Source organism: Poeciliopsis prolifica, unplaced genomic scaffold (genome assembly GCF_027474105.1).
Source record: "Poeciliopsis prolifica strain line A6 unplaced genomic scaffold, Auburn_PproV2 SCAFFOLD005, whole genome shotgun sequence".
Classification (NCBI taxonomy): Eukaryota; Metazoa; Chordata; class Actinopteri; order Cyprinodontiformes; family Poeciliidae; genus Poeciliopsis; species Poeciliopsis prolifica.
In genome coordinates this window covers 10,707,905-10,929,311 of record NW_026562380.1, presented here as the reverse complement: position 1 = coordinate 10,929,311, position 221,407 = coordinate 10,707,905, and the positions used below count along the sequence as shown (strand labels likewise).

Sequence of the window (221,407 nt, the reverse complement as noted above, 5' to 3'; positions counted from 1 at the left end):
GAGAATGGAAAATTACATCTGGGGTGAGACTGTAAAATTTTAACATTACATCACTGCCCTCTGCTGGTAGGGAAATTCAACAGTGCACTGGTAGCCATGGATACACCTTGATAACTTCTTTTTTACAGAGTATTCAAATACTTCAATAAATAGTTTGTCCTTTTCAGAATAAGTTTATCAAATCTCTAAAGCTCTTACTAGCTGACAGGTTGTCAGTTTGTAGTTTCTAGTTACGCATCCGTGTTTTTTGCTTGCAAAGTTGTATTTATTTGGTGTTTCTATTTTTCTGCACATTGGTGCTAAAAGGGTTGGGATTCTATATTTTAAAACTTTATCATTTTTAAATTTAAGCTTCACTGTGGAATTTGCTAAGTTTTGCAAATGCTATGGATGATATCTGCCGTCTCTTCACACATTCTTTTGCATATTTTGCATTAACAAACCAAACAGCACTGAGTTTTTTTGTATCTGTAATTTATTACTTGGCATGCCTAGTTTTACAACAAACACCAACAGGCACACTGGCAAAAAAAAAAACCCTGAAAAATCAGTTGCAAACACAACACAAATATAGTAAACAATAATGTGTAACTGGGAGACCATAATCCAGACAAATCATATATTAGATTATACATTTTCCAACATGAGCCTCTACTTTGGTACTTCAGCATTTCTTGAAATCAAAAAGCAAGATGATTTATGTTTACAATTTCTTTTGACATGCAATCATGATGGCACACTTGTAATAAAAATCCTTAAAAATATACAGCAAAAGTTTCGATTTCAGATTTCAAAACATATATGTCATAGTAATAAACACACTATTTGGAACAAAAAGTCTACATGGAAAAATAAATTGTTACAGATACTGCTGTGTAAATGTAGCATTTAGAAGCATTGGCATGGCGAGCAGGTATGTCATTTTGGATATAATTCATACAGAGGAGGCAGGAACATGATATTCATAGAAACATCTTAAAGCTGCAAATGCACCTGACTGCTCCTGGTCTACTGCAGGCTATGTCTCCTCTTCAGTCATTGCCACCGCAGAGCTTAATCAGCAGCTTCCTGTAGTCTCCTGATGTGTCTCCCTGTTAATTAGAAGTATAGCAAATTAATGCTGATAAGCATCTTGCAAAAGCATTGCATTTCAAAAAAATAAATACAATATTTCACAATATGTTTGAATGAGCATAAGTACTTACATGGATGTGTGTGTACAACGATTTTCCGTAGTTCTTAACGTATTCCTGACGGATATCCAGCATGTCAACTTCCGAACGGGAGACCATAATCCGGATCAGTGTTCTGTCTTTAGTTCCAGCTCCCTACAAGAGTTTCATATTTACATATACTTATATAAGTATTTGGACAAAATATACATACAGATATAACTCAATAAATTAAGATAGCAGAAATGTATATTTGTTTCAGTAATTCTAACTGAAAGGTGACGTTCATATTTAAATTTTAATGATTTGATTATTAATGTTTGCTGTACCTTCATGGATTTGTAAAGTCTCTCTGCGAAGTAGCCTGGTGTATTTTTAATGCACTTCACTACAAACAGAAACATCAATTATTGGCAATAAAAAACAAAAATGCTCAACACAGCGTACACAAAGAGAAAACCAGACTAAAACACATCACACAAAACACCAGAAAAATAATTACTGCAGGATAACAACAAGAAAATGCAAGGGGGAAACTATTTTTCTTTCAAAAACATGCATCTGATATGTTAATTTCTACAATGGAATATCTATCAAGATAGGGCATGTCAAGTGAAATGAAATAAAACAAACCAACAACACCAGAATGTAAACACACAAGTGCATAAAATCTAAATAAAATGTGATGTCAATATTCAAATTTAAATAGGTTACTGTACCATAAACCTTATGTTTGCAAAAACAAAAAGAAAACAGATTATCAGCATTTCCCAACATTTTTACCATCAAAAGTAGGTCATGCGCTGTAAAATATTAAAGCTGGAATGAACATAATATTTGTGCAGCCATTTTAGCAGATAAATGTTCCATCAAACGTAATATGGTACGCTTAAAAAAAAACATCTAATTTATGGAAAAATACTGACAGCTGTGGTTGCCAGAATTTTGCCGTATTTATACTGTAGTTTTATTTTACAAGTTAGAGGTGTCTTTCTCTTTTTTTTTTTTTTTTACAGTGCAGTCTTCCATGATTATACAGGAGGGAAAAAGGTGACACCGCCTCCATACAGCACTGAAAAGCTGTCAGGAAAAACTCGAACCGGTGAGAATGCATTCTTCTTACCCACTGCCAACATGCCGCTCTCGAGGTCTCCAGACATCTCTCTGCTGATGCTTTTCTCGATATCTCTGCCGCACATCTTCTGGTATTCATAAAACACTACACACACAAAACACACACACTGAGTCTGGAATACAGACATTAAAGTGGAGATTTGAAGGGATGTAAAGCAAATGACATTTTTAATATTATTTGGGTGTTTATGTCACCACCCAATTCAAACTAAATTATAAACTTATTTGGAACTGGAATTCTTAAGTAATGCCATAAAGCATTTAATTATGTTTTTATAAGCCGATTATAAAATATATATTATTTTACTTTAGTTTTCCAAGCCTGAAGTTGTAAATTTACCCTTCCAATGTAGTCACATTTCATAGAACCTCTACTCTAAAAGCAGAAAAATGGGCCGACAATAAATGTCCGACATCCTGGGGAGATTTTGACGGATAGATTGCAATAATGAAATGACTCATGTATTAACAGGCCTGGCTGACTGTTACATTACTTTGTGTCAGAGGTGAGAGTTTTAATCAGCCTTGATCCGTTCAAAGCATGACTCAGCTGTGCTGCAGAAGGGATGCATTAAAAGCTGCAGAGTAGCAGCTCTCAAATACTGCACTTCAGCACCTCTGCCCCAACGGCTTGAGAAGAGAGCTCCTGTCCAGGATTCTTTATGAATTTTAACAAAAGCACAGAACACATTTTCACAAGAAGTCTGGGCAGTTTGTAAACATGAGAATAATGACTCGAATGTCTTTTTATGTTTTTGTTATCGTTTACCTGGATTGTGTTTAAGGGACAGCAAATACTTTTGCGCAAAAGTACCAATATCTAGCAAAGGTTTTCACATCTTGTCACATCACCACAAATTTTAATGACATTTACGGGCAGTTTGTGTGAAACATCAGTACAAGGTTTTGCATTCAGTTGTATTAACAAATGTAGAAAAAAAAAAACTCTCCCAGCTTTCCACACACTAACAGCTTTTTCCCTTATTTTCTCTTTATAGAGAAAAAAAGAAAAATTAAATGGAAAAAGTGTGCTGACATCAATCTGGATCAATCTAAAACACTCATGTGCTTCAATCTAAATCTGAAGTCTTTTGCAGCTTTTCACTCTTCTTTTAGAATTGCCCCATATTTAGTTCGTATTTGCCCTCCCTGACCAGATTTGCTAGCCCTCCTGTAGAAAAGCATTCGCACACAATGCTGCCCCCTCAATCATGTCAAAGGGATGTGTGCTTAGGGTAATAGCATTTTTGCATGGTCTTCCACTTGTTTGCTGTGTCTCCTATACGACTTGTCATGAACTCTAAACTTTTGGTTTTCTTGTAGCCAGTCTTCCTTCAATAACCAATCATAATTATGCATAAAAATATGTTCAAGGATATAAGATTAAAAGGAACTCCACACTTCTCACATTTTTGTCAAAAATGAAAAGAAATTATGTGTGCTTTTCCTTTATATTGATATATCACAGAAAATCCCAATAAAATACATTGATATTTAAGTATGTTATATGACAGAATAGTTTAACAAAAAAGATATATTCTATTAGGTATTGTTTTTGTACCTGTTCGGAGATGTGGTTTGCTTCTTGCACACAAAATGGCATTAAATTTGGACTCATCTGTTCCCAGTTTATTTTCTCCAGCAGCATACAATGCCTGCAGCATAAAAAATAGCAAATATAGAATAATAACATATACTGAATTCTGTGCAAATGGCAGTGCTGACCAATTGGGAAGGATTGATCCAAGCCTATTTCTTTCAACCAAGAAACAAGTAGGAAGTAAATTGTAATCTGCTGGCAGTTTCATGTGTTGTACAAACAGTAATCCCCAAAAGGAGATCAGACTTCACCTGAGCGTCTTGTTGAGCCAGACTGACATCAATATTCTCTCTTTCATCTCGACTGCCCTGCAAGATACAAAATGGCAATACACTCATTAGATTTGACACGGTTAGGGCAACAGAGCAGCTGCAAAGTTACATAAGACATTTACAACACAGCAGTACCTGAGCCAGAGAGATCAGGAGACGACGGAAGTGGCCTGAGGTATCGCTTTTAATGGCATCTTCCAGGGATTTTTTATAGCCTGAAAAAAGAAATTAGACAATGAATACAGTCAACCTGCAGCTATAACAAGCAGATGTGGTTCCTGACCGATTCATACCAAGACTGAAATATTTTGATGTTTCTGTCATCTTTCAAAATTTAATCATTTACTTTTCCCCGCCTCACAGATATCAATTATTGTGATTGTACATAGTGAATCGTATTATTAGAAAGCCGCATATTCACAGTCCTGACATCTCTTACTTTCTTTGTAAATTCGGTTTATCTCTTTGATTTCAGCATTGGAGCGCGAGGACAAGATCTCTATCATGCAGGCTTCGTCAGTTCCAGCTCCCTGTGAGGAAGAACAGAGCAACAAATATGCTTTTTTTTTCTTCTTCCAGAACAGTTTTCAGCATTTGAGGGCAAATTAACTCAGTGGAATTATTATATCTCTTCCTGAGCGCTTGCCTTCATGGCACTGTGGAGTTCAGAGGCGTCAAACTCAGACGGGCTTTTCAGCATGGCCATGACCAGGTTCCTGAAGTCTCCAGAAAGCTCAGAATGCAGATCTTTAATCAGGTCCTGGAAGTGGAAAATAATTTGAAATGACTGACAGCTATCACGTGCTGGAAGCTCTGTGGTATATTGGATCTTCCCTCCATTTTATTGCTGGCACCAGCAGCAGATGTCAGCCTCTCCATTCCATTTCAGTGGAATGGACTTGGAGCCATGTCTGTTTCTATGTTTGTAAATGGTGTCAACTATTTTTGGAGGCTATTCTAGAAAGCGGTTCTTTAATAATAACCACAAACAGGAACATTACCTTCCCGTAGGACGTCTTGTAGGCTTTGAGTAAAGGTACCCGCTGCTTATTGGAGCGACTGCCCAGTAGGTCGATTATGGCCTGCTCGTCAGTTCCTGCGCAGACAGGTTGGAAATGTAATGCTAGGCTCAAATCAGACAGAAAAACGGGCCCTGATAACATTTAATATTCCAGTTTTTCACACATTATAGCATTAATGCATATTTTTTTACACACTAATCTGTATGTCAAATATATTTAGATATTTATAGACAGAGAATTTTTCAGCAGAGGAAAAAATAACATCCAAGTTAAACTACCAATGCTATTAACTATCACTTACAGCAGGATTATCAACATAATCTCAGGTTTATTTAATATTTCTGTACAGTGTTATTAGGGCATCAGTCCAGAAAACTCACCAAAGCCCTTCATAGCTTTCCTAAGAACCTCCACATCTTTCAGCGGATCAGCTCCTGGGAAGTCTTTGATTGTTCCCCTGAATACGTGCTAATGTAGAAGTGCAGAAATCAAAATTTCTTTATGTAAAAATGTTTGCATGCAACTAACAAATCAATTTCTTTTCATTTATTTATTTTTTGCATCCCTTACTTTGCTGGATGGAGCAACCGGCATGGCTCCTCCTCCATAGGCTGGCATTGATGGATTTGGTGATGGGGCTCCTCCAAAGCCAGGCATGGGTGGGTTGGGTGACGGTGCTTGGGGGTATCCGGGCATCGTCTGTCCAGGCTGACCGGGATAGCCCATCCCAGGATACTGTTGTTGGGGCATGGTGCCTCCTGGCTGTGGGTACAGGCCACATGACTGTAGGTTAGGATAGAGGGCACCGCTATCACCCACATGGGGGGCAGATGGGTACCCTCCCAGTGCAGGTGGGTACCCTCCAGATGCTTGGGGGAGAATGGATGAGTTTGGAGTAAACGCCCCCATTCCAGCAGAGATCTGGTAGGCCTGTGAAAGATTGGCATTTAAATTAATAATGTTATAATTATTCTTTATTTATTGCAGAGAATGTGTAGCAGTTCACACCTTGTTTGCATCAGTAACACATATTTGTGTCTTAAATTATGGATTAATCCCAGAGAAGAGAAACTTAGGTTATTGTTTTTCCTGTTTTGTTGTTGTTGTTGTTGGGATACTAATTTATATGAGTTCTGGGCATCCAAAGTGTGATCATGCTAATTAAATACACTTTTTGCAGAAAATGAGAACCAGAACAGACATAGCGATGATGAAAACAATGCAGGAAAGAGAAAAGAAGCATCAGATTAATGGGGAAATATGCATGAATGAAACTTTAGCACATGACTGATTTTCATGCAGTAGAACAAGAGGAAAGTTGGCAAAGAAATCTGCAATGCTGAGAACTTTAGGGAGTATTCTTCTGGGGGGAAAAATCTTACCGTTAAATGTAAGAGCTTCAGTTTCCACTACAGGCTGTGCAACTCAGCCTAACTGCAATACTTAATGCAATAACCTGAATTGGGTGCATTACAAGTTTATTTTAATCAATGTATGTTTAACTAACACTTGAGGGGCTAAACTCACCATGCCTGCATTGTATCCAGGGTTAGGATAGCTGCCAGGAGCAGTGGAGGGATATCCACCAGAGGGGCCGCCTCCCCACGTGCCTGCAACAAAAAGTAAACATGCAAATGTATTGTGGAGCAAAGTGCCCAATAAATGTGATGGACATCCTCCTCAGTGTATTTACAATTGTTGTGTTTGTTTAATATCTTGATGTAAGAGTGATGGACAGAGAATAGGAGCAATTTGTTAACTGTGGACAGCAGGATTTACCTCTCTTAGCAACAGCAGAGCTGTTTGCTTTTGAGGGGAAAGCAAGACTAACAAAGGGTCATGTAACACAACTTAGCTTACAAATTCTGCCTAAAATGTCCCAAAACTTGAGCGTGGAGTATTTTAGAAAATACACTTACTTCCTTTATTCAATATCCTTTTGCGATCAATAGTGTGTTTGAATTTGGATTTCTAAAGACATGGATAATACAACCAAATTCCTTCACACATATACAGCTAGAGTTTTAAAAGACTTTAATCTTTTAAGTTAATAGACTTAATTGGCAGTTCTATTAACCAATGTATTGTAGCTTGGTTATTTTATCCATAACTTAAAAAAATAGACACCTATGGAAAATGAGACACTCCCAACAGGCTATAATAGAATTTAACTTCCATGACAAATATCCAATACTTTACAACAAGAAAAAAGTCTTTTTGAGCTGTTCTTATAATTGTAGGATGATTTTTTTAACCCAATTATGCAAGCTTGTAATTCTGAAGTCAATCAACTAAAACAAAAATCTTGTTTTTTTTTTCTTAAAATGTTTGCTTACCTGTGGGTAATGGTGGTGGGTAGGCTCCAGCCTGAGGAGGATAGGAACCAGGCTGCGGAGGGAAGGCACCGGGCTGCGGAGGGTAGCCTCCTGCTTGGGGAGGATAGCCTCCTGCTTGGGGAGGATAGCCTCCTGCTTGGGGAGGGTAGCCTCCTGCTTGGGAAGGGTAGCCTCCTGCTTGGGGAGGATAGCCTCCTGCTTGGGGAGGGTAAAACCCAGGCTGTGGTGGGTATGTGCCAGCCGGAGGGGGGTATCCTGGGTAGCTCATTGCTTTAAACACAGAAATGAAGAACTAATGAAATATGGTGCCTTGTAAAATGTGAAAACATTTAACATTTGTGACATTAAAACTTTGTATTTTAATGTGGGGAATTTTATGTGAACAATGTAGAGCATTATTGTCAAATTACATGCATGATATGCATAGTTTTCATTTATTTTGCAATAAAGTTTAAAGAGCGGCATGCATAATTTGTAGTCAATCCTTTAATCACCTTTCTCTCCAATCACATCTGAAAGTCTTGGAAAATGTCTCTTAGGCTTAGCAGATTTAGGTAAAAAAGAAACTTCCATCCCAGTCTTAAGTCTTTTGCAGCCTTGAACCAGCTTCCTCTATTTTGATGAAGAATAGCCCCCTCCCAGCATGATGCTGCCACCACTGTGTTTCACATCGGAGTTGGTGTTGTCAAGAGAGAAGTGAAGTGCTAGTTTTTTTTTGATGCAGTGCATTTTGAATATAGGCCATAAAGTTTAATTTTGGTCTCCTTTAACAAGCACATCTTCCACATACATGACCGACTTTGGAAATTCTTAATTCTGTTTGAAAATCTTCCACAAAGAGTAAAGTGGTCCTGTTGACTGACTCCTAAACCTGAGCTGTGGATTTCTACTGCTCCTCCATGTTTACCATGGACCTCTTGGTTGCTTCCCAGATTATTAGTGTTCTTGCTAGATGATGAACTGAGCTGTGTTCTGCTAGGTGTTCAAGAAACTGTTTTCTAATCTAATCTCCAATATTACTTTAAACCTTTCCATAACTTTCACCCTGACCTTGGTCTTTATGATGATGTTTGTTCATTAATTTTGTCTGACAAACCTTCACCGAACAGCTGTGTTTATACTGAGACTAAATGACATGGAGGTTGGACTTGATTTACTCACTCTGTTCTGAAGGCAATCTCATGCTGAGTTTAAGTCTGGACACTACCATGTCTTCAGCCGAGAGATGTAATTGATTGGTCACCGATCACAATTGGCCAATTTCCATAAAAAAAGTATATGATTGGTGATCACTGTCTTTAGTTGTTGATCATAAATTGGTTAACCAGGAAGTATCAGTGACTGAAGAACACTTTTTTTGTAGCATTCAAGTCATTTTAAATACAATGAGGTAGTAACAAGTAACTGGAAATATATTTTTCCCCAATTGGTATTATTTATAGAGTACATACACATATGTACTATGCATCCACGGGTGAAGAGTTTGACTCTTTATATCCTGGCAGCTGGCCTGAAAATATTTGAGTAAAGAGGAAAGAGAAAGTTTCCTTTTAGTTGCATTTGGTAAGAGTCTGTGCTCCACTGGACTAAATTGTTCCATGGTAAAACTGACCTCATTGTTGACAGTCTTCAGCTTTGCATTCCCAGTAAAAAAAAAAAAAAAAGTTTGAATAACCCCACAAAGCAAATAAGATATTCAGTTAAACATACACACTTAAACCAGATGACATAAAGCTGATAACAGTTTCTAATGTTCCTCTGGGGCTTTCAAGAATAGGAACTTTTGAAGTTTATTTATAGCTTCTACAAATATTACATTTCTCTCCAAACTCCAGATGGTGGTTTTCAAGTAAAAAAAAAATCAAAAGAGTACAATTTTACAGTTTCCAGACACAAACTCTTCAAGTTAAAACAGATCTAATTAATCCTGCAAGTTGTCAATAGAACAAGCCTGGGGCCTTTCCAACCTTCCTTCTAGACAAGCCAGCACATTCACTTTAATCTACCTAGCCTCTTCGGCTACATAGCCTTGCTCAGCTATCTATTTAAATTTGCCAACTCTAAAACAAAGAACCACTGTACACTCAGCCTGAAAGACGAGCTGCTTAAAGCTGAAGCTATAGCAACTACGTGGCTTGGCTAAAGGAAGTAACAAGCTAACTAACAACGTCAAGAACGCAGGAAGCAGTACACTCCACAGACATCGACACATAAACAGATTTACTCTTCATAAAGCGTAATACAGAGGACCATTAGTTCTGGTATCTTATATCAACTTTGAATTAACTTAGCAAGTACTTACTATGTGTCCGCTTCTCTTCTCTTCCTGGTGTGCGAATGTCTGCTGGGGTGAAGTGGTATGTCAAACCTTAATGGGTGGGACTCAAAATGTCCTTATAGGGGAGCCGCCCATCCCTGCATTGACGTAGCTTTGACGACGTCAACAACTAACAACAGTTTATTACGTGACAACAAGCAGTGATGACATCGAGGAAACATTATGGCATACTCTGTTGCCATGATGTTATGTAATGATTAAAATTACATAATTTTAATCATTACATAGATATATATATATCTATATATCTATATCTATATATATCTAGATAGATAGATAGATAGATAGATAGATAGATAGATAGATAGATAGATAGATAGATAGATAGATAGATAGATAGATAGATAGATAGATAGATAGATAGATAGATAGATAGATAGATAGATAGATAGATAGATAGATAGATAGATAGATAGATAGATAGATAGATAGATAGATAGATAGATAGATAGATAGATAGATAGATAGATAGATAGATAGATAGATAGATAGATAGATAGATAGATAGATAGATAGATAGATAGATAGATAGATAGATAGATAGATAGATAGATAGATAGATAGATAGATAGATAGATAGATAGATAGATAGATAGATAGATAGATAGATAGATAGATAGATAGATAGATAGATAACTGACTGTCGGATGGATATATATATATCTATATCTATAGATATATAGATATACTGTTATAGATATATAGATATAGATATATATAGATATATATCCATATAGAGATATATATCCATATATAGAGATATATATCCATATAGAGATATATATCCATATAGAGATATATATCCATATATAGAGATATATATCCATATAGAGATATATATAGTATATGTGTACCACTCATGGTACTCAGTGTGTGATGTTGTTGGTGAACACATGACATTCTGTTTGATAAATAAATCCACCACAAATTTAATTTTAGTGTCATGCTTCCCTATTACACATTGAGACGCCACTTGTGTCTCAAAGGTGTCTCAGCCCTGCAGAAACTGAGAATATCCAAAGTATTTAAAAATAGCTAATTGCTTACAGCTGAATGAAAAGATGTTATACCAGTGAAATCACAGAAATTATTGTCTCGAGGCACTCAATGACAAGAAAAAGTGGGGAATTGTTCTTTAAGTTTGGGTCTACCTCTATCAGTCTAGTTTTGTTGTTTTTTTTACACAAATCCTCACACAGGTCTAATTCTGTTTCAGGTAGATTCGCCACAAGAGGGAGCTCTTTCAAAAGTTATTTCTTTCATACACTATGCAACGTCTCATATGGTCTGTAACCATTCGATTTTCTGAATGCATGCAGGGGAAACCAATAAAAAAATATGCATGACAGAGAACTGCAACTCCTTGATACTGCCTGCCTGACTGATGGACTCAGTGGTCATTATATCTTACATGAAGATATCGTCAGAAAACTGAGAATGAATAATCATAACCAGAAACTGCCCAAAGCATAAGCAAACCAAGCTGCTGCTTTGGGTGTCCAGGCCTGCAGAGGGTTCTCAGAAAATTTGTACACTATTTGGTATGTAAGAGAGCTTAAAAATGCTGGAAGACAGTCCTGGGTTTGAATTGTTTGCCTGTTCTCCTCATGCATCCCTGGGTTTTCTCTTGGTACACCAACTTCAACTCCAAAAACATGCATATGGGGCTAGCTGGCCTCTTTAACTTGCCCATAGGTGTGAGTGTGTGCATGCATTGTCTAGTGTCTCTCAGCGTTTTACTGTGATTGACTTTCAATCTGTCCAAGGTCCACTCTGCCTTTTAACCATTGATCTCTGGAGATAAGCTTTTTGCTAAGGAGCCGTTGTACAATCTAAAAGCTTACAGGAGAAGCAACCTTTGAAACAACTCTTTTTTTCCATTTAAGATCGTTTCATTTAATGCAGCAGCTTGTCACGTAAATAGCCTTGCAGTGCAGTGATTCCTGCATAGGGTGGAGGACAGTGACAAGGAGTGATGTTAGTTTGGCTACAGTTCTCCAGTGACACACCAACTGCACTGGGTCGAGGGGACATCCCTGCACAGATATGCCCTTCCTGATCAGCTTATCCAGTTGTTTCCGCTCAGCTGTTGATAAGAAGCTGCTCGAGCAGACCATGGAATAGATTATTGCAGAGTTCATGGACTCCAAAATACCTCAGTCTCCAAAACCCAATTTTAATTTTTTTTAAAAAGGCATCTATAGATAAACTTTCCACTGTATTTAAATCTTTGTAGAGAAAAGAAAAATTACAGTTCTATCAATTATAGATTTTGCTAATTTTGATATGTGATTCACACCCTTCCAGAAAGATCAACCATCTCATCTTTCAGAGCATGTTCCCCAGGGACTCAGAGATCATCAGTTTCCTTTGTCAATTGTGAGATGGATCTGATTGATTTCAGTTAATAAATGAATGAATGAATGAATGAATGAATATACTTTATTAATTCTGCAGAGAGAAATTCACATATTGCAGTTCAACCTGTCCAAATATTTATACAGGTGTATTAGGCTGCAGCCCTTCACCCAGAGAGGGCGTGCCACTCTTCAGGATGATACTATTCAGCTTTTGAGCTTATACCTTCGCTTAACTTATTTCTACAGTTTAGTAAAATTGAACTTCTACACTGAAAAAAATAAGTCATTGGATGAACATAAAAAAATTATGGAAAGGATTTCCACCTGATTACTTTGCTTTATTTCAGCACCATGTACTTGTGTTACTCCTATTTAAAGCAAATGTGTTAGGTCAACCTAATTTATTAAGATTATTCCAATGTAAAGCAAATGTGTTGGCTCAACTTGTTACAATGGTGATTCAATGGGTGATTCTAAATCAAACATGTTGGCTCAATGTAATATATTGTGGTTATTCTTATATAAATAAAATGAGTTGGCAAAACATAATTCATTAAGGTTGTTCTAATTTAAACCAAATATGTTGGCTTAACCAGAATTATGGTAATGCAATGGATGATTGTAAATCAAATGAGTTGGCTCAACTCCATTCATTAAGGTTATTCAAATTCAAATGAAATGTGTTGACTCAACATATTTTTTAAAGGTTCCTTTAACTCAGTTACTATAGCGTGACCCAGTGTAATGCAATACAGCCCGCCCAACTAATCTGCAATGTTTAGGACCAAATCATTGATGTAACTTCATTAAGATGAATGTAAATCTAGTTAAAACCACCTTATTTTACAGTGGTACCTTCACACTACCTGATTCAGTAGGTCCAACTCACTAAAAGCAAGTTAGCTCAACAAATATGCTTCATGCTAAAAGACAGCTAGTTAATCGTGTGGAAATCCTTTCCATTATTTCATGACGTTAATTCAAAGACATATTTTCAAGCGTTAATCAAGCATTTTAAGATAGCACTAGGTGAAAGTGTAGGAAGAACACTCAACAATTAGAAAAGGTACAACACAATTGTATTTTCAGAATTGTTATACATCGTTTTTTTACACAGCACAAAACACAGCCGAGTTGGACATTGAAATAAAAAAAACTACAAAAAGGTTACAGTTTCATTTCCCAGCCAATTCTTTACAACATAAAACATGTCAGTATAGTTGCTCAACTTAGAGAACTGTAACAATATAAATCTTTTCTACTGCAGACTTTAAACACTCATTTTCCATATGAAACTTTACTCAATTTAGCAGCGAGTTTCATATTGAGAACTTGTGCTTTCTTTGATAAGTTCTTTCCATCCAATTTCATTATTATTTTTGTGTATTACTTCAAAGGTATGCTTGAGTTACTGAGCAAGTTGAGTGCTGAACGCACTAAACTTGAGGGTAGCTCAAGTTTAGTGCGTAGATTAGTCCCAGCAGCATCACTATTGCAGAAGATACACTGCCCAAGCTGTTCATAACTTCCACCTCCTCCAGGACAATCCCAACATCCAGATGAGGATCGGCAGCCTCTGCACCCTCTGCTCAAATGACGATTCCGAGGACAGTCTCGTCTTTGGCCATTTCATTCATCAACGTCCTAAGGGAGTTAGGGAAGGGTATTGGGGGGAGACAATTCACATGTAATTAAATAAATAAATTAAGACTGACATTGATTGAGTCACTCATGGACCTTAGTTGGTGAAAGTATTTTAACAACTCTTAGGACCTCTATTGTAAACACAAAGAGAATTTAACATACCATGTACTCTCTCACCAGCTTCTCTGGATCTTCATTTAGGTACACACAGACCTTTGAGGATGCACTCTCGTCTGACCTCAGCAGTGTCTTCCTAAATATGCAGATCAAAAAACAATGAGAACAATCTCAAAACTCCAGCAGTATAGGTTCACACACTTGAAAACATAGCTACATTCAAAGGAAGTCACAACAAAAGTGATCAGTGGCTTGCAGTCTATTTGAAAGATATTTAAAATTGTTAGTATCCCTTCATTATGCCATGACTAAAATTGAGTTTAACATCTCATTTAAACATCTAACTTTATTTAAACATGTTTATATAAAGACATGAATATATCACCAAAGAAATATGTGAAAAGTACAGAATGGTCAACACAGTCTATATCCTTCTACTTAAATGAATATGCAAAGCATTCCATGTCTTACAAGTACATGGACAGTCTATGTGTGGGCATGGATAACGTCGCATATGCCGGTGTTTAAGTGTAAAATGTTTTAACAGGTCATATCTACGAGACAGAGAGAGACTACACTCCTTACATTTCCACATCCCCACGCAAATAAAGACAAATAAAACAGACTGGCCAAATAAATGTTTAGCTGAACCCTAGCTCTATAAGCTCTCTAACATTCAGTCACTTTAGATCTGGCAAAACTTACTATTAGCCACTGAAATCTATAACTTGATAGCCGATGAGCCCCTTGACCAGAACTTAAGCAGGTGGATTCCAGACAGGTGATCAGGTGATGTTCTGAAAGAGATCAGATATATTTTCAGCCATTAAAATATGCAATTCATACTGAACTGAGTTGTATCTTTTAGTACAAGTCCCTTAAGCTTAAGGAATTAGACGTATTCAAGTTGAGATAACGTCATTCAATCACGTTAGTCCAGTTGAGAGAAAAAAAAACGATTGTCTCGCGTGTTCTCGCGTGATATCCCGTGATCTCACTCGTTGTCGTCAGCACAATATCAGTCTAACTATAATGAATCATGTTAGCTCAACATGATTCAATTTTATAAATGTGAAGTCGTGGAATATCTTGTTTATCCAAAATGATTTTATCACGTTTTCGCTTCAAACCCAACATTGTGTGAAAGGTACATGATATTTTTTTGTTAATGTAATACGCCCCGACGTTCTTTTTTTTTTTGGCGGAAGATCTAGCTGACGTAATTGAATCACGTTATCTCACCTTGAATACATTTTATTCCATTTGCGAGAAAAAAACCGATTGTCTCGCGTATTCTCGCGTGATATCCCGTGATTTCCCGTAATCTTGCGTGAACTTGCGTGGTATCGCGTGATCTCACTCGTGGTCTTCAGCATAGGATCGGTCTGACTATAATGAATCATGTTGGCTCAACATGATTCAATTTTATAAACGTTGAAGTTGTGGAATATCTTGTTTATGCAACATGATTGTATCATGTTTTTGGCTCAAACATGCAATTATTTAGTTAACAGTACATGATATTCTTTTGTTAATGTGATAACCCCTGAGGTTCCTTTTTTACAGTGTATGAAAAATAATGCCGTTACAGAGTGGCCCAGCCAGACTTCAGACTTCAGTCCAATAGAGGAGCTATCGAGGTAGCTCAAGATTGACAAGAAGGCTTTCTAGCTGTTGTAACTTACAGCTTATTGTAAATGGCTAATATAAATCATCAATGTCAGTGGAAACAATAAAGTCAAATCCCTGAAACCACAGGGTTGTCATGTCTTTAAACATTTGTCCATATATATTTCAGAGATGTAAAAAAAACAATAACAAAAACAACTAAAATCAAATCTGATTTACTTAACATTTTCATTTATTGCTCCATCCACCAAAAAGTGTGAAAATTTTACTTCAAACAATATTGATACACTTGACGCTGATTGGCTGTGCGTCTGAGATGACGCAGAGCGCACTCATTGAATATTCAAAAAGAGCGTCTCTGCCCTGCCGCCGCATTAAAGTCGGATAGCGGACCATGGGGAGGAAAGGAAAAGTTTTAATTCTGAGATGTTAGCGCAATGACTTTTCAGTAACAATCTCATGGGACGAGGCTCCCCGGCGTGAGGAGGGCAGGGTGATTTACAGGAAGAAGCGACACCGACTGCCGGGGCAGGGTGAACGGGACAGCGAGAAAACTTGGGAGAGTTGAGAGGAGTGCAACAGTCAGCGGTGGAAAATCCAGCTTTGCGCCTATTGATTTGAAAGATGAGCTTGCTGTCTGCCATAGACACGAGCGCCTCCGTGTACCAGCCCGCGCAGCTTCTCAACTGGGTCTATCTCTCCCTGCAAGACCCCCACCAGACCAGCGCCTTTGACGCGTTCAGACCCGAACCCAACTCTTCCCACACGGATCTCAGCTTCAGCAAGACTCCCGCAGCGGCGGACCTGAGCTCTTCCCTGAACTCCAACTATCTCAACAACTTTTTCCAGCTGCAGCGTAATGAGGTGAAACATGCTCCGCAACACACAGACCTGAGCCTGTTTGAGATTATGTCAGCTGAGCTGACTATATTATTTTTACACATAGATGCCTATATTAAACACCCACAAACCCACTGTAAACCAGACCTGTACTGGTAATCTCCAGGACCCCCCATTGGTTTTTGAGCAGCTGCTTTGATTTGGGCCCTTCCAAATATCACAGCTCGATTACTGTCACCTTTATATTCATGGTCACTTATTTATGCATTATGCATCCAAGATCATTATTATTGTTGTTATTATACAACAATAGAAATAACTATGTGTCAGTTGTGTGACCACATGCTGCCTGTTGCCCACTCTTGGGGCCAATAATATGCCTTAAGTTGATTATTCGCATTTAATAAGAGAGTTGTAAGAGAGTTATTTCATTAAACTTAATAAGATTATAAGTTTATATATATATATCTCCAAAACTGGATCCCTGTAAATTCACAGAAATAAATCTGGTAAAATTCAGAAAATTCTGAGATGCTCACATCATAACATGAAGATTTTTATTTTTTTTTATTCAAGCACACAAACTAAATTTGCCCTTCTTTCCCCATTGTCAGTGAATAATCCCTTGAAGGGGTCATTTTTCTACATGTCAGTGTGTTTCAATTAAGGGTGAATTAGAAAACATTGAGGCAAAATATGCATTGCTTGGATATATTTCTGAGCTGCAGATGAAAATAGAGCTCCTCTCTGTCTGGAGAGAACCGGCCACTGCTGGGGTCTGCTGTCTCTCCCTTCTTCAAATAGACCAGGTTGTGCAAACAAAAATCTGTACTTGTTTATATATTGTCTATTTTTGTAGCTCTGTGTAATTTTAGGGACAAATATGCTTATAATGTGTACCGGGTGCTAATCTGATACTCCAGACCGCAGTGTGCAAAAAACAGCACCCAGGCAGGCAACCGCACCCCTAAACCTCAGCCCTGTAAACACACATGTGTACATGCAGCACGCCATTAAAAAACAATTACATACTGAACATGCTAGTGCAAAAATATACAGCTATAAGTGTTAATTACACATCAGTTTAGTTTACCTGAAGTCAAGATTTGGACACACCAGTACTGGATGGAGGATGAATGCACCAACTGGACCTAGCATACTTTAATACGGTACCCAGGTAGAGCTTTTCAACTCATTTAACACGAGAAGTCTGCAGGAAACTGCATTTTCACATTGCATATCACATGCAGTTGTTAATTCTTTTCAACCCATATGGTTTTGAAGTGTTTTCAAACTGTGAGAACACACAGAGTCTGGAAATGGTTTAAAAGGTGGGGTAATTTTCAATTTAATGCAGAGATCAAGCCAAGTGAAATAACCCACTGCAGACTGGTAATGGATGAGATGAGTAATGCGGAATGCTATTGTTTTTACAGGTCTAATTGGAGCGAGATTGGAATATATTGTTTCAAGATGCATTCCACAGAAAAGATTTGCTGTCGGTTTAGATTTACGATAAGGTAGTTTTTGGTATAGTATTTACATAAAACTATTTAACCTTTCTCAACATTTTGTGCAAATCTAAATCCACTAGACGGCTCCATCCTGCTTGAAACATATCAGTGTTTGATTAACTTCCCCACATCACATTGTGACAACTCATCCTTTGGATTTGTTTAAATAGCCACAGATGTGCTGGACTTGTTCAGCACTTGCTTGAAGAGAGACGGTTCAGAGGTTTTTAAGAGAGGTTTTACTTAAAGGTCGTAAGCAGTTAATGTCTATCTTTAAGTAGATAACTCTCAGGATGTCTTCATTTAGTTTCTTGTAGTTTGGAAGGAAGCATCACATTGAAGGAATGTAGAATCAAGCCAAGTAGAATCAAATCCCAGAGGTTGAAGATAGCAGCGAGAGGAGACAGATTTGACTTCTTCAGTCTTAAATCAGTTCCAGTCTCCAGAATGCCATGGCAGGTTTATGTGAATGCCGTGATGCAAATCATGAAGCCATTGTCAAGTGTTCAGTGGGTTGTTGTTTACACAGAGACCAAAGATTATTCACACAGAAAATAAAGTTAGAGGGAGATGAGGCACCAAAGATCTTCGTGCATGAAACAAGTAATGAACATGTTAAACATTTGAGATGAGGAGTCTGTGATTTCACAACTTCATTTGGTTTGGTTCTCTTTCTCAATACACAACTGACGAGACCACCTTGGAAATGTTATGCAGTTACAACATCTGCTTGTTTGTGGCGATATCACAAGAAGCTGTCCAGTATGGCAAGCCATTAGTACATTTAATTGAAACCTATTTTTGATTCCTATATAGATGTCTGAAATGAGAGTATCTCCTGGTACATGTTCAGACTGAGCTCTCACATTACTAATTCTTGGCAGGACGGACATGTAGGTAGGTGCAACTGTGAGCCCAATACTCATGGAAAGTGTGAAGTTGTTTGACCTTGGGTGAATGAGGTTTGATATAAGAGAAATATTGATTACAGATAGAAATCAGATCCAATTCTGCAGCAACATAGAATATAAAATGGTAAAAGAGTATATAATGGGCTGCTGGGGTTACACAGACACAGAGCGAGGACATAAAATTTTCAGATCACACAAATGTGCTCTGTGTGTGTCTGCTCTATCTTCTCACAGCTACAATTGCAACAGATGGGTGCTAAAACTGAGCTGGGTTCTGCTAGTGGTCTCTTGCTAAAAGGGATATTTTTCCTTTCCAGCATAATAAACTGAGCCTCGTTGCATTTTCTCATCAGTAGGATTAAGTTGGAATATTGTAATTGGATTTTAATGTGTTCATATAGTATGAGTGAAATGGAATGAATAGACTATATACTTATATGCATAAATGAGATCCCTTTTTTTGTAAAGTTCCTTAGCATGAATTTTCTTATAAACTGGCGCTAGATAATTACAGTAAACAGACTTAAACTGAACAGAGTATATAAATGTACATCACATGTATTAGCAAATTCAGTTCCCGGTTACACTTACTTTCACTGCAAGAAAAGCAGACTGAAGTTCACCTCCAATCAAAACTGCTATCCATGCTTTCAGATGAACCAGCATTTACTTGAACCACAAGGAAGAGCTTTCACACTGACCTAACAGAAGCAGATGATCCAAGGAGCCAAACTCTAGTCTGTTTAAAGCAAACCAATCCAATCAGAGAAAAAGTGAGAAACTACTCCTATAGATTTGCACTCTAAAAACTCAAAACAAGATAAGCTTAGTCCAGATTGTTCAGGAGACTTGAGGTTCAGCTCTGGCAGAAACGCTCATTTCCTATCATAGAAGGGTGCGTTTGATTTATTAGCCATGGATAGGTTCTCTGAAACTGAACTCTGTATTAAATAACCGTGGGTCATTTAAAAACGAAATAATTTTATTTTATCTCTGACATCTTATCTCTGTGCTAACCTTGTGCCACTACAAAGTCTCCTTAGTCGTCTTTCTTTTGTTGTTTTTGCTTTTTCAAAAAAAAAATAAAAAAATATAAACAAAACAAAACAAAAAAAAAACTCCACATTAACTGGTATTTATTTAGCTAGTTTTCTTTCATTGTAAATGCATATGAATATTTGTTGTGGGGTAAATATTATATCTCACTTTCAAAATTATTCACAACATTTAACAGCATTTATTTAGATGTAAAACCGAATGTCTCAAACTAGATTTATGTGTAGAATGAGAAGAATTTAAACTGAGGAAGCTACAGCAGCTCTGTGTTTTAGAGAGACTAGAGGGAATGCCTCCAAGAGGAGAGTCTTAATTTCACTCATTAGAGAGTTGGGACTTGACTTGGAAAAAACAATTTAACAAGTGTTAATAAATCCTGGTCTAAGGAGTGTGTCAAACTGTCTGCAGAGCTGCTGGTGCCAGAAGAAGATCAGATGGTTAGGAAAGTACAACGTTCACGTTGAATCCCACTGAATATTGTATTAAGTCAGGTGATAATAAGGACATTTGTTTGCATGATTACTGAGCCAAATAATGTTATTTGTATAGTTAAGCTGTGTTCCTGTATCAGTGATAATCTGTGTAAATTCAAATGAAAGTAGCTCAAACATTTAATTGCATTTTTTTTTTCAGTTTATTAATGTCGGACCAATTGAAAATATATATTCTCTCAATGTACTTCACAGAAAAAAAAAATCAATTACATTCATTGACTTCAGATGTCATGCTTATACAATTGTAAAGTTGCGACGCGGCACTTGTTCCACCAAACCAGTTCTTCCAGAACCGGTAAAGGTTCTCAACCTGCTCTGCTGGAAAACCCACACAAGAGATTGAAGCCCTTATAGTTGTTTTACAAAACCTCACTGAAAAGATTCTGAACTCTCCCTCTGAATGGCAAAGTGCTTCCTCTTTAGAGTTATCTCTTGTAGCCTCTCACTCAGACACACAAATACACAAAATAAACAAACTCTCCCCCTCCATTAGCAGAGGTGTGTGAAATCTCTGTCTCTTGCGTAGGCAGAAAATGGTTTGAAGCCAAACAGAGAGGGAAAATGCGACACATCATAAACAGAGTCAAGTTTCCTGTTTTGTGTAATTTTTAAAAATAATTTCACAATCCTCTCCAAATTTTTCAAGTTACAGACGGCAGAGAATTGAAGCAACTCCTGCCAGCAGAGAAGAAACACATGGCACATGGAAAACTCAAAAAAAACTAAAGAGCTGCAACGTTTGATTTACAAAGGCTGCATGTAATAAATGAACATGAGTCTTAAGGCTGGAGCTGTTTAGCAAGACAATCTTACAGCCTCCAGATAAAGATTTGGCTTTCAGTTGTAGCAAAGCTGCCAAGGCTAAAGTTTCTTTGCTTTGCAACATTAAACACCAACAGTAACATTTCAAGCCAGACATAAACCTGAGTCTCAAAACTTACAGAATGGCTGGGAGTCATAAGAAATAGTGAAAGTGTGGATTTCACTCTGTTTTTACTTACAATTTGTGTATCAGATATTTGCTGTTTAGTTAAACTGCATAGATTTAAGGCAGATGTCAAGCAAGATTATCTATTGCTATGTTCCCTCAAGGTTAATGAGATGGCTTTGTGAAATATGAAAGCTTGCTCTATAACTGGCCTAATTTCCCAGAGAAGCAGGTTGCTGTCTTCTGTTGTGTATTGCAATTTAACTGGGGAAGACAGGGATGGAGAGGAAAAGGGCTGCAAGAATTGCTTTCCCTGTTTTTAATATTCAGAGGGCATCCTCTATGAATTCACTGGGCCTGGTTGCATGCAAAGCTGTGTTCTGTCGCCGACAACAAACCGACAGAGGCTAGTTTACTGCCAACAGCGTGTGGTGACATTTCTGATGGCTGACTATGGCCGGCCATAGTGAGAATGTCTCTCATCTTGTTTACAGTGAGTCATCCGTTGTAAAGCCCTGTCTTTCTTCATGGACATGCTCAGTACTTTTCCAGTTCGTAAGCACAGCTGGGCTCATCGCCAGATGTTCTGAATTAAATAAAATAAATGGTCTCGGAGGCCTCACATGTTTTTCTCGCAGCAGAAAATAGAATCGTTAAATATGACGTGAAAATCTGTTGAAGGAAAACAAAGACGGCATGTTGTGTAAAAGCGCTGTGTTGAATCGGAGTCTTGTCTGTTCCTGTTTTGTAGGCCTTAAACAACAACGTGTATAAGAATGTATCTCCCTATGGCTCCCTGAACAACATCGTGGATGGACTCAACTCCCTTACGGACCATTTCTCAGACCTTTCCCTTTCTTCAGAGCCAAGGAAACCCAACAAAAGACCCCCACCCAACTACCTGTGCCATCTGTGCTTCAACAAAGGCCATTACATCAAAGACTGCCCCCAGGTGAGTCATACGTCTTCTAACGAACTATATATATATATATATATATATATATATATATATATATATATATATATATATATATATATATATATATATATATATATATATATATATATATATATATATATATATATATATATATATATATATATATATATATATATATATATATATATATATATATATATATATATATATATAAAACAACGGATTTATCAATTGGAGAAAATAGTTTTCCAGTACTTACTTAGTAATATTACATCTTGCATTAAAATTTAAGCATTCATATTTTGCCTTTCTACTTTATACTTTATCACTTTCAAAAAGTGATAAAGTTCACTTTTTGAACTTTATCACATTCTCTCATGTTAGAAACACATTTTTGTTTATATTTTGGTGAGACTTTATGTAATAGACTAACACAAAGACATACATGATTGCTGAATGAAAGGAAAAAGATGCATGGTTTTCAAAGTCAATTTGCAAATAAAATCAGAAATTTGTGTTGAGCATCTGTTCCACACCTTTGAGCCAGCAGGTTTTAGGGTTATACACCCACCAGCTTTGAACATCTAGACTGAACTTTTTCATTCTTTTTCTTTACACACATAAGGTGAACCTCCACTCCAGTCTCAATGCTGTTGCAGTCACCAACTGGCTTTTGTGTCTGCATTTAGCTACATCCATTTTTGTATCCTCTCCTTGCTTAATATGTATCCTATAACCACTACCATGCTGGTGCTAAACTGTAAACAGGAATTCTTGAAGTTTTTTTTTTTCAGCAGTGACTTTCTTCTTGCCCCTTCTTCTTTAAAGCCAGATATTTGACTTACAAAATTTATGATTATCCTTAACAGACTCTCCCGCCTGAACTATGGATCACTGTAGCTCCTCCAGAGTTAACATTCTGGCTCTACAGTATATCTGATTAATGCTCTCCTCTCCTCACCAAGCCTGTCAGATTAGTCGGACCTCTATATCTTTGTTGGTTTGCAGTTTTGTAGTCTTTTCTTCTTAGGGTGATTGGTTGAACTGTGCTTTATGAGAAGTTTTTGCTTGATGTATTATTTTATTACATAACCATGCTTTAGACTTCTCCATAACACCACCTCAGACCTGCCCGCTGTGTGCCTTTGTCTTTATTATTGTAGTTGTTCTCTAGTCTTCTCCAACCAACCTTCATAGTTTTTTATCGATAAAACATGTTAACCTTTTCACAATGGAAATGAAATACATTGAGGTTTGTGGTTGTAACATGGCAAAAAATGGGAAAAAGTCCAAGGGGTGTGAATACATTTTTAAAGCGCTGCCAGCCAATGATCTTGCTTCAGTCAGCTCCTGCCTTTCTCTCCCTCTCTGTTTCTCTTGCTCTTGTTGGACCTGCGCTGACCTACTTGTTGAACAGGCTGGCCTCTGTCCCCTCCAGTCATGTGTGCGCGCGTCTGTATGTACACTTGTGTGCATCTTCACAGCAAAACACTCAATCTCACTATAAAGATGCTCCACAGCCAATAATTTGTTGAGATATTGTCATTTTTTCCAGATGAGAAGTTGTTTTGTGTTGCATCATACATTGCTTTTATATTTAAGAATCAAGGACCATGATCAGTCCCTCAGGGATCCATCTTATCTTTAATGAATTTAAAGATAATCAATATAGAGTTACATTATCCACTCTTCCAGTCTGTGCAAACTTAGCCTTTTAGGGTGACTAATGAGTTCCTTCTGCTTTTTTGCTAACTCACAATCTGAACTTGTGTTAACCTTTACCTAAAGAATCTTGAGGTTTAAGTTTCTGATTTACTGTTCACTGAAGCTAATAAGACAAGGTCTTTGTTTCTGTTAAATAGCCCCGGGTGATGCAAGATTCACATATTTAAGAGTTCTAAAATTCACTGGAAAGAAACAAAACAATGACCCAGTTATATAATGATCTGCTGCATAAGCTACACAATATTCACACGTCGCAGGAAAAAGACCTCCAGGTTATGCTGCTGCCGGCTGCTGTTGGCAGGATGAAGGAAACATCCTTACAGGATATGAGGACACATGAAGTTCAGAAAGGGAAAATTACTGCAAGAGGTCAAAATTAAAAAAATCTTAAAGTCTTTTATGCTTTGTGCTTGAAGATGGGATGGAATTTAGTCATGTATAAGTGTATAAAGCATGGATTGATGCTTATTTTTTAGTTCTGGTGTTAGTTGTTTTTTGCACTTTGCATCAGATTTAGTTTGATAAATGAGTTACAGAAACAATGTCTGAATAATTGCTAGTTGAGGGATTGAGTAAATTCTCTAATCTGAGTGTCAGCTTTTGTAGTGCTTTGATATTTTAGAAAAAATAATAATTTCCTGAAGGATTTTACTTTTTCCCCTCCATAGATTAATACTTTCCATCTATCTATTTAGGACAATACTTAGCTTTTTCATCAGTGATGACTTCTTCAGCCACTCATTTCTAGGGGTACATAATATATTGCTAATTTATCACCATTGCAATTTTTATTTTGCAAAGAACCACTTGTATTGTAATAAATATTATCTAATTAAATGCCATGACGCTAAAGCAGACCAACATTAATATTAACATATGACTTTACATGGTATTTTTACACTTTTATTTGAGAATGTACTGTGTAGCAGCTGGGTTGTCACTGTGTAATAAAGTCCCTTATGAAGGAAACTTTATAGTTGGGACTAAAGCCTGAATATGACCTCATTTCATAAAGGGAACTGGATGGCACTTTCCCATGGATGTCAACAATGTTTACATGGAGATGTATTTTTCTGTTATTGGACTCAAGCGCTTGCTAATCTTTGTTGGTTTAATTCCTCCCTTTTTGCCTCCTCTCCTTTGTCTTCTCTCTCTAGTTGAGCTACAGTTCAGCCCAGGCCTCCTAAATTACTTTTCTATGAAATAGTAATGAGGAGCACATGTGAGATTAAATTGTTTTGACTTGTTTTGTGACATATGATGACTGGTCTCGGGAGGTCTGTAAAAGACCTGTGGGCTGATAAAAAAAATTCCTGGACATCTCAGAGCTTAGTGTGTGGGAATTAGATCATCTAATAAAAACTCTAATGGGAATTTCAGGTTTTATATCATGCAACACGTAACTTTTACCTTGTTTTTCTTAAATTTTCACCTTTGACTAGTAATAAAATTATATCACTTAATAAAGGAAGAATGTGCACACTAACTCATCTTGAGTATTTACCTGTTTTAATGTACATAAATAAATTTTTCTTATTGTCCATCAGATGTCAAATGGATCAATTCTTTCTTTATCTTTACCAGACAATTCAAAATGAAACTAGAGATGATTAGCATTGAAATCATAATGACATTTCAGTCAAAGATTCTAAAAAAAGCCAACTTTCTGTAATTAATGAAAAGCAAAATTTGTTATTAATCAAGCTATGATCTTACATGGATTTAATTAAGACACAATAAATATACAAGCCATTAAATGTAAAGAATGATAATAATGCACATTTTACAATAATGTCAGGTGAGAAGAGAAAGTATTGAGAAGTAATTGAAATGTTCAAAATATTATTTAAACTTATTAAAGATTCTAGAGTTTACTAGTTTTCAATAGATGAAAGAAAGGTGTTCAAGATCTGATTTTAGAAAAAGAACAGAAATAGAAATAGAAACAGTCATTATTGTCCCACACAGGGGAATTCAGGTGGAACAGCAGCAGGTATAAAGGTCCACACAACAAAAAGTTCTTGAAGTGTTAAAATATACATAGAGAAAACAAGAATAGCAACAACAATAATAGTACACTGAAAAAAGAAAACAAGTGGTTCAACTTAAAAAAAGGAAGTAATTTGTTATGTTGTTAATCAATTTAAATTGATCCAAATAAATATATTAAGTTTATGAAGTTGCCACTCTAAACAAATGTAAATAAATAAAGTTTGACTAACTTAATTTGATCACAAATTAACTTAAATTATTTTTAAGTAGGAGCTTCACTCTCTTTTTTCAGTGTAATGACCAGAAAATACAATGCAGTTATTGCAAATAAAAATATCAGACTCACGATCCAAGGGATGTGCAACTGAGTCGGATCACTTTTCCAAAAATGTACATAATGTGCATATGTATTGAACATAAAAACATGCATACTATTTACAGTACAGTATGTCAGTTCAGAAAAGCAGATGTGCCATAACAGAGGAAATATTATTTTAAATAGATTTTGACATATTTTCTACTTAAATCCAAGAGGGACATAAATGGCTGGTTGACTTAAAAGCATCAAAACTACTTTTAATTGAACCAACAGAACCCTCACTGATCTAATTGAATCACTGCAGGTGTGTGGTTTCCACAGTCCCATCTCTCAGCTTGACTTATGGGGAAATATTGGCATGAAAAGTTGTTGTTCCAGCTGGAAGGTCACTCAGACTGGAAGGCAAATTTTTCGGTTCCAGTTTGTTGGATGTTCTGGTGATTCCACGATTTGGATTCAGACCAGGGTTGACTAAAACAAAATTTTTTCTTCAATTAGGTTGCAAAGTGATGAGAGATTTCTTTTGAGGTGTGGAGGAAAAACAAAGGAAAAGTCTTGCAGGAAAGTCACTTAGTTTAGATGCATAGAGTAAAGGGTATAGCGCATACAAGAACATTTATTCCAAGCAGTTTCTGCAGGGTAAGGAGGCTTTACTCTAACTCAATTAGCCTGGGTCACAATCAGGCTTCATGGTAACTTCATTGGTCCTTTTTTTCTCTCTGCCTTAGTCAGTTTATGAACTGAGTCTTGACAGCATGTGCTTCCTGAAGAGGAGTTGTCAAGATGGGCTGGCTCAACCAATCACAAGTGGGCTAGTTTTAACATCAGAACTATGTCACTTTGTAGAGCCAAGGAAAAGATAATATATAGAGAGATCTATAATAAAAACGATTGTGATAGTAAAAATACCTCTCACTTGGAGCAATTTCCGTATTTAAGGTTTCAAATTTAATATTATTTTTGAAAAAAGGCTCACTTTTCACAATTTAAGAAAACGGTGAATATTTATTTAAAATAATTATACCTGTGTTATTTAAAAGCGTTCTGATCTTCTAACTCAGCAAAATTAGATAATTTATGCTAGAAAAGGTTTGCCATCATATACACAAGCATTCAAAATTATGTTAGTCCACTTTTAGTCCACACATTATGTGAAATATTAAGTCTCATGTGTTCATTTGCACCACAGTTGTGTAATAAAATGTGTCAGCAGTACTTTTAAAAAATTAAAGTGATACAAGTTTGTAAAAATGCTGCCATATTACATCAAAACAGTTGGACAGCTGGAGCTTTGCAGCTGATTTAGGAATTCATCTGAGCTTGTCAAAATCACTCTCAGACGTCCTCTGGTTTGTATTTCAGCTGGTCATTAAACTGCCAACAGTAACTCAAAAACTACCAAAGTCTCCAAACAGGCTCTACAGTTCAGTCCCATTGCAGTTATTTAGGTTTCTCCTGGGTTTTTTTTCTCCATCAATTTACCTACCACATGTGCAACGTCTTTTAAACTCTCATTGAATGCTTGGCCAGGGACAGTTATGCCTTACATCTGGCCCTTTTCCATCACATAGTTAAGGACAATGTTTTAAGGCTGGTGATTTTCTTCAATGATTTGATGGCTGAGAGTATTGCCTAAAGCTGACACTTTATGTACTTATGAAATGATATGTTAAGTCTTTAATCGCTGATCGAAGAGACTGTGATTTTGAAGCTCTTCCCTGTTAAAATGCAAACATGTTCAGCGTTATACCCCGAGTACCATACTGCTTTACAATTCTCAATATAAAAGGAATGGTCTGCTGAAGAAATGAAAAGCTGTCGGTGGGTAAGTCACATCCCACAGCATTTCTGTCGAAGAATTATTAAATTTTTACGATTATATTTTCTCATTCCATATTTGTCAGTTGCACAATATGCAATCTTGACGATTTTCCTGATTGTTTACCTTGTCAGGAGTTGCTTTGCCAATTAAAAACAAAGCGTGAACATAGTGTGGCTAAGTTTATCAACTTGGACAACACGAATAAGCACAATCTGATGATGTAGAAACTGTGGTGAAGAAGTACTTGCCTTCTTACAGATCGGCTCTGTTTTGTCTTATTTGTCATGGCTCGAATGACTCAGATCATCGCACAAATTTTAACATTAGACAAATATAAGCAGAGTAAACACAAAAAGCAGTTTACAACTCACAATTTCATTTTTCAAGGAAGGTAAGAGCTTTTCAAAGCAACTTAGCCCTAAGTAGCAGACCCCCTTGTTAAAGCATGGATGAACTGTGTTTACCATTGTCACTTGCCACATCAAGGAATGATGATTTAGACTCGAGAAATTACTCATTTAGCAGCTGTCTGACAACACAAATAAGGCAAAAAAATCTGTCAAACAGCAAAGCAGTCTGGAACAGTCTGTAAATGGTTACAAAGCCATTTAAAAGGCTTTGGTACTCCAAACACAGTGAGAGCCAATTTACACAAATGGTGAAAACAGTGGTGTGCATTCCTAGGAGTGGCCAACCTATCAAAATGACTCCAAGAGTGCATCAACAACTCATCAAGGTCACACTAGACCCAGAACATATAAAGCACTGGAAGCCTTAGTTGCCTCAATTAAGTTTAGTGCTCATGATTCATCAATAGAACAAAACAGCATAAAGAGCTGTCTTAAATTTCAGAAAGAAAACATTTTAATGATCCCCAACAGTTTTTGGTAATGTATTTTGTAGACTGATGAGTCAAAGTGGAACGTTTTGAAAGGTGTTCATACCGTCTGTTCAAAGAGTGTGATGGTCTGGGACTATTTTGTTGCTTCGAGAGCTAGATGTCTTGAAGTCATTAATGGAACCATGAGTCTTCTCCTTTTTTGAAAATATTGAGGGAGAAAATTGGCCCATCAGATTGAGGTATTAAATTCAAGCACTTGGGTTATGTAGGAGGAAAATGATGTTCAGCACAACAAGTCAATTTCTAAATGTCTCCAAATGCACAAAAGTAAGATTTTGGAGTTCAATCCAAACCCAGTTGAGATGCTGTGGTCTGACCCTTAATAGACCATCAGACTACTGAAGTACAGCAGCTGTGCAAAGCACGAGTCAAAATTCCTAACACAGCAATGTTCTCAACTTTTTGTCAGTTATCGCAAACAGTTTTTAGGGTTTGGGAGCAGCTACTTTTTCCACCTTTTTTTCTTAACGGATACCATCTTACAAAAACAGAATTTTCTATTTATTCACTTTATCTTTGTCCAAAATTAAGATTTGTTTGATTATCTGAAACATTTACTTGTCACAAATAAGGGGGCAAATACTTTTATACAGCACTGTGCAGTATTCCACCTCTGTGACTCACAAGCTAGAACTTTACAGCTTAGTAAAAATGATCTTTTATAAATTTTCAATACATATACCATTATTCTTATTTATTTAGTCTTCTTTTTCTTCTCAAACATAAATATTGAAAGCACAGAGTGTAGGCATGTGAGAATTGGAAGAAAAATTTGTTGAAGGCTCTCTTGTAGCTGAGTGAAAGCCACAGGCCTGGCAGCAGCTGCCCAGTGCTCTCTGTCATGGGGACAGAGGTGTTATGTAAACTGGCTTTTATTCGGAAAATGAGGTCGGTCCCGTAGTTATGAGCAGAATGCCTCTCATGGCTGTGCTTTGGCAGTAATTCAAGATGTCTTCCACTTGCACTTACGCTTTGGTTTTTGCTCAGAGGCCTGATTCCCTCAGCAGCTGGATGCAGCTCTGATTTAAGTGATCAGAGCAATGGCATCTACTTGCTCCCTGTAGGAAGATTAATTCAGAGAATGCATTCACCATAGTGAGGGTGTGTGGAGGTGGGTTCTGTTGCCGTTCATGTTTTTTGTGTCGTGAAGAGAGAGTGGGCTCTTGAGTATTATTCCTGCTCTTCCTCAAATATTCAGGCTCTCATTCGTATCCTTCAGAGTAAAAAACATGTATTATTTATGCATTCTTAGAAAAGAACAAAGGAAATTCCTGTGGCATTGATTATTGGCCACTAGAACTGACAATTTGACCCATCATTTTCTTCAAGTATTTTGTTTTTAAATGTAGAAATATGTTTGAATTAGTACATTTAACGTCTAGAATACAAAAAAACAGCATTTTTTTAAACATAAATATAAACCGCAATATTTTATATTCTTTACATGGCATGATTCTACATTGCTTCAATGTCATGCTTCCTTTCAAACTACAGAAAAGCATGTTTAAATGTGCAGAAATCAGCTGATCAGGGCAGCTGATTTCTATTGCTTAGGCCAAAAAAAAACTTAAGCGAATTACTAATGAATAGTTCTAAATCTTGAACAATATGCCACTCCCACTCCCTTTGAGATTTCAGTTTGTGATAAAGGGCATTATAAATATAATAGCTTTTTATTGTATCACTATGTTTTTATCAACATAGCACATAGCAGCAAACATTTAAGTGAATATAAATGTGAGAAGTATATTTTAAACCACTGTATATGTGTAAGAAATTACACAAAACTATCTAGCGTTTCAACAAAGTGTTTTCTATTGCTCTATGTCTCATAAAAATAAAGCAAAACAAAAAGGTTGCATGATTTGTAATGAGACAAAAGGATTAATTTTAGGTCCCATTCTGTTCTTTGTTAATGCTCCTCATCCTACCCTACTCTTCTACCAGCAGTCTCGTAAATGTTGCAGGTTGTCATTCTGAAATTATATTCTGTATGGCTCAGAAATTTCTCCTTTCTGTTGATGGAACTACATTTCAGTGTTTTTAATTATTTGAAAATCTCTCAATCCTTTTGGCTCAAAGCAGTTAAATATGTCAGACTTAAGCATAATTAAAAATATCCAGATTAATTTTTTTGAGATCCTCTAATACCAGGACTAATCTGCCTCTTTAATGGTAAACAGATACAAGGTTTCTTCTTATATAGCTGATGACAGAAAACACAGGAGATGCAAAGCATGAATCTATATTTGAGTAGCAGGAAAGTGTGATTTTTAGTCAAAGTCTAATAATAATAATAATAATAATAATAATAATAATAATAATAATTCTACTGGAAATAGATAACTTTGAGGATTCTTAACTCAGTAAAAGATCAACATTGAGGAGTGTTGTTGATTGGAAAATGCATTTTTGAGTTTTTAACTAAGCAGTCACCGGTCAAAGCTGATAAAGCTGAAAATCATCTGATTAAAATCACAAGACAAATTCTCGGAGCATCTCTAATTCCTCAGACTTTGTGTATTTAAAGGGCAATGTTTGCAGTGAATTGGAGCAAAAAAAATTGACAGATAGGTCAGTATATAAGTTAAAAATGTTTGTTAAATAACCAGGATGGATGTTATTTTACTATCTCCCCTACCGCCCGGTAGGTAAACCTATATGATTTAGCTATGGCTGAAGCTCTGTTAGCATTTAGCTGAATTGCATCTGCGGCCATATGTTATCCAAGCTCTTGTGATACTTCCTCACAGCTCATGTGGCATAAACTTGAGCAATAGTCTGTCCTCTTTAGACAAATGGTCACCGTGGTCTCCCCTAGCAGTGTAAGGACACTGAGACCCCTGAGGACCTCTTCACACTCGATGCAAATCACACTTGGAGTAAAGTGTGAGTTGCCAACATGTGTGCTTTTTCTTCAGTCCTGGTAATAAACATAATGACTTACCATTACAGCCGACCATTACAAACCTCAGTGGCTGTTGTTCTCACAAAACATGTTTGTTTGCTAATCTTACCTCTGACAAAGCTTTGATGCATTTTTTTTAATTGGCTGGTTGTCATGCAGGGATAATTTGCAGCATCTAAAAGCGTAATGGAGAGGGTTTTATTAGAATAAGATAGTAAGAATTCAAGGTATGTGTGGGGGTTCAAACTATGGATGGGAGATGTGGCTACAAAAATTTAAAAAATACACAGATTTTTCCCTTTTACTGTGCCATAAATAATTGTTGGATTGAATTGTGTTTTCAAATTTTGTGATTTTATGTCCTTTTATGAAACCAAAATTGAAAAAAATGGATTGTCCAAACAGCAAATACACCAATCCCAACCAAACCTGCCTGTTTTGAGGTTTGAGGCTCAATCAAAAATGATCAGACATTGTTAGGATAACCAGAATTATTAGGAGTGCCATAATACATTGTATCATAATTTTCTTTCATTGGAGATATGTAAAGAAAATGCACTCAATCACTGAAGCAACATTTACTACAGTTTATAAAGAAATGAATGGGTGACAACTTTTATAGTGATGTGTAATTTGTAGCTAATATTCAGAACATCTCTGCTTGAGGTTATCAATCCTTACACTAAAAAACTGCAATTAAGTGCTTTAACTGGATTGCTGGTTTCTTTTATACACAGTCTAGTGCTCCTACTGTTCTGGGGGAAGTAGCTGAAAATATTGAAATATTTAAATGAATCAGTATATTGAAAGCATAATGTTTAAAATGCAGATGTTTCAGAATCACATTGTTTTTACTCTTGCTGTAAATAACATAAACAAACTTAAAGGTAGGGCTTTAAGTATCCATTGATTTGTTTTTAATGCCATCCAAAATATATGTGGTCAACATTTATTGTGGATAAATCTTGTCCACATTTATCCACAATAAATGTGGTCATTTGAGTTTGACAACTGCATTGTCTGTGGGGTGAATTGCTTTCAAAATATGCTTGTTAAACTTTTATTTGGATCCTAAAATGAGCCCCTCAGAGATATTAAAGCAAAATGGGTGCAATGTTTCAAGCAACATTACCATAGCCAACATTTAATTGCAGTTTATCCAGATACAGAAGCTGGGAGCTCCTATGGTGACGTGTAGCTTCTATCTCACATTGAGAACAGCTCTACTTTAAATCTGCAGCTCAAGATGTGTTAGTTCTTGGTCTGCACACATGCAACTGAATTTATTAACGGTCTTGGTAGCTCTCTCTTTGATACTCGGCCTTCTGCTGATTTTGCTGCAGTTCCAGGGATTATGTGGCCTAGACGTAGCTTTAGATATTTCCTGTGTGAGTGGAAAGAGCATAGATCTACATTTTTCCATTAGCTTTCTGTAGTGTGTGTTTAACCAGCTCTCAACAGAAATAGCACAATTTTGTATTTCTATTTCTTTTATATTCTTCCTACGGTTTGCCTCTTGTGGCTTGTTAATCCATTTTCACCAGCACAGTCACACTTCAGCATTTGTCAGGAGAGAAGGCTTCACATGTCACCTCTGTGATTCTCATCTCTTTATAGAGAACATTCTGACGCGGTTGTGATTATTTGCTTTGACTGGCAGGCACTTTAGATGGCTCCCTGTCACGCCACTCAGGGTTGTTGCGTTTGCATGTGGCAGGTTTTCACAGCACAGTCTTGAGAATGGCACTGAATCTGGGAGGCAGCAGGAGACAGTGACAGGGGAGTGAGGGCACTTCCCCCGAAAGGAAATCAAAGTTAAAAGAATGATAAACGTGTTGTTTCCTGCCAGCTGGTTTGTGTTCTGGACAGAAATCCCATTCTTCCTCTCAATTTTTGCTGAGACAACAATCGCACCACTTCCTGTTTTGTTGACCGTGACACTGAAAACCCTATTTCTGGGCGGCGCCGTGCTGTTATAACAACTGAAGTCAGGTAAAGTTACAATTGGATGTGGAAAACGTTGATAGCTGATGTAAAACCACAACTGTTATTAAAGGACAAAAAATGGGCATCTACTAAATAAAGTCTAGTTGACCATCAAAAAAGAAAATGTAGGCTACAATTTACAAAGATAGGAGTAAGACACATACATTTAATGCTCAGACTCTCCCCTCGCAGAGCAGATGGCTTTAATTACATACTGATGCACTCCTGTCAGGTCCAGCAGATTTGAGGAACTGTGATGCCTCCTTTTTTTATGCCAGGTTGCAACGTTGCTCACTTCTCAATCTAAAAATTACTTTCTGCAAAAACAACAACAACAAAAAAATTGAGAAAAGTGACAAAAGCATAGAAACATCTTCTATTCTTAATCTACAAACAGATCAGAATGGTAATTATAAAATTGATAGGCCATGTGGAAGTGAAGTTTAAAATTTGCCAACTTGAACAATTATTACATGTATTTTAAACATTAAACTGTTCAAATTATTACAATGAGTAATAATTTATAACATAATATCAGGGTCAAAAAACATAACACAGCACTTATACATTATAGTGTGACAAGTATAAAATTTTCATAATATGATTACTATAGGTAAAAATACTTTGGAATCATGGTACATACAATGATTCAATACAAAAATGTATAAAGTGATCTAATGGTTATTACTTTAAACACAAAAGACGCTTGAATAAGAGTGAAAAAGAAAGTGGAAAGCCTTGAGTTTCTCCATGATGACTGACTTGTCCTTCAGACAACTGTTCACCAGCACCAGGGCAAAGCAACAGGTAGTGGAGGGGCAGTGCTAAAAAGTACTCTATATGCCATACAGGTAGGCAAAGCTTCAGCAATTCTCATTTTCTCTGGGCTCTCTATGAGAAAGACTTTAAGCAGAAGCACATAGTAGGAAATGAAGGATAAATTACACTTTCTGTTATATTCCAGGCCACTTTTTCTAATGTGAGTTGGGCAGCGGTCGTTTTTGTTTTATTTTCTTTTTCTGGGTAAAATTAACTGCCTGCTTTCAGTTGAATGAAAACATTCCTCCCAATCTGCGTGTCCTAAACAACGCTAGTCTTTGAAAATGCCACGATTTCAGCTCTTATTTGTTTAAATAGGCATGGATTTTAGTGGATTTCTTTCCATCCAAATGCATGCATGATTCTGCATTTAAATGTGGAAGGACTGGGTCAACACATAAGGTATTATATCTGAGTTTTGCGAATTAAACGGTGTTCAGCATGAGGCAAATTGTTTGTGGGTTTACCTGTTTGCCATTGGGATGCTCAGATGCTTCTGGTCAGTTTTTTTTTTTTTTTTAATAAATAGATTCTACACATTTTGCCTTCTGATAAATCAATTCCTAAACCTTAGAATAACAACATTTTGTGAGACTGCTTCATTAGCCTTGTTTGTGTGTAGTGTGTTATGTAAAACTTCATTAAAAAAATCACACCGTTCAGCCAACTCTGTAAAACTGAAGCTGGTAGAAATACAAAGCAAATAAACAGCAGCGTGATTGGGGCGTTCACATTACCTTATGTAATTTGTTGATTTCAGCATGAAGCAACCCATGTCAGCTCTCATTTTAGAATGGACGTTTTTTAGTATTCCAGCATTTTCTTTAGTTAACTACAACACGAAAGCACCTTAAAAGTCTACTTTCATGTTCCTGCTGGAAACAGTTTTACTTTACCTTCGACCTGCGGTGGAGAATATATGGCGACAACAGCATTTATTGTGAAGCAACAAAATTTCAGCCAGGGGTTTTAACACTGCTGCAGTGTAACAGAGGTCATTATGGCATGGGGTTGACTTGAACTTGAACTCACATATGATGAGCTACTTTTTTACTGAAGGTGTTGGGTAGTTCAAAGGGCAGAGTTTCACTATTTCTCACTAGAGTTTGATGTATTAAACTTTATGATGTTATTCTATTTATCTATGTTTTCTTGTTTATGCAGTGAAGTATCTTAATATTTTAAGTTAACTTTTATTGCTTCATCTATTTGTTTGTGAATAATGGTAAACTAAAGTAGGAAAAAAGTTAGAAAATGTGCTTCTCCACTTCAAATTCAGGATAAGTGTGGGATAGGTGGGATTTCTGAATGACCCAAACACTGAACGAGTGATATCCCTTATTATCCCAACTGGTTTATTGGAACTTGTTTAAACTAAAGAGCCACTGCAGCACCTTTGGTTTTTGTCAAATGGAGACAACAGCTTCCTTTGCGATGCGGGCCTGGACTGAAATACGGAGAAGAAGACGAGACGAGGCTGAAGCTGCGAACGTTGGCTCCCTGGACAGGAGCTGGTGTCAAGAGATCAGGGACTGACACTGCTGGCTTTGTGTTGCGCTTGAATGGGCACCTCAGGGAGAGGCTGTGGTTATGAATGGCCACCACTGGGGAAAGACCTAGTGGTGGGAATGGAGTCTGGTAATTAAGGCAGTCATTGTGTGTGTGTAGGATATGCTAGACCGAGAGGTCAGGAAGGCAGGGCTGTATTGTTCCCCCAGCAGGGCCCTCTCAGCATTGCAGTGGTGTGCCAGACCAAAGTATGTTTGGGCAGAGGTTTTACATCCTTGCAGGGAAAGAAATAAGAATTACAACAACAAATGTCTCTGGTCCTGTATTGTCTTCTGCTCTATATGTAGGAGACTGAGGCTTCTTCTGTAGTTTGACTTTGTTGCAAACTTTCCCACTCTGTGTCTGTGTCGACATCCACCTCTTTAAGCTTCCAAAGAAACTTTACTCCTTTCACACGTCATTGCTGTTTAACTAATACTCCGTTATACTTGTTTCATTTTTAAAAAATCTGAAACGATAAGCTAGCTGTTTAGGGAGCTCTTGCTTGTGGTAGAGGTTTCCCTGGACCCAACACCTCTGAATCAAATGCATAAAATAGATTCTTAGCAGGTTCTCTGAGTCCGACAAGGAGATCATTCTTGTCTCTGTTGGTTTGACAGCTGGAAATATTTACATGTTTCCATTTTGTTATGGTGTGTAATTTGACTTGGTTACTTTTGCTTCTCCTGGTTTCCTAATATATTGTAGGCCTATCCCTCAAATTTTGTGCTTTACTTAAATTTACTTTCAGTCCAGACAGATATTACTCAAAGTAATAGCAGACAGATATTACATTAAGTAATATCTGTCTGCCTAAAATGTGTGAGATTCTGTCTCTTTGGGACAGAATGCAAAATTAGGGTCACCAATGAATAGACATGGACCTTTTAAGAGCCAAAGGATAGAAGAACAGCATTTAAAATGTTATTTATCTGGCTCACTGCTATAGGCTGTTGCTAATTATTTTTATGAGTTGAAAGGTGAGGATACACTGTGTGCATGTTGTGTGAGAGAAAGAGAACTCCCTGTAAAACATAGTTTTACTACTATTTTAAAATAAAGACAATTGGATTACAGAGTTCTTAAAAACTGTCTCTTGCAATTTATGTTAGCAATTTGCGCAGCTCATCACAGATGAAACAGCAATCTCCCCATTTATTCTTTAGATAATGTCGATCATCATCTTCACTTAGAAATTTCCAAACATTTTAAAAGGAGAACTTTGATGCCTGTCTTAAATCCCATTGAAAATAGCTAAGTTTGTTGTTTTTTAGTGTTGCTGTCTCTCAACCCAGTCGGACTTCCATGTAGTCTGTTCCCTGATCAGAAAATCAATTGCTTTTTTAATTTCCAATATGTATAAGGTAGAATAAATGGATATGCTCAATCTCATCACAGATTTTAAAATCAAGTTGCTGACAAATAAAACAATCTACACTCAATGTTTTCGCTATAAATACATAAAAGGTATGAATGCAGTTTGTTAGTGATACTTTAGTTATCTGATTTTTTTCTGTTTGTTCTGTAACCATGTTCTTTCACCCAACTTTAATTGCAGGGCTTTTTGTGGCATTGCTTACTCGTTGCTATTATGAAGAAAATAAAAAAGACAATTTGCGTCTACATAACGAGGGCTTTATTGAGACACTTTCTCTGTCTCCTCTTCCTCTTTGTGCACTTCCCTGTTGAGACGTTCCTGGCAGGGAAAAGAGTTGGTGGGGGGAGGTGCTCCATGGGAATGTTTTCCAAGTTTGACCCCTGATCTTCCTTCCAGTTGCAGCGAAGGCGTCTGTCTCTTCCCAAGCACTCACTCTGTCAGGTTACCAAAGACCGGAGCCCGAGAGCAAGCCGAGGCCAGATAAGGCTTATCACGAATGCAGGGGATCTTTATTATCAGTTGTGTTTTCTGTTTCATTGTGTCACATCAGGCAAAGGACCATCATCACTGCAAATAACTCCGACTGTCAAGATGTTTTATTTTTGAGGAGTTAAACAGAGAAGGCGTTTGTGCTGGGCTTCTCATTGAGAAACCATATAGGGCCATAGGTCCAATATAGAATTCAGTATGACTGACACTCAGATTAGCAACACACATGCACAGCGTATCCGGTAAAGTAACTGTCAGAGAGGTGACACTCAGACACACTCGCCCACATTCAAATTACTGCAGATCTGCTGCAAGTTACATTTAAACCAGACAGCAAAAACACTCACTTCCTGTGACAATGTTTTGTGCACCTCTGTATGTCCCAGCATGTGCACCCAACCTGGCCTTGTCATTCACTGGACTGGAAACATAACCCTGCAGTGCAGGAGCACAGCTTGCTGGGACTAGGGGGGCTGTGGCTCAGTCCAAGGCCGAGAGAGGGCAAAGGGGAAACTCGTATCCACATCTTCACTTTGCATTGGCCCTCATCACCAATTAAATACGTTACGTGTGGGAGAAGGACAAGCGTATCCTACTGCGACTTCTGTGTCAAGCTGGTGTGTGTTGATTCAAGCGCACCTCTGTGCTGCTCTGCGTTTGTGTTCTTGATGAATATGGCGGGAAGTATGAAAAATGATCCAGTGAAAAACATCAGGTTTTGAAAGAAGAGGGTGTCTTTGTTATGAATCTAAACACCCACACGCTCGACTCTCTGAGGTATCCATCCGTCATCCAAGAACATGACACTGAGATCCGTGGCCGATTAGGGAAGCTGGATTGTGGAAATCTAGGAATCTGGGAATTTTGCTTTTGGCAAAACTATTCTGACTTGATGATATGTCTCTGCAGCTGTCTTGGACAGCAGCAAAAGTGGTGTGTTACTGAAGGGAAAACACAGATTTATATGGTGTGCATGGTGTTTTTGCATTATATAGCAGGCCTGGAGTTTAGATTAACTGCTGTCCTTTGGGGGCAGGGGAATCAGTGGAACTGGGGGGGAATCTTGAAAGTCAACGAACCTGCAGTGTTACCGTAAATTAAAATCAAATAAGTGTATTTCCTGTAGCAGCTCTAAAATCACCTGCTTGCAGCAAATTCATTATTTAAAAAACCCCTCCACCCCCAGTTTATAAAAACAAGCTAAAATTACAAGTCATGACCTTTCATTTGTGAGGAATAAAGTTAATAAAAGAGACTTAATGAAGATTTGGTTTAATCTACATCAACAGATCATCATTTTGGACTTTAGCTTCCAGAGCTTTGTTTTGCTGAGCTTTGCTTAAATGTTGGTGCTTGCGACTTAAAAGATGTATTGCTCTTTTCCCTATATTTTACTGTTTACTGTTTTGTCAGGAACCCTGGTGTGTTTTACTGGGATTTTTTAATTTTTTTTGTGACAAACCAACACAAAGAAAAACAAAATTGTGGATTTTGGGTTTTCTTAAAATGTTTCGCTAATAAAAACCTGAAAACAGCAGTGTACATTTGTTCTCAGTTGTCTTTTCTCTAACACAATTAAATCAAAAGAGCCACCAAGTGCCTCAAGAAGTGTCCTAATAACTAAATAGACACCACCTAATTTAATTTCAGTATAAATCCAACTGTTCTGTGAAGGCCTCAGAGGTTTGTTAGAAAACATAAGTGAACAAACAAAATCGTAAAGACCAAGCAACACCCGTCTGGTGTCTTCAAGGTTTTATAACCTTGAAGCAGGTTTAAGGTTATAAAGCCATTTGACAAAGGTCAAAGCACTTTGGCATACTGTTCAGCAGGTCATATGAAAACAGAGTATGGCACAACAACAAAACTACCAAAACATGGCCATGCACCTAAGCTTACAGGGAAAGCTTTAATCATAAAAGCAACCAAAAGATCCATGCTAACTGCAGGAAATGCATAGATACAAAACTCAAATGAGACAAAATATTAGTGAAATGTATAAAAAGAATGTGTTGTTTCCTTTCATTTTATCATTATAAGTGTTGGTCTGTCACCTAAAACCCCTATAAAATACATTAAAATTTAATGCGATGTGATAAAATGCACAAGTTCTTAATATATTTCCAAGAACTTGTAATTATTGTTTTTTTGGGGGTGTATTTTCCTACAACAAATGAAACTTCTCCATTGGGATTGTTGCCATTAGAAAAACTAAACAACATAAAATGTTCATGTACTTTTAAGCAATACGGTATGTCCCAATGTATCCAGATAACTGGAAGCAATAAAATGTTTTCATCTTTGCTCCAGCTTGTCTTGATTTAGCTGTTTTTCTGGGTGATATATCTGCATGTCAAAGGAAAGACTAAACAGTAATGATTCTCTCATTACTGTTACATAATCTCTCTGCAGTCTGACAAAAAATCCAAAAAAGAGATCCTTATTCAGGTTTAAGATTGTGTGGGTACTGTGGCCAAGAATCAGTCTCCTGCAGTGTAAACGCACAAGGCAGGACTTTGATGTGCAGATTCTCACTACGATCTTCTGCCAGTCAGGACCATTTACTAGAAGAAACTGTTTTGCCATTTCCAACGCTCTGAAAATGGACTTTCGGCAATGGCTAATGTAATCGCCCTCCCCTTCACGTCACAGTGAGATAAAACACACATCTATGAAAACATGTGATCACAGAGGTTAAACCCAGAAGCACGTTAAGGAGATCCTGAATGCCACTGCTCTCATAAAAGTAATCAATCATATGCAGACTTAGCTGCTGGATTTTCACCGCTTAGACACATCCATTTGGGTTTTTGAGGCTTTTAGGAATTGTTGCTTGGTAAGACTGCAGTTTTGAAATAGCTGTGGATTTGATTAAATACCAAGATTGTTCTAAGTTTTTTTCCACATACCACATTTATCACTTTTTTTTCTTTTTATCTCAATGCACCATTTTGGTTCCATCAAAATGGTACCTGACAGAAATGACAAATAAAAATCACCTCATTTTGCATTTTAAGATCTGAGAACAGGTGGGTTGTACTGCCTTTTTTAGAGTAATAAATGGCAACATATATAAGAATAGCTAGAATAAAGAGCTTTTAGAATATGAAACCAGTTTTTTAAGAATAGCCCACAGTGACCCACATGAGTTCAGAGCAGGTGCAGAGGAGAACTCTCTGAGTAGATGACAACCGTGATGAAAAACTTCGAGGGGAAGTTGTATTTAGTGAGAGGTCATTCCATCTGATGACTAATATTAGAAAATATAATGAGTGTCTGCCTGCTTGCGTATTTATATCATATTCTGGCTTCTTTATTATTAGAGCCTGAACATTTACAAGGCAGCGTATGTGAATGTTTCTGTCATCTTTTCATGTATGCTCACATTGCTGAACAGTATAACTAGTTTATTTAGTGGGACTAAACTATAATGGACATTTACAGGTTTATTATATTCATTGCTTTAACAGGATAAAAAAAATTATATTCCTGTAAGGATGTATAACATCTTCAGTGTAAACATATAAGCTAAAGGTTTGGTATTCATCAAAATATTTACACATGTATTTTAGTTTAGGAGAAAATTAAACATTTTTCATGGATGCACATCCATTCATGGATGTGCAGATTCTCACTGGCAAATCCTTTCACTTTGTGTGAAACATGCCATTTCAGGTGATATCTCTTTAAAGATACTTTATTTTAAAGAGACACTGGAAAGTTTTAATTTTTAGCTACAATTGCTCAAATCCGACATATGGGAGAACTATTTTTTCTCTTCTTTGGCTTTATGACCCTTTTAACGCAACTAAAATACATGAAATATGAACGAATCATTGGTTATAGTTTTATTGCTGAAGATTTTTACTTACATTTACATAACAGCTACCTTGATAAAGGATCGGGGTAGGATAATGAGATGGATTAAGAAAAACAACCTTCTTTTTCTTATTTCTGTTGACATGTACATATCCAGCAAATGATAATTATTGCAAGAAATATATACATAATCCATGCCAATGCAACATCACCCAGTAGATTTATTGATTCTTGGCCATATTCTAATGTGCTTTATGTTTTGGTAGTTTATTAGTTTGCACTATTTTTTCATTTTTACTTTGAAGTTTTATTGAGTGTTATCAGCTTAGTGGGTTTGTTGCTTAAAGTATTTTAACTGGAAGGTTGAATTATTTTGCTATAGATAAACATATTTTGGAGAGAAGCCGTTTATGTAGTATGTGTGTAGACTTTTCTGTTCAAATATGTTAGTGATAAACTTAAATCTTTCACCTGTTGTTATTTAATATCTTAAGCCATTCCAGACAGTTATTCATAGGTCATAAGGGAGATTTACCTCAAACAATTGAGGAAAGATTAAAGATAACCAGAGACTGTTATGTGTCTACCTGGAGCGTCTTGACTGTCTTTTATGGTTAAACATAAAATTAATTCTGCCAAAATATTCCATCACCTTAGCTAAAGCACTCTTAGGTTTACAATTGATTTCAATTTTCAAATGTATTGATTTCAATTTTCAAATGTATTGATTTCAATTTTCAAAACTGACTCTGCGCAGTCAGTTTTGAAAAGTTTTGAGTGAAAGTGCATTTTACCCACCGGGATCTTTTGAACTGCTTGAGGCACTAGGCTCATGTTAGCATGTGTCCTCTCTGACTTGTCAATAATTTGGCACATAACTTGTTTTGTTAGAGTTTGCAGTTAGTTGAACATGGTGAAAATTAAGAGTTGTTCTCCTATTTTACAAACTCTTGCCTTGTAACTCATAAATATTAGCATCTAATCTCAAAGCTGCATTTTCTGACATGGCTGCTGAGTGAGCTTCAAATGAGTGTGCCCTAAAAATAAGTTTAGTGGAATGACTTGCTCTCTGGTGCAAAAGGTCCCCTCACATAATGACTGGTTCCATTGCGTCTGGTGAGGTTTATTAGATACATTTAAAAGACAATTATAGGTAAGTCTACATTGTTGAATTATCGTCATTTGATATTATTTCATTTTATGAGTTTGATAGAAACCTGTGACAATAATGACTTCTACGGTTTGCGAAGCTTGAGCAGACTTGGAGCATGTTCTGTGACTGCAAAATAACTTGCAGGCTCCGTTATGTGTGCTTGGTGGTGCAGCTATTAGTAAGCGATTGAGGTGGTGTGCAGAAAATTATGTGTGATTCTATGGTTTATATTTAGAGACAGTTAAGGAAGATAAGACTGCTTATCTCAGCAGTGTGGTGAAGTCTATGCACAGTGCACACAAGGCATCAAAGAGGTTCAGTCTCTATGAGCAACATGTTGGAAATTTAGGCTGAAGCAAAAGCAACCAAACCACATGATTAATAGATATGGAGTTACTAAATCTCTGGAAATATTTCCTGTGATATCTTAGAAAAGAATCAGACTCGATTGATCCTTTGATCCTTTTGATGTTCTGCAGAGGAGAACAAGTTCTCAGGTTCAACCTCTTGTCCAAGTTTCTGCCCTTGCAGCATTCATCACAGAACCAGGGCTAGCACGCTAACTGAAACCACATTAAAGCAATTAGAAGCCTTATCAGAAATACCACGCTTAATGAGCAAACCAAACAAAAACCCAACGCAAAAGGCTGAAAGCTAACATTGTGAAGTGAACCCTGTCCTCGCTATCTGTCAACCTATCTGTTTCTGAACTTCAGCCAAACTCAATACAAACTCTGAGATGAGGACACAAGACCAGACACAGGCGCACTTTTCCCACTCACGGGCACATGGAAATGCAATACACACAAGTTGAGTGCCGTTTTGGCATTCCTGGGCTGCTCTCTGAGTGATGTCCTGGGGGATGTGGAGAGTCAGAGCGTGGCCTGAGCTCCTTCGCTGCTCCTTTGTTTACACTGATGGTTTCCAGATGCGAGCCGGTGACTGGAGCTCAGCAGAACACTGGGGAGCGGCCCAGCAGTTCAGAGGCAACTTGGACTGAGGCAGCTCTATCGTGAACGCTTGAAAAACAAACCGAGGCTCATTTAATGACTCTGCAATTGTTTCCAAAGGGTGAGAGGGTTTTTTGGGGGGATTCTGTATATGGTTTGGTTTGTCCTCATTAACACCAGCATCACGTGCAACTGCCAATGACGTCATGGGCGATTAAAGGTAATTATTAGTTGCAAAATGTAGACCTGGATTAATTTCATCTGACTGCAATTAACATACTTCTTTTCCAATCTGATTGCATGTTTCTTTTAAAGAGATACTAGCCAAGCCTTTGTTCTGAAGCTGATTGCAAAGGAAAATTCTGCACCCTATAATTTACCCCAACTTGTTTTTCCTGTTACTTTAAGTATATTGTCTGTCTACTCTGCACCCTCCTTCAGATGAGATTATTTTCACGAACAGAGGTGCATTGTGCTTGATTCAGGCCGAACGTATCCCTCAATCGGCGCACCTGTTCCTTCCATCACTCTCAGCCTCTGCCACTTTTCCTTACAGGCATTATAAAGAGACAGCTGCACTAGCAAAGGAGCTGACCAGAGGGAGGGAAGGAGGTGAGAAAGACTTCAGGGAAAAAGAGAGGGGGGGAAGAGAGAGAGAGAGAGAGAGAGAGAGAGAGACGAATGACCAGAAAACAGTGGCTGTATTTAGAGCTTGCAGTGCATGGTGGGATTGATAAACAGTTCCCATAATGCACCTGGCTGTGGTTCTGGCATGAGGCTGCAGCTGTTTACCCCAGTGGCGGAAACGAGCAATAAAAAAATGCTTGTCCTGTGCGCAGTGGGACACAGCTGAGGTGGTGACAGTGCCATTCTTTTGAGGTGCTTGAAGTTGCGACCATCTGCACGGCCCCACTTGGTCCAGAGTTCTGGCCGACAGGCACCCTCAGATCTTTCTTTCTGTCATCTCTGTTATGTCAGACAACACATTAAATGTGACGGTTGCACAAACTATGTTTTCCTGTTTTCACAGTGACAGGTATACATATCTCTTCCACATGTGAGTTGCCTTCATGTGGTCAGCTGAACTGTTCCCTCTGGGAAGAAAAGTTCTGCAAGACTGGTTTGCCCTAAATGACCCAACAAAACGTTTTTGCTTTTAACTCTGTGGTCTGTAAAACAACCTCAGACATTCTCTTTGAATAGTTGACACGGTCTCAGTTTTCACAAAACTTTATACTGTGCGAATAGTTTAACACGTCGAACAAAATCATATCACGAAGTGGAGTTTTGTGCTGCATTGTTAACTTGACTTAAGCATTTACAAATGGAAAAAACTGAGATTGTGACATTTAATTAATTATTTAGCTAATTAATTACAGAGGCTTAGTGGAATGTACAGCAGTGTGAAGCTTAAAGTTGCCTTTTTTATGTCTTTTAGACTACTTCATGTTGTCAAACAGAGTCTTGTTTAGGTATTTCTATTAAATGAAGCCAAACACAGCTGTCCAAAGAATGTGGTTCATTACAGTTAATTTATAATTGAATATGTGGGAGACTTTTTCCACTTGCAGGTTGGTTTGGATTGCTTGTTGCCTTTAATAAATGAAGTAATTTGAAAACTGTTGTTTGTATTTGATCAAAAATTGTTCGATGGTCTGAAAAAGTGTGGCTAAAAACAAAGACGGGCTAAATCTCTAGAGCTCCATATTCTTTCACCTGATGGTACTAAGAAACAATGGGGTATTGGTAGTACCTAGCATCGCGGACAAGGTCACCAAGTAGATAACGGAGCACAGACCAGGCGCAAAACTGCTCTGCAACTCTTGGCTGGAAAAAAACTAAACAAACAGGTAATAGGCTCACAATATCAACTCAGCTGCAGTTCTTCTAAGGGACTGAGCCATCTGTTCTGTCATTGATTACAAGTGCAAATGTTTGCACTGAAAAAAGTCACATAGGTGAGGAGATTTGGCGTGAAAACCACGAGACTGCTTCAAAACAAGGTAATGTGTTATTCTCTGGTTTACTCAGAACAGCCCAGATTCGCCGAAGTCTTACCTAAACTTTCCTTTAGGTCAGATGCCAACTTACCTAAAGGGCAGTCGATATATAGTTTTACAAAACTATATAAATAAATGCAAACCGGCTGCTTTTTATATCCAGTTCAGCTTCTTTTTTAATTTAAGTGGTTTAAGCCACTATTTCTTTAGTATTAACATTTTGATCTAAAAATAGTGTGACTCTGGTCCTATTCCAGCCTCATTTGATACTAATTGAGTTGTTTCAGGCTTTTTTATTGACGAAGCATCTGCTCTTGTCTGTCTTTTTTTCAAGAGTAAGTATTAAAGGTTGTTTATTTATCAAATGCATTAAAAATAGTTCTGTTATTCTTATATATTAGGGTGACTTTGTACTGCAATAAAACAGATTAGATCATTTTTAAAGATGCCCTAGATGCTTCTTAAACAACTTTACTCAATTGTTTTACTCGCATATTGCTGAATGAGATTAGGTATTTGCACAAAACATTCTGTGGACTTTTTCTCCTCATACTTTTTTTGTGGTCTGACCTCGGGTTTAATATCAAGTCCTCACTGTCAAAGGTGCACGTGTTGGCCAATATATTTTGAGAAAGTATGAAATCTTGTCCACAACCTTGAAAGCAGCAGCCTCGGTGATGATTCCCATTAGATTTGACTTGGATGAGGGTTTTACATTAAACCAAGGCTAGTCTGCTTAACAGAGGATTAAGGTTTCAGGTTTTGGGATGGTGCCTAGAGTCTGGGGTCTGTCCGCTGGTCATTACGCGTATTGATGTACGAGATCAGCTTCGACTTCAACACCACCTTGAAGACAGTGGTCAGGGTTGCATTTTTGTCCATGGTCGGTGATAGAAATATGCTTAAAACACTCACTGAAAGAAAGCTTTTACATGGTTTTGTGGCAAAATGATGTCGAAACTGGAATTTTATGATTAAATGTCTGACCCACATGCCTTTTTGAATCAATTTCCCCCTATTACCTGGGTGTCGTCTTGCCTGGAATAACTCACTCACACACATTTTTTCTAATTTAGCAATGTACATGGAAATGGTGCTCGTGCTTCGGATTCCTAATATCACTCTATATGTGCATGTCTGACACATGTACAGTCCCTGCTGAAGATTGCTTTTTTCTTGCTGCATTCCTTCACATAATGGGTTCAGTCCAGTGTCGTTGTGGCCAGATCTTCAGTGGTATGTTAACACTGTTTCATCCCCCCACCTCTCTGTTTCTGTTTCTGTGTCTCTGAAATGTAAGGTCTAATTGAAAGCAGAGCAGCAATTTTACGACAGCTCTCAGTGTTCTGCCCCTATGGAGGCCATCTGCTTTGGATTTGGATTTCCTCCTCCTTCTCCTCCTCTTTTCTCTGTTTCACCTCTCCCTCTCCCCCCAAATATTAAAGGCTGATTGGAAGGTCTTTCTATAGTTGCTCATTGAATTTCTCCGCTTTCCTTTTCAATCACTCTGCAGGTTTTTAAGTATGTTCATCAAATTTCTCTCTAGAGCGTCTCCTCCTTCTTTCCCATTTTTTGTTTCAGCGTTTCAAGCTCAGCTCTGTTTATTCTATTTAATGCAGTCTGTGAGCTCATTAATCCTGCGATACGAGCCAAGGAACGACTTGTGTACTCCTGGGGGGAGTGGGGTGAAACAGAGTAGGAGTACTGCCGGAAACTGTGCACTGAGACTTTCCAGTCGGGCCTCGAGAGTGTAGGAAAACCCGTGGATGTGGAATCCGTTCAGTTTGCATGTGTCCACTCTAAAGGACTGGGAAGCAGTATTTGCTCGTGTCTGTGTGTGGCCACGGTCGTCTTGACGCTGCCTCTGTGAGTGTGTGCATCACATATGCGTACATGCCTCAATTAACAGCTCACTGACCCAAAGTGTGAATGCATTTGTGTGCGATACGAGGACGTGTTTCTTTTCTGAGCACTGTGTCATCTACACACTCTCTGACCCTTATCTTACTTCAGCTCACAAGCCTTCAGCCTCGGGACTTAAACAAACATCAAGCAATGTTTGAAAAGAAAAAATGCAGTGACAAACTCCCCTTACTGCCTTTTGGCACAGAAATCAGCAGCTGTTTCGCAATGTTTTCCTGGTTGACAGACAACTAAAATGCTCCAAATTGCTAAAATATGTCTGTTTAGGTTTTACTCTAAGCTTTTTATTGAGCAGTTGAAAAGAAAAACATGCAAAAAAAAAAAAGACTTCCCATGCAGGCTCATCTCCCATAGCGCTGTGTGGTGTGATGACGCAGTTTGATCCAATTACTCACTGAGCTGAGTGCATTGTGTACAGTTAATAAATTCAGCTTTTCTGGAAATCAACTCTAACTATAACATTTACAATGGAGGGTTTTAATCTGCTTTTCACCGCACAAGTAAAAACAGAATGACAAAAGTCTATATATACATATAAGCAAAGCTATCTGTTTTCTTCTGCTCTCTCCGTTTTGTGCTGGCTGTTATGACACGGCTGTCCAGATGTTGTTGTGGCATCGTTTCCCACATGTTTTGTGGGGGTCTGGTGGATTGCGCAGCACCAACCGGGCCTAAAACGTTGGCGACTTCAGTTTCTAAACTCGCTGCTTCTGCCTGAGACCTCCATGACAGCCAGAGTGTTGCAATGGCCCCATAACAGCTGACCACAGTTTAAGTGCAACACTGAGATTTACAACTCCAAGTGTCCAAATGAGGTCCATGGTGATTTGCAGCTATGCAAAGCCAAATTTGCACAGGGAATGTGCATAAAAGTGGATCATTTTAAAAATGAAATATAATAAAAAATGATTAACACACTTTTCTACAAAAGCATTTAACTGAACAACATTCCTGAAACTTTATGGAGGATATTAATAGAAATTTCTAATTTAATTGCTCAGTGGATGATTTTGATTAGAACTCAGTAGTTTAGTGTTTCGGTAAATTAAGAAGATAAATATTTTTAAAATACTAACATGTACAGTTGAAACCAGAGTTTTCCATACACTGAATAAAAAGACAAACATTTTTTAATCACTGTCTGAAGTTCAGCCAAAATATTTCTTGTTTAAGCTTAGTTAGAATTACCAAAATTATTTATATTTACTAAAAGCCAGAAAACACAATGAGAACATTTTAAAGAATATCTTTAGTAACTTTTCTCAATTTCAGAAGTTTACATTCCTTTGTTCAATATCAGGAATAACTGTATTTCAAAATGTATGACTTTGGTTTTATAAACATAGGAAGTTTGGGTTTCTTTCCACAAACCTCTGATAACTGACACATTTGAGTTGATTGGAGAAACTCCCGGCGATGTAATTTGAAGCAACATTTCTGTCTTACTCGATACGATAGGAAGGTCCAAAGAATCAGCCAAGATATCAGGAAGAGAATTGTGCAGCTACACAAATCTGGTTCTTCCTTGTGAACAACTCATCAATGCTTTAAGGTTCTGTTCAAACAGTTTCATAGCAGTAAATACATGATGGGATTGTCCACCTGCTCAGAAAGAAGATGGATTGTTTGTCATAGAGATTAATGTACTTTGGGCCAATATTTGCAGATTTAACCCAATTCATACATTTCAAAAAACAGTTACCCCTGATGTGTAGGTGTTTGATTCAAGGAAAGCTAAAAAAAAAAAAAAAATTCCAAATATTTTCTTGCTGTGTTCTGGCATTTAGCAAATAGAAATAACTTTTGTAATTCTAACTAAGCCAAAACGGGAAAAGTTGAGTTTGTCTGAGTTTCATATAGTCATAAAAACCTGTTTGTGTCCTTTTATTTAGTGTATGTATATCTCTGGTTTTCACTTTAATTTCTTTTCATTTTTAGAAGAATGAGAATGTTCTATTAATTGTTCGGGGCATTTTCAACCTTTGTGACATTACACACTTTGAGCCCCAATTAGACCAAAAAACACACAGAGTGACCAAATTTTGCTGGAGTAGATTATGAGTAGATTGCGGAAAGAATACTGAAATCATCAGCTGTCAACGCATGTGAATAAATCATTCTGTGTACAAAAAGTTCCCAATGAAAGAACTGTACATAATGAACCATGTTGTGTTCTGTGTCAAATATCTTACCCATTAAAAATCATGATGTGTACAACACGATCAGAGGTTTAAAAATTTAACATCCATCTTTTTCCTAGAACACAGCTTGGTTGTCCAGAGAGGCCTGAGGTAATCTGAAAGTCTTAAAGCAAAGGCAGATCGTGATGTGCAGCCAGAGGCCAAGGGCCAGATTCTGGAAACTAGCTCGGAGCAAAATAAGGAATGGTCATGAAGTGAATGAGTTCTGATTCTGTTCTGCTCAATCTTGGCTGCAAAATGAGAGAGTTTAGCTTTCACATCAGTACAAACAGCTCTAGCTGGAATTATCCTCTATGTTTGGGTTTCTAAAGGAATATCAGGGGTTAAGATTATAACCTCTAGGTTTTAATCTCAGTGCTTCCATATATTTCCAAAGTGTTTACATCATCGTATTTAGTTTTTTACAATCAAACGAGAATGTCAGCTGGTTTATACTTGGACCGTATAGTAGATGCATCATTTGCAGCAAAGTTTCCAGCAAAACATTCTTATAGCACTGATTGCATCAAGAGAGCAACACCAGGCAGAGTGAATGCTCACTGATGTGGACAAGGCCAGCAGGAGTCAGATTTTCCAGGCTGCATGCGTTCTTAGTTGAAGATGCAACACTGACAGTTGGGGCTTGAGGTCATGGTCCCATAGAGCCAGATGGAAGCCCAGCCCTGCATACTTACTCTGGACCTGCTAGTGCTGATGTAGAGTGCTGACGTCTGTTTGGAAAGCACCAGATGCTGCTGATTTAAGTTTCTATTACTCACACTCAGGCTGGGGCTCACAGCGAGGAACGGCCAGGAATACAGTGCCTTGCATAAGTGATCTTAGACCTTGAATGTTTTCACATCTTTTACTGGTGAGCGATTGTGAAGTGGAAGGAAAACTGTACTTGGTTTCAGCGTTTTTGATAAATTTATCAAGCAAACCAAATCATCTGAAAATAAACAGCTCCAAAAATACCAATGTTCATTAGTCCACATAAGCTGACTGGGTAGAAAAGGAGATCAATGTAAAGTTTATTATTCCCAAGGATAATTTGCTTAGAAAAATAAAAATAAGATTGGTAGGAACACAAATAACCACAACATTCATGATACAACCAGGAAACAAACATAGGTGTTTTTGTATGGGCCTTTCAGGTGTTTTTGTTAGGTGTTTATGAGGCTGATACTAACAGGAACAAATGAACATTTATACATTTTTGCATTACACTTTATTACCATATATCGGCAAGTCGATGGCATTAACCTGTAATTGATATGGTAAAGAGTGTGGTTTAGGTCAGTAAAGGCAACTTTGACCTTTCTTGAAACCAATTCAGTAGAAGTGATAGAGCTCTACAAAACTTATGTCGATTATTTTGATGCACATTTTCACAGTACTGTTTGGGCTGTGCTTATGTTTTCACCAACAAATAAAAAAAGTAGTTTGTAGATACGCAAATCAGGTTAAGACACGTAACTAAAGACTGTAACTGTAAGTTGTGGCGCTCCAAGAAATTAAATCGGGGATGAGTAAAAGTGCAAGTTGCAGATTTTTAAAAAGTTGTTGAGAATCATATATCATTGTCCTTCGCTTAACAATTGTGTGTTATAAAATTGTAAAACAAAGGTTGTGGTTCTAACATGAAAAACTGTGAAAAAGCTGAAGGAGTTGACATTGGCGAGGCACTGCTCCTACTGTCACCTTTCTTCTTGTTCCCATCCACCCCTCATCATCCACGTCCAAGATGTCCAAAAATGATCTTGCATGGAGTTGGGAGTGTCAAGATAGTTTAGATATCATTTAAAGGCCAAAGAGCTTCCTGACTTTTTGCCATCAGCTACATGCATGCTGTGCATCAGGATTTCTTTTTTTCTCTGCCACATCTGATATCACTTCGTGCAAAAAAGGCATGTTGAAAATTTCCCTTGATTCCACTTATCTGACAGAGAGCTGGAGCCGAGCAGAGATTTCAGATTGATAATGACACGCTCTAACAAACTAACAGATACATTTACATTCAGGTTTATTTTGGCAGCCTGTGATTTATGCTGTTGATGTCATCTGTGGTGTATGTTTGCGACAATCTTCTATACGGAGGGAAAAAAATAGTCTCTGTACCAAATGTTATTATAGTGGCCCAAATACAGCTGCCAACATGAAGTCATGGGGCGGCGCCTTTTGACAATATCGTCCTCGGCTGAATGCTTCTTTTTTTTTTTTCATGGCTGACTGACTGTTCGCAATCATCTCCCTGTTGAGAATCAGAGGAATAATTTAACACAGCTGTAATGGAAGCAAACGTCATTTATATGACTGCATATCGAGCCAAAACCGTGTGTAGGAGTGTTCTGCATGTGATGAAGTTTGATATATGAGTGCAACGAAGATGGAAACACCCAGTTGTTACCCGTGTGCTATAGAAGTGTGTTTTAAAATGTCCTTCTGCAGGAAAACCACAACTTTGGACAGTCGCTTTTTTTGTTTGTGTTTTATCATATCAAAAGCCAAATGAAATTCTTATTTTTGTCCTGTGATAGGCCAGACCCAAGGGGGAAGGACTGACACCCTACCAAGGGAAGAAGAGATGCTTTGGCGAGTACAAGTGTCCCAAGTGTAAGAGGAAGTGGATGAGTGGCAACTCCTGGGCCAACATGGGACAGGAATGCATCAAGTGCCACATCAACGTCTATCCACACAAACAGGTACATCAGCCAACATATCGCGACTTGATCTGAGTGGGAAAATGTTGCACACGGAATCTGGCTCATTTCAACCGAAGTTAACTGAATTCAGACTCTGGTTCAAGGATTTTCCAGATGGCCTCACTTAAGGGAAATAAAAACCACTTTATCTGAACTGATGTACAAACATTGAATAAACAAATTACATTTCCTGGTGCATAAATATTTAGAATTAGGCAGTTAATCTGCTCAAGCCTCAAAAGAAAAACGCATTTATGAATGCCTCACTTAGAAATTCCTGCCGCTTAGGAAGTGGCAAAAAGCCTTGTCGTGTTCAGGAAGAAAACATGAAATCATATTAACCATAAAGTTTTTTTTTTTTCCAACCCACACATGCTGCAATTAACATGCTGCACAACCAGTGTTTTGCTTTCTGTCCAAAAAATGTTTCTCAGAGCTTATTTTGGTGTAGAGGCAAAGAAAGAATCCACTGTTTTCCCGCTGGAGATATATTTATCCCAAACACTTCATCTTTTAATATTTATGCTTCTCCACATTCCAGCAATTCCACTTCCAGAAATAAAATTAGGCTGACTGCTAGAGGCCCAGCTCTCTGTTAACCTTTGCAAAAGCTGAAGCTGGAAATAAAAGATTTCCCCCCATGTGTCACGGGTGAAACAAATGAAAGTAAAGCTTCAATTTTATATTTGGCTTTCATAAAAATTTAGCTTTGTGATAAATAACTACATTCTTTTCTTTTAATCTATACACCTTAAATTGCTATTTTGATTTGAGCTGTATCTGGAAGTCATGCCAGGAATTTTCAGCTTTAACTGATTTGACGTTTTTTCATTCAAAATATTTTAAAGGAACAGTGTTATGTTTTTCCAGGCACATGGCGCCATTTTATAGCCTTTTGTATCTTTAATTTATGGCTTTCAAAGGAGCGTTGAACTGAGTTGTCGTTTGTATGATGAGCTCAGCAGACTCTCAATTCCAACAGGTGTTTGCTAGTTACTGCTGCTGCTAGTCTGGAGGAGATGTGTGGGGGAGGGGTGCTCTGTGAGATGGAGGCTCTCCAGATCCTAGAAAACATATAACTTGTGTCTTCTAACAGACTGCTGATATTTCTACTTTGCATTTTCTCCCTAATAGAGTATGAGAGCTCAAAAATTTAAATTAAAACAACTTTCTGATATTCAGTCAGCTGCTGTGGCCTTTTATATCTCCTCTATAACGTATCACTGCACATTGTTTGCTTTTATGATGAGTTTTTGGTTTATTTAATGAGATTTCTGACAATGCTATATTATAAATTTGTCCAGAAACATTTCGACATCAAACAAAACCATTCCTGGATTGGGATTATGTATCAGTGGCCTCACCCTGATATCTGATCCAAGAACAATGCCACATTGGATCAGAACCGTCCCGACCCTAATATTTTCGCACTTCATCGAGTCTTGATTTCACAGCATCCTACTTTTATATCACACACAACTAGTTTTCAATAGGACAATAGTAGCCAATTCACTTCCTCAGTCTGAATGAGTCTCTGGCTCGACTGCAGTTCAGCAGGAGATAGAACGTCCGCCACGGTTTCCTGAAATCACTAAAGGAGCACCATAAAATCTCCATTAGATTTTCCAGTTTTGCTTTGGGACTTAATGTCTTTGACACAGCACTAGTAAAGCCCCAGATATTGCTGGAAGAGTCATTAGTGGAAGTCTGAAGTATCTCTTTGTAATGACCCATGCCAACCAGGTTTCCTTTAGTTAAAGCAGTTGGAATAAATAAGTGTTTCGAGAGGGAGTTAAGGGGGGGACTCCAGAGAAGAAAGGAATAAATGAGAGGGAAAAATTTCCAGATGGGCTGTTAAAATCACCTCCAAACATGGTCGCTGTGAAACGTTTCCTTTGTAGCTGATAATGATTCCAAGAAAGCTGATGCTAATATTTCCAAACAAGTCTATCATAATCAGATGAAAATGTCCCTCTTTTCTGGTACAGCTAAAGCATGCTGAGGCTTTACATATCTCTGAGCTAATTGTATTCAGTATAAACCTGTTTTATGAAGAACTTCCATGTGGTGTGCATCAGGCCAAACAAACTGCTGGAAAAACCGCTCGCTCTATAGTTTATAGAGTAGTAACTAACATCTTTACTTCATTTAAATGTGAATAATCAATTCAGTTTTATGAGTCTCCATAAATTATTTTAAAATTTGAATCACCCCTCCCCCCCTTTTAAATAAAGGATTTCTATCACAAACAGTCTGATTGACATCAAAATGTTTACACCTCAGTTAAAATAGAAAGATTATAAGAAGAGCCTTTGTGAACAGCATTTGATGTAAACGTTTCTCACCGGAGAGACTGTGCCTGCCGATTTAGGGAGAGCGTTAACACCTGGGTCTATTCAACCAATCAGGGCTCTGGTATCGATGTACCTATAAGTATTCTGTCAGAACTGAGAATAACACTTTGCGACATAAAAACATTCAGATTTGCACCATCTGTTGGCAATAAGAGGTTATGACTATATTTGTGGGATCTGGCAAATGACCTGGTGGAAAGCACTTACTTGCAGGTACCAGGTCAAAACCAAAGTGTCCTTCTTTCCTTAATTAGTCTGACTCATTATTTGTTTTGTTTGTTTCTCCAGCGACCTTTGGAGAAGCCGGACGGCCTGGATGTGTCTGACCAGAGTAAAGAGCACCCACAACACTTGTGTGAGAAATGTAAAGTCCTAGGCTACTACTGCCGCCGCGTGCAATAATCAGCTCCACCCAGAGGGAAAGAACTTTGCCATCATAACTCATGTTATCTGCCTATTGACAAGCAGGTCTTCCCTTCTTGTCCACTCTGCTTCCGGACAGTAGCTCTAGTCCTCTCTTTATATTTCTGATACCTTCCTTATGTAAGATCAGGATCATTCATCTTGCACGCTTTCCAACAAATTGTAAAACCATGTACTAGAAACTGCATTACTCCAAATGTATATTTAACTCCAGCAAATTAATGTATCGATGAATTAGCACCAAGCATGTATCGTATTGGTGTTACTGACAATATGTTTATTGTCAATACCTCACCTTGGGGTTCGTTGGCTTTGTGTTTACAGAGATCTGCTTTCCTTTTTCTTGCCAAGTGAAGTATGCGATGTGGTGAACATTTTAGTCAGGAGGCTTCTAGCGATGGTAAAATGAAAAAGAAGGCCGTCGGCCGTTCGTTTTAGGGGTCAGCAGCACATCTTACTAACTGTGAATTAACTGAGGGATAAAGTGCCATACATCCCGATCTTACATTTCACATATTTATTTCCTTTTCTTCTAGTGTGCAATTTGAAATTTAACTGGGACATATGGAATTTTTTTTTCTATGTTTGTGTATCACATTGTGTTACTGCATCCATGTGTATTTAGGAACTACTGTAGTAGGTTCAGTCGTATAGCGTCGCTCCTCAGATGGATTTTTGAAAAAGTTGACAGAAGCGGTTTCACCGAACCCCTCTGGAAATTTTTCTTAGCTTTGCAAATTTGGAGATAGCTGTATTGGGCGGCAGCAGCAGATGTTGGACAGATTACTGTAGCTTCAAATCAAAAGAAGAGTCAATCTATAGGACAAGTTTCAGTCTGAACATGATTTTGTTAAACAGTATTCTTTATAGCAATGAAGTTCTTGCCATGCTTTGAATTAAATTAGTATTTATACAGTATATATGAAAAACTTAGAAGTTAAACTGTTGAAATATGTTGTAGTTATATCTGGTAGATATTTCCAAAGCTTTCACCTTTGTGTCCAGAATAGGGAGGCTATGCAGGAAGGCTAAAGGTATGGCTCAGGGCATTTGAAGAGAGGTTTTGTTTAAAAGTTATGATGCCTACTTGCGTTTTTATTTTGTATAAATCCAAATTAGCTGAATCCATAGGCTGAACCTAACCGTTACTCAGAGAGGGGCCAGCAGTTTGAAGGAAAAATGTCTTGTTTGAACTTTTAAAGTGCGGTCACTTTTACAGTGGGCGGTATCTGCACAGAAAATGGAGGTATGAGGCAGTGCACCACTAATGATCTTCCTCTGTGATTCAGGCAGTGAAAATACCACAGGGGGCTTTTCTTGCCAGGTTAATGCTGTTAAAAAATAAAAATAAAAAATATTAATTGGTGTAAAAAGGAAAATATTACAGCCGTTTAAATTAATGCAATTTTATGTATTTTTGCACTGCCTTACTTTTCTGTCAGATAAATTACTCTTGGCAAAAATTTGGTTTATTAATATTGCAGCAATTCACAAAACTTTATTGAGTTCAATCACACATACATTCCAATTGATGCTAGTTATCGAACAGTACATTAAGCTCAGTTTATTATTCAATGTGAGGTGAAAAGAGGAAACCCATCATCTAGTCATTGACTTGCAGCTTCCGCCCCCCAGGATGAGCACATAGTGACAATCACTTATATTGTTGTTGACCTTATAGCGATCCCTCATACCTAGCATTCATGTTGCAACAGTGAAGAAGAAAAATGGCCCTTTAATGGGAAGAATCTTCCAGCAGAAACTGGCTCAGTATTAGAGACCATCTGCCACGACCGACTGGAGATTTGAGAAGCCAGAGCAGAATATACAAAAAGAAACAGATGAACCGATGTAGGTTATTGTTTATGCTCATGGAAGTAAAAGGTTATTAGCAGGAGAGGGAAATCGATTAGTTGATGGAAGCATAATCTCAGCCGACGCATTCCTCCAGGAAGGTACTATAGCCGAAGCAAAAGCAGACAGAAACAGAAAAACAACAACAAGGAAAACGAAATGCTAACACTTAAAATATGAGCAAATAATACAAATTGTAGAGGAAAAGAAGAAGAAAGTGAGAAAGTGCAGCATGATTTTATACAGGAAGGTTATCGGTGCTCTGTCTCCTACTTTTATTATTTTCCTAATATTATTACCAACTTGTGTAAAAGCACCCCAGTGCAAACAATTTCAGTACCAATAAATGTTTCCATTATATCGTTCCTTCAGTTTCAAATATTTATATTGAGATTCAAAAGAGTCTGCAGAAGTTACCAGCGCCTTCTTGGACAGTATGGAGCAATAAGTATCTTTATACTCCCCCTCCCCCACATGTTACTGTGGACTGCCAGATGTGTGGCTGAAAGACGGATGCTGACCTTCTCAATTTTATTCTATGAAATAAAATCATAAAATCAAAAGGAAGTACAAGAACAGAAAAACTACTATTAAATCTCGTGGGTGCTTTCCAGAGTTTTTAAGTCTATTAAAATAATTGTAAGAAATTGTAAAATATAACGTTATTATAACAATAATTAGCAATATGTTAATTATTTAGTAGCAGTTAAAATAATTGTCCCTCTCCTGTTATAAATTAATTAGGCATGATATGTTTTTATATTTTTTTTTTCATTTTTGTGTAAATACTGCGACACTCTAATATTGTTACTCAAGCTTATCATACTGTGATAATCTAATACTGGCATGTGCCTTGTGTAGGATGGTAGCTGTTCGCTTTGGTCTTTTCTTTTCTTTTCTTTTAGAAAGTTATCTACTGCTGGTAAGATGTTGGTTAATTATAACTTTTTAATGGAACCTCACTTTGAAAATCCCAAAGTATCTGTTTCAAGCTCAGAATAAGTGCAGAGATAACTCCTAAGTGGAGGAATTCAATTTAAACTCTGGCTAAGTGAAAGGCAAAGCTGATAATTGTTATGTATACTGAAAGTAATGTAACACAGTCAGTTTTTCAGTGCCTTCAGGAGGTATTATCAAACCGTAGATCTGGAGAATTACAGAGGGAGTTTCATATTAGTTTCAAATGATCGGAATCTACCTTTCAAGGACTTGTGACCCCCATTATATGTACTGTATCTGAAGCCTTTTCGATGCTGGTTGAGTATATATTTTTTTATACTGTAACATGTACGTGCCTTCAAAAGATTTCAAAGAGTGAAGGGTAAGTGCCGTGGGCTCAGAGGTGGAACTGCGTATGTGCTAACTGTGATGTTCAGAAAGTCTGATGGAGGTTCAAGATGTGACAAAGGATGAGAAAAAGATTAAAGCCCCTCTATTAGCGGTTGAACTGGCATGGCGGGTGTTCGCTTCAGAGCAGTTTGCTGGACCAGCGTTTCCAGCTGGCAATAACAATCCCACTGTGGTCTGTTGTCATGGAATATCAACATAGATGTTATTTCTTTTTAGATCCTCACAACAGAACGAAATGCTTATAAAACTTTGGACCTCACGCTTTGTTTTGTTTCTCCTTATAATCTGTTGTGGTTCCATTTATCCAAGAAAATACTGGTTTTGTTAAAAAAAGAAAAAAAAACATACACATTTACTTGCAGTACTTGGAGTCATACTGGTACATTGCTGTGTGTGTGGAAATGAAGCAAACGCCAACTTTTCAGTTAAAAAGGGCACTCCAGGGATTTAGTTCGTAAAGCTGAAATGCTTAACACTAACAAAAGCAAATCTCTTATTCACTTTCAGTCACTTGGAATAAGCTCAAAATCCCACAAACTTGTTTTCCATATGGTCCCATAACATAAACTTTTATAAACTACACTGCCTGTTAAAAGATGACATCACACCTGGCATTGACTTGTGTTTTTGGGATGATTAAATCACATATGGAGACCTGAAAGTACATCGACTCATGCCTTGCATAAATGTGATGTAATCTGATTTTCCTGCTAAAAACAACTAGCTTGCAGGATATTTGTTTGCAAAGACCAGATGTATTATTTTTATTTTATTTTTTTACCAGTTATGGGCTTTAGTGCATTTTCATTCCTCATCTGCTTGCAATGAAATGCTTATGCAAACAGTTGGCACCTAATTGTAGCAGAGAACTTGTTGCTTATTGAGTACTAAAGGCATCTGGCAGTATGTCTACAAAAAAGACCCCCTCTTATTGAACCATTAACAGTAGGATCACATTGCATTCACAGGACAGGTGTAAAGATCCCTTGTGATTTGATTTAGTGTGAATGCCATGTGGTGTCAACAGCCAAGATGCAAATATTAGCGATCTCCAAGCCGTTGCTGATCATTTTCACCAATTCTGAGTTGTTTTAAGAGCTGTACTTTCCGCAATTGAAATAGAATGCAATAAAACATAAAACTAAACAATGATTTTCTCCAAAACCAAAGTTAGAGCACTAAAACTTAGGATTTCTAATTGTAAACAGCAGTCTCTTTGTGTGCATTTGATGTAAAAATGAACGGACTTTAACTGATTTCCAAAACAATGCCAACTCTTTCAACTCCAGTACATTTCATAACAGGCTAAACTGGATTCATTAAAGAGGAAAAAACAAAGGAACTTAATTAAATACGCTTGGCTCCCTGTTTTCTGCAAATGTCTCGTTCCCTGTTTAAAAGTAGCAGGCTGAAGGAGGAGGCAACACGTCTCTATAGAAAGTTGCTCCTTTCTGGAATATTCTCACATCCTCTGTGCTTTTCTTCTTTCCTTTGTTACAACTTCCACACTGAGGACTGTTGTTAGTATAAATGGTTGACTTAGCTGTGACACATTCATTGACATGAAAAATGATCAGGTTTATAGATTTTTAGGGATAAAGTGAGTCCTAGTCATCATTGTCTTCTTGATGCATTTTTGCTTAAAACTAAGAAGCCTTTCAATTGGCATTTTCAGATTAAGTGAGATTACGTGTCATTAGGATGTTGTTGACGTAATTTTCTCCGTCTTGAAAAGGTGTCACTTTTTCAAAACCTGAGAATGGGCGAACTTTATTTATTGAACTGGAGGACTGCCCCTTTAAACAGAAGATTTTGGATTTTTTATTTATTTATTTTTTTAATCTTTAGTCAGACTCCTCACGCTCATCCATTAATGGGAACAATCCATTTGTCTTAATGTTAATATTCTCCTTTTGCTTTGTTCAGTCACACTAACTGGTTTGCCAGAGTACATACCAATGATGCCTTATAAATTAACCTCATGAGTAACATTGTTATTATGGGAGAAGAAAATCCCGTCAGAAAGTTTGGTTCCACACAGGAACGGGACATAATGGTGCCATTATAAATGACATCTCTAGAATCAACTGATGGAAGACATTGAAAACAGAGAATGAACTATTTAGAATTTTCTAGTACATCATCAGATCAGAATTAGCTTTTTTTTGTTTTCTATGAATAAGATGTGTATTTTGGAAACATTACTAGATGTTGAAATTTCTAAAGCAATCTGCAACTTATTTCCCTGACTAAGATGTTTTATGTATATATTTGATGGCCATGAGTTCCGATGTTTATCAATATATAGCTTTTTTTTGTTTGTTTGTTTGTTTGTTTGTGTCTATAAAGAAGGGCCTATCGCTGAGAAATAATCAAAGCTGGGAAATTGTTTCTGTTTTATTTTACACTCGTCTGGAGGAATATCCTGCAGAAATATTTATGGACTTTTTACAACACTTTTTGTATAGAATATGCAACAAAGTCTCACGAAGAAGGAAATATTGATGTCTACATAGAATATTATTAGAGAAAAAGCTGGTACATAATTAATACCCTTTCTCATTTATAAGCCATTGTTTTTTCCACTTGGTAGCAGTGTTAAATAACCCACATTGCTATGCGACTAACCCGCCTTAAAGCCGTATGTATTCTTTTTGTAAACACTAATATGCAGATTTGTTGTGTTAACATGCAGAGATGATGTATTTGTTGTTTTCTTATCTAGTGATGGATATTCACCACTGTATAAGCACATTAAACTGTGAGATGTAGTTTGCTTAAAGCAGCGACGACAGGAAACTGTTAGAAAAAAAACAACGTATTTGTAGATTAGGACGTGCTACGCTTTTGTCAGGAAGGTATGTTTGACAAAGAACTGTCCCGAGTTTGCATGTGCATGTGTTTGGATTTGGATGAAATATTACTTTGTGCAATTTACACTTATTTAAATCCTTTTACAGTAGTTTTAACATTATCAGCAACTTTAGTCCTGAAGTATTTCATTTAACAGAAGTGTAGCCTCTATGATTAACACATATTTACTGAATGTAATGTGTTAACACTTAAATGTGGTCAAGCTGGAACGCTCTGTTTCTTTCTGTGCTGTGTGTGTGTGTGCGCGTGTGTGTGTGTGTATCTCTTGAGATGTTTGCAATGCAATATTGCAATAATGTTATGTTTGAATTGGACGGAACGCAGGCGAGAGGTGAATGATTTTTTTTATTTTTTATTTCTTTTAGTGTTTTTTGGGGGTGGGGGGCGAACATGGACCGGAGAGGTTTGGAGCGTCGGCCACAGGTCTGTTTTTTCACGTCCATGAAACGGCATTCCAAAATGTGCCTTATTTGATAGATGGGAAAACATTTTAGTGCTTTGGAGCTGTTGAGAGCTTGATGAATAAAAGGCAAATTTATATCTGCTCAAAGTGTGTTTTGTTTTTATTTATCTTGTGTCTGGTTTCAGCCAATACCTCCTCATTGATTCCTGATGTGTCCAGTGCGTGTAGAAGAACTTTCCCACATTTTAGCACGTTGCAACAACAGATGAAAGTAGTTTATAAGGATTTTATAAACTACCGCAGCAGAGTAGTGCCATTTACTGTAGTTAGTAAAAAGGATACCTGTATTTTCAGGGGTTTTTTAAATATTTTTTTACAAATAAAAGACGAAAAATGAGATGTGCATTTGTATTTTACCCTTTGAGTTAATAGCTTAAAGGAGAGTCTCTAGCAGTTTGCACATTCAATGACTTTCTCCAACTATTCTTCTTTTCAAAACAGCTCCAGCTGCACTTTGGCTTGACCGTTTTAATCATTTAACAGGTTTTGATTTAAAACCTGGCTCTAATGTTTGGGGTCATTGTCCTGCGAGAAGGTTAACCTTCCACTCAGTCTCAATTCTTTTTCTGGCTCTAACAGCTTTCCTTCCAGGATTACTCAGTATTTTCGCTTCATCCATTTTCCCATCAACTCGGACCAGCATCGCTTCTGCTGGGAGACGAAAACTTCCCCAGAGCACGGTGATGTCACTGCCACTTTTTATTGCTAGAATAGCGTGTTCGGGGTAATGTGCGGTGTTAGTTTTCCTTCACACAGGACAACACATGTCATTTTTAGCACCTTCTGTCTTAAATGGGGCTTCTTTTAGCTTTTGTAGTGTGTTGCCTGGTCTTGCTGATCCCATTTGCTCCGGAATGACCTTCTGACCCCTTTACAGAACAGCTGTATTTATACTCGGATTCAATTAGCCACAGGTGGACGTTAGAAACTAACAAGGTTGCAAGCATTTGGCTTCACTGTATTTCATCAAGGGATATCAGAGTAAATGGTGTCTACAGCCTCTTTCTAGCACTTTACAGTAAAGCACTACTTTATGTAGGTATAGCACATAAAATTTCATTAAAATGCAGTGAAGTGAAGTTTGTAGTGGCGATATAACCAAAGGCCATAAATAGTTGTGCAAAAATCTGTTTTACAATCGCTACATTTCTATCTGTGAAGGCTCTAGACACAGGACATAGATTACGGCGAAGAGGTTCCTAATGGATTATCCGTGGTAGTTGTGTTATGCAGTCGAGTGAGACGTGTTTAAAAAGACTTTTTTTTTTAAAGAAAAAAAGAAAACATTCAGTGAAAGTGCTGAAAGATAGCAGACACATAAAGCTGCCAGGCCTCGCATTTCAACACCCGGAGTCTGGCTGTGGATAGAAAACCCCCCAAAGACGCATAAAAAAAAAAGGACACTCGCTGACACGGGTGCTGGGTGATAAATGCGAGCCGTTTCGCCGAGAAGGCGGCCGGTCCCAGCTGTCAAGACGTCATTGTTTTGCACTTGTGTCGAGGACAGTGCCTCTCTCCTCCAGGCCGAGCTTTCCTAATCACAATATTGAACATGCATTCCAAATGGCTGCGAACGAAGAGAGGGTGGAGACCCAAATGATACCAAGTTTGTCACAACATCTTTTAGCCCAAACAGAGCGTGAGCAGGACAAAAAAAAAAAAAGTCTCTATGGCAACAATGTAATCTGAGAATTCAAACAAACGATGGAAGGTCAGGACACATGTGCTTTCATTTAGGGGCGAGAGCTTGCCTTTTTACGTCGCTTCATTATTTACTTTCATGAAGTATTAGGTTGATGAGCAGCACCACCCACTCTCAGGCTTTCGGGTCGGCCCGGGCCTCCTCCCCTCTTCCTTCTGCCTTTCAAATAAAGATCCTACGTGCAAATCCAAACACATCCTCAGGTTCCTCTGTGGTTCCAGAAAAACCAAATCATTTGCACTGACTGAACCCGGAGCACATATACCGTAGTTCACATGTTCATCATCTGGTAACTGTATTCAAATCGGGGGGGATGTCACATCCTGCTCCAAAGGACAGGAAGTGTCCTGAAGTGTGAGTCTAAAAAAAGCAAGGGGAACGTTTTTTTTTGTGTGTGTTTTGTTTTTCTCTTCGGGAAGCTTTAAAACCAGCAGGGTCGGTGGCACAAGGGAGCACATGTCCTGTAATCAGACCGCAGCTTGTAACAATCTGTAAAACAGCTTCTTAGTTGTGCATGAAAGTACAGCGTACATCCTGCTGTTACACATTTAAAATCTCATCTCTAAAAATAAGGAGATGTTGTAAAATGTTATTCAAATAACACAGCAATGGAGCTGAATGAGTATAAAGAAGTGCATGGTGTGTGTGTGTGCGTGCGCGCGTGTGTGTAGCAATTCAATTATTGACAAGGTTTTGCAACAAAAGGCGGAGCCCTTCAGAAAACCTTTTCACGTCACATCCACTAACTTTATGGATTCTATTGCAGGTTATTTGGTAGAGGAAACACATATTAGTGCACAGCTGTGAAGTGGTAGAAAAAAAAAATCTTTGTTTTTTTTTATACTAGTGAAAACCAGACATTTGTGGTATGCATTGGTTTTCAGTTCCTTTCACTTTGACATTCTTAACCAAAATCCAGTGCAACAACCTAATTTAGTATTTAGAGTCTCAATATAAATAGTTGTAAAAAAAAAAAGAACATTACTAAACATGCAGACAAGAGCAATAGAACGAGCCAGTCACAGTCCAGACCTAAATCAGTGGCAAGAAATGAAAAATGACATTCATAGTGGATCTCCGTCTGACCCGGCTGAGCTTGAGCTCATTTGCAAAGAAATTTGAGCAGAATCTTCAGTCTCTGGATGTACACGTACATGTGGAAAGTTGCAAAGGCACATATCCTAAAAAATGGGCAACTGTGTTTGCTGGAGACAGTAGATTCCACAAATACGGTCCCATACAGATGCATGCCACACGTTTGCATTTTTGTGAAAAAAACAAACAAACAAAAAAAAGACATGATTATCCATATCTGATTTGTCTTTCATTTCACAATTATGCAGCACTTAGTGTTGGACTGTCAGTCTAATAAAAATGTGTAATGAGAAACAGTAAAACATCCACTGCTCTTAATGAGCTTTTGAAGATACTGTAGAAGTCAAGCTTGAGTATTTTGTATGTAGTAACAACGAAAGATATTCGATCCTTCTTATCACACAGTGAGGAAAGTTAATAAAAGCTGTGTTTGTCTGTATGGTCTTCAGGTGTCACTGTGTCTAAAAGCAGAGGGAAGGTTCAGATCAGTGAACACAAATCATGACTGCTCACACAAAAAAACCTGTAAGCCTATGGCATTAAAGTTTGACAGAGGCTGAGTAGGAAATAAATTTAAAACCATCTAAAGAATGGGAAATTGTATTTCACTCTGACAAATCTGGGTGCTGGATTTAAAAGCTGAGCTGCAGGCTGGACTCATTCAGCATCTCAGAACCCAGCTGCGACTGTGAGTGGGTGCATGGGTCAGCTGCACATCTGTGAAGTTCCCTCCTCCCCACACACTGATGCTAAGCTATATCCCATATACACGTTTTGGATCGACAGTCAATGTTCCCACGCAGGCGACGTATTTGGGAAGGTTACGCTTTAGCAGAACCTGCATCGAGAATATCCATGCGGAGACCTTCAGTAGCCGAACAGGCTTCCTTCAGTCAGTCCCGACACACTGAAACATCTGCCTCAAAACAACTGAAGCTGGTAGCTTGACTCTTAGGCAACAGAAACCCCAGACCAAGAGACAACTGACTGCACAACATTTGATACAAACGGGGTTCAAAAACACAGAGGATGTGGAAAAACCCATCTGATTTTATTCAATGGATTGCATAGATAAGTCAGAATGTACAAAGTGTATTCTCAGTGTGTTTCACTGAGCAGAATTCTCAATAACAGGAATATGTCTCAATGGTACTTATTGCATTATTATATCAATAATTTTTTTTTACACATTTCTAAATGTTCCTGACTTGACATTAATCATATTGTTAGTGTTTTGACCAATATTTTGAGAATTTAATATTGAGATAAATATTTGCATTACTTAGTATCTCACCTGACATGTGACAAATCCTAGTTATAGTGATCTCAAATACAGAAAGCATAACTGCTGCATTCAAGAGCAGTCTGTGCTTTTTATTTGATCTCTCCACAGTCAGTGATGACTATTGTCTTGAGCACTCCTCCATCGTGTAGACCAAAGGACTGCATCTTCATGACTGCATCCATGCCGTCCGTCACCTGCCCGAAGACCACGTGTTTTCCATCCAGCCTGCCAGTCGGAACACAACAGCTCAGCCCAGTAGAGAGACACACCCGGATGCGATGAGGTTCTGTGAAGACGGGCGAGTGCCTACCACTCGGTTTTTGCTGTACAGATGAAGAACTGCGAGCCGTTCGTGTGTGGCCCCGAGTTCGCCATCGAAAGCGTCCCTGCGGAGACAGAAACACCAGTCAGAGCGTTGTCACACTCCAGAACACCTCTGTGTCCCCTTTTACTTTTACCCCTGATCAAGGAGCATTAAGGCCTCACTGAAGAACATGATAAAGGTCAAGAAATGCGTGAGGGAAAAAGAGGCCTGTTTTTCTTCCTGGACGGCTTACGCAATCTCTGATCACACAACAGAATGAGCCCTGAAAAAATGAACTCCATGTGAAAAAAAAAATGTTGATCTGAGAAAAAGAAATGATTTTGATTTGTTCATGTTGGCTCCTTGAAAAGTAGGTCATTCACATCAGGATTGCAAAATCTATATGACCAGAAGTTTGTATGGCTTCATGAGCTTAAGAACTGCCATCTAGTGGAGAGGAAGAGTAAGTTCATCACTGGGGGAACTTACTGGGTTTTATTGAGGTTTTTTTTTTTTTTTTTTTTTACACACATATATATATATATATATATATATATATATATATATATATATATATATATATATATATATATATTCTGTCTGGTTAAGTCTGTCAGGTTTCAGGCTCATTTCCAAACTGTCTTCTCTTTTCAGAACAAAATAGTTTTCATTTAGCAGAGTCACTGGTGAATCATAATTGCATTTATGGAAAGTGTCAGTCTGATTTTAAACAATATCACAGCAGTAAAATGACACTTAAGAATTTGAAATGACTGCCTTTTAATTGTTGATTCTTCCAAGTCTGATGTATTTCATTATTTTGTTGCCTTCTGGTTTCATCTTTAGAAACTGCTTTGCTGGTGATATTCACATGTATTTACATATAAATGTGATAATAAGCTACTTTTTCAGTGGCGTCATCTCAACTTATCACAGGAACTTGGGAGCGGGGGCGTACATCTCCAGAGTTGGCTTCGCTCCACTGGCTTCCTATCCAGTGTGGAATTGCTTAAGATTTTAATTTTAACTTGTTAGGTTCCGAACGGTCTGGCCGTGTCAGATATGCAAGATCTTTTACATGGCCAGCTTTCATCTAGAACACCGAGTTCTGACAACAACAACATTTTGAGATTTTTATTAACAGTACAGGTCACGGATGTCAAACTCCAGCAGGCCTCCAGAGCTTCTGTCCCCTCACTTTTAGATGTGTCTCTGATGTCATCAGCAGGACTCTGGGGAACTGGACGGCACTGAGAAGCTAATTCAGGCATATGATTCAGGTGTGTTGGACCAGTGGAACATCTAAAAGTTGTGGGACAGTGTCCATCTTGGCCTGGAGTTTTACACGCCGTTTATAGTCGATCACGCCTCTTCTGTTGCTATTCCTATGCTGAGAAGCGGCTTGCCCTTTCTGGTCCCTGTCTTTCAACTCGAGCAAAGGGTGATGACATGACTTTTTATATATCTGGGTTTTTTTTTTTCTATATTAGCTAAATTTTATTGTCTTCTTTAATTGACTAGTTAATTTAACACTTTTATTTCTTTAGTTGTTGATATTGACCATAAAACCAAAACCCATGCATGGAAAACCGGAGGGATTCAGAGGATGAAGAAAATGCACTTCCAACCGATGGGCAGAGAACCAGAAAATCATGGTTTTCCACTGAAGGATTTTTTCAGTGTGATTACATACCTGGACCGGTGTGTTTCAACTTGAAGTTTTCATCTTTGAATGTTTTTCCATATATAGACTTGCCTCCTGTGCCATTGTTGTTTGTGATATCTCCTCCCTGCGACAGAAAACACAAAAGAATGGTCACCACTCTGAAACTTTTGGGGGTTTTTAATATATCACTTTGCATTATTTAGCATCTTAAAAAAACAAACTCACCTGACACATGAAGTCAGGGATGATCCTGTGAAACCTGCAGCCTCTATAGCCAAAGCCATGTTCTCCTGTGCACAGGGATCTGAAATTTTCTGTTCACAATTAAATTTACATCACAGTTATAAGAAATAGATCTCTCTCTCTTTTTTTTTTTTTGCATGTTTCTTTAAAATTATACCTGCAGTCTTTGGCACCACATCCGCGTTCAGCTGCCAGATAACACAGACAAATGACTTAATATGAGTTATGAGAATCTCCGTGTAATGAGAGAGGCTAGTGCGTTAGCTGGGGCTGCTAACCTCAATGATAACTTTTCCCAGAGGTTCGCCGTCGGCCTCGATGTCCAGAAACACGACGGGGTTCTTGACGGGGCCTGAGGAGACCAGCCTGGCAGCAGCGAGACCCAGCGGGCCGAACCGCAGGCGGTTTTTAATTTGTAACATATATTCAGCCGCCTGAATGCAGAGGAGCAACCAGCGTCTCTACGGCCGTGGGCGCTGGCGCTGTTTACGCGTGACGTCACTCAAAGGCGGCAGACCTGCCGCAGAGTGAAACAGCGACACCGTGAGGAAGGAAGTGACACGCCAAGACCGACTTTATTTTGTTACCTCTGTTTGTTTGCTCCAAATGTTTGGCTGTTTCTAGTTGACTTCAAAGCAGTTCAGTTATGTTAATGATTTCCGCTGTTCGTGCTGAAACAAAGAGTAGGGATTTTACTTTGCAACACTTTATTTGACCCTGGTTGTCGGCAAGATTCTGCAACTAAAATTAAAATTAAGGAACTTTAATAGATTAAAAGTTCCTTAATTAATATTCGTGTGTATTTTCAAAAAGGACTTTTTTTTAAAGCAGTGAACATATACAATGCTGTGCAAATTTTGAGTGCACATTGTTTTTTTTTGGTTTCTTCAAATAACCAATCAATTAATCCAGATCAGTTGAACCTGGAAGCCAAAACTAACCTGAAAGGAGAAGAGGGCAAAAGTTTGTGCCAACTCCATTTTGCGAACCATTCATCATGTTTGCATTGGTTAGTTATTTAAACCAACGATGATTTACACAGGAAATACAAGTAGGAGGTGGTGCACCACCAATGACATTGATTCTCACAACATGAAGACACCAAGACATTTGGTAATTGTAAGATTTTACTGTTTATGACGTTTAAACAGAGCATTGCTTCAGTGAATCTGAAATATGCCTTTAAATATGATCTCAATGTTTCTTCAAGCATGTCTCCAAACTTACATTTTTCTAGCTTCTTTTCATTCATTCTGTTTTATTTCATTAAAAAAAAACTCTACGAAAATGTTTTATTTCTCATTTATATTATAAAGGCTATTACATTTCTGTACTCTTTTTAATTTGTGATAGTTTTTCTCACAACAAATAAATGTGATAAAATTCAATTCCACTAATTATGTTACTCTAATAAGAAATGATTGTAGTTTTAGCCTTTGTAAAGATTTTACAGTTTGTGCAGATAGCATGTTAAAACAAAAGTCCATAAGCAGTTCAGTGTGTTTCATCTGAATACATATTTATTAGATAAATATTAGGATGTCACATCATCTAACTACATACAGATTTGCAAGACTAAAAATCACAATGTTCTTTTGACCAGTTTAGAATATGAAATGATTGTACACAGAATGTACAAAAACCAAATGAGACAATTGCCACTTGTGCCAATCGCTTCAGATTGTACCCTTACAGCACATTTGCCAAATTTCAGAAAAGTTACAAATTTGACAAAATTTTGTTTCTACAAACTGTAAATTTTTGGATGCTACACTCGGGAGCCACCCGAGACTCAGTTATACCTCAAAAGCTTTTTTTTTTTTCTTCTTTTCTTTAATAATTTTGTAGCACCTTTAAAAAGTACACAGGTAAGAGTGAAAAACACAGAGGTTTAACATTACTCAAAGCAAAACCCTCTTTCTTTTTCTGTTCCTGAATCCCGTGAGGAAGGTGGCATTAAGTATCTTACATTGAACAGGTGTGGTTAGAGAGGTCTGCACAGAGGCAATCAAACACGGACTGGTTTTCCCAATGCAACGTCTGACAGGAGGATGCAAGCTTTACAAATTCTAAATACACTATGCACACTCCCACTGGAGAAAAATGAATACATTTCTGTTAATGTGTCTCTATTTTGTCATTTACATTATGTACAAATATCCCTTCCATCCCCAAAACCCCACCCAAAAATCCCCCCTGTAAGGAGAATCCTCCCCAGAGTTCATTTTACAATATCAGCCAACTTGTCTTTGAGATCCCTCTGCTTCATTTTCAACGTCCGCCATCAGAAAATACAAATCGGATCGCAAAATTACAAGACGTGATTCTGTGGGAGCTAATATGCATCATCACACACTGTGCAGGGGGTGTAAAATCTCCCAACGCGGCAGTGCATCGTATCAAAACACAATTTGATTCTGGAAGGTGATCTGAACTGAAACTGGGAAGCTTCTTTTTGCTAAACAATTTTTTTTTTTTTTTTACTGCATTACAACTGCATAACCCAAATCAGACTGGCTGTAAAAAAAAAAAAAGAAGACATTAGACAAGAATAATTTAAAACAACAGAAAATAAGATGAAAATGCACAAATTCTGCTAAGTGGGGAGATAAAACGCTCATTATCAGGTCTCGTTTTGCACATTCTCACATTACATAAAGAGGACGAGGTGGCGTGTTACGACAGTAAAGAAAATAAATTTTTTTCGGACAAATTTGGACCTTGAAGCTGAATGAACAAACCTTTAGAAAGAAACACAGAGCTCAGTTAAAGCTGATCTGATTTTACATACATATAGAATATAAAAATAAGAAAAATACCTCAGAATAGCCTGCAGGATAGTTTTAAATATTCTTTCTGCTGATGCATTGTAACAGGTTTGGGGTTAAAATACACAATACACTCAGTACAAGGCCAGTGACAGTGCATAGGGATAGATTTCTTACAATATTAGGTTGTTATCAGGGGTTGTGTATGTGTGTGTGAGCATGTGCAGGCCTGGACAGACACACAGTACCATGACGTAGCCACTAATAGTTTTAGGTACAGCACTGTACAGTCACAAGGGGATATAATACACACAACAAGTCTGCTGGATCATCATGCACAATGGTTTTTTTTCATTACCTAAAAGTATGCTGTTCAAAGGTTAAAACATGACAAAAGGAAATCATGTACACCTACATCGCCGTGTTTTCCAATACGGCGATTTAAAAAGGTTGGATCGGATTAATTACAATGAGCGGTGACGATCAAACATTAACAAGGACAACAAGACCATGAGATTTAAAATGAAGCCCCACGAATGAAGACATGATCGATTGAGCACGTTTGGGCTGGACGAAGACAACAAGGGGTGTTGGCACACGTGCACTTGTGATAAAAATGGTGCAAAACTTGACAAGGAAGAGCAAATCATCACGGGGGAGGAGGTTCAATAAAGCCACGATCGCTCTTCTGCTTTTGGGCTGCTGCTTTTTTCCCCTGCTCTCTGCCTTTCACACAAACTCGTAAGCAAAGAAAAAAACTGGACGTGTTCAAGTGCATCTCAATGAATCAGATAACCATCAAAAAAGTGGACTTGTTTCAGTAATGCTAAAATAGAAACTCACTGTATAAATTCAGTACACAAACTAATGTGATTCTCACATTTATTTCTGTTAATTTTGATAATGATGACTTACAGTTGATAAAAGGCTACACAACGCTGTCTCAGAAAATTGTAATATTATACGATCTAAATTTAAAATGTTTATGGAATGTACCGTATGCTCTCAATGCTTTGTTGGGGTTTTTTGTTGCATGAATTACTGCTTTTGTGAGAATGATAGTGCTGAGAAAACCCAGGTTGCATCTGTTTTGATGACTCCTCTCTCTCATCTTCCTGTGAACCACACCATTTGATGAGGTGAGTTTCCTGGCCAAAGAGGTGTAGTGGTCACTACACCAGGTACTGGTTCTTTTGACACTGTTGGCAGTTACCAAGTCTTGCTTAAGGAAATGTATCAGGATCTTCATAGCGCTTGTCAGCGTTGACACATACTGATGTGTCACTTGGTCCTTATAGGAATCTTGTCACCGAAGTGTGAAGTGATTTCAAAAAATACTGTTAAGCAGTATAGTTTTTTCTTCCACTCAACTTTCCATTTAAATATCTGGATTCTGAACTCAGTGAACAGCAAGATTCCTCAATTTTGACTTACCCTCATTGTTGATGGTGTCAAATCCGCAGTTTTCCCTATTATTGTGCAGGCCATAATATAAAATGTCTATATTTACAAAAACAAGGTTTTTGGTTTCATGTAACATTCTAATTTTCTAAGATTCTAGATTCTGGATTTTCATGATCATCAAAATTAACACAAAATGTTTGAAATATTTTACTCAGAGTTTAATGCTTCCATGTAATGTGAGATGTTTTTGCATTTCTTCATGAAATAAACGGTTTTGCTTTGGTCCCCACAGAAACAAGGACAGAAATCAAGAAAGAACTTGCAGGATAATCCTAGCAAAGCTTGCTACTTTTATGGTATTTCAGAACTACATTTAAAGCTCGTTAAAATTAGTTTTAACAAAAAGTCTGTTGATGTTTTCACTTTTATGCTAGTAAGTGCACTGGGTCAAACATAGGTACATGTGATTTTGTTTTACATTCGAATTTTATTTTAGAATTTGCTGCAAATGGAATTGCCCTATGTTGTCAAAAATATCTAGAAGCTAATAAATGGTACATATTGAATATTTTAATTCAATTGGGGAAATTTAATCAATTAACCTTTCAATGATATCCTAATTTATTGACATGCACCTGTATACAGACAAACATGCAACGCTGCATAACATGCGCTCACGTCCTCCGCAGACACAGATATCAGTGCTCTGAGTCAGAAGAGTTACTCAGCTGTCACACACACATACCGGGAAGTCTGGGGTTGTGTGTGTAGAAGATTTGGAAGAACAAATTTAGTTTGGGTTCAAAAAGACACTTTTACAACACAATGGCTTTCCCCCTGACTCCTCTTGTGTGAAGAGAAAAATTACACACACACACACATATATATACATATATATATATATATATATATATATATATATATATATAGATTATATATATATATATATATATATATATATATATATATATATATATATATATATATATATATGTAAAAAAGAAAAGAAAGCTACAACACAAGGCTTCTGTCTCCTCCGTGTTGTCATATATGATTATAGCTGCACAGTTTTCATTTGAAAAGTCACATATGTCTATATATGCTCATATACACATGTAATGTATGTGTATATAATATATAAATATTTTCATATCAATTTAGTGCCCACCAACATGGCTACGAATGGTGGAGCCAGAGGAGGTGGAACTGGTGTGTGGAATCTTTACACAAGCCGAGTAAAAATGGGGGGTGCAGGGATCGAGCGTTGACGTCCCGCTTCCTTCACAGCCATGCTCCTGTGCCGCACGCCCGTCGTCAACACGGAAGCAGTTCGAGCAAGTCCGCGTGCGTGAAAACAGCTAGCTGCTCCAAGTGTTCACAGGAAGAGGGCGAGGAGGGGCTAGTTGTTCTCGAAAAGGGAGAGTAGGTCGTCATTGCTGTTGGAGGGAAGGTCGGGGGGGTCCAAGTAGGAGAGTAACTCTTCTGGGTTGGCTAGCTCTGGAAGCAGCTGAGAGGGAAAAGCAGAAAAAAATAAATAAATCAGTGATGGCAAGTTGTGTTCAGTGTCTAGCTTCAGTTCAGTCGTCTTCATAAGCGATTTGTGGTAATCAAAGCAGACAGCAAAGAGAGATGAGAGCAGCTGTAGCAGACATTGTTAGCTGTTAAACAGGTAGCTTACGGCACCCAGAGCAAGGCTCACTTACATCCAGGGAGGGTTCGGGCATGTCCTGAGCTCCCTGAGCCATCTGCGTGTCTGAGGAGGGGTTAAAGCTCAGGTCGCCGTGGGGGTGGCTGTTCTGGACAGGGTGCTGCGGCTGCGGCTGCTGCTGCGGCTGAGGCTGCGGTTGCGACTGGCGAGGCGGCTGTGATGATTGGGCGCTGTGATGCAGGGGCGGCCCTGACTGGCCGCTGTGATGTAAGGGCGGCCCTGACTGGCTGCCAGCGTGCGGGGACGCATGCATGCTCGGCTGCATGGAGTTATGGGACTGATCTGAATGGGACATCTGCAGGTGCGAAATGCAAACAGAGAGCCAGAGAGTGAAAAAGAAGGATAAGGTACAAGATCGGGAAGACACAGAGGAGGAGGAGGATAACGTGTTAAGGCGGGAGGAGGAGGGGAGACGACATGAGCATGAATAATGTGGAACAGGCCTTTAAGATGGAAGCATGAGCATGTGAGCATGACTGAGCACACATGCTGGTTTACAGGGACAGGCTGCACCTTGTTTAGATAACAAGACTGTGGTTTCATTTTAGCACGACATCTGCAGAGTTTCTTCTCATAAAGTGTAACACAAAGATAGATTTACAGGATTCAACAGCAGGATTTATAACCCTGACATTTTTCTAATTTTGTCACGTTATAAGTACAAGTTTTACTCGAATTTTACAAGAATGGCTGCCACAAAATAGGGCATATTTGTGAGGTGCAAAGAAAATGAGATAAAAATTGTTCAGCGATTTTGTACTCAGCAAAATCTGAAAAGTGTGGCCTTCATAAGTCTACACTCTGCTTTATTTAAGTTCCCCAGGAAAATAATAATAAAAAAATTATGTGGGGGATACAGCAAAGATTATACAAAAAACAACAACCCCCCTCACCCCCCCCAAAAAAAAAACAACTATACTTCAAAATATTGCCTAGCAGAATGATGGGGTGGTGCTGCTTTTCTTCAGCAGTAGCAGGGTCGGCTTTCAGCTGTTCTTGCAGCTAATGTGGTTTAATAAAATGACTCAACAAGTCATAATTATGTACGTAAAGTCCTACTAACTCATAAGTTTTTGGTTGTGACATGGCAAAATGTCAACCTACTCTTTCAAGGCATTGCTTATTTCAGGACTTGAGAGCAACAATCTTGTTTTTCCCAAGTTGCAGCGATGTACTCACTGGATCGTTCATGCCGTGGCTAAGAGGCTTGTCCTGGGGGAGAAGACCACCGGGTCCGTCGGGAGGATGGGAGAGCTGTGGGCCGTGGATGAAATCATTCATGGGAGGACCACCTCCTCCTCCAACGCCACCGCCAGCGGATGGGTTCCCGTTAGGGAAGTCAAAGCTACCTTGATTGTGGTAGCTGTTGCCTTCAGGAAAAAAAAAGAAAAGAAAAGAAAAGAAAGAGAGAAAAAGCTTGTTTTTAACAGAGAACACGTGCCTGAGGGCTTTACAGAAACAGAATGTGTAACAATTTTTACTTTATTACTGCAGAGAAACAAGTATCAGAGAAGAAACAAATTAAAGCTGCTTTTCCTTCTGGCTGTTCGTTTGTTTAAAACACAGGAGACACATCTGTCGTTTCAGCTGACGACAAAATGACAAAAAAAAAAAAAAAAAAAAACAGGGTTCTGCTATATTTTTAAGACTTCCACTTCATATTTTTCCAGACTCAAAGTGACAAGAGTTCCTGACCCAGTTTCAGATTCATTTTTTAAGCAGACTTAAAAAATTCATTATGAATTTACCACTGACATGGACGGATGTGGGAGGAACAGTGGAAGGAATGTGAAGATGGACTGACAGTCAGTGACAGAGCAAAAGATGGAGGAATCCATGACAGACATAAACAACAAGTAGAGAATGGATGATGGAATAAAGTGTGGAAATGAAAATTGTTGTTTTTTATCCACTCTGAATAAACCTTTGCTACCCTGGCTGCCTGTTGGTACCTGATCCGGTGTAATCTCCGTTTCCGCTGGGATGCTGTCCAGGATGGTGGGGGTAGGAACTCGGACCCGGACCTGGCCCCTGCCCAGATCCTGGGCCATGTCCTGGACCGGGCCCCAACTGAGCGATCATGTCCATCACGTTGGGCATGGTCATCTGACTCGGACTCATAGTCTTAAAGCGCTTGGCCAGCGGTCCGTCTGGATCCTCTTTGATGTGCAGCTCAGACTTGATGGGAACTGGTCTCCAGCTACATGTGGGGTCTATAGTGACCTCTTCAAAGTCTGAACTGTTGGAAGAGACAGCAGACCATGTTGGTTTGAAACACAAATTAAATGAAGAATGATTGACCTTTTAGGAAGAGAAACTTACTTTTGGATGGCATTAAGAATACCCCACATATACTGGTCAACCTCCAGGCCTTCTAATAATGCTGTTTTACTGAAGGGAGAAAAAAAAAACACAACCATTAGAGTAATTCTTAATGACTCCAAGTTTTATTTTCAGAAAAGACCAGATTTTCACCTACTTGCACACAGGACACCTCCATGTCCCTCTCTCACAGTTGAGCTGCAAGTAGGACTCCAAATCGAAGCACTGAAGAGGAAAACAAGCAGCTGTTAGAAAAACCTTCTGTCATTGTTTTTATCTGCTCTCCAAGGTCAAAACAAACCTGCACGTGTTTGCAGTCGTGGCCCCGCGCGGGGAGCTGGATGCGTCGAAAGGTGATGGGACATTTCAGCGATACTTTGATGGCCGTCTGCTCCACGCCGTCCTCTCCGTTGAGCGTGGTGTTGCCCGCCGACGCCGCTACGCTGCTGAAGTTCCTCTTAACTGCAGACGAGGGAAATTTGGTTTGTGGAGAGTGGCAAGTGTTTGTTGACGGCTGTTTTAGAAAATGAACATAAAGAGATCCAAGGTGCTGCAGTAATGAGTCGTACTCTTGGTGATGCAGTGTTCTGCAGGAAGGAGCCTCTTCTTCAGGAGCCCCTGGAGGACGGAGCGCACAGATGGCCTGTGGACCAGCTGCAGCACAAACAGGTGGGACTGAAACGCAACAAGAGACAGAGTTAGCCACCTGCTTCTTCTGTGTAGTACACCAACTTCTTGCTGAATGGAAGAGATGCGTCTCATTGTGCTCGCTGCAAACACTCACACAACAGCAGGCGGTGACCGTGATCTGGATGGTGTTCCTCCCCGGCTGGCAGACGTGCTTCAGGTGCAGTGGCTTGTGGGAGGTTTTGTTGTCGCCTCTCTCAATGGTGAGCGGCGTGGCGTTCACGCTGACCTGGACCGAGGCCGGCCAGTTGGTGTTCATTTGTCTGTCTTCATGATGGTAGCACTTAAACTGGAGTTCAAGATCTGACCTACAACAAAAGCAATAATATGACGGTTTTATATTGTGTTTGGATGACTTGGTAATGTATTGAGAATCATTTAACTTTTTATTTATTTTTACATTTTGTGAGTTTACAATCATAAATAGGCATTACTATATAGAAATACCTTTCTGTTAGAAGATGAACTTCTGCTGCAAAGTCGCAAAATTTTCCTATTCGTGTCAAAGAACAGCACTGCATGAGGCTGCCTCCATCATGTTTTAAAGTGGGGAATGCGTGTTCTTAGGGACGTGCAGTGTTTGTTTTACACAACTAATATTGATCAATAATTGGTTGGATAGAATTTTGCTCATGTCAAAGGTTACACATGAAAGTGCAACAGAGTTTTCATATCTTTTCTTTTCAATAAAAACTGTTGAAAAACTAACTACCCTTCTTCATTTACTTACTAGTTAAGCGCTACGTTGCGTTAGTCTAGAGAAACAAAATAAACCCACAGCAATACATGAAACCTTTATGTAGCAAAATGTGAAACTGTTAGGAAAGACACACACTGCATGTAGGTGAAGTGAACTAAGCTCATGACTAGTTTCTCCAACACGGCCTGGTTTAAACGTACCTCCACATGAGTGTCTGGTGGACGGACGGTCGCAGGTGGAAGACGTGGTTACTGACAGCCAGGTTGTGCTCCAGGCGGAATGGTTCCAGCACCACCCCGTCCCTAACTGGGAACGTCAGCCGCAGCTCCTCGTTTGGGTTGCCTAAAATGGGGAAACACTCTTCAATCCTTGCACGTGAAGACTAGCAGGGGAAAAATTATTTTAAAAAACACTCCCTTTGTTATAGACCTGCTGCCTAACTCACCCGGAGGGGGTGGAAGTGCTGTCATATTTGGTTTCATGTCGGGTGGAAAGGGGGGCTTCACATCCTGGTTTGGCGACAGATAAGGGGGAATATTGCTTCCTGGGGTCATGGGAGGAGTTGGGTTTCCTGGGACTGGAGAGTGCGGGTAGTTACCAGGCCTTGGGGGCTGTGAAAGGCAGGAAAAGTGCAATAATAAAAGTAAAATTACACAAAGTAAAATAATTTGTTCAGGACACAGCTGAAATATTGAATGGTCTGAAAGGAGGAAGTTAAAACACACCCCACTGCCTTGGTTATAGGAATATCCGCCTCCAGTGAAGCTAGTGTTCTGACCATTGAATGGTTCTTGCTGTGGGTGTAAATAAAAACCAATGATTGTTAAGTTCCAAGCAGCTACAAAATAGTTTGACGCTAGCTGTGGCAGGAAGTGTGGAGAGCAAAGCTGATGTGGGAAAACTGACCTTGTAGTACTGGCTCATGGGCATACCAGGGGGGTATTGTCCTTGACCCTGCTGCACTGGCATCCGTTGGCTGGGGTAGTTAGGGGAAGGCAGCGGCCTGGAGGGATTTGATGATGAGGGGTATTGTCCCTGCTGAGGCTGGAACTGGCTGTTTGGCCCATACTGCTGACCCCCGTAACTCCCCTGAGTAATGAAAATCAAAGAAAGACATTCAAGTCGGAAACAACAGGTAGCATTATTCTGAAAGTGGTGCAGTTTCTTGAACGGTTCACTGACCTCCCCAGGATACGGCCTCTTTATCCCCTGCATGGGAATGCCTTGCCGTGGCCCACCAGGGTAACCTTGCTGAGGCATCCTCTGACTGGGACCTCCAAAAGGCCCCATGCCTGGTGTTCGAGCCTGGCTCATGCCCATTGGAGGGCCACTCATGTTGGGGTTGCTCATGCCTGAGCCCATGGCAGCTGGGTTCATACCTCCAGGAGGCCCTCGGGGGCCCGGCTGGTTCATGAACTGGCTGTTGTAGGCTGGTGCAGGGCCCATCTGGAACGACGGGCACATCTGCCGGGTAATAAAAGGTTCAACTTTTAAACAGACTTTGTTTGGGTCACAGACAGGCAGATGGATGGATGTTCTCAGGTGGGTTCTGTACCTGTCCATACTGGTTCATCTCTTTATTCTGCGTTTCCTGCAGAGCAGCCACAGTGGCAGTCGCTGTGGCCGTGGCTGTGGCAGCAGCTGCAGCAACGGCTGCAGCAGCAGCTGCAGCAGCAGGGGGAGTGAAGTCACTAGGGGGACGTGTGTGGGTTGTCATTCCCATGCCGCCAGGAGGGGCGTTGGGGTTTCCAGAATAACTACAAAAAAAATAAATAAAATAATCAGTTGTGATGCTAGAGTTTAATCAGACCTGTTTTCTGTTTGAGGATTACCACCTGACCTCACTTCTCACAGCTCTAGTCAGGTTTCCTACAAATCTACTTCAATTTCAGTTGTATTGACACTATGACAGTATGGAAATCTGAGTACAGAGTGAGTTTTAGCTGCGACAGGCTGGTGACCTGTCCAGGATGGACTCAGTCTCTCGCCCAAAACATAGCTGGAGATAGGCACCAGCACCTCCCGACCCCACTGGAGACAAGGGTGAACAGAAAATGGATGGATGGATGAATGTAATGAGTTTTAGCTTGGTTGCACTTGGGGGGTTCCCACAAGCAGACACACAGTGCACAGAAAGACAGTTGTAAAAACCTGCAAAGCAGGCAAGGATACCCGAGGTTTTTTTTTTTTGCCAAATTTTCTTTTAATGCCTGTTTTTCTCGCTCTGTTGGCCACTGATTTGTGGACAAGATCGGTTTCACAAGTAAGTATTGACCATCTCGACAATCGTGAATCACCCAAAATTAAGAAAATCCTGGCTATCAATCTGCGCTCCCATAAAAATGCCACCCTGCTACTCACTAAAGCCCCTCAGAGAAACACTGTTTTAGCCAGTGGATTTAAAAGGTGTTTTAAATTACACATACAATCTTTCTCTTCTAATTAAACCATAACACAACTACATCCTGCTCATCGTAGCCTTGGCTTCTGACCCACTGTCAAATAAATATTAGCTGGACTGAGTGTCTCACCTTCCATTGTACCCCCCAGGCCCACCGGGATAGCCAGGCCTGCCATACATGCCCTGCTGCATGTACGACTGGCCGGATCCTCCTTTGCTTGGGAATTGCTGCTGCTGAGCGCTGAACTGCGGCGAACTGAGCCCTGCTGCGCTGGCCGACATACCCGATCCCATGTGGTTTCCCCCGGGATTCATGTGGTTGTTGCTGTTCGCCATAGGATTACACAGCACCTAACGACACAAGACTTAACTGGTTACACAAAAATCATGCTTATAAAAGGTGAATTTATAGCTTAAGTCTGCAGAATAAAGCACAAAAAAACCCAGAGAGGCTGTTTTAATATGGATGGGTACCTGACTTTGTGACGTATTAGTCACACCCCACACAGTTGTAACCACCGACAGTGACCCTGGAGGCTGGTTGGTGTTTTGTTGCCAGGGGACAGAGTCATACGGAAATGATCCATCACTGGAAAACAGATAAAAACATTATTATTGTGGTGTTTGAGGCAAGACAGCAGACAAAAGAATGGAGAATATATTTTTTTAATTGACCTGATAATGAGGTTTTTTTTATTAGACACAGAAAAGGAACTAAATCTGAGCAATTGTTACCGCTGGGGAACAAAATCCTTAGATATAAATAAGAAGAAGTGAGCAGGAATTTAAGTAATTTCGAACTAAACAAATAAGACAGTCTGGTACATCTAATAAATAAACTAAAGCCTCTTGGGTAGAGACAAGTGGTCTGTGCAGAGAGGAGTGAAATGCTGTTTTTGGAAAGCAGTTTGTTTTCTCTCCGAGGTTAGTTCTTGGAATGGACGACATGTTCAATATTTCCTCATAAAAGGCACAATATTCCCCCAAAGATCCTCAGCGGAGGCAAACAGCACTCTTAGCTAATTCCAGGATTTTCTCTTGGAGGAAAAGAAAAGCAAGAGCACACAATGTTCTTCAGAAATATTACTTCACATCACTGCTGGTTTGCCTCTCCACCCCAAGTAAATCCCCTTTTGCTCCTTCCTCAGTGATTCTGGCTCTTGGCAGAACAACAGGATTTTTTTTCCCTCTACTTCATAGATGATAGCATGTCCTAGTGGCGACTTTGTTCTCCTTTGTTGATTTGTTTTAACCATTCTTCTTTGTTCTCTTGACAGAAAACACGTTCTCACACATGTAACTGACCTGTGTGTGAGGCCAGGCTTCATGGTGTTCATGCTGGGCTGCATGGGAACTTTTCCCTGCGGTTCGTTCTGCCTGTTCTTCTGATGACGCAGCAGGAGGAGACGGCCCAGCTCCTCACACCACGACGACAGCAGAGCTGCGTGAAAAGAACGCGCATATAAACACATTAGTCAACTCTGCATGTTTATGTAACTAGTCATCTACTCGGATTATCATATTTAAGGCTAACTGCGGGAATCGATTTTAGTTCCCAATTTCTAACACTGCACAAAGCTCAGTTTTTTCCATTGTTTTAATTTAGTATGATTTGGTCCACAGTAGAGCCACTCCTGAAACAAATCTTTGTTCCAACAGGTTCTCAACCCAGAGACTAATAAATTCAACTAATTTTGATGCTAAAACAGGTGATCCTTCTATTGTCACAAAAGATCATATAAACACAGTGATGCTCAATTCATATAAACCTTAGCAATATAGCTAAATAAAAATTATAGTTTAAATGTAACAAAGATGATTTGTTAAAATGAATGAGAATATGTGTTTTTTTTTAAATATTGTATGAAAGTAGGATTTTTTTTACCCATTTGCAACCACAACAAAAAACTTGTTCAACTGTCTTCTTTCTGTGTTAGAATATTGTTGCATGCATTGCGTATACGCATGGTTTTAAACTGGTCATATTCTTAGTATTCTTGGTATTTTTGACACCAAGAATGACAACAAAGTTTGGAAAAACAGCTTTTTTCTTTTGCTCCACATTTTTGAAATTCTGAAAGTTTTTACATTTTAAAGTAGACATATGGTGCTTTTAAATCCTTCCTTTTCACATATAAATCATTCACTTGCGGCCTATATCAAGGAGAACTGTAAAGCTTCTCCTTTACGTAGAGAAGCATTGCAATTCCTCCTTATTGTAGCTCCACAGACGCCTCGTTTACCTCTGAGCTGCGAGTTTTAGAGCAACTCGTTTTGCTGCGGCCCTTTTAAATGTGAATATGAGACATTTCAAGCCCCGCCTACTTCAGGTCGCAGAGCGTTCCACTGCACCCCGTTTGTTCGATAGCAGCAATACAATTATCTATCAGCAGAGACACTTTTTATTATTAAAGATGTCAACAACAGAAAACTTGACCATCCAGGGTTACACGTAAATTTTTTTTTTATGGAACTGCTTCAGTTTATGCTCTTAATTGGAAGGAATTATCTCAGCAGAGCTGGCCTACTGGGTCAGTGCTGCACTAAAATGCATGTCTGCTTCCAAAGCCTCCAGAGGGCAGCCTAATGCAGCACAACTGACTCGATCTATTTGCCGCTTTTATATTTTCTCTATCCCATCATATCTACCTGCAGTGTGAAATCAATCTGCAGTACAAAAGGGACCTCCTGGCTCTCTCGCTGGCGAGAGGCAGAAATGTGGCGAGAGAGACGAAGAGAGAGACAGAGCGACTGGGGTTACAGATAAGATCAATGTAGGAAGTAAGAAAAAGTGATATCTCCACTGTCCTTCACTTCCTGCGTTCAGCACTGCCACTCTACGCCAAGAGGCATCTTCTCAGATCTCCCAGGTGTAATCAGACTCAGCAAGAAAACAAGACATTTCTTCTTAAGGCATTCGTGCTGATTGAACGTTTTAAAAAATATAGTTTTAATCTATCTTTGTGGCCCATTTAAATTTCATTTTTATCTCCTCAGACAAAATGGTGTGAAATAAACAAAATTTGTTCAATCTTTAACTTTCTACATGTAATACATAGAATACTAACAAAATATAGTTTTTTCTGAAAGATAAATGGTTTGTTGGACAACCGCCTGCTTACTCTTAGTATAAAAATAGAAAGAATAAACGCATAGAAGAGGAGGAGCAGTGTTTTCTTCTGTAGGGTGGCGAGAGCCAAGCCTCCTTGTTAAAGTGGAATTATTCCACCCTGCCATTAAACAGAGCTTATCTCCACACTAAATCACCACCTCCACAAAGTGTGACTGTCTCTTTAACTAGCAACCCAACATTCAGAAACCAAACTCTGAGAATGAGTGGCAAAATCACCTTAAAATACAGATGGGGAGAACTGGAAAGTGTTTGCCAAATCAGAATAGAAGCAAATTGCAGAATCTGCCTGCAGTCAATCACAGCAATGTTGGGTCTGGACATAGTGAAATATCCTAACAAGTTTATTCATTTGACCTTTCTCTAACCTCACAGTCCCCTTGAAAACACCATCAAAGTCTGGGACTGCATCGTCACCTCTTTACAGTTTGTCTCTTTTATTTACTAAACAACTCTAAACACCAACAGTATGAAGTAAATCTTCCTCATTAAAAAGTTTGTTAATGTCATCGGCAGAAAAGACAAAGCACCCGATGCCAAGAGCGGAGACAATCGGCCAACAAAAACGGGAATGAAAAAGCCAAGGTCTCTATCTAATTACGCCTCTCTTTCATCTTTTCACTTATTTCGATTTCATTTACACTGAAGTCTTTACAGTTTAATTGCATACTTTATAATGAAGACGCTAACAGCAGCCTGATGAAGATGAGTCAAGGTTAACTGCTCACTGACTTTCTGTTAAATCCTTTTCTCCCTACAACCACTCATGTAGAGCTTCACCGGAGAAATCAACACACTATAGAATTTTTTTTTAATTACATGAATGGAAAACAATTTTAGGTTATTATTTTAACCCAAATGGTGGATTTAGACATTGTGCAATTTCCCTCAATATTTGACCTTATGTACAACCATTTTATTATTATTCCTTATCTCTATGTGTATCTCTGTGCTTCCATTTTGCTGTCACTGTGTTGATGACACACCCGAAGGACAGAAAGGATAATTACATTTTTGTCACACTAAAGTGAGATAAAGTCAAGGTTTTCTTTCATTGTCTTCCAAATCTTTACATGCAGTTTGACTATGAGACTCTAATTTTCTTAAAACCTGACGTTTACAGCTGGTAACAGCCCTGCAGAGCGTAGCTGAAATTTGAAAATGTCTCAACACTCCAGAGTTATGGGCAAAAACACAATGCTGCTGCACTGTGAAACACAAAGCTTATTTAGAAACATGCTATGTTGGTCCCTGAGGGCTTATCCTCCTGAACTGAAGGGATGTTTGTTGCTGCTGCACGTTGAAATGCTCAACAACAACTCTAACATGAGTGTTTCAGTCTTCAGCAGCCTCTACAAGGAAGTTAGGTGGCAGTTACACAACTGTGGTGAATTGTAAAATATGTAAGTGGAACAATGGCTCCACTGTGGATTAAACAGTGTATTTCCTTGATTAGCGCTCCCATTCTACGACAGAACATCAAGGCATCTTTGGTAAAATAAATACATAAATAAAATAAAACATTATAGGCAACTAAAGTATGTGTTAAGATCAAGATGTTTATTATGAAGTTGAGCACATCTGTTCTTCCAAAAAATGCAAGTTAATACCCTCTTTAAAAGAAAAAAAATGAAAGAAAAACCCTTGTTTTTAAACTTTGTTAAGAACTGTTAAGGCATAAAAATGGATGAATACTAAAAACATGTCCCTACTTGTGAATATTTTGGGCTTTATTCTCTATAGTGTTAATCTAATATCAGGTAAACTCCGAACTTAGTAATAAAAATATTAGTAGAACTGCAAAATGTTTACGAGATCCGCCCAAAACTAATCTTTTAAATTCTTGTCTACTGTTTTGTGTGGAAAAAATGTCTCTGCAGTTCATCAAAAACTCTGATTCACCATACACCAATGTGTTCTCATCAGCTTCTTTAACAGTAATAATAATATACCAAATTTTCATAACACTTTTCAGGACTCTGAAAGACGCTTCTTGAACAGAGCGACTCTGCAACAAGTGCTCTGTTCTTCTGTCCAGCAGTGACATCAGGACTTAAGCCGGAGCTCCCAGGAAGCCCAGTTTCTTAGAAGCTAAGGAGTTTTAATTGAGTAATGCCCGGTAATGACACATGGGACATATGGGTCCTCCACACTCAAGCTGTATTTAACGTCGTGCAGCTGACTGATAGATAGCGGGAGCTCTGGCACGTTCTCACCTCAACTCGACCGCTCCTCCTGGGAGCAGCCAGGAGAGGCGCAGAAAGCGAGCCAGGCCCATTAACTAATGACAGAGTGGTAGTACAAGACCTTTTTACAAGGGAACCCGAATGCTAATTACCATGAACTGTGAGGGTGCTGAGCGTGCACAAGCATATGCGGTTGTGTTGGGGATTTGCTTTTTCTGTGCAAATACTTTGTCAAAAAAAATCACAAACTTCCGGATGTATTTAAAATGTGCCTACTCTAACATACAGCTGCTCGATGGGTAATCTCACTTTCTTAATGAGCGTCTATTGTGTGTTAAAAATAAAGATGTTGATCTGCTACATAATCAAACACAAAACACACACAAGCATACATACACCAACACTATGCTGATGCAGAATCAGCAACGGAAAAGTGTTAATAACTTGCATATTTCCCAGATGTAAACTGCTGTGTAAAACCTGATGAAAAATCCAATTGATGTCAATTTCTCTCAAACATTTATGATTGACTTCAGTGTGTTATATTCTCTGTCATGAAACCAAGCAGGACTGTTGTCACTTATTCCACAACTCGACGAGCTTAATCTTGAAATATGGTTTAATATTGAGATAATCAACAACAATAAAGCATGGTGCTGCGATCACTGGTTTGCCACCGGACTTCTACAGCAGTGAGTTTATCAGCATAAACACACTTTATTATCAATCTTATAAAGGCTAAAATAATGCAGACTACTGGTACTGAAGCATAAGAAAGTTTCAAATGGTTAGGTTTTGGTCCTTTTAATGAGTCGGTGTCATCGTTTTTCTCTGGGGTTTTGGAGCAATGTAACAATTCCCTTTTCCCACTTGTTGCAGTGCACTTCTGGTCAGCTGACATAAAAATAAGGCTACTACTTTTCTTGCATATCAGATAAATGTGCCTGTTTAAAAATGTTTCCAGTTTGTTTCAAATTTCCCCATAAACAGCAAGAGGAAAACAGAAATACAGAAAAAAAAAGATGACATGGCATTGAAAGTAAAACAGAACAAACCACCACTATCCTTTAGGGTAATGTGGAAACTGGAATTGCTGGCTGAGTTTCAGTTGCCGTCACAATTGAGGAAATGAATTTTGTAAAGCACTAAATTCTATCATGTCCAAGTGTTTTTGCGCTCCATTTTGAAATGATGAATTTGGGTTGCACAATTCTAACTTGGAACTTGCCGAGTTTAATACAGGACTAGGAATATTAGTTCTGCTGTTCCATCAACTGTCTCATTTTAATATCATTAAATGACCCTCTAGGAATTAAACTTGAATGCTTCATGGAAGCACCCGTGTTGTCTTTTAATTATTAGCAGAATTAATCAGAAAGTAGGTCATGGCGTCTGTATTACTTTCAGCTTCCAGCATCAAACATGCTGGTGTAAAGTGAAGCGTTTGGATGAACCAGGCTGACATGAAGTGATGTTGCTAGTGAGATATTTCAAATTTGCTGCTATGGTGAATATATGGATCTTACATGATGTGTGAAAGGTGTGACTGTTGTGCAGCTGCATTTATCCAAGCAACAAATGGTGCAAGCTGTACCTGACAGCCTGACTAATTAGCCAGCTAGTATAGGAGTGCTATCTGTATAAAGAGCAAAATATACAAAAGATATAAGAATCTGCACATTTGAAAACTATTATTATACAGGGTGGGCCATACGTTTTCATACATAGGAGAATGTAAAATGTATATTTCTTTTTTATTTCAGATGCTCAAGAAGATGCATTTGACAAAAGAGCAAAGCATTGAAATTATGCTGATGGCTGGATCTGGAAGCAATCGCACGGGTGCACAAAACTTTAACAGAAAACAGAACGAGCATCACACATGACACTTATTTGCAAATTTTAGAAAACTGGAAATGTTGCAGATCAACCACGATGTGCAGCAATTACACAGAATCCCACAAAAATAAAAACGGTTGTCCAATGTAAAATGTTTATTTTTTTCAATGTATGGAAACTTACGGCCATCCTATATTTTGCATTACGTGATTATGTATTGAAATTGAAACAAATATCCTAGAAAGCTCTTGCACAGCTGTAGTGACTATGTAATTTCGGTGTCAGTTTGTTTAAAAAAAAATATCACTTTTTAGTTTACATTCTTTGCATAAATACCATAATAAAGAGAAACTTCTATTTTAGGAACATGATAAAATCTTGAATATGATAAGACCCGTTACAATATGCATACTTCAAAAATACATCATTTACCAGAATGATATAATTAAAATTAAAAACATCAACTAAATACCTCAGCTAAGTGAAATGAATCTGAGATAAAAGAAAAGACTGTATGAGTCACAAGTCATAAGACATTAACAGTATAAGTTCAGTTATTAAGAATGTTTTAAAACTGCCTTCAAAGTAGGTTGACTGGCAAATTTAAAGCACAACTCCGAAGGTTAATTGAAAAAATTTAACATCGTGAATTCAAGTCTACATCAGCTTTGTCATAGGTTATATAAATGAAGGAATTACTAAATGAAAAATTACAATTTCTGAGCGAGAAACAAAGCAGCACTAGACAAAGAAGCCTTCAGAGACAATGTGTGGGATGATAAAGCAGCGATTCATGATAGATATTAAAAAGCAAAACTCCATAAAACACCGGCAGGTAGGCCTGTACTGTGTGGGCACACAATATTATGCAGAGGAAGAATATGGAGGGGGGCGGGTAAAATAAATCCTTTGAATTTATAAATAAAAAAATAAAGTCATGCTTTTTGCTGAAGTGTAATGGAAGCCATTTATGTGGTCGATGATATCCCCCTTCCTGCCCCCTCTCTGTAAAAGCCAACTTCTTTTAAGAGAGAAGCATATCAAATGGGCTTTAGTCTCAACAGCTCGGAGGCGGAACAACCTAAACATGCCCTGCAGAGAGACAGCTCTGTCAGAAATCATACTTTGCCAAACCTAGTTCACAGTCAGAATATTTCAAATCTAAAGCTCCTGCTACAGACAGGCTATTTTGGAAATTTGTTGTTCCAACAGTTTTCTGTCCTGCTTGTAAGAATCTGAACTAAAAGAGAAAGACAAAGTTGTTTTCAAATCTGTCTAATTTGACAGTATCCCCTCCACAGCCTGTGGTGGTGCACCAGATCTGAGACCAGACAGTGGGCGGGGGAAGAGGAGCAGGAGATGATGAATGAAAAGACTGAGGACAAGTGGAGATGAAGGGAGAGGGCAGATTCCCGCCTCCCCGGCGATGCGTGTGTGGTTTCACAAAAGCCAAATAAATGATGCTGCAGCCCAGAAGGGAGGGTAGCTCTACCTGAATCACTCTGACATCTCCTGCAGGTGCTGGTTTCTGTGGGGTTCAAATTACAGATTTTTAAATTGGGATAAATGGTAGAAGAAGAAGAAGAAGAAGAAGCATAGACACCAAACAATAATGCAGTGTGATCTGACCAGAAAGCGAATGCAGGGCTATTTTAGTCACATTTAGCCACTAAATAACAAAAATATTTGTTTATTTTCTTCTTATGGTATACTCAATGTGAAGATTTGTACAGTTTTTCTTTAGGAGATTTCGAAAAGTTCTTGCAATGAGTTATCTACCTTCAAGATGTTTTCTGTGAAAGAGAAAAGTACAAGAATTAAAGTTACTTTTTGTTTGTTGCTTTGATTATTGTTTCAATTTAAGGCACATCAGAATCCAAAAATACATCTAGATCAGACAAAAATGGTCGGCCAGCTTTCAAGTGTTCAAAGCTACCAGTGCTTCAAACACAAGTTACCAAAAAAAATAAGTAAATCACTACAAACAATCTGAGCTGATTTCACTGGTTCATCTGGGGAAATGAAAGAAAAAAATACCTCCCAAAACAAAAATCAGAAACAGGATGCGATAGAAAACTGGGAAAATCATAAAAACAAAGAAAGGTGATGTTGAGAGATGGAAGGAGCTTGAGGAACTGTAACAGTTCCTACAAGTCAAGGATTTGCAACAAAGTTTCAAACTTTAATTTTCTTAATTTTATTTAAATTATATAATGTCAAACTCCTAAGTAAGGCGCATACTGACGTACTTAGGTTAGTACCTCTACCTAGGTAAGTCACTACCAACAGAACACCTAACCCTAAAACGTTTCAGGGATTTTATACGGTATATGAATAGCATGGGCTCATTTTCTAGTCAGCATCCCTCCGTCAACACTTTGTGAAATCCCCTTTTGCTACAGCATATTAGATTTTCCCACCTAAGCTTTGGATTTTAAGCTGTCCCTTGGCCGCTTAGAGTTAACTTCTCTCCCTCTCGGCTGCTCTTATGACTAATACTCTCCTTGCCCAATATGTCTGTTTAGTTGGAGACCCATGTGTTGGACATTTGCAGTCATCCCATACTGGTTTCATCTTTAGATAGTGGATCATGAGACTTATGAAGCTTTTATGACTTATGCCAGCTTTAAGCACAACTGTAGCCCTGTCCCTGATCAATTTTTTGTAATGATTCTGTTTGTTCATTGCTGTTCTCCAAGAAACCGCTGCATCTAATGAATAAATTAGATGCACATGGATGCTATTTTCTAAGGATGAGACATCTGAAGGCAGTTTGTTACGTTGGACTTTATTTAGGAGAATCAGAGTAAAAGTATTTGACTATTTCCACAGGACACTGTATTTCTTAAGCCCATGCATTATGACTTTAACCTACAGGCATGACAGACATAATGGGATGTGAAATTCAGGTGACCGGAGTTGCAGTGTCAGAAGTTTGATGACCGTCCTGCTCAGCCTTTTCTCATCTATATGTGACATGTCACAATCCCAGTCATCATCACGCTCACATCAATGAGAAAACAGAAAATATCCAACTCAAAAATAGTTACAAATCCAGCTAATGAGCAGCTGTGAGGGCACAAGCACGCATGCTAAGATAGAAAAAATAAATAAATAAGCAAATGTGGAAACCTAAGTGTGCATTAATGAGTAAACAAACAAATTCAGCGTCTGGGCTTTGTGAAGATGAGCTTATGCGGAAAGGCGCCTCTCGCTGGCTGCGAGGAACATCAGAGAACAGCGGGCTGTGAATGAACTGCTCTTATCAGCCACGTGCAGTTCCCCACCACTGGAGGGGAACTAGTAAATATCACATGCTTAATTATAACCAGACAGCTACTTGTCTCAGTTTTCACAATGACGTTTTCATCTCGCTCTGCTGCTGCTTCAATGAAAGCGTGAGAGTGAAAAAGAGAGAGCGCGAGAGACAGAGAGAGAGAGAGAGAGAGAGAGAGAGAGAGAGAGAAGGGTTCTGAGATTTCTTTTTATTCCTTAAAAATATCAGTTGAAAATTAGGACGTTTTCAACATTTCTTAAACGAGATCTGCTGACTATATGAATCAATCCTGCTGCATAGCCAGGAGCCTTCTGCGAGCTCCTCCCTCGCCGTTATCAAGGCGAGCCATCAGCTTGCACTACTACACATTCCTTCCCCAACTGTCAGCCAAGCTCATGTAGCACAACTTAATATGGCCACTTGCTGTTAGTGGGAAGAAGGAGGCGGCTGCCAGGCACGACAATGATTCACAAAAGAAAAAGAAAAAAAAAAGAAGCAGAAACAAGCTGCAAAAACAAACGTAGGCGCGCTCACACACTCCAACGCCAAATGTCACCGATGAGTCACTAAACAGTCTGATGGGAAGTGCTCAGCGAGCTGTCAGAGGAGGTCACTACAGTGCATGGAGTCAGTGATACAAACAAAGCGTTGAAGGGAAGGGAAAGAGGACGGTTGAAGAGTTTGTAGTGTGTGGCTGTCGGCTTCAGGATGCAAATGGTTTCAGTGGTTTTTTACTCTGTGCAGGCTAACAGGAAGTTAGCTGGCTCGGCTCGCTGGAAACACCGACGCGTTATCGCGTTTGCTTCATGGGTCAGCTCAAGAGTGAGGAAGGAGTTGGACGCAGGAGACGTTTGACTAATTAAGTTGTCAGTTTTAAGGTTAAACACTGATTGAGAAGCTCGCAGAGGGCCATTCTAGTTTTTATAGCCCGAATGCCCTTTTACGCATTCAAACTGTTTTCCTCCATGAGACACAATTGACAATAAGGATTCCATCATAACTGGAAAGCTCAAATGGAAAGCATGGCTCATTTTAAGGCTTCTAGCAGAGTGGTGCTTTTCAAAAAAGAATCCACAGTGGGAAGTGGGTCATCTCCTCTGGACAGAAATAAAACAAAGTGTAAAGCCTGCACTCTGAACACCAACATGCTCATTAAGGTTTCATAAATTGGAAGTAGTTATTGAGGTAGGGGCTTGATAATCAGCCCCTTCCTCAATCAGCCTCTTTATCTATCAAATATCTGTCCAAAGGATGAACTCTTTCATTCCAAATGAAGGAATATCATCATGCATTTAAAGAAGCAAGAAAAATTGAAAGAATATTCACTTCAATTGAGAAAAAACTGTATGCGTAAACAAGATTCCTAATTATTTAATTGAGTAAAAGGAAAGCAAATATGCCAACACTCTACAATCTAATATTTCAAATATAAGGTGCATTTTTCTAAAAACAAACTTTAATGTTTAAAATATTTGCAACGCCAAGGGTAGTCTAGCTCTAAAGTTTCATCTCAGGGAACAATAAAAATGTCTTGAAGACAAATTTTGAGCTTTTAATAAACAAGTGTAAGAGGGAAACTAAAAAAATCCAAGGTTTAAAAACCATCTTTGATCCATCGGTTTCAACGTCAGGTCGGCCATGATTGAACAGGAAAAGGAAGTGCCAGTGTGAGTCAGACGAAACCATTCGCATTTCTGCCATCTCGGTCTCTCACAGGTCACTCAGAAACGATAAGTGGTACTTAGTTTCCCGGCTCAGTTAATTGGATTTTGGGTTGGTTTCTCTTTTTGGGTTTGAAATTTGATGACATGAAGGAAAATACTGTGCAACACATAAAATCGAAAGGAAATGAGGTGAAATGTCTGTTGCAAAAACTATAAATGTGTAAAAACAAAAACGTTTATTCCAGCAAAATCACAACAAACTGATCAGGGTTTAAAGGCATGGAAAAACACCCAAATTGGTTCTAATTGTCTTTGTTTCTCATGACTGAGTTGGAACACTTCTCTGCTCAGCAAAAAGAGCTTTGGGGAAAGAGTCATCACAGGGTTCTAATTAACCAATTGGAAATAGACATGGGATAATGCAAAGAGATTCATTATATTTGATGTGAAAAAGACATTGTGACGTAAATAAAAAAAACCCTGACTGAAGCTGGGTTGAGATTCAAGGGATTCTGGAATAAAGAGACAAGTTTATATTCAGATATTAACAAGTTAAAACATGTTTTAAGGTGAACTTATTAATTACAATTAACTAATCATGGCCCAATAACTGATTATTGTATGGATTAAAGCCTTCTGAACTTTTCGATTAGCTTTTCATAATTCATTTGAGAAACATTGATAGGTATTCACGGCTGGGCTACATGGCATCAGGAAAACCAACAACATATGAATATTCCTGCAAGTTTCAATGACAACAGAGGCAAGAGATAAACACATTTTTTTTTCAGTTTTAAGTCTACTGAAAGCATACACAAAGATTGTAAAGGAAATAAATCACTTACTTTCAAGATCATTTGAAAAGTAAACAGTTGTTGCTCAGGCATGTGTTTCTTGTTCACTTCCTTGAATGGATGGATATTTGAATCTAACTTCATATTAAATTGAATTCATTTCATGTTCAATCTAAATGCAAAGTAAATAAAATAATAATAATTTTAAAAATCATGACTATAATTCAGAGACTGATTTATAAATCTGCCAAGCTTTCATCTGCCTAGTGCCAAAAATTAAGCAGCATTCTGAAACATGAGTGCATGCTTGCACAAAGACAAAAACCCACACAGAATAACCAGAGGGCAGAACAGCATGTAGGTCAACCTGTGGTCAGCTGATCTGGACTGATCCTGTCTCTGTGTGAGTGAGTGGCCGATGCTTTGAACCAAAGTAACACCAACACACGAGAAGGATTTTTGAGTTTAAAACGAGCACTTCTGCTTTTTGACTGGTCAAAAGAAAACCAAACCAGTTCTGCTTCATTTACGACTCATTTTCAACAGAAACAAAACTTAGCTTTAAATCAGCCGCTGTTCCCCCCCTGCTCACCTTTGATCCTGCCTCGTCTGAGAGGACACACGCAAAGAAAACAACACACTCTGACACTTACCGAAAGCTGAGCAATGCTGCACATCTCATCTAATTTCCTCCATAGAGCAGAGCAAAAGACTCAATTGTCACAGATGCTGACGATCCCGCAGAGGCCAGTGGCAACTCTCGAAGCTTTTGCTGCTTTCAAGCCTCCTGCCAGCACCTTCTCACTCTCCCCCCTCGCACATATCCTTTACTCTGTTCTCTCTCTTTCTTTCCTTATTTCTTACTCCCCCTACGCCTCCTACTCCTCCTCCTTCTATCTTTCTTTTTTCCTCCACCCTTGCTCTCTGATCTGTCTCTTCCCCTTGTCCGGCGTCTGCACAATATACATCAATTATTCAGAAGCAGTCTCCCAGTTTCTTCAACTTATCCAATCAGAGTGAGGCTCAGCGCTAATGGGCTCCTGCTGTACCTGCTACCGGCTCCAACACACTCTCGAGACATTGGGTTGGGGGAGGAAGAGTGGGAAGGACGGAGGGAGGGAAGGAATAGAGAAGAAAAAAAAACAAGACAGAGGGAGCAGTGGAGACAGTCGAGGAGGAGCAGAGGATGAGAGGAAGTGATAAAGACAGCAAGTCAACGCAGACAAACAGGAGAAGAGATTAAGGAGCCAAGATGTTCGAGTGCTTCTCACCTTTGTCGTAATGGATGTGTTCAGTCTAGCGCTCCATTTCCTTGTTTTTTTAAAAGAGTGCACAGGGAAGCACACATGCATAACACAACCTCTGCAACTGCCATTTGTCAAAGAAGGGCAAAGAACATCAGAATGAAAAAAAAAAAAAAAACCTTGCAAGCTCAGTTTGCAAACTTGCATAAAAGGGCGGAGCTTAGTTTGTGATGCGGGCTGGCTGGGAGGCAAAGCGCAAGAGAGGAAGTGGAAGAGGAAGAAAAATCAATCTATTTAGAGGCAGACAAGTAGTAATTTATTTGTCTTATCAGAAAGAAGGGGGGGGGGGAGGTTCCCTGCCTGGAGGAGAATATAATCTGATCATGTCCCCCTTTGTCTTCATCAGTGGATCTAACAAGCACATCAGAAGTGAGCAGAATGTCTGAGAGAAAACGAGGAGAATGAATTGGAGTTCAACCCGACAAGAAAAAACAACCGAGCTGTCACCTAAATGCAGAGAAGCAGGCCGAGAAAGAGAGAGAGGAGAGGAGAAGGAGAGGAGGTTGGGGGAAATGAAGTGCCCTTGTGACAGCAGAGGGAAGTTTTTGTTTGTGTGGCTTTTTTGTGCAGAACACTCTGTCATCAATGGTTTTCACAAATACTCCATGCTGCACTGAAAAACACCCACATACATGGAAATATAACTTTACAGGGTGTGTCAAAAGCCCCCGGGCCCCCACCCATGGAGGTGGAGGGGCAGAGCTGGGCGGGGGAGTTGAGTCCTGAGGTGTGGGTGCCGGATCAGTCAAGCAAGAACAAAAAGAGGATTTAAATGATTTGCTCATCCGGTTTTGTACGAGAACAAAGTCCTCTGTGTTTGGATTACAAAGTGCAGGCACAGTTTGGGATTCAACTGGAGAAATGAATTTGCCTGCGATCGTGCAAACCGAACCAATTAAGCAGAAAGTGACGAGAGGACCTGATCAGCTCTAAAGCGTCCTCCTCCCTCCACACGGGCTTCACTTCTGTAAACTCCAGAGGAAAAGTTCTGAGGGTGGATTTGGGATTGCGAAGGGGTTTCATCATCTGAAGCACAACCGCTAGAGAGTGTCAGAGGAGAGGCCTGCATGCTAAAAATAACCCCCCGTTTCTTCTTAATAATTCAGCGCACTGCTCTTACTCAGCAATAATTAAATATAAAAGTCTGTTGGGTTGATTGGGTCAGTGATAAAGGATCTATATCCTTCCATGGTTTTAATCATTCAGGGAGAAGATGATCAAAATGGATAGACTCCGTTCAGAAAAGTTTTCTCATCCTTTTGACTTTTATTAATGTTATGTTTAAACCTCAAACTTCAATGTGTTATGATGGATCAACACCAATGACGTAACTTTATTTTCATGAAAAAAAAAAAGTGCTGTGCAATAATAATCAGCTCCATCTACCCTCACACACCTAAACACAATCTGGTGCAACCAAATGGCTTCAGAAATCATCCAATTAGTATATAAACTCCATCTGTGTGTAATTCAACAGCAGTATAAATAAAGCTATTTTGTGAAGACCTTCGTTTCTTAGGACACATCAGCGAAGAAACTGCACCACAAGGATTAAAGATCTGGGAGAAAATTGTGGAGGAAGCCGGGTTGTGCAACAGAAACATTTGCTCAAGATCTGAATATAACACAGAACTCTGCTGGATCCATTAATTAAAAATTGAAAAAGTACGGTTCAAATGCAAATGTACCGACACATGGTCGTCTACCCAAACAGGTAGCATTACTCAGAGAAACAACCAAAAGGTTCGTGTTTACCCTGGGGGGGCTGCAGAGATCGACAGCTCAGGTGGGAGCAACTTTGGACAAGACATTTAGTTGTGCATTCGACAAATGCATTCTTTACAGCGGAAGAGCAAAAAGAAACCAATCGCAGAAACCAGTTTGCCACAATCTAGATTTGCATCGCTGTGAGGGAAACGCACCAAAATAGCTGCAGCTGTAATAGTAGCAATCCTAGAGGGGTTGTAGGCAACATTTTATAGATGTTTACTTTTACGAACCTAAAAAAAAACCTCAACAAACATCTCTATCAACTTTACAACTATGCCCTAATGCATTTAATGTTTTTGTTTTAAACCTACAGTTTTAATGATAATAATCCCAGTTTTTGACTATTTTTATCCACTTTTTGTTTCACGAGACCATCTTAGTACTTTAGCACCACCCTATATAACTTGTGTGCAAAAGAAGTTATATTTTCAGAGCAGTATTTGATCACCTATAGTGGTAATAAATCTTTAAATCTTTTTTCAATCACTTTTAGTAATGTTGGAATAAATAGTTTTAGTCATATTGCCCATTCCCAGAAGCAGTGACAAAATCTAAAAAAAGAACGAAAAAAGGAATTTTACTTTGGCATTTGCACGTATTACATTGTTGTCACCTAAAAGCAGAAAAACTGAGGACACTTTTAGTTTAATGGAAGTGCCTGCGTTGACTTGTCTGCTTTAGGGTTGTGTGTCGGTCAGAGGACACGAGGTCAGCTGCAGCCACACCCTGGAAGTTTTCTGTCAGAACTTCCTGATGTGACTTCAGCAGGTCTCACTCTGTCCATTTACTGAGCTGTGACAGCTTCTGTCTGCAAAGGTAGCTCTAGTGATGCATATGTGAGCGTGTGGGAGGGATGCAAGAAGTCAAAAGAAGAAGAAGAAGAAAAAAGAAGCTTTGTTCTTAGTGTTGTTTCCCACCAAACTTTCATTCTTCATCAGCTGAAGCCAACGCATGACTAATACTGAAACAAATGTTTTAGTGCCGTGTAAATTTCTCAGCCAAGAATACTTAGGACAGTCAACCGGGTCAGCAATTTAAAATAAATAAATATTTCTTTAACAACACAGAGAACCAACGAGCAGCTGCCATATCTGATTGAATCATTAAAACAAAAAAGAGGACAAATATCACTCCAAAGACAAATTATCTGCAACTTGGAGAATGTCTATTCAAGATACAACTCATTGGAAAATATAACAGTTTTGACATTTAATCCGAGTTTATCTTCATAAAGAGAACGGCTACGAGCTTGATGACAGACTGGCATATTCACTGAGGATGGAAACAGCAAAACCCAGGAGGGATTACGGCGATAATCTGATTTGCTGTCTGCTGAACTTCACAGTATCCCAACAGCTCAGTCTGTTGGGTTGGGTTGTATTTGTAGGGCAGCTGCACACCTAGTTTATGACAAACCTCTAATGAGCTGCAAGTCTACTGGTAACAGACGACAGATTATCAAGTACGAAATGCTTACAAGGATTTGTGAAGGACGTTTAAAGAGACAGCTTTGTCACAGAATGACAATGTAAGCCCAAACCTCAGTAACCACCGATCAGAGACCGAAAGCTTCCAGCCACAGGTACAAGAATATAAACAGCATTAGAGCTGAGTGTCTTTACTCCAAGAATTAACAGGGCCAATGTTACATTGCCCAACAGCAGATAAGTCTCTTCACTGGCTGATTTCAGATTAGAGCAGCACAATAATCCTCCAGGCTTCACTGCAGGGTCACAATCTCCAGACAGCTCATCAGCAGCAGCCTGCTGTTGCTGAAAATCTCTCCACTTGGTTGGATGGGTCGCAGAGGGAAGAGGCCTTCTTTTCCTTTTCACAGAACCAGGCCTTTATAGTTCTCTGAGATCTACAAATGACAAAAAGCTGACATACAAAACATGTCTTTTCTACTGGATACTAACCTATGCAAGTTTCTCTTGTGGCCTAAACTGACAGCAGACATTTCAAGTCAATAATTATAAGTTTTTATTATTCTGAAGCTGGTTTTTCTTGTGAAGAAAATGCAAACACCTACTCAACCACCTGAAATATTGGCCTATCTTTTCTTGTCTTGCGTGTGTTTCGGTTTCACTTATCTTCAAAGTTTAGTTCAAACCAACAGAAAACAGACCAAATCCAATCATGGTCTGCAGGATTATTAGGGCTCCTCTGATGCATACAGTACACTGCTGTAATATCTATTTCGATTTACATTTAAATTTGGTTTCAGTTGTAATTTTTTATTTTACTTGCGCAGCTTTTCTTTCTTCTCTGACTGCATTTCTAAGAGTCGTATTTTAGTTTGTTGCTGAATCAAAACAATTTCTCTCACACGATCAATAGAAAGTCTAGCATTTATTAAACATGTCTGTCTTGAAAGAAATAGCTCAGCTCATTTCAATTTTGATTGATGTTTCGAAAGTAAATATTTCCTTGATGAATCATTTCCTCGAGGAGACTGAAGACAGCGCCCCAGACTTATCGGCCCTGTTCTGGGCTCTCAGGTGTCAGATCTGCAGGCCTCTGTCGCCATGCCGACTGTCAGAAGATTACGCTGAGGCAGCACAATTGGCCATACTTCCCATGAATGCACAGACTGATAGTGCGTCTTGCAAGAGGAGGAATACTTCTTCAACTTTTTCACAATACGACCGCAAATGCTAATTTTTTCTAGTTTAGTTTTACTGACACAACTGTGAAGGAGAAAGAAGTTTTTTTTTTAATAACTGAAAATGTTATTCAGTCCTATATTTGAATAACACACAGAACTATTTTCTTGCAATTATAGCTGAAAGTAGTCTGCTGACATGTCTAACAACCTTTTAAGACAGAGACATCAAACTCATTTTATTTGAAAAGCAGAATAAGAATCAGGTAAGATCACTTGTCAAGTCTTGCACTGAGGACTGTAGTCTGACTGAAAGGTCAGTTTGAGGTCATTTTCAGCCTCCAGTGGGTTTAATTCCAGGATTCAACAACATTTACGTCCATTCATCTATCTGCTAACTCTCATTTATTATTTACTTAGTTTGTATTTAAGGGTAACAGAGTAAAGCAGGCTGAATACAAATGCATGCCACCCTTTCCAGATTTTTTTAGTAATGAAATTTTTTTTATTTAATTATTTATTTATTTATTTTGAACATGATATAAGTGTAAAATTATGAATTATGGTCATTTCTCATAATGCATTCTATTTATATTTATCAAGAAACATTTTATAGAAACACAAAATTGATAGTGGTTGTAAATGTTATTTGTGCTTTTTCCTCTGCTGTTGGTTCCTTGAGATCATCAATAAATGTAATTAAACTCTAAAATATGAAGAAATGTAGTTACTGTGTGAACTTTATAGCATAAATCATACTTTTAATAAAGTGGCATCCTGAAGAAGCCTATTTTAAATGAGAATGTTTTTCAAGAACAACATCTTGTTTGAATGTTGTCACTGACATAGTTACCTAAAAAATTAGTAATTTAAACTTTATCAATATAACAGTAGGGAAAAAAAATATTGCGATACAATTTTAAGTTCAAGTTTTGCCCACCACTAAGATGAATCCTTCTCCTTCCAAATCACCAAGTATGAGCACATTTTTATTTGTTTATCATGTGAATGTTTATGTCTTATGAACAGAACAGTGAAGGTAAACCTAATCCGCTTTGTTTACTTTCTCCTCCATCCCGTCTGTTTTCCCAGACAAACGTCCATGTATGGACGATCCCCCTTTACTCACAGTCCGCCTGCCATCCTCATGTGATGAATGCCTGGGTCGTATCTTCTGCTCTGACCCTGAATAATTACACTAACTCTCCCATTTGTCCAGCATGTATAAACAGCTTTTCCTGAAACTCCACATTGCCTCCTAATAGATCCCAGAATCATCAGCAGCCCTGAAGATGATTCCGACTGTCAGCCGGGCCCAGCCAGCCAGTCCGGGCCGTGCCTGGACAGCAATCACATTATCCCGACAGAAGAACACAGACAGACAGAGAAATACAGCGATCAATATTGTGTGCTGACGTCTGTCAGAGCACTTAGGGTTCCTCCCAACAAGATGCTGTCTGCCACAACTGAAAGAAGATATTCAGCTTTAGTAAATGTACTTATCGAGGACAATGTGAGTGAAAAACGCCGAGGCTGATACGTTTCTGCCTTTTGAGCGGAACGCTGCAACACAATGGGGCTTGCATGGAGAATAATGGGATAAGATTACAGAGCGCTACTCTCAGTCACCGCAGTTCCTGTTTTGCGCATGTGAGATAATTGGCTTGTCAAAAACCACAAAGAAACCAAAGCGTTTAATCAAAATATTTAACTCTCCTGCTTATCTAACCAGCTGAGCAAAGGTTTATCTGTGTTTCGTGTGGCTGTCGACGGCCTCGTGAAGGGTCCGGCACCTCCGAGCAACACATCTCCAGCTATCCATCTCTTTATTTCCCTCCCCTCGCTTCTCCATTCTGCCTCGGCATGCTTCACTCTGACAAATGCACAAGAACCAGCTGCTGCTAGAGAAGCACAGGAGGCTGGGAGGGGAGGTATGGATTGGAGGAAATTGGATTTGATAGATAAATGTCTGAGGATAGCATTACTGCTTACCCTTCCCTGTTACATGTGTGCGCGCGCATGCAGCTCACACTCCACACGCAAGCGCACTCACACAGGTAGGGCCACACAGCCTGCTAGTGTTGAGTAGACTGTTTTTCTGAGGGTTCCACTCAGACAACTCATCTCAATAGCACATTAATGTTTAATAGCATCTAAAAATATCGTGACATTATCATACTCTGGGCTTTTTGTGTGCTGTCTGGAGTTGCTGTTGGTGAACAGAAATCAAACACTTCCAAATCTCAGATTTATGGGAACTTTAACATGTGCGTTTATTTGCTTTTGAGCACTTAACGGTTATAGGTCCACTGCATAATCTGGTAAATTAACAATGAGTTTAAAGCAGCGATTTAATGAGATAATTTTGTTTTTCTAAGTCAGCAGTACTAAATGGCGTGATGGATGAACATGCATCAGCTTGCATTTTTTTGCTTAGCTGGAGGGTCTTTACCTGCAGACTTAGGAGTGAATTTGTCCCGGTTGGCAGCACACACAGCAAGCAACCTGTAGCCCAGGTCCAAGTCGAACCCCTGCTGGGCGGCAACGCGGCTCACCACCTGCAGAAGAAGTCATAAATCAGGAAGTGTCTTTTTAGCCTGTATTAAAACCCGGCCATTTTTAACCTCGTGTGATTTATTTACTGTACATACCCCTTCAGCCCTGATCAACACATCTTAGTTGGTTTTCAGGTTTAGATTCCCTCCTTCACAATTTTAAGCTTTGACAAATACACCAGAAATATTGTAAACTCGTCCAGATGAATAGAAAGAAATGATTCATCATTTTGAAATCTTTTTGACAATAAATAAATAAATGTGGTACGCATTTGTAGTTAGCGCTGCATAATCCCCAGTCATGACGCTGCCATCACCATGTTTCACTGTGGGCATGGTGTGTTCAAGGTAAAGTGAGCTTTTCATTTTTCATTCCAAATAACTTACTGCATGTAAAAAAAAATGTAAGGGTTATAAATATTTTTGCAAGGGCCTGTGAAATAACTTCAGGGAAACGCCAATTATTCTCGAGACCATAAGTAAAACCTCTAGACTTTAACGTGATATTACAAGAAATCCCGAGGGATGTAAAATAAGATTGCAGAGACATATGCAGAGGGGAACCACTTCAACACCCACCGGCTTTTCCAACCCTAATAGACATTTGTCACAAACAACAAAGCAAACGAAACGTACATAAAACCTGTGTCAGCAACTAAATTTATTAGGCAGGAATTAATCATCACAAATAACTTTATACTTCCAGTGAGTGTATTACATTTATCTAGACATGTTTAGGCGTCATCAGCGCGTCAACATAATCCATCTGGCCAAAAACTATTATGCAACCTCTGCGGAAAAACGGTCAAAGTAGTTGCTGTCAATCGTTTGATTTCCCTCGTAAGTGGGCTGGCCCCTCGGTTTACACGAGGCAGGCGGCCAGCTACGAAGGCCAGCCTAGATTCGACATGGATTTAACAGTGTTTCACCTCATAAGCCTTTTTTTCAGCCTAATCTCCCTCGGAGGATGTACATGCGGGGCCATAGTTCTGTCAATATGAAAACAGTGTTGGAATAAGTGCTGCAAGGTTAGTGGGTTGCTCAGATTTGTGTTTATCTCTCCTTCCTGGAGAAGAAATAAAAATAAAACGAAACAGCTTTGTGGTTTAATCCTGCTTTTTCCTGATGTCCATTTTCTGCTGAAAATGGACATCCTATTTTGCCTCAGGTCAGCTTCTGATTGACAATAACCTCTGATAGGTCCAGAGGAGACAGTTCTGTAAACTGCCAGTTCATTTCATTTTATACAGTTGCCTGGTACAAAGATCATTCCCCTTTGCACAATTCTCAAGATAGTCCTGGGACCTAGACTTTTCAATCATTCCAGGCAAATATATGTTTTCTTCTTTCATGCTGTTAGAACAACCAGTTGGTATGTAGATAGTTGGAGATAGCATGCAGATAAAGACTTAGTGATCCCAGGATGCCACTATTTGCAGCAATTCTATAACTTTCAGCCTCTGGGATATTTTCTTAACCTTCTCGAAATAAGCTTGAGATCTTGTCCAATCTTTTTCACTTCAGTTCCAGTTGTTGTAGAGTTTTTAATAAATCCTGGCGGCATATTTAAGTAAGTTCTAACATCTATCTATCCATCTAGCTTCATTGAAGAGTAGGTACTTATCTCTTGTGGTTAGAGGTCAAGAGATTGGACGCATCTTGGACAGACTGTCGGTACACCATAGGGATACACAGACACAGGACAATTAACCATGCACACACTCAGACCTACGGACAATTTAGAGAAACCAATTATCCAAACAGTCATGTTTTCAGAATGTAGGGGGAAAGCCGGAGAGCCGAGGGAGAAACCACAAATGCGTGAACAGAACACGCTAACTCCATGCAGAGACTCGGTGGCATCCAGGACCTTTTAGCTGCAAGACAAAGACTTAGGTATGTGATAATTTTCAAGAAGTAATTTTTTCTTCTATGAATTTGATTGCATGTGTGCTACTTAAAGGTACAGTATGTTACTTTTATGTAAAATTTTTATATATCTATTTGTTGAAACTGTCACTATACCTTGGCAGTTTCAATTTACTCAGTTTTTTTGATCTGCAAAAAAATATGAGCACCTCCGCCTCCAGTGCTAACTGGAAACAACCAATCAGAGCACAGGGAGAAGTCGGAAGAGATCAATCTTTTCGCTGATTGTCTGTCTCATATTACACTGCCAAAACTTTTCGTAAAAGTTAAATATTGCAGATTTAATAGAATTCTCGTTGTCCCTTTTGAACAGCAGATAACACCACATATCTGTACCCAGAGTACACAATAAGTTATGCATTATAAAATAACTGCAAGTCAATACAATTTTAGGTTTGCTTTTGAACAGAAATAAATCGTGCAGCACATCTGAATCCGCTGACTTTACACACCAACTTGACACAGAATGCACATATACAGACAAAAGCTACAATTACATCTCAGAAAAAGAAAAAGCTGATAGCAATGGCAGAAGCTGTGTCACTTTCATTGCTTCTGGAGCCACCGTGGAAGAGCTGCACATGCAGAAGATCACAAACAGAACAAGCAGCCTCGCATGTGGCATCCGTTTGATTTGCAGAGTTACTCATAAGAATGCTCCGACTTGTTGCTTGCAGTAATTCTTCAGATAAGCAGCAGTTTGTTCTCAGAGTCTAATGAAACAATTTAGCTGATGGAAAGAGCCCCATGCTGAGAGGGATTCTGGCAGTGGGCTCCATTGTACAGCTCTTTATCACCCTTTAAGAGGCTTTTATTTTGATTTAGACGTTAACGATCATTTATCTGTTTGCTCTCACAAGAATATTGGCTGGAAACAATAACCTTGGAGTTGGGCTTTTTTGAAGTTAAATATTTATGCCTGCTGGAAGGGCTCAGGTAGAACTAAACGTGTGCATGTTGTTAGAAAGAAAATCCTTTATATTGTTCCACCAATTTAAAGAACAGGATGCCAGAGAAAATGCTGCAGGGGCTGAAATTCTCCGCATGCATGGCCCGTTGAGAACCCCTCTTCCATCTGTTGCTGCACACTGACAAAGAGAAGACTGCTGAAACTTTCCCTAAAAATAAAATGTTCCTATTTTTTTGTGTAGCAAAAAGCAGACTGTAGGAACAGCATGACAGATAGAGTGCTGGCATGCACCTTCTCTTAGTTTACCAATAACAATGTGTCTGAACAGTTCCAGTCTGGTTTATAGATACAGTACCTGTATAAAAGCAGCCCTGGTCAAAATCACAATTGACTGAATTTGTGCTGTTAACCATCAATCAGAGTTTTGATTTTGATAATATCTCTCATTATGTTCTCCAGCAGAGATTATATTCAGTTTGTACCATTTGCTTAGTACCCTTTGCACTTCAACTGGTCACAAATGCCGCTGCCAAGGTTATTACCAGGCTTCCTTCTACCGAGGATATTCTGTCCTTCAATAACTTTTTTTTCTGTTACATACGACATTGATTTTAATCCCCTCCTTCTTACTTTTAAGTCTCCCCATAATGTTGCACTTCCATGTCTGTTGTATATTGACACACTGATATTCCTTCATAGATTTTGAGATCCACATCTTCTACTTCCTTTGACATACCACATTATTCGCGATGCTAACACTGATTTAACGCTGAGCAATCATTCCTAGAAAATCTCATCCACAACCAATTCAAAATGTATTAAAGAACATTTTTCTGAGTTTTCTTAAGATGTTTAATTTTGTTCTGTTCTCTGTGTTTTCGCTTTTAACAGCCATTTCCTCCACATTGTCCTTGAGCATGCTTTTATTTGTTTAAAACTATTGTTTTAATACTCAAGGTTATTCTAATGTGAGGATCTCAGACCTGGTTATAATTAGAAAGCCTTGCTGATAACCTTTTAGAAATTGCATTTAAATTGCAGAAAAACAAAAACACAGTCCAAACATTGAAACATAAAAGATGTGGACACATTGTCTCGTCTTCTGTTTTTGCACTGAACTATGCAAGTCTAATTATTGTTTTGCTCCTGTCTTCTAAAAAGTACCTGAAAAAAAAAAAAAAAAAGACCAAAACCATAATTGTAGTTTGCATACCGTCAGACATCCCATGAGACTTTGCTCGAAAGGTCGCTGGAAGGCCCGGGGATCTCCACACCAGTCGAGCAGCTCCGTGGCAGCCGAGTGGAAGTTGGCCGGGTTCTGTAAGTGCTGTGCAAACACACATAGACCCATTAGAAGTGAAAAGAATAAGTGTTATTTCTTTCCTCACGTTTGGTACAAATTGAAAAAACACTGAAAACCTAATCGTTCCGCAGCCTCCAACCTGCCTTGATTTAACGTCTTGTGTTTCTGCACAACCCTGTGAGGACCTTGACTCTTTCCAATCTACGCCCACTTGGAGCTCTGCTGCATTGTGGGAAGAAGATCACACCCATATCAACAATGATGCCAGTGTTTCTTGTTAATCTCTCTTGGCAACACCCATCCCTCGCCTCCATGACCCGCACAGCAAACGAACCGTTCCCTCCAATCTTCTCTTTCCCTCTCTCACTCTTTGCCTTATTCATTGCCGGTTTTCAGAGTGTAACACACCAGAGGTCCACTGCCTGACTTGGCTGCGCACAAAGAAAACAACCTTGGTCCTGGCAGCTATGTGTGCAGGCTCAATGTGAGCCGTTGGTGTGTTGTCTAATCTCTTTCACTCTCTGTCTGCCTCTCTCGCTTGTTCACTGAGGCCTGAAACAGTCGAGTCCTTTCTTCTCACTGTTCGAGGGCTTCTGAGGCTAGCAGGACACAATAAGCGGTTTTTAAAATTGAGCTCCCTTTCTTCACTCCTCAGAAGGTTAATAGCTCTGAAACGGCACAGAGCTCCGGCTTGCTCAGTTGGAGAGACTGGAGCCCACTTGAAAGCTTTTATTATTCCTATCTGGAGCTAAAGCATCTTGTTTTGTGTTTTCCTGCAGAGGAGGTAAAACTATTGTTCTTAGAGGGCAGCGAAGGTGAGTGTTTCTGGAAGGGCAGCTATTTGATGACAAAAAAGGACCTTCCTTGCAAACATGATGGGGATGCCTACAGAAAAACGCTCTTTAGTGATCTCATGGGCTTCAAGAGAGAACTTGGAAGAGTTCGGTTTGGACTCTCGAAGGTGTTTGACTGATAGCAAGAACAGCAAGTCAGAGAGAGATGCTCTTGTTCATTAAGAGTGAGAGGACAAGAGCCTCTTCTGGATGAGTGATATCATCAGGCATTACTGCTGCCTGATGGGAGGCGTATCAGCCTCCAGCATGAGGAAAATCAGACCTTGCACAGCAGGAGCTGTTTGTCTTGAACTGAGCCCGGCTCCGCCTGATGCAGCGGTCACCAATGACAACCCCAGCTCTGGTATGAAGGGGGAGGAAGATGATGTAAAGAAAGTGGTGAGGGTGGGACATTTTACAGTTGTTCCTGTAGTTATTGCTGTTCAGGGGTTGGGTAAGGATAAGAACGAGGATTGCAATGACCACCGGTGGCGACTGCAGCACGAAAGGAGCCAAACAACTGACAGAGTGCCCTCTGTGAAATGATTTACCATCTCTTCAGGCAGCATTAAATTTGGCTGTTCAGTTTCTACCTGGCTTCTTCTAATAAAGTGCTGCAAGTGCTCAGCTATCTGCCAGATTTTCCCAAACCAAAGAAACACCCTTCTGGCAGCTGAACGCTCAGTGACTAACCCTTTGAAGTTGGCTTTACCATGACTTATTTTACAGCATGAGCTGGCGTGTGCATAAACTCCACTAGTTCTGACTTTCATTAATCAAAGTAGCAACAAAAAATAACATAGGTGACTTGATTTTCGAAAATTAATTTGAAATCGCAGACAGTTTCAATCAATCTACAAATAACTTGGAAATGTATTCTTACAAACCACAAAGCGTCACTTGTTTTGACAGGACAACTATTAGTCATGAGCGCCACAAATCAGGTATTTACGGAAGAGTGGCAATAAAAGCCAGCATTAACTGAAAGCTATGTAACAAGTCACATTTGCTGTTTGCCACAACCTGTGTAGGAGACAAAGACAAACATGTGGAAGAATATATTCTGTTCGTAAGACAGCAAAATTAAATCTACATGTGATGGAAAGTTAATCTACAATGCCGTCATCTCAGACACGCCGCACCCATGAAAAACATTGTTTTGGCAGCATCATGGTGTGAAAATGATCTTATTCAGTCCTGTTCAGAGCTGATGGGAGGATGAGTAGACTGTAGAAAACCTACTAGAGGCAGCAAAACACTAACAACCGAAGTTCACTTTTGTTCAAAGACGATAAATTATTGCATCATTTGTTCAAAAGTGCTATTAACAGATGCTCCCAAGCCAACTTGACAAAGCTCAAGTTATCTTAGTTCTCACAATTTTACAACTATATGCTATTGCTTAAAGGTATGAATACTTTTGGACCACCTGAGGGAATCAGTTCATTCTGTTCAGCAGAGACACAGAAGGAGAGAGGTGTCATCTCGTAATCTCAAAATGAAAGCGCTATTATTTGCCTCTTCATTTATTTTTTTTATTTTATTAAGACAAGGCATCTTTAGATGTTGCAAGATATAAAGGCTCACACCCACGTATCATAAACAAATATGCCATCAGCCAGCCACCAAGTCAAGCAGCCCATGAGCTCTACAGACCATTAATCACACGCAGAGGCGGACACCCCAGGATATGTTGGTGTCTGTGAGAAGTCTTCTGAAAGCTGACAGTCAGGGAAGCATTTAGGCAAAACGGCAGCGAGAGCTGGCATACATCAGGAGCTGGCAGCATGATGTCAGAGAACACAAAACGAGGAGAGACAAACTCTGAGTCTGCTGTGCAGCTTTGAAGTCTGCTCTTGTGTTCATAGGCAGATTTCCTCCCTCTGTGGTCCTCTGCAACATGATCTGTACGACTGACACACTGATGCCTAAATAAGGTGCTGAAAGGAGAAAGTAAGGCTAGGATTTTTTTGTTTTTTTGTCTTTGCCCACTTGGGGTCCGTTTTCAAAGAGCAGTAAAAAAGGAAAAGCAGCAGTTTCACTTTAGGCCCACCTGTTTGATGCACTGCAGCCTGTCGTTGGTCTGCTGGATATGCCGATCCATTGATGGTAACGTGTTCATCTTGATGTCTCTACCGGGACTCCATTAAAAGTTTTTTTTGTGTTTTACTCTGCAAAAAGAGAAAAATACAGGAGATGTACATCTGTTAGAACTGTCAGGACCATTGTGTGTGGAGTTTTAAGCCTGCGAGGTTCAAACAGCTTTTCAGGCATTTGAACAGAAAACCTGTTTACAAACGGAATCACTGAAGATCAGATGGATGAATGGACCAACAGGACCATTATTTCATAATCTCTTTTTTTTCCATAATCTTTTACTAGACCTGGAAAATCTTGAAATCAAATTCCACATGTTTCCATAGTTTTTCTGAATGCACAGGAGCCATGGGTTACCATGATATTCTTTTCGGATCAGTGAGAAGCAACAATCTTGGCCCCATATTCTACAACTCCAACCATCTCACAGTGGAGGATTGAGTCAGGATTAATAGGTATCGTGCTGGTTCACCGATGAGGCCTCCATCCCCTCACCATCCCTCTGTGTTTATCTCTATCAGTGTTGGTCCTTCCCACATTCCTTCACACAAAAAGACCGACTGAGGAACCACAGGTGGGTGGGTATGGGGGCAGGGCTCCAGAAAGCTGCTCGGCACTGATAAAGGGTCCCCCAAGATTCCCCACCGAGTGAAACCAACATAACAGAGGCAAAACGCTCGGTCGGGGAGTTTTCATTTCAGTCTGGAGTGCTTATCTTTGATTGACTGCTGCATAAATGCACAGCATTTAACTTAGACACACACATTTAAGAGCATGTGAACTCAAAAAGCTTGAATTCTTTACTTTGATAAAAGCAAAAAAAAAAGGTGGAAAACTTCAAAGGAGCACTTTGAGAATGACACTGTATTGCTAATCCTCTCCGGTTTAAGCATTACCAGGGTGGAATTACCTGGAGTGCACTTAAACACACAGCTTGCATGAATAAAGAGAAATTCTGGAGGAAAGAATTTGTCAAAAGACCTTATTTATTCTTATCAGCTTCGACTGAGTGGTGTTTATAAAAGCAGTCAAGACCGCCTTCCTCTGGTACTAACTGCACAAACCATAACCACAACATCGGGTGTCCTTATCCTGACAAGCTGCTGTGTCTCCCAGTGTCCAGCAGATGTCTCCCTCTCCTGCTGCTAATCACCTCCCTCTTTTATACTTTCCACCTGCAGCAAGTCGTCCAGAAAGAGCTCCTTTAAAGCCTTTGACAAGTGCTACAAATCCCATTCAGCAGCAGACGGCTCTGCCTGCCGCTAACAGAGCACGGTCCAGCCCGGCGCTGGCCATCTGACCTTGTGGCTATTGATTAATTGGTTCTCCTGCAGCTCCACACCCGGCCGTCCCAACACAGTGAAAAGCGAAGATGTCACGGCTCTTTTATGTTTCTCTGTCTGTGTTTATTTTACACAGTGGTCTCACCTCTGGTGGAAAACATGTACCACCTTTGTTAGTCAATGAAAAGACAGGCCCTCAGGTTCTGAAAGGAGAACGCGAGTGAGGTTGAAACAGCTGAGCAGGCGTCGTAACCGACATGAGAATCCACCTGACAGGTCTTTTAGTGACTGTTGCTCGAGCTCTGCATCCCTGCTCAAAATGATGCTGTGTGACCAATTAGGTTTTCCTGCAAATAGAGCTGAACTCCTTCTGTTTCCACCATTTTTCAGAAAATATATCCCGGCCGTAAAAAGGCTCCTTATTGAGCATTTGTACAAATTTGTCTCCCACTGTAGTTTGACAACAAAGACGACCAGAGTACAGAGTTCAGCCAGACTTTTTTTCCACACTTTTTCCACACTCAGTGTATCAAATCCACATTTAAATATAGATATCCAAGATGATAAAAGAATGGACTGTATAAGCTGATCTAATAGCATCTCAGATAAGTATATACTTTGACTAGACCAATTAAAAACCTTCACTTTGTTGCTGTTGGCTTTTGAAATTTAACTGATTTCTCAACAAAAAAAACAGCTTTATCATACTTAATTCATAATATAACAAGGGGTGGGGCTGGGTTTTTTATATAAGACAGGGCTGATATGAACAGCTTATCTCCCCTTAATAAGTGAAATCATAATTTTTCTAAAAGTACCTTTGACATTAAAAATTGTTATACAAAATTATGTGTGACGAAAAGCCAACCGGAAGAAATCAGTTACAGATATTAAAGTTATTATTACAAATGAGACGTTTTACCACCACTGTATAGAGGTGCAAAACAAACAAACAAACAAAACAAAGCATTAAACATTCAGTCATGAAGCGCATATTACAACCTCCTCTTTAAACAACTGAGGGAGGATGCAGCTGTGTATCAGAGAAGGGTAACAAGCCACATGTAACACCAACATCCGAGGAAGCGTCTGTCTCCTCTTGCCGTCTTTCTTTGCTGCCCTCCCTCCCTGCATGTCTTCGCTTTCTGAGCAAAACAAGCCGGGGAAGCGGTGTGGGGAACGCGTGCTCTGAAACAAAAGCGCAGTAATACGAAAGGCGCTGGAGTATGGAAGCAGGGGGAGAGCAAGAAGGGCTGGGCTTTACGAGGAAAAGAGGCAGAGGGAAACACAAAGAGCGTGTTGGAATTATCTCGTCGCTACACGTTCACACACACTTACTGTATGATCACTCGCAGCATGAGCGAGTTCTCATTTCAGACAAATGACTACCACATTAGTCAGGTGCAATGTGCTGCGTGAAAGTGATCAGTCACTGAGGGATACATGGAAGTATCCAAGCTGGAAGTCCTGACTGATGTCAGTACTAGCAGAATTGGATATATATGAAGTTGATATCACATGTTACCATGGCAGCATTAATACAAAAAAAAAACAACAAATTATCTTTAGTTTGTAAAATTTTCTGTGGAGCTGTGTAACATGGGCTGCTCTCCCTCTATCACATAAAACACAGTAATTGTGAATCAAATTTGCTTGCTAAAACTGTAATGGTAGCTCATATTCATTTTGAAAAGATCTTGTTTAAAGAAACACAAATCTCTCATGAAGTGTAGCACATTACATGTACCTGTATGCTAAAACATGATAAATCTGTCATTGTAAACCTGTAAATGAAGTATGCTTTAGTTCTTCTTTAGCTGAGTTACAAAACATAAAAAGTGAAATATGCTCTATATTTTCCTGTATTGTTTATTTCCAGTGCCATATTGGAAATAAATTGAATATTTATTGACTAATAATAAAACATAAATATTTGTCATTTATTTATTTATTTTAATCATAGTAGAATCAGGTAATCCTGGTAGAGAAAACTAAGATTTTAATTTAAAGTACACTTTCTGAACTTTATCATTTTTTTAACACTCCACATTGCTAAGCTGTAAATAAATTAAATTAAAACTATCCACTAATGAGTAAAAATGTCTTTTTTTATGTTATGAGGGACTGTGGTTGGTTGGCATTGACATTAAAATATCTGTTTTGGATGTCCACTGCAGTTGTCCTCTCGGTGTTATTCTTGGCAGGACAATTACTTTTCAAGTATCAACAACAAGCAGTTTTGCCAGTAGCAACATTCTGGGGACACTTTGCTGCCATGTTTATCCATTTATAAAATAGTTTGATTGATGGAAGAGTATCCTCTTCCATTTTCTTTTTGACTGCTTTTCAAAGGTTGCTTCAAACATTCAGATCCCTTGCCTGTTTGGTTTATGCTTCATTCAACGCGTTTATCAACGTAAGGACACTTACAGAAGTGCGCAAATATTTTTAAAAGAAATTAATAACTTTATTTCATGGGATTAATCCAAGGTTAAAATGCCGTCATGGCAAAGCAACAAAGGAAACTAATCAGTCCTATTACCAACTAAACATCCCGGAGAAACTTGTGAGTTTCAAACTGAGCTTTAAGGGAATATTTTTCTTTAAAGTTGTTGATGTTGATGACTTTTTTAAGATTTAGGGTTGAATGGATTTCAAAAAAGCCTTGAGAAGGAGGTACATTCAATACGTAAAGAGATTTGCTGCTCTGGATGGCACCTTCTTCTACAAAATGAGTAAAGGCACATTAGGGGAAGGTGCTGCTGCTCTCTCTTCTAAAGCTCTGGTTATTGAGAGACTAAAGTGCAGAGGACACCGATGCAGAATATAAAAAAGCAATTGCTGTTAAGTTTGGCATGATATCAACTTCATTAAGGAGAGGAGGAAACTATTCCTCCTGCTCCCTTGACAGAGAAGAAAATCCTCCTCTCCTTTTCAGGACCACACCTCCCCCCCTTCACCCCTGAAGCCCCTGGCCTCTCTACCTCTCTGTGTGCTTTATGCTCTTCTCCTCTGTAGCCCTCAGACATCATTAGAGCCACCCAGCATGCCACTTCCCTAACACCACCTTCCATTTTCTGTTCGATCATTTTCCTCTCCTCATCCCTCATATCTCAACACTCCTGCCACTCTCGCACCCCCTCCTCTCTTCCTCCTTTTAGCTCTCCTCCTCCTCCTTCCCGTGGCCCCAAGTGGGAGCTGCCATAACAGGAGGTGGAATGGATTCATTTGCTCTAATGTGGTTTGGGCTGCAGCGTGGCACGGCGCAGAGCGACACTTTATCCCAGCGCACAGGGTTTCTCTCCCTCACCGTCTGCAGTTCATGTGTTTTCAAACAGGCCAATCAACACCACTCAGCTGCACTGGCCTCTATATCTCATTCCCTCCCACATACACCGCTCTAAGTATGTCTGCAAAAAGCCACCAGCCATTTCTCCCTCTCTTACACACACACGCACACACTATTATCTCTAATGGCAAACTCTCATAGTCAGGCAGTCCCGTTTCCTGCCTTTATTTCCCCGCCGTCCAGTCTGGCCTGTCCACAGCTGATGGTTCTTCATCGCCTCCAAACCGGCCTCCACCATCACATCTCTGCCAGTTTGCCTTGTTCCTGCTTATTTTCTTGACTCTCTTAATCCTCTCCTCCACTTAATCTCTCTTGCTCTTCTTTTTCCTCTCAGCAAAGCCAACTATTAGTCATATTGCCCCCACTGGGCTTTATAAAACTCAGCCCTCTGCACACCCTCACAACCACTTGGCTCTATAAAATGTGAAATGACTTGTCCCACGGGTGGAAAAAAATAAACTCCAAATAGTCCCGTTTGTTTATCTTCTGTTTTAATGTGACAACTACGGGAGCAGCGGGCAGCTATGTGACACCCAACACTGCAATGCAAACAGCTGTGATGTGGAGATACATGAGCCGCTCTGTTTCTGCCTATAAATACGGACCTTCAGTTGTGGACTATTTCAGGTATGCGCCACAAGATCCTCCCCCTGAGAACTGATGATTACTTCATCGCTGAATGCGTGAAATCAGAAAGTGAAAGCAAAAAAGTTCAGCTGATTCTGCGTGAGATTTTAAACACTGTAAAGACTTAAACCTCACCACAAAAGCAATAAATACAATACAAGGACCACTGTCAACTAATACAAGGTTGCTTTAAAGATAATATGTACTGTGCTTTTAAATTTGAAACAAAAAAAATGTAAAGATAATGGCAGTGTTGACGGTCTAACCTGCTATTAAAATCTTATTTCAGCAACTGGCAAGTTTAGCAAAGCTAGCATTATGAAACTTTCCAAAAGGCTGCCAGCATTTCCAGATCACACAGGTGATAACTCAAAGCAACTTTACCGCATGTTCAGTTTGTTCTTCCTGTTGTCTACTGAAAGTTGTGCTCTCTCTTACTCTCTTAAGGAACCACACACATGCCTAAATTTGCTAAATTAAACTTAAAAATAGTTAACTGAGTCCGTTTTTATGTGTAACAGCGTCCACACCAAATAGTGTTGACAGAGTTACCTTGCAGTGTTAAATAAGATAAGGCTTGACTTGAAGATTTTTGAGTCTCAGACTCACCAGTTGATGTCTCTGTGGATCTTTTGTGTTCATGCGTAATATCGCAGATGAATGTACTGCAACAGATTCCCTGTTTTAGGTAAGCTGGATCAAAAAACACTTTTTGCTTGGACCTTTTCCTTGTAATCTGAAAATTGGGACGTTTGATAACACAAAATCTCACAAAGCGAAGCTGTCACCAATCGAGAAAAACGCTTCCAAAGCTAAATATTTACAATTTTTTATGTTTTTTTACATGGCAATGACAAACCAGACAAAAGCAGTCCCGGTTAACCCAATAAATGAGCACTAGAAAAGGTTTAATCAGAAAGAAGAATCAGCATATAAAGTATGAACTGTAGCTGTAGATTGGTTGTAGAATAGGAACCCTCTTCCATTGGGGGTTTAATCCCGAGCACTCTGAAGTGCTGGAATATCCTTGGGCAGAGTACTAACCTCCAATTGCCTCAGATGTGCGAGAGTAAAATTCTCTGCACATATCAAGTGCAAACATGTATTATAAGTGCTCTATGAGTGTGTGTAAATGGCAAACTCTTTGCAGTAGCTAGATAAAGTAAAAAAAAATAAAGAAACAAAAAAAAAAACGGTGTTACATAAATGTGAATTATTCAGCTGGAGCTGCAGGTTTTTCTCTACCTTGAGGAAATCCTTCACAGCTGCTGTCTCAGATCAGCGCAAGATAAAAATCATACCTACATCAAATGCAGTTCTGGGTTTTGTTTGTAGACTCCTTTAGAGGATCGTGTTTTCGTTTTTTACGTTCTTCTATGGACTAACAGGGAGGGGTCTTCTGTTTACTGATGAGATCGAAAATCAGGTCATCTGTGAACAGTAAAGAACTCGCACATCACATGATGAATGAATGAACTCCTTATTCCACACAACGTTCCAGTTGCCGAGGACTATAAATACCAGCTGCGGAAGATTGTATGTCCTGACTGCCACATGCAATTTTCCAGTGTCACGAAAGACAAGATTATATCACTCGTGATGCTCAAGATGTAGAAAGTGTGTAAGGAAAGCACGTATAAACTGCAAACATGGCAGGAATGTGTATGTTTTAAGTCCCTGAACCAGGTCTGCCTAGGAAAAGCCCAGAACGCCAAACCGCCTCAGCGGACCGCACAAGGTTTATTAAGTGTAATCGCATCAGTCTTCTGTGATTTTAGAGTAAATGTAAGAAGATTTGACAGTATATCAGAGGAGAGGAGCATGATTGACAGGGCAGTCTGACAGGCTCGTGTAAAGCTAACCTTACGGGCCTGGCTCCAGCAGAGCTGTTAGCTCACACACCGCCCCCTGTGGCTGCTGAATGGGTAAACTGACAAATTCCATGTCCTTCGGTTTCAGCACTGACAAACTGCTGACCCACATGCAATTAAACAACATCCACCGAGGGGCGAATGCAACACACCGGACGTACGGCAGCAAATGAGCGGTCTTTTGCGAGAGGACAGAGTGATGAAGTGTGTGCAGCAAAGAGAAACAGAAAGACAGGGGCAGAGAGTGAGACTTACAAAGACCGAGTGTGATTCAATCTGCTCACCAAGCCATGAAATGGTATTGGTGTCATTAGGGAGAGCAAAAATATATCTGTGCCAGCCTGCCCTCCACTCTCCTTGCCTGTGACACTAAAAGCACAAACCTTAAATAGAAAAGAAAAAAAAACAGAAAAAGGTTCAACCTTTCTGCACTTGGTGGGACTAAACAGTCTGCACTGCAGCTAAGGGTTTATTGGATGAGCCTTATCAGTTCTTGAGTCATTTCTAATTAGAAGCAATGCTGAAAACATTGGAAAACAACTGCAACAAAAACATACCTTTTCCTGGAAGTCTGGCAGCAAAGTAATTATTAGGCAGCTCAAGGACTGTTTTCAAAAATAACACTTTTTCAGTCTTGAATGAGATTAAAAAAAGCAACAACATGACCTTAAGCTTTCAGCTATCACAAAACTGATCAACAAAAGTAATTTAGTCACGCTGATGAAGACAGTGAATGTCTTGTGACTTGACAAGACAGGAGTACAAAGCTTCAAGAATGCATGATTAAAAAAGTTAACACTGAGTTTGAGAATTAAATGTCAATGAAACAACTTCTAGTGCTTTCATCTGATAACAGACAGATTGAAATGCTCTCCCAGATGGTCTTTTTGTTTCAATCTCAGAGGAGAAATAAAATGCCTGCATACCAGTTTGTTCAATTATTCTTTCTGAACACAAACACAGGGCCACCATTTGGTCAGCTGCCACCAATCAGCTGCTGACCAATCAGCAGCAGGTCGGCTGCTGATTGGATCACAGCTATCTTAGTTAGGAGCTACACTGAATACAGGGTACACGCGTATTTTTCAGGCAGAAACGTTTTCAGATTGCGAAGGATGCTTGTGAATATTTAAACAATGAGAGCAAACAGTGTGTAAGTCAACAACTAGACAAGAATAGACAGGAGTTTTGTTGTTTCTAGAGTTCATTTTCCGTTAAAAACAAAGCAGTTATTTAGACAATGTATTTGAATCTTGACATACTTTTTTTCCAAGTTTCATAAAATGTATGTATTTAGAGTAGCTTTGGATATCTGAGCTATTTCTACAGGTATGCCACTGGGGAATATGATGATTATTTTGTCCTCCCTTTGCTCTTTTCTCCTGTTACTCCCCATTTCTAAATTATGTGCAAGTACTGTGTCAATTAACTCTCTCTGTTCTTCCCATAGAAGGTGTGCCAGATCTAATTTTTTTTATTTTTCTCTATTTAGCTATGTCTCTTCCTGGAACTGACAGAGCTCCTGTCCTTATTAACACTGTTTTTGTTTCCCATAGAAAGTACTCCTAACTTCGACAACTGTTATCTCAGTGTCTTTTTTCCCATAGAAGGTAATTCTGCATCAGTGTTTACCTGTGAGTCAAACCCAGAAGAAGATATTGATGGTGGAATAGATGCCATTCCTCTTATGAACTGTGTCTCATTTCTTTTTTTATCATAACAATTTATTATGGCTGAGTGCGAGAACTGGACGACAAATGATGTCAGTATGTATTGAAAAAAATTCCCGACATGAAATTAGTTTTTTCACATTCTGAGTAAAGATAATGCCTATTTTATCCATTTCTATCGCTGAAGGTTGCTGAAGTTTGCATTGAGGATATACAGAATCAAAAGTTATTTTCTTTTCAAACACGGACAACATCTATTTCACTATTTCAATTTTTTTTCCATTGAAGCTTGAATTGAAATCCTATTCTATTCATTTGACGTGAACTAAAGAATGTGTCCATTTTTGTTCTGTTCGCCTGTAATGGTTGAAATGTTTCGTTCAAGGATCTTTTATTTATCCAAAGCAGTCGTACAATGTTTGATGATATATTATTCTTTCAGATAAAAGGGAGTGATTCCTTTCTACTGTCTCCACATGCTTGCTCCTGGTGAAGGATTGCAACAAAGCCAAGAGCTCAATACAAGCTGAGCTTCCTTTCACTACCTAGCATAAAATGATCAACCACATTCTGAGAAAACAAGATAATTTAGACCAAATTAAATTAGATCTAAATGACTATGGCTAATCTTGAAAATATCTGATGTATTTGAATCAATTTCAGACTTAAATTTGTTCTTTTATGTAAATATGAACTGGATGTCTTGCAAACTGCATTGAGGTGATATTTGTTGTGAATTGGTGTGACATAAAAAAATATGGAATTGAAAAATAAATTTGATGTCTGTACAGAAAATGTAATAAAACAGATTAAGATATTCAAAGGTGCATTTAAAAGACACAGTCGAAAACCTCGTGACCTTTTAAGCAGAAGGCCTGAAATGTTTTAACAGAAAAAAAAAAAAAAAGGTTTATTCAAGGACACCGCAACAAAGCGGATATTTAATAGTTCATCTACCTTGCTCTCTGTTACAAAAACAGCCTGCAAAACCCAGCTATGTAACAACACAAACAAAATCATGAAATCTACTGACAGGGTAGCTTTACACAAACAGCAAAATAACCTTTGAGAGACCTTCCTACGCAGGTACATGGGAGAATGCTGCACTCATTCATCTTGCTCTGTTGAGTTTTTGTTCACCACTGCGCGAGAGTAAGAGCCTCAGCAGCAAAGACGACAAAACATCTGCTCGCTGCAAAAAAAAAAGAAAAAAAAAAGGAAACGGGCCTAATGGCGTACACACAGTGGCTCCAGATTCATTCACTGAAGGAACAATTCATGTTGGTATTATCTAGCACAGTGAGCGGATAAAACAGTGCTGAAAGGATAATCTATTTCACTGCAGCTTTTACAAAACACCGCTGCTGTGTAAATGTTTATTTGCAATCTTAAATGCGTTCCATGAACTTGTCTTCACGCAAGCATATGTAACGTGATGTTTGACATGGAAGGCACTGAAACCGAGAGAGGCTTTAATGTGTCTCACTGAGCTCCAACGCGCATTTACTGTTAAATATTTCTCCTCTAGCTGAACCTGGAAACGTCAAGGTGTACGGATGGAGGGGGAAAAAAAAGAGCAGAAGAAATGACAGTCATGCGACATATTACATGCAGGAGGAGGTTGGGGGTGAGTCAAGCAGTGAGAGACAGGGGAGGATAGGCTGCAGAGCAAGAGGGAGATGGCGAGAGGTCATCCTTGGGTAATTTGTTTTGGTCCTCTCAGAGCGCAGACACACGGGGAGCAGGTAAACCAATTACAGTGTGACATGAATCACTAAGACCTACAGGCAGCCACACAGCTGGCCGGCCAGCCAGAACACATGAGCAGGCTGCCTCTTACCCTAAGTGCTGGTCAATCACGAGAAGCACTGTTTGTCCCTCCTGTGACCACGAGCAGACATCTGGAAGAAGCTGAGCAGCTCTGACGGCTCTTTAATTGTTTTCCTCTGACTTCTGCGGGAAACGTTGTTTACTCACACCAATGCTGAATCCACCGTTAGCTTCCCGGCAACATCGATGGTTTCAGCTCCGAAAAAATAAATCTAATCGTTGTGATTTCTCAGTTCCATCCAATCTGTGAGTCCAGAATAACGATGATAACAACGACTCTGAAGACACGAGGTTGGATGTCAGATCCTAATGGATGCTAACGCCTTGCCAAACACTCCAGGCTAAGTATTTACACGACAAAGACTTTGGCAATTAGTTTAATTTCGTTAATCGGCTGATGCCTGCCATAATGATGTTGTGTCAGGCCTCAGTCATATCAATGCCTCTGGCGATACAACAGAAACGCAGGAAGGAACTTAAATAAACAAGCATTTAGTTCTCGCTCGCTGTGGAAACAACCATAATCCTCTGGCTGACGTTGAACTGACAGCTCTGCTGCTAAAGTCCAGCCAGACTGGGAAAAAATGGAGAATAGAGGAGAGGACTTGGACTGGATTAGATGCCGCCTTAACATTTTGGTGTGTTTGCAGGGTGCTTTGCAGATTGAGAAGGGGTAAATATTTGATGAAGAGTTTTGGGCGGCATTTTGCCAAGAAGTACCTGAAGAGGAGTCTGTCGCTCCATCATCTAGGAAAGAAGCTTTCATTTCTAAACCTAAATATTCTATTTTCACTGAAAGCACCATTGAAGCTACATTTGTTCACCCTGAAAAATATTTCTTTGAAATTCCATTTCAACAACACAAAGAGAATCAAGTGCTAGACTTTGTAATTTGGACTTCAAATAAGTGAATGGATGACTTTTAAACATGTTCTGACCTCACTATGTGCATAAAGTGAGTTATGATTTTCAAAAACTTTTACACATAATCATGGGTTTTTGTATGCAATTTTCACCAAAAAAACAAGAAGATGTTCATATAAATCCTCGCTCTGTTGAGCTAAAGCAGTAGCCAGTCTGACGTCAGTTCAATAAGTGCTTCTTCTGGTTGAAGAGCTGCAATGCTTTGCAGCCAGAAACCCCTAAATGTGCATAGGTTGGCTCCAGAGAGGTGAAGTTGGGTGGAGAATCCCTGAGATGTTAAATCTACCATCATGAGGCCCCTTGATATTAATAAGGACCCCTGAACTCTTCTCTCTGAGCCACTAACTGGTCGTTTGTACCGCCTGCCTCCACAGAAAAAGGACTTCTGGAATTCCTCTCTTCTTCTCTCCATCATGCCCTTTCCTTTCTGTGTCACCCCACCCCTCACTCTTCCTACATTTTCCCTCCATGTCTATTGTCTTTCCTTCATCTCTTCACACCAACTTACCCCTCCTCTTCTGACTCCTTGCTCCCTCCCTCCCTCAGTCTCTCCTTCTCTCTCTCTTCCTCCCACCTCCATCTCCTCCTTCCCTTTTTTTCCCCCCCTCTTCATTCCTCTGGCCCTAAAACCAACCCCTTGGCCGCCCGCTTGAGCTCGCTCAGATGGCTGTTACCATGACAACCCTGTTCTTTCAGCTCTCACAAAATAATGAAGACAATGTGTTTTCCATTTAGATGAGTTTTCTAGTGCAGCAGGGAGATATGGAGTGTCCATCTTGCCTCCTCTTTCTCTGCGGAGGAAATGTAATAAAAAAAAAGGGGGATTTCTAACCTCTGTCTCCCCCGACTCTCCTTCGCTTTTGCTTCGTCGTCGTCTCTACAGAGCGCTCCGCACACAGGTGAGGGCGCAGGAATCCTGCTGGGAGCTAAAGTAAGCTCAGTCATTTTTTTGTACAAAAATCCAGCGACAAGCAGCGAATGAGGCCAAATTGTTACCTCTAATTGAACAAAAGGTTTACGTGCAGTTTCAAAAGAATAATAAAACTACACACCAACTTGTTTTCAGATATATCACAGCATCCTGCTCTGAGCTGTCACATTGTAGCTGTGACAATGATAAACGGTGAACATTTCACATCTTTTTTTTTTTTTTGGGATCACCCTGATGATATTTTCACAGGATAATACTCCACCACTAGAAGAAATGCCATGACAACCTAAATTGATGGAGGGAGCTTTCCTTTCAATGTCTCCGATGCTGGATTTATTAACTTGAGGAGCGAGCGAAGGGGGAACTGCAATCCAACCACTTGCTAGAGCTAAAAAGCAACATTTACGCTGCTCTTTGATGTAATTCACCTGAAACACGCAGGTATGTTACACACTGGGGTTCAAGGTAAGCAAGCTAATCATGCTGTCTTTTGCATAGCGCTTCAGAGCAATCTATAATGACAGCTGTGCCATAAAAGGAGCTTGGGATGTGACAATATAACACAGATTTCGTGTCCAATTAATTAAAGTTAAATTTAAAAAAAAAACATTTTATTTGCCAATAAGCAGCTTTCAGATGACTATAGTACCTTAAAAGTAGAGGTGAAAAATCTGCCAAATCAGTAACTGGTTTTCTGGAGCTCACCATCTGCCACATCATGCACAGATATACAGCTTTCTCCCTGAGAAACATATGAGAGAAACAGAGGCGGGAGCAGTATAATATTTGTATGTCTGTCTGTTTACAGTGGAAATAGTGAGTCTGGGACGTTTTTTTTTATTTTTTTTTTATTTCATTTTATTTTCTTTTGGGTCTCTTTTCCAGTGTTTATGGAGAGCGGTGAGGAACAACACTTCCTGAGAGGAAAGCCAGCTTTCCGAGTCCAAACCCCATTCCAAGCTGCTCAGACGGGGAACGCTCTGTCTCCAATTTGTGCTTTCCACCCAGTTGCAGCGTAAACACGTGGACGGAGCAACTGGCGCACGGAGGCACTTTCAGATAATCTGGGCGCACAAAACAAAGGCATACAAGCAGACTAATCACGGACAAATGAGCTAAAATTTCTCACGCAGTGTTTACCAGCTTTGGTAATAATTTGTCTTCGACAATGGTGCTGCAGGAACATAAAAAATACGAAGGTGAAGCTTCACTGAAATCCCACTCCCCTGACCTCCACCCATCTATTCCGCAAGCCTTACCTTCAATGCGCCATCAACGCCGGAGAGATCAAACATACAAATTAAAAGGCTCTTCCCTGTTCCTTGTTTTTCTCTCTCCAAGCCAGCCATCCCCTACTGGCTTAATTACGCTTAGATCAGACAATGAACTAAGTCAATTTTATTTAAACAACACCTCAAGACATGTCAAATCAAGCTATTGGTTGACTATGTTTAAACTCAAAAGAATAATTCAAAAATATGTGTAGAACAGCTCTAAGTAACAGTAGTAATTATTAGCTAAATTAATCCCAAAGTATGTCAGGCTTCAGCCAGTTGCAGCCTCTCCAAGTAACTGGCATGCATTGGATTTAATAATCCTTATGAGTGTAGACTAAGTGTCTACAGATTGTAGCACGAGTTGAAGATGTTATTATTGCATAAATTTCATATTTTTTTGAGATGTCTAAATATTTTGTGTACTTAAAGCTTTGCATCTTCCTTCGCCACAAACGCAGATAAAAAATACTACACCAGGGTCTTTATTAATGTTCTGTAGACAAGTATTGGACTTTATAACCACACATTTGGAATAACCCAAAATATTTACATGTTTATTAGGAATCAAGATAACTAACTGGTTTCAACAACAAGATTTAAAAACATATAAAGCTGATCATATAGAAACAGGAGTAAATCATGAATGCTTCTGACCAAAAGCTTGAACACAGCTTCAAATTTCTGTCCACAATGCCTTTCTTAAAAATATATAGATTTTTTTTCATATGTTCATGACCCTCCTATAACAACAGAAGCAACAAATTCATCATTGTATCACAATTTGTTGGTGTTTTTGTTGCAGTTTTGTTTTACTTAATTTTGAGGGTTGCAATTTCTTGTTCAGTCTCAGACGATACAAAGGGTAATTTTGCTCAATTACACAAAGTTTCTCACTGAAATCAAATTGGTGGAAAACTCCCACGGGAAATGTACCAATAAAATGTTTATAAATCCCACATACTCAAGCAGAAAATTAATGAAAATCTCTTATTATCCAAAAACCAAATATCCAATGTCCACAATGTTTGCTTAAAAAGTTACTCAGAGAAGATTCTGAGAGGTGAAAAATCCTTGTGAAACATTTTCAGATCACATTTTTTGTTTCCCTCATACTGTTTACTTGCCTGCAGTGGTGTGCAGCTTTTTATGCTGGATCTCTGAAGAGTTCACTGCCATCGATTCTCATGAAAACGCATGATCAAACACAAGGTGGGAGGTTGCACATAATGCAGTTCCATATGCATTCGGTAATGGCAGCAGTGTAATGAAAAAGCTGCTTTTATTGGGAGGCCCTAAAATGCTCCAGTCACGCAGTTTCTTCTGTCAATATGGCATGAGGTCGGGGAACGCCCTCTGATCTTCTAAAGACGCAGTGGTAAAATGCTTACATGTGAACTCAGTCTCTGTCTTTCCACTGTAACATCACCCTCTTTGCTGCCACCTGCACTGAAGGTGTCCACATTCTGCCCAGACAAACACGAAAACACGGCACTCCATCTGATCCTGTGAAAAGCCTAGTTAGTGATGATCAAGGGTGAAGACAAACAGAGAGATAAAGTGAGAAAATAGTGGAGAAGTGAGGAGTGGGTTCATCATTACATGGGATTGCTGAGCTGGTCAGAGATTAACAAGGAACATGCACTTTTCATTGTCATACTATAGTTAATTTTTTAGTCATACTGGAGCCATAGCAGAAGCACAACTTGCATTAGAAGCAGGAATTAATCTTTAGATATTCATCTTATCAATTGCAGAAAGTAAGAGCAACAGAGTGTAATAGTTTTAATTATTTTATTCAATTTGTTTCATTTCACACTAAATTGCTTGCAACTCAGTGACTATTCTTCTAATTATAAAGGCTATCATACATTTTGACTCAATTTGCTACTCTTTTCCACTAGTTTATTATGAGATTAAAGACGTTTGAGTTGAAACCAATTGTTTTCAAAAGTTTTATTAATGATTGCATTATCTTAAATTAAAACCCCTCAAACTAAAGAATAATATTCCTTTAACAGAAATTCAAAAAAAATAAAATAAAATCCCAAAACAAAAAAATAGACAATAAGAACAATGTAACTTTCAAAGCTGTATATTGTTTTAGAATATTTATCTGACTCTTACTACAAAAACAATTCAGCATTTATGCTTCGGAAGTTGAGATGTATTTTTGTCTTAGTGTGCCCACAACATAAACCCTAACATAATTTATTCTTTAAAGTCAACCAGTTAAGTCACAGAAATTCGAGGTCAATTTGTCAACTCTGGTTAGTAGCTCTTCATTTGTGTTGTGTTCTTACACTATTCATTATTTTCCCCTGCGTCACCAGGTTATAATTAACAGCTATTAAAATAAGTGGCTCTGGGAAAGATACAATTAGGAGAACAAATCAGGAGAATTTGCATTTGCATCAATTTCCAATTTCCATTTTCCACAAAGAATTATTCTGTACAGAATATCATATTACATACACTTATTTGCTAACTATTTTCACTAACATCCATAGTGAAAATAAGATTTCAGGAAGTATTGCTTAGCAATGTAAAAAAAATTATTTAAGTAAATTGAACAAAAATACTTTAAAACAATAAAGAATTAATGTTTAATTTTAAATTATTAAATTTTGTTGTCTTTATTATAAGAAAATTAAAATATTCTGGTGGAGGCCGAATCACACTAGCAACTACTGAGCTTTCCTAATTACATGTAAGGGATCCATCACACTGTTTACTTGCCTGCAATGGTGCTGTTGTCAAAGCCCTGAGAAAACAGCAACCTGAGGCTTTGAAAACAGCAGTGATCAAACCACTTCTGAAAAAGAACAATCTGGACAAATGACTACTGCAGAATTACAAGCCAATCTCAACCCTCCCATTCATCAGCAAAGTTATTGAAAAAACTGTGTGTAAACAATTAAATAGTTTCCTCATGATGACCAACTGCTTTGACTCTTTCCAATCTGGTTTTCACCACAGCACGGAGACTGCCCTCGTAAAAGTGCTCAATGATATCAATATAAATACGGACTGTGGGAGAACCAAAGTGCTGGTTCTGTTGGACCTCAGTGAAGATTTTGACACTGTCGACCACGACATATTACTGAATCGACTGGAGAGTTGGGTTGGACTCTCCGGTTCGGTGCTCGACTGGCTTGAATCTTACATAAAGAACAGTTTCAATTGGAAACTTCTCATCAAAGAGGTCAAAGGTCACATGTGGGGTGCCCAAAGTTCAATCCTAGGACCCCTCTTATTTAATATTTATATTCTCCCACTAGCTCAGGTTATAACAGGAAATAATATTAGATACCACAGCTATGCGGATGACACACAGCTCTACATTACGATGTCACCAGGTGACTCTGAACCCATCCAATCATTGAATAAATGTTTAGAACAGATAAATGTGTGGATGTGCCAAAACTTTCTCCAGCTGAACAGAAACAAAACTGAAGTCATTATTTTTGGACCTAAAGAGGAACGATCTAAAGTCAATGCACAGCTTCAGTTATCACAACTAAAAACTATCGATCAGGCCCGAAACCTGGGAGTAGTGATGGACTCAGACTTGAAGATTGCGAGTCACATGAAGACGATTACAAAGTCGGCCTTCTATCACCTGAAGAACATCTCCAGGATTAAAGGACTAATGTCTCAGCCAGATCTAGAGAAACTCATCCATGCATTTATCATTTATCATTGATTATTGTAACAGCGTCTTCACAGGTCTGTCCAACAAATCAATCAAACAGCTGCAGCTGATCCAGAACGCTGCTGCTCCTGTTCTCACTAAAACTAGGAAGATAGAGCACATAACACCAGTTTTAAAGTCCCTCCACTGGCTCCCTGTAGCTCAAAGAATAGATTTTAAAATACTGTTGTTAGTTTATAAATCACTGAACGGCTTAGCACCACAATACATCAAAGATCTGCTGTTGTTGTATCAACCTTCCAGACCTCTCAGGTCTTCTGGTTCTGGTCTGCTCTGCATCCCCAGAACCAGAACCAAGAGAGCAGAAGCAGCTTTCAGCATCTATGCACCAAAAATTTGGAACAAACTTCCAGAAAACTGTAATACAGTAGGTGCTCAGTCAATAAGATCAGCTCTGCTATTCATACTCTGTAGCAGGAACCTTAGCAAATAAAGCACTGACCAGCAGACACCAGGTCCTCTGATCTGTCAAAGCAGCCCATAATGTTCAGACTGAGTAATGTTTTACATGGCAGAAGTCTCAAGTGAGCATCAGAGAAAACCAACCACAAAAGTTAGGATGTGCTGACACCAAGAAAATAGAGAAGTGCATCTGAATTAAGACATCTATAAGCCTTTTGCCCTGAAGGGCCCAGCCTGGCCTGGTTTTAAACCTGGACTGGATGTTTTTGCATAAGCCCTAAGGGCCCAGTTAGAGCCCACTCTCTGGAACCCTGAAGGCTCCAGGAAGTTCGTTTTTGATACGGCAATTCCCCCCCACTTTCCAGGGGACACTCTGCTCAATGCAAACAAAGCCAGTGCCAGAGAACATCATCATCAGGCCAATTGTGGATGGATATGTGCAACCCAAAGATGATTTCATTTATCTTATTTTTTCCTTTGAAAAGGGAATACTACCTGAACTACCGCATCCTAACAATGTTCAAAACACTGCAAGGTAAACTCAAAAGAAAGCAATCTGACCCAAAGAGAAACAAAAAGGTTAGGAGTTCAAAAGAGGTAGTCAGACGAATAAAGAAAAGGAAGACAGAAGGGAAAGATGGCAGCTGGAAGGAGTTTGATTAATGACATGTTCCCTCTCCAAACCCTACGGTACTTCCTTCAGAGACCCCACAGACCTCCCTCAGCTTCCCGCTCTGAAGCCCTCCACGAAATCTCCAGTATGGGTCCATCCATCAATGATAGAGCCAGCCACATTAGCCTTCCTGACTCCCTTGTGCTGAAGCCCTAATTCTGCCACAAATGAAGACACCCCCCCACACCCCTAATACTAACCCCCTCCCCCATCTCACCGTCTGTCTTCCTACCTCTGAGAGCAATGATCACTTCAAATAGTCTAAGAATAGCTTTAAACACATCTACATTTAACAGTTCAGAGCAGCATCTTTTTGAACTTGTCATATAATAAGGACAATAAATGGCTTCCTGCGACCATATAAGGCGTGTGCACGACCTATGTGCTCTGTACATACAGTCCATTCAGGTTTCTGTTTAGAGTCTACCGTGTCAGGGTGGTTAAACAGAGCATGCCGTCATCAGGTTGTGGCTGCTCTCTTTGATGTGAGTACAAAAGCTTCACAGCGGATGTGAGCTTTCCCCGCGCCTCCGCCACCGCACATCCCCCCCCCCCCCCTCCCCCTTCGGCCAGACAGCCAATCCTCTCCTCCGACTGAGCAACAACTCCACACAAAAACACATGGACCGAGCTCAGCATAAGCATCTGGATCACACAAATGAATTCTATTTTCTGACAGCAGACAGACGGACCCGCTGGATGGCCGGCGCTAATCTGCCGCCACCCTTCCTCCCTCCTCCCATCGCCACCTATAATCCCTGCAGGGGACACAGACAGCGAGAAAGACAGAGTTTAGGACAGTTTGAGGGGGGAATAAAGCAGAGAGACAGAGGCAGGAACATGTGCATGCTGGTGAAAATAGGCTTGATCTTATCCCCGTGGAATGAAACGCTCTACCCCGATTGGCTAAACACTTGCAGGCAACTTTGCTAATACTACTCAACACAATGGAAGACAAATGATGTTTCAATCACAGTTTTGGCTGCCCTGTTTGATTTGCTCACAGAACACAGTTTATATACCAGGAGAAAATAATAAACTTTATCGTCCAGTGCGCAGTGCAGCTGTGTGCCTCTCACTTAAGGCTAGTTAGCCAACCGAAGACGCGATGCCAAACAGATGAGAGCCATCTTTCTTCCAGTAAAACAAAACTGACTGGTAATTTAGCCACGATATCGTGTCGCTTTTTATGTGACCCCTACCACTGTGGTGAGCAAGTAAGGAGCCATAAAAAAAAAGTGTGTTTTTGCACCACAGTATGTGCTTTGTATTCATTGCAGATAACAGGAGGCCGCTGGAGTGGGGGCAGCGGGCATTGATTTTGTTAGCTGGCCAGGCTTTTCTCCGGTCCGGAGTCTGGTCGATATATACACTGAGGGCAGGGAGAGCTGGAGTGGCAACGCACCGCTCCGGACAAAGCATACTAGCACTGACAAACATCAACAGTCAGCGACAAGTGGACATAAGGGCCACCAGGTAATCACGCCGACCTTATTACCTGCCAACACGTTCCCAAACAGATGCAGGACATGTACAAACAGAGGCAAATACCACCACTTTACAAACATAAAGAGTGTGGCGGAAGCTGGATGAACAAAGGGGATTGAATGAGGATAATTTTTTTTTTTTAACTGTAATAAGGTGGGGGGCATGTTTCAACACTAAATCCTTTATCAAGTAGCCAGCAAATCAAATGCTGATTTCCATGAGGCACCATGCCGGAGGGCAGCAAGGACCTCCCTCATTAACCAAGGCACCGCAGACCACATACACACAACAGCGAGGGCACAGCGACAGCAGCCACTAAATGAATTTCCTGTTGAATAGTAAAAGCTGAAAATCTGAACTGGAAGGACAAAAAGGGGGGAGAAAAAAAAATATTTGGAAAGCTATTCTCTGTGTGGCTGGATTTGACTTGAAGCCAAAGCAGGGCAGCTTTGATCAGAAATGAGCAGCCTCACCAGGACAAAGTGGCCATAAGAGGGGCACAGTGACAAAATTGGCACTTCAATTCACATTAATGTTTAATGACATGAAAAAAATACGTTGTTTGCTTTTTTGTTGTTTTTTTTTTTGCTTTTTTGTTTTTTAATTCCTGCCCATGTTCTGCCATTTGAATATCAGCACATCAAAATATGACAGAAACCAAGTCTTCACTGATCTAAAGAGTAAAGAGTTCAAACTCCTACCTGCTCAAACTTTTCATCAGGTCCTTCTTATGTGATGAAAGAAACGAGAAAAACAAAGCTGTCAACCTGTCAGCGCAAAACAATATCTTGACAGGAACAGGAAAAGAAAGTTTTGACAAGAAGCTAAGTGCAAAAAATAATAAGCAAAGTAGTCCATTTGGATACATGCAGCTGAAAACAAATTGAGTATGTATGGAAAACTATGAAAATCAAAAACTTGATTGCATGAATGATAACAGATCACCACTACTATCTGAATTTTTTACATACATGTAAATGTATATTCTGTTTGCAAATACTTAGTTCAGCCAACATTTCCATTTACATGTTCCATTTGATCCATTTTCTTCAAAGAACATTGCTGTGAAATGTCCTTGAATCTCAAACTGCATCATCCTATTATCCTGCTGCCTATCTGTCCCAGAGTTTCAAGATCTTATAACATAAACAAGTCTTCTCAACTGTAAAATTAGGCCCAAAACAAGAAAGATGTTTGTGAAAATACAAAAACAGTGTCATTAGCAAGCACAGAACGTGCTAAGAACCCCTTCACTGACATTTAAACTTCACTCAAACTTAAAAATAGAGACAGTTTAGGATGTATTGTTCAAGATATTAATTCTCTTCCCTTTTCGTGTGCTAGCGTGCATTAGCACTGCTGTCCAGCTAGCCCTAGAATCTAACAGCTGTTACGTCAAAACTAAGAATTACTCATAATAATTTTGCATGTGGTGATATTTTTAGTAACCATTAGCCAGGTATTTAATAGTTACAGGGATTACTAGGTGTCAGTGAGGGAGCTGCATCAATGTTGGGTGTTACTAGCAATCATAATTACAGTTCCTTAAGTACTGACTCATATGCTGCCATTAAGCCAAATCTGTGTGCTCATACTTGCATGCCAGAGCATAGTGATAGATTGCCAGTCAGCTCAGTAACTGCTTTGTGAACTGCAGTTTTTAAAGCCCGGCGTTGCAGTTTTACTGTCACGACTAGTTTTTCTTAAAAAGAAGCAATCCTATTTAAACCAAAAAGGTCTAGCAAGAAAATAACTGTTCGACCTGAAAATTGGTTTTCATTGGTTGTCAGCTGCATTTCACAGATTTTTTTGGGAGGGGTTTCTCATGCTGCTCAGTTTTTCCATCAGTTTTGTTGGAATAAGTCTACTGTCACCCATAGATCAAGGTTAATAATGTACCACAGTTGGCAACTCTCGCTTTTCTAGAGTGAAATTCAATATTTTCTTTAATTTCTCACTTTTTAAATCCAATAAAGCAAAGTGCCTGCATTCAAAGCACAATACCTTTGTCTACACTGTTTGTGACTGCATATAGAAAATATAATGGAATTTTGCTTTTTTTGGTGCAACTGCAGAAATCAGGTTATACAACAGGAACTGGTTGGTGACAGAACCAGATCAGGGACAACTCAACCCAGCTAAGTGATTCTTCCCAACTCAGTAACAAGATGGTTCAAAACATGACTCTATTGGTAGTCCAGAATCTGAAGCACTTTTCCTATTCTGTTTTAGTCCTTACACTCCAGATTGGTCAAAAGCTAAATCTTCAAACAAAACTGAACATTAGAATAAGCATAGAAAAGGCCGATCAATGAATCTCTGTTCTTTATCTGTTTGTATGCCAATTTTGTGACTCTTGAAGGCACAGTGATCATAAGAACAGATATAACAGATGGTTCTGTTATTTATTCCATGATTTAAAACGCTTAACTCATGGAATAAATAACCCAGTTTAAACAATTGTATTTCTATAACCATACACATAAAATGCCATTATTCACCGTCGATTACACAGCAGACAAACAAGACATTTTAATGAGCACATCGGACGAAAAATGTCAAAAATTAAGTAAAACAACACAGAGCTCACTGAGGCAACTCTTCAAACCAGCTTGCGCTTGTGAAATTAAACTGTTGTGACATTTTAAGCTATTAGCCGAGAGCAAGTCTGAGACAGGGGACAACGAACACGCACACACAGTCCAGAAACATACGCATGTAAAAGATACATGTAAAGGAAATTAGGAAAGCAGGCTCAGGAACTTTGTCGGTTCCTATGGCAAGAAAGGGAAAAGATGGGAAATGAAGGGTGGAAAAACAGAAACATTCAGTTTATTATTTTAGGACTTCTGTGGATTAAGAATTTTACAAAACAAGCCAAGAAAAAGTTGCACACAGATCATGCACATTTCCACACACGCAAATCTAATGTTCAGTGAAATATCTCACAGGAAAAGAAATAATTCAGATGAATCAAAGTGTGTATGCTTCTGAAGCAGTCCATTCTTCCGTGCCTGAGCAGAATAAACTTTAACCTCCGAGGCCAAAGCAGCAAGATGGGAGAGCCACACTGAAATCTGATCTTCAGGGTTTCCTCTTAGACACAAAAACAGACACCTGAGCCCCGTTGGGGAATGTGGACTCAGCTCCACACATACAACCCACTACCAACAACACCCGGCCATCTAATAATGCAAAACATAATATGAATAAAAGTAATAGTTCAACCTTTTACTCAAGAGATTTTTGTAATATTCCACATAATCTGCGCTCAGACAAGCCTCGTGAATCACTGTCCTTGTGCACAGAAGGAGATCTCACTTGAAGAAGGTGTGAAGGTATCTATTGTATGTGTGTTTCAGAGAAGAAAGCATGTTTCTGAAAAGAATTGGGGGAAAAAAAAGAAGCAGAAAACATTTTTCTAAGAAGTAAAGTCTGGTAATTAGCAAGCAAAGCTGAAAACAAATGAAACTGGAAGAATTGGTTGTGCTTTTAGTTAATCTCTGACGGATTCTGTTACTTTCCATTTCAACTTTTTTTATAGAATACAATAGCTAAAGGAATCAATCAATATTTTTGATTGATTAGTTTTTCACTGGCGTTCCTTCAGCTTCCATTAAAAATTATGTTAATATGTATTTTATGAACAAAGGAAGGAAGGAATTGAAGATATAGCAACTCTGGAAATACACCTTCTCCAAACTCAGGAGCAATATTATGTAAAAATATTTCTGTTCCATAGGTTTTTCTGGGATCTATTGACAGTAGCAGTGTGTATGGATTATAATTACATATTAATATTACTCTGTACTAAGTAAGGTGTTAAAACTTGCAGCAGTTCTTCATTTGTATAAACAGAGTTGAGCTACATTATAAAAGGCCTGTCCTTGTGTGTGCTTGTATGCAAGCATGTCTTTTTAATTTTACCAGTTAATTAAGAGCAGCCACTTCAGCATGAGCTGAATGGGGGAGCAACAGCTCCAGGCTCATTGTAGATCCACTAATCCTTCACTTATCTGCACAATGTCAATACTCCTGCTTGGCCCCCCACCATACTGTGCTTCATTCTCTCCTTATTCTCCCTGTGTCCTTCCTTTTACCTTACCCTTGCATCTCTCCCTTCAGCCTTATTCCCCCTCCTAGTCTGCTTGAAATCCTTTTATTTATCCTTTCCTCTGGACAAAACAGGCAGGTTGTGGGGAGTAATAAGACAGAGCAGCAGGGGTGGTTTAGCTCTACTAAGGTTATTAGGGCTCACGCCCAAACACACAGTTGCTCACATGGTGACTGAGGTGAAGCCCCATGAGGTCGGGGGCCATTTCTGCTGATATGAGTGTGTGTGTGTGTTGAAAAAGCATTTTATGTGTTCATGCTCCGAGGGGGGCAAATGATGAGACCACACACCTTTCACTGAGTCTCACAACTGGAGCTGCTCTGTGCTGCCAGAGGGTTCAATTGAATGATGATCAGACTGACCAAAATGTGTTTTCTTGAAAGCTGGTTAAGCATGCAATTGCAAGCCAGCATTTGCCTGTATCAGTCACCTTTATCAGAGTGTTAAGCTACAGCAAGGATGGGAACTTGTCAGAGCTTATCTGGCAATAGATTTCTGCAGTTTTAAACATTTGTAACATTCAGGTTGCAACTTAGACACCCTTTTCTTGTCTTTCTGAGTTTTCCAAAAGGGCTAAGGCTGCAAAGTGGGGTTGAAGTCAACCCACTACTGTGAACTTCTTTAAGGGTTAGCCATCTTCACAGCAGTGTTATATTTGTATTGCATCATTGACAGACAATTCTGGTGCAATGAACACAAATAACTTCTTGCCATTAACACACACTGTATGTGTGTCTAAGAAACAACAAACCTCTCACTCCAGCTAGCTTCTTTGAAGGCTCATATGTGCAGATACTGGATAAAGTCACCTCAATTGATAATTCTGCTTATTGTGGATTTTGAATGAAACTATTTTGTAAAAGAGGCAAAAAGTAGAGGTGCTGCAATATTTCCTATGTGTTCCTGCACCTTGCTGAACAATTAACTTTTTATTCATTCAAAAAAAAAGAAAAAAAAAAGAACAAAACCAAATTTGTCTGTTTAGGAATATTCCTAGTTGCAAAACACAGACATTCATGCTATACACTGTCTTACCGAAGGAGACTAAACCTATTTTGTATTGTAATGTATTTGCATATTTCTATCTATATAATTTATCAACTTTGATTCCTTTTTTTTCTATTAAATTTGCACTAAAACTGTGCAACTATAAGAACATAATTATTGATTTTAATTTTGTCTAAATTTTGACAAGCTGTAATATGTTTGCTTGAGGTTATCATGTAGTTATAATCCATGACATGCCGAAACTGCAACTTGGAAGACGATGTAATCTGAGCGAGACCTGCTTTATTACAGTCTGTTAATGCCAGACTCTGCAGTTGGTTAACTATAAATACATTGTGCATAAAGCTGTTGGATTTGTCAAACACAACAATGTGCACAGTCCACACAGAAACTGTTCGTGAAGTCACATGACTTATATATTGCCTTCTGCTTATCTAGTTGTAACTAGTTCGATATTCACAACAGGAAAAATAAAACATGGGCTAGAAACTGGAAGTTGGTGCTGCAGTGCAGTGAGTGTTTTTGAATTTTTTAAACCAAGCGTTGCCATTTTCACTCATGCCACAGAGTGAATATGTGAGTGTGGGCATGGTGGGGGTGTAGTGGGAGACTATGAGACATAAACAAAAACCCCACAGACAGTGACAGAAGATGGGAGGGGCTACCAAGCGAGGAGTGCTGTGGCCCGTTTCTTGTGTTTTCCAATAGCGCGGCTCTGACAACATGAGGCTGGGTCCTTCCTCACTGCTCAGCTGAGCAATCAGGTCACCTCGTCTTGACAGACACAAAAACACAAACACACACAGACATAAACACACGGCGACAGTAACACACATGCACAGACACACTGTGCATGCAGCCCGCAGCTGTTGCCAATGATGTCAGTCCTGATTTGGCCAAACTAGCCTTTTGTTTCGCAGCATGAACGCAGAGCAGAAGAGGAGGCTTCATTTGGCAGTGAAGCGGGAGTATTTTCTATCCCTAAGACTGTTTGGATTAAGGCTGAGCTACTGGTTGCTGACTGGAAAGCCTCAACACAAAACAGACCTTTCCTTCAGCATTTAAAATGGAAACCTTGAAGTTGACTGTACCTTTAAAAACTGGGTTATTGGTTAGTTTTAGCAACATAAGTGCAACACAAACACTTGAAATTAAGACACACATTAAGGAGCCCATCAAAGTCAACACAGGACAGCTGTTGGAATGAGTGTGAAATTAATCAGGATGCACTGAGATTCAAGCATGAATATTAAAGGCAGATGTAACTGTTGACATCCATCAATGGTTTCATTGCTCCCACTGGAAAGTGCAACGATTATTTAACCATAGGAAATTATGTGCAACGGACATGTCTGATGAGCAGTGGAGGAGAATATAATTACTGAGTTATGAGAGACCAGCTTCGGTTAATCTAGTTTATTTTATTGTTCACATTTAAATGAATGTTTCTGACATCACATTGTGTTCCTTAACAGGTAAAAGTTATGGCACTAATTTTCTGCTATCATGTTCGTAGGCAGGTCAACATTAACCGGCAGGTAGCTATTTTGTCCTTAAAGGCAATGTGTTAGAAGCAGGAAATATGGGAAAAAGTAAATATAGGTGCAAATTTGTGCACGCCAAAGTTGTGATGGATCAGATGCTCATTGATGCACAAGAGAAGAAGACTGCTATGGGGTCTCTTCAGATGATTCACTGGACTCTAAATTGCTTAAGTTAATGGTGATTCTAATAGAAAGGTGTTAGAACAGAGCAAATCACAGACTGTTGCATCTGCAGCAGCCTCAAGTGGCCATGTTGACCTCTTTCCACCATAACAGTGAAAAAAAGTGGGCTGGGCTGGCCAGGTGGTTGTGTGTTGCTTACCTGGGGAACGCAGGACACCTGGATCCACAATGAGAAGAATGCAGTGAGAATGTTTTGGGTGCCTAAAAGGATACCTTTAGGTCCTTTTAATGTATCCCCTACCTAAATATTCTGAGACCATGTAGTCCCTTTCATTGACTGACGTGAATCTGGCCTGGTTCAACAATAGTTTGAGGAGTGAAAAAAAAAGATCCAAATTCCTCACCAATGAAATCCAGAAAGCATCTGTTGGACAAGTAAGTATAATCCACAGAGGCTCCATGTCACAACTTATGCCACAGATACCACAGCCCAACTTCGGGGGTGTGGTGTCCATGCCTCAAAGGGTCAGTGCAGCTTTGGGAGCAAGATGGTAGTAATAATGTTATGCCTGATTGGAGTCGAAGTATTTAAGATTAAGATTCAGTGCACATTTAAAAAAGTTCCCATAGCATAATAATAATCCTATTTGGTGCGACATTAAAGGTCGATTTCATCCATCTACTGCACCAACTTAATTCAGTGGTCTATGTTGTCAGAGTAAACCCAGGACAGATCACAAGTTCATCGCATGGCATATTTCCCAATGAAACCAAAGTATCACCTAGAAATCAGTTTCTTCTTGTAAATGAATCTGTGTGTATGAAGCGATGCCACATGAGGTAAAAATCAAGGGAACAAACATACAGCCCACTTGTACTTCAGCAACTGAGCACAAAACTGTCAACAGATAAATATGAAAGGCAACAATCTCTTAATAATTGCCAGCCTCCTCAGCAGGTTATGAAAGTACAAAACCCCTAAAAAACATAAAGTTTGACACTGCGGCTGTGGTGAAACGCCTCCTATCCCCCCTTATCTAACATGTACACACAGACACATGCACACAACACTCTCCGCCTCCAACCCTCTGATGTCTGTTGGCAGATCTGTCTCAGGAGCCTAATTGGTACTTTCTTATTTTTTTCCCTCTTTCTCACCCTCTAACTCTGTCACTCTCTCATTCGACTGTGTGCGTGCATGAGAACTCAGATGTGCTTGTGTCTGTTGCAGCAGATAAAAAGCATAGGAGTCCTGTGTGTTTTCGTGGCAGGAGGATAAGAGCGTGGGTGCCACTAAATGAAACAGAGGCTGAAGCAACTGCACACTCTGCGGCTATGTGATAGGGCGAGCCAACTCGGTTAACCAAATCTTGGAATGAGCCGCTGAAACCAGGCGTGCGCCACTCAAACTCCACACACACACACACACACACACACACACACACACACACACACGCACATGCACAGCTACAGACGAACACAGAGAGACACACACTGACAAAAAGTTGTCCCAATGCCCAGGCAGGAATCCTGCTGCCAATAATGAGGAGGTTTGGAGATGTGCATTTGTTTGAGCAGATCCAAAAGACACACTTTAATAGCTAACTGGATGGCTTGCACACACTGCCTATCGCACACCAGTTTTAGTCCACAGATTGTTGATTTTCTGTGTAGCTTCTTTTATAAGGAGGCACACACGGTTACATATCACACCTGCTGACACGAGATACAAACATAACACGAGGCATTCTGCTACTACTGCTATTATTTTGTCAGTGACATTTTTTGAAAGCAATCCTCGTTCTCTTGACATTTCACGCAGCGGAGACTGCTTACAGTAAACTCTTGATCTGAGATGCGTTTCTTGGAAGCACGGCAGCCGGGGCTTGTTGTTGGAGCGATGATTTGATTAGGGTTTTGTGCTGATTACAGTCTTGTTGGTCACAATATACAGTTCTGTTGGGGAGAGCAAGAGGGCAGGAGCAGGAGTGATTGAGAGTGGGAACGTCAGTTTGTCAAGCTGTCAGGAGCGATACTGTATCGTGCTTCTGAGGTGTTTGTGTGTAGGCGAGACGCTCAAAATGAATCAGTTTAGATCAAAGAGTACCAGAGAGGGTATTAATACAAATCTTTTAGCAGCTATAAGCACTCGGCAGGGCCATACATCTGAGTCGGTGCGTGTACGAGCTCCTCTGAATTAAATGGCGGCAATAAGGAAAAGGAAAAGCATGTCTGAACTGGGCTTTTCAAAAACGAAGTGCCTTTTCCCTCAGTGTTGCACTGGAGAACTGCAGAGTTGCAGCAGCTCACCTCTGGTGTGCAACGTTAGCGAAGAACAAATAATATGAAAAACCTCAAAGACCTTTTGCCTTTGTAAGCTTTATAAAATGTTAACCAAATCAATCTAGCTTCCTTTTTTTACTCCAAGAACCTACAAGGAATCAGTTACTGATTCCCTGTAAATCGACAGAAACTCCTGTGATTATTTCAAAGAAAAGCAGCAAAGCATTTGATCTCTGAAAGCCTGAGACGAGGTGTAATTATTCCCTTCCGTGTATTGTGCTTTCCATTAATTGGACGTATCCCACTGAACCTTGCTATGATCGTTTAATTGACAGCAGCAGGGACACAGATGCCCGTCTGAACGCAGGCCGTATTGCCAACATGGAGTGTGACTGGAAAAACATGTAATTATGACTCTATGTGAGACCTAATGCAGGTCAGGTCTGTGTTGCACCCTGTGAAACAGCATCTGAACACTAGAAAAGCTGTGATCAGACATGTATTGACAGCTTTTGTGAAGCTTTAAACTATGGACACAGATTTTACACAATTCTCCGAAAGGGCTATACTAAGATGCTAATTATGGAAAGTAACAATATACTTGGGCTTTTATCATGCCCACAGTCACAGTGACTGTGATAGTAAAGAGAGGCAGGACATTGTGATGAACAAAAAGAAAAAAAAACAAGAGCCACAACGATATGGATTAATCTGAATCAATATTTACAAAATTATGATGCAGGACTGTAATTACACATTTTCCTGGGTGTTGCACAGCCTTAACTAAAATACTGTGTACTAACCTCCCTTCTGTAGATAATTTATATTAAAATTAAAACCAGCAGAGTTGCATCTGACATTTTAAACTGTCTTTAGCATCTTCTATTTAAGATTAGAGTGGCATGGCGTATCAAAACAGCAGCTTCCATCTGTATTACCTAAAGAAACCTCTCCTCTAGGATTCTCAAAAAGCTCCCAACATTTCCAAATGTCTACTTGCAGTCACAACCACAACACTGAGGAGTGTTGCTGCCGCTAGTGTTTAGCAATGCTGAATTTGCTGATATTCACTGATCAGGAATGTTGAGTTTCTGACTGGCCACTCTCCAGTTAGGGCAGATCAGGCTGAAAAATGTCAGATTACAGCCATCAGTCAATTCCTCGGTTCATGACTTAAGAAGATTATTTGTGTATTTTAGGGTGGGGAGAGCAGTTCTCCAGATTTCTAGATGTCTTTAGTCAAAACAAAAGAGCAAGTTTTACTAGCAAGCTGAAAGAGTTTTACCTACAGAAACATGCAAAGAAAAAGAAACACAAAGTAAATCAGAAAACTGTCAGAGGATTTTATAGATTGCAGATTGGGGGGAAGGGAGAGGTGGGGAGGCAGCGAGACAGATCAGAATTAATCCTCTTTACTCTTTGTTTGGTAATCTGATTTAGTCAGATTTTTCTGCTTCTATCTGTGGTTGTGGTTACTGATGCTGTACTTGGACTGACCACAGCGATTTTCACCTTCAGTGCCCCCTCCACTCCCACCCATGTCGCCTCTTCCTCCCCTTCTATGTTGATGTTTTAGCGGGACATATAAACAAAATGGGGGTAAACATAAATCCCTCGCTGTGTTTGCCAAATCCTGCTATGTGTCTGCGTGCAAACTATATTCCGTTGAAGAGAAGTGCAACACGGCTGTCCCTGCTCCACATAAATGACCTACTTTACACATTAACACACATTTACATGACAGTGAGATCCAAGGGAGCTTCATATTTTCTGTCTAGCTTTAAAGTGCAATACGACTCTTGTTCAATTCTTAGAAGCTGCGGCATTTTTAGAAGCCTCCTGTCATGTTTGAGGAGATCACAGAGACAGCAAAGCTGACTCCAGTTCTGTTAAGCCACAGTAGGGAAAACGTGCTCATGATGTGCAGAGCACTCGCGAGCAGAACTGTACTTTTTGTCTTGTAAGTGCGTTAAAGGGAGATGAAGCTCAGACAGAGGCCCACCTAAGGTGCTCTCAGCTCAGGCAGAGCTATTTCCAGACCAGCAGCCCCTCCCGTCCCTGTACCTCCAACCTCTGGTGGGGGAAACCACACCACTGCTCAGGCCCAAGTCACAGACATGACTCAAGAATGGATCCATTATTCACACAGACACACATACCATACTCAGGGGACTGGCACACAAGGCTGGGATGTGGTAGCGCTGAACGAATGCTCCCTTTTACTTAACTTCACTTAACTAAAATGCCCCAGCAAGTCACATAATGAGAGTCGAGTTTGTTTGTTTGTTTGGTTTTTTGGGGGGTGTTTTTAAACAACGCACTACTCAGCTTTTTGTGCCATTAAAAATGTCAGGCGTAGCCTCTGTGATTTGAGAACAGAGAGTAACTGAAACAGCCTGGAGCAGAATAGATTTTCTTCTCTGTGAATGAAACGTATAGTAGAAATGCACCGATCGGGTCGATTTTTTCCAAAGAGTGATAATGCCATAAAAGAGCAAAAAATATCGTAATAAAATTAAGAAATGAAGAGAGTTGTGTATGTGAGTATATGTTCCCATGTGATTGAAAATTTGTTTTTGGTCAGATGTACAAAATTAAAAAGTGGGGAGAAATAAATCTGATTTTTCTGTTTTGACCAATCAAAGGCCAATTCCGATGTCCTGCTGGTTGATTTCTGCATCTCTATTGTAAACAGTGCCCGGATACAGCAAAAAACAAAACAGTAAGAGTGATAAAAGTGAACACATTGTACGAAGTTTAGAGAACGCTTGACAGCACAACACAACTCCACGAAACTTGACATGGATGAATATGTAAGTGCTCTCCCTCTCTGTCTCATACACCGACACGCACGCATTCACAAAGAGCCCAGATTGCATTCAAGTTTTGCTCATGGACCATGATAAGAAAATGTGGTAAATGCATAATCTGATATGCATGACTGGAGGTTTCTCTCTGCCTTTCTTTCCCTCTTGGAAATCGCAGGTTGCATCCATAATTTACACCAGCCTCCGTCTGTTTCTCTCTCCTCCACGCGGCTCCCTCCCTGTTTTTCTTTCCTCTCCATCTCCCCTTCTCTCTCCTGGCAATCTGGCTTTTGCAGCTTTGCTCATTAGCATACTGCAAAATGTGCAGATGCCACCAAAAATTATTCACCTTCCAGCGCTCTGATGCTGTTTCACATGTACACAAACTACACCGTCGACATTTTGCACAACTATCCCCAACAAAGGTGACGAGATTAGATCTCCTTTTCTTTTAATGTGTCTGAGAAATAATATGGGATCCTTTGGTCTGCTGTCTGTTGTTTCCTTGCAGCCTCGTTCAACCCAATTACATCATCCATCATGGTGGTCAAAGGTTTTCGACACTGCGATGATGACTGCCATGGGTTTAAATAGACACTTAGAATTTATGGAGTCCAAGGGATAGGCAAATGCATAATGCTCATGCTGTTCAAAGGCTAATTGAACACAATATTCATGCATGTTTTTGCATGAAATTGATCCTGCAAATTGTGGAGCACGAAGCTGCTGGTGAAATCGAGATAAACATTTGTCCTTCTTTCAAATAATTTTGTTGATGAAGGCAGGTCAATGGCAATACATGCTAAGATCACATTGGCTCAACACTGCTTGGCTCATTGCAGCTTACAGTACAAAAGTATTCATACCCTTTTAATCTCTTATAATGTTGAAACCACAAACCTCAAAGTACTTTAGTAGCATTTTATGTGACAGACCACTACATATCACTGAATGCTTGTAAAGTGGATAGAAAAAAAAACTTGTGGTTTTCGAATTCGCTTGCAAATAAAAATCTGAGAGGTGTGAAGTCAATTTCTACTCAGTCCCTGTTAGTGAGTGTTTGCAACCACTCTATGATGCAATGACATGGACCATTTTGTCTTTGGAAAATTGAATAAATGTAGTCAAATTGTGTGATATTCTGTGAATACCAATGTTCAAGTCATGCCACAGATTCTTGGTTTACTTCTTGACTTTGACGGGTCGATTCTAATCCAGGCATTAAGCCATTACTGCAGCCTTGATCAAAGTTTGAGCTGCCGGACGCCAAACTTAAAAAGATTTTCTTACTAGGAAACCTTGTATTTAGCTTCATTCAGCTTTGCAGCAAGTCAAAAAGTTCAGGTTAGGTCTTGTCTGACCAAAAATCTTCCATCCACAAGTTTGCTGTGTGTCCTGCATTGTTTGGTGCAAACTGCAAAGCTTTCCTTCATCAATATTTTTACTTCTACATAAGGAAAATTTGTGCAGCTCCTCTTTTGACAGATTCTCCAACCTCAGGTGTTGATTTCTGCATCTCTAAACCTATCGTTGACTATCAGCTTAGGTAGATGACTTGGCAAGTCTCGGTCAGTTTGCAATTGTGCAATTTTAGACAAAGCGAAAAATGTTTATAAGAATATTGAATTTTGCATTGGTAACTCTCATTTTCTTCAATAGTCTCATTCTGTTCAACCAGCACAATGTCTCCTTCACTCACTCTGAGCTTTCTGAGTAGGATCAGGAGAATCTATATCAGTTGTCTGCAAAAAGGACAGTACCAGTCTGCCTAGGTGACCAAATAGATTATTAGAAAGCAGAGTTTCAATCTTTTCCATCTGAAATTGTATTGCATCAATGCGATCCATAGAAGCTGTGATGTTGCACACACTGACATTTCAATAAGAACTGCGATTTAATGTAACATTCAGTTCTGGGATGTTCAAAGCTTGTGGAGATTGTTTTACAACCTAACCCTGCTTTAAACCTCCCCGATTTGTCTGATTCATGATGTTTGTTCACAACTGTTCTCTAAAAAACTTCTGAGGTCATCACAGAGCTGTAATTATCCTGAGACTAATCAACACACAAGCATGCTACATGTACTAACAAGGCACTAGATTTTATTCAAGCAAAAACCCATTCACAATTAAGCACTTGTCTTTTTTAGGTTGTCACATACAATGCCCATTATAAGGGACGGAAGTTTGTGGTTGTAATGTGAAAAACAGTGAAGTGGCTTAAGGGGAATCAATGTTTGTGCAAGTCACTGCATAAGATCTGGGTCTTTCTATAGACAGAAGCCACAGAAACCACATCAGCAGTAAGAACTGTTTGCTACTCTCAGAGACTGAAACTGTCCAAGTGACAGGCGCAAGTTGTCTAACCGTCCAAAGAGGAAACACAATAACATAAATATACACATATCCATATTTACAGTAGTATAATATTATGAAAATCGTCAATGGTTGTACAATGGTTGGTGCAGACACAAATGCTTTTCTTTGCAAATGACTGGATATCCAAATAAAACTCTTTATGTTCTTTTGCTCATCAGAAATAAAGAGTTTTCACTCTCTCCTCTGCTTTGCTGTACAACCTGAATAAAATGAACAACGTTTTTCTGGGAAAAAAACCTACTCCATGTTTAAAGATAAAGGCAAGTGACACAACAAAAATCTAGATCGAAACTACTGTTTCTTATCTTGCATTTGAGACCAAGCGGTCATATGGACACCGCAGCTCACACCAAGGCACTTGGACAAAGACAGAGGGGATGAATGAGGAGTCTTACCGATTCAGATGAGGAGGTTCCTGTATTTGCTGTTAGGCAAAATCGGCTTCTTAAACTTATTCAATCACAGAGCGAGTCTGAAACCAAAACAAAACACAACGCAACAAAGGTTAGCAAGTGTTACGATGCAAAATGTGGTATTTAAGTAATCGGAATACATGGAATAGCTGGTGTCATTTATTAGGATGAAATAAAGCTCCCTGCTGTTCATCTGACAAATTGGAGGCAGAGAACTGGGGAGCTAAAGAGAATATGTATCCACAATTCTGTCAGGTGTTAAACATGAAATACCTAAACGACAAACACAAGACGATTCCTTGCAGAAGCAGCTGTCTTTGAACTCTCCAGGCTCTAATCAAGGAGCAACTATTCTTTTATTTTGCTTCTGGCTATTTTGTAATGGAGATGTGTAGATTTTCTTACGGGACCTATTAACACAGCACTGCATACTTCACAGAGCTGCATCCTTAGCTCGCCTAAGCCTGTTTTAAACTTGATGACACGGTTTTCCAGCATGCGAACAGAAGAAAAAAATTGAATTAAAACAAAACATTACCCAACATTTAATTACTATTAACACCAGTTTGCAAGCTAAACGTGGATCCACGATTTCCCCCATATCTGAATCAAATTAAATTAGTCTTGTGAGTTTAATTAATGAAATACAATCTGATGCTGCAATTTCACACTTGGTTATGGGGAACAGAGGACGGTTCTTGAATATGGAGAAAGAAAGGATGGCAAACCTCTGGTTGGTATGACGCTGTGTAGTGGGAGGCTTGGAAGTTGAGGATTTCCACAGTTTGATGAACTGATAAATCACTAAATGATTCCTTAACCTTCAAGCCTGAGAGAAGTAATACTTGCCAGAGTATTAAAAAAATGGATACTTTTAACAAAACAAATTTATTTATGTTTTTGCATTATAATTTTCAGTCTTGTTATTATCATAAACAACGATATTTACTCTTTAAGCAAATGGGCACTTTTGCAAAGCATATTTATTCAGCAGGTTCTCGAGGATGTGGACAACCTGCTAACTTCTAACTGAAAACTTCAACTACAAGTATTCAGGGGTTAATTGTTTTTATAATTTATTACTCATGTATATATAGTTAGCTATTTAAGGCCATTTTGAAAAAAACAATAGCACATGCACAATGCCCTTGGAGCTGATCAAACATTAAGGTCAATACGAGGAGGCGCATTGCCAGTATACATTATTTCATGATGCACTGAAGCTTAAGAGCCAATAAAAGAAAGAAATAAAAGTAGAGCTGAGATTATTCTATTTTATGCACACTCTTCTTTCTACTGTGGCTTAATTTTTTACTGTGATTTTATTGGAAATGACAATGCAATAACATTTTGAGATGATTTATCAATTATATTTAATGAGAAATCTTATGAGAAGAAGTTATATATATTCATGTGTAATAGTGTATTTGTGCACCTAACTATTTACTATCTATTTACAGATCCACAAAAAAAAATCTTATTCATTTATTTATTTAATAAAGTTCATAATTTTAGCTATGTTGTAAACAAAAATTGTATGTTGATTTAATTTATTACATTGTGGCACCTTTGGCGCGCCACAAATATTACAAAAACGATATTACCTGAATGACTCAGGATGCTCCTAATCAGGGTTTACACACTGGGAGGTTACCTTTATGTGTGAAGAAACAGGAACACTCCTCTCACATCATTATTCACTGCTGGTGTCAGTCACTGAACCCTAACTAATACAGGTAACACCCTTTATATTTTCTGGAACCAGCTAATTATTGCTCCTAGAGGCAACAGAAGTGAAGCTCAGAGGATTAAAATAGAAACAAAAACGAGGACAAATAAGAAACAAAACTCAAAAATGCACACGTTTATGGCAAAAACAAGATGAACATGATGGTCTGCTGGGACTCTAAGGAAAACGGCTTATAAAAAAGCTTCTGCTCAGTTTAAAAATAATGAATACATGCTTGAGAAAAATATTCCAAACAGTAAAATATTGTAGGCACTTATCAAGGAAGGGTCATCCTTCTGCAGTGAATCAATAATGCTCACCAAGACTGAAATACATTAACCACAGGACTGACTGCGTGTTCTTGTGTTCATCTAAGCCAAGTAATTTCTACTGTGTCTTTGTTTGACTGAGAAGTTCTAAAGCATAATTTCCAATGCTGGTATTATTTCCCCATTCATACAAAGGCTCCATCATGGTGCTAAATGAGCTGCAGTGGGTGATATAAAAGAAAAAAAGAAAACATGTACACACACACTTACATACACGGTAATTTACTGATCCTCTGTAATGAAACACGAAGCCAGCCAGGCATGTTTTCTCACTCTCACCGAGAAAAAATACGGCTGCTGAGATCTACAGAAAAAAATGCTGTCACACTGCCTAAAGAGAAAAGGCAGAATTATAAGAAAGAAAAAAAAAAACAAAACAAATGGAGCCATTGATTCACAACTTGTTTATTTACAAGCCTCTCTGGAGAAGAGATAAATTCCCCTGTTGAGGCTCTGTTTCCCCATCACACGACACGACAGGATGCATGAGAAGAGGGGCGAGCGGGCCGCGAGCGCAAATGTGAGCACGCTAACACAAACGTCTCGCATCTGGATTAATCTCCAATGGGCGTCATCGCAGATGCCATTAAATGTAGCAGAAGGCGAGAATCATTCAGGAGAGAGAGAGAGAGAGCAGGAGAGACTGCCATCTGAATAATTTATTCCTAGGCTCATCTTGTCTCACACCGGGGGGATTTCTGCTTTCAATTTACACCGTTTTCCTCCAAATATTCGAATCAGGAAGCAGATTTGTTGTGATTGGCACGCGGAAGGTCACCGTTCGCAATCTAGTGTTGTTGGTGCTGCCCTCGGTGGGGTTGGTAGGCCGGGTCTATTAGCACGCTAGGAAGAGGCACCGCATGTGTTTTTTGTTTTTTTTCCCTTTTCTTTTTTTTTTTTTTTTGTCCGCCTTTGTTTACATGCTTGGTGACACTGGAGAATAAGGCCCGTGGTGCATGGAGATATCAGTGTGTCTGAGCTTATTAGACGAGCTTTCCAAGGACACAGGAGGATCTAGAAATTACACTGGCTGAGGGGGGAAAAAACACGACAGCTAATCATAGCAGGAGGATGTTAGGAATGCAGACGCCAAAGCGAGGAGCGAGGGAGGGGAACAGAAAAGGGAAGGACAGAAGGGAAGATGAAGGAGTTGGGAATGAGAGCATGAGAGGAGGAGGTGAAAGTGGGAGCGCAAAATGAAGCCATGGCTCTTATGCCTGTCCTCATGATGTGTGTCACAAAGGGACTGAGAAAAGGACACAGAACAGTTCACGGAGGCTCAGGTCAACTGTGACAGAATGAGCTGCCATTAACCAGACAAGCAGGGGGAGAACTCTATCTGAGTGACAAACTGTAGCTGAAATCTGCAGCCTTCGACGCGGCTCGAGGGATCTGCTTTGTTTTGTGCCGGTGTTATACAACTCCTCTGGGAAAGGATCAGTCTATTCCGCCACGCACTCAATCCGGGAGACGCACACGTATTGGGACGGAGGGTATGGACTGTGGACGTCCTCTGAAATGTAATCGAAACTTTAAAAAATGGATTATTGAGTAGCTTGAGTCGGTGTGCTTAGCAAGCAAACTGCCCCTGGAGGAGTCAATTGGTGTGAGCTAGCTAGCGCCGGTTGACAAGACTTGGCTGTTTCTGGCTTCGCAGGCATGAATAGCCCTGCAGCGGGCAGGCACGGCGCAGCGGTTCAACAAGGCCTCTTTAACCAGCAGAATGACAGGCAAGCAGACGGGCGGCCAGCCAGACACAGACATGCAGCTCTGGCTGCTGCGCCGGTGCCAAATCAGTTCCACCACATGATGCAAGTGAAAGAGACTGGAAGAGGACAGTCTCAGTGTATAAGTGTCTCCACTGTTAGGTCACCAGACTGTATATATATATATATATATTTTTTTTTATCTTGTTTTCCATGTATCCCACCCTCCATACAGCACCAGTTTTTCACCATCGTCTGCCAGCTCTCTTACGTACACTCTTTCTGTTTCTGTGGAGAGAATACGAATGACTTGTGCCTTGTTAAACTTTAAATGTAGGAGTCCACAGCCTCAGGCGCTGCATCAGTGCCTCTGCGCGCTCTCCGCCTTGTGGAAATCTCCGTGCAAACCGAAGGGAAACTCGGCACCACTATGACACAGCATGCAGGAATGCACCAGCGGATGTGGTTCGCTCTCTCTCCCCTTAACTTCTCAGTCAGCCTTCCTCCCCCCTCTCACTGTGGGCAGGTCCATATGAACCCAGTAATTATCAAGGTTATTTTCTCCAGAGGACCAAATCCCTGTTTATGGGCATAAGCGTGTGTCACCAGGGCCTTGGCTGTCAACCCCACAGGACGCTGACTCTAGTGGACAAGCCCTGGAGAGAAATCTCCACTTCTTTTCTTTCTTTTTTTTTACTTTTGCACACACACACTAAAAGAAAACATTTGCAATTCTCGGTCGTTGTGCTATGACCTCAAATAAAACATCAAAACTGATGTTCCTAAAGAGCCTCAAACCTTGGATTTATCCTTGAAAACCCTCGACTAATGAAAAGATATTGGCTCAGAATGGGGGATATAAATCCTTTGACAGCATTTTAAAAAAATTAACTGTAATAAACAGATTTTATATACTGTGCCTTGCAAAAGCATTCATGGACTTCAAACTTTCCACATTTCATCATGTTGCAGCTGAATAAATGTAAGGCATTATGGGGGATTTTATGAGGCCAAACAATACGGAGAGAAAAATACTAGATGGTTTTCAAAGGTTTTTATGACAGAACTCGTATTTATGTTCACTATTTGTATTTGACCCCCATTCCCTCTGATGCACTCAAATACAACCAGTACAACTCAATAAATGCCTTTAGGAGTCATCTAAAGGACATCATGAAGACCAGGAAGAGAACAGATTTATTTCTACTAAGAATAAATTAAGAATATCTGAACTCCATTGTGATCAATTGACTTCTGAATTCAATGGTTCACTCTGCATTTTGTTTTGGGGTGTCAGATTAATTACCAATGCACACCACACTTCACCAGCCACTAGCTTTACACATCTACTGACAGGAATATTTGTGACTTTGAACATTAGAACATCTTGAAGAGGAGTGAATCGTCTTGCAAGGCAAGGCAGTTTACGTAAACTCCTCCAGTCATGAGAGCAAAGAGCACATGTTTATGTTGGCTGGAATGAACTCTAAAAAGGACATTAAGTTTTTATTTATTTTTTTTTACTATCAGAAGTTTGATTCATTTCCCCCCATCCCCAGTAAGAGATTCCCTGGTGAATTGGGATCTAGGCTACAGCACACATTTCCTTTTTGGCAATGGTTTATGAGGAAGCGAAGACTGGGAACAGCCAGTGGTTAACAAGGCCTGTAAAAATCACTAACCAACACAACAAGGTAGGCATTATACCTGTTAATTAGAGGCAAACAGGAGGCAACTTTGTTTTGTGAATGGGACACAGCGTCGGCTTGTTCTCATGGTACATTTGGCTCGTGAGCAAACAAGAGCCCGGAGCAACCTGAATTGCGAGCTCAAGAGTATATTTGCATGCAACAAACTGTTAGCTGGGGTCAGTAGTGCACACGCACACACACACACACGTACTGAGAAACTGGCTGCTCTCCTCACACAAAAGCTGCTTCCTCTTTGTTTCATCACGCAGGCTGGGCTTTGTTGGTGTGCGGAAATACCTCCAGAGGGAATGAAAATACTGGCAAGTTCCTGCAGCTCTTTCTGGAGCAACACCCGGGCAGCAAGGTTGGTCCTGCAGCTGCAAGATCACTCACATTGTGCATGCATGCCAAGTGCCTGTGTAGGCTCGGAGCTCCAGTTACGCAAGGAGATAACCGTGTTAACCTAAAGAACATAAACACTGGGGTGTAGTTACAGGGCAATTGGGGAACTAGAAGAGCCAACACTGACAGAGCAGAAACTGAAGCTGGACTAATGCTGTCAAGGAGGCTACAAAATTACTATCAACATCACTGCTAAGAAATTAGCCTGGGAAGAACTCGGCGACTTCACTTCTTAGATTTACTGACTTCTTGCCAGAATTTGGCAAAAGAGTTCAAGAAAAGGTCAGCAGAAGTCGAGATGTTTCAGGAATAGTAAATCACACTAAGCTACATGTACTTGGGGACTCTGCTACTAATTCATCCACCACGGGGCGCACACATTCACCCAACCTCAACAAAACTGGGACGCCAGAAAAAACATGCATTGAGTCCAAAAGAACCTTCACTGTACCCAACTCCACCACGGCGCAGCCCAGTACCACACTTTTCTCTTTTCATATTCCATTACCTCACTCCGTGGACATCCATACGAGCGAAAAACACGTGCTTGTAATCAGACGACAGCATTCTCCACTGATGACTAAAAATCAAAGACTTAACGATCTGCACTTAAGGCAAATATACGCCATATTTAGTAAGATTTCCAAACCTACAAGTAGGAGAAACAGAAAAATTTGGTTGTCTGTGGAGGTAAAGATGGTAAGTGATAAAAAGACACATTTTTGGAAGTATTTCAGCCCAACTCTTAACACAGATGGATTTTTAGCATTGCAGTCTCACTTTGCTACCTACGCTCGTGTTCCATTGACCCAGGAAATTAAAAACGACTTGCTATTTTCATCAAAAACTTCATGTCGATTGCACCTCCTACATAAATCTGAGCGGCTACACTATCTTTTCAGTACTGCTACTACATGTTTGTTGGGAAAAATCCTACTTCTAAACTCTGTGTGGAAGTCAAATGTACAGCCCATTTAAGAATCTCCAACACATAGTTAAAAGTTTGAACATATCAGTAAAAATCTGAGGAAAATCATGGGAAAAAAGTTTCCAGACAGGAAGTGCATGCAGGGGCAGAGCCGCTTTGACAACAAAAGGCTTCTAGCGCTACATTTTGCACAATTTATGAAGTCTCTTTTTTTGTGTGCGTGTGTGTAAATGCTGCATTAGTGTGGCTGTTTTAACTCTGAACAAGACAAAGCACTTCGCAAAAGGCAAAGATCCAACAAAGCACAAACGCACCATCTCATTCTTAGCAGTGGCTGCTAAGAAAGATGCAGCCAGAGTGAGTCTGGAGATCAGCACCGTCCTTTATGGGACACTGATATTACACATATTTATAACAATCTGTGATAAATACTGATGTAGTGCTGTGTAATTGCAGATTTTGTTTGGCTGTACATTACCAATCAGCCTGTTAGGTGACACCAAGATGAAGATTAGTCATTATCAGGGCAGATTATGAGGCCAGAGTTGCAGATAAGTATTTCTTGAGTCAAATGTGCTCAGCAGGTTGTTTTGTTCCTGCCCTACCTAACAAGGATTGTCATTATACCAGCCCCCGTGGTTATCAGAGTGGGAAGGGGGTGGGTGTGAGAGTCCTGGGATGAAAGGATCTAATGTTTGAGGGTGATGAATTGTGGTTATCAGCTGCTACTTGTTAAACAACTAACCGCTGATTGAACTGTGTCAGATTGTTTTCAAATTAAGTTTCCTTTGACTTTATTTTTTTTCACAGTATTCTACAAAGTTCTAATTAGTGGATATAAATAGTCTACAGACTCCTGTTGTAATGTTCTTGAGATGCAAAAAAAGAGGCAAATACTATTACTGTAGAATATTATGTATAATTGGACAAACAGTCCACTGAACTCTCTGTATATCTAGACAACAAAGTGGCTTGAAAGACAAAAGATTTCTCCTTCAAAGAAAACGCGTCTCGTTGTGGACAAACAAGTTGTAGTCTGACGAAACCACAGTAAAAGTTTGGCTACAGTAAGATAAGTAAGTCTGACATGAAAACAACATGGCACATGTTTATATCACAAGTAAGCTGTGCAACATCCTGATTCCCCCAAAGTGCAAATTTTTCAGCAAAAACACTTCATCTTTTGACTAAACAGCTGAGTAAAACAGCACTGAGCAGATATCAGGGGGAAAGCAGATTCTCGATGTACTGACAGAGGGGAAGAGCTTTCAAGACAGCTGCTTGAGTTTCTTTCTATGTCACTCTCGCTCAAACACGCACACACACACACGCACACACACACACACACACCACACACACACACACACACACACACACACACACCCTGAACTCCCTCTCTCCTTTTTAGCCAGTGACAGCAGGCACCCAGCGATGACACGAGGAGTGTCTCTGGCAGCCTGTAAGGCAGCACTAAACAGACAGAAATATCTGTTCTGACAGACGGACAGACCGTCACCCAGTAAGACATGCATGCAGCTGTCACAGAGCGTACTGCACCTCTTCTCGCTTGATTTTTTTTATTTCTTATTTTAACTCTTCTCTCAACACCGAATCGTTTTAGTCATTCTTCTTCCTGCTGTATTGATTTTCCACTCCTACATTTACGAGACAGCGCCGAACATGGTTTATCTTATGGCTGGAGAAAGTTTGGACTGAGTTTCAGTGTCATGACCCCGACATTCGAACATACGAGCCATCCTGCAGCTAATCAACATCTTTGCTGCTTACATTTGTTTATTCATCTCTGACTTTCCTTTCAGGAGAGTCTGTTCTCAATTTCTCCGGCTGTTTAGCCTTTTCGTTCTCAGGAACAGCCGTTCCCAATTAGGAGGGTCAGAGAGCGGAATAACTCATTCACTGGTATCTGACTTTGGAAGATCCACAGCAATAAGAAACTTCTGCTATAAAACTGCCATGTCTAAAACTTGTGTACGGACCGTGTTTGCATGTGCATCTGTGTGCATAAATCTGCACTGTGTCAACAGGTTGTCAGGAGACTCTGACATCCATGTTTTACAACATGCGATTATGATAAACCTGCTTATGTTGTGATCGATATAAAAGTGCAGCTTATAGACATTCATCTGAAAATATAGGATATCGAAACAATGAAAAATCTCTCCTGATCAGTCAGGCGCACCCATGCACCAAAATCTGCACCCTATGAGAGAGAGCTGCTTTAATGGCTTTGTTTCAATGGTTCCCCCTGCGTGCTGTAGAAGCTGGCGGCTACAGTTTACAAGGCACATCTGCAGGTATTGCATTTCAAGCAGAGAAACTCAAGCTGTGAGAATGAACATATACACAAACATTGTCACAGACGGAGGAGCATTCAGGTGGGTTCCTTATTGTGTGTGAGCTTTTTTACATGGCACAAATCTGAAAACAATAGCACAACTGAGGAAGGTATGGTGACAATATGTGTGTTGTTCAATAAAAATACTCATGCTTCCATGAGATTAATAAATAAATAAAAAATAGCTAAAAATGCACATTGGTAAATCCAATTTTTGTGTTTCAGTGACTTTGTAATATAAACATATATGGGTCAGGGAGTCAGAAAGTCAGGTACTTTCTGAATCAATTCTCTTATTCGAAGAGAATTGATTATAATCAGTATGAAGAACTTAAAGGCAGGGATTGAAAATCTTTGATTACAGTAATTGTTGTGTCAAGCTTAGTGTACGTCGGTGTTTTCTTTTAGGTGCAATTGTAGATTTTACCTAGATAGAATAAATAAAATATAAAATTACTTACCATGAGTCCAACATTCTGCTAAACCCTGATCCTATTTACAAGGTAAAAATGTTTATTTAAAGGTGTTTTTTTATATTTTCCCATATCTAGGATCTTGGGGTGTAATTAATTTTTACGTCTATCAAATAATTTCATAAATAATGTGAATATAGATAATGCAGTGTGTAGTTTTAGACACTTGAGCTCAGATTTGAATAATTTTAGAAACTGGTAAAGACCATATTTGACAATCAGAAGGAAATCTGATTTATACTGATGGGTGTTTTCTGTTCATGCATCTTTAACAACCAAGATTCCTGGTGATGTATCTAGATAGGCAACAAATGAGGCATGAAGCACATATAACCTACATATTCCTGAAGCCTACAAGGCAGGATATTGGGATGCCTTCATGGAATTATATTCCCAACACAGACTCCTTAAAAAGCAGCTCATACAGAGACATTTTCACCATTTTAATTCGTAAGCTCTCACAATAATGTCTTTGAGAGAATCAGATCTATTTGTTACAGATGAGAGTGGAGTGATGTGGAGGATCATGGGTACCATCTCTCCCAAATCAGGGAAAGAAAGAGCAATCAGCAAAGCTTCAGATGGCATCCAACAGATTTGAGCTCCTTTCTTCAAGCACCGTTATTGTGGCTCTCCCACACACTAGTGATATGTTGCACGCATTTCTGACAATTTAAATATGTCACAGATGGCCAAAAACATGTCTAATTGAGAAACATATGCATCACACTTACAGAGAATAATAATTCCAACATGTGTGTCTCTTTATCCAGTTCTCATCATGCATTCACCACGAGTTGCAGGAGACCGATGGTGGCATTTTCCTGTGCAATTTGTGAAATTATGCAAATGATGACACGGTGTTTCTTTTGTTTACTGCTACCAGGTCGGAGCATTCATGAGCGTTATTTTTCAACCTCACACTACAGCTACCACTCCTTCCTCTCCTCAACCTCCCGTCTTTCTCTCTCAGGGAGTCCTGCTTCGGCATTGGAGGAACGTCCTCGGCATTATGAGAAGCCATTAATGAGTGTTTGGCGTGGCATGTTGTGATGCGCGGCATATTACAGCCATTCATCAGAGTCAGGAGACACTTGACAGGCGGACAGCCAACAGGTTGTGTAATCATATAACCCAGCCATGTCAGGCCTGCCACGGCTCCGTGTCCCATTCAGGCCTCTAATGTTGTTTTCCTCTGGGTAATTGACAATGCCAGACATAGAGACCCAGTGATGGATAACATAATGGACCCACTGGCACACAAAGATGGCGGCCGACTAGAATGATGTCATCTTCAAATATACAAGCATTTAGAAATATTCAGGATTTATGACTCAGTCTTTTTCCCTTTCTTTTAGGTAACATTTATTATGATGACTATGTTCCTCGCATTAACCCTCATATTATTCTAGTTCAGGGTATTTGCTTTTCAATAAAGGGTTTTGTAAGTAGCTAAAAAAAAACTATTACTTCTGCCACTTTATCAATAGAATATATTATATTTTTTTTTTGCCATTTTTGTCTTTATAACAACCACACTTACTGTAATATGCTAATATTTTTTTATTGTTTTTTTTCCATTGGGCTATTCCATCATTGTGGGTTTGCTTTTCTGGAACAAAGTTTGGCTTGTTGATGGTGCATATTACCCTCCCTTTTGTCCATATCCCTGTGCTTTTTCCAGACAGAAACTTTATGGATAGTTATGGGAAAAGAGAAAACTTTTGGTTAAGAAACCACAGGGTGTCATCCTTCCTTTTGCAGACAATGCAGTTCCGTTGGATGCAACGCTCACTGGAACCGTTCATGAGTCCAAATGAGAGACAGCTCCTCTGATGCCATGGATTCACAGGTAGTAAAAATGGGGTTGCTCCCTCCAAAGTGTGGGTCTGCTCAAGCAAAACAGTTCAAGGCTCTGCATGTCTTGCTTAAAAACTATAGTAGGATTGTGGAGAAGATGGATAGATGGATTGGGGCTCCTCCACTCTGTCATAGTACAGAAAAAGCAAAGCCAAGAAGTGAAGCTCTTGATTTGGGTTTTCCAAGAATGAGCTGGAGAGTGCTGTGACCCCTCTGATCAGATCTTGGATAATCAGGTGACAATGGATAAATAAATCAATGGCAAACCATCCATCCAAAGGAAAAGATGGTCGGAAGGATGAACCTCCGAACAACAGAGATAGTCGTTTCTGCAAGTGAGAAAAGTGTTTAAGCCAGCTCACCAGCTGTGCTCAGCAACAGGTGCGGGACATTCCGTAAAGTTAACACTTTCCAGTCCACCACCTTTTCTGGCATCCCATAAAAGTACCTCTACCCATATAAATGGTATGAGTTGTTTTTTATTTTTTAACCTCGACTATAAATCTTCGGAAATCTTCATGCCGGTAACGCTCTCCTGTGCAATGATGGACAACTCTATGTCTGTGAAAAGAATATTTTTTATGTTGAAAGGGCTTGTTGCATCATTCTAGTCTTCAGCTAATTCTGTCCTTTCTTCGTGGGATTCATAAGAGTATTTTGGCAGAGAGTCTGGATGTGACTCTGTTCCTGTCCAGAGTTGCCCAAGGCCAGGTTTTCTTTCCAGATTGAATCCACTCCTCCTTCCAAAGACGTTTCCAAGGTTGTTGTGTATTTTAATATTCCTGGTACCATCATGCCAGGGAAGTATTGTCAGTCTAATCTCTCTCTGGAAGCAGAACAGGACATGCTTTTCCGATGAAAAACTTCAAAAAGCATGTCATACATGGGCAAGAAGAATACTTTTTGAGATCATGTGAGACGAATATAAAGTTGCTTAAGAAGAATGAAGCTGAACAAAAAGGAATGCCATTCTCATGGTCAAGCCAACAGCTTGAAACAATATGCTTTTACCAGATTTATATCCATAAAAAAATATCAGAGACAACTACATTAAGATTCAAGATGAAAATGTCAACGTTAGTCTGAGCCAAAGCTTGGCCTTGACAGAACTAAACCAGCATCTCTAACACAGTATATCATCATTATTTGTCTCCTAACTGCTGCAGTAGTCTAACCTATAATGAATGCATCACATTAGCTGAAGTCACTTTTTGGATAAATCTTTTGAGATAAATTGATTTGAGTTTATGCAGTAATTATGCACATGGGTAAAAAAAAAAAAAAAACAGAGACCTTAGCAGCTTCACAGTTCTGCAGAAACAACACAATGCAGAGAAACGTTTAGTTTTTAACTAGGCAACTGCGTCAAAAAGGCAGGGGTGACCTCAAGGCAGGGTGAGACATTGTTAAAAAAGGAAAGTATCCTCACACAACCTGTTCTGCTCTGTCCCTAAACTGGAAAGGAAAAGACAATGTTCTTTCTCATCCTCCCACTCCACACAGCTTTTTTACCTCTGGTTGTTTGTGAGAAATCCTTTGCAGCACACAAACCCCTCCAAAAATGGTCGGTTTATGAAAGTGAAAAATGGGCTGCTAGATGAAAACCAGAATGAATCCAGCAGGGATAAAAATACACATCTTTGCCTTTTGAACATTCTTGCTCTTACCCGAAGGTGGAGATAGGACACCTAAGGGAATCATATGTTTGATCATGCTAACATTTTAAAACGCAGTATTCATTCATGTCTGGATCTGGTTTACTGTCAGAAAAATAACGACAGCACAATAATTGACAGGCGTTTATGTGAACAGGCCATGTGTCTTCAGATTAGCTTATACAACTCCAGCTTTCTACTAATTAAAAACAATCTAAACTTCATTGATTACAAAGATTGTTCAGTTTCAAGAGTGACTATATTTTAGCCTACTTTGGCTAATAAAGTCAATGTTGTATAAATATTAAGAGAATTCAGTCTAATGACAAGTGCAAAGGCTGAAAATTTAGATCCCGGTCAAGTCATTTTTAAATGATTGACACTCTCTTGTCTCTTTCACCAAACATTTCCCTCATGAACTCAAAAAGACAATCTGCCTCTGAGCTTCCTCTGGCCTTTCATAAATCACAAGAGGTGGCAGCGATATCCTGCGCAGCTGTGGGCTTTCAGAAATGATGCCGGCAGTGTGGGACAGGAGACGTGGTGCAGCGTGGGCGTTAGCACATTAAACCTTTGCCTCTCCATATCATTCTTTTCACAACAATAAACACACAGCGCACAGCTTCAAAATTCAGTTATTGGGGCCTGCCATAGCATTACATAAGCAAAGGCAGTGACTGCCTTGCGAAACCAAACCACTGTTACACATGGGATTAGTTTGGCCATCTAAAATCAACCCTACTGAAAATTTCAAAATAAAAGTCTCAATATTCCTCTCAGGTTAGTGCATCACCATAGGCGGTGCAATAATACTAGCCTTTATTATCTTTTTCTCTCACTTTAATGCACAGCAAGGCAGTGCATTAAATTGGCACAAACATTAGCATTTCACTACCCCCCTCCCCAACATCAGCATTAGCCTTTTCGCTGAAAACAATCTTTTAGCTACTTTTCTGACTTATTTGCCATGTTTTATGTACTGAATGAACTAAGTCAATGACAAACAACATGCTAGTGATGCCCCACGTGTTATTGATAGCACTCACGCTAACATTAGCATTTTGGCTAATTTTAGCTAGAACTTCCCCAGATAAAGGGGAAGGTTCAAAAAGAAAAGCTTCGAAACAATTGTATTCAGAGACAGGCTTCTCGTCTTAGATCTACTTCTGTCTGTATCACTATGAGGAAATAGTTTGTCACAAACTTTCTTCATACCTTTGGTAACCAAATGTCCAAGGCCAAAACCCTGGGGGAAAAAATCAGGCTGACCAACATCTCTGCCAAAGTGAAAATTCTTGCAAGACACAGTGTTGAGGTTCGAAGACCTGCTTGGATGTAAAACGATGTTTTGAAATACAAGCATTCATAACCTCAGATACTGTTTGATCTATTTTCTAGTCTTTCCTTCTTATACTTTATTGCAGACATGACTTCCAAGGGTTGTTTAAGTTGTTAGACACGGCTGGATGGTCGCTGATCACCATATACAAGTCAGCTGATGAAGTGCTGCAACTCAGCCACAAGGACACTTCTTATTCTCGCTTCTTATTCTCCCATTGAAATCTTTTGTGAACCTGACTTCAGTCTAAATCCAACTACCAAAGCCTATTTTTTTGCCCAATAGCTGCAATTTTATGTTGGCCGCGGCTCAAGTAAGTCTTGCGGTCGTATTTAAGAAGATGATTTGTTTGGATCTGTATGTGTGTCCTTGGCTTTCAGAACTGTACTTAGGCTGTACAGACAATTTTAGAGAGCTAATAAATTTTGATTTCCCTAATTATCGTATTTTTTATCCTGTCTGTCGCTGAAAAATAAAAAAAAAGAGACTGCAATGTCCAGAGCACCACAGATGAGTGACAGGGCTAACGTAGATCAGTAATACTAAAATTAAGTGTGTTATTCTGCTGTAATATATGGAAGAGTTCTGATGCTACTACTCAGCTTGGTCCTCTGAATCAGCAAATACCTGATTTGAACTACTCAGATCGCTATCTGAGACCAAAAAAAACTCAGAGTGAGACATCCCTAATAAATCATTTGATGTAACATTTTGCAGCCCCTTTATGTGGTTCACTGAAAATGATCTGACTGTGTCTATTTGCCAGCCTGGTCCTTCCTTAACTCAGATTTGTTTACATCATTGGTATTTGCTTACACACACATACTCTGTGTGATTGTGGGGGGAAGAAGTTCTCCAAGCTGTGTCTTGGAGTTAAGCTAGATTATCTGGAACCTTTATCAATTATCTTCGTCGTACTTTTTCTTTTAAATCTGAGAGAAATAACAAAAGAATAAGGACAAATAAAAAAAGTACAGCTGCAGCTATTTGGCAAAGTTGGCACTAAGTGGCCAACTTAAAACAAAAACCCTTTTAATCTAGGAAAATTAAGCAAAGTTATCATCAGAACCTACATTAACATAAAACACTATCTAGTCTAAGACTGAAATACTGTCACATAAATTGGACAGCCACAATAGTCTGGATTTATTTTCTTTCCCATATCGGGACAAAGTGGAAAGAAACTCTGAATCATTCCATCATGTTTCAGTTGATTTTTCCTAGTATTGACACTGGCCACAGCATTCTCAGTAGGGTCTGGCTGAATTTCTTTCCCTGCAGAGCCAAACAGGATCCTGCCCAACTCCTCATAAACAGCAGCTGCAGTCTGCTACTCAGTTTCCAGTTCCTCCAAAGCCACCAGCACTGGATGGCCCAATCAAAACCAGCCCCGGTGCTCCCTTGCTCTGCTTTCACAGAGTGCAGGACTGAAACAAGAAACGTCCACAATCAAAGATCCACGGAATAAAAGAAATATCCTTTTACCTGCGTGACCTCAGAGGCGCTCGTGCTGCAGCTGGCACCCCCTCCCCCGCCCCGCCCTTCATGTATTCTCCCGCGCGGTCCGATGCTGACCTCTCCTTAAGAGGAGATCTGAGAGAAGAGGAAGACAGAGGAGAAGGTTGTTAAATTTCCCCTTAATGGAATGCCGGGGAGAACCTGGTTCAGACAGAGGACAAATGTATCACAGAGAAACACACCACGGTGTTGAAAAATGTATGCAGGAAGCCATGAGGGAGTTTGCTATACTGCCCCATTTACTCTACCTCCTAACCCTGTTGGAGAGTCAATGAACCAAAGAACAACTGCACCACCAATCACACGCCCTGTGCAGCCTATATACTGCAGCAAACCTGTTCCAAAACCCCAATACCCCCCCAATGCACAGGAACAATGTCCTTCCCAAAGGTTATCAGCAGTCTGGTGCTTGGTCAGCCCCTCATCCTGAGTCCATTACACACACAGTGTGGTGAGATTCCCTGCCTTAATACACCCCTCTTAGTCTCTTCTCACTGCTTCACTGCCTCCTTTAACTCCTCATACAAATCCAGCATAGGCCAAGAACACTCACCCACACTGGTTTTTTGGGATTAGCCAATCAGAGCATTTTCTGTGTGTTCGTATGTATCTCAGCTTTGCTGTAAAAATGACAGCATTTGGCTTGATCATTACACATCTAGTTCATCTATTTAACTTCAGTTCCCAAGAAGAATGCACAATAAATAAAACACAAGTTTCCAAAAAGATGAGGAGAAGAAGAAGGTAATGATTTGTACAGGTGTGTTAAAAAAAAAACTCAGAATATATGTCCATCATTTGTTAGGTTAAAAGCACATTCTGAAAATAACCTTTAAGCGGGAATTAAACATACTTTCCATTAAGCCCAATAAATGTTTTTTTTTTTTGTCTGGTCTAAAATTCTAATCCTAAATGCCATGTTTTCATTAGTGTAAACAGACAATCTCCATAATTAACAGAAATAATGGCTTTAAAATATGTGTCTGTGTGTAATTAAGCTACATAATTTGTTTCACTTAGTAAATTGACTTAATGAAAATAATGAACTTTAAATAATATTTAAATTTCCTAAATGGGTCTGTATGTACTCTGAGAAACGGAGCTTTTTTTTCTTGAAGTTGGCTCTCGCTCCATCCTGCCCGTCATTTCATGCCTCACAAGAAATAAATGCAGAAGTCCTCATAAGTCCTTCTCGCTGCAGAATTTGTTAATGTTGCAGTGACACCCACTTATAGTATCAATTGCATGCAGCGCCTTTGGGCACCACCATGTGAAATATTGTTTATTTGAAAATCAATTTCCAAAAAAGCCTAGCTCCCTCTGTTTCATTTGATTCTGTTGTTAGATTTACTCTGCAACTGCAATTTACTTCCCAAATAGTGCTTTTAAGATTCTAAAACGGGCCAATATATAGAGCTGAATAACTCTATATATTGCACAAAGTGTTACATGTTCCTCATGTAACACTCTGTTACATGAGGATTTTAAAAAATAATTATATTTGGGGTATGGCGACAAACAAGATGTAAATTAACTTTACCTTACCACAACTATAAATGCTGCTGAAGTTATCATCCACTTCACAGCTTCCTATTGGGGATAAACTCAAGGGCAATTCAACTGCTTTTTAAGAAATCTAGAATATACCTCATCATTTTTAGCCCAAAACCTAAAATCTATTAGGTTTTAAATCACGATACACTGAACTGAGATTTATTGCAAAGACTACAATGCCACATTTGTCGACTGCTATACTCCAAGTGTAATCAATTTATGCTTCTTTTTTTTTTTTGGAAAACAAGTCCAACAACTTCTAATTACGTAAATTAAACAATAAATCAAAATCACATGAATAGAACACAATCACATAGACGGGTTAGATTTCATGGCCCCGTCTAATCTGATCCTAAATGTGTGTAATTTAGATTATAGAGCCGTTATGGTGAGAGTTGTGTAAGACTATCCAGCCAACTGCACCAATCCTTCCTCCTCAGGAACCAAGTGGAGACATTAAACTCTGCAAACATTTTACAATCTATGCTGTGCTTGTAGGTAATATTTGTGTTTAATATAGAAACTGTAAGATAAATTAGGTACATCTGCATGGTTGTGAGAAATTTATGAAGGGGCACAATATTATAAATTAAACAGATTATAATTAAAAGATTTTAGAATTATGTAACTTAAGATCCACACATATCACAAAGCTAAACCAAGTCAGAAATTGGGAGTTTTGTCTTGTTATTGGGCTGACAAGACAAAATGTTCCTCAATGTTCTGAAGGTTATAGCAACTGACAGCAACAAGTCCCGGAGGAGGATGCAACATTCGTCTTTCTGTTTCACCTACAACATCGGAAACAAACTTTCTAATGCTCAAGCTGACTTCTTATCAGAGTTTACAGCACTGAGCTATAAAAAATAAAGTTAATAATTTGTCTTATTGAACCCAGTGGAAGAAATCAAGATGATAGAAATTAACTGCATGCCGAAATTCTTTGAAATGCAGCTAAAATGATCAACAGTGATGAAATTTGCTTTGTTCTTGGAACTATATCTCTCTCTCATCTGCTGATATTCAGAAAAGAACAAAGATATTGTTTAGAAAGAAGGAGCGCGCGGAGAAAACCGAACACCCCCTCCGTACAACACAACACCTGCTCGCTCATTTAATCCACCAGAAGAAGGCAACACACTGAAGAACATAATGTGGGAAGAGGGGGTTGACTTTGGACGGAGGCCAAAAAACCAAGAGGACGGGGGGAGGAGAAAACCATAAATACGCAGGGAGGCGAGCAGGTGTTGCAGACAAATGTGATTTACAGCTTCTAAGTCTCATACACTGCTGACAGGTAAGCCTATTAGGTTGATATTACACAGCTATAACACACACACCAGCGGACCCTTTTAAAAGCATTTGTGTACTCAGTGTGCAAGGGTGACCTGTTAAAGAGTGATTACGTCGAGTTGTTAAGGCAGCTGTACGTTTACTTCCTTATTGTTTTATTTTGGTTTTCCTTTTTATTTAAGATGATCGTAGTCAGTAGCAGTGAAACCTAATTCCGCTTTATTGCAGGTCAGATGAAATTGGAGGTTAAAAGAAGAGTAAATTAATGTTTTGTTCTCATGCCCTAAAAGTCTTTTAAAAAGCAAACTGAGAAGCGAATGCTTCGACTGCGACCTTTTTTTTTTTTCTTTTTTCTTTTTTGCATATTGGAAACTGCCAGGGAGCAATCACCCTGGAATGCAAACATTTATGAGAAACTAAATGCGCTAGAACACCGAGATTCGCAATCGAATTTCACTTGTAATGCTGCATGAGAGACAACCAGACTAGAGGAAAATTGCTACCACTTGAGCAGCTCGCTACAGATGGTGTTGAGAGCAACACGCCACAAAGCAATACGTTCCTTAATAACGTGGTGAATGTCGCAGTAAAAGGCTCCGCGGTAGCTTCTGCATACTCAAACTCTTTTTTTTTTTTTTTCTCTCTTCACCCCTCCTGTCAGAAGTGCAAACTCTTTCATCCTGGATGTAAGAGTCTGCAGTAAGAAATCCTCAAAGAGACTAATCGTGTTAAATGAGGTTTGTGTCTAGCCGTGACTTCTGAGCCTGTGTGCAGCAACGTCGGCTGGGGGTTGTAACGGAGACTCCAATTTTTCGTCACCCCTTAAAATCTGAGCTAACTCTCTGCAAAAGCCAGGAGATCTCTATTTTACGACGTCGGTTAGGTTTTAACACTTGACCAGGGTTAGGTAAGATTAACAAATTTTCTGTGAAAAACTCTTTAAAGTGATGCGCATTATAAAGCCAAAGTTTGTCTGACAAAAGCCCCTAACGCTGTGATGTTTGATTTAGCTTTCTGCAGGGAATCCTCCTCTCTAGTGGCTACTCATTGACAAGCTCACTAATGTGTGCACATGTGTACATAAACACACCTTATCATCTGGGACTGAGGAAGCAGGAGGGCTATAAAGGCCAACCTCATCTCCTTAAAAACAGGCCTCACTGTCCCTGGGTGTCTTAACACAACTCATCAACTGTTAAACCAGAGAGAGAAAGGCCGAGCAGTAAAAATCAATGCCCCCAGCACAGCAAACGCCCATCAATTATGCTTGGTGGAGGAGGAAAGAGCAAGAATTTGCAATTGACAAGAAGCAAACAGAAGGAAAAGGAGGAAGGCGAGGATAAAGTCCATGTTAAGTTAAAAGCAACGGGCGAGTGCGTTGCCCGGGATTGATTACCTTTATGCAAATAAAAGAACATGGCGACCGGAGAATGCAATTTTCAGCAGCAGCAGCAGCAGCAGAGGCTTTGAAATCGATCGAAGCCAAGAGAGAAGCCATTTTCCTCCAGCCAAGATAAAACACTTTGCTATGAGCTGTCAGATACTTATCAGGAGGAAATTAGCAAAGGAATGCCATTTTCCCCAAACAAGCAGGTCAAGTGTTTCTCCCAGTGTTTCACTTCTTTCACTCACACCCAAAATTCCTCATCCTCTCCTGCATGACGATGATTAGTGAAGAAAACACTTCAGCATAGCATTTGTATTCCACAAGCTTTACAGTAGTGCTTTATTATGAAATGGCTAGAAATGAATGTCGTTTTTAATATTTTGTTCAAAAAATAATCCAAAAGCAGCATGTACTTGTGTTTAGCCACTGTTAGTCGAATAATCCCAGTGGAACCAACTGCCTTCAGGCTTTTCCCAAACTTTGAACTTCTCATGGAGAAATGTTTAGTCTGACATGTGAAAACAGAAAGAAGATAAGGAAAGACAGGTGTTATCAATCTAATATGACTTAGACTGAGTTGTTTAAAAAAAAAAAAAAGCACAGCCAATAGACATGCAAATCTGGTAGAGACAAACACAACAACACAAAAGGTCGTGTTGGACTAGCTTATAAAATTCTTAAAAATCCAGACTGTGTTTGTAAAGCAAAAAAAAAAAAAAGAATATTTTTCCGAGGTACTGTAATAAAGAGTACAGGCATCCATTCGGCATGAGCAGTAACAACTTGTTGTTTGATACATAGAGGATGAGGTCTCTCTTTCGCCTTGGCTCCAGGGATTGACCTCGCAGCCTCCCAGCACCCGCACGTATGCACTGACGCAAGTCTGTCCTCAATCTGTGAGCCTGATCTCACCAAAACAATATTTGAATTTTTGGCCTGCAGTCTTTGTTAGTGGCTGAAAAGAGAGAAGGGGAAAGGGGGCGGTGGGGGGAATAAAAGAAAAAGAAAGCACACAAAGAACAGAGCACAAAGTGATGTCAAAGCAGGCAGTGCCCCACACAAGACAGCCTTGTCAGGAGAGAGAGGGAGGAGGGCAGCACGGCGTCAACATCAACACCGCTTCTGCAGTCATCGCTCAGCAGGTAATTATGATAACAACGTGTTCCCTCGGCAGCCTCTCTCTGATTTAGTTTCCAGGCACTTACCCTTCCTAAAATCTCCCCTCGATAACATCTGATATGATTACAAAGTCGAGATCCTTTTCAAGGAGCGCCCACTTATGTGCCTCTAATTTGGTGTATGCTAACCTTCCCTCTCGTGACTACTCTGTGATGTTTCTGGTCTCGTTTTGTATGCTTAGTTAAGATGTCGCAAAGTTTGGATTGTCGCATTACTTCTGGAGAATGCCATGACATCAACAGGCCTCACCTACAAACCCCACATGTTGCTCAGAGCGCTCCCACCTCTGATTGTAAACACAGCGTGCGCCACGTGGGGGGAAAACTTGTCATTTCATTGTGCCTCAACGTCCAGGTTCACCGGCGTGAGTCTGGCCCTGAAACGAGTCGGCCAGAATTGACCCTGTGATTACCTCCGCGGCACGGCATTTTCCTCCGCTTGTCATCGCGGCCGACCTCCTTAAAACAGCCGAAGCTGCTCTGAAACAGATCTGGGCTGTTGACATACTGAAGACATTTAAGATAATCCCAGAGATGTCTCTGTGTTTTCCAAGATTACATCTTCAAAGGGGAAACGCACCCGCCAGCCTCTACTTGAAAGGGAGAGAAACGCAGTGGGTCCTTGTTCTGAAGGAGGGGGTGGAATAGCTGAAGAATGCAATCATGGTTTTGGAGTGGAAGAAGGCCTGTCCTGGCTGGCTAAGCTGGCAGGAGGGTGAGAGGACAGGAAGGGGTGGATGTGGTGGTGGAGAATAATCAGACCTGCAGAGAAAACACACCTGCTGGATGGGACAAAGCAGACAAGACGCTCACCTGTGTGACCTGCCACACAGGCTGTAAATCACTAAACCCGCCAGCGACCAGGTTCTGCCTCTTTCATTGTTTGCAAGATGAAACTTTGATGTTAACCAAGACTGTTTTGATCAGTCAGTTGCTTCCTATCCAGTCAGATTCAAATTCATTACCTTGCAATATTTTTTTTTCTTTTTTGATCTGAGGAAAGAAAAATCTGCTGAGAGGAAATAACTTTTACATTCTTAGCCAAACAGGATAGATCAACAAGATTTTTCTATTTACATTCCTAAAGTAAAAAAAAAAAGGATACTAGATTCTAGACAGAGGCATCTCAGCAACTAATCACCTAATAAGTTAGGAGAGAAGAGAAAATTATTTCCTAGTTGTTGCATCTAGAATATTTGTCATTTTTCTGATTTAAATTGGAGTAATTTGGTCATGGTAGGCTTTTTTAGTTTTTAGTTTTTGTTTTAAATCTTTGCACAAAAATGCTTAAGGCTTTTAGCATGTGATAATGGTCCAAACCCAATTCCTACTTGATGTCAACAGAAAGCCTATATTTTAAGCTGCTGCAGATTGGTTTCTGACACAATAGACACTGAGATATCATCAATATAGAAGCTAAAAACACTGATAAAATTTACACTTAATTATTGCAAAATCTTTGGGTCTAGACCTTTAATGTGTCTGTTTATAAAAGTGTCAACATAGAAAATATAACTCATATTAATCTTGTTGTAAGTGTGATATTATGTTAAGGCCAGAGTTGTCTTTTATGGTCAACTTGTTCTGTCAGTGTCAGACTTGCATGCTGTAACTCCAGTGATAGTGACTTCATCACTCTTCTGCAGCCTCCAGCTCCCTGCATCCTACTTCATGCTTTATCTTTCTGGATAAATGCGTAAAATATTTTTGATCAGCTGTGTCACATCCAAATTACTTGTGAAGTATTAAATGGAAGCAAGAAAAGCACAAGAAAGAAATTGCGACTCATATCTGCACAAATGTCAGCTGTGACGTCCACCGTGGCGGTGAGAACCTGCTAATGACTCAGGGATGCGTTGGCTAACGTGGCTCTGACGGACATCACTGTCGCTCCGTCCGGGCGTGCTGACCGGCACATCCACGGAGCACCTGCTAATTATAGGCAGTGAGTGTTTTTCACACTGTCCATGAGTGGGAGCTGCGAGGAACACAGAACCAATAATAGCAGTTCCTACTACCAAGGCAGAAATTGGGTGTTTGTGCCTTGCTTGAGCTCAAGATGACATCATTAGTGAGTCAAAAGACCAGAGCCCCCTCCGATGAGGGATCAGAAAGCACAGGACGAGGTCTGTCCAGTATCACAGGGAACTGTCTGTACAACATGAGAGGGTTAAAAAAAACACCCAGACAAAGAGGCACAAGCCACTTAACCACTACAGGGTTATTTATGAGCTGCAGAAGAAAGGAAGACAGAGCAAAACAAATTTGTCATCTGCAGGAGGCAGTGAGTGAGTCCACCAGTCCGCTGAATCATAATTGAGTCTCAGAGAGAAGAACTTATTTTAGAATGAGCAGCGATGAACAGCAGTGCGTTCAGCACGGGGAACGGTGTTTTTGCTCTGGGTGAGCTCTGCGACGGGCCCCTCCTTGTCCCTCCAGCCTCACTGGCCACGGTTGAAAAATTAATGCAGCAAACTGACAACACTTAGGGCCTCCCTCCCTCCTTCCTCGTGTACCAAACAGGATCAATTACCAAAGCAGGGCTCCACTCAGCAGCGCTGAAGAAACAAGAGGCACTCTCCATCACAGCTGTGCAACTGTTTCTGTATATGTGTGTGTGTGTGAGGTTCAGGCCAGCTTATGATGAGCAGAAAGAGGAGGAGGTGGTAATAGTCTGTTTGCTTCTCTCTAATGACAGCAGCAGAGTGGATTAGCGAGCCTCCTAGCCCATCAGCATCACTCCGCCCAGTAAGTGACAGAGCATGTAAATAACCAGTTATGGCCACCAGCAGGAGAAAAAAGAGAGAAGATGGAGAAAGTGAGACTAATAGAGAGAGAGAAGAAGAGAGAGAGAGAAAGAGAGAGAGAAATGAATGGGCCGTGTGAAATCGTGCATGTGCCTTCATTTGTATGCAGGTGGAGATTTCAAGGAGTTCCATTTCTACCACATCAGCCAAGTTATTCAAATGCAGCACATCTGACTGAAGAGGATAACATAAAGAAAGGCATCAGCAGAAACGGCAGCAGGCAGTAATCCCCTGGCCTGGGCCACTTGTGTTTGCCACGCAGACAGGCAACACTGTCAGCCGCTGCGCCCATACAGGCCTTATCAGTGACAGCCACTGGGCTATTCTAATAACCCTGCTGAGGCTCTGAGCTGCTGGGACAGACAGGGCGACAAGCGGACAGACAGGAGGACACTGCCTGGGAAAAGATGGGCCTGAGAACCAGGTGTTGGCCGGTCACTCTGTGCGTTTTCTCGTGTCTTTCTGACATGCTGACAATTTCATCTAAAAGGTGCTGCAAAGGTAACACAGAGATGCACCAGGAAAGACGTTGGTGAGCAGAGTCAGAATTATAATCCTGATTTCCTTACACAGTTGGACAGATGATCTCTGTCAGAACTTTCCCAAACAAACTCTACAGCAGAAACATTGTCTCTCGCCACACCTGAGCTTCATTACTGCCACACAAGTGATGCCCAACCTCCAATGTGGCTGAAGTATGACAATTCTGCAAAGGTAAGCTAGAATTTCAGATGTTCTGAAGCACTGAATTGTGACAAACATCCAAAAAAATAGAAAACCAGGAAAAGGGCAAAAAAATAAATCTGTTTTTTTTTTTTTACATCACTGTATGTAGCATCAGAAAAGTTAGAAAATATATTTCAAACATAGTTTGTTTACCTTCTTATGTTACAGGCTTTAGAGAAGAATCAGTTTTGATTCAAACTTGCATTAGCAACCCAAAGCTTGATATAAACCACACATTCGTAATCGTCAACAAATATTTGATCCAAGTATCTCGACAACCGACCCTGTAAGTGTGCACTTTTTTCCATTTATGTACATTGTTGTCCAAAACCCAAGGCTGCTTTTGTGTTATAAGGTGTGTTCACATTCATCTCCATCTGTAAATCTAATCACTCTGCTTCACGGCTGCGATGCCCGGAGCTTTCAGGACAGAAGCCTACGGGAGGCAGCTTATGTCAATACACCAAATGTTGACATAAGACGGGTAACAAGTGCTGTCTCACTTCTCTGACAAGACACGACCACAAGAGGTCAGATAAGAAGAGCCATCACATTTCTGTTGTTTCTTTTCATTGACAATCACAGCTTATTGCTATCTTTGCATGCCTGGATCTTGATAGTTGTGTCATATCTCCAAGGTTATTTTTCTTAGCTCCTCTTAAGAGGCTGCAGTCTGTGAAAAGGACAAAAAAAGCAACCAGAGTGCTGCAGGGCTTCATTTGTAGTCAATAAATAACTCCAGTATTGACACCAGTAAGTGAGGGTGTCACTCAGATGATGCAAAAACAGAGCAGCGTTCCTACAGAAGTGCTTCAAGGCATTCTCTGTGTCTATGCAAGGCATAATCATTACCTTGGCTTAAGAAAGCCTCCATAGCCACTCAAAGATGAGAGACGTAACAACATCGACTCTTGCCTTGTCTCGAAGCATTTGCAGCAGAAGAGGCTGGATGCTTTGCTCGGTGGCTGCCACAAGCAGTACAAGGACTTGATCTGGAGTCCCTTGTGGACCTGCATCGCCGTTTTCTGGGAAGATTCTCCGTGCAAAGGCCTGATGGGAACTTTGGTGATGACACAGCGCACCCCGCGGGCCTGTCAGCTCGTCTTTAGCCTGCTTGAATCTGCAGTCGGCTCTGGAGAATTTCCAGTGCCGCACAGACTCGCACTGAAACGCAGGCTGACACGACTCTCCAGCGTCACTTCAAGTACTTAGTACTTCAGCATCATGAGCTCATGTCAGAAAGTTCAACGTAAACACAGACCGAGTCAGTCTGGCGTACATATTAAATAATCTGATGCACGTAGAGAGTGGGAAATTTCAGGTAGGAATGACCCAATCAGGATTGTTGGTTCACCATAAGGATGTTTTTGAAAATTCAAAATCTCAGTTCAGGTACTTTGTTCAAATGAATGCCATATGCTCTTGACAACACCTCCGCTTTCAAGTGCAGTAACACAGCACATACAATATTTCATGGTCTAATTTAGCAATATTTTCTGCCCACTTACACCAGCCACAAATGGTTTTCAGCAACATGTGGGATCCTTTTTTTTTTCTTCACAGCAACAGATATTGTTGTTCTAACAGGAGTTTATACATAACACACTAGCTTTTTTCTACATATGGGGTTTCAAATTTGAATAGTTCTCTGAACGTCTAGGCTAATGCTAGCAATGATAACAGAAAACAAATGTTGTGTCTTTGATGCTGGTGGGAATTTGAGGGATGATTATTATTTAATAGTAGATGTTCATTACTAAAGTCTTTTTCCAAACTATCTTAACAGACTTAACACATGTTCTTCTCTAATGCATGAAGTTTGTCTCTAAGTAGGCAGTTACTGAAGGACAAATAAAGGTGCATAAAATTACCTTTAATAACTTTTTCTTCTCTCTTTTTGGGTTGATCATTCCTTCTACTCTTTTCCTGTTTCTAGCCAACAGAGTGATGAGGGTCATTCCTGATGCCTGGAATCACATCCGGACATCTCTGATTTAAGGATTGTTGGATTAAAGGTCTGGAAGCTTTTCCTTTACGTGACAAATAAAAGCACCACTGATGTTATCACTAAAACAAATGAATCCATGTCAAAATGCAGAACAAGCAACCCTTAGATGAAGAGAGTTTAAAAAAAAAATCAATGCGGCATCCTAAATTCCTTTGACAGATATTATAGACTCAAGATTTTAAGATGGTGACTGATTTTTTTTTTTATGTGCCACCAAAATGCAAGAGGAGGACTTTTAATAATTGATGGCGCTGGAGCGGGAAGATAACCGCTCTCCTCCTGTTATCAATCATTAATGGAGTTTCCATCAAAAACACTTCAGCCCCTCAAGTATCAAATCTCTCATGAAGGTGGAGGAGCCACATTCAAAACATCCCACTTAATCGAAGGGCATACAATGTGCTCTGCGTTTCTCCCCTTCATTTTCGCTTGGGCAAATTAGGATAATAACGTCGCAAATTGCCAAATTGTTCACGGTGCGAGCGTAAAAGTGGGTATTTTAGCCGAGGTCCACGTGTGAGTGATGAGGGTTAATGGGAAAATACTAAATGTTTAAATGGCGGCGGGGGAAACAGCCGGCCAACCTGGCGCTTTGCTTTCTTTTGCTCTTTGATGTGTGTATGCAGAACTGTTTAAAGCCTCCTCTGTTTATCTTGCTCGCTCTTTAAACCAGCAGGGCCCGTCTGGTCAAAGTCACGCAGGACATGATGTGCTTCGGCAACACTAATAAATTACACCGCTAACCTTTAAAACGACGTCCCTGTTACTTAAACAGAGCCATCCGTACATTTGGAAAGATACACAGACATAGGCGTCGGTTCACAGTGGAGTTTACGGCGTAATTTAAAGGATCAGCATGGGTTAAAATGAATAAAATGTATTTTCAGCTTCCCGACGCCCTCAGATGTCACTTGCACATCATGCACACACTAGACGACATAAGCACTGCTGCTATAGCTACAGCTGTAATGATAGAGTATCTCTAATTACCCATCAAGATGGTTTTGACAGTGTTCTGTGTGCCAGCGATCAGTGTCGTGGCACGGCGCCAGCAGCAACTCGGTTCTGTGTGATTTGTAGCTGCAGCTGAGTAGCGGGTGGTACACCGCCGGAGCTGCAATGCCACACACTTTCATCCCTGTCCCCTCATCTCCTTTCTCCATCCCTCATCCCACCTTTTTTTTTTTTTTTCTTTCCTCTCGCAACAACCCTCAGCGGTGCAGCACTCGGGCTGTCCTGCATCACCGCCCCGACCTTGCTTGTCATCAGTATTTACCAGGCTTCCCGAAGCTGCTGCACAGCCCAAAGAAAAGGGCCGCAGTGAGAATTCTGATGGCAAATATGAGCTCGTGGCTTTCAGGTTTTAAAGTAGAGAGGAGAGTGCTTTTTAAAATTGTAAATGCTCTTCTTTAAACTGGGTAAAAGATATAATTGCTCTGAAGTCTTTTTCAGCCATCCTGGCTGCAGACATGCAAGCGGATCTGGTAAAGCAGACAGATGAAAGTGAAAAACCTGAAAAGGGTTAAGCAAAGCAACTTTACTGTGCTATGTTCAGCTTTCCAGTTCCCTGCTGATCAGCTGAGACTGTTGGCAACATAACCGTTTTGGTGCTCAGTTATGGTGCATTATATGAGTAGAAAGATTTATGATTTTGAAAATCTGCAGAAAATTAAGATTCTGGTACGATTTCCAGTTGATTTCTAGATGCATCTGTAGATAAATCTTTGTAAACGTGATTATTTTTGCCAGTTTTATTTCGCTATTTTAGAGATTGCAGCGAGTCGGCTCACTGGTTAGCTGTGTGATTTTTAAACTATTCTCGGTTCTGCAAAACAGAACAGATTCAATCCATACTCTGTCCCAAAACGTTTTAATAAATCCTAAGATAAAACAACAAGATCTTGTTGTTTTTAAATGCAGGTTTCGTATTTTTAGCAGGTCTATTTGCTCCCCGCAGACTGTTTTCATCGTTATTGAAATAAACCGGTTACACTAGTGTTTGTACGTCATTTTTGGAATTCCAAAATGACGTACGCCGGCAGTGAATGTCCCACGTTTGGAATCGGGCTGCAAATTGTTTCAACTTGGAGAAAATTATTGCAGTGAGAATGAATCGTTTTTCCCACAGAGTCTGTCTGTCATGTGGCAGAGACACACAAACCGTTTCAACAATTAAGCACAAATAACTACAACTGTGTAGATGGTGTCCTTATGTATCTTATTAATAGGGGGATATTATATATATTCATCAAAAAGTGAGTGAGTGTTGAATCAACCAGTCAATATTTTATGTATCTGCAGTATGATGAGTTTCCTGCAGATTTTGTAAGTTTTATGGGAGGCAAATTAATCTAATCAACAGAGGAAAGTGACACCACACAGCACAGAGGCTGGACTACATGTTAGCCTTCTGTCTACATAATGTCAACACACACACACACAAACACACCCCTACACACACACATTTATCTTCTGTTTGACCTGAAAAATCATTTACATTCAAATTGTGAACCAGTTTGTGGACTTGGGCTTCTGCCAGCAGTGCGTCACAGGTCAATTATCCTTCAAAAGATAACAGCCAACGTCTCTTCTTATTGTGATTGTAATTTCCCTTACATTGATTCGTACCAACTGAACAAGATTTACTTTGAAGGGAATCAGGTGTAATAATAGGGACTAATCTACATGTCACACATGTTTGGCTTTTATTGTGCGGCTCTGCTGATACCGGTTGGATGAGCTGAATCAAAGCAGCTTCAGATTCAGTGACTCTGGAGATTTGGCAGGTGGAGTTTTTCCAGAGGCTCTGAATTGATCAAATGGGTTAGCTGATTTATCAGAAAGAAAGATAAAATCCTGTAGTTTGTAAATCTTTCAGCCGCTTGCCAAATCTTCTGCCGTTTTCAGCTATTTAAAAGTGCTTGACCCTTTTATGGGTGTCCCGCAAGCAGACCGGCAATGCAGCACATGGCATCAAAATCTCACTGAAAGAGAGAGTAGAACAACTGGTCACAAATGTCATTTACAGATATTACGATCGTGGAGGTTTTTATCAAGTTAAAAATGAACAGCTTCCATTGCTTTTCTTCCTCTCCCAAACACAAAGCACATGCCAAAGTTATTATTAAAACTATTATTAATGGCTTATCAACTGGTAGCAGTTTTCCCCTCATTGGTAATCTGCTGGTCAAACAATGGAAAATCTCATTTTTCTCTGCTTATCAGAAGATGCAGAAAATCATCAAAATTCTTTGAAACGAATCAAAACTGAAAACATCCACTTTTTTATTCTGTAAATGGAAAAACAAACAATGTGATTTTCACAGTGACTTGGTTTTGAGTTTAGCTTACATCAAAAAGCACCTAGGAATATTTGATTTAAAAACATATTATTTTTTAACACCTTTATTTTCTGTTGAATTTAAAAGCATCACCTCTATCAACCTCTATTCAGCACATTTCTCTGAGTATTTTTTAGTACATTAATTTGTTTAAATAAAATAAAATATAGTCGAATTAACCAGAAGAAAAAAGGAAGAAGAAAAAAAAAACACAATAAAAAAAAAAAAAAAAAAAACAGGAAATCAATATTGGTCCCAAAAAGCCTGTATCCCCCATTACTATTTCAGAGAAACATCTTGCATAGTTTTTCCAATAACGTTGAGATTTTTAAAAAATTGCACGGTTGTATCGTATCGCTTTTACTTTTCAGAACTGGATGCAAAAAGCTAAAGTTCAACCATTCTTTCTACTGTTGTTTGACACTGAAACTGCAATTCAGAACTTTTTTTTTTTTTAAGTTTCCAGCAACAAACCATGGAGCAGCAGGATGTGGAACCTACTGGCAAAACAAATCCAGGCATACTTGCCGCTGCTGTCCTGCACAGTCATGTGTGGAGGGAAATTCATGTTCAGAATGTTCCTCTGCCATTTGCATGGGGAAAAATCCCTACTGCGTATTTGAAAACTTCATTACCCTGTTCTTCCTGCTCTTAACAGTAAAACTAACACACCCAAAGGATTACTAAAATCTTGGCATACTACATGTACACATATAAAATCTTCCTAAGAAGGTAAAACAGTGTCAGGAACTTTTCAGCGTACATGTAAAATACTTGACTTCTTTTTGAGAAGTTCCTGCTCTTTTAAGACCACTCTGCCTTAAACATAAAAGTGATATATCCATCAATTATCTCAAAATGTTTATCCTTGCAGGGTTGCATCAGAGGCGGGGTAATGCAGGAAGTCATCAAAATCCTTTGAAAGGGTCAAATGCATTGTAATCCCTCATAAAGCACATACCATAGTCTTGTTCAAGACGCAACAGACAATTAAGTTAAATTTTCTGATCTGGTAATTGTGAGCAACCCCTTTCTGATGCCTCTCTGGGCAAGTGCCGATATGATGCCCATTAAAGGACAGCTCAATTTAAAAAAGACAACACCGCTATGATGCTACTGGCAGCATTGCTTAGAAAAGATGTTAACATTTTCCTTCAAACGTTTTGTCAGTCTTGTCACTTGGCATCAGATCACCTGTTATGACCAACTACCAACAGCTGAAACACCAATAAATGTCAAAACAGAGTGTTGTCCCGTACGCAGCCATCAACCTTTCAAGAAAGTTGGCAAGGTGTCAAACTTGGCTGCTTCAGAAGGCTTCAATCTATTGTTTCATGTTCCTTAAGAAAAAGCAGTCACAATTAAAACCCTTTTGTTTGCTCTTCTCTCTGGTTTTGTCATAAATGACATTGCCCCAGGCACAGAGATCCAGTTTAACTGTCAAAATTGTCTCTCTCTGATCGTCACAACGGTTGATGGACAGCCTGATAAAATTCCTTCGCTGCAGCTGGGCGTCCAAGGCGGAGCTTCATGAGGAAGAAATGACAGTGTCAACCCAGTTTTAGTCACAGTCCAAAGGGCAGACGCTCAGCATGAAGACAGCCAACGTCTTAATACTGTGGTGAGTGTTTGCTACTGCAAGCAACGTGAATTTTATTGAGAAACTTATAAAAATGAAGGAAAAAAAATAGATTAAATAAAAACAAGGAGGCCTCGCTGCTTCCCTGCAGCAGTTGCCTGAATGGCGGCTGCTACTCCTCATGACCCCGAAGCTTAGAGCAGATCAGATCAGAGACGCTGCGTGACAGATGTCCACCCCGGTGCTCTGTTCCAGGCACGAGCGTGGCTGGCAAACACACCAAAGAAAGCGAGAAGAGGTTCTACTCTACTCAACATAGAGTAGAACTTGGATTGCATTCAAAAAAAAAAAGAGAGACATAGACAAAAGGAGGGAAATGCAAGCAGAACCAAGGAAAGAGGACCAGGATGAGGATGGAGAAAAGGTGGTGGAGGGAGCTGGGAAACAGAATTCAGACATCACATCCTGCAGACTTTATCGCTGGAATGAGATCTGCTCTGTCATGTTTCCATCACTCAGCAACGAGTCGGGTCAGAAAGTGACACGACAGGTTTAGACATATCTCAAGCAGTGCCTGTCACTCTGACTGACTTGGAGGAGAAACGGAAGACCTCACATGCACTAAATCACAACCAGACACGGTTATTGGAATCAAGGAAGAGTTATGGTTTCACAATCTAAAGAACTCTCCATCATACTGTTTTTATCTCGTCTTAATAATCGCAATACTAACGTATCTCTGCTCAAGGTTATCAAAACGTGAGAATCTCATCTCATTAGGCCCAAGCCTAATCACAAGCAAATTAAAACAATGAAAGAAATTAAAAATACACAACAAACTGTCTAAAGTGTTCCATACTTTTCCCAACTTGAACTGTAACAATTACCTCTCCTTTCAGTCCATTTTAATGTTTTAATACAAAGTCTAGTGGATGGAAGGATACTATTTTTCATTTTTCATATTTCTCTCGGTTTTTCAAACTGCATAAGTTAAAGAGAAAAAACTAAGTCATCATTCCGATCACAATACGTTGCTTCCACTCCGAGGAGCAAAAGCACAGAAAAAAATCCTGATGAGAATAGAAAAGAAGAGCTAATTATAGCACCACAGCGGGATGTCCAGAAACAAACTTGATTATCATCTTCGTCAAGAAGGCACAAAGGAAACCTGCTGCTGCCACCCCCACCACCCCTCCTACATATCCGCCACAATCCAATAGAAGGGCTTTTAGCCCTCGTAATGATTTCAAAAGTGACAAGTCAAACAGATTTACGGTGACAGCCTGAAAGGAAGTGGCATGAGCACCATTACCGCTCACGTGATCGGACCTCCTCGCCTCTTGCCTGCATCCTCCCCTCTCGTCCCTCGAGCTCCTCCAACCCACCCACGGTTCGAGAGAAGAATGAGGCTGGTTCAAAAGAGACCGGCAACAAGCCTATTTGACCCCCCCAACCTCCTCGTCCCCTCTACCCAACCTTCCACCCACTCGCTCAACACAAGCCCCTTTCAAATGAGAGGGAAACCCTCCGCTCCGTGGAAGTTAGTTACTTAAAGCGACAGGCCGCCAGATAACGATCTGGAGATGGAAAACTGGTGGCTCGGGATAAATGGAGATATCTCTGTACAACTTAAAACACCATCACCCACAGTTTATCAGCTTTAACGAGCCGTGATCGGAAAGTGAGATTTTACAGCTTTAACCAGACGCCGACAACTTTTCGGCTGCTGCTGTTGGCCTTTCAGTGGCCTTGAAACGTGATTAAAAGAGGAATTTATTTACCAATAGCAGTCACAGTGGAGAATAGGCAGTTATTTAGTTCATCCTATTCCAACTTAAACATACACTAATCAATCATCTGAAGTTTGAAACTGTCCTCCACTTTAGGTTTGTCAAATTTAAAAAATCTAATTTGCGTTCATATTCATTAAATGAATGAAGTAAGAACTCACAACAATTTTAGTTTCCGAATGTTTGAACCAAAATCATAAACTTAGATGAACTTTTTTTTTACTTTAATAAAAAAATAAATGAATAAAAATCTGATAGAGGTTAGATACAGTTGCTTTGATAATCTCGTAGTTAAATTTTCCTGTTCGACTTAAAACTAAAGCCTTTTCTGTGTTATAGTACTTGTGTAAAAATGGGTATTGCCAGGTCTCGATGAAAATCAGAAAAAGCCCGATTGGTGCGCCTCGAATCCAAATGCGTCGTGACTGAAAGAATCAACATTTGACTTGTAGAACATCGATGTTTGAGTAGCGTCGGCTCCTCCGGGTGTGAGGGTGTAAGTCACCCTCCCTTCTGTCTGGAAGCTTGAAAGCACCTTTGCAGCGTCGAGCTTTGAAAACAGAGCTGCCCCTCACAGCCATCAGAGATGGCGTTAGAACGAGGTGAGCGGGGGACTTCTCAAGCTGCAGAGCCCCCAAGGCTACGCAGATTCAGTTTCCACCATTCTGGCTCCAAAAACAAAGGAATTCCTGAGAAAATCAGGGCAGGACCTCACCCCAAGCAACCGCTGCTTCTCCTACACCCCGCTCACTCCCTGTCTGTCTCTCTCTCTCTCTCTCTCTCTCTCATACACAATGCACACAGTCAAACGCACATATTTCACATAAACACACAGCACGACAAAGGTGATTTCATGCCAACATCAATGAGGCACCCCTCCTCTCTTGTTAAACAATCATGTTAATTTGATATTCAGGGTGACGTGGTTGCAGAGACATAACACACAGAGGTGTGTGTCTGAATGTGTGTACATACGTAATACTGTTAGGCGATACTTTAGAGTCTAATATCTGTTCCTGTTATTGTTGCTAACCAGCACAGACTTGCTGGTCCGCAACAGACACTTATTTCTTCATTAAGTAACACCTTTTAGGACTGAGGATGAGGCTAGACACAGAATGGCAAAGTGGAACCCTTCCCACCCCCCAATCGTCCCACAACGATCTCCACGTGAGTGTGTGATGTCCTCACATGGGCCTTTAACAATGTCAACACACACCATTCAGCTTCCACTCGGTGGGAACCGACATGTAAAGGTCGCAGTATGTCTGTGGACGCAATACATTAGAGGTGTGTAACAGCAGTGGCTGCTAGACATAACCTGGAATAATAAGCTGTAGTTTGGGTGAAAACTAAATGGTGTGTCATATCCTATCCAAGAGACAGTGGGGTTCAGGAGGCAAAATAAAATTTTAGTTTTCCAAATAAAGTTTCCACAAATCACAGTGTTGCAAAGTCCACTTATTACAAGCAACATTGGGCTTGTTTTTCCTTAAAGTCGCTCGCAAATCTTGTGAGTTGTGGTTTGTGTTTCTTTTGGCCTTGTTTTTGAACGTGAAGTTGCTTGTTTGGGCTTGGCTTTCTATCCCAGTGAAACTCCTTGATTATCTCGCAGCTGCCCACAATAAAGTAGAACACGGGTGGAAGATGTCGTCCGTTCTTTCCCTCCCCCACCATTTCCTGGTTATTGCGCCCGCTTAAGTTGACTCGTCAAACCGAGTGGGGTTTGCCAAAGAAAGTGTCTTTTCTTTTAAACAGTTTAATGATCAAGGTTTTTTTCATTGAGTTTACTCTCATTTTGCTGTTTTGTATTATGCAAAATGCATTTTCTTTTGTTTAGAGCTTTAAAAGCACAAGTTATTAAAAAATTCTATGGTAAAAGAGTCTAGCATAATTTTGTTGTTGCTTATGTATGATGCCATAATAAATGTATACATTAATGCTGTCTACAAGTGGCCTCGCTTTTGCACAGTATGGAGGGCAGTGATAGGAATAATAGCATTAAAATAAATGTTATTACTAACAGTGTCACTTTTTCAAGTAATCAGACATATTACGTTTTCCTTTCCAAGTGAATCCCGTTACTGACAGTAGAATGCGGCACTAAGGGGGTGAAAAGAATTGAAAATGTGCTGCGTGCTGGATGAGGAAGAGTAACATAGTCACTGTAAACCAATCAGAGGTAGGCTTGGCCGAGTGTTTAGACACAAGCAATGAAGAACTGAGCACATAAACAAGGCAGACAGACAGAGAGCACCCCCTGACTGAGCCCAGTTAATCTAATGTAGCAAATTTTAACTCAAAGTCATTTTCGTCTCAAATCTATGTGTGAAAAGTAATTTTTGCCCCAATAGCAAGTATTTTGGATGTCATGAAGCACCTTTCAACATCACAAGCTTGAGCAAAACTAGTCACCGAGAAGAACGTAGATGCTAGCAGTTGCAGCCTAAACCCAGCAGAGGTTCAAATAAGCACAGCAAAAAAAACAAAAACAAATGGGGCGACGCTGTCCTACCCGTCTAAGCATGATTTCACTGATACCTGGAGCCTTACCTTTAGAGCACAGCGTCCTGGTTTTAAATCATATCCATTTATTGATTCAGTTTTATGATGAACATTTGAATATATTTTCTGAAATTATTGAAAGAGGGGATCCAAAATGGTTTTAAATATTTTAATAATTTTTTTGTTGTTGTTGTTTTTATTAAAGTTCTGTGGTAAGTAGTTTTTGGGGGGATTTTTCACAATACAGTAAACCAGTTACCTTTTTGAGAAAGTGACTAGTAACTATGACTAATTACTTTTTAATATAACTTGCCCAAAACCAGTAGTGAACTTTATGGGGGTTTATTTTCTTAGAGCCGGTTGCTTGTTTCTCTCACGAGATCTTGCAACACCAATCACAGATAGTGTCTTAATGTGATGGTAGGACAACTTTGAGTACTCTATATGATATTTTTAATGCTCGTCTACACACGTTACCCTAAATGTCAGTCTGAATAAATTACCACAGTGTCAAAATGAAGTTAATTTTAAATTGAAAGCTGAATCTGACGCCTGAACTTTCTGCCCCAGTGGGCAATGAATGTCAATATCATAAGCCGTCTTATTGTTGTTGTGTTTAGTTTAGTTCTGAGAGCCTCAGAAATATTTAGAATAGAGTTAGACAGATTATCCTTCTTCTGTCAGTACGACAATGAAGAGAGTTCATGCGAATTAAAGATTTGATCAGATCTGGATCGACCTCACCCTGCGTTCCGTAATCGTCTCCCGTAATCCATCATTCCAACAAAGTGTCAGCAATAAAGACAGCTGGATATTATTTGCTAGTACAATCAAGTGGATAGATTTTGTGAATAGTAACTAAGAATGTTGTAGATACAGGGAGGGTTGCTGGTTTGTCAATAATATTTGCCAGATAATTAAACAGCCTTGGGAGACAATGATAAACATTGTTTACAGAGGGCTGATCCCTGGCAAGCGCCAAGCTTTGTATCATCGCTGTCTCCGGAAAACACACGATTACCCCGCTCTCATTACTGATATGATAAACGACGGATTGTGACGTGTCTTTGGATTGCTGAGAGGACACAAAATGAGGGGAAGCTAGAACAAGACAAACAAAAAAAAAAAGCCCAAAAAGAAGTGAAACACACTGTCCCTGTGTTGTGCTGCAGATGAAGCGGGGTTCTTTGCACATCTCATACCAGAACTGGTAGAATTCAAACATATATGATGAATTCCACCATTCACTGTTTATTAATTCACTTTTTATTTATACTTCATCACCCCATGGCTTCCTCTTTCCTCTCCCTTTCTGACTGTGTAAAGTAAATTCCGTTGCCCACCAACCCATCTTTCTTTCTATTTTTTTTAAATATTATTTTCTTACGGTTGGTGTATCCACACAGAGGTTTAAATATGCCCCTTTATCTGAGCCGCCCAGGCGGGAAAATGAAAGGGATGGCAGTCCTTAGAACCCTGAGAAAGTGGCTGGCTCAGTTGCCAGTGTCGAAACCGAGGGGAGGGCACTGAGCGGGCAAACACACCACACACAGTAACACACTTTTCTGCCACCGAAAAGAGAAATTGGGAAGAAAAATAGTCTTAGTAAGGCAGTGAGGCTTATGATTATATGCCAATATGATTTAAGAGGCTCCCCATAACAACTATGACTGGACGGGGAAATTCAACCGCTAGTGTACATCCTTCTCCCTGCTTTCCAAGACTACCGGGCCTTAAATCCCCTTCAAATTTTGTCTCATTTTCACACATTACAACCACAAACTTCAATTTATTTTGAGGATATCTGAAGTGGTAGACCACCAGAGAGTAGTTAATAGTTGTCAAGTAGGAGGAGAGCGATCGTTTTTCTTTTTTTTTCTAAAAATAAATCTATTTTTTAATGAGTCTCAAATGTACTGTTCGTTTCTATTCGTCGCTCCTAAGTGAATCGCTTGTCGAAGCACCTTACGTTCCACTTAGTAAATATTTTACAGTATGCCGATAGCTGGTTCTATTGTCTAGAGACTGGCATTTTTTGCAAAAAAAAACTCAAACTGAGGCAGTTTCAAGTCTTACCACATATTCTTAGCTGGAATGAGATCTGGACTTGGAGAGAGCTGAAAAAACAATGCAACTGAACCTCAACCATTCCATTATATCTCTGGATGTATGTTTCTGATCTTTCTTTTGCTACTATCTCAAGTCGTTCGCAACCCAGAAAAGGTTTTTCCTCCAAGCTGTTCATCTCTACATCAAAACAGATCAGCGTTTGTGCTCCTGGTTTCATCTGACAAGAGCAACTTCTTTCATATGTTTTCTGTGGCTACTTCATTTGGCTTTTGCTCAAATTTAAATAGGACTTCTTAAAGGTTTCTTTTAATAGCATAAAAAAGAAATAGTTGTCCCATATACTAATTATCTCTCCTGATCTTTGGAGCTCTACAGGTCCTCCAGCGTTGCCATGGGCCTCTCGAATGCTTAATGTTCAGAAATTAAACATCCAAACCGAAATTGCTATAAATTGCTATATTGTTTCAATGACAAGTTGGGTTAATTAAGAAGGCTACTGATTGCATTGAATTGCCCGTTTACCCTAAGATACCTTAGAGTAAACGGACTAACTACAAACGAAACTACACACTTATCAAGAGCATTATTTCTGATCATCTTTGAAAACATATATCTTTCCTTCAACTTAGGAAGAAACCAAATACAATTCAGTTTGTAGTTGTTATAAACTAGACCTGCTATGACCTGTTTTGTCCTCGATGGAGATCCATGTGAGACCAGACAGCATTCTCCTTTTAGCAGGCAAACAATAATTGCCATTAGTAAACCTTTGTCAACTTACTTTGTCAAAAAGCAAAGGCGCATGTCTCCATGGAGGGCATGTTGACAATTTCACTGCCTTTACAGAATATCAGCCATCCTTATGCATCCTCCAGCAGAAAAATCTGCATCAGCGCGCACTGCTGCTGCTCAGACAAGGAGACTGCTTACAGCACAAATTGTAACCACAGCATTGGGTGTTTTATTTTAGAAAAATGATTCATTACAATCTTTGAGCTAGACAAAAACTGCAAAACGCTATGGAAAAGGGGTAGCTGAAATTAATTCAAATGCTAGAAAAAAAAGAAATCCATAAAAATCTATTGCTGGTGCTGGTTTAAAGCACAGCAGGTTATTGACTCCTGAGTCCTGCAGGTGCAGAGGTTTTTCTGCCAGACTGGTCGGTTTGCTGCGCGAGCGGGAGGCAGGAGCTCAGTCCTGTGGGGCTGTCAGACAAACGGAGCCATGTGGGATACTGTTTAAGGCGTGAGCGCCTCTTGGAAGAAGCTGCAGCGGCTTGCAGGAATGCATCTGTAACTAAAGAGAAAAGGCAAATACAGACGAAACAGTAAACCCACCAACCCAGCGTGAGCAGGGACTAATTAGTGACTGTACTTACAATTCAAAGAGAGGGGGATGAGGAGAAAGGAGAAGGAGGGGATACACAAACAAAACACACACTCACACATACACCCAGCAGACAGTTGGAGGATGAGGACAATGAGTTTGCTAAGCTTAAACGGGATTTACAAGCCAAACAGACACACACCAACGCCACTCACTCAAACACATAATATTGCTTTTGTGACACGGCCCTTTTCTCTCTCTGTCAAACCAGCACATACTAGCTCAGCCCTGCTCTGTGCAGATTTCATTAATAGTCCTCCCGAAAAAGTGAGGGAAATTCCTTGTGATGGTGAGAAGTCCTGAGTGCAGGCGGTTCTGGTGGGCGACCGGATAGATAGAGGGAACATTTTGTACCTCCTGTGTGTTCTTTGACTCTCAAACTGTTCCCATTGAGGCCGACTGTCAGTTATGATTCAAGGACCCCGGTCTCTCTCTGGAGAGGGGGAGAATAGGACGTGGCCACTGTGACATTCTCTGAATTTGTCATCAAAGAACAAACATACAGGAGACAGAGGCAGGGTGGACCAGAAACTTTACTCTCCCCTTCCCTGTGCTCTGCTACAGCACTTTGCAAGACTCTGAATACTTCCTGAGCTTTTTAAAATATGCCCCATAACAACCACAAACTTCAGGGAACTTTATTAAAAGTTTTATGTGATAGAACAATCTGTGGCTCCAGAGCCTTATGTGGATCTTTAGCCTGTCTCACATCAGCTCTTAACAAGTTTGGCTTAAAAAAGGCTGGTTTTAACAGTTCTTCTTTCTGAATAGCCACATAAAAATTATGATTAAATTCAATACAAACCAATTTCTTTATATATACAGAACTTAAAGAAAGAGCACTTTTTACTTTTATTTTAGATTTTATGTTTTTCTTTGTTCCAAAAGCTACAAAACTAATTGCTGTTATTTAAAACCTCAAAACAAAACACAGTAAATGTATATCTAAATATAAAAGTTTTAGAAGAGTCCAATCAGTTGTATGGCTCTGCATAAAATTCATTTTAGAGGACCCACAACACAAAGTAGCTGACGATGGTGAAGTGAACGGATATGAATGATAGAACTGCTCAGTCAAAGTCAGGATGTAAATCCAAGTGAGATTCTGCTGTAAGACTTGAAACAGGCACTCTTCATTCAATCCATCTGAGCTTGATCTGTCATACTAATAGTTCAAAGAATGGCTAAAAACTTCAGCATCTATTGTCACAAAACGTGAAGAATTTAGGAGGGAATGAATACTTTTGCAAAGCACTGTATAGTCTTATTTTTTTTTGAAGAAAAATAAAACTCACTAAAAATGTCTCATTTCCCTGATGTTAGCACCGCTCAAGGCTGAAGCAGCGTCTTCTCAGGAACATTTCAATTTAATGTTTTGTCTGCGTTAAACAGCAACGACTAATTTCAAGGCAACGGCAAGCTACCATGATATAGTCGTGGTTAAAACACAATTCAGAGCCTGCAGCCGGTATAATCTACTTCTCACAATGAGCTTTAACAGCAGCAGCACCCCACTCAGCACTCCTGGGATTCCTCTACAGTAGGTGGCCAAACAATGCCGCCCATCTCTCCATGAGGTTAAATGCCTTTCCAAGGGACTCAGCATTATTCACAATGACTCTGCCGCCCTCCTCCCACTACCTTTGCGAGTTCAAACCAGTCCTGCCTGAGCCATGAGCAGAAGACGGCGGTGAGGAGCCCGCCGCCGAGGCTGAGGTTTTCTTATCCCGACTTCTAATCTTGGTCCATTTTGGCTTCCTGTATCGCGCTGATGTCATCACAGTCAGTCAGCGGGATGACTTATTCTGACTTCTCAGCTGGGCAATACGTTTCTCATGTATTAGTTGAACCGTGATTACCACATTTTAGCTGGACGAGAGAGCTTACCGGAGGCTTATTACGATTGGGAAAAATTCCAAAGTCTAACACAAGCTCATAAAATGCCTGTACTTTAAAAACAACACAATTTTCCCAATAAAAAAAAAAATTTGAAAATGGCACAATGCAAAGCAAAGGATTGACCTAAAACAAAAATAAAGCGAGATTCCAGACTAAAAGAGAGAGACAGACGCAACGTCTGGCTTCCCCGCTGGACATAAGTGGGTGGGTTCATACTGAAGGCGAGACGCAAGACTATCAAGAATCTGTGTCAAGAAAAAAAAAACTCTGTAAGCAGTTTCACAGCACTCCTTTAAAACAGTCAGATGAAATGTCGGGCTGTCAAAACATTGATTAGCGATCGGCAGGTTTTTAGCACGTTCAGCAGACTACAGCCGCAAAGACAGCAGCGGGGACTGTGTGTGACTTCAGTGAACTGCTGAGCAACAAAAAGCTAATTACTGCAACATGTGCAATTAGTTGTTTTCCTTGAATCCAAATTACCACCTCACTGCTTCACAGAGGGCTCAAAAGCCGGTGTTCAGGATGCGCTCACTGCCGTAGTGCCTCTGTGCACAGGGAGCAGACGTGTCTGATGAATTGTGCAGGCGATTTATGTGCTGCAACTTGTAGAAACTTGACATATTTCTTGACACAAACATCTAATATTTCTTACCTTTGATGTTCACCAATTTAGTGCTTAGTAGGAAATATTTTCTATTTGTCTGCTTGTTTGGTGAGGAAACAAGTATGATTGCAAGCAAACTCTTATCTTCCTCATACTTAGCTACAACTTGTAATTCTGTTGTGTTTTTATCTCAGGTGTCTTTTAGTTTTCCAGACTTAAATTTCAGGGGTTTTAGTAATTTAATAACACTCTAGACTTTTATGTAAACCTCACATTACCTTGTTTGGTTTAACAATTTGTACTTTTTGCAGACTACAAAATAACACAAATCTTTTTGGCTTCCAGTTGATCAGTGTGTGATAGAACACTATCTTAAACATCACCTGGACGGAGATAGAAAATCTTTTTTTTTTCTATAATTGAATGCACCACTAGACACTTTCAGATTATTCTGAGCTCAACAGACTTCAGTGTGGAAGTTGTTACTGCAGGAACACTGAACCTCAGCTCCTTTCAGTGTCAGAATGATGTTAAAAATGAATTATTTATGAATCACAAAAGATGTACAAATCTTCGGGAAAGAAAACTGTATTTTAAGTCAGGGAATTACAATTCAGCAGACACCGAAGTTGCTCTGGATTAGAGCAACTTAGCATGTCTATTTTCTGAAAGTAGGCATAGAAAATATTGGATTAGTAAATATTGGGAGTGTTTTGAATAAACACTGCAGGAAAAACAAACAGGGACTGCTGTTTGTAATGCTAATTATGCTAAATGCTAAAGACAGCTCAAAATGGCAACTCTAATCGTTTGTTTTACTGGAATCATGTTTTACTACTGAGGTGTGTAACACACACTGCTCTCTGAAATGATGTGATGGTGACAGTAATATAAATAATTAATGATCAGTCAAAGAATGGCTTCCTGTTTTTAATTTTTCAGAAAAAACAGAGGGTTTTTTTTTAAGAAAAAAATTTCTGAATACCATATTTTTGTTAATTTAATAGGGGAAAAAAGATTGGAGGCTGATAAGTTTTTCTTTCCACACATAATTACATTTTTCCATACTTATCCAGACTTGGAAAAAGATCAAATTGTATCCCAGACTTTCCTAGACTTTCCAAACCCTGCGAGTTGAAGACGCAAGCTTTTTCCCGCCGTATTTCCAGTGTGACCTCTTCACAGTCTGGCACTCTGGAGAGCCGGAGAATCCAGCCTCACAAAGTCTACTTGTATTTGCTCCCATCCTCTGAGCTTTTGAAAATATCCAAATTTGATTTCAGAGTGAGCCTACAGGAGCCTTTAGCCTGTTTACTGAATCAGACGCTTCTCTGTCTTGTCTCACAGCCTGCCTGCCTGCCTGCCTGCCTGCCTGGCTGGCTGGTTGCAGAGAGGCCCCCAGAGGGACAACAGACGGAAAGAAAAGTTACACATGCACACCAACACACACACACATTTCAAACACTTGCAGATGACTTTAATTCCTCCTTCTCCTTTGTTGCCAATTCATTTGGTAACCCACTTTGAATGGATGCATTTTCAGTTTTTAAGTTTTTTTGGAATGAGTTACAACTCCTTTTGGTTTGTCAGAAGGAGGGTTTTAAAAGAGAAAGAAAAAAAAATATCTGAACAGCAGCACTAATTAATGTGGTGCGTCTGACAAGTGTTGCTGCTAAAACAATTTCATTACATCACCAATTTAAATTACAGAGGAAGGAGACACTGGAGGGTGCGCTCGTTCTTCTTGTGTTTACACACTTTCTTAGACAGACACAAAGAGGGAGTGGACGTAATGACATGAACACCTGCAATCCAATGCAACACTTTTGCAATGAATACAACGCCAAATTCAACTCTGTGATCAGAATTAGAGGCTTGTTGGTGAAATGTTCAGAGCTTTAGAACTTGTATTTTAAAATGCAGATAAAAACGTCTTCATCACGTTTCATGAATTTGAAAACACTTTTAGACCTCTCACTGTAATATAGGCTGACTTGTTTTACTCTTTGCCCCTCATTAGCATTGCTAAAGGGTGGGGTATATCAATTTATTTATTCATTTTTGTATATCAGAGCACTGTAGCACTCCTACAGTTTGTAATGGAAAACAAAAAAGACAGATCCACTCACAAATGTAAATAGTTTTCAATCTGAAGGCACGACAAACCACTGTAATGTTTAGCTAGTGTTCCAATATAGTACACATGGTTTCACAGTTAGTTATTATTTACCATAAAAATAGCAGATAAAATGTTTCACTTTGCAACATTTAACCATCAGAATGACTTTTAAAATGTGTTATTTTTCTTAACAAAAACAGGAAACAGAAAGGAATGTGTTCTTTAAAAAAAAAAAGAAATTGTCACAACAAAACACAAAAATTTGAATTAATCAAGAAGTGATCAATGTAATCAATGTGATTTTCTTCATAGATCACTAATCACAAAGCGCCTTGCAATTGTTCGAACAAAGAAACGAGAACGCAAAACAACAATCATACCAAAACTGTTGACACAATTAAACTAATGATTAAAAGACAACTATAATAAGTGCCATGTAAACTACAAAACAGATTAAACACCATCTTGAGAGGAAACAGTAGCAATATATGTTACAAAAAAACATTTAAATGTAATGAAAGTGTTCATTTGTGAAATACTTTAAGACATTAAACTGCCATCTAGTTTTTAGACTTCATGATGAAATCTAAAGTAGATAGAAAAAACAGGACGACAAACAACCAAACAGCAAAAATACATATCGAAACTCACTAAAAACAATTATATAAAACGTGAAATGTTTCTCTACAGCTGTGAATGGCATTGAATGGAGCACAACAATGAGGTTAACTACAGCCATGATAGCTTTACTTTCAGATTCAGCTAAGCCGGCATATAAACTTATCCATCACGTTTCCGAGCAGAGCCTGCAGAGTGCTGACTCCGGCTGTCACAAACAGTTCGCTGCCCCAACTTGGTCTTTTCAAGACTATTTCATTTGTCTCACTGACACTTTTCATATCATCTGACAGTTTGAAAGAAGAATATTTGCCTTCTTTTGTTCAACAGATGGTAACAGCACTGTTACAAGCATTGTACTCAAAATGATGTCCTACATTTTACAGAGTATAGCAGCTGCTGAAAACCTGCACTTGAAGAACTAAAACCCACAGGATCATCTGCATACATAATGTGAGTAATTTCCAATAAATCATCCAGGAAATTCTTATAAGCACAACAACAAAAATGGGTGGGCAAAAGATTATAAGGATATAATTAATTAAACCAGCTATATAATAAATTAAAATTAATATGTACATACTTGTATATTTGTTGTGAGTATACTGGTTAACTGAAAAAAGTGTATTTTAAATATCTGTAATATCTTTATCAATAAGAAGGATTTGGAAACATATTTTGTAATTCAGATAAGAATTATAATGGATGCATGTTGATGTCTGCTGCAGGATGCTGTTCTCTTTTCCTCTTGTTTTGGGGGTTTTTGTTTTGTTTTTTACAGGACTTATCAAGTGTAAAGGGGTAGGGGCTAACAGTAGGAAACAGGATTCAGGCTAAGAATACAAGCTCTACATCACCCTGTCCTAAACTTCAGCTGTCCTGTAGCAGGCTGCAGGGTAATGAAAGAGCAGCAGTCTCCACCTCCTCCCTCTCACTATCCCTCCTCCCATCCTGAGCTCCTCTCTCTCTCTCTCTGTGTGTGTGTGTGTGTGTGTGTGTGTGTGTGTGTGTGTGTGTGTGTGTGTGTGTGTGTGTGTGTGTGTGTGTGTGTGTGTGTGTGTGTTGCGCTGTGCCCTGGCTGGCCTCACATCCAGACGGCAGGAATTTAACGGGGAGGGTCTGCCAGACTTAAGACACAGGGCTGCAGGCTGAGACCAAATGAGGCACTGCTGGTTACCAACACAGATACTGATTTTGGGTTTTGTGCAGAGCAAACAGGATGTGCAGACCAGTCTGTGGAGAAGGATCAAGGGTGGGTGTGCGCTGCAAGATTTCAGAGTGGGCACCAGCTTTATGGCCATCTGGACACTGTCTAACTGTAATATTAAGGGTACAGTTAATACTCTTTATTATTTATCAACTTGAATAAATAATTTTAAAAAAATGATTTGAAAAATGTTGCAAGAAGGACTTTGATGCCAAATGTCCTAATTGACCTCCTGCTGGGAGCCAGTGAGATTCTGAAATTCATTCAGTAAATAGTGTCATGCATTCAAACCGAAGTGCCAAACATCACAGAAGCTGCATGACAGGTGTTGTATAACACAGCAGAGAAGGAGTAACACTTGGACATGCCAGCTAATTGCATTACAACAGGTAGCCGATAATAGCCTCGATGGGAGTCAACAAGCCCAGACACACGGCTGTCTGTTAGCTAAGTGACATACATTCAAGCGAGCCATCAGCTGATCGACCGAGAAGACAACATTAACCCACACGCACGCAGAATAAACCCGCAGCCGGGTTTATTTCCACAGCGCTGTCCGAATGCAGTCGCCTCCTTTTCTTAAAACAATCCCAATAAACGTTGCCGCTTCGGCGCAAGTCGCTCGCTCGCTCGGTGTTTACATACAATGGAGCAAAGCGGTCTGGCTATTAAAGCGCTCCGTCGCGGCTCACGCAAACCAGGATTTGCCCCCTTGACACCAGTTCACCAGCGGCTGTTAAAAGGTTTCCCAGAGGTCAGCCTATTGTTAGCAGGTAGTGGCTGTCCGGCGGGAGGCAGAAGCCCCGCAAATCAGCACTCAAACCTCGCTCTGCAACAGCAATTCCGGAGAAAATAACCGGGCGCGAAACTTACTTTCTGCTCGAAGCTCAAGTGGCAAAGCCGCGTATTGTTCCTCCACGCCGCGTGTTTACGGCGCTCCGCTCCTTCGCTCTCTTCACTTCACAAAGACGACGTGAGAGAGCCCCGAAGACGGTGTGACTGACTGACTGACTGACTGAATCAACTACCGTAGAGCACGGCAAGTTGAAGTGTCAGATTTCACTGGCTATTCAGTTACCAGAGAAAGCCGTGCGCGGTGGTGGAAGGAAAAAGGCGGCCTAGATTCCCATGCGGAAGGACATCAGTGGTGTAACATAGTAACATTATAACAATACCTCTGCTGGAAACATGCAGTAATTAACTTCTGTGGCCTGTTTCTTCATGCACTTGTTATTATTATTATTATTATTATTATTATTATTATTATTATTATTATTATTATTATTATTATTATTATTATTATTATTATTATTATTATTATATTATTATTATTATAGGCATAACATTTGTTAGTGATATTTATTTATAATATATTTATTTCTTTATATCGTCATATCTTGCTTTTTGCCTGAATATTCTTTACTTGTAGCTGTTTATTTAGTCATTTTAAAAAGCCGTGTTTATTTACATCTGATTAAATAAAAGCTAACTACTTTTTTTTCTATTTTGGACATGAATACAAAAATGAATGCAAAAAATGAGCAGTGGGAATTCACAACAGATTTCAGCAGTCTGTTGAGTGTTGCGTTTAATTGCTTTTATTTTTCTTTCGTTGGTTTTTTGTGTCCTTTTTCAGCTACATTTGGTATTACGTTATATTTGAAACATATATTAGTTCATAGCTGATGCTGGTGGCCTTTGTGCACTCTGTGCTGTTAAAACAAAATCTTTGCTGAGCGTGAGATAGCGTGTCAAGAAACAGCAGTACATAAATGATTACGAATACGCCCACAAGAAATGTGGACGCGCGTCTGAAGTTATTTTGGCGTGTATAGTATGTCTTTGCACACTGGGCCCCGCTCCAGCAGCTCCGCACGCCGGTTTCCGTGTTTTGCTGGCGGCCGTCCTCCCGTGGAAGCCTCGGAATAACAAAGACGTGTTTGAGAGCAGCGGCAGGCTGGGCTGAGCGCTGACGTCAAGGAACAATGTCTCTCCTCCCGACGCGCACGCACCCTCGCACACACGGGCACGCACGTCTGCACGCAATCTCTTTACTTCCCCTGTGTTCCCAGTCAGGCGAGGCTGAACTGCCCCAGAGGGAGGGCCACTCCGCTCCGATCGCAGCGCATCAGATAGAATCATTCACTCCTCGTGCAAGCGCGCACACGCGGGATTTCTGTAGTGTGCGTGCGTGTTGGGGTGGGAGTGAACGGATCAATGGACTCATAGGTAACGGATGCCACATAAACCGTAAAAAGAAGGGAGAAAAACAAACGAACGAACGGGAAAACTTGTCTTGCACGTGCAGTGTGCACCGGACGGGAACCATACTTCCTTTTGGCTGGAACTTTTTGGATAGAAAATCACCAACAAAAGTGATGACAATTGCTGTGCTCGGTTTACGATTTCATTTCACACTGTGTCACAAGTCCAAGGGTCAGATTCCTGTTTGTAGCTCTTGGCTCGGGCACCTTTCTTTGAAGGGAAGGAAGTGTCTGCCATCCTTTTAGCTTCCTGCCTGCAGGGTTCCTGACACTGATGCAGTGTACAGCCTGAGCAAGCTATCAGCAGTGAGAGGAGGGAGGCGGCTGGGTGGCCATGTGGGTTTGGTGTGTGTGGTGGGAGGGGGTCTGTATCAATGTGTCTCAAGGACACCTCAGCCCTCTGGTCAAAGCAGCCATGATCACTGATGGGGACAAATGCAACCAGTGACATCAGCTGCTTGGGCAGTTTCTCATTTTTATGTCAGGGAAGAATATTTCTACAATGGAAATGAGGTTAGCAGTCAATGTCACTTGCTGTATCTGGGAGCTCATGTTTTTTTTTTTTTTTTCTACCATTAAATGGCCTCTGAAGATGACTTATGCCAATGTGTCCTCACTCTTTGCTCTTTCCAAGCCGCTCCTTCTGCAGAGGAGCCACGGCGCTATGGTCATTATAAAGAGATGAAGGAAGATTGTAACAGTATCTTGAAAAACTTCTTGAGAAAATTTGGGTAAAACCAAGAGCACCCATTTTTGTGATGGTTTTTGCAACTCACAATATGTGATTACTATTGAATAATTTGGTATTTTTAACGGTTTAGTTCTCTATTATCAGTCTGATAATACTACCCCATGTTCTGGTTCATCCATCAAGTTTTTGTTTAATACTAACTAAAGGCAATAGGGCATGCTATGGGTGTTAAGGGCCTGCAGATGGTCAGGTCATCCTGCAGTTCAGAAAAAAATGTCTTGTTGCCGAGCTTTTTGTTGCCATTGCATGACACCCACTTCATCCTCTCCAAATAATTTAGTCAAACGGCTGCCAAGAAGATGGATGGATTTTAATACATATGGGTTCGGGCTGAATTGTGTAGAATTTCACGTCTGCTGCATTTGAAACATTAAGCAAGTGTATCAATGTAAACTAGAAGAAATAAACTTTGACAAGGTTAATACATAGTGTGTTTTAGCAGGTCAAATTACCACATGAAAACAACTTAGTCTTCAACCCACTAATGACAATCAGGCCAGACTCGTACTCTAACTTTGTTTAAATACTAAATGATCCTCATTTCTCTCTGTCATCTTTCTGCTCCTGACATTGCTTCTCTGTGCTGAAGCAGCGGGCTTACATGTAGTTACATGATAGAGCAGCGGGCTTACATGTAGTTACATGATAGAAGGAGAAATATAGTAGCGCTGAAGCTCTCTTGTTCACATGGAGGTGTGATGGTGGTGTACTGTGCACTCCAGTTGTTTCCACCGACAAATTTCTGCAGCGACTGAGAACCCCAAAACTGAAACAAGCTGCATTGTCAGGAGTGATAGACAGCAGGAAAACAGTCTCTGGTTAGACTTGCGGTGCTGTCTTGGGAGCAAAACTCTTCCTAAAGTCTGTTACAGTAAACTATGGTAACTCTTAAATATGATTGTTATAGGGGCGTCAATCCAAAAACACTCAACCACGACATATCGTACTACTTTGCTTCTAAATCTTTTTAAAAACAAGGCTGAACAAACAACTGAAAAATTACAGAAGGTTAAAAAAATACAAGCTGCTAAAAGACACAAGATTCCCAAGTTGATTTTAAAAATGCATTTGTGTCAGAATGTTCTGAACAAAAAGACAAGCTCAAATTAACCGAAAACAGAAGGTGAAGAAGAAATGTGTCCAGGGCTTAGTTGTAAAAATTTGCACAAGCATTTAAAAAAGTTATTTATTTATAGAAACTTGCTAAATCCTTGAGATTGAATCAGAACAGTTCCAGCTGGCAGGTCTCATGTTTAAAATGCAGAATCAAATGTATGCATGCTTTCAAGGTGAAGGTGTTGTAAATGGACTTAATTTATGTTGCACTTTTCTAATGCCGACCACTCAAAGCGCTTTATGCTGGAGCCATATTCAGCAAATCACACTCACTTATGCAGGGCACCATCATACACCCATACAAAGACCCGTAAGCAACTCGTGGTTAAGTGCCTCACCGAGGGCCACATCGAGATCTAGCAGCAGGAAGCCACAACTTCTGGATTGCAGGATGACTTCCCACTGTTGCCTCTGTGGCTCAAGTTACATGAGACAATGTTATTTGAAAGTCACACTATGTGGAAGAGGACAGATTCTCATCTGTTAAGAGATATAAATTGGTGATTAATTGTCAATAGCGTGGCAGCAGGAAGGAATTGTTTGCAGCAAATGTGGAGCACAGCTGAACAGAAAAATGGGAGATGTCAACAAATTTAAGTAGTGAAAAAAATTCGAATTTGAGGAAGAAAACACATGAAGGAAATGTAATAACAACTTAATGTCTTGTGACATGAACTGAAACAAAACCAAACTGATTTAGCCAACTGTGTTTTTTGTTTCTGAAATGAAAGGTCAATTTTAACATGCAAATTTATGATATTGCTTCTCTCCTACGAGGATTTAAGAGCAAAGGTCAACACAAGATATCCTGCGGGGGCTTCAGTGTTGCTCTCATGTCCATTCACAAATTTCAGCTTTATATATCACGAGATGACAAAATGGTAGAGAAGGAGAGTCAACTCGGAGCGGTTATCAATGTTCTTCTGCAAAAAATAAATTGGCAGTCATCTTCATGAAAACTAAAGAAAATGTTTGGCTTTTTGCTAACAACAAAACAAATAGAACAAAAAAGATGAGGACCAAGACTGAAGCCTTGATGTATTCCTCGTGGAACGTAAGTAGAGGCTGATAGAAAACACACTGATGCTGACACAAAAGATTTACAGTGTGGGACTGAAACTAGCAATTACTCCAGTTCAGAGATAAGGAGTTTGTGATCCACGGCATCAAAGGAAGTTGTTGGGTACAACAGCACAAATCCAAAGTCGTCTATTGCATATGTCTTTTTTTTTTATCATGATTGTTTCTTCAATATATAATAATGTGAATAGATTACAGTTCTCTAAAGTCAAGTCTTAAAATACTTTTTCTCTACCCAAACTAAAGCCAGTGGACATTTATGCAACAATCATATAATATCCAGGATGATTTCTATGAGGTCAATACACATCAAAAGACAAAACCCCAAACCAAAAACACAATGTCAAAAGATACGACGATTATGCACTACAGGAATTATTTATTTACTGTTATTTTTTTAGTTGTTTGCATGAAATGTGAACATGTTTTCTGAAATCCATTGTTTTTTGTTACTTTTTTTAAAGCCAAATGTATCTTCTCAATTGAAGTTCTGCATTCTGTTTGTTGAGTTTTATGACATTAAATTTGAGTTTTGCAGCTTTCCATTTCTGTTTAATTTTTGTTTGCGTTTATTTTTAGAAGACTTGCGGGGGGGTTTGCTATTTGTCCTCTCTCTTTTGGAGCATTGTTGTTTGTTTGTTTTGTAGGCCTAGTGTATTTTTAAAACCAACAGAATGAAGAGAGAGGATGCAACTTCTCTAGCATCGGATTTTGTAAAAGTGTCATATGAGCACGTGGAAAATTTCAGCTAAAATCGGCTTTATTGGAGCAGGTGAAACAAGGGTTAATTTTCTCGATGTGTTGAGGAGCGGTGGGGTCAGTAAATGGATCCTCTCCTGTGGAGAAAAAACAGAGGAGCACTATTTTAAAACAAGACAAGTGAAGTGTGGTTGAGTACACCATTGATCTCTTCTGGCTGTGAGAAGAACGAGGAGCTGAGCGACAGAAACAGGGGAGGAGAGAAAGCAGATGATATGACTGCCGGCCTCTGGAAGCTTGTACGGCTTTTATAGACGCCGCCGCTGACTTAGTGTCTGTGCTCAGTCCTTTTCTCCGTTTCTCTTCTGTGTTTCGGTGAATGTTGACCGGGTGGTCGCAAGACGGCACGGGGCCCCATGCTGACTGGCCTGACTGGCTGCGGGGAGCAGAGGGGAAATCAATGAGCGCTCACGATAGAGTGCCAGCATCCAGACAGCTAACAGCTCCCTGAGGCCACGCGAGAGAGGTGGTGGAGAAGAAGAATGGAAAGATAGAAGAAGGGAGGAGGAAAACAGAGAAAAAGGTAGAGGAAGGTTGAATAAGGTGGATGGTTTTTTTTTTCTTTTGCTTTATTACAAGTCTGCCATAGGTTGTTTCCTGGCCATCAGTGGTTACGAAGAAAAAGTCCATTTGAAACATAGAAGCACAGAGTTCCTTCATGGGTGTTCATGTCCATGAAGGCATGTGTATCTTAAGGGTTCACACACAGTTCAGGAAGCAAACTCTCAGCTGCGTCTGAAGCTTGACACTCGACTTATGAGATGTGAAGTCGAGAGTGGTGGTCCGACGCCCGGAGGGCAATGAATGCAGCGTTATTTTTAGTCTGCTTGTTCTTTTCTTTGTTGTTACACAGTTTACTTTCTGCATGCATGTGTGTGGTGCGATCCTGTTTTTTGTTACATTATTATGCAATGCAGTATATGACCTTGGGAAGAGCATGTGCCAGAGGGACAGAGAGAGAGAGAGAAAGAGAGAGCTGAGTAAATGTGTGACCACTTCAACCTCTGTGTCATCCTTGGCTGCACAACTAGCTGCCTCAGTAGTCACAGAGCGACTCTCGTGAGGACTCAAGAGTATTATTCACTCAATTTGCCCGCTTGTATGTATTACATTAACACCAAATAGCAATGCAAGAGTTGAATGACAGAATGGAGGGCCTTTTCTTTTGCTTGAAACGACAATTAATGCCAAAGGCCTACTCCAAAACGGCTCTCGGCTCCAATCTTTATGTTGCATCAAAGAGCCTGTAACTAGAGTTAAAATGGAAAACAGGCTGCCAGAGAATCCACCTAAGCTAGTGCCTATTTCTCAGGATGACATTAATATAATAGGGCTGGTGCCCAAAACAACTTTGTATTGATTCGCATAACCTTTTAAGCCAGTCGATTGCAGCACTCTAACTCAGAACGCTGCAGTGTTTCAATGTTTTCAAGCAAGGATTTGTTGCATTGCTGTCCGGCAGACATTTTCCTGTGACGTCTTCATGCAAGCTGTGCCTTTCATGTGAAAATAAAAAGAAGTAGGTCAACAATAGCCTCAGTGATGAGAAGCTTGTCTTGTCCTGTTGTAATGTGCATTTTACAGCTGCTTTGCTGAGTCATGATCCTCATGATTGCTCACCCGCACACAGACCGTCCTCAAAGAGAGACGCTTCGGCTTCATCCAGCAGCAACTGAACATGAATTTGGCTCAAAAGCTGAATGAGGAGCCGAGTACATTGCTTAGAGTAAACGGGCCTCACTGTCATTTCTTCTGGAAAATGGCAGTGAGGCATATCTCAGATATTATAAATTCATGCAGGGAATACAAATCATAAATCAAATTGCTCTTTGAACTTCAATTCTTTGTTTCTTTTTACATTTTTATGTACACAAACCCCATTGTATTTTAGTGTTATTTTATTTTATAGAGCAACACAAAGTAATATGACTACAGCTCTGTGTTACAGAGGAAGAGAAGAACGATTTTTACAAATAAAAATCTGAAAGGTGTGGCACGCATTTGCATCCATCCCACTTTTTCCTGACACCTCAAAATTCCAGTATTAGTAATACAGAACGTAGTCTGTGTATAAATACAGCCGCACTTTGAGCCGCGCAGAGGTTTGTTGGAGAACATTAGTGAACAATCATCTCCTGAAGACCGAGGAACACACCAAGCAGGCGAGGGATAAAGTTGTGGAGAAGTCTAAAGCAAGCTCACATTTTGTGCTCTAATTATCACAAAACAGAGTTCGAACTGCAAACTTACCAAGACATGTCCATCCACCTAAACTGACACTTTAGACCTTAATCAGAAAAGCAGTCAGAAAGTCCCTAAAATTTCTGCAGGAGCTGCTGAGATGTATAGCTCATGTGGGAGAAGTTGACAAAAAATAAATCTTTCTCACAAAACTGACTTTTATGAAACTCAGGAAGGAAAAAGACTTTGTTTGAAAAAAAGAAAAAATCACAGCAAAAGACCGTCCTCAAAGACAGACGCTTTGGACGTATTGCACGGAAGAAGGTGCTCTGGTGAAAGGACAGCAAAATTAAACTACTCAAACTTACAGCCAAAGCAGTTTAGATCGAGACATTCCCATGTCTTAGAATGGTCCAGTCAACGTTTGTGCAAATGAAAATATGTGGCAGCCCTAAAAAACTAATGTTTGCAGATGCTCCTCCTCAAATTTCACAGTGTTTGAGCTGATTTTGGAAACAAGTATGACCAAAAGCATCAGTGCCTGGATCCTTAAAAGCTAATACAGACAGAAGATTATGATTGCAGCACAAGAAAAGTATTACCTCAACTCGACTAAATAGCTGTGGTCTGTTGATCTGACAATTGTGCACTATTTTGTGCTAATCCAATGTGTTTGTACACTGAAAAGGTCAACGGGTGTCAAAACTTTAGGAAAGCACTTCATATCTGTTTAATGCTTATTTTAGTACATATATCTGATATCAAGGGCCCCAAATGATCACATAATCATGTTCTGCATGTACAATTCAGAGCACACAGTGTATGATTTTAATAGGCTTCTTTCATATGGATATTATGACTTTGAAGTGGACTGGAGTAGAAGAAAGCATTTGTGATATTTAAACGCTGATTGGGAACACTCACAATATCTGCTAAGCATCTTAACAACAGGCACACGGGCTGTGGCCTTCTTAAGAGCTTTAGTATCCCAAATCTCTGTGATTATATACATTAACAATGACTAATCATGTTATACAACCTGCCACTTCTCCAGCTCTCCAATGGGGCCGTGCGACTCGGCTCGCAGACTCTTGTGTGTCTCTGGAGGGGGTGAAAAAGAAAGTGCTTTGTGCCAGAGAGTTCAGGACGGTGCCTCGGAGCAGCAGGAGGAGGGATCGAGTCTCCTCCAGAAAAAATAAATAACGCCCTTGTCTGCAAAGTGACCGGCGCTCGCTCCCAGACTTTCAAGGCAGCTCGAGTTACTGTGGCCCCCGGAGAGGAGCAGACAGGTTGTGTCTGAGAGGAATACCTTCCCACACATGACATCATTCCTGGGATGGCTGCAGAATTAAAAAAAAAAAAAAGCTCTCAGCTCAACCAAAGCACACGACCTGATGTTTTCCAGCAAAGACCTCTGAGCACATGACTTGATCTGGTGAGAGAACTGTGGGAACTGTCGAAGGTTTCGGTTCGATTGCTGATTTTTCAGGAAGTTTGTTAGTCTATGGAAAGCTGCACTCTACAGTTGTTAGCATTCAGGAGTCTGAGAGTGTCACCTCTCACACAGTAAAGTTCTTGATTTAATATTTGCACTCACTCACAGACACGCACACACACAAAGAAATAATGTGATCTTACAAGCCAGCTTTAGACATGAGTCTATTGTGTGGGTTGAAATTAGCTCCAACCGCCCTGCTACCAGTGAGGGTGGTCTCCCCTGGGCTCTGTGGATGACATTAAAGGGATTTGTCCGTGAAGATCCGACTCTATTACTGCTGATAATGCGCTGGCTGAAAACCTCAGAGAGATCAGAGGGAAAAGTGTGTGGCTCACAAATTGTAATCATGTATATCTTAATAATCTAAAGCAAGCTCCATCTGTTTCATCGGAATCACCAGATTCTTCCTCTGCAGAGCCACGGGAGCTCGCAGAGCTTTTAAAATGCTGGACCACAGTGATGTGTCTAGCTGATGGAGGCATGGACAAGTCAAAATATGTAAACCAAAACAAGAAGGATACCGCAGAAGACAGCACCACCTGCTGGTTGAGTCTGGGAAATGAACTGGGGCGGGAAGGTTGATTCGAGTCCACAGATGTCACTGAGATGAGCACATCTATGACTCAGGCCAGCGAGGGACTGATTGAGCTGCTGCACACATCAAGGCCAGCTGCCGTGCTTTTGATGCTAAAACGGCAGGTTGTAAAATGTCAGTTAAATCCCCACATTTAATAAAGTTTGGAAAATTGGGGAATGGTCGGGCTCAGTGCCTTGCGAAATGCCTCTTGTACCCTTTTACACTTTATTTATTTATTTATTTATTATCAACCACAAATTGGGATTTTATGTAGTGAATAATTTTAAGGTAAAAGAAAAACATTTGGTGGTACAAAAGATTTCACAAAAAGAAACTTAGAGTGGCATGCATTTGTTTTAAGCTCCTTACAAGACAGGAGCTTGCACTGACAGGTGTGAGTGAGACTTTTGGGATATTTAGAAAGAAATTAGGTCTAAGTCTGGACTTTGACTAGACCTTTCTAACACTGAAACCTGCTTTATTGTAGACCATCTCTTGGTAGCTCTGGCAATATACTCATTGTTTTGCAGCCTTGAATGTGTTTTATTTCAAAAGATCCTCCCTTCCTCTAATCAGTTGTCCCTGCTCACAAAAATAATTTAAATAGATTGATGCTGTCAGCACTGCTTTTTTAAAATCATGAAGGTGGTGTGTTTAGGGAGATATTTAGTGTCTGCTCATGGGTGTCCAAAAATAAAAAATAAAAAAGCACCAGGTTGCTCCTGACGAAGATGTTATCTGTCTTTCTGAGGTCATTCCTGCTCTCCACGATCTGTTGTTGACGTCCCTCTGCAGCATGACGCAGCACAAAACACTGTGCAAACATCTCAGCTGAGAATGGACTCCGGACCTTTATCACCAGCGCGCTGTAAACCGCCACCTCACCCACATGTTGCCACATTCAGGACCTGCTGAACAAAAACAAAAAAACAAAAACAAATAAAATATAAATAAAAGCAAAATGACTCATGGTTCTGTGGCAAAGGAGCCGCCCAGGTTAATCTGTGCGCGGCATCAGCAAGGACAGTTTTCCGTAACTCCACAGCACCTGACCCCGAGCTCACCTCGCCACGGCTCCGTCCTCCTCTGGCTGTTTGGACTACGTTGCCAGGCACTGGTCTCCGTAAACACAGCACCTGGCAGCTCCGGCAGGAAACCACTATGAGCTCTGTGGAAAATTAGATGCCATTACTGCAAACACGCCCGTTTTGCTCGGATAACTGGGTATCTTTGCAGGAGTCTAACGGTGTCAATCTGTTCCCTTTTGTTTTTGTATGTTTCACAACAAGAACTCTGATTTATTTTTATTTTTTTCATCCTCAGCTAATCTTATCTGAATGTTTGCTCATGAACTCCCAGTATTGGCTCTCATTCCTCCTCATTACTACAAGAAGCCTTTCACCAATTAACTCCCTCTCTAATTTACATCACAATTATGGCCAAGAAAGTGTCATTTACTGGACCTCCATGTTGCTTATACCCTGTCTCATCAATTTCCTGTTATTGTTGGCAGTTGAGCTGAAGCCCCAGTATTGATCCCTCACCCCGGGAGAAGATAAGGCGGGGGAATCGAGATGGATTCCATATCTATTATCTAATGGAATTCCTCCTCCCAGAAAGGGCTATGGATTTTCTGCCACTGAAGCTGTGAAAATGTGTGTCTGTGCCGGGCCTCTTCTGTGTGTGTCAGTATATGAGTGTCCTCTCACAGAGCGGATAGTGACTCCTTTTTGGGAAGGGGGGGGGAATATGTGAATGGAATATGTTGGAAAGCAGCAGCCAGGCTCTACAGAGTGCTGAAGCATTCAGGGAAATGCTCACTCTGTGAATGCGTATTGACCTGCTGCTCGTTAAATGGCTCTCTCAGGAAACTGTGGCTGTATAAGACCATGTTCTTTGAGCATTGCATCAAACTATGACTCATAAGACAGAGCTTTGTCAGACAATTGCACGGGTTTGTTTAAGTATTTTTATTTTTAAAAGATAACTTACTTCACCGGGGATTCTTTGCTTAACTTTAATACTTTCTAAAGGAAAAGGTTTCATCGGAGTGAAATTCGGTAAGTTTTTCAGTTCTTAAAGAAACAAACACGCACAAACACACAAAGGCACAATTTCATTGTGTAGAGATCTCACATCACTGATCAAATGTTTCTAGTTAAGCCACTAAAACTGTTTCTGGTCAGCTGAAATTTTAAGAAGCAGTCGTATTAGACCTGGCAGCAGCAGTTGGAACAGGATGATTGTGTCCATCTGTTGCACTTAATAAGCTTCCAACAAGACACAAAACAGAGAAAGACTTGCACACCAACAGAACCGGAACACAAACCAAATAAACATTTTAGGAAATGAGACAGCTGTTCACCATTATAAGCCTTTTGCAGTTTTGGTTGTTTTCATAGCCAAACGTGGTACCTGCATTAATATAGCTAATCCCCAAAGGATTCATAACCCTGGCTCATTCAGATGTGAAGTTGTTGCTTCTTGCTAGAAACATAGAAACACAACCAAACGTTCGAGAAGCAATGAAACTGGAATCACTTTCAAATGATATTGTTTTCATTCTCCTTTGCTGTTGTGTTATATCTTTTGTGTCTGTTATACTGCACATTATGTGTTTGGGTCTTTGGTATTTCTGTGATATTTTCTCAGACATTCCCAGATTTAGCTTGCGAAGGTGAAACAGGAATCACAGGAATAAACAGACCGCATCACTGAACAAAGCAGAAGTGGATGTGGTGAGGAAAAAGCTTAGAGGAGCAGAAAGTCTCTGTGGAGATAAACGGGTTAATTATTTCATCCACTGTTAGTACAAAAATATTGATTTTTGCCTCTTTTATAAATGGACTGCAGTCGTTTGCCAGAAGGTCAGAGATCAAATGATGCATTTATGGGGTACACCTCATGAATTAAAAGAATAGAACTGTCCATGGATCATGATAGAGGGCTACAAAGAGAATATTGCATCAAAAAAAGAATACAGACCTTTAACATCTTGACATTTTTGCCAAATAATATCCACAAACTTTGGTGTTTTTATTAGAATGTTCTTTTAGACACCAGAACATGACTGCAAAGTTGCGAAGCAAAGGAAAATACTAGTTCTTTTTCATTTTGCAAAGGAAAATCTGAACAGCAAGATGTGCATTTGCATTTAGCCCCCTTCAATCAAGTACCCATAAATGAAACTCAGTCCAACCAACTTGCCTTCAGAAATAACCTCATTAGTTAATTTAATGTACTTTGGAGGAGCTGCAGAGATCGATGGCTGGGAAACAATGAATAATCCAGCTGTGAGGCCTCTGAACTAAGTCCACGTCCTGGTGTTTTTGGGAGTCTTCCTTCAAAGAACATCAATTTTTTTTTTATGGCACACAAGAGACAGAGCCCCAGCACTTTTCCTGCAGGATTATTTGTTATTTTCCCAGTTACCTCACCCCAGATTCTGTTGAACAGACAAGTACACAAATGCACATCCTTCTGTGACACAAGTTCAGAAACAGAGACTTTAGTCAGTGCTGTAATGGAGAAGGTGATGGCCTTAGTGGGCAAATGAATGTCAGCCGCAATTAGAGGCCCACGTAATAGCATCTAACAGAGAGGCCTCGACGCAGACAGGTCAAGAGTTTACCATGTATCTCCAGAATTACACCCACCCTGGAGAGGACAGTTTTCCACCAAGGACGTCTCGAGGGCGGGGAAACAAGAGGACGAGTAGGAAGGCAGAGAGCCCAGCAGGCTGGAGAAATCCCAGAAGAATATATATTAAACGACTTGTCCTTCAGCCTCAGCTGCAGCAGGCTTGAAGTTAGCTGTGAGCCCTGACTCTACTGAATTGAACTGGGTTAAAGTGGTACAGCAGTGAGAACAGAAACACTCAAACAAGACTGTTACATTTTAACACAACATACGGAGCCATCAAGAAAATAATGCAATCCAACGAATGAGCAATGAGAAGTAGTACAAATACATACGAATACAAATCCTTTCTGTGTAAATGTCACAACGTTGTCGCCAGCAACTTAGGGACAAGTAGACCCTCTGATTGTAAGTTGTTGTTTTTTTTTTCAAAGTTAGTGGGTGCAGCTTATATTCAGGAATGTTCAATAGTCCTAAGAATTGCATTACTTAATTGACTTCTTCATCTTCAGACTCAGATAAACATCCTCTAACCGAACTCACTAGGAACTTTCTAGAATGTGTAAATGGCCCACATCAACAAGAAAAGGCCCTAGATTTGACAACGCTACTTTCAACACAGCGTCAGAATACACAGTGTGATCTGGCTCCACATACGATTTATGTCCTTTTTTAACATTTGAAGCTGAATTTAAAAGCCAACAAGACTTTGAAAGTGTTCCCTCAGAGACCACCCTAACCATATGCTGCAGAGATGCTTTATTATCTGATTTGACTGTGAATTTCTGTTCATAATCTTCCGTCTGTCCTTTGTGGATCTGCGCCTGTTTGGATTTATGGCCAACTGTTTTACAAAATAATAACTTAAATTAAAAGGACATTTTGAAAAGTTACATTTGGAAAGAAAAAAAAGAGAGAAAAAAATTGCAGAGCTATATTTTCCATTTCTCTACCTGAAATATCAATTTTACATTACGGAAATAAATTAATTTAAAATATGTTCGAATCCAATCCTGAAGATTGGGAATGCGTTTCTCCTGTGAGTCCAGTATATGTTTACAAAGGTTGTTAAATTTCCTTAAATATAAGATTCCTTGCAAAGTTTTTGTCTCTACTTTCAAATCACACACAATTTTCTGTTGTTCCCTCAGATCGGATCCTAACAAAATGCATTGAAGATTAGAGTTCTAATGTGAAGTTTAAAAAAATATATATCTTCTGCAAGAGACTAGCTCAAAAGTCAAACAAAACCAGCAACACACCTTTTTAATTACAAAGAAAATAAATTTTAAAAAGCTTCCTGGAAAAAGGAAGGTATATTTAATGTTATCCAGCCATGTTGAATTAGTACTTTCCAAACCCTTTAGTGCATCCTGTGATATTACCCCATGTCCAGGGTAACTATGTTTTTTTTTTTTCAGCTCCATGGAGCTCAGGTGCTCGATGTTCCTCTCACACGCTCCAGCTAACGGCTCCTCTGACAATGCTGCGCAGCTTGTAAGGAGTAAATAAAATGAACACCAGAAACACTCAGAAAACTGTTACATCAGCCCTTTCTGGCAAAGTCTTGCCTTCACATCTGCTTTTGCCATCAGCTCAAAGGAGCACCTCTCCACTGCCTGGCTCTGGATTTGAGTGAAAAGTCTCATCATCTGTTGTTCTTTTTCACATCCTCGGGGGGGACATATAAAACGAGAGCTGGCGTGATGGAGGGAGGGTACGACAGCAGTAAAACGTGCATTATAAACAGTGGGAGTAGAAATGGCTTTTTTAAAAAAATTGTTATTATTATCACAAGAGGGATCATGGAGGATTTTACTTCACTGTGGAGACAATGTGATGAGTGACTCTGAGAAGATTGATGCTGTCGCAGATAAAAGGGTCAGAGTCGCAGAATACTGAGCGTCACATTATGATGCTCCTCTTGTCTGTTTGCCAATACGACCTTGCCTGTTGAAGATTTCAAAGCGCTACGATTGCTTGTACAACCTTCAAGAGGTTGTTGCATGCATGTCCCCAATTAGATGCGAGCATTTCTGGACGCCACATGGACTGTGCAAATTAAGGCCAGCGTCTGTTCCCTCTTTCCCCTCTTTGGTTACTTCATTTCTCTATGACACGCTTCTTCTTCTGTGGTAACGGCTAGAGTCATTCTCACTGCTCTTTGTAAACAAGTTGGGGATCAATGCAACTCCCAGGATCCTCGCTGACTTGAAAACCGCAATACATTTAGAGGCACAGGCACTAAGACCCATTGGTTTTCACGAGAAATGATAGCGATATAGAAACAATGAAACCTAATGAAATGATGCAGTTGTAGAAAAAAAAATCTAACCAATGAACAGCCTGGGAAATTTGAATACATACATAGGTTTTTGCTTCTAACATGCAAAAAAAAAAACCAAAACATACACAATAGATTAAATGGTGATTGCAATTAGGTGCAATTTTACATGTGTTTTGTCTTACGTGTCCTGGTGTTGTCCTGTGATATTTGGGCCAACTGCTGAAGGAGCACTTTGTTGGCGGTATAGAATAAGAAGCATAAATATAGGGGTAAAATAAGTACCGCAGATGAATGGATGGGCTGTTTGGGTCATTGCTGTTGGGATTTCTTTCATGTCAGAGTTACCTCAGTGCTTAAGTCAGTTCGTTTTCATGAAATAAAATGTAAATGAGAGCAAAGAGGAAGTGATCACTTTGTTAATGAGCTCATCTGAGTCCCATTCATCTACTGCTCAGCACTCAGAGCAATAATCTTAACGAGCAGCAGTGAATTGTCAAGATGGAGACACTTACTTGCTCTGCAAGAACATATAGAAATAGTAATAATAAAGAAATACTCATTTTTAAACTTCCACAATGCAAAAATATATGTCAGAGAAAATGAACTATAATTAAGCTTATGCAAACACACCCCGACGTGACACACGGGGAAGTTCGTCTGCGAAAGCAAAAGTGTGAATGCGGATAATTATTTCACCAGTTTCCACTCCTGTTATCATCGTGGAAGTCCCACTCATCACACAGCCATCACTTTGCTTGTGAATAAACTCTCACTGGCTCAATCGATTTGAAAATTGTGTTTTAATCCCTCCCATGAGTGATAAAATGGCAATGCTATTTTTTTTTTTTTATTATTATTCCATATTCATTCCTAAATGATGTTCTCACTGACAGTGTCAAAAGACACACGGATGTCCCAAAGCTTCCGTTTATGGTTTGGAAATGACTAGATTACGTTAGATTCCTTCCCATTGAGAATAATACCCAATCAAGACAAAAGTCCCTGTAGCTCATTGTCACGTACCTGATATTTTCAGATATATATATATAAAAAAGATGGTTTCAATAAATAAAATCAAGCAAAGGCCAGAAAAGAACTGTGTAATCTTCTCCAAACACATCTACTTGTGTTGGTGGTGGCTCCAGTTACACCAATATGTTACTTACCAGGCAAAGGTGGGGCCAACACAAAGACTTGTTGGCGCGCTTGGCAGAAAATCAGCTCTAATAGTCGCTCTGTGAAACTGCAGTGATCCAGCAGAGTTCCTCTGTATTTGCAGCCCTCCATCTGTCATTGGAAAGCTGCAGCGCTCCCCCAGGTGGGAGCGTTGTGTCAGCCTGGCAGGATCATTACAGCCAGGCCCGGGTGTGCCGCTGGTGCAGCCTGCTCCTCTCCTGTCCCTGTCCAGCTCCAACCCCCCACCAGGTAGCAAGATCTCACACAGACCTAATGTATTCACTCTAATTAAAGCGTGCCAGGCGCCACAAGAGCCCAGCTGTTACAGGAATAGAAAGGCCAACTGTTTGTATCAAAGGATGGCAATGTCATGGACTCGCGCCCAATGCCACCTGCATCACCTGGACTCAGGGTGAGTTTAAATATGGACAAACATTTACTTTGAAAAGGATTCACCGCTGGGATTCTACCTTAATTAGATTTTTGAAACAACACAAGACCAAAGGAGAAGTCAACATAGGAGAAAAAAAATGGAGTGTGAATTATATATTTTTTTTGTCTTATATTTCAAATTGATTTACTTCTGTAAACCTGAATATACATCAACAGATGGGTGATTTTTTAAAAATCCTACTTTGTGCTGAATTTGAATAACTTGGAGTCACATCCTTGAATGTTAGGTTGTTTCTCCAACTTTAGCACAACTGCAGCAGGATGGCAATCTTGAGCGCGTCTGTGCTGTGTGAGGAAAGGGTGTGAGGAACGCATACACAAGTGTTATTGATTGATTATTTCTGACTGGGAGCTGAATACTTCTGCATAATTTCTTTTAATAAAAAGGTTGCTCACTGCAGCTTTAACTGGGTTTTCATGTTGCACATGTTACTTGGAAAATGTATGTTTTCCAAGTAACAGGCTTTTTTTTTTTTTTTTTTTACGTGTCCTATCTGGCTGTGTGGAACTCATGTTTTTATATGCTTATCGTTACGTAACATATTAATTCAAGTAGGTTTTATAACACCCTAATTTCTAACCCCAGTGTTATTGTCTTTCAGCCGGCAGTCAGATTATGTTAGATATGCAGCATGACTGCTACTCTTGACTTGTCTTTGAACACTATTCCAATGATTGTCTTACCACGTATCGCGGCTGACCCACAAGCCCTTGCCTGACAATTTGCATAAATCGCAGTCTAGATCTGACAGTTACTAGGCAGCACAGGCAGGGAGACGTGCAGCTCCCGTGCAAAAAAAAAACCAGGCCACCAAACCGCAGGATGGGAGGCTTTCCTGCCAGAGTGACAAATGTGCTGAGAGCCCCCACTAAGATTCTCCTTTTGTTTGAGCGGCGTGCACAAGTGTCTGAGTTTATATGCAGGATGTGTGCTTACAAGCTACATAAAAGAATAAGCTGATTTTAGTCCACATTCAGATACAAAATTTAAACACGATGCAGGGGAACAGAACAAATACAGGTGAAATCCTTTAGGCCAAGGCACAGCACGTGTGAAATGCTGTGATCCATGTAAGAGAAGAAAACGTCTCACTCAAGTTGATCAGGTGACCCAGAGAAACTATTCTACAAATAAATATTCAAGAAAAAAAAAAAGACCAAGAACAGTGGATCATCTACACAGCAATCCAAAGCACACCATCAGATTCTCAGTCTATGTTCCCTTAGTACATGGAATCATTGCCTAAGAAGAGCTTTTTATATTTACCTAGATTGTCTTTGTTTGATATTAAAACTGGCTTTATGTTTAAGAGTGTATGAGAGTGACAAAAAACAACGCAAGAAAACAAATCTGTAATATATTTTCAAGGCAGCTCACATGTTTCTGCTTTAGTAGCCAAGCTTAATGCAAGCCAAGTTTTTTTTTTTTTTTTCATGACTGCATTGGTGGAAAAGAACATCAGTTTGTGTGGAAATGGATAGTATATGAGGTGTTTCACTCATTTGATTGACTTGCTGTTTTAAATAAACGATTCAGTGATCTAATATATCGAATGGGTCTGTACATTTGTCCATTAAAAAAAAAAAAACTCATAATAAAAATAATCTGGTTCCTACCAGTTTACAAAATGATGTATTCAATGGATCAGGAAAAAGAATCTTAAATTTGGTGACATTTTAATAACAAAAACTAAATGAAGCTACATTTTGATTTTAACATAATAATAATAACAATAATAATAATAACAACAACAACAACAACAATAATAATAATAATAATAATAATAATAATAATAATAATAATAATGATAATAATAATAATAATAATAATAATAATAATAATAAGACTTACATTTACAGACCAAAATTGAATTTTACCAGTCTGCTACAATGATGAAATGATCGTCTGTTGTTGACTGATGTGTCAAAACTTTGGTCCAGTTTCAGACTATGTTAATGTGCAGCTTTTAAATGAACTCTTATTGTTTTGGAACAAGACAAAATGGCAAAAAACAAAACAAAACAAAACAAAAAAAGCAATCCCAGATCAAATCAGAGTCCGTCCGCTCTCACTCTCTATTTTGAGTACAACCTCACCAAATTGTTATTCCTGACTCATGCTTTATTGGCACATGTAAGACTTCTCTTGAATGAAACAAACATATTCAAAACAGTGAAGCTCAGCAGGTTTCATTAGGCTGGCCTGTGCTGATGAATGTCATCAGGGATACTTGATACAAAAATGTCAGGCGCAGGAAAGGGCCACGTTTGCAAGTTTAATGAGTTTCTGAGTGCTTGAATGGCCGCATTCGGAGACACCACAGGGCTTAAGATGGGTCTCTCGTCTCTCCAATTAGATATGAGTGGAGGCTTACTGTACTGCGAGGCCAATCTGAAGTGACAGTCAGAAAACAACATGGTGGGGACTGAGGGGGATAAACGACGGAAGTCAGCCGGAGCGTGACTGACCAGTCTTTTCCCAGTGTGCAGCCCTGACTCTCACGCTCACTCAGAGTTATAGGGCTCCTGCGGGGTTCCAGCAAACTTTCACGCATAAAATTCAATACTGTTCCAGACTCAGTGTTCCAGAGTGCGCTGGTCTTTAAGCTTGTCGTAAAAAAGCAATGAAGTTCAATGTGAAATTCTAGCAGATGTTTCTACAGTGGGCAATGAGGAACCTGGAAAAAAATGGAATGAAGAAAGGAAGGATGGGAAGAAGGAAGAAAAAAAAGAACAAATGAAAAAAGGAAGGAAGGAAAAATGACAAACACAAGATAGGAAATAATAGCAAAGGATGTAGGGCACAAGTAGGAAAGAAAAGCACAAAGGACGATTGGAAAAATAGAAAGAAAGGCATAAGGAATGAGGAAGAGAGTCAGGGAAGCCAAAAAAAGGACACATTACGACAGTGTGATAGGGAATAAATGCCAATATTTTGCTATGCTGACTCTGTCTTTCTCCAGAGTTTCCAGACTGCAAAGAATACATAATAAATGCATAAAAGCTGGTTATTTGCACCAGTCTAATCTTAAAATCATCATGCTTGACATTAACTCATCATGAGTTAATGTCAAGAACTCAAAAAACATAAAAATGTTGTTTTCCATGCAGTACTCCCATCTGCACTGCTTCCACCCTTAATAGTATCATAGATACTCCACATAAACTCTGCTTGTGACACCAGTCGTCTGGGTAGAATAATGTTTTTCCCATGTAAACTGAAAACTGACGATGGAGTTTTAGCTCGTCACCTGCCACTCTGATCCAGTGGTTTAGCTCTGTGTGACCCCATCCCAGACATGAATGGGACACAGGCACACGCAGCTGTTAGTCCTGAAGCTCTGCTTTTAATCCTGCTAGTCCAAGAATTAAAAAAAAATGCAATCCTTATGTTTCGCCGCAATTTTGAGTTTTTATCTGGGTGCAACAACAATCCCAGCGAGACTGTTCATCTCCTTCTGCTTGTGCTGTATACCAATCAGGACTCAGGTGGAAACATTTAGCGGTGGTCTGACGAAGCCCCCAACACTTCAAAAGCACTTTTGATGTTTCCCCTCTGCTTTTTTCGGGCCAGTCATGCATCAGTACTTCTGTGAAAAACAGACTCTGAGACAATATTAGAAACGATGCCTGCAGGCGGGTCTTTGAAGCTGAATGTCGGAGCCAGTCAGGCCAGTCGGCCTCGTTGATGGCATGCTACTCTCCCCCACTAGTTTGTCTGATGCTGGATGGTTTTCAGTCGGGCTAGAGGGAATACAAAGCAGCCTCTTCCTCCAATTCTTGTCAGCAGAAATGTTAAAACTTAATATCACAGCCCGTGCTGCAGCAGAGGCCGATGAAAATCTTGCAGTCGTTTGCTCAGCCGAGCATGTAACATTTGGTATCAAGCAACTCAAGCAGCTCTCAATGCACTCATTTCAAGTTAATATAAGCAATGTCAAAGACTATCTGAGTGCCTTAAGACCTCTGTAGTACTGAGGAAATATTCATGATGGCACAAGTTAACATTCCATGTGCTCCAGCTTCTTTCTCTATTTTATTTCCTGGCTGCTTTGACAACTCAAAGCAGCGAGGTGCAACATGCTGTGTGTTCAGTTGCTGGTCTGATACCCCACTTAAACCCATTGTGACAATACCACTATCTTAGCACGGCTCCCTGTCCTTTACTGTGATCAGGTTTCATCTCCAGCATGAGTTCTTGCCTTTTTAGTTGCACCTTGCTGGAAATATACCTCACTAGACATTTGTATTATAGCTACAAATATATTATAGCTACAATATCACTCAGAGTGCAAAGGCGCTCTGAGTGAGCGCCTTTGCAAGGCGACAAATTGACGCCTTGCAAAGGCGTCAATTTGTCACTTTAAAAGCACATGCTTTGGTTTATTTTATTCAGATTGTATGTTATAGAGCAACACAAAAATTGCACTTAACTGCAAAGTGGAAGGGAAATAATACTTGGCTTTCTTTTTTTTTCTTTCTTTTTTACAACAAATAATCTACAAAGTGTGTCAGGCATTTGTATCAATGCTCCTTGAATCAATACTTCCCAAACACCTTTTGCAGCAACGACAGTTGCAGGTCCTTTGGGGCATGTCTCTATCAGCCTTGCAGATCAAGAGACTGAAACTTTTGCTTGTTTGTGTTTGTGTGAATAACTCAAGTTCAGTCAGATTGGGAGGAAGCTCTGCACTTGGACTACACCATTCTCGAATATATGTTGAAATAAACTATTCCAGTGTTTGGCTCCATACACTGGAATAGCTTTTGCAGCCTCTTATTTACTCCATTTTAGCTCCACCCATTTCCCCATCCAGTCTGACAGGATTCTCTGCCACTGATGAAGAAAGCGTTCTCACAGCAAGATGCTGCCATCACCATGTTTCACTCTGAGGCTTGTGTTTTTGGAGTGATGAGCCCTGTTGGGGATGAGAGCACATCCCATACTTCTTCTTCAGATTTGTTTGTTTACAAGGAGTCTGAAAATAATGTATCCTTTTTCTTTCATGTCACAATTATGGAAAACATTGGGCTGATCTATCAGGTTTGTGGATATAATCTAAAAATGCAAGGTTGTGAATCATTCTGCTTGACTCTATATACAAAAACATTAGTGACTAAAACTATATTTTCTTTGGCTAGAACACAGTAAACATGTTGTTTTTTTTTTTGCCTGTCCTGTAGATTTCGCAAAACCAGATGATGGTCTGAGTCCATTTTTAAAGCATTAAGAAAACAATAGTTTCCTTTGTCATCTCTGCTGGACATCTCCCATCTTGGAATCCATATTTTATAAACACGTCTTACCAATCCTACCATTCTGTCCTTCATTGCTCTTTTTATATCCCGGTGCAGCTGACTGCACAACAGGGAAGAGATTATATTCTCGGTTCTCCTTAATTATTAATCTGCTTCTCAACACACAGTCTGGTCCAGCCACACAACCCGAAGTACTGACACAGGGAGAAACTGCTCTCTCAAGGGCCCAACCTTCTTCTCATAATATCAGACACTGATCCAGGTTTCTCCAGGTTTTTTACAGTAGTACGCGCTTGTTATCCACTAGAAAAGCTGCAAAGAGTCAGTCGGCTACGACAAAGTTGTTAGTCTGTGAAATCAACAGTTACCAGCACGATAAACACTATCGGTTTTTCACTGTTTTTGTCTGCAAATTCTGGAGATTAATAGAAAATCTTTTACATAATGGTGCACATTCTCTCATTTTATCCTGGAAGATTCATTTGAATTCCAAAGGTTGAAGCAGAAGAACAGAGAGTGTATTTTAAATCCTAGAAGAACAGATAGCTACGGCCCATAGAGATTCTGATTTTGAATTGGTTTCATAAACTTTCATTACATTTGTGTTGAGAGGGACTGTGCTTTTCTGTCATTTCTATCAACAGCCAGAAAAGACATGAAAAATCCAGACTTTTGCCAGCTGTGTTTAGACTAAATTATGGTGGTGGGTAGTTAGTAGTTATATTTACCAGTTACACTTATTTTAGTAACTTTTAAAAATATATAAGCTTTAAATTGTTGTTTTATATATGTACTAAATGGCAACATAGTAATATACATATATAATAACGGCTTAAAAATTAGTTTTCAGGAGCTTTGATATTTTGTGTCAACATTCATTCTTCACCACCTCCTTATTGTAATAATAACTCAAAATATCTGAAAAGCTTTGCATTGAAGCAATTGGTAAAGATTTGCTTGTTCAGTTGAAAACATTTGGACTTCTCATATTCTCAGATGTGGCAAATCAAAGTCAGGGTTTGCAAAATATTTCAAAACTCATGCAACAGTAAGCATTAACAGAGCAGAAAGCGGGATACTTATTTCAGGGTTTTCACCAGAGGACCATCAATGAACAGAATATCATCAATGCTTGATTGGGTCTATCTGATACTGACCAGAATCAGAGTCTCCACAAACACTCAACGGATGCCCAGTAGCTCTCTTTAGTACAACTAGAGGTTGAGTTGAGACAGTGGGAGACACACTGTCCTGCTCTGTGGGTTGGGGGTCTCCTACAAAGCCTCTAACACAGGTAAGGTCAGAGCCTATTGATTTTAACACTGCTCAATAAGGGAGCAGGCAGCTCGGAGCAGAAGATAACACTCTGGAGTGAGAGTGAAGAAACATGGCCTCGGCTCGGTTACACCATCTGCAACATCCATTTCATGTAGGTGGGTTATAATGAAAAAGCAATATGGGGTATCTCTATATGATTGGCTTTCCACCTGGATGCTTTCATCCATTTTATCACTCAGATCAGCAATCAGCTTAGAGGAAAAGGCAGCAGGAATGTGGAGGCTTGTCCCTGCGGCAGCTTGGTGCAAAGCGCAGAGAGGCCTTTGAGTGCTCTGCAGTATGCATGGAAGACAAAAAGTGGGGCAGGGAGTCTTTAATGTGCAAGGGAGAATTATGTATCCTTTTAATCACATCCTCTCCCACCATGCAGCCCTTTATGATGAAAGTGACAGAGAGCCAACACAAAGCTAATTCCACGACTGCCACATTTAATCACCTCTTACCTTGTAAATGAGCAGTAGTAATGACAATCACTTCACGGTCCCTGTTTGCACACATTTATAGGGAGGGTGGTTGATAGAACCCAATCTGAGGTAATGTGTTAGAAGGGAGAACATATATATAAATGACAGAACAATAATGTGTAGCACATATGAAGGGGACGTGCAATTATAAAGGGTTTAGAAATTGTTCACAGATGAAACTCTGAAAAGTGAAGTGTATGTTTGTATTCAGCAACTTTGAGTCAATATTCTATAGAACCACCTTCAGATTGGAGGGAGAGCAACTTTAAACATATATGTTTAAATCTACCCAGTGATTGTCAATTGCATTTATGTTTGAACTTGGTTTGGGCCATGAACCTACATTCTATCCATCGCTCCATCTCTCTATTCTACTTTGTCTATTCAGTCGGCTGGGGAACCAGCAGCCAATCTTTCCTCTTCTCAGATCCTCTGTGGAAATCCTGAGACATTCCCAGGTCAGTGGAGAAGCATAGGCCCTCCAGTGTGTCCTGGATCTTTCGTTGTATCTCCTCCAAGTGGAACCCAGAATACCTCACTAGGAAGGCGTCCTAACCAGATTCCTGAACTTGTTCCTCTAGATGTGCTCAAGTAGCAGTTCCTGAATGACAGAGCTTCTCATACTGTCTGTGAGGATGAGTCCATGACGCTCTGTAGAGGAAACTTAATTCGTCCGATGTATCTGCAATCTTGTTCTTTTGGTCACTGCCCAGAGTTGTAACTGTAGATGAAGGGAACATAGAGAGCTTTATTTTTCAGCTCAGCTCTTCGCACATATAGGACCAGAAAGCAGAAACTACAGAAACAGTGATGCAATGGCTGTCACTGCAAATGCTGCACCAGTCCACCTATCGATCTCCTTCTCAATTTTCCCTCATTTGCAAACAAGAACCTGAGTTACATAAGCTCCTCCACTTGTCCTGGTGCTCAGTCCTGCTCCCTGGCAGGAAGCACACTCAAACCTTTTCCAGCTCAAGACCATAGTCTCACAATTGAAAGTGCAGGAATCTTTCATCTAAATTGTTGCCTTGTAAATCTGTTTAGATCTTTAGTGTTGGTGTCCTACTGGAAGGTGTGCCACAGGGTCTCATGTCCTGCAGCTGTCCAAGGTCAAAGGTCTCTTTTTGTGTTCCAATCTTGTAAAAATATTACAGAAATATGTGCTGTCTCCTTTTAGCAAAAGCCAGGCTGTGTGAACTATTGACAGTGTGTCTGTGGGGGAGTTAAAATTGACTTTTGTAAAACAACAGTTTCTTTTTCATTCACTGCTCAAATTAAACATGGGATTTTTCTAAATGTTTCAGTTTAGTCTAATCCAATAAAAATTGGCCCTTATCTTAGGCTTTTTACACTTCTCTGTTAGTGGCGCAAATAATTTGTGTATTAGGTAAGACATATATTTGAAATGTAATTTTCAAATATATCACTTTCCTCCAGTATTCTCTCTTTCTGAGGTTTGGTATGTGCCATTAATTGAACGGTTTGATCTAACAAGGTGGTTCACACACTAACTATTTGGGAAATGATTAAAATTCATGAGAAAATATCTTATCTCACACTCAAACAAGGAGCATTAATTATTCAAGCACCGAACTGTAATATTCGTGATTGGTAATTTAACTTTTCTTTCTTTTACTTATGCTGAGCATCACTAACAACACCATGAATTATATATGTGTCCACCAAAAGAACATATTATGGGATCCAAATTGCAGTCTGAGCAAATCTTCCTTTTTATTCATCCCAGTCCTGTTTAATGACTCACAAGGAGATTGCTCTCAGTGTTACCATTAATCGAAGCTACTTGGCTTGCTTGATGAGGAGAATGTTATGAAGAGGAATACCAATGAGTGGGGGACTGTGCAAATGTGCAGGCAGCCAAGTGCTTTATGCAGCTTAAACACGGCCTTTTCACATCCTTACTCAGAACAAAGTCTAATACAATCTGACGATTTTCCACAATAGATTACATCTAATCGTTCTGTTTCTAAAACAATGCCATTTAGACTTTAGCCCATTAGAGCTGCTAATTTAAAAGCAATGTGATACATTTCCTATAGTACACATTTGTTGATTAAAAAAACGAAAGAAATGGCTTCCCTTTGTAGGACCCTTGCGCCTGGCAATGCCCTCCTAATGTTCCTGAAAAAATTATGAGCTGCATCGATTTCATTTCACATTATATGCTCAACGGGTACAGTAAGCATTGATGACATTTTGTATGCAAGGTTGGAAGATGTGACACCCGGCCTGATCTGTCATTGGACGACAGATTTTACTGCAAGAGGTACAAAGGAATATTTTTGCAATGAAAAAAATCAAACAGCTCATCACAAAATATATTCCTAATTTAAGTTGCTTCCCCATATCAGGTACAAAAATACACCTTTAATGACTGCTGGAGTTTAAATATTTTTAAGCCCTCATGTCAAGCATCTTCGGTACTTTGAGTCATTTCTGCTGTCATGCCCTGCAGCAAATGCGGTTCAGAGCAGGCAGCAGTTTCTGAATATCAACTCACTCCTCAAGCTACAACCACAGTTTTCAAATCCCAGCAGGGATTTTGAATAGAACTTAAGTCAGCCAGTTAAGATGGTCATTCTGGTATCCTCCAATGTGACCCCTGAAACCAAGCCTTGTTGCTTGAAAGTCCAAGCACACCTTCCTCTCAAACAGCATAACATTTTCTCTCTGGGGCACCTGATTCTTGAATGACCTTATTTCTCCCACTGAAGGTTCCCCGAGTCAGAGGAAGCAGAACAACACCAGAGTATCACTGAGCCACCACCATGCTTCACTGCAGGCATGGAATCCTTAAAAAAAAACAAAAAAACTTCCTTCTTGTGGCCTTTGGTCAGTAGGCATAACGCTCTTCAGTATTAAGTATGTGTGTGATTGTGGAAGTTTGAACTTTAAAGTTTCACGCAGATCTTTGTCAATCAGTTGAACGTCTTTGACCACCCCCTGATCTGCGCACGAATAATTCAGAATTTTGCCAGTAAACCCAATCTGCAGTGGGGCTTGCATCATTTTTGGCGAAACTGTAACCTATATTTTTAAGCATACATGAAGTGCCCTTCCTCTACAGCCCAAGGACACACACATGCCCACACAAGTCCTCGATAACGGCACTCACACACACACACACACACACACACCACACACACCCCCACACACACACACACACACACACACACACACAACACACACACACAACCTCCCGGCCCAGAGAGCACAACCATCACACAGAGCATTCCATCATACTGTCACTCTCATCTGCTGCCCTACCCCATTACAGCTCTCCCCTGATTTTGCCTTTCTCCTTTAGCTCTCCTTCTGTCTAAACCTTTTCATATTTATTTCTCCTCTCCACCACAATATCCACTGTCGCCCCCAACTTCTTGTTCCCTGTTTTTCCGCGTAGCATACGCCTAAGCAGCCAGTTTTAGCGGTAGCGGCGGGGGAGGACGCATTTTGTGCCAGTCCTGGGTTCTTTGAGCCTCAGACGGGATGTTAGCGGGCCGCAGCAATGCTTCCGAATACCACACACATGACTGAGACTGAGAAGTGGGCCACATCTGTCAAATATCATGCTTCTCTCATATGTGAGCCTGTAAAAATGCAGTCATGGAAAAACACCAACACAGCAATTTGGCTTGCATACAGTATAATCTTGGGAGCTGGGTTTTGTTTGGGCAGATGTGATTTGCTGCAGCCTCTGCATGAAAAAAATAGAAATAAATTCCTTCCTTCCACCGCTTCCAGAGGGGGATAAATGACAAAACCATGTCAGGCTGGTGATGCAAAGAGGATAATTAGGATTCACGAAACACAGTTTGTCCTCAAAAGCAAATCACTTCCCTGGTGCTCAGGGGCTACAGAGGCACAGATCATTTTATATATCAGCACCTAGCAACTGGCAGATGGAGTGAACTTGGAGCAGGCTGCCAAAGCTGATAGGACACTGCAGGACTGCAAAATGAGCTGTGATGATTCCCCTGCTGAGGCCAACAAGGGAGACATACCTCATTAAGATGCAGCACATCCTCGAATGCCGAGCCACGCTCTGCAGCAGCAAGTTGCCCCACTGCAAAAAATAAATAAATAAATAATAAAATGGTTTGCTCTAAACATAGAGAGTCAAATGTGATTTAAAGAAGGAGATGAGTTGCAAAAAAAAAAAATAAATGAATAAATCGATAGCTGCTTATTTGATATTCTGTCCATTGTGGTCAACCAAGACGTGACCTGGAGGGAGACGGGTCATTAAAACGACCCCTGTAGTGAGAGCATAAACATATGCTCTTCATAAGCATTCAGCATACACCAGCATGAACACACACCTTTGTTGTAAATACAGAGGACAGAAGAATGTCCTCATTACGCGCCCCCTCCTGACCTGTAGGAGAGCGCAGGCGTCTGCCGTTTTGAATTTGGGTGTCTCTTCTGCGGTTCGCTCATTTCTGAGGCGGCATTTACCGAATAAGCGTCCTGCGATACAGTTGGTTTGGAGCTAAAAACTGCTCCTCTCATTCATCAACGCCTTCTCTCATCGCTCCTTGTCAAATTTTTTTTCTTTTTAGACTCGCTGAAATCGTTTGTTATCGAGTTAGGTGTATAAAATTCCCAGCTTATGACATCCTCCGTTCCTGGAATAATGTGAAATTAAACTAATTTTACTTCTCCTATACTGAGACAAAAGGAAGGCAGACAGATGAGGAGCAACCAAATTAAGAAGTGAAAAAAAAAATAGAGAGGGATGCCGGGAAAGAGGGGCTGTTACAAGGAGCAGAGACAAAGACAGAGAGGCAGGGACTCTTGGGACGGACCGATGGGGCTGTGGAGAGACAAGCTTAATTTCCCTCCACCATCTGTTACCAGTCCCCGGGTTGAAAGCTCCACTTATGTCAAACCTCCACAGCCTCACAGCCAACAAAGCGCCACTGAGCTGCGTGAGGCGCTGCAGCCTTTTTAGTTGTTTGTCCCTGGGAGTGGCTTCATATCCACGCCATTGGAACCAGTCGACTCTCCAGTTCTCATGCTTCTTGGAACTGCAACAGTGAAGGCTGTTTGGATTTTGCGTGTCTTGCTTTGGTTCATTTTTGTTCTGTTTTGAACTCGTTTCACATAGCTTGGCCTGCATTCACGAGGCCTGCATTGAAGTTTCTCCACGGTTTTACGAGTCACAACCACAACCTTGGTTTTAAATTTGACAAATTAAAATATGAAAAGTGTGGAGCGCATTTCTATTCAGCCTCCTTTAAGTCTGCTGTGACAAAATAACATAAACATAGAAGTCAGCTAATTAGCATAGTGACCCAAGAGCCCCACGGTAACTGGAAACACAACTCAAGTGGGAAAATGTTTCAACAGCACAGCTATTGGCTGTGCACCCCAAGATGTCTGGCGACTATGAAAAAGAGATCCATTATTGAAAGGACGTCAAAAGAAGTCACACTTGTAGTTTTCCACAGGCCTTGTTCACAGGAAGCATGTGGAAGAAACTCTTGTCATGTGGTACCAAAACAGAACTTTTTGACCTACATTTAAAATGCATACGTGGCTGAAAATCCAGAAAGCTTATCACCCTGAACACAACACCCAATGGTAAAATGGTGACTTTTATGGTTCTAGGATGCTTTTTTTTTCTTCACAGGAAGGAAGTTTGTCTCTAATGGGAATTACTTTGGATATGGACAGTAATACAGGAGAATTCTGGACAAAAGTCAACATGAAGGTTGCAAAGATTGACACAGTAGGACGACCCTAAAGCCCTAAAATAGAACCCAATCCAATTTTGACATACTGACTAAATAGGAAGAAGTTCAATGGGTGAGTAATGTCGGCGTAGTGATAGGACAATCAGAGTAACTATTCTGATTAACCTTCAGTGTTTAATCTTTGCCTATTGGCTCTAATGGAATATTATCCACAGGGGATGCTGGGAGTTTATATATAGACCTCCAAACTGGGAAAGACACTCCATACCCCCAACTCAAAATGTGTCAATGGACGTGCCTTTAAGCAACTGTTTCCCTTTACGTCCTGGTGATGTAAGCAAAGAGGAGAGTTTTCTGGCCTACATTGAAACATTCAAAGCTATGAAAAGATATGGAAATATGTTACAAGGTTAAGGAGAGTGTTAAAAATATTAAAAATAGAGGATTGTACACTTGAAAAAAAATTAAATTTTTGGGTGAATACGAAGATTTCGAATCCAAAAACCTCAGCTCTCCAAACACTCGCTCTGAAATCAATGGGCGTCACACAGAGACAGGTGTGGAGTAGGGGGCTACCCCTAGGACAAACAATTTCCTGGCATTTTAATCATTCTATTTACAGTCTCAGGTTATTTCGATGCAAATTATCTGAAAGGTCACGTTGCGCAAAGGGATATGCATTGTGCTTCCCATGTTAATTCATAAACTAAAAAAAATAAAGTCTAGACTCTCTCTGACCTGGCTGTCCTTTAATATTCAGCACAAGCTGCAAACGTTTAAATGAATTACTTGATTCCTTTTCCATATACTAAATTTTTTCTGTTCAAAGCCTGAGTTAATTTAAAGCTTTCAGTGTAGGGAGTCCTCATGTGGTTACTTCTGATATTACAAAATAAGCCTCTGATGTCCTTGTCTGTTCAAGCACTGAAAGTTTTAGATCAGAAGCAAATGGAGTATTGTCATTGTAAAAATGCAGAAGTATTATCAAATAGTTTTGAACAACTGTATTTTGAACAACATATTTTTAAACATGTATACAGTCTTCTGAGGTAATTTAGTAAAATAATTTGAGAAGTTATAAATGGAGACTTTAACTCGGCAAACTAATTTTGAACTGTGTGCCTTCTTAATTATAAACATTCATGTTTTGGCTTCTAGGTCCAACAGAAGCACTGATACACATTACATTTCAGTACACTGGTCAGTACTTTTCTATTTATGTATTGCAATTTTCTTTTAGTTTACAACCAATGTTTTCTTTTGTTATAAGTCACAGTAATGAAAACTTTGTATTTTCTGATAACTCAACAATTTTTAGATTAAAGAGCTTTCAATCAGATGCCAGAAATAGTACTGGA

The 221,407-nt window shown here is 39.7% G+C and overlaps 4 protein-coding genes and 1 long non-coding RNA gene across 11 annotated transcripts; 1 reads left to right on the top strand and 4 right to left on the bottom strand.

Annotated features, from left to right (window-relative positions):
* Positions 1–463: 463 nt before the first annotated feature.
* anxa11a (annexin A11a) lies at positions 464–9,920 on the bottom strand. 2 transcript variants are annotated; one of them, XM_055029756.1, is made up of 15 exons: positions 9,839–9,920; positions 7,537–7,806; positions 6,728–6,810; positions 5,771–6,130; positions 5,581–5,668; positions 5,180–5,274; positions 4,825–4,938; positions 4,618–4,708; positions 4,314–4,393; positions 4,158–4,214; positions 3,868–3,961; positions 2,296–2,391; positions 1,502–1,560; positions 1,206–1,328; positions 464–1,091 (listed from the first exon to the last, which is right to left on the bottom strand). In XM_055029756.1, the coding sequence occupies exons 2-15, from the start codon at positions 7,802–7,804 to the stop codon at positions 1,032–1,034; spliced, it is 1,668 nt and encodes a 555-aa protein (XP_054885731.1). In that variant the 5' UTR covers positions 7,805–7,806; positions 9,839–9,920; the 3' UTR covers positions 464–1,031. The 2 variants fall into 2 exon arrangements, with proteins under 2 accessions (XP_054885731.1, XP_054885732.1); XM_055029757.1 differs by having other exon boundaries at positions 5,771–5,962.
* Positions 9,921–13,575: 3,655 nt separating this feature from the next.
* LOC129359955 (uncharacterized) lies at positions 13,576–14,855 on the bottom strand. The gene is made up of 3 exons (XR_008605969.1): positions 14,701–14,855; positions 14,041–14,131; positions 13,576–13,878 (listed from the first exon to the last, which is right to left on the bottom strand). It is a non-coding gene; the product is annotated as an uncharacterized LOC129359955 (long non-coding RNA).
* Positions 14,856–15,986: 1,131 nt separating this feature from the next.
* zcchc24 (zinc finger, CCHC domain containing 24) lies at positions 15,987–62,320 on the top strand. Its single transcript, XM_055029608.1, has 4 exons — positions 15,987–16,488; positions 22,119–22,319; positions 52,757–52,921; positions 55,564–62,320. Exons 1-4 carry the CDS (start codon positions 16,249–16,251, stop codon positions 55,675–55,677), a joined length of 720 nt encoding a protein of 239 aa, XP_054885583.1. The 5' UTR covers positions 15,987–16,248; the 3' UTR covers positions 55,678–62,320.
* A 3,746-nt stretch (positions 62,321–66,066) lies between these two features.
* On the bottom strand, positions 66,067–69,032 carry ppifa (peptidylprolyl isomerase Fa). Of its 2 annotated transcripts, XM_055030265.1 has the most exons (6): positions 68,813–69,032; positions 68,692–68,722; positions 68,517–68,605; positions 68,319–68,415; positions 66,632–66,707; positions 66,067–66,546 (listed from the first exon to the last, which is right to left on the bottom strand). In XM_055030265.1, the coding sequence occupies exons 1-6, from the start codon at positions 68,954–68,956 to the stop codon at positions 66,411–66,413; spliced, it is 573 nt and encodes a 190-aa protein (XP_054886240.1). In that variant the 5' UTR covers positions 68,957–69,032; the 3' UTR covers positions 66,067–66,410. The 2 variants fall into 2 exon arrangements, with proteins under 2 accessions (XP_054886240.1, XP_054886241.1); XM_055030266.1 differs by lacking the exon at positions 68,813–69,032 and having other exon boundaries at positions 68,517–68,595.
* Positions 69,033–73,706: 4,674 nt separating this feature from the next.
* On the bottom strand, positions 73,707–190,536 carry zmiz1a (zinc finger, MIZ-type containing 1a). 5 transcript variants are annotated; one of them, XM_055029333.1, is made up of 25 exons: positions 190,361–190,536; positions 159,381–159,488; positions 143,410–143,486; positions 108,677–108,794; positions 105,701–105,814; positions 101,546–101,651; positions 89,172–89,207; positions 81,830–81,965; positions 80,999–81,113; positions 80,655–80,875; positions 79,679–79,880; positions 79,306–79,587; positions 79,030–79,212; positions 78,849–78,917; positions 78,569–78,734; positions 78,324–78,465; positions 77,521–77,731; positions 77,306–77,411; positions 77,038–77,198; positions 76,894–76,961; positions 76,737–76,805; positions 76,367–76,653; positions 75,594–75,784; positions 74,410–74,709; positions 73,707–74,213 (listed from the first exon to the last, which is right to left on the bottom strand). In XM_055029333.1, the coding sequence occupies exons 4-25, from the start codon at positions 108,743–108,745 to the stop codon at positions 74,106–74,108; spliced, it is 3,342 nt and encodes a 1,113-aa protein (XP_054885308.1). In that variant the 5' UTR covers positions 108,746–108,794; positions 143,410–143,486; positions 159,381–159,488; positions 190,361–190,536; the 3' UTR covers positions 73,707–74,105. The 5 variants fall into 5 exon arrangements, with proteins under 5 accessions (XP_054885308.1, XP_054885310.1, XP_054885309.1 ...); XM_055029335.1 differs by lacking the exon at positions 74,410–74,709; XM_055029334.1 differs by lacking the exon at positions 89,172–89,207.
* Between the last annotated feature and the right edge of the window lie 30,871 nt (positions 190,537–221,407).

What these genes read in the sequence shown, in the direction of transcription:
- ppifa (XM_055030265.1), bottom strand. Translation starts at nt 68,956, where the DNA reads ATGTTACAAATTAAAAACCGCCTGCGGTTCGGCCCGCTGGGTCTCGCT. An exon ending in TGTGGTGCCAAAGACTGCAG is followed by an intron (nt 68,606 to 68,691) that starts GTATAATTTTAA and finishes AATTGTGAACAG; the next exon opens with AAAATTTCAGATCCCTGTGC. An exon ending in GTTGAAACACACCGGTCCAG is followed by an intron (nt 66,708 to 68,318) that starts GTATGTAATCAC and finishes CTGTCTCCGCAG; the next exon opens with GGACGCTTTCGATGGCGAAC.
- zcchc24 (XM_055029608.1), top strand. Translation starts at nt 16,249, where the DNA reads ATGAGCTTGCTGTCTGCCATAGACACGAGCGCCTCCGTGTACCAGCCC. An exon ending in TCCAGCTGCAGCGTAATGAG is followed by an intron (nt 16,489 to 22,118) that starts GTGAAACATGCT and finishes CCTGTTTTGTAG; the next exon opens with GCCTTAAACAACAACGTGTA. An exon ending in ACATCAAAGACTGCCCCCAG is followed by an intron (nt 22,320 to 52,756) that starts GTGAGTCATACG and finishes GTCCTGTGATAG; the next exon opens with GCCAGACCCAAGGGGGAAGG.
- zmiz1a (XM_055029333.1), bottom strand. Translation starts at nt 108,745, where the DNA reads ATGAACACGTTACCATCAATGGATCGGCATATCCAGCAGACCAACGAC. An exon ending in GAGATGTCAGAGTGATTCAG is followed by an intron (nt 81,966 to 89,171) that starts GTAGAGCTACCC and finishes CTTTTCACGCAG; the next exon opens with CTCTGCTGTCGTCGTGGTGT. An exon ending in GCCACGGCATGAACGATCCA is followed by an intron (nt 74,710 to 75,593) that starts GTGAGTACATCG and finishes TCGCACCTGCAG; the next exon opens with ATGTCCCATTCAGATCAGTC.
- anxa11a (XM_055029756.1), bottom strand. Translation starts at nt 7,804, where the DNA reads ATGAGCTACCCAGGATACCCCCCTCCGGCTGGCACATACCCACCACAG. An exon ending in AACTCCACAGTGCCATGAAG is followed by an intron (nt 4,709 to 4,824) that starts GCAAGCGCTCAG and finishes TCTTCCTCACAG; the next exon opens with GGAGCTGGAACTGACGAAGC. An exon ending in TGGCTCAACAAGACGCTCAG is followed by an intron (nt 3,962 to 4,157) that starts GTGAAGTCTGAT and finishes TTTATGCTGCAG; the next exon opens with GCATTGTATGCTGCTGGAGA.